Source organism: Eulemur rufifrons, chromosome 1 (genome assembly GCF_041146395.1).
Source record: "Eulemur rufifrons isolate Redbay chromosome 1, OSU_ERuf_1, whole genome shotgun sequence".
In the NCBI taxonomy this organism is placed as follows: domain Eukaryota; kingdom Metazoa; phylum Chordata; class Mammalia; order Primates; family Lemuridae; genus Eulemur; species Eulemur rufifrons.
Window position 1 is genome coordinate 30780677 of NC_090983.1, and position 243793 is coordinate 31024469.

Consider the following 243793-nt stretch of genomic DNA (forward strand, 5'->3'; position numbering starts at 1 on the left):
TAAGAGTTCACCAGGCAGAATGGAAGAAGGGCATTCCATGCAGAGGGAACAGAAAATGCAAAAGGCTAGAGATGTGAGCAGAATACTGCAGCTGGGGAATGGTGAGAAATTTCACATGGCTGAGGGTAGAATTGAATGAGACCAAAGGCTGATGGAGCTAGCTGGAAAGATCAGTTGGGGCTATGTTGAATAGCCCTTTCAGAATTTATCCTATGACTGATGGAGATTTTTTTTATGAGGGGGATAGTGACATCATCTTGATTTGACTTTTAACAAGAGAACCCTGGCGTCAGTGTGGAGCAGTGATCATCAGCCCTGGCTATACATTAGAATAATACGGAGAACTTTGAAAAATCCCGCTGCCTTTGCTGAACACCAAGAATCCCCAGGAGTGAGGCCCAAGCATCAGGATTTTCAAAAAACTCTCCAGGTGATTTTGATGTGTAGCCAAGGCTGAGAACCACTGGCGTGCCGAATACTCCAGGGAAGAAAGAAATTGGTAGCTGGCAGGCCAGATGGGGTGTTACCGGGCAAAACCTGCAGAACACAGCCAGGGTAGTGGTTCTCCAATTTAGTGAATGCAGACCTGCTGGGCCCCATGCCCTAGTTTTCCATTCAGTAGGTGCGAGGTGGGGCCCGAGAATTTGTATTTCTAACCATTTCCCAAGTGATGCTGATGTTGCTGATATAGGGACCTCACTCTGAGAACCACATGTTCTGGCATTGGAGGTGGAGAGAAGAAAATGGACTGAAAAGGTACTGAGGAGACAGGGAGAAGGGAATCAGGCAGTTGGGTAGATGGTGATGCTATTTACCAAAATGGCAATGTAGAACCCTTTTTTGTTTTGTTTTTGATGGGGGTAGAAGAAGTTTGGATATGTAGAATTTGACATATTTGTTAGAAACATCTAGGTGAAGGCACCTAGTCAATTCCAGCAGCTGGGATTACTTTCTCAGCTATTGGGAAAAAGTGAGAAAAATTCTGAGACAAATCAGAGCCTCATATTTATCCTAATTCAAGATAGGTATGAACTGATGACTATACCTAGCTTGAGAATATATAATACTTCTATTACAAACATTTGATTCTGATGATAATGCATTTAATTAATAAAAGACTATTATGACATCTTTTTAGCTACTGCAAAAAAGATCTTATATATACACACAAACATACACTGTACAGTTAACCCCTGAACAACAGAGGTTTGAACTGCACGGGTCTACTTTTATGAGGATTTTCTGCCACCCCTGAGACAGCAAGACCAATACCTCCTTCTCTTCCTCCTCCTCCTCCTCCTCCATCTACTCAATGTGAAGACAAGACCTTAATGAATAGTAAATATATTTTTTCTTCCTTATGATTTTCTTAATAATGTTTTATTTTCTCTAGCTTACTTTATTGTAAGAATACAGTATATAATACATAGTTATATGTATACAAAGTATGTGTTCATTGACTATGTTATCAGTAAGGCTTTCAGTCCATAGTAGGCTATTAAGTAGGTAAGTTTTGAAGGAATCAAAAATTATATGCAGGTTTTCGACTGTGCAGGGTGGGGGTCAGTGTCCCTAACCCCCAAGTTGTTCAAGGGTCAACTGTGTGTGTATATACATACATACACACACACATATACACACATACACATTAAATGTTGTTATTAATAACTATACTTAGTTAAAACTAGCTCCACCAGTTTTTCCATTTATCTTCATGCATGAATTTTAAAAGACAACAAAACTTTTATTTCTTTGTTATATTGATAGTTGCTATGTTTTCCCCTTATTTGTGAGTAGAGTCTAAGACATTTGCGATGCCTCGGTTCCCCCAGTGGTAAAACAAGAGGGCTGGATTTAGTGACTGCCAAGTATACTTCCAACCCCAGAATTCCAAGAGTTTGCCTTTGATTCTCCGTCAGCTTTGCCACAAGGATCTCCAAGAGCTGGCAACACTGGAAAAGTTTTTTTGCCCATTTTAATTTAACTTTTTCAGAGTACATTTCTATCAAAAAATAGTAAGGCCTTATTGTCAGAGCTGTCTTAAAGTTGTCTCCAAACTTCTTTCTTATTCTTCACTTGACAAATGCTGTCACAGGGCTCCATCACTCCTAGGCTAACAGCTACCAATAAACAGAAAATTATTTCCAACTAGCTAACATGCTGTTTACTTCCCAGAAAATTGTACTTTCCAGTCTGACAGTTGATCAAGGGGCATCCTGCTGCTGTCAGCAGGAAGAAATGTTTAAACACAGAGATGGGAGTTTAAACATTTTCTCATTATCACAGAATAAGGGGAAAAAACACAAATAAATAAATAAGTAAAAATGGCATCCAGACTCTCTAGCCCCCCGCTGGGAGTGTAATGAAGCTGGGTCATGTGACCAGAAGGAGTGGGCTTTTATCTCTGGCCCCAGTATCTTTACTCAAGTGACACCTGTCACATGACCCAACTTGGGCCTTTTATCTGCCTTCGCCAGCCACCCTTTTGGGGAATTGTCTTTTGCAGAGATGGTTGGCCCATTGCAGCCATTGTAGTGGGCTCTGTCAGTGCCATTAGCCTGGCCTTTTGTGTTTCCTGCCTCAAATCCCCTAGATCTTTCCCCAAACGTTGTTTAAACAGAATAAATTACAAAACACCTACAAAACTAAAACAAAAACCAAAAAGATCTCAGGGAAGAAAAAAAATCAGTGCCATTATTCTATTTATACAAGTTTGTAGAAATTAGAATTTGTCTGGAGAGAAAAATATCTATATTTTAAAACACTTGGCTGGACTCGGTGGCTCATGCCTGTAATCCTGGCACTCTGGGAGGCCAAGGTGGGAGGATTGCTTGAGGTCAGGAGTTCGAGACCAGCCTGAGCAAGAGCGAGACCCCCGTCTCTACTACAAATAGAAAAAATTATCCGGGCATGGTGTTTTATAGTGTTTACTATGTGCCAGGCACACATCTGTAGTCCCAGCTACTCGGAGACTGAAGCAGGAGGATACCTTGAGCCCAGGAGTTTGAGGTTGCTGTGAGCTAAGCTGACGCCACGGCACTCTAGCCCAAGTGACACAGCAAGACTCTGTCTCTAAATAATAAATAAGAAAGAAATATATTTTAAAACACTGGTTCTCATTTTTAATCTATTCATCAGAGCAGGAGGTTAATGAAACCCAAGTAGATTTCATTATAAAGGTGCCTGCAATTCTAATTAGCCAGGCTCACCAAGGTGAACCATAGTCACATAAAGGTGTTGTCGACTTTCCCCCTCGACTTCATCCCCAAACCTAACCTAACTCTTGAATCTAAGTTGGTTTCACATTGTCCTCCTGCTGTTGCCAGGTAGCAAGCACGGTCTTTGGCATGTTTAATTCCCTGTTCCCTTTTTCTTTCACTTGACTGTGACTATGATTATGACCACCACCACGCACCACCACCACCACCACCACCAGTATTACTAGCCAATTTTTATAGTGTTTACTATGTGCCAGGCAGTGTTTAAAATACTTTAAATGTATTAATTCATCTAATCCTTACAAGCAACTCAGTAAGATAGATATTGTTATCCCATCTTACAAAGGAGCAAGTGAAAGCACAGAGAAGCGAACCAACTTGCCCCAGGTCACACAGGTAGTAAGTGGCAGCACCAGATCTGAACAGAAGCACTCTGGCTCCTGATTCTGCACCCCTGTTTAATGGCCTTATTAAGTTTGCAAACTATAACTGAGTACTTTTCCTTTTCTCCTGTTTCAGAGGACACACATCTCTTATCCTCTCCCAAGCAAACATGGGCTCCTAATCACATTTCCTTCAATCTTTGAATCTTCATTGATTTGTTAATTTATTCCACAAATGTTTACCAAGCACCAACTATGTATTATGTGTAATATAATTCTAGGTGCTTGGTATACATCAGTGAGCAGAACATCAAAATTCTTGCTCCTGCGGGGCTTACTTTCCATTGGGGGATATGGAAAATATACAAAAAAATGTAAAACGTTGGTATGTGATATTTGAAAAAACCCCAAAACAAAATAAAACAGAACAGGGCAAGGAAGAAAAAGAGTGCTGGGTGGCAGCCGAAAACATGATAGATGCGTTCATTCATTCAGCCCATTCTTCAAAGTGAAGTATCAACAGAAGGGAAGAACAAGCACCGCATACACTCACCACTAAATTGGTACTAACTGATCAACACCTGTGTGAACATATGGAAGTAACAGTCATTGGGGATCGGGCAGGTGGGAGCGGGGAGGAGGGGATGGGGAAATTCATACCTAATGGGTATGGTGCCCAACATCTGGGGGTGGGGCATGCTTGTAGCTCCGAGTTGGGCGGTGCAAAGGCAATTTATGTAACCAAAGTTGTACCCCCATAATATTCTGAAATTAAAAAAAAAAGACAGTTAGTGGCCAGGTGGCTCTGGGTGGCTCATGCCTATAATCCTAGCACTCTGGGAGGTCAAAGCGGGAGGATTGCTTGAGCTCATGAGTTCAAGACCAGCCTGAGCAAGAGTGAGACCTCCTATTTTTAGTCTCTACTAAAAATAGAAAAATTAGCTGGGTGGCTTGGCATGTGCCTGTAGTCCTAGCTACTCGGGAGGCTGAGGCAGGAGTTTGAGGACTCTTGAACCCAGGAGTTTGAGGTTGCAGTGAGCTATGCTGATGCCACTACACTCTACCTGGGTGAACAGAGTGAGACGCTGTCTCAAAAAAAAAAAAAAAAGGGACAGTTAGTGAAGATCCCTATGTTCAAGAGACTGTTCAAGGTGCTTGAGATACATCAGTGAATAAAACAAAATTCCCATCTTCATGGAGTCTACATTCTAGCAGGGGAAAGAAAAACGATAAATATCATAAATAAGTAAATTGTAAATTTCCCTCACATAGGGCTATCCTCTTATCCCCTCAATTGCCCGTCTGGCAAACTCCTCCTTCAAGACAAAGCCTTCCATCATCTCCTTTGTGATAGGGCAGATTGATATGGTGTCTTTGGATCTTGTATTTATTTCCACCTAACTCTCCATTAGACTATAAGATCCTTGGGGAAACTGTTGATCTTTGTATTCCTAGTGCTTAGATGTTTGTTGAATGACTTAATGAACAAATGGCAAGGGTTATTTTATATCTTGGTTTAGTTTTGGTCTCCCACAAGATTTCTTTGTAATATCCAATGATAGTTCTTACAATAGAAACAATTGCTTACAAGGATGATAACAAACTTGTATGAATTCATTACTGAGCACATCAGTTCTTTTTTTTTTTTTTTGAGGCAGAGTCTTGCTCTGTTGCCCATGCTAGAGTGCCATGGCATCAGCCTAGCTTACAGCAACCTCAAACTCCTGGGCTCAAGTGATGCTCCTGCCTCAGCCTCTGAGTGGCTGGGACTACAGGTGTGTACCACCAAGCCAGGCTAATTTTTTCTGTTTTTAGTGGAGATGGGGGGGGGGGGTCTCACTCTTGCTCAGGCTGGTCTCGAACTCCTGACCTCAAGTGATTCTCCCACCTCGCCCCCCCAGAGTGCTAGAATTACAGGCATGAGCCACCACACCCGGCCTGAGCACATCAGATCTTACATCAGGTGCACCTTAACCCAATTAGGAATAGAGAAGAGTTAGAAGTAGAAAATGTAAAGAGCCTCAGAAAGGAAAGACTAAAATGAAACTGCTCTGGGAATTTATTTCTGAAAGTTGTCAAGAGTAACAAAAAGATGTTAATCTCCTCTGTCAATGTAACCTTCAGCAAAAGACCTTCTGAGCTCTTTGGTTCCAAGACATGTAACTGCTCAGAGTGATTTATTTTCGTCCAGCATCCACTGGATGCTCCCAGAAATTTCATTTAAAAAAGATAAAACTTTTCAAGCTAATGCTAAGGTGGCATTAAATGCACACACTTAAAATATCAAAAAGTGTTAGAAGATATCATTTCCAACTCTCATAAAAATCCTAATACTCTATGTCAGCATTGTTCAACAGAACTTTCTACAATGGTGGAAATGTTCTATATCTGCATCATGCAATATGGTACCACTAGCCACATGTGGCCATTGAACCTTTAAAATGTGGTCAGTGTGACCAAGGAACTGATTTTTAAAGTCAATTTAATAATTAATTCAAATTTAAATATAGCCATATGTGGCTAGCAGCTACCATGATGGACAGTGCAGGTCTATGTTTTATGTGCCCTAGTACTAGTCAGGATAGGGTAGGTTATACTGTAGTAACAAATATCCCCGAAATATTATGGATGAAAACAAAGTTTTATTTCTCTTTCCCATTAAACATTCATCATATATCATCTGGGAACTCTGTTCTACATCTTCTCATTTTGGGACCATGTTGAATGTTGCTGGTCATTGCAACAGAAGGAAAAATAAAAAGAAATCTAGAGGACTTTGTACTGGCAATCAAGTGAATGCTTGGCTCAGAAGTGACACATATCACTTCCACTCACAATTCATTGGCCCGAAGTAATCATAAGGCCCTATCCACCTGCCAGAGAGCCAACAAGTGCCATCCAATTACGGAAGCCTGGGAGACAGAAATACTGGGTGAGTAGCACTAATGACTAAATAAGTAGGCATCAATAAAATAACTAATACATCAAATAGAACAAGAATAAATTATGTTTTAAAAAGTCAGATGTGTATCTATATAAAGGAATCAACAAAAACATGGGAGAAAAAAATATGTGCAAATACCAAGAATGCTCATTTTACAAAATCAAGGATTGGGCCAGGTGCCTGGCTTATACTTGTAATCTTAGCACTTTGGGAGGCTGAGGCTGGAAAATCGCCTGAGGCCATGAGTTTTGAGACCAGCCCAAGCAACATAGTGAGATCCCATCTCTACAAAAAATACAAAAATTAGCCAGCCACTCAGGTGGCTGAGGTGGAAGGATTGCTTGAGTCCAGGAATTTGAGGCTGCAGTGAGCTATGATGACACCCCTGCACTTTAGCCAGGGCGACAGAGCAAGACCCTGTCTCAAAAAAAAAAAAAAAAAATTTAAGGAATGAAGGAAGATTTAAATGATGTTTTAGAGTCTTATGTGTAATTTTTATTAAGCTTTTGAACAGGCGAAACCCCTAATTAAAGAAGAAAAGAGAAGGAAGCACAATTTATCTTCCATTATAATTAAAGAGGATAATTTTGTCAATTTCCGCTTTTTAAAAATCCTTTTTTAAAAAATAAAATGAGTCTACCCACTCTTGCAACAATAGGATTTTACCAGAATTCCAAGTATAGTCTGTCTACAGCTGTTCAAAAGTTATTATTAGAGAATCTTGGAATCAGATTGAACCTTAGAGGTCTGCTATTCTAACCTCCAACATGGTAATCCCTCCTACAGCTCTCCATATCTTCAGGGAGGCAAAGGAAGTCCACCACTGTGTGGGAACTCAATCTGTTGGCGAACAGGTGAAACCGTTCAAAAACTGTTCTTGCCACATCAAAAGTAACATCCTGAGCTTTCAATCTGTTTGTCCTAGCTCTGCAGCCACCCACCAGAGGGCCAGCCTCACTGTCTTGTGAGAGCCCTCAATCCTCTGGAGGGAGTTTCTCTGTTCCCTGGGTTTTCTCTTTTTGCAGCCATTTCTCATTGCTCCTTGGCTCCAGTGGCCTCTCTTCTCCAGGCAGCCCTCCAAGGAGCATGCAGCACAGAGCTGGAAGTGGGGCAGGGAAATCACAGACTTGGGGACAGGCAGTACGAGCATCGAATCCTAGCTACTTACATTTAATTCTTTATGTTCTTCTCTGTAAAAATGGGTACTAACTGCACTTATGTCTTAGTCTTGTTAGGAGGATTAGACAGGATTAGATCTGTAAATGAATAAGGGCACAATAAATATTTATTTTAATTTGATGCTTCTTTCAAAATGTGATGTGTAAAGTTGAACATAACACTAATTTAGATGTGGTCTGATCAGTAGAGAGTAAACTATTTCCTTCTCTGGGGCATCATCCTATTCCTTCATTTATGTAGCCTAAAAGTATTAGTATTATCTTTTGGGGCACAGCCAGATTATACTACTAATTCATATTGTACTGCAAAGGGCTAACTTCCACTAAGTCAGTCTTACTTAAGTTGTAGCCCAAAGTGTAAGAATTTAAATCAGATGAAATCTGATTGGACTAAGTGTTGCTTTGGCTTCTTGCTCATTACCTTCTAGCAAGGAAGGTCTGTCTTTTGAATCACAATCCAATGCTAAATAGCAGCTGGCTCTCCAAGACGTATATTCTGGAAGATCACAGACACTGGAGACAGCCAGACCTGAGGTTTGCATCTTAACTCTGGCACACTACTCTGAAGGAGTTATTGAACTTTGCTGAGCCTCAGTTTCCTCTTTTGTAAAATGGAAGTAATAAATCAATAATAATAGCACTTCAATGAGTTGTATGAATAGATTGTGTACCTTCTCTGATTTATTCTAGTGATTAATAAAAACATTTGACCACAATAGGACTTGAGACTGAACCTTGTACCACACAACTATTGGCCTTCCTCTAGGTTGAATAACCATTGTTCTTTGAGCACACATGTCTGCTCCATCATGCAGCCCACGCTGTTTCATCTTTCAGGTATATCTGGACAGGCTTTGTCAAGTGCCTTGTTTTTTTTTTTTTTTTTGTTGAGACAGCGTCTCACTTTGTTGCCAAGGCTAGAGTGAGTGCCGTGGCGTCAGCTTAGCTCACAGCAACCTCAGACTCCTCGGCTTAAGCGATCCTACTGCCTCAGCCTCCCGAGTAGCTGGGACTACAGGCATGCGCCACTATGCCCGGCTAATTTTTTCTATATAGATTTTTAGTTGTCCATATAATGTCTTTCTATTTTTAGTAGAGACGGGGTCTCGCTCAGGCTGGTCTCGAACTCCTGACCTTGAGCAATCCACCCGCCTCAGCCTCCCAGAGTGCTAGGATTACAGGCGTGAGCCACCGCGCCCGGCAAGTGCCTTGTTAAAATCAAATATTCATTAAGGCAGATTTCTTTGGGCTCTCTGTGTGTTTTTCCTTCTTCCATCTCAGACATGAGGGTGGATAGTTACTATTTTTTAATTCTCTCTTAATTAGTTCCTCCTTGTTCTTCCAAAGGATATACAGAGGTCTCCGGTTTCTAGGCTGCTACATTTCCTGAGATGATCCCTAGACAGAAGTAATTTGAGTTTTCCTGGCTTCTTTTAGAAGGGGTCATTGTATAAATTGATACATGTGTTAGCCAAGACAGATCTCTTATTTACTCAAGGGTTCTGTGTGTGTGCGTGTGCATGTGTGTCTGATGGTGCAACAGGGCTTGAATTACATCTTTGGAACTCTTTGCTCCTCTATGCAGTATCTCCACCATCAGATCAGAGCTTAGATTTCTCATCGTTTTTGCCATCATCACAGACAATTAAGATTTAGTAGAAGGAGATAGACTGAAATTCAATTCTAAGTAGCAGCTAAATCCAAACTCCTAAAACCTGGGTGAGGCAGAGTGGAAGAGTGTTCTGATAATCCGGTTAGTGAAGGAAAAAGCGCCCCCTAGGAAATCATAACAAATAGTCGTAAGCAAGTCCTTTTGTTGACAACTTTATCCAATAAACCATCTTCCTTGGAGACTTTCTAAACTTTAGAGTAATCCTCTCCTTGCTGCAGAAGTCCTTTTGTTGGAGGAAATTGTTAAGTGAATACAGGAGTGGCAGGCCGCCATAAGCATCAGCTGTCTCCAAATTCTTTCAATTTGTCAGTCTCTTATCTGTCCTGTTGGGAAATCAACCCTCTGGCCCAGAGATCTCTTTATCAAATGACTAAATGAATGAAATTGTTCAGAAGTCCTCTTCTCAGACTCTCTTAGTCCGTGTCTAATTTTTGAGCCAATTGCTGCCAAATTCTAGGCAAATGACAATAGAAATAACTTTCCATTGCTTTTTGTTCAAGTATTATGTACTGTTGCCTTAAACATCATATTTAAAACACTCCAGGTCACAGATGATGGCATTAAAAGCCTGGTCCAGTATGGAGTTAGATCTGAAGCTTCTTAGCAAGCTGAAGCAAATGAAAACTCAAACAGCAGAAATGTAGCCCTGGAAGTGAATGAACAAACAAAATCAAAATAATGAGTAACAGAGTATAGACTGAGTCAGGAAAACCTGCTAAACATTATTGCAAAGTTATTGACAGAATTATATATATTGATAGAAAAGTGATAATAAAGTGTTAGAGAGGCAGCATCCTACCCCTGATAATAACTAAGAAAGCTTTCAGAATAAAAATTTATCCCCAGATGTACAAACTACCCTTGTAACTTGCTGCAACCCATTACTCAAAAACATGTCAAGCTTTGAAATAATATGTGTAAAGCACCTGCTACAGTGCCTGGCACGTGGTGTGTATCCACTAAATTTTAGTTCCCCTCTATTTCTCTGTTGTAGACATCAGTACACATTTTTTCCATGCTTGAAACTGACATTGTGAAGCTCTTTCGAGAGTCTTAATTTTGAGGCATTGCTGCCAGTTACCAAGTTCTAATGCTCCAATTTACATTTTGACTCTCCTGAAAAGTGAATATTTTAACATAAATTCAATTCAGTGGAAAAGATTTACAGGCCCCAAGAGTCCGTGTGATTATGGCTTTTAGTCTCTTTAACTCCAGCACTCTCAGATTTTGCTGATCCCAAGCCACTTATTAAACAGTTTAATTGCTCTAGCTTTTCCCTCTTGTGGTTCATCTCCTACTGGTTTTATCTCCCTACGTTCGTACCAAGGCCTAGGGATATCATGAGATTACTCCAACAGAGGCGAAATCTGCCTTCTCCCTTCTTCAATTGCTGGCACAGGCACCAAGCTTGACACGCTGCATGTAATTGATTTTCTATTGTGACCAATTTATGTCTACAGGTAACAATTCTTTGTGGAAGGTCACCATAGATCAGAGAAGCAGGGTTATCTCACTACCTTCTGGCTGCTTACTAAAATGAAATAACAGCAACAATAGAAATAATAATAATGCTATGGAGCACCACCATCCGAGACCATTTCCATGAGTGTCTTTGATGATTTTATGAAGGGCAAACCCTGCACTTCATAGAATGCAGCTAAAGTTCATCCTGTTCTCATAACTAGTAGGTTTAAAGTGGTATAATTACACAGTAAACACTCATCCATTTCCCGTACTTAGAAAATACTTTCCTTGGGAAATACCATATTATTGTATTGCCAATTGTGATTCCAAATGTATATTGTACAAATACAAACTTAGGTATTTCATAAAATGCTCTGGGGAACACCTATAATTATAAACTTCCCTGTTTTTTGAAGACAAGATCATTGTCTTAGGAGACAGTGATTTTTAGAAGAACCAGGAGGCAGACGTCCTTGATGTGTGTATGCCTTTAATTGGGACAGCCAAAGACAGTGATCCAAGAGAAAGGGCAAAGAGTGAATCCAACCATGTGAGTGACATTGGGAGTGGGTGTAGGGAGTATGCCAGTGATTGCCATCTAGGCCCCAGAAGTTCTGTTAGGAAGCATGGCCAAGCTGTGGTTGCCAAGTGGGTGGCCAAATCATAGGATAATGCTTGTGGCTTTGAGTATAGCCAGGGTCACCTAAAGCTGCAGTCCCCAACCCCAGGGCTGGGACCAGTACATGACCTGTTAAGAACTGGGCCACACAGCAGGAGGTGAGTGGCGGGAGAGCAAGCGAAGCTTCGTCTGTATTTACAGCTGCTCCCCATTGCTTGCATCACCACCTGAGCTCCACCTCCTGTCAGATCTGGGGTGGCGTTAGATTCTCATAGGGGCACAAAGCCTCCTGTAAACTGCATGCGAGGGATGTAGGTTGCTCACTCCTTATAAGAATCTAATGCCTGATGGTCTGAGGTGGAGCTGAGGCGGTGATGCTAGCACTGGGGAGCAGCTGCAAATACAGATTATCATTAGCAGAGAGGTTTGACTACATAATAAATGTAATGTGCTTGAATCATCCCGAAACCAACCCCCCATCCCACCCGTCTGTGGAAAAATCGTCTTCTATGAAACCAGATCCTGGTGCCAAAAATGTTGGGGACCACTGACCTAAAGAGCTGGCTGGCAGGCTCTGTGGCATGGGTTCCACCTTGGTTCCTCTATCTAGATTACTGTCCCTTCTACCCACCAGAGAAGGCGCAGTATGGGAAGTGCTCTTGTGACATCTAGGGTTGTCTATACTATGGTGGCTTTTGGCTTCCTGTGTGTGCTAGCAGAAACACTTTAAGGGTATAATAGCTTTGGGAAAATCTTCCATGGCAGCTTTCCTCCTTAAGATTACCTTGGAAAGCAATTTATAACACTAAGGTGACCAACCATCCTGGTTTACCCAGGACTGTGCCAATTTTAGTACAGAACGTTCTGCATCCCAGGAAACTCCTCGGTCTCAGGTAAACTGGAACACTTGGTCACCCTTACCTCCGATTTTGTCCTCTCAGTCGACAGAGAGAACTACCTAGTTGAGGGAAAACGATATGTCAGTTGTAATCCTGTATTCCACTGGCGTCAGCTGGAGGTCTCACAGTGGCCTGCAAGCTCTGTGTCAGGAGCCCTGCCACCGCTCCAGGAACGGGAGACACAGGGGATGCACATTATTATCCTCTTTCCCAACTCAGGAAATGGAGGCTTGAAGATGCTAGAGTTGGGGATGAAGAGCTAGACACAGAACAGAGGTGCTCTAAACCTGGGGATAATGTCCTCTCCACTCGGCAGCAATTGCTTTTCACTTCTGTCCATAAGGAACCTCACTGCTGGGACCACTTACCTGGAAGGGTCTTGGTGACCTCACTCTTTCTTTTCACCAGCATTTCCTAAACCGGGCAGGGTGGTGACCTTTCCGGTAGGAGGCCAAAAGGTCACACATTTCTGGCTTTAGCCTCACTCCCGAAACTGTAAACAAAGACTCTTCTGTAGGGAGGAAGAGAGAAAAGCACCAACATATTATTCCCTGGGCTCTTTCACAGTATTTTTTTTTATGTCTGTTGTAATATTTGTTACCCAGAGAGATGTGGAAACATGAGCTAGACTTATTTACCAATAATTTATACTGACTCACAGATGACTCACTTCCCTAAATCTACTAACAGATATCAAGCACTTCCTATTTAATTCAATTCGATGCGTATTTGCCAAATGAACACTTGGGCAAGGCATCATGCTAGGTGTTGAAGACTGTAAAAATAGGGATAAAATAAAAATAGGAATAAAACACACACATATACAAACCAGGGCCAAAAGTGAGCTGCACACACAAAGGATTATAATAACCCCTTGCTGCAAGTCTACTATGGGGCACAGGGAAAGCCCAGACAGGTGCCTTTTCACCCTTGAAGGATGACTTACGCTCTTGCTAGTTAAGGACTTCCGGGGAGGATATTCCTGGCTGAGGGATCAGCATAAGTGAAGAAATGGAGGAAGAAAAGTGTTTGAGAGAACTGCAAGTAATTGTGCACGGTTAGAGCAAGACAGCCTGGAAGATAAAGTTGGAGAAGTGGTTGGAAACAGACCGTGAAGGGAGTTAATGTCATGCCGAGGAGTCTGACTTTAGTCCCAATGACAAGATTGGGCTAGATATGTTTCAGCAAGTTTCAAATCCTGCTAGATATATTAGGCAACCTATTTAAATAGACTCCAAGGTACAACTTCTGCAAATTAAAAAAAAAACTATTTGGAAATATAGCTATATGCTACCTTTGACCTCCAAATCACGTACCTGGTTAGTTTAGAATGCTGGCAGTTGGCATTTTCAAAAGTGCCTGTGTTTGTTAAGTGCCTGCTGTTGCTGAGTGCTTACTACGCAAAAGCTATGGGCCAAGTCCTTAAAGTGAACATTTTAAGGGGCTTCTCTGAAAAATGGGGAAAATAAAACTTCCTGGCAGATTATTGTAAGTTTAAGGAAGATAATATATGCAAAACACCTTGTGTAGTTCCTGATATACAATATATTTTCAATAAATAGTAGGCATTGTTACAAGTATTAGCATAGATGTCTAAGAAAAACATCAAGAGGCGGCAGCGGCCACATTGTCACCAAAGCACATCCACAAAACTTGCTTAGGGCATCCTTCCACTTGGGCATTGCTTTTCCAATGCTTACAATCTGCATAAACCCAGGTTGCTCAAAATATCTCACAATTTAACAAAAAGAGAAGCTTCTATCTTTGTTGCACCAAAAGCCTAAAATGCCTTAAAAATATTGTTTGCTGGAAGCTAGTCACACCCAAAGGGAAGAAATAAACCTTCAGTGCCGGCTCTGCCTCGCTTGACCTAGACTTCTGCCTCAGATGCTGGGTAAACTATGGTCCTAACTTCTTGGGTTTGGAATTACATATTGGCTAGGCTGGAAAGGGGGGGCCATCGTATCACTTGATATACATAAGACATTTTTACATGGACATTCTGATACGCAATTTCGTATTCTACTTTCTTTTAGCTCTCATCATTTCTTAAACAGTTAAACAGCTAAAATAAACAGTGTGTACACTTTACAGATTACTCTCAAATCAACACAAATCCAAACCATTTTGGGAACTTCTCTCAGGGAGAAGGATCCTCTTGCCTTGGGGACAGTGGCATGAAAAGCTGGGATTTCCCTCAGGCTTCCTTGCCCCTCAAAAGCAGCAGCTCCTCAAAAGCAGGGAGGGAGGGAGAAAGAGAGAAAGAGAAAGAAAGACACATTATCTGGCAGAACATGCTGGGAAGGCAACCAGTTAATCAAAAGGATTCCAATTTGGTCGTGGACTGCCAGACTCTCCTTCCCAACTCATAGAAAAAGAAAAAGAAAAAGGAGGGGAAAAAAGAAAGAAAAAGAAAGAACGGAAAAAGCTGTAGAGTGGCTCTCCTTCAGCAACCTCACAAATGCAAAACCTTCCACTCTGGTGACTCCTCATTAGCTTACTGAATCTGACAGCATAATTATCGCAGCTGCTTCGCGCTTAGAATAAATAAATACGAAAGTGGGTGTTTAAAAATTTTTTGAGAAGGGAAATTCAGTCATCTAGACAGTCAGCAGGACAAGTTTATTTAAAACTTTTAGATTCTTATGTATTTAGATCATTTCGGAACGAGATAATGAGATAGTTGTCTTTTCAGTCTAATTGAGTTCCTAAGCTCATGGCTGCTGGCTGTCACCCCTTTCAAACTTTGCTTTAACTTTCCTTCCTTTGGAAATCTGATCCTAGTGTCTCCATTTACTCTTCCTGGGCTGATAACCTGGTGAAGGCTTGGTGCACTGGAGTGCAGAAAGTGACTTAATGGGATTGAGGAGCTAAATAACCTTTCACAGGAAACAAGATAATCAAATCTCCTTTACTTTGCCCCTAATGGCTTAAAGAGAAAGCACAAGTTCAAAAAAATAAAAAAGCTTGGAAATTAAACTATCATTTCAAAATGTCTTGCAATCTCCCTTGTCACGTGGTTTTTGCACTGCTCTTACACAGCATCAATCCATCAGCTGGAGATGCTTAGTGCATTTAATTATTCAGAGTGCACACATCCTCATGATTACGTGGTAATTGTAGCTCATGTATATGTGTATAGGCTTCATATCTTCAAAGCCCAAAGGATCACACAGTACTTTTAATTGAAGTTGCTAACTAACACAGAGTGCACTTAAAACTCTGACTATGGGCACAGCACATATATATTTCCGATTAAAGCGGATGATCTTTCTTTATAAATTTAATCAGTACCTATTTATTTTTTCCTCTCCCTCCCATCCTTCATTCTCCCAGGACTGAATTTATAGGAACCCCTGTGTTCAATCAGTTAAAATCTATAAAATAAACCTCTGTCAATCTAGGGTAAAGGAAACCAGTGTTAAACCATCATGCAGATGAAGAAATTGAGGTTCCCTGTACCATTTTGTTTTAATTTATTCTTTGAAACAATAAAGACTATATAACACCAACATCAAAGAAGACGTTGAAAAAGGAAAACAAATGACCTACGATCCTCCTAAAGGAGAAAAGCATTTTTATTTTGTACACTACCTTTCAGTTTTTTTCACATACATTTAATTTTCACAGGTACATTATAATATGCAATTTTGTGTTCCAGTTTCTTATAGCTCATGTTGTAGCACAAATACTTCTATAATACTACCTACTCCTGTTAATTATCATTTAAAATGGTTAAGTAGTACTATGTACTGAGTCAATATACCAACATTTGTCCAGTTGGTTCTTTGGTGTTTAATATTTAAATGATTTCTCTTATTTTTATTTTATAATTTTTAAAAATTATAGACAATACTGCAATGAACATTTTCATTAATCTAGGTTTTGGAAGATTTTTCCCTATTCAATTTTTTCTTTTTTCTTTCTTTTTCTTTTCTTTTCTTTTCTTTTTTTTTTTTTTTGAGACAGGGTCTCACTCTATTGCCTGGGCTGGAGTGCAGTGGCATCATCATAGCTCACTGTGACCTCAAGCTGTCGGGGTCAAGCAATCCTCCTACTTCAGCCTCCAGAGTAGCTGGGATTACAGGCATGCTCTACCACGCCAGGCTAGTATTTTTATTTTTTGTAGTGATGAGGTCTTGCTATGTTGCCCAGGCTTGTCTCCAATTCCTGGGCTCAAGTGATCCTCCCACCTCCACCTCCCTAAGTGCTGGGATTACAGACATGAGCCACTGCGACTGGCTGGATATGGCCATTTTTATGGCTCCTGATATGTGTGCTGTAATGCTTTGCAAAGCTTGCCCCAATTTACACTACTATCAGCAGAGAATCATTTTTACCACAACCTCCTACCAACACTGGGAGTCATTAGAATAAAGAAAAAAATAACTAATTTAAAAATTATTTGTATTCATTTAATCCCTAGTAAAGCTGTTTATTTATTCCATGTGTTGGTATGTTCTTTTTGTTTCCTCTTGCATAAATTGCTATTTTTTATGCTTTTGTCCCATTTTACATTCGATGCTTGATTTATTTTTTATAAAATTGAATGAGTTATAGAGTGAAACAAAAACAATTATCATTGATTAAGAAGTCTTAAAACCCAAGGGTTATTGTGTACATTATTACAAAAAAAAAAAAAAAAGAACAGAAGCTAAGATAGCATTGAGGAAGAGACTGGTGGTACTGGGGCATGAGTCTCTATTCAACACAAAACTGAGTCCCCTTAGTTGTGAGATATTAAACATATTACCTGGGGTCGTGTGGAATCTTTCCCAGGAAGGTTTTAAATTAAACCCAGTGCATGAGACAGTGGAAAGAGCACAGGACTGGGCACCAAGATCTTGGTTCTAATCCTGGGTTTGCAATCAAGTTCCTACGTGATCTTTAGCAAGAGCAATGAATAGTGGGAAGATTGTAGCTTGGGAGTCTGATTTGAAGTCAAATCTTGGCTCTACCACTTACTAACTGTTTAACTTTGAGCAATTAGACTCTTTCAGTTCCAATTTTAAAAGCTGTAATGTGAAGAGAATAATTCCAGCCTCACCAATTAGTATACTGATTGAATGAGAATTTATGTAAAGCACATATATGTGCAATCAAAGGTAGCTACTATTATACTTTCCTGGGTGTCAGTGACTCATCTAAATAATGAAGGTATGGAATAAATATTTAAGATCATTTCCCACTCTAAGGGTCTCTAATTCTTTTCTGAATGGTTTATCTTTACTCGCAGACTGTTTCAGCTCATGATGCTAACAAATTCAACTAACTTAAGGGCTTGGTTGGGCTGAGGGACTTTATCCAGCATCACAATGATATGCAACACCACAAACCATGTCTCAACCCAGCATCTCCTCTAATGTATTGGATGGATTAGGACAACTTTAAGCACAGAAAGTGAAGAAGTGTGTTATAGGGGTCACTTCCAAATTGGCTTCTTAATGTCTTGCTTCTCAAGTACTGATAAATGGAGGATTCAAAAGGTTGAGAGAGTGGTCTGAGTTATGTTACAAACTCCAAGGAGCAGCACAGAGTCAAGACACCTGGCTGAGAATCTTCCTTCCCTCCTTCCCATCATCTCCAGCCCCTGAAACCTGGCCTCATAGAACGACAAAACAGTCTGGTTAAACTTTGAATAGACTAGACAATAAAAGCAACAAACAGAATAGGTTCGAAACCATGTGGAAGCTTACAAAGAGCTAAACTAAGCTTCATTAGTACAGGTTAAAGAATGTTTAATTGTTGCAAGAGGACATACAACTATAAGGAATAAAACTACCCTGATAAATGAGTTAAGATCATGCCACTGATATTAAAAAGAAAAAAAATTTCAGAATGATCTTACACAGTATGAAGAGGAGGAAGACATTTCTCTCCTTGGGTGCCCTTCCTCCTCAACCATTCGGACCCATCATCTTTCAAGACCAGCTCACAAAATCATGCTGGGCCCCATAGCTGGAGTTAATTTTACCTCCTCTGAACACTCGGAGCACTTGATATGTGCTCTTGATCTGCAGCTGTTGATATACTTGTCTCATTTCCTTAAGGATTGTAAGCGCTTTGAAGACAGGGTCCATAACCAATTCACTTTTCTGTTCTTCAATATCACACCTAATAGACACTCAATAAATCTTCAGTGAATGAACTGGAACATAATTCTCCCAATATGCTAGAAATTCAAGTCTATGCTGCACCATAGTCTCAGAGACATGCAGAATAACTGGAATAGATCCAGAATGGAACAATGAAATAACTAAGAAGTAGGATAAACAGAATTTATATTTGGAAATAAAAAAAAGGTTAAGGTAATTCTGCCTAGAAAGTGGTTTTGGGGGCCGGGCGCGGTGGCTCACGCCTGTAATCCTAGCACTCTGGGAGGCCGAGGCGGGTGGATCGCTCGAGGTCAGGAGTTCGAGACCAGCCTGAGCAAGAGTGAGACCCCGTCTCTACTAAAATAGAAAGAAATTATATGGACAACTAAAATATATATATACAAAAAATTAGCCGGGCCTGGTGGCGCATGCCTATAGTCCCAGCTACTCGGGAGGCTGAGGCAGGAGGATCGCTTAAGTCCAGGAGTGTGAGGTTGCTGTGAGCTGGGCTGACGCCACGGCACTCACTCTAGCCCGGGCAACAAAGTGAGACTCTGTCTCGGAAAAAAAAAAAAAAAAAAAAAAAAAAAAAAAGTGGTTTTGGGGAAGTGATAGCAGAGGGATTTTTAAATATAACAAGGAGATGATGTTCAAAGAAGGCCTGAAGTTCTTCTATGGGAGCAAAACAAAATATTACTCAGATTTTAATAGGGCAATATGAGTGAGACCTATCTATCAGAGTATGGATATTAGGGTGGTGTGATGAACGGTACAGGTATAAATGCCCTGCCGTCTTCCATCCCTCTGTGTATATAAGTATACAGTAACAATGTTGCCTATGGTACATTGTTTTTGAAAAATTACTTGTGAAACAATGACAAGCTTTTAAATTTAAAAATTTTTTTTCGAAGATGTTAAAACCTGTTTTAAAAGAGAAGGGGATTTAGTCCAGGAAGAATGGGAGACTTAAGCATGAGATTTGGCTCGCAAAATTGGACCAACCCAGAGAGAAAGAGAGAGCGAGGGAGAGAGAGAGAGAGAGAGAGAGAGAGAGAGACTGCCTTTGATGTCCTGACGATCAAGGACCGTGGCTTAAGGACCAGACTCTTAAATCACGTGGCATTTACTGCCCAGATAAAAAATACTTTTCTGGATCAGTGTCTGTAGTTCAAGATGGCTAGGTTCCAAAATCAGTCTTAACTTTCCAAGGGTAACATTTGGAAGGCTTCCTGCATGAACGGAGTGGAGCCAGTTTCTAGAAGGGGCAGCTTAATGATTTTCTCCTCCCCCCATCCCCAAATCATTAAACAGTGTTCCTTTCGCAGAGCCCAAGTTCATGCTGAGGGCAAAGGGAATTAAATGAAGAAGCTGAACCTGCAGCTAAGATTAGAGAGTTGCCAAGGGCCTAATTTTAGGTCCTAGCTGCCCCAGCTGACGTCCTGCACTGCTGGCTCAGCCATGAGGACCACAAGTGTGGCCGTAAGCCGGTGTCTGAGTGGGAAGAACCGCTCCCTGGCCATCTGCAAAAGCAATTAGCTTGCTGTTGGACGTGTTTTGAGAGGGACTACCAATAATTTCTCCTTCAACAAGTGTTTCTTCAGGTGTTCATGAGTCAATAAGGGAAAATGTCAGAACTTGGCAGAAGTTCCCACGTGCTTGCCATTCTAATATTCACACTTTTCCACTTAGGAGGGCTCTCCAAAAGGGAACTAATCCTGGAATTCCTGGTTTTCATGGCAAATAACTCCCTGATAAATTGCCTCTGGCTCTAGGCTTACTGCCACAACCTAGGGAAAATGTTGTTCAGGACTTCTCAGCTTCATGAAAATAGACACGGATGGACGGGGACAATTCTTGCATTTTGTGGAGAATTTCTGTACCACTCTTCCCCTGGGATTTAGGCTGTCCTTCCCCTCTCCACACATTTCCCAGTCACAGGTTTTATGCTTCAATTGTCTTCTTCAGAGGGCAGACAATAAGAGGTGGCATATTCCAGATCAAAGGGGAAACAGAATATATTTTAAAGTGACAACTCTGTTATCCTGCAACCAGAATAATAAAATGATATAAATATAAGCCTCTAAATGATTCCATACTGAAATGCCACCAGAGAGCAAAATTTCTTGCATAATTATGGTAGAGAAACTCTCCTTACATATCACTCATAGGAGCATGTCTTATTTTTGCACAATTCTCATGTCTGGGGCAGCCCTCCTCTGGGATGGAGATTCTGTGTCCCTGAAGGTTGGGAACTGTGATTACCTGCTGGTGCTCTCAGTCTGCAAAGGAGGCTTTTAATAAAAGCTCATTGCCAGGGGCAATGAGAGATCAGGCTGGCACTGCCAGGCCGAGGGAATGCATCCCTTAGTAGTGACGTGCCCTTGGTGAGGGCCACTGTCGTGAAGGTGCACAAACTGGCCCCAGATGCTTCTATCTCTTCCTCTGTTTTTCTTCCCTGGTAGATTTCCTTTTCCTGTCTACTCTTCCTTGTCTTAACTGTCAGTCTGCTTCTGTAAGTATTTCTACACCCCAGCCCCCAGCATCCACATACACAGGAGTGTGCACATGCGTGCGCAAGCACACACACATATACAGGCACACACACACCCAGTCCCCCCCTTCCCCGTCTCTTGGCGCCGGCCCTTTCATCTTCTCCCTCGGGGATTCGAGATGTCGCTGCAGGAAGTGCTTGTCCGCCGAGGCAGCAGCAGCAGAGCCCTGTGGCTTTGACAAACCTCATTTAATTGGGAGGAAGCCAGGAGAATTTGAAAGAACTGAAACATCCACGAAACTCCTTTTATCAGGCATAATTTAAACTCTGCATGGAAAAACCCCTATATGTATAAAGAAAAGTCAACTTCCCTCCTGCTGTGAGCACTCCTCATCTCCCCCCAGTGCAGGCAGGCTCCTGCAAGATTCCATCTTTTCATTTTTCTAAAAGTGTCAAAGTAGATTTGGGCTCTGTGACTGGGTGAACAGAGAAGGAATACAGATCGTTCTCTCTCACACCCGTGCACACACAGACACACATAGCACCCCCTAGACATACATGCACTGGAGCTCCTCTGTTGGTGGCTTTGCTTCGGATCAGCTAGGAAGAATCAAAACTCAAGTTTCTAACAACACATTGGTTTGGACAGTTGATTATTTCTTTCTAATTACCCTTCGTCGGGCAGAGCTGGTGCCTAGAGAAAACTTTGAAGATTCACAGTGATTCTCAGTATGTAGCATAACAGACCCTGGAGGACAAGGGCCAACGTGGAAGTTTAAGTGAAGACAAGGGAGTGTGTGTGTGTGTGTGTGCATACTCAAGTGTGTGCACTTGCATGAAGTGGGAGAGTTCGAAGTCCCAAGCCTGAGAGGAGAAAGCTAAGAAGGAAGGGTGCAGGGCGTCGGCCCGGGAGGAGGGGACTGACTGGGCTGGGAAGGTGGGTGGTGCGGCTGAAAAGGGGCAGACGTACAAGGAAGGGAGGGAGAATTGTAGGGTGGCCCGCAGCCTCTTTTGTCCTAGCCACATGCCAAAGCGTGTCCCTCCCACCTTCCAAAGTCTACTTCAGGGTCACCTCTAGTCCAATCCATCTCACTCGAAGTATTCTAGTTCTTCCACGTGGTCTCTGCACATCTGCAGTTGATTACACACAGATTTTGGCTTCTTGGATGTGATTTGTGCTGATATGTGCACGAGGGCGCCCTGTTTCCTCTTCTTCACCCTCTTTTCCTCCCACTCCGTAAGATCCTTGAGGCCAAGGACAAGCCTCTTGTTTTCCTCAACTTTTTATAGCACTTAATAAGTTCTTGACACTTAACGGCAAGTTAATAAATACTAATGACTGACTCTTCTTTCAGGGTTAAGTAAGACATTAACCCCAGTTGTACAACTATGGTTATTTTTGGAGATTCTAAATGATTCACTTTAATAAGAAAATACCTCAACAAGTCCTAAACCAAGAGCTTTGTCTTGCTGCAGGACAGCGTCCTAGATCCAAACCCTGCCAGGTCTGCCAGACTGTGTCTACGCCTCCTGGACAGTAGCTCTTGGCCCTGACCCTGTCCTCACCCCACTGTGTCCCCGCCCCATTCCCCCACCCTCTCCCAGTCCCCTCTTCCCAGGCCGAGCCCTTAGGCCCTCCTCCTTAGCTTTTTTTTCCTCCAGCTTAGGACTTCTAAAAACTATTTTCGGTTGAATGGTGGATGTTTTCACAGAAGCTCCACCTAAGGACAGTCCTCCCATGACCACACTGCCCACATCCTCCTGTAGCCTTTCCTGCCCGTGTTCTAGAAACAAAAGGAGAGCTTTGACTGCATGATCCCTCAGCATACTTTAGATTTGGAGGATGAGTTCAGGCCCAGGTAGCAAAGGCTGATTTCAGGGTAACTTGCGTTTCCAGCGGGTGGCCAGCCTGGGGGACGCTGCCCTCCCCCAGTGCCCCACCTCGGCGGCGCTTCCTTCTGCAGCATCATGTTACCAATCAAGGAGGGCCCAGCTCTCCTCTCATGACATATCCATGTCACCGATCATCTTACTCTCCATGGAAAGAGAGAAGGGCCTTGTTAGAAACTTTGGTTTTGCTTCTCCTAGCAGATGGTAGCTAAAGCAAACAACCCAGAGGCAACTTTCACCTCGTCCCATTTCTAAGTGTATGTATGGATATGTGAAATGATCAGATCATTACAAGGAGGTCCTTGTCACCTCTTCCCACCAGTGCTTTAGAGTTTGAGAGAATCTCATGCAAAACTCAGGCAAGACTGGGTCCCATCTTGCTTCTCCCAGGCAAATCAATCTCTAACTTCACTCCTGGGTGCAAATGCTATGATTCTCCAGTGTTGAGAGAAGACACTTATGACACCAAGACTTAGCACATACGTACACACACACACTCACCGTCAGGAAGCTGGTGCAGCTGCGACGGCAGGGCGCTGAAGTAATCGTGCACAAGTGCCTCCTGTGCAGAGACACGGTCTCGGGGAAAGCCTCTCAGCATTTGCGAGGCCAGGTCTTCAGCTTCAGGAACTCTGCCCAGCCTGGAAAAGTGAGAGAGAAAAATTGTGTTTCTCTAGCAGCCTCCCTTCTGAAAAATTAAAGGGAGAAAAGCAAAAAGTAAAGAAAGGAGATGGCTTGCCTTAGAAGAATGTTTTAAGTGGCATTTTCCTGGGAATTACTAAAGTTGAAGGTAAGTGGGAAAATAACCCCCATACAAAAATGCTCACCCCTGCTATTACTTAAGAAGAAGGAGAAAACGCTTGGCATTCTACTACTAAGCTCCCCTGCCCTCCACTGTGTCTCTGGCATCGTGGACACATAAAAGGCACAGAAGTACAATTATAGAAGCAGAAATATATTATTAAGGATACTTCTTGGAGGGACACAACAGCCCCAACCAAGCAGAAAAGCCTGATTGAAAATGTTCCGGTCTCTGGACTCCAGGGGTGGCAAGCACAGAATCTTGGGCAGGGAGAGGGAGAGAGGTGATTCTGGAGGGTGAAGTTAGGCAGAAAATATGCTTATTTACAGCGTTTCTGAAGCTCAGCCCCCAGAGTTATTAGTTAAGAAGCTCTCTTGGTTCCCCTGAAGTGGAGCAGAGGAAGAAAGACAATTAAGTGTCCAAATCATAGTAAAGACAAGTCCTCGAGCTGACCTCATATTGAATTATATATTTGGAGATGAGCAAATCCATTTATTGAGCAACTACTATGTGCTAGTAGGTGGTTGGCTCTGGGAGATACAGAGCAAGACTCTGTCTCTGGCAGCTTAGTCTAGTAGAGGAGACAGTCACTTATCAACTTATCACACAAGTGTGTAAGTACAACTGTGAAGAGACGGCCCCTACTGTGGTCTGAACATCTGTGTCCCTCCAACATTCCTACACTGAAACCTAATCACCAAAGTGATGGTATTAGGAGGTGGGGCCTTTGGGAAGCAATTAGGTTATGAGGGTGGAGGCCACATGAATGGGATTAGTGCCTTCATAAAAGAGGCTTGAGGGGGCTCTTTTGCCCTTTCTGCCCTGTGAGGACACAGTTAAGAAGGCACCATCTGTGAATCAGAGAGCTCTCACCGGACACCCAATTTGCTGGCACCTTAATCTTGGACTTCCCAGGCTCCAGAACTGTGAGAAATAAATTCACTTGGATTATAAATTACCCAGTCTAAGGTCTTTTATTATAGCAGCCTGAACTAAGACAGCCCTGATGGCTGACCTGGAATGGCAGCAGGAGGTGGTCAGGGAAGGCTTTCTTGAGGAAGTGGCCTGTGAGCTCAGAGCTGAAGACTTGGGGGCAGGCAAGGGGCAGGCATTGCCAACAGAGGGACCCTGGGCTGGGAGGGAGAAGAGTGAGTTTTAAAGAAGGGAATCAAGGCTAGTTGTCTGGCCCAGGACAAAGAAAGGGAGAGGGGCCTGATAGGAAGCTGGGGAGGGTGGTTTGCGGACCTCCATGTTTTCTATTTACTTACAATGTTTAAAGGTCTTCGCCAACCTAGTGCCAATCATTTAAGTGCACCCATCTCTACAACCCACAGATACGCTGACAAGTGGAAAACCACAAGAGGGAAAGCTGTTCAGATCCCAGAAGGCAATTAACCACAGGGCTGAGGTCTGACTTTCAGAATTAAGTTGCATGGCCATGAAATACCTTAGCAAATCCCCAATTAAGGAAAAATAGATGGGCTTACTTAATGTCAAGTACACATACTGGCTTAAAGCAAGAAAGAGCAAGATATTCTTTCCCTTCCAGGTGCAATGATGCAGGGATGCTGGAAGTCTTGGCCCAGAATAGTAATTTGCCTAATTTTTGCATGATATTTGCATAAGAAACTTTCAGGTATCCGATTCCCATGACATAAAACGGTTTCTCCAAACAGACAACTACCCTAAAACTCAGGAATAATTGCTTCATAGACAAGATAGAAAGGAAATTTGCAAACCCCCAGTCCTTGCAAATTTCCAGGCCAGTTAAGAGAAAAAGGAATCCAGTGGGGAGGCCTGCTCATTACCTGTGGCCTGAGGAACGACAGGCAGGTAAGGTATATTCTCCATCCAGGGTATCCTGTCCAGGCAGAAGTTTTTCAGGCCCATGAAATAGAGGTTTGGGGGTACAAATCACTATTAGTGAGCCTGGAAACAGTCTGGAAGGAGATTCAGGGAAAATCTCATGAAAACATTTTTAGCTGGTCCACCCACATTATTGGGTGGTGGGGTGGGTCCTGTGCCAAAATTGGGGCCTGAATCTACTTTCTGCAGTCTTCAGGCTTTCTGGTTAAGTATGAATTTCCGGTGTGTGGAGGGGGCAGTGGGTAGGTGGTGGTGGTAGTGTGGAGCGATGCCCCTCCCCACCCCAATCAGCGACTTGTCTCTCAGCACACTCCCCCACTCCACTGCCCAGAACAGTGGCAGCTCCAGACCTGCCCTGCAGTGGGGGCTTAGGTGCTGCAATCTGACTCGACAGAGAAGGCCAGGGACCTGTGTTACACTGTGTTAGCACGGCACGCATGCTGTTACTATTTAGACTATGTTTATGTAGAGTGTCCAGGGAAGCCAGGAAAGGCTGGATGGAGCTTTGGGGGGCCTTAGGGGAGCCACATTTCTTATAAGAACAGGCCATTTTTTGTAACCAGACAAATGAAAGAAAGAAGAGTAGGTACTGATCAGTCATATAAAGATTTCTTTTTTAGGCCTTTCCACTTCAACTAACAGAGCCTCCCCTCATCCTTCCCACACAGTTGCATCAGGGCTTCTAGTAGTTTCCAGATTTGCTCCAATCTCACAGCCTCTGAACTACGACTGTCACACACCACTTTTCCTTCTCCTTAGCTGGCAGAGGTGGTGACCAAGACAAAGTAGACAGATGAAGTCTCCCCTACCCGCGAGCCAAGTTTGGTGTCCCCTGTATCAGCCACCTCCACACCTCCTGGACGTAAGCCTTCCCTGGCAGCCCTGGTAGTAGGACCACTAGATCTGGGCCTTTGCCAAGCGCCCCAGTGATCACCGCCTTGCTACTGCACATCACACTGGTATTTGGGAGCTGAGAAAAGAGGCTGAGGAATACAAATGTTGCTTCCTTGGGCACGAATTTTGATTTACTGACACCTTTCACGTTTATATCATTCTTCTTCACCCTGCTACCTACAACCTTGCTTGCTACCCATTGCCTTTATTGTCACATTTCTACACTTTGCCACTACCTCTAACACATGTGGAATAATTCTCCACTGGTTTCGTCCTCTACTTTCGAAATGGAAGTTGGTATGAAAAATGAACATCACAAGTGCTAATTTGCCTACCAGCACGTTTCCATATAGGCTAAATGTTAATGAATATTGTTAGGCTTGTGATGTTAACCACTAAACACACCAGGAGTGTCTTGCAGAGTTAGGGGAACCCATCCACCCAATTAATGAGAGTCTGTATTAAAGACAAAAAATCCTGTGATAAACCACTCCTTCTAGTAACATTTCAAGAAGTGAGAAGTGTTCCATTGTCAAAATAATACATACTTATTCTAGAACACCTAGAAATGCAGAGAAGGAAAATTAAAACTATTTCATCACTCTGAGATAATCTCCTTCACTCAAAGATAATCACCATTGCTTTAGTGTTCGTTTTTTTCCTTCAATCCTTTATTTTTACACAGATATATTTTTTGTTTAACAAGAAAAAATGGGATCATATCATATAACTATGTAGTCGTTATAACATACTTTTCTACTTGACTATCTTGATCATGTTCCCATGACTTTGAATAGCCTTCTGAAACATAATTTTACTGGCTGCATAGCATCTCATTATGTGGGCATACCATATTTTATATAGCCAGTCTCTTATCTGAGTTGGTCACTCTTTTGTTGGGATGGGGTAGTACTATTAAAATCATGCTATAATAAATACCCTCAGAGAGAAATTTTCATGTACTTGTGCAATTATATCCTTAGGATAAATTCTTAGAATTAAAATTCCTAGGTTGAAGGGTATACAACATGTTAAAGTATTAATATTTGACTTATATTGTCAGCTGGAAGAGCTGCACCAATTCCCATTTTCACCAGCAGCCTAGGAGAATGCCCACCCCTGGGTGCAAGGATTATAAATTCGTTCCAGCCAACCTAAATTACCACAGCACCCATTGCTTATAAAAGTCATAAAAAGAATTAAGATTGTGTATAGATCCTAAAAGATGGTCTAGGTGCCAGGACTTCTACCTTTAATTTTAAAAGTTCAGAATAGAAACACAAACAATAAGAAAAAATGAAAATCAAGCTTTGTGGTTATATAAAACACCATCTACTAACCCATCACTACACATACCTAAAATCTGGTTTTCTCAGAGGTCCGAGATGACAGTTTTGATTTCCTAGCACAGCCCGGCTCTGAGTATAAAAATATGCTATACGCAGTGCTGCCATTGACTTCCCAGGTGTAGGACAGGCTGGTCACCATGAGCCCAACTGGACTGTTTTTTTTCCCCTCCAGATCCATAGGAAGAGGAAAGGGGCAGAGACAGAATAGGCACTTTTTTTAATGTTCTCAGTTTAGGACATGGTAAAGCAGATGTCCACAATAAGAAACACAGCCAACACCAGGAAGAAACATCAGAGAAACTGTCCTACAACACTCACCACAGGAGCTGTGGTGAGTATTAAGGTGGTTTGCAGGTTTGGAGTTGCCATTTATTTTGGAAACCAATAATGAAATGAAAGCCACAGAGCAGCGCTAAAATCCACGTATCTCTAGCTAGGGGTTAGGGAGCCAGACCATGCTGGCAAGAGAGAGTTTGTACATCCTGAATGAAGTGATAAACAGCAGTTCCCTGGAACCTGTCTCCAAAATAATGGAGAGTTTTGGGTTATATCAGTGTTTCTGAAAATAAGAGTGGAGTGTGCGGGCATCCTGGGTGACCTGTCCCTCCCCGTAGAAGATCCTTTGCTAGTGCGTAGTTTTATGTTCCTGACCTAGTTCACTCTGTACCCTGGTATTCACTCCACGTGGAGACTGCTTAAAGCATATGAACAGTAAGTATGGAGGAATCAGACAACATTTGGTTAAGTTAAACTACACCACATTTTCAGGAAGGAACAATGTTCAAATGTTCAGTTAGGATCTTGGCCGGTGAAACTCTTCCACGTCTCCCCACCTGCACGAGTGTGTTTTTCTTTGACATTTGAGCTCGTTTCCCCTGTCTCTGATGTTTTCCTCACTGCCCTTTTTGCCTCCTCACTGAAGCAAAAAGAACAGAGGCTCGGCTAATTACTCTCAGATCAAATAATACTGGTTATTGTAATTGGTCATTGTCCGAAAACACTGAGTTCTTCTGAGCCCTGAGGTTGCCTGGCACAGCTTAGTTAGCTAACTATTCCCGGAATGTCTCTATTATCTGTTTTACTTTGCAAAAGAAACTAGGGATTTGTTGAAAGCTGGTAATAAAAGTCTGCCCTGGTCTGAGCCGAGACTGCGTAGAGAGGGCCTGGGAAAGCATGACCTCCATGAATCAAGCTCCCCCCACCCCCCCAAATAGCCACTCAATGATGTTAGTTGGTTTCTCTGTGTCAGAGAATAATAAACCCACTAGGTTTTCTTGCAGGCCAACATTCCCTCGTTCTCAGGGCCTGGGGCATGGCTGAGGGACACAAAACAATTTTAATGACCAAACTCACTGCAAGTAAAATGGTTCATAGAGAAAAACCAACAGACTTGCAGGGGGCTGGCTCTCCAAGAGGCATCTTCCTGGGGCTTTGGGCCCCAGATAGAGGTGCTCAGGGGCTGTTGTTCAGGGACTGAGGTCCAGGGAACTGTTTCCTCAACTTGCTTAAAGATGACTTCCCAGGCCAGTGCTCACCTGTTCCAGACAATCTGAAGGCTTTGAGGCTTAGGCAGCGGGAACCATTCTGGAAAGAACACAGACAAGCATTAAAAAACAAAAACAACCCTAAAATCTTGTTGCCAAAAATATGGTTAAAATTCTGAAAGCTCTTGTTGGCTTGGGGTAAAGGAGGTTCAGGTTATCGTGCAGGCTAGCTAATGATTTTTAAAGCCTCTTTTCCCTCTGAAGTTTTATGATTTGGTGAAAGATCAGTATTATGGGTTTAACTGTATGCCACCCAAATTCATATGTTGAAGTCCTAACCCCAAGTACCTCAGCATCTGACCTTATATGGAAATGGGGTAGCTGCAGATATAGTTAGTTAAGATGAAGTGATTGGGGTGGGCCCTAATCCAATTTGACTTGTATACTCACAAAAAGGGAAATTTTGGACAAAGAGATAGATATGCGTCAGGGAAGATGACATGAAGAGATACAAGGAGAAGACGGCCATCTACCAGCGAGCTCTGGGACAAACTCTCTCTTGCAGCCCTTGGAAGGAATCAACCCTGCTTACACTTCAATTTCAGACTTCCCAGCCTCCAGAGCTGTGAGACAATAAAATTCTGTTGTTTAAGCCACTGAGTCTGTGGTACTTTGTTACAGCAGCCCTAGCAAACTAATATAGTCAAAATATTCAGTAAGGTCAATGAACATTTATTTAACATGTACTGTGTGCAGAGCATGTGCCAGATGCTGGGGAAAATACAGAAGAAATCAAAAGAAACCTCTCTTTGCTTGCAGAGCTTGTAATTCATTTGGGAGAACAGAATATACACGCATGAAATGTGACAAATGATGAGGCAAAGTCTCAAAGACTCAAAAATGGTAAAAAGTGAGGGGAGCTAATTTTATATGTCACTTGCAGTAAAAATGCAAGTGAATTGTGGCTTGAATAGTCCAAAATAGGTGACAATAAAAATTTGTTATTTTCTTTGGAGTACTCCATAACATTTACCTTTGGATACATGTGTTTCTATTATTCTTTTTTTTTTTTTTTGAGACAGAGTCTCACTCTGTTGCCCAGGCTAGAGTGAGTGCCGTGGTGTCAGCCTAGCTCACAGCAACCTCAAACTCCTGAGCTCAAGCGATCCTCCTGTCTCAGCCTCCCGAGTAGCTGGGACTACAGGCATGCGCCACCATGCCCGGCTAATTTTTTCTATATATATTTTTAGCTGTCCATATAATTTCTTTCTATTTTTAGTAGAGGTGGGGTCTCGCTCATTGCTCAGGCTGGTCTCGAACTCCTGAGCTCAAACGATCCGCCCACCTCGGCCTCCCAGAGTGCTAGGATTACAGGCGTGAGCCACCGCGCCCGGCCTATTCTTGACACTATTTAACACAAACTAAAACCACCCTGAAAGGGGACAATTTCTCATTCATTCTAGAATTACTAGTTGAATGCTGATTCTATGTACGGCCATAAGAGGAGTTTTGAGGGGGTGCAAAATCCTTCTATTTCTCACTCCAATTTGAGAAAAGAATATTTCAACTCTCATTTAAAATGATATTTCTGCCTTATACTTTTTTTTAGGCCTGAACTGTAAGAATTTTGGTTTTAAAAAAAGTCTTCCTCCAACTCCTATATGAACAGAATACGGAAGACTATTTATCACAACAAAGAATTTAATCATAGTTGGGCAAAAAATTATTTTGATAATACTGACATTTATGTTGGCATATGCATACAAAGACCTGGAAGACTACTCACTAGCTAGTGATAGTGGTTATAGGGGCTTATCTTTTTTTATTTTTATGCCTAGTTTCTCAAACTTTCTTTTAATAAAAGCATATACAGTATTATTGTATAATTTCAAAAGTAATTTCAATTAAAAATTGAATTTATAGTGCTAAAGAGTTATAGAGTGAAAGAAGTGATCAAAGAAAGTGATTTCAGTGAGTTTTCAAGGTCAGATGCAATCAAATGGGACCTTTCTGCAGTGCTTTATAGTCCCAGGTGAGCATTAGGGAAGCACTTGTATTAACACAGACAGGTTATTTACTCTCTGTTCAGTATAATTGTGCCTAAGTTCAAAATAACCAGCAAAGATAAGAATATCTGGCATTTGTTTAGTATGTTTATTTCCAAACCCCACTTTCTGCTGCCTATTTACAGTTCTTTGCTGGCCAAACAAAATTAAAATATTTCCTCATTCAGTCATATCCCAATTTCCAATCAACATAATTAAATCCATTTCAATCCTCTCCCATTTTGTGTGTTTTCCTTCTGAGAGCTCTGTGTGCTGTGTTTTTTGGCCTTTAAAAATACTATTTCTGACTCCAGTGTTGTTCTTGTGGAACATGGGTTGGGAGTTAGCTGAATTCAGGTTTGAATACTAACTCTACTGCTTCAGTTTTGCTGAGTCCTTACTCAAGATCTTTTGACCAAGGTGACTCTCAGTTTTCTTAACGCAAGCTGGAGTATTCACCTCACAAGGATGCTGAAGCAACCCAACAGGACAATGCACGTAAGGTGCCCACTTGGACCACTAAACAAAATACCTCCTATTTGCTTTTCCTTTCTCTTTCTTTTCCTTTGAAAAGTAATGGTCAGTGTAAACAAGGCGTGGTTGGGCATTTGGACCCGGGATCCAGGTTTTGAATCCACGTGATGCCACTTACCAGCTGTGACCTAATGGTGTTGCTTAAGCTCACTGGGTCTCAGTTTTCTCATCTGTGGAAGGGAGATAATAATAGTTCCCACTGCAGAGAGTTGTGAGAATTAGGATAGTAAGTATAACATAAGTGTTTTCTCACTCTTTATCTCTCTTTTTTTTTCCTGTTTCTTTCCCTTATCTGATGTAGCATGCTTCTCTCTCCCCTCTCAAGTATTTCTGCCTTACTGTTCTCCTTGGAAACCTTCTATAACTGTTTCTTTCTCCTGAAATTCTAACTTGTTCCAAGTTCCAGTTCTTATATCTGGCTTGATTTCTTTTGAGTCCTCAGTGTGGGCCAGAGGTATGTTTCTTAGCCGTGTGGTACAGTAACACGAACACAAGCCCAGGCTTAAATCTCCTTTTTGCTACTTACGAGCTCTGAGACTTTGGAGAAATTGCTTAACCTCTCTGGTTAATTAATTGAGAAATTTCCAAAACTGTAAAAGGGGACCCATTTTCCAGCTGCTGGGAGGAGTAGATAAGATTAAGCATGTGGCATGTAGTAGGGGCTCAATAAGTGTTAGTCTCATTCCTTTTCTTTTCTTTTTCTTGTTTTCACCTCCCATTTTGGAGAGGTAGCATGGTCTAATACAGTGGTTCTCAAGCAGAGCTGAATATTAGCATTGCCCGGGGAGCTTTTAGAAAAAAGGAAGCCCTGGAGTCTGATTCAGCTAGTCTGGGGAGGGCCCAGGCATTGGTTGGGTGTTGTACAGTTATTATGTCTTTAATGGTCTCCAGATGTTTCTAGCGAGGAGCTAAGACAGAGGACGGCTGGTCTAGCAGAAAGGGCAGGGTCTACCACTCACCAGCAACTCGACACACACTTTTCTGAGGCTCATTTCCTCATCTGTAACAACTCAAGTGACGTGGTTGTCCTTCCAAATGAATCATGTATATAAAACTAATCGATGTATATTAACATTGCAGAACATAGTATCTGACATGTACCTAATATGTTGCTCAAGGACATGAAAGAGGAAACATGACAAGGGAAAACTCGGTTCTTATAAATTCTACCAGAAGAGGATGACTTATCAGAGTTGCCCCAGGACCCCGGGAGTGACATCTTGTACTTGAGGGTTCACGTTCTGTGTAGACGGATTGTGCTGCCTTCCCACATCTGTGTTGTAGCTATAGTAGCTGAGATAGAGGGATTGATGTGTCCAGGGTCAGTCAGGGAGCAGCTACGGAGCAGAAGCAAAGCCCAGCACCTATCTGTGGCCTACCCTCCCACTCAGGCAGATAACCTGATGCCGAATGACCTTGCCTCTCTCATTGATTTTTCCCGGTAGTTAAGCTGTAAGTGATCAGTGAGAGAATGATCCACAAACAGATAGGCATTTTACACAGCACCATTTCAAGAGGAGCCTGTTTCTCTGGCTTCAATAGCCTCTGAAAATAATAGGTCTGGAGGTAGCTTGTTTCCCTTCTCCTTCCAAAGATGATAGTACATCATTAGACCAGATTTTTCCTCATCTCCTCCCTCTGCAGTTCTTTTTAAAAGAGTTCTCATTTGAGTTCAATTGGAATTTGAGGCAGGAAAAGCCAAGTAAGTTGCAAAAGAAAACTAAATAAAGCAGAACATTTAAATTTCCAAACTAAATGGAGTAAAATTAAAACGAGGGCAGAACTGTTGCTACCATAGTAAAAATAGCCCATTTTCATAAATGTTTAATAAAGCCCTCATTTCACAACTGATTCAATAGGGTAACCTTAGTCAATAGAGATTTGTTGATTGATTGGTAAAACATCACCGGGACCATTTTGAGTCTTAGCTCAGGGTAAAACATTTTCTAGTTACTATAGTCTTGCCACAGTCACCCTAAGGTTATCTTATAGTGCAGTCTGCTGAACTACACCTCTGGAATTTCCCAAATACAATGCATTCTTGAGATATCATATATTTAAATAGTTGATAATGTTGTTAGCCTTGTTTTGCTATCTTAAGCAGTAACTTTAAAATTGCACTGCCAAAATCTGTAGCTCTTTTTCTCCCACCTCCCCCTCACCGCTACCCCAAACACACACACACACACTCGCACACACTCATACCCTGGCAGCTGCCTGCTCCACTCCTCCCAGGTAGCTGGCTCAGAGGCTTCCTCAGTCTTTGGCTCCAGGAGTCTTTACCAGGGTTTTGCTTCCTCTCTGAGCATCATGAGGTCTCTAAGACCTCATGTTCTCACCAAGGGTGCTCCCTGGTATTTGAGCCAACTCATATTTGCAGCTTATCACTTTTCTAACCTTGTGTCAAAACTTTCCATGGATTCTGAGAAAATATCCCATCCTCTGAAACCTATTCCCAATGTCTCTGCGGAGGAAGGAGAGGCCAGGCCTTGCTCCCAGTGGGTGGAGAAGGTGTCAGGGAAGGGCATCCTCAGGACTCTCCCCTCTCGTGAGTAGGGGGCCCGACCGTCCACCCCCACAAAGGATTGTTGAGCTATAGCTTGATCGTGCCTTTCAGTGTTTATTGTATTTGATGATGCATCACTGGACAACATTTGCCACTCCCTGCAGTCTCTACAAATATTTAAGAGCTGCCACATGCTCAGCAGTAAGAATACACAGACATTGTACCTAGCCCTACCCCATCAAACTTATGGTCACATGATTTCTGTGGTATTCTTATTATAATATCATCTCCTGGTCTCCTTCAGCCCCGCTGGCTGGTCTTTCTCAGCTTCCAAAGGACTCCTTTCCCTCCACCTGGCCCTTCAGGACTGGTTCCCCAAGGTTCCATCGTGGACTTCTCTTCTTTCTCTACACACCCTCCCTTGGGCAATTTAATTCACACCTGGGACTTTAAAAACTGATTCAAGCAGATGATTTATTCTGTATTTCTAGATTGGACTCTTGTACTCGGTTTCTATTTGCTTTTTAGACATCTCCATTTGGTGGTCCCACAGATATCTTAATCTCAAAATCTTGTAACCTTATACTCATTACCTTCCCCACAAATCTGTTTGTTCTCTCTTTTATTCCCTGTCCTAGGAATGGTGCTGTGGTTCTCTCACCCAATGGAGATAAGTGTCTCCTTCAAACCCAAATCCGATCAGTTACAACCTCCCATGGACTCTACCTTCTAGATACTTTTTAGATCTGTTCCCTCCTTTCCTTGCCACATTGAGTCTGGTCTTGCTTGCTGCCAATTCTATTCTATAGTCTTCCAAGCAATTTTTTTCTAAAAGTTAAATCCTGCCATATCACCTCCCTGCTAAAAAATCTTCCAATGCCTTCTCTTTGCTTATAGGTCAAAGTCCAAATTCTTAGGATGATTACCAAGCACTTTCCAATATGGCCCCTGTCTACCCTTCCAGGTTAATCCTCAGCTGTGGTCCACCACAAGGCCAACATCCTAAGCTGCCCTGGGCAATTTACCTGCTTGGTATATTATAAATACACTTGCTTTCCTATTCTTTTGCATCCAGTTCCTTTGTCTGGAATCTTTCCCCTCTTGGTCACCTGGAGAAGCCCACCTTTCTCTAGTCATCTTGGAGACCCAGCCCGCATCTCTTTTTCTCAAAACCATCCCTAAATTCCCCCAGTTAAGAGGGCCTTTCTCCTAGTGTTCTTAAAGGTCCTCAGGGGATAGAATATACTTCCCACATTGTACTATTTATTTCTTTCCCCTTCTAGACTATATTCCTTGAAGGCAAGTATCAATGTCTTAGTTATATTTCACTCTCCCAGTCCCTAGCACCTAGCATTCAATAAATATTTGCTGAATGAATATGAAGTTGATGCTTGGATGAAAAACAAAAATGAAATAAATTTATGAAACCTTATTCTTAAAATGTAAAAGTAACTCAAGTGAACCCACTCGTGTATCCTGTTCTGTGTTTTACAGAGATTGATGGTGCAAGGCCCTGGCCATGAAGGTGAAGAAGGAGCCTCTGGTTTAGCCATTTCCATGACAGTTGGCACCTCATAGCCTCTTTTCTTCTTGAACTGGGAAGGAACATGGTAGAGTTTAACTTGATTTTTATTTTTTTTAACATTAAAAAATTGTGTATTTTTTAACTGATAAATAATAATTATATGTATTTTCAGGGTTTTACTTTAGAAAAAATATTTTTTACCTGCTTTTACTCACTTGCAATTTTTCCTATTCTTAATTACTTTAAAATCATCTACTCCCCCCTCAATAAAAACTAATAATTGACACCAAATAAATTAAAGATGAGAAAACTAAAAATAAATGTAGAAACTAGAAGCAACTATTAATGAAGATCAAAGTGGCTGTGTATCTAAATTAATTTCACTGACTGATTTGGGGGACGGGTTAATAAAGATGTTAATAGTAACTCCCCAGGAGCTTTCGGCAACGCTCCAGAAGTGAGACAGTAATGAGTCCAATCGAGGCTCACAGATGCAGCAAACGCCAGTGGCTTCATTAGCTGCAGCGAGGGAGGCTGCTGGAGTCCCAGGGTAGGGACTTCACTCAGATTAAGTTCCTGAAACATGTCGCCAAGCTCACAGATTCTAAAATCAAGTCTGGGTGGAAAGACATAATCATTTTGAAATGGATTTGGAAAAGTGTTACTAGCTGATCCTCAGTCTAGGGCACTGTTTGAATTATCAGACTGTAATATTTGCCCTTTGCTAGTTGGAAGGTAAAGTGGAACGCTGCTATGAACACCACCTTGGAGTCCAACAGGCCTGGATAGTCTGGGTTACCCCCTACCTCACCAGGTGACCCTAGGCAAGACACACACCTCTCAAAGCCTCAGCTCTAAAGTCTATAAAGCAAGGATGATAACAGCGCCCCTATCTGATCAGACTGTTGTGAATCAAAGTAAAATATTATATGCAAAGTACCTAACTCTTAGCTAGTGCTCAACAAATAGTAGTTATTATTACTCAGTAGTAACAAAGTGAATAATAACTTTGCTCTTGGCAAAGCAGACAGAACAAGAACTTTTAGAATCCTAGAGGGTGCAATTGGAACTAGAACCCGGATTTTTTAATTGCTAGTCATTGATTTCATTTCACAAATATCTATTGACTACTATTATGTATCAGTAAAGGGGCATGTGTCAAATACTAGATAGGTTTGCTCTATAGAAGGCTTCAGCACTTTTTCCACTACACCATATTTGGGTGAAATTAAATAACACTAAGCTATCTGTGATTTAGTAGCCTTTACTGCATACCCATTATGTAGGATGTAGATAACAAAAGTTCTTCCAGGGAAGGACCCTGTGGGCAAAGGATGGACAGACATCTTACTGCAGATCAGGTATGGGAACAGAATGCACCCATTACCAGATAGGGATGGCCTTAACAAGTGCTCAGACTGACTTAGGCAGGTGTTTGAAAACTGAGAGTCTGCTCTTATGAGGTAAAGATTCAGGCAAGGTTTAAATCAAACAAGCAAAAAACAAAAGTCAGTTCCGGCACCAGGAGGTGTGCCTGACATCTAGAAGGAGGCCAAGATTTCCAAGGGAACTAAACGTTAAGAAACAGAGATGGCATCATTTCTTATGCCCCTGTCCTTAGGTCTGAACCACGGCAAGTCATCGTGCAGCTGAACTTCCAGACTGTGTAGAAAACAGAATGGGAACTAACTTGCACTGGGCACCCACTAAAAGTTAGACGCTATAGCAGATGCAGTTCAATAATTTCATTGATTTCTCAGAACCAACCTGCAAAATGAGACGGGAGGACCCAAGATGATTAATGAAAGGAGAACAAGGTTTGGATGCAGATCTGACCGATTTCCAACCACAAAATGCCTCTGTGTAGGCTTGGGAGAAAGCCTCTGTTTCCTCGTCTGCAGAATCGGGCTACTCCGTTCAGTACTGATCTTGGCAATTACGTATGTTCTGTGCCTGGCACATAGGGAACATTTTTAAAATGAAAGGATTTCTCCCATTTTGCAGATTAGGGAATTGGGAAATAAGTAACTTCAAGTTCCCCCAGATAGTAAAAGCGGGAGCTCAGACTACAGTCCCACATAAGAGTTGATGCCCATAATTAAAGCCTCTCTTATCCGTATTTTCCCCCTTACTTCAATCCACTGAATAACTCCCTCGGCTGACAGCTGATGCCGACACAGATGCACATCTTCGCTTGTGTTCACAGCAAACACACAGACACTTGCTCAGAACCCCTCGAGCCCAAAGCATAATAGCTCTTTATCATCCCAGTGGGGACAAGGATTATTTTAGATTTTAATCATCATCTGTCCCATAGTGGTGTCAGATGCAGTGAAGCTCTCACATTGGATTTAAGGTCAAAATAAGACATTCCAAGAGTGAGGCTACATTGTTGTAATATTAATACAATGCCGTGTGATATCAGTTTGCCAGCCCTGTTGTTTCTTGCTTCCACCTGGTGGTCAGAAGTTGATAAAGCAAGCATGCTGAAAAACAACGGGGTATCAGCAGGATCCCTTGGCCTGTCGTTTGCAGTACATCTGATTCTGGTCCCTGCGGGGCTTTTAGTACCGCTTTCCTGCCTTTTGATTTCCACTAAGTTCCTCCAGTGGAAAAACTTCCCATGTGCAGTGTTCTTTCCTCGGACTGAAAGAACCAGGATAATCCCGGATGCTTCCCCGCGGCTGAACTCATGTCACAAATCAGGCATGATTTTCAGCAGATATTTCTTTAAAAGTTTGAAGGCCTCTGTGGACTCTATTCCCTTCTCTATGGGAACAGGCATCAAAGAGACAGGAATAAAATGCTTTGCACGCACATCAGGAACTAATTGCCAATTTGGCAAATGCATTGACTAATGTCATGCACTGTTATTTCTAAATCCTCTCCTGTCCTTGACCCCCAGTATCTAGATGTAAACTTGGAACCATTAGTGGAGAAGGATAAAGTCTTCTGGTGCCTCAAATGGAATTGAGAGGGATTTAAACTCAGCGCTTTTGAGTGTGGTGAAATGAACCCAGCAGTACATTAATGCTAGGATTTGAGCTCACACAGCGTGAGCGCTTTCAGAAACTGTGTTTAAGGAAGCAAACAGAGCTACGACAGACCCTTTCAGTGGAGCAAAAGGAGTTGGATGAAACAATCAATGACACATTAAAAACCACAACTGGGCTGCAATCATGTGGGCAGGGAAAAAAAGTTTCTCTTTATCACAGGATCTTTGCATCTAGTGAGATGGTGACTGGACAACCTCCAGAGGAGTAAGGCCTCTGTTTACTTTAGCTGAGAAATGTCTAAATATTTAGTTGATTCTCTTAAAAGCCCTACACGATTCTGTAGCAAACAGGTCTCTAAGGTATGATTTTATCAGCTCTATATTGCCATTGGAAAATCTATTTAAAGGAAATTTGGAAAAGAGAAATCCGAAAATATGATTAAAAGTATGTTAACTTTTTTTCTCTCTCAAAATTAACTAATTTTAATGTCCCTCAAATACTTAGTTTAAGACCAACACCTTGGCAGTTAATACTTTCTCTTAACTGGCTCTAAACGGTTCTCTACTTCTCATATATGCTTCATTCCTATTAGTTCTGACGGTGAAACAGAAACGGTAGGGTTTGCCACTGTCCAGGTGGCCCCAAAGTGCTGAGGCTCCAAATGGGGGTGACTCCCGAAGCCTTTTTTCTGGGAGTGGCAGGGGGAACTAAAAAGGCTGAAGGAACTTTGTAAAAATGTCTACAGGGAATCCACCTTTTAAATTCACACTACTGTCTTGCAGATTTTAGCCAAGACAAACAACCAGTTTGCTTTAAGCTTCTGGGATCTTCTGCGCAGCAAATCCAGACCATCCCAGATATGGCATCCATTGGGGCTTTCTTTCCCCTTTCCCGACTTTCTGGTAGTGGAACCCCCTTCAGCACGCCTCTGTATTATTGCTTCCTGTGGACTGTTATTAAGGGTCACCACACTCCCTCCCCTCCCCCACTGCAGGAGGCCCCCGCAGCCCAGTCCCCGCCAGCTTGATTAATGTGTCTTGGCTAATTGTGTGAAAGAGGCAGCCCTTTAGCAAGTGTGACCAGTTTATTGTTCAGCCAATCAGGGGCGCCTCAGTTAGCATGTGAAAAGGAGGTGTGTTGCTGGGGGAGGGTGAGTGTTCTGGCGGCTGAGTCAAAGGAGGAGCATTTTGGGGGGTCACAGAGCAACACCCACTTCTTTGAGGGGATGTTACTATGCTCTACTAAACCTGTAAACCTCTTACTCAAAGCACTTTTTTTCTCCTCCCTCTTTTTTCAAGATTTTTTTTTTTTTCCCATGGTGCAAGCAGGCACGACACTGGCTACTCTGCAGATGGAGTTCACGTTCCAGGGTCTTTAATATTTCACTTTTATATTTCTGTTAGAGAATGATCCTGCTGAGAGTCTGGGAATCTGTGTTCGTCAGAACCCCCTCACTGACACTTGGATATATTGCTCTGAAAGCTATCCCAGGAGAAAAGATTAAACAAAAAAAAGCGCCTACTTTTCAAAGCCTACTTCTCAATCTGCCCACATCAAAATAAGACAACTGGCCCTTTGAAGTAGAGGACACAGAGTTCTCAGCCAGCTTGCTTAAAATGGGGAGTGGGGGAGAAGGAAAGAAAGGAAAGAAGGAAGGAAGAAGGGGACTGGGAAAGGGAGGGAGGGAAGGAAGGAAGGAGGGAAGGAATGAACAAACAAGGAACTAGTCTCTAAAATGATACAACTCTCTTACCTTGCCCAGATTTAATCAGGCACAAGAGTCTGAACTGAAGGCTAGGAAACCTACAATCGTGTTCATCAGAGCCCCAAGAAAACAGTTAACTGGTCAGAGAAATCTGTTCAGCTGGGTCAGCACCAGGTGATTTTTTTCACAAACCTGTATAAACAGAAACATTACTGTCCTCCTCAAGGAAGTCTGGACAAGGGCTAGAAATGGCGGGGTGGGTGTGGATGGACACTGGGTGGTCCTCCCAACTTCTGAACAATTAGGTTCCCTCAAAATTGTACTGACTGAGTTCAAAGTTTGGGGGCTCTTACAACTACTTAGAATGAAAAGGAAAGGAATGGAAATCTTATCCAGAATGATGTTGACACAGTTCTCATCTGGGGCATTTTTTGGCTCCCATCTTATCTTCTGCTCCACTTAATCACTGGGTTCAAGCTCATGGAAGCAGCAGCAGCAGTTCAGGCATGGGGACAGAAGGGGGCGGGCTCAAAACAGACTTACGATTCACATAAGAGGGTGTTCCTGGAACACAGATGTTGATGACCCTTTTAAAACATAGTCCTTAGGATTGAGTTATCAATAGTACTGACCCCACACCCGAGACACGCTGGACTTCTAAGATTTCCAAATGCAGAGTTAGACATCTTGGCTATGGCTAAGATGTCTTCCATGGAAGCAGGGCTCACACATGAGTGCCCCAGTAACAAGGAGAACTGGTGAAAGAGTGTGGATGAATGAACACAAACCCAAACTCTAGAGATCCAAGAATGTACCATATCCATCCACGCAGCCCTGGCACACGCCACAGGGCCTGGCAGATAGTAGGTGCCTGAACATTTTTTACTTATTTGAATGAAATTAAATCCTTACAAGAAAAACAATGCAGAGTAGGAGCCCTATTGATGTTAGGCCTGGAGAATTTTCTTCATAAATAGAAAAGGTGTACATTATTTTGAAACAACAGCAAAACAAAAAATGCAAGATATTTCTCTCTGTTTTGTTGGAACCCAGTTATCTTATTTAGCACAGAATCTGGCAGGGAAGCACTTTGGCCAAGTTTCTATTATTATTGTTCTCACCAAGACTGTCTATATTAAGGATCACTGTTTATCGGCCAGACCAACCTGAAACCCCAATGTCTGAAGTTTGGGGAGCAGCATATGCTCACCACAGCAGCTTTGTACCAACATCATTTAAGTTGTTTCCTACAACCCATCTGTGACCCTGAACTTCTGCTGGCATCCATATTAGGAAGCTGAGAGAAAACAGAGAGCAGAGAGGACAGGGAGAAGTATAGTCAGGGAGGAAAAACATGAGAACCAGTTTCTCCTAGAAACCATGGCAGCTGGAGATAGGAGCAATCAAAGACTGGACCACAGTCTCCACAGAAGCTTGTTCTTTTCCTCTCTATCTCAGACCAATGGAAACAAGCACTATTCCAAGCCCTGTGGCCAAAGGGTGGCATTTTTCTTAGGCATTAAACTCTAGCAAAATAGTTAGAAATCATAAACCATTTGTAAATGACTCTAAGGCCAAAGCAGCTGAAAGGATTTCACAGTTAGTCTTTAGCTTGCTGTGGGGGTTCCATAATCCTGGTTGGTTCAAGATGCCTGATCCCTGTGTAGAACTGCTTGAGCAAAAGTATTAGATGCTGGAGAAAAAAAGAAAGAAAAAGAAAAGGCCCCAGCTTTCTATGTCTTTTGTTTTCTTCTTTAATCACCTTTTTAATCTCCCTACAATTTCTTGCTCTCATGACATCCTTCCAGGATAATCTCATATCAAAGTAATGATAATAATTTGTGAAGATGTCATTTTTTAGTGATGAGACAATGTGGGACTATAAAGACTAGACAACCTGGCTTGGAGCATATTCACCTTAATCTTGTCCATATCTGTACATATCTACCTTCCCTTTCATCCTGCCAGTGAGAGTCCAGCTTTGGCATGGCCTTTATTGGTTTCTCCAGCTTCTGATATGGTCCGTCATCCTGTGGCTCATTGCTTGTCCCCTCCCTTCTGTCTGAACATCCTTAAAGCGACTACTAAGTAGGCTGGGCGTGGTGGCTCATGCCTGTAATCCTAGCACTCTGGGAGGCCGAGGCAGGAGGATTGCTTGAACTCAGGAGTTCGAGACCAGCCTGAGCAAGAGCGAGACCCCATCCCTACTAAAAACAGAAAGAAATTAGCCAAACAACTAAATAGAAAAAATTAGCCAGGCATGGTGGCACATTCCTGTAGTCCTAGCTACCTGGGAGGCTAAGGCAGGAGGATTGCTTGAGTCCAGGAGTTTGAGGTTGCTGTGAACTAGGCTGATGCCACAGCACTCTAGCCTGGGCAAGAGAATGAGACTCTGTCTCAAAAAAAAAAAAAAAAAAAGTGACTACTGAGTAATCTGATCCCTCTGGTGTATCCTTGGGGCAACTTCTCAAAGATGTCCCCCATGGACAACACCTCCAACACCTCCAAATCCACCCCCAGCAGCCAGTCTTGGCAGACCAAACATGACAGAAAATTATTGTCATGTCTAGAAGCAATGGATGAACTCTTGATAAGTATAATCTAAAGACATCTTACCTGGCCTGCCCTAGGGCTAGTAAGCCTTTACCTTCCCTCTGTTACATTAGCTTTCTTTTTTTCCTTAAAAAAAATTTTTTTTAGAGACAGGTTCTCACTGTGTTACCCAGGCTGGCTTGAACTTCTGGGCTCAAGCGGTACTCCCACCTCAGCATCCCAAGTAGCTGGGGTTACAGGTACACAGCACTGCACCTGGCCAGATTTTCTGTTTGTACTTTATGAGTATGATAATCTAGCAAATAAATTCATAATAGTTATGGGGCTCAAAAGCGAGACCATCTTATGAGTTGTTCTCTTGAGCCACTGGATATTTGAAAATGGATATGGAACCTACAGTAACAGTCATTTCAAATTCTCTTTAGCTTCCTATTTATGTTTTACAGAGTTGGGGAACTGATCCAACATCAACTATTATTTCAGTGTCCTCCTAATACAAGGATTAGTCAGGGAATATATGAATCTAGAAATTCATCTAGACCTATCTTTGCTGTTGAGTTCACAATACCCTGTTGGTGTGGCCAATGCTTTCCTTACATTACTATTAATATAATAATTCTTAGAGTATTCAGAAGCTAAGATCAATATTACCCGGATTGTAGTTAGGTAGCTTGGAGACTCCAGGCCAGGTATCTTCTGTAGGGACTCCCAATACCTATATGAAGACAAAGAAAGACAAAGAAAGGTGAAGGAGGAGATGAGGTGGATGGAGCAGGTATGGAGACATTGAAGACAGAGCAGGGAGGAACAAGGAAGAATTAGATGTATGTCACATTACGCCAGCTGATGACTACGAGAAAGAAATTTAGTCTTTCCAACATTTGTAGTTTCTTGGGCAACACCATAATGTATTCATATGGTCCTCAGCCTGTGTCCTCACTAACTTGTTGTTCTGAGGCAGAGCATACAGCCTTGCTTAAAGTTATATTCTCGTCACTAAGTATTTCTTACATGGTCACCATGCATTAGAATGCCATGCTGGGAGTTAGGGATATAAAGAAGCAGGAGTAACTGTCCTTTTGCCTAGTATCAGATGACCATATGTATATTGACAAGAGACACTTGACAGCTTAAACTATACCTCAGCATGGGCATTCAGCTGTTTCCCAATATGCTCAGAATAAAAAGGATTCAGATTACTGACCTCCAGGCAGTGGAATGTTGGCTAAAGATGACCTCAAACCCAACTGTAGTTCTTTCTATCAAATTCATCTCATTTGCTTGTTTTCTCTGTGGCCAGCAGCTTGGAATATGGTATTTGGTTTTTCACTGGTGGATTGTAATGGTAACAACATCACTTGAAAAAGAGCTGGCCTACACTTTGGATTACCAAATTGAAACTCTAGTTTTTAATTAAGATATATGAAAATAAAAGTCTTTTGGAGTACAAAGCCAAGACAGTTCAGATTTTGGACAGAGCTGTCACCACGATTTTCCCAGTAGGCACTATGTTACCGTTCTTTTAAGATAATCATAAAAGCCCATGGCCAGTTATATCTGTGAGCCAGAATAACATTGTTTTGTGAAATTCTAATACAACACTAGTAGTTTTCATTACACCACTGCAATATATTACTTTTCTCAGAAGCATACCTCATTGTAACTCTTTTCAGAAGCATCACGCCCAGAGTCTAGTGGATCCATCTGTAAAATGCTGCATACAGATGCCTGCCCAACTGTTAAGGCAGGAAGTCAATTGCCCAAAAATGACTGAATATAATCAATGAAGAAGCCGAAACCTTAATATCTATCAGCTTGCTAACTAGGACTCTGGCTGAGAGGTATACCTTTTGGTGCCTGTTAAGCTTGTCTTCAAACAAAAGTAGTGCTATTTTCCCTCATATACATGAAAAAATCATGCCACCCAGTAAAGTCTTTCTTCTTTGATCCATTCCCTAAACAAACTGAACAGTGACTGAGAGGATTATAGGCTTTTCCTATCAACCACCCTGAGCCTGAGGGAACACTAAGAATCCTGGAATCCATTTTGAAAAACCAACTGGACTAATTCTTCTTTTGTGGGGGTGGCCAGGGGATGGGCAGCTAATTCTTTTCTAGCCTACCATTGTATGTACTTGCACAGAAGCATGTGTAAACAAGTGGTTGTGACTCCCATGTATCCATACATCCCTCTTTGCTTTCAAAGAACAATGAAAAGAAAGCAAAGATGACGAAGAGAAAACAATATATAGCATTACATTCATGCTTTCTCCAAGGTGAAATTTCTCAGAATTCCCAAAAATTATATTATATTTAACTAAAGCCAACAACAAAAGCCAATGGATATCAAAACTTTTTAAAAATCTTATGTTCAAAGCTTCAGGCTTGAAATGTTATAAGTTTAAACAAAAATTCAATATACTTGATTTGGATATTTGATGCTCAGTTTCTATTTGAAAGTGATTGAATTATTTTTCACTTGAGGAAATCACTAAATCTCCCCTTCACTGTCTGGGAAACTGAAAACCAAAAATTGTTGATTTACTCTCTCCCTGAAAGCTCTTAAAAGGCAGCTAGTGAGTGCTATGTTTTAAACCACAGTGAGCTACAGGGACTGTTTATCTGCCTTTGTTGGAATGGAAAATAAAGGCATTTTGATTAATGGATTTAAAGTCTTCATAGTTTTTTCTGATTTTAGAAATAAATCCAGGATTATTTGCAAAAAACACTTATTGAAAGAATTAGAGCTTTAGAAATTGGTCAGAAAGTGATGATGGCTATTATTTAAATGTAAACACACACACTCATACATACACACACAGGCATTTCAGAAACATGGTAAAATAAAGATTCAGGACTTTGCAATATGTCTTTATTCCTAAGAGTGAGATCTTTGTATAAATGTAGAAGAAAATTGTGGTTGGGAGATTTAGAATGGACCCACTGCTTTCAAAGAAACAATTCTAACATCAAATATCATAGAACTTGAAATAGCTTTCCTATTTTCATTTGTGTAGACCAGATTTAGTAAAATACAAATTCAGTAACTATTTGTAATCTATATAATTTTCCAAACTGCTTCACAGGCAACAAAAAGTGAAAATAGACAAACTGGAATATATCAAATTAAAAAGCTTCTGCGTACCAAAGGAAACAATCAACAGAGTGAAGAGACAACCTATAGATAGGAGAAAATATTTTCAAACCATTTATCTGATAAAGGGTTAATATCCAAAATACGTAATAGCAAGAAAACAACTCCATTAAAAAATGGGCAAATGATCTGTTATGATTCGAATGTGTGTGTTCCCTCCAAAATTCATGTTGAAACTTATTCCCAATGCAATAGTATTAAGAGGTGAGGCCTTCAGTGAGTGATTAGGCTGGAGGGGCTCTGCCCTCATGGATGGGAGTAATGCTCTCATAAAAGGGCAGGATGGAACTAGCTAGGCCCTTTTGTTCTTCCATCCTTCTATCATGTGAGGACATAATATTCATCCCATCTGGAAGAAGCAACAACAAGGCACAATCTTGAAAGCAGAAACTGGGCCTTCACTAGACACTGAACCCACTGGTGCCTGCATCTTGGACTTCTCAGCCTCTGGAGCTGTGAGAAACAAATATCTATCCTTTATAAATTGCCCAGTCTAAGGTATTTTGTTATAGCAGCAGGTATGGACTAAGACAAGACTTCAATAGACATTTCTCAAAAGAAGACAAATGGCCAATAGACATATAAAAAAATGCTCAATATCACTAATCATCACAGACATGCAGGATAAGATCATGGTGAGATATCATTTCATGCCTGTTAGAATGACTATCATGAAAAAGACAAAAGATAAGTGTTGGTGAGGATATGGAAAAAAGGGAACACTTGCATACTATTTGTGGAAATATAGTCCAGCCATTATAAAAGATGGTATGGATGTTCCTCAAAAAATTAAAAATGGCACTACCATATGACCCAGCTATCCCACTACAGGGTATGCATCCATAGGAAATGAAATCAATGTGTTGAAAGGATATCTACACTCTCATGTTCACTGCAGTATTATTCACAATAGCCAAGATATGGAATCAACTTAAGTGTCCATCAAAAGATGAGTGGATAAAGAAAATATGGTATATATACACAATGGAATACTATTCAGCCTTAAAAAGGAAGGAAATCCTGTCATTTGTGACAATATAGATGAACCTGGAGGACAATATGCTAAGTGAAATAAGCCAGATATGGAAAGACAAACACTGCATGATCTCACTTATATGGGGAAACTAAAAAAGTTGAGCTGGGTGCAGTGGCACATGCCTACAGTCTACTTGGAAGGCTGAGGCAAGAGGATTACTTGAGCCCAGGAGTTTGAAGCTGCAGTGTGCTATGATCATGTCTATGAATACTCATTGCACTCCAGCCTGGACAACACAGCAAGATCTCATCTCTAAAAAGAAAAAAAAAATGATAGGAGCTGCAATATTCTCTTTACATTTTGTTTAAAGAAGTTACAACTTCATGTAGCTAGAGAATCAAATATTCTGAGATCCAGAAAGGTTGGTTACACGACTACCTCATACTGGAAGTTGGAGCTGTGTTCAAAACTCATCAATTCTGACTCCAGGCCACTATTATTTGTAATATGTTTACTTGTTTTAAATTTGTAATGAGTTGTCTTAAATGTCAAATTAAGTTCCTTTGATTTACTGTAGCGTGATCAGGATAACAGTAGATGTGGATGTGGCTTCCCGGGCAGGACTGTTGGACTGACATGCTAAGACATGCTTGTTTCTGGTATGTATCACTCATTTGTTAGTACTTTATGTTCAAATTCAAGTCCAAATTCTTTCATTTACTGAATTGCCTAAAACATCCTTCAGATGGCCAGTATTAGTCACCAAGGCCAGTCCTGGAAACTTGACCTAATTCCAACCCAGGTCTTCTGACTCCAAAGCCATTACATTAGTTTGCCTCCAGCTTTGATGATATTACAGTATCCAATGATGCGATTTGAAGATAGCATTTATTTATTTTACACAGGAGTTTTGAGGAAAAAGTCTTTGAGCTTGGAAAATGTTTTCAGTTTGTGAATGCTTCCCAATTTTTTCCATGTCCTCTCATAATAATCCCCATGTTTCCAAAAGAAAATTTAATGTCAGTGATTAATCTCTATAAAATATCTTCATTTCACAAAGTACATTTTATTTTAGCCAGAAGACCAGGAGCAGGATCCAGGATGGCAAGTGATAAAGTCCCCCTGCCCCAGTTTAAAGCAGCTCGACATGTTCTACAACATGGACAAATCTTGAAAATATAAGTGAAGTAAGCCAGAAAGACAAATATTGTATGATTCCACTTGTACGAGGTGGAATAGGATTCTTGTACCTAGAACAGGAAAATTCAGGGCCTGGGAGGGAGGAGAGATGGGGAGTTATTGTTTAATGCGTACAGAGCTTCTGTTAGGGATGAAGAAAAAGTTCTAGAAATGGGTGGCAGTGATGGTGGCACAACAATGTATATATACTTAATGCCAATGAACTGTACATTTAAAAATGGTTAAGATGATAAATATTGCTATGTATATTTTACACAATTTTAAAAATCACCAAAGAAAGGAAATATACAAATGACTACGTTATGACTATAGTATGACTATAGTACTACATAAGGGACATAAAACAAAGCACATCATGGTGCAAATGAGGTAGGGATAAATAATGAATAAAGAAACGAACCACACACACACACAAAGGCACCTTGACACCTTAGGAATCTGGTTGCGGATGAGCATGATAAATAGTATGTTTCTCTCATACTAACAAAGAAAGCCTTTGTTTTATCAGACTGCTATGAAAATGTAGTGCCTTATCTTCAGTTGACAAAGGTCCAGGGCCAAATGGTAGAACTAGAACTAGAGGTGGCAAGGCAGGGACGTGGCTAAGTAGAAATGGCAGAAATTGTCCTGAGAGGTTGATACAACAGTAATAATAGGGCTCGGGAGACCCAAATGTCATCAATGGGACGGATTCATGGGCTGCTGTGGGATCAACAGGGGGCTTCCTGACCGCGCATCCCCGAGGGGCTCACACCTGTGGCAGACACCACAGTTTCTACAGCCTTAATATATGGCTTAATATCTCAGAGCAGATGGACTGCTTCATTTGTCTGTAAGGCAAATTTGGTTCAAAATTTGAAATGCAGATATTTCATTTTCTTAAGAGAAATTATTCTCTTACCTCCCAGATCTTCTCTAGCTGTTCAAGGATGTTGGAAACCCCAGGAAATAAAGGTTGACCCTGGAACATTTCAATAAAGATGCAGCCTGCACCCCTAGCAAAGGAAACAAGAATAAATCCGACACTTTCAAAGAAATCACACATGCAAAACTGGACTACTAGAATTTTTCCTCCTGAGAAATACTTTAGGGACAGTTAAATAGGAACTACATGATATTAAAAGTCTTGGGCCAAAAACCAGTCTCTGTGTCAAACAAAAATAAAAACAGCCCACAGCTTTTTGTTAAAATGGAACACAACCATCAGTAGTTAGGAACACAGTATAGTTAACCAACATTTTAGGTCATTCAAGCTCATTTTATGAGAAGAGGGGAAAGTACTGCATTCCCAAATCGCATACCCCTTTTCACTGAATCTAAGATGCTGTCATTGTAAGAAGCATCATTATTTTATGTTATCATTAAGAAACAAAAAACTGCAAGTTAAACTACGATGTGATCAGAATGTTTATTTATACTTATTGAAAGGACTGTTATATGTTTAATTGGACATAGATTGTTTTATCATATATCATATTTGTACATGCAAATTTAAGCAAAATAAATTAGTTTAGGTATTCCTAAATCGTTTTCACATTCAGCATTTGACTTAGACTCTTTGATGTCTATGTTTACCATGGTATCATCCTCTATATTAAGAGTTTGATGATACAGCATTTCTTAAAATAATCCATAAAAGAACTAAGAGTCATTGGTGCTGGGCTCCTAAACTGGCTTTGCAGTTAAGTAGCATTAGCTTACTTTTGACTCCTGCTTAAAGAATGTTGCTAAACATGTCTGATTCACTCCTTCTACACAACCATTTGCTTCCTAGGGATTAAAAAAAGGGGAAAACAAAAAAAATCTCTCTTGCTTGAATTGCTTGCAGGGTTTAATTCCAAGTCACTGACACCCTTCTGCAAGGTTTTTTTTTTTTTCTATTATGCAAGTTTTGATGCCAGTTCATTTGATGTTCACACATGTGCAATCTGAACTAGTCACAACTGCATGAGGCCTGGCTGGTGTCTATTCTAAGATGCTACTGATTGTAAGATGCATCTTGATTTAACAGACAATGTGCATTTTTAAATAGATTAAATAGAGTAAGATATAAATTTTATTTTCTATGTGATCAAACTGGAGGGTAATTCCTGAGGGACAGGAAGGGGTAAGATTTATTTTGCTTATAATGAACATTTTTATTCTCATAAGTCTTTTTTTGTTTTTTTTTTTCGTTCTTTTTTTTTTTTTTGAGACAGGGCTTTGCTCTGTCACCTAGGTTGGACTGTAGTGACACAATCATAGTTCACTGCAGCCTGCAACTCCTGGGCTCAAGCAATCCTCCTGCCTCAGCCTCCTGAGTAGCCAGGACTACAGACACGTGCCATCGTGCCTGGCTAATTTTTATATTTTTTGAGATGGGGTCTTGCTCTATGGCCCAGGCTGGTCTCAAACTCCTGGCCTCTGGAGGTCAAAGTGCTGGTATTACAGGCATGAGCCACTGCACCTGGCCACATAAGTCTTTTGAATGTTAAAAACGGTTCAGGTGACTGATTGCAGACATTATCCTCATAGTCTCAATTTTTTTTTTACTCCAAATCCCTTTCACTAAAATTCATAATTTTGCAAACTCCCTTAATCATTTTGCCATTTTTGTATTGTATGAGAAAGGGAATTTAAGTAAAACATCTTATTATAATCATATTATTAAAGATTTATTATCTTCTTTTTTCAATGATGTTAGGAATACTATATATGATCAAGTTTATTTAAAATATGGTCTTTAATATTCATATGTGTTTATTATATATGATAAATTTTTACTTTTTCCATATGACCATAGACAGATGCTATTTAATTTACTTTTCATTGATTGTATAAGAGAAAGCAGATTTCTTGACAATCAGGTTTAAAAACAATTTTTATTTTGTATCTAGTTTGGAGACAGAATATGTACTAAAGAAAGATTGAAATTGAATTGTATCTTATATCAAAATAGACAAAAGCTGTTTTCATGATCTAATATTTGGTTTGAACTTAATCAGCTGGCTTTTTCTTCGGATCTTGGGGGGAAAAAAATAAAAGATACCAGACTGAATTTTGCAAGATTTTTTTTAACCTCAAAAAAACAGGTTGTTTTCATTCTCAATTTTTAAAAAGCCAATTTGAATATAATGGCCACATGTTTTTCTTTCTACTAATTTTTGCTGTATAAGAAACATCTTGATATGCACTATAAGAATTTTGATCAGACAAATGTAACTCATGAATCTGGTAAAGAGTATCTTGAGGTGAATTTATAGAATTATTGTTATTTTAAAGCTTCTCATTAACTGGCATTGTGACTTGTATCTGTGTTCTTTTTCTTCCTGTCTTTAAAACAATAGATGTAAAAAGTATAAATAAGAGGATGGGTAAATTCACACCTAACAGGTACAATGTACACTATCTGGGTGATGGTCACACGTATAACTTTGACTCAAATGGTACAAAAGCAATTTATGTAACCAAAATGTTTCTACCCCTGTAATATTCTGAAATTTAAAAAAAAAGTATAAATGAAACAATATATGAAGGAGAATAAAAGTGATGGAATACTGTGAAATGGTTACAACCATCCTGGTTACTAGCCATGGTGAGCTGAGAGGTAGGCCAACTGAGAAACCTAGTCAGTGAGCACCACCAAATGGTCTCCACCCTGCCCCCTGCTTTCTCCATATACACTTGAAAGAGCTCAGACCATTTTGTTTTGAAGTGAAAAATAAATGCGTGTGTATAAAACATATATGTAATTGGTTTATTACTCGGTTATAAAATAGAAATAGAAATATATTCGCTTTTAAAGACCTAAACCAACCCTCCATCCAGTTCCCAAACACCTTTCAAAAATCCCAGGGGTGTAGTCCCAGCTACCCGGGATGCTGAGGCAGGAGGATCGCTTAAGCCCAGGAGTTTGAGGTTGCTGTGAGCTAGGCTGATGCCACGGCACTCACTCTAGTCCGGGCAACAAAGGGAGACTCTGTCTCAAAAAAAAAAAAAAAGAAAGAAAAAGAAATCCCAGGGGCTCACAAACCCCTAGAAGGCTTGAAGGCATTTTAAACAAGGTTCACAATATATAGTCATTCCTAGATTTAACCTGTAGTCCACTTTCTTTTCTCCCCCAAAAGGCTTTCATTGCCTAGAAAAAGCCTGTTGCCTTTTCACGGTGTCTTTTGATACTAGCAGCTGTAGGAAACCAAGAAGGCCTTTTGTTGTACAATTTCTTAGTGTCCTTCATCTTCTACACCACTACGATTGTTTACAAAATTATGTAAAGTATACTGGCAAAAACTAGAGCATTTCAGGCTGTTATGCAAAGTACTATTATACAAAGTAACATAAGAGGCTGGGAGTGGTGGCTCATGCCTATAAACCTAGTGCTTTGGGAGGCTGAGGTAGGAGGAGCACTTGAGGTCAGGAGTTTGAGACCAACCTGGGCAACATAGTGAGACCCCATCTCTACAAAAAATCTTTAAAACTTAGCTGCTCAGGAGCTCAAGGTTACAGTGAGCTATGATCGTGTCACTGCACTCCAATCTGGTCAACAGAGTGACACCCTGTCTCAAAAAACAAAAACAAAAACAAAACACAGAATGTTTGTGTTACAGAAATAAAATGCTAATATTTGGTTTATATGGTTGAAATTCTCCATTTGCACTTTGAGGCAGGATGAAATCTTCCTTATCTAACAAATCTAGAGTCTTAGGTTACTCACTATATATATAGTTACTCACTCTGTATGTACTGTATGTGCATGTGTGCACATTTGTGCATGCCTTTAGCACAGTTACATGACAGACAAAATCTCTAAATCAATTATATTTCAGTACCTGAAATATGAGTAAGTGCCATAAATATCAATGCACTGATAACAAAATACTGCACATTTTAGGTTTGAAAGATAAAAGATGTTTTCTAGGTATAAGCCTTGTTCTTTAAAAATGATACAATTTATCATCCTTTTTTTAATTTGTCTTTTAGAATTGTTTTATTTTTTAGTTTGCTTCTTAAACTTAAGAATACGAGTTATGTGGCTATCATCTATTTTGCCCATCTCAGGCTAGCCTTAAGCAAACATTTTAAATATTCTGAACATTCAGGTCCAGATAGGGAACCAGCTCCTATTTCCTTTTATTCTTCCGTTTTGTTCTTAAATCTTCATTCCTATGGCTCCTCTTACCCTACATATCTTTAGGCTTCTCAGAGGATTTCTGCTCTGTGGAGAAACCCTTGGGGCAGCCCATGTAGATGAAGGGGAACTTCACATGCAGGAGAACAAAAAGACCCGGTGGCATCAAACAGTGAATCCTTCCAGAAGGGAGGGACACACTGGGCCATTTTATTACTCCAACTAAGGTTCCTCGGTCAAGTTAGAGGAGGCAGCTTACATGCTTTTTGCTTTTTCTGGCTCTCTTTCTAGCTTTTCCTCTATTCTGAGCATGAACAAATTCTTACATAAAAGAGAAAAAGATTCCTCAAATTCCTTAGGCAATCCCTGGAGGAAAAAAAAACATCTCAGGAGTTTTAGGCTTTTCAGAGGTGCAAAGAGCATATAAAAAATGTTGTTGGGAGGAATGAATCAGTATTTCATTTTTTACTGCTGAAATGAATTCAGAACAACATAATATATGGCAGTGACATGACATTTCCATTTGCTTTTCTCTGGATCACTCTTTATATTTGGAAGTTTGCAGTGAGAAACCTGTCAGTAAAGGATCTCTCAGGCAGAAACAACTTTCCACAGTCCTAAAACCAGCAGCTGCCTAAAGTCAGTACTGAATAGAGGACCTTGTGTGCCAAAATAAATCCCTCTTGAAAACTCAGTGTACTATGTACAACATGGATGAAACTTGAAAACATTATAAGCAAAATAAGCCAGACACAAAAGGACAAATACCGTATGATTCCACTGCTTATATGAGGTGCCAGGAATAGTCAAATTCACAGAGATAAAAAGCAGAACACTGCTACTAGGGGCTGAGGAGAGGGGATAACAGGAAATTATTGTTTAATGGGTACCGTTTCAGATGATGAAAAGTTCTGGAGATGAACAGTGGTGATGGTTATACAACAATGTGAATGTATTGAATATCATTGAATTGCACACTCGAAAATGGCTAAATATGGTAAATGTTATGTATATTTTAACACAATACAAAAAAAGTAAAAAAATAAAAAACAACAGTGTAATCACCCTAAAACATTGAGTTTTTCTCACTAAAGTCCCTAATGGAATCTTTTAAGGTCTGAAAAGGTAGCAGAAAGACAGAAGAAAAGACATTGGGAGATTAGAGAACGTTGGTTGTAAGCATTGGGAACAACTAATACGTCCTACTTGCACGTTTTCCATAATTAACCAGAGTCCCTGTTCATTTGCTCTGGGCCCCCCACGGACACTGCTGCCACCAGGCTTCTTGTGAACGAAAGGCTCTTGCATTGCATGTTATAATTGGTTTCTCTAAGACAAAGGGGCTAATGCTCACCCACTGTCCTCTGCCTCCTACAAAGGCATTCAGTTTGGACCCTATGGGGTTGCATGGCCTAGCATAATAGGATTTTTCTTTCCTTTTCATCCTTCGTTAATTGGAAATCTTCTCCCTACTCAGTCTCCTCTTATCACTCTGAAAAGAAAGAGAAAAAAATAGGGGGAGGAGAATCTCAGTGTAAACACCCAATATCTAGCAATTACTTTAAGAGTGAATAAATACAGCAAACTCAATGGAAGATGCCTATTGTTCTATTTCTAGATTACATTTTTAGTTTTACCAGGCAAACAATAATAATAATGAAATGAATAAGAGTAATGACAATAATTTTAACTTACAATTAAATTTTTATATTGTAAGTGTCATCATTATTCATGGTTAAATTCATGAAACCCTTAACAATTTCTTGTATAAGCTGTAAAAAGTTCTTTCAGGGAGACTTAAAGAACTGGTAGATGAGCTGAAAAATTACCCCAAATGTAGCACAGACAGTTAAGGAGATTAAAAATATGAAGGAGAGAATAAGAGAGATGGATAATAGAAGAATATGGTCTAATAATATTTCTCTGGAGTTTGAGAAAGAGACAAAACAGAGGCAATATTCAAAAATGAAATGGCTCATGAAAGACATGAATTTATAAATGGAAGAAGCACAATATACACCAAGCAGGGTAAGTAAAAAGAAATCCACACTGGACACCTCATAGTGAAAACCGCATAATAAGAAAGGCAAAGAAAAATTCTGAAAAACCTCCAGAGAAAATGAGAGATTGCCTGCAAAAGGAAGAGAGTAGGGCTAAAAGCAAACTCTTCAATAGCAATAATGGAAGGCAAAGCAGGAGAATTGCATTTTTAAAATTCTGAGAGAAAATAACAATCTAGAATTGCATCCCCAGCAAAACTACCTTTCAACAATGAGGGTTTATCTTCGGAAAACAGTTTGCCATGTACAGGCCTACACTGAAGAAAATTCTAAAAGATTTATTTCAGGAGAAAGGAAAATTATTCCAAAAGTGAGATTTAAAGTGCATGAAGGAATAATGAATAGTTTTGAATTTATTTGCACTTAATGAAAATAGCTTCAGGCCAGGAGCGATGGCTGACACCTGTCATCCCAGCACTTTGGGAGGCCGAGACAGGAGGATCACTTGAGGCCAGGAGTTCGAGACCAGCCTGGGCAATATAGCAAGACCTCTTGTCTACAAAAAATTTAAAAACTAGCTGGGTCTTGTGGCTTGCATCTGTAGTCCCCGCTACTCAGGGAGGCTGAGGCAGGAGGATCGTTTGAGTCCAGGAGTTTGAGGTTGCAGCGAGCTATGATGACACCACTGCACTTCAGCCCAGGCAACAGACTGAGACCCTGTCTAAAAAAAAAAAAAAAAAATCCAAGGAAAATTAGTTAGCATATCACTGCCAAAAACAATTAAACAGACATGGGAAAAATGTATCATATACAAAAACCAAAAGAAACATTAAACAATGAAATAGACTTATAAGAACCTTTGCTTTAGATGTGTAAGACCTTAGAGAGAAAATTATAAAATTCTATTAAAAGTCATTAAAGAAGAACTAAACAGATGGAGCAATATACCATGTTCAAAAATTAAAAAGACAATACTATATTATAAAGATGCTAATTATCCTCAAAGTGATCTACAATTTCTATTCCAATGAAAACCCCACTAAGATTTTTCATGAAAATGAATGAAATTTGAAATTTCATGAAATTTGAAACACTGAATCTAAAATTTATGTGAAAAATCAGAAAGGAAACATAGCCAAGACATTTGTGAAGAAGAAGATGAAGCGGGTGGGCAGAATTGTCCTATGATATATTCACTATTATCATAAGCTATAGAAATTAAGACAGTGTGGCACTGGTACAAGACAGGCAAATTGACAGAATAGAGTTCAGAAACAGACCTATGCATTTATGGAAACTTGACATGTAAGAGATTTGGCACAGCACATCACTGAAGAAATTGGGGTGAGACAACTGTTTAGCACGTACAAAAGTCAATTTCAATGTATTAAGGATTTTAAATGAAAAGAAAACCTTTACAACCTTTAAAAGAACATATTGGACAATATCATTCTGACCTCAGGGAAAGGAGTGTTTAAATAAGAAACAAAAAGGGCTAACCATTGGGAAAAAAAAGATTCATAAGGTCAGCAATATTAAAATTAAGAACTTTGTTCAAAAAGACAACATCAAGATGTGAAAATATAAGCTCTGAATGGGAGAGGCTACTTGCAATACACATAACCGATAAAAGATTAGTATCTAGAATATATGAAGAACTCCTATAAATTAATAAAGAAAGAAAGGGAGGGAGAGTTAGAGAGACCAACAGAAAATGAACAAAAGACATGAACAAGTATTTAACAGAAGAGAAAAGACAAATGGCAAGTAATTCATGAAAAGATGTCCAATCTCATTAGTAGTTAGGGGAACGCAAATTTAGATCATGACATGATACCATTCTATCCACTTGATTAGCAAAAATAAAGAAATCTGATAGTACAAAGTCAGTGCAGGTGTGGATAAGGGACTATGATACACTACTGGTATATCAATTGTTACAACTTCTTTGGAAAACAATTTGGTGCTACTTTATGAAGTTGAACATTCGCATACCCTGTGACATAGCAAATCTATCCTTAGGTGAGTACCCTAGAGAAATCCTTAAATATAAATACCAAGTATGTTCAAAATAGGAAACAAAAACCAAAAAAACCAAATTAAATAATTGAAATGTTCACCAATAGGAGATAAAGTATAGCTATATAGATCAACATGGATGAATCTTAGAAACATAGTAAGTGAAAATAATTAAGTCACAGAAGACTAAAAGCAATATAATATTATTTTTATAAAAGCCCCAAAGCATGTAAAACATTGAAAATAATATTTTTTAGAATATAAATACTATTTTAAAAAGTGGTAGGTGAAAGCTGACAAAAAACAAGTTCCAGTAAAAGCCCCTCTAGTGGAGGGGCAGGTTGATGGGAAAGCAACACAAGTCAATGGGACGGTATAGATTACGTTCCAGTCATTGCCCAGGCTAGGTAGTGGGTCCATGGAGTTTATTACACATCTTAATCTGCCTCAGCTTTCTCAATCATGACAATACTGACATTTTGGGCTGGATAAATCTATGTTGTGGGAGGCTGTCCTTTGTAGGGTGTTTAATAGCATCCCTGGTCTCTACCGACTAGATACCAGTGGCACCCCTGACCCCCACCGAGCTGTGACAAACAAAAAATGTTCCCAGATATTGCCACATGTCCCCTGGGGAGCAAAATTGCCCCTGGTTGAGAATCACTGATCTACATATATGTTATATATATTTTTGAATGTGTTAAATATTCCATAATAAAACAAAGTTTAAAATTGATGGGTAGAAGTTTCACTCTGTCTGTGAACGCAACCAGGAAGCCATCATTATGAGCTGAGTAAGCCAGAGCCTACAGAAGGCCTTTGAAGTGACAGTGCAGAGCAGTGTGAGCTGACAGTTTCAGCAGGGTTTTGACTAGCAGATGATATTTCCAGAAATGGTACCAGGTATCAGAAATCAATGACACTAGATACTGGAGGAAAATTTCTGCAACCTTTGTCAATTCTTTGGGAAATCTAAAAGCTTAGTTTAGCTTTTTAGGACATTATTTAATTTTAAAAAAACTTATTATTGAGTTTTGAAAATAGGACTTTGTATTTTTATATAAACCCTTCCGTGTAAGGCATTGAGAGAGCTCCATTTTATTACCTTTGAGTAGCTGACTATGTCTCTAAAGTCCCCACACATCTGAATGTGACCCCCAAATGACTGGGAGGTCTCCAGGAATAAGATCCAGAAAATGTGACACTGCTGTTCTAAGATGATGAGTGTCTGAGGTCCCACACTCACTACTGCACCCCCTTATCCTGAGAGCCTCCCTGACTATGTGGCTTTACTTGATAGCACCTATCTGGTTCTTATGCTCACACTATATTTCTACTTAACCCCAGAGAGGGAGAGTTTATTACCCTTATTTAAAAAATCAAGAAACTAGACACAAAAAGGATACGTGACTTTTTCAAGATAATAGAATGCAGAGTACTTAATTAGAAATAGAATTGGCATGAAAATCAGGTCTCTTGAATCTTAGTCATTATGACATTTTTCACCAGGCTCTGAACTGTGTTTGCATAGACATATGTATGTATGTGTGTCTGTCTGTCTGTGGTTTGGGGGTGTACGTGTGTTTCTCTGAGGACAAGGTGTTAAGAAGGAGAAAAGGCAGAGGACTGAAGAGAAGAGCTAGAGGAGGGGCGTGGTAGAAAGAGTATCAGATTCAGAAGATGCCTTGGGCAAGATCTCTCTGGGTCTCAGTTTCTTTAACTGTGAAAACTCATACAATACTTACAAAAATCAAATGAGATGTATATTTGAAAGCGGAATATGCTTCTGTATAAATATTAGTGATTGTCATTATTAGAATTTATTATTAAAAATATAATACAGATGATAAAGCCACCCTCATGGGCAGGATGACTCACATTTTCATTTTCTTGGCACTCACGCTTACCATATGTCCAGCTCAGAGGAATATTCAGTGGCTCCCAACAAAGCATCAGGAGGCCGGTACCAGAGGGTCACGACTTCTGAAGAGTATGTCTGGCTGGGAATGGACTTGGCTCGAGCAAGACCTGACCAAAGAGGAAGAGCATAGAACCCATTGTCCTGGGCTTTCCTGAGGAGGTACGGTGACACACTGCACCAGAGAAGTATGACTGGCAGAGTAAATAGCATTTAAAAAATAACACACAAACTTTGAGTGCTTTTAATATAACCACTCACTGTCTGGACCCTGTGTATCACTTCATCAAGTGAATCTCTCAAAGTTTGGCCTGCTTTACAGCTAGATGTGGCCTTGCTGGCAGCTAAGTATGGTCAGGGGACTAAGTTCTTGCCTCCATGATCTGAACAGAGGAGATGTGTGAACTTCCACGTCATGCCTTAATGGAGGGGCTTATGTGTTCTCTTCCCTGTTCTCCTTCCTCTAGGCTGTGATGAGAGGGAGGGGGCAGCCATATTGAAATATGCAGTTGGGGGAGTATCCTAGGGATGGTGGAGCCACATGACAGAAGAAGCCTGGGCCAAGATACATGGGGCCACCACACAAGCTCTGACTGTTTAGGTCAGGACTGTTATGTGAGAGAAAGTTAAGCTTCTAGCGTGTTACACCTCTGCAATTTTAGATCTCCACAACAGCAACTGAACACCGTTCACGAGTAATATGGCTGCCCCCCATCTGCAGTCCTGGAACCTCCAGTTTCATATATAAATTGTGGGGACTGCTAATCCAAATTAGTTAGTTTGGTAAGACCCTAGATGTGTTTCTCTCAAGTGCTCCTTTGCAAAATGAGAGTAGTTTTGTCAGTCAGCTGGTTATCTCAACAGAATTGCAAGATCTATTGTTGCGAAAAACTTTAAGAAATGAGTTCACTCTTGTGGAGAATTGATAAATGAATGTCTGTTAAATGCTTACATGTCAGGATGCAAGCTACTATCTTAGAATAAATTACTGCAGCTATAGTACCACCTTTTGACATCTGCTAGACAGAGAAGAGTGGTTCCTCAGCTCATACAGAGACAGCTTTTCAACAAATATCTATTGAGCACCTACTATGGTACCAGGCACTAGGGATACAATGATAAGCAAAAACAGACCCTGGTTGCCCTCATAATGCTTACAGTCTAGTGGAGGAAACAAAATCATCTCACACACACACATATATATTTGCATGTGTGCATGTACGCATATGTGTGTGTTTGTGTGTGAATATAATTACAAACTGTGATAAGTGCTAAAATGGAAAGATACAGTGATACTTAGAGGAAATCTGCATCACTTTGATGGGAATAAGAATTTCAGGTACCCATATGGTCATACTTACATACTTAGCAGGAGCAGGTGTCTGGAGCCTCCTTTCCAGCAGGAGTCTATGCTACAATCCAGGGTTAACCTCTTTATCATCCTGGGGTAACCTTGATCTATTCTGATAGAATTTGTATATCCACACAGATTTAGGGAAATCTAAGTACAGTTCACTCTACAAATGTCTCTATATAAAAAATGGCAGTGGGGTAGTAGGGGTGTCCAACTTTTGGCATCTGTCTAGATTATGGGTTGACAGAATCCTAAGAAGTTCCCAATCTCTCCCTGTTTCTTGCCTCACACTTCCTATGTGGTAGTTTGATATCCTCATAAAGCATCATGTTCTTGGGCCTTCAGTTTTCAAAGGCCAGGCCTGGTCAATGCTTTAAGCAAGTACACACAAAGGCATCATTGTTCACAGCCCAGAATGAGACCTGAGGGGCAACTTACCAAAATCAGCCAGTTTGAGCTCTCCCAGGTGACTGATGAGTAAGTTCTGAGGTTTCAGGTCCCTGTGAAGAACGTGTTGGTGGTGGATGTATGCCAGGCCCCGCAAAAGTTGAAACATGAAAAGCTGGAAGAAATGAACACTATACCTAAGAGATTTGAGCTACTACGTGTTGATTTCTCCTCTAAATCAAAAACAGCCATTTGAAAGAATATAGTAAAAATATCTCTTGAGAGACCAAAAATGAAGATTTTACATTCAGAGGGAGAAAAAATGGACAAGGAAAGTCAAGTAACTAGACTATATCCTAAACAAAGGGATTCTGGCTTTTCCTGACATCTCATTTCTTTTATACTGAAGGAATTACCCTTCCTTAAAAATCTACAGTAAAACTTTGAAGTTTCCTTTGGAACACTATTTATTGATTTAGATGTGAAAGATTTAATTTTTTCCCCCACCGATGAACTTGGCATATAAGATCAAAGTTGACCTGGAAATGGTATTCTAAAGTTTACAACTGCTTAAGTTTTCCAGGCTCTCTGATATGAAAACCTTTTAAAAACATAACATGAGGAGACCAGACTGAGAAATATATATTTAGATGATATTAGGAAATAAAAGAATCATTATCTTTTTAAACCTATTTTTAAAGTCTTAAATTCAAAGTTGAAGGGAAATAAACAATACAGATTAAGGGGGAAGAGAGATCAAAAGAAATCAGACCCCCCCAAATACAAAAATAAATCAAAAGAGAATAAGGTATAAATAGTAGGGAGAAGAAAGGAGAAAAGGTAGTCGTGGTGGTGGGTGGGGGAAACAACAGGAAAAACATATTCTGAAACCCAATTTTTAAAATGTTTCATGTGGTTATGAGGCACAGAAACCAAAGACATTACTACATTCCCACCAATATAGAAGCTTAAGGGAAAAAAGAATGCTTAGTATTCCAAGTGTCTCTTGCTATTTTCCAGTGCCACTGGCAATTGAGAATTCAAACTCCAACATTAGTGTTTGCAAAGACCTGTGCCAAATGAGAACATACTCTGGAAGCTTAGAAAGCAAAGGACCAGGCCCAGCATTCCTGGGGACACAGGCAAAATGGCAGATACAGAGCAATCAGGAGAAATCCACTTTTTCAATGGCATCTTGGAAACTAAGAACTTTAGCAATGCTAGGACCAGTACTCACCTAACAATGACATGGAGACACTGGAGCCAAGTTAACCAGCAGCATGGCCTGACTGAAGTAGGAGCCTGGGGAATTTATCTAGTAGAGCATACCTTTACTAGTAGCTCCCACTTCAGGTTCATAAGCCATTCAAAAATGTTAAAATTTCTTATGACTCCTAGTCCAAATGCTCACTGGTTCTATGAGTCTTCCCAATGTTGTCTCTTCCTGGTGCTTCAAACACACACACACAAACACACACACACACACACAATGCCTTTTACCATTCACTAAGCTACCAAAGCACAAAATTCTTATACTGACATTGAGACCTTCTGATTGGTTACAAATATAAATGTTTGTGGAAAAGACTATTATAAAGAATACGCTTAAATTCCAGATAAAAGATAAGATACCATAGTATGTGTTTAAAAATATGTTTTTCAATATGAAGGGGCTAAGGAAAGAGGGAGATGAAAACAGAGGAGGGCAGAAGATAGGGAGATACTGACCAGTGAGGGCTACAGCCTTTGGGAAGATATGCTTGTCCTCAATACAGATAAGAAAACCAGGGCTTGATGTAACTTTAAAATCATGTCTAGAAAGAGCTAGGGCCAAGACTGAAATTCAGACCTGCCTAACTTCACTATACCATCCTGAGAAATTAGAGAAAAGACAGAAAATGAAAACATGAGAGGGAAGGAGAGAGTCGGCTAGCTGAGTCAGAGACAGAGCTTCTTAGTGAGTCGGCTTGAAACGCCTTTCATGTCCCAAGTGTAGACTGTCCTCATAATTAGTCACACCCACCTCCCACCTTCTTGCTGTCCAACCCCTTTCCTCTCTGCTTCCAGATATGTCTACAAGCGTTTGTAAATGGTAAAGCCCTGCAGTATTAAGGCATAGTATTTCACAGCCGCACTTCTCAAAACCGCAGTCTGTGCTCACCACCCACTCACTCTTTCATTCTTCCCAACCGGGATTCTTCCTTCAATGCTGCAGAAGCTTCACCAATTACTGCATCATAACATAACCAAATCTGATGGTGTCATCTCAGTCAGTATCAAGCCAGACCATGGATGACTCTTTCTAGAATGACCTCCCAGACCCCAGGGGTTAGACCTGTTTCTAACACAATAAGGTTTGGGGGAACAAAATAATTCCACTGGGCTAGTATCATCTAGGCTAGGAGTCTCTCAAAAACACAATCTGATCAGTCAGCCAACTCCTTACAGGGAAGCCTGAGTCCTTCCACCCACCAGCAATCCCTGGGACTCATTCTATTAGAAATCCCAAACAGGCTAACCTCACAAGGATTCCTGTCCTGTCTTCCTTGGTCACTACTCAAAAAATTAGCCTCTGACTATTCCTTTCCCCCACACCCCAAAAGCTCATCTGCACACTGCTCTGTGCTTCCTCTGTTTAACCTACTATCCAATGCTCCTATCTCTCCTATACCTTTTCATTGTTCAATCTCCACTCCCTAAAAGCTCATCTCTGATGAATTTCCTTCTGCCTCTTTGCCTTAAATGAGACCACTGCTTTCCTATAGTATTCTCAAGCAGATGTTCATTTTTCTACAACTTCCTCATATCTTCAATCACTAAAAGGTGGGATAAGCTGCCTCTCTTTCCTCAATACCACTTCAAAACCAGTACTTCTCCACACTTAAGTAAAAACCCCTGTCCCTTGGATTCTCATGTTATCCAGCTACATCTTCCTCTACCCTTTTTTTCAGTGTCATCCACTGAACTCCTGATCACTCTCCATCATTCACTGAAGACCTGGGCACCTGGATCACTGCTGTTGCCCCTGTGAAATCGTGCACAGGAGAACAAGTCTAGCCAACCTCTGCAGCTCCAGTGATCTGCTTCTCCAATCCACTTCAGCCACTAACTCCCACAGTCACAAGCTGGATCTTGCCGTCATATGGAACTGTTTGTCCTCTGAAATATGAAATCTATCCCCCCTATAAAAAGGCATCTGCAATGATCATTTCATTCATTATGTTTTTACCATGATCACCAATGCCTTTTTCTCTAAAATCCAAGGGCTACCTCTCCTTCCTTACCTTTGCAGCATTAGGCATTGTTGACCATGTCTTCCTTCCTGAATCTCTCTCTTTTTGGTCCCACCATCTCCTAATTTTTCTACTACCTCTCTGGCTGTTCTTTTTATAGGTTCCACTTCTCCTACTGATGTCTAACATATTAATATTCTTAGGGCTCCATCCTTGACCTTCTTCTATTATTACTCTATACACGTTCCCTTAGCCATCTTACCCACTGACATTGCTTCAATGAACAATGGTATTCTGATGATTTCAAAATCTTTATCTCCAACTCAGATCTCCTTTCTAACCTTTGTACCCACACAGTCTGAAGGTGTGAAGTTCACCTGGACATTCTAAAATCACCTGAAAGTCAGTACGTCCAAAACATAATTGTCTATATCCCTCCAAAATCCATTTTTCTTCCAGAATCTCTATCTCAGTGAGTGGCACCATTATCCATCTTAATACTCAAAGCCAGAAAAATTATTGCTGACTCTTTGTCAATTCTGGCTAAGTAATTGATCAAGTATCTGTCCACTTTTCTCCACCATCATCCCACATCTGCACCACTGTTGTTCTGATTAGCTTCACTGTCAAGACTGGAACCCTGACAGACACCAGCATTTAGGGAATGAGCAGAGGAAGAGAAGTCTACTATGTGAATAGGGGGAAGGAGGTAAATAAAAACAACAACAACAAAAAAATATGGGGTCAGGGGAATCCAACATTTCAAAAGACAATATCACCCTCCTTCCAATATATTTACTACACTGTAATCAGGGTGAACGTTATAAAAAGTAAATCTGAATCTATCACTTCCTTGTTTAAAACCATTTAATGTTTCCTCATATGGAATAGCATGACTGTGATATTATAAAATATGTATTTGGTCTTCAACCTGTTTCCTGGCATACAATTCCTAAAATGTTTAGGATTTCCAAAGTGATATCTTTTGAATGCTAATGAGTTGACCAATGGCTGGTCCCTAGGTAGCTTTAAGATGGGAGCTGGTCCCCTGAAAGACCAAGGCATGATTAGAGGATTGGGACTCTCAACACCCTCCTCAGGAGAGGGCTAAAGGACGGAAGGTTAAGTTGATCACCAATGGCCAATAGTTTAATCAGTTATGGCTATGTAATTAAGCCTTCATAAAAACCCAAAAGAACAGGGTTTGGAGAGCTTCGGAGAGCTGAACACATGGAGGTTTCTGGTAGGTGGCGTGCCTGGGAAGGGCATGGAAGCTCTGCACCCTTTCCCACGTGCCTTGCCCTATGCATCTCTCCATCTGTATCCTTTGTAATATCCTTTACAATAAGCCAGTAAACATAAGTGTTTCTCTGAGTTCTGTGAGCCACTCTAGCAAATTAATTGAATCCAAGGAGGAGGTCATAGGAACCCCAATTTGTAGCCAGTCAGTCAGAAGCAAAGGTAAATAGCCTGGAGCTTACAATTGGCATCTGAAGTGGGGCGTGGGCAGTCTTGGGGACTGAATCCTTCAACCTGTGAGATCTAATTCCATCTCCAGGTAGTTAGTGTCAGAATTGAATAGAATTAAAGGACACCCTGTTGGTGTCCTCTGCAGAATTGCTTGCCTGCTTGGTGTATGGGGAAAGATCCTCACACATTTTGGTCATAGAAGTATTCTGCGTTGATTGTTGTGGTGTGAGAGCAGAGGAAAACCAGTTTGCGCTTTTTCTACTCAGAAGGCAAAAAAGGGTCCTTCATGTTCTGGCTCCTACTTACCTCTCAAGTCTTGTCTCTAACCACTCTTAGCTCTGTTAATTACCTTTAATTACCTCTGCATTATCTTCAGTTCTAGGAATATATCAGGTCTTCTCTGGCATTCCAGCATTTCCACGGTTGCCTCCACCTTGGAAACTCAACTCAACCCTACTCCCACTTGCTTTGATTGGATAAGTTCTTCCTCTGTGTCTCCCTCCGTTTATTAGTGTATCCCTCCCAAATGCTCAAAGTCCTTGTAGACAAGAGTATGATTCGTAACTGTATTCCTTGTCATACTCTCGACCACACCCTTCTTGAAACTGTTTCTTCCCTGAATTCCACGACAATAGATTTTTCTAGATGCTTTACCTTCCTAAAAGCTGCTTCCCTGCATTCCTTGCTGTCCTGTTCCTCTTCTCATCCTCTATAGGCAAAAGTTCTATCAGCACTCCTCCCCTCTTTGTATACTTGCTCTTTGGTTGTCCACTCTCTTGTCTTGTAAACGCCACGTGCCAATTACCCTCAAATCTCTGTCTCCAGCTCATTTCTCCCTCCTGAGCATCAGTGACCTCTTCGGGTGCCTGCTGCTCATTTCCCTTGGCATGTCCCATCTCAGCTAGGAGTTCAGCATGTCTAAAACAAGACTCCTCTTTCTCTGCAAACCAACTTCTCCTATTTCTGGGACTAGAGCTATAATTTTCCCAATCAAACTCAAAATCAGGCGTGTTTGGCTCCATCCTTTCCCTTCTTTTGCTCATGTTACCAAGTCCTGGCTAAACTCTTCTTTGTTACTTTATTTTACATTCTTTTCCATTCTGTCACTATCATAATTTAGGCCTTTATTACTATTTTCTTTTGAGACAGAGTCTTGCTCTATTGCCCAGGCTGGAGTGCAGTGGCCTCATTATATAGCTCACTGCAACCTCAAACTCCTGGGCTCAAGCGATCCTTCTGCCTCAGCCTCCTAAGTATCTGGGACTATAGGTGCCACCATGCCAGGCTAATTTTTCTATTTCTTGTAGAGATGAGTTCTCACGTTTGCTCAGGCTGGTCTCGAACTCCTGGCCTCAAACGATCCTCCTGCCTCGGCCTCCCAGATTGCTAGGATTACAGGCGTGAGCCACTGCACCTGGCTTCTTGCCTAGATCCTTGCTACTCAAAATTTGGTCCTCAACCAGCATAATTTGCATCATCTTGGATCATGTTAGAAAGGCAGAAACTGAGGCTCAACTCCAGACTTACTGAATCAGATCCCCAGGTCATCCATCTGCCTGCTCACTGAAGTTTGAAAAGCACCAGTCTAGACCACATCAATAAACTCCTAACTGGAATCCCTGACTCTAGTCTCTTCTTCCCTTTAATCCATTCCACAGACTACAGTAATATAAATTTCCTTCCAATCATGTCATTCTCTCTCAACTCAAACCTCTTTAATGACTTTACTATCTAATGAATAAAGTCCACATTTTTAGAAAGCGAGACTCTTAGCTACCTACCCAATCTATTTCCCCAGACTTGTGTATCCCATTTCACTAGCATATTCCATATTTTAGGCCAACAGAACCAGAAATACAGTATGGCATAGTGGAGAAGCATCTTAACCAAGAATCACTTTTTGCAATGGCAAAAGCTGGTTCTATAACCTCAGGCAAAATGCTTGTCCTCTGAAACCTTGAATTCCTCTTCTGCAAAATAAAGAATTCAGATCACATCAGTGCTTTAAAGTTTTTTTGACTGCAATCCAGGGAAACAAATACATTTGTATCCAGTATTCATATCTATACATAAATATAAGTAGTGTTATAACTGGAAAAAAATTGCACAACATAATACTTACTCCTTCTAAATGCAACGTACTCTAATATTTTCTATTCTCTTCTCATCTATTTATTTTATTTTTAAAAATCCTGGTTGCTAACCACCAAATTGATTTCATAACCCACTAATAAATCAGAACCTGCAGACTGAGAAACACTGTGAGCCTGGGCAACACAATGAGACCCCATCTCTAAAAAAAAAAAATTATCTAGGTGTGGTAGCAAATGCTTGTATTCCCAGCTACTCAGGAGGCTGAGGCAGGAGAATCGCTTAAGTCTAGGTGTTCAAGGCTGCAGTGAGGTATGATTGCGTGACTGACCCCAGCCTGGGCCAGAGAGTAAGGCCCTTTCTCTTAAACAAAAATGAAAGAAAAACACTGTGGTCCCTAACAATCCATGACTTTGGGTCCTCTTCCTTGAACACATCCTCTACTTTCCTACTCTGTATTTTTGCTAAAAACATTTCCTCTCCCTATAACATCTTCCCCTATTCCAGCCTCTTGAAAGGCAGTGCATCTTTTAAAGTCTGAAACCTCTTAAAACTGGAAGGTATCTTTGACATCTTTGCACATCTACAGTACTGGGACTTACTTCTTACTTGGCATTAAACACAAATGTCTTATAATAGTATTGGTGTATATTTCCCATCTCCTGTTTTGAATGTAAGTCCCTTGAGGGCAGGAATCATGTCTTCTATGTCTTTTTTTCACATACTAGCACAGTGTCTAATATGTAAGAGTCACTCAAGCCTGAAAATCTTCTCACTTTCCCAGATCATTCTTTCTCCATCTTCTATTTAATCAACACCTCTGGGTCCTTGACCCTTCTGTTCTCTCTGTGGCTATCAGCACTTCCTTCCCTCAGGTTAGACTCAGTCTAGAAGCCACTGACTAGCACTTTACCCTCTCTCCCGACAATCTGCTCAACTCTCTTGCCCAACTGCCTTTTCGTCTCTGAAACTCCAACTCTGAACCAATCCAACTGTCTACTTTCTCTGCTCCTCTATTCAAATTGCTAAACACTGCCATAAAAAGAAAATCTCATGATCATGCAGGTAATTTAATGGTTTCACCCTTACCAGGGTCCTTAGCACACTACTGGATATTCCTTCTTGGTTTCCCTAGTTATGATAGTTCTCTTTCCCAGTTTCCACACAGCTCTTTCAAATTTTTTTCACTCTCCTCAATTCCTTGCCCTCAAACATTCCTTTCTAATTCCCTACTTTCAAGACTAGGTTAGGCCCCCTTACTATGTGTTCCCATAGTATTCCTAGTTACCATGGCCGTCGGCCTTAGCACTTAGCTTTTCATTGCCTATTTAAGTCTATATATCTTACTGGACTTTAAGCTCATTGAAAATAAGAAACACAACTTATTCATTATTGAAACCCCAGAACTTAATTAGCACTGAGTACTCAATAAATATTTCTTCAATGAATGCATAAATGAATACATAAATAAATATAAGTTAAATGAATAAATATATCATATACAAATTTCATATGGTTAAAAGCCAATCAATTAATTAATGCCAATAAAACCTTAGGGAATGAAAATTATGAAATATAAGTGGTTTCTAAAATTTACGACAGATGTAGAATTATAGCTAGTTAAGTTTATTATTATTTCTATTCTAATGACTGGAAAAGTGGAAGTTAGTCCCACATATAGGATAGGATCTGCTAGAATAGGCAATGCAAACTTTATCACAGACCACTGTAGTCTGCCATGAAGAAGGTATTTATTTTATGATTTATGTTTTCCTTATACTGTAATTTCCTTAATTGGCTTGTACTTCTAAAGACACATTTGCATGATGGCAATGACTGACAGTATTAGGCTGCCCAGAAAACAGCTAGACATTGCTCTGTATCTTTGGGGGCAACTCTTTTTCTTTCTTTCTTTCTTTTTTTTTCTTTTCTCTAGAATATCAGTAATGTCCATCTTCTTATTTAGTATCGTGGGACTTTGTGATGGCAGTCTGTTTCAAAATTCTTTTCCTCCTTTTCTGGGCAAGGCAGAGGAGAATCCTGACCCTCAATGTACTCACTCTGACATTGTGAGGATGAAGCCCTCCTGGATGCTGAGTCATATACTGGGCCAGGTCTGTGTGCTACATGAAACAGCAGAGAAAGAGAAGAGAGTGACTTTAGTGGTGTTTGGATAGTATCCTAAAGCAGACCATAGACTTGACTGTCAGAAGATATTACAAAGTTCAGAATTTTTGAGAATAAGGTGCACAAGGAACATAACCAGGTTTTCTGAGACCCTACTGTTAAAGTCAAACACAGTGTGTCTTTCTAACCGGCTGCTCTTAGAAAGAAGCCTGTTTCTCCGCACAGAGATGCTCATTTTAAACGACTGGCACTGAACACAACGACACAGGCATTTTTCTCTCTCCAAATGTCCTTGGAGGCAAGTCAAGTACACATACCTTATGATTTCTGTCTGCTTATTTGAATATTTTTTCCTTCCAAAAAGACAAAATGAGTTATTCTTTAGTAAGCTTATATACAATTTTTAAATATCTTGTGATTTATATCTTTATCGTCAATGAAAAAATGTTGGGTTCTGCTCGGATAGTGATTAAAAACAGATTAAAAATAAGTGCAAAAGTTTTACTTAGGAGGCAAACTCAAAATCCTTATTTATTATGGCTAAAGAGGGGAAAAATAGTGGGTAAAGAGGCAAGACTAAAGATGGATGTATGAACAATAAGGCTTTACTAATCACAATGATGAAAATTTCCATGATACCTTCCACATTGTAATGAAAGTTTTATCATGCCATAAAATATTAACAGATTCATTATACGAGCACCAGGCTTTTTCCTCATGTGTTGTAAAATGCTGGAACAACTCACCATGTATTCAAAAACAAACGTCAGTGTCTCTTTAGTGTGGATTATGTCATGTAGGAGCACAACATTGGCATGTTTCAAACCCTTCAGGAGGGAAGCTAGAAAAATTAAACAAAATGTTAAATTAAGCATTGATAATGAAAGTGCTGCTTTAAAGATATCAGGAAGTATTTATTTTTTAAAGACATTTAAAATCAAGCATTCTGGTTTTTTACTGCTGGGAAAAAAATCTCTTGTTGAGAGAAAATACTTAAAATTACAAAGGATCTTCATTATTCAAAAAAATGGCAAATCATTACATTTATACAACTTACTGTTCCTACAGGCTAGAGAGGTTGCAAAAAATGTTTCCATTTACCTAATCAATTTCATCAAAGCACTCAGAGAGCACTTTGTGAACGCTCTCCTCTGGGAATCTCATCATCCCTGCTTCAGAGCTACAGGAGAGGAGGCCTGGAGAGATAAAGGCCATTGGAGGCACAGGAAATGGAGTGTTCTGCCTTCTAGAGCAGGACTTGGCAACATGTGATCAGTCTCCAAAGTTCCAAGTCCCAGAAGGGGCCAACAGAACTGGTGGAAGTGATTGGTAGGGGGTAGGAATAAAAACATGGGGTGAAGAATTATTGAACATAATAGAAAGTGGAGAGGATTTCTTAAGATAATGTAAAACACTGTGGAAAGGAGAAAATGCAAGCTTGAAAGGAGGAGAGAACCACACGTGGGAAGTCCAGGGAGGTGAAGGTGGAGAGGGCCGAGGATCTTCTGTTGTCTCCTCAATGACAGGTTATTATTAGCTTACTAAATGCAGCCTTAAAGGGGAGAAATTGCCAAACAAAAGGCCAGGAGTGACTAGGAGGGGGTTTGAAAGTCTGTCTTTGAGGGTTCTAGAGATAGGAGGGCCCCTGGCTTCAGGAGGGTGGGGACCAGAGAAGGCACAATAAGCAGATAATGAGTTTTAGCTCAGGGCATGCCTTCATGAAGAAACAGCGTCTTTTAACGTAAAGGATCAGTTAATCAGCAGCTGTAGGAAAAACACAACAAAATAAAACTTAAAGGAAGGGAAAAGTTAAGTATGAAAACTGAAATCAGTGTTCTGTAGGGCATGCCTGCATATCATGAGTCTCCAGCACCAACTCGCTCCTGGTATAGAATTCCGTAAGATTAGAAACAAACAAACTCAATTACTCTCTTAAACTCAGGAAGAAAATTACTACCTTCAAGAATTTCAACTTATTTTAATGACTCTCTGTTGTTTTGCCCTTCTGACAGCCATTTACCGTTCCAGTGGGGACACTTCTATTTTCCTCTGGGGAACCACCCCAGCTATGCTGGAACGGCTGACCCCACCTCATCCCAAGAGTGAGCATGTGACCCAGGTCTGGCCAATCAGAGCACAGCACCCCCCCACCCAACCACAGTGATTGGTTCAGACACAGGCACAAAACTCAAGCTTGGGAGAGCCCTACTTTACCGGTGCCACTAGGAAAGGGATGCTTTCTTTTTTATTGTGAAGGCTAAACTTGTGGGATTTAGCCAGGAGTTGCTCGGGTCGGATTACCAACACCTGGTGACAGTGTGCCTGGGAGAGTAAACCAGTGTTGGGTAATGGAGAGACATGGCTTCCTGGTGGCATTGTTTGTGCCTGCAAACCTGTAGGTATCAGATCTGTGAGCCAGTGAATTTCCTTCTTTACTGAAGTCAGTTTGAACTGACTTAACCACCACAGGAGCTCTATCACACTTGTTAACCCTACTTTGCTCTAATGACTAATGCTCTAATTTTTACTTTTTGCCTCCAGAGTCTTTATGGGCTAAATTTATTATTTCACTTTTTACAAATGCATTGCTTTGGAAATTAATAAACAGTTTCACGGGCATCTGTTTAATCTCCCTAGTCTCAGACTGAAGGCTACTCAGGAATAGAGGGAATAACTTTCCCTCTTTTTGAGACACCGCCACACCACCTAGTACAACACTCAGCCAAGAGTAAGCACTTAATATATTAAACGTATTTATTGAGTGTCTTAAGGGAGAACTGGCTATGGAGCCAGAAGCCCTAATATGAATCCTGGCCCTGTCATTTTCTATCTGAGTAAGCTCTGGAGAGTATCTCAACCCAAGTCTTAATTCACTCCTTATGAAAAAAGATACTGTCTTTTCTGACTTTACTTCACAGGGTTGATATGAGGATGGAATCAGATCCCATTCCTAGAATGCCTGGTAAAAGTAAATCATTACACAGATGCAAATTAGAATTAATATCTCTGCCATCAGCTTCTTGTCCCTCCCTTTCACCTTGAACCCCATTAAACTTCCCTCCCAGTCTTAAAATTTTGTTTATGGTATCTTCCTGCTAGAGTTTTCAACACCTTCCATTTTTTTTTTTTTTGAGGGTCTCACTCTGTTGCCCAGGCTGGCGTCATCATAGCTCACTGCAACCTGAGACTCCTGGGCTCACGCGATCCTCCTGCCTTAGCCTACCGAGTAGCTAGGACTATAGGCATGTGCCACCACGCCTGGCTAATTTTTCTAGTTTTTGTAGGGAGGGGAGTCTCACTCTTTCTCAGGCTGATACTCCTGGCCTTAGTCATCCTCCTGCCTTGGCCTCCCAAAATGCTGGGATTACAGGTGTGAATCATCGGGCCTAGCCAATACCTTCCATATTTGCACAATGATTTCTGAGCATCAGCCTAGAATGCTTGTTTTTTCTGTGTATTTTTATTTATAAATTATTACATGAATCCCTCCCCCCACACACACATCACAAAGCATATATCAAAATTAGATATTAAAAGGATGTGGTAAAGCTAAAATCACTAAGAATATTGTAAAAATATTTTAATTTTATTTTTAATATAATTTTAGTCTTGCTTAAACATATTACTAAAACCCTGGATGCTTAAAAATCACGATGGCATGTATGTTAATCATACTATCATTTGCTAAAAAGCTTGAGGAAGAATATCTATTTAGGATGAGGCTTACTGCTAACAATGATGGGTATAAATCCTTACTTCAGATAGTTGTCTTGATAATTTCAGTTTTGTGGGAGTAAGAAAAGTGTTCATTTTGCATTTCTCTGTTGTTCACTTATATTTGTATCATTACTCTTATCTTCAATCCATAATCTCTTTGCAGAAATCTTTTTAAACCATTCACCATTTCATGAAGATTCACCACTCTAGCAAATAGCAACCCTTTCTCAACTCTTTTTTTCACACCCTCATTTAACCCATCAGCAAATCTGTTGGCAATACCTTCAGAACATGTCCAGAAGACCTCCCTTCTAGCCACAACCTGGGCCAAGTCACCATCGTGTGATGGCTAATTTACTGCAGATGCCTCCTAACTAGTCTGCCTGCTCCCTCCCTTCCTTCTTTCAGTCTGCTCTTCACAGAACAGTCAGCCACTGGGATTCTTCTCAAATGAAAGTCAGGGCATTCCTTTCTGGTTCCAAGCCCTCCAGTGGCCTCTTATCTCACTCAGAGTGAACCCAAAGGACGTGCAAAGGCCCACCCTACTCCATACAGCCATGCCCCAGTGTGACCTGACGTCCCCTCACATTCCCGTCCTCACTCTCTCTTGGATCTAGCCACATGGCCTCCTAGCTGTTCCTCAGATACTTGTGGACACAATTCCACCCTGCTCTGCCTGTAATCCTCTTTTCTCAGCTCTCTGCAAGCATCCTCCATGTTTCCTTCAGGCCTCTCTGCTCAAATGATATGTATAAGGTATGGGCTTGCCCAACCATTCTAGATGAAATAGCAGCCCTCCACCCCCATCCCACCCCAGTGATCTTCTACCCCTGAGCCCTGTTTTATTCTTCTCCATAGCACTTATCACCACAACCTGACAAACATATATATGTGTGCGTATATGTGTATTTGTTTATTGTCATCTCCACCCTTGAGAATGTAAACTCCATTGAGAGCAGCACTTTTGTCTTTTTGCTTATTCCACATCCTCAGTGCCTAGAGCAATGTTTGGCACTCAATAAATACTTATCTTTGAATTAGTGGTCACTAATTACCCAATATCATTTAATACGTAAAGTTGGTTGGTAAAGGGTATTCTGTTGAAGATGCTTCTATTCCTTGTTTCTTTTAGTCATCTCCATCATTGGAGTATAACTATTGTATATTTTATGGCCATGTCTATTACTACTTTTCTAACACCCCAAAACTGCTGAAATAGTTTCATGAAAACTGTAAATTTTGCTGAGTTAAGAATAGGAAATTCAGATGAGAGGGAAGATGATGTTTAAAGCACTTATCTCATGATATTGTTGGTAAATCATTTGGTCCATCCACCAGAGGGGTCTAAAATGCCCATGGCCTTAATGTGTAGGTCTTAAACCCAGGAAGAAAAGGTCCTCTTTCTTCTAATTTCAATGACATCTCATAAACTTCACAGCAGGATGTGTTGTCTGTTCTGCAGACTAAACAGCTGAAGGACACAAAAGTCAACTGAGAAGGAGAAAGATCCTAAAATTAGAATTCTGATTCTCAAAAAATTATTGTTTTTTATAATTCACATATCCTAAGTATACTTATTTTTTAAAGAAAAAACACAAAGATAAATTGGAGGAGCTTTAAGATATTCCAGTTTATTTTGTGTCTTTAAGAATTGTCCTTAATTCCAGGCAAGTCACATGGAATTTCTTTGACTGCTTCTACAATAATTTGATAATGATGAGGGTGATCATAGCTAACACTCATTGCGCATTTAAGACATGCCAGGCATTGTTGTAAGACTTTTACATACATTACTTGGTATGATCATGAGAATACCCAAGGTGCCAAAGGAAAAACATGAAGAAAACAATATAGGGCAAGGTGCAGTAGCTCACATCTATATCCTAGGATACTGAGGCAGGAGGATTGCTTGAGGCCAGGAGCTCGAGACCAGCCTGAGCAAGAGCGAGACTCCCCTCCCTACAAAAAATAGAAAAATTACCCAGGCCGGTGGCACTCGCCTATAGTCCCAGCTACTCAGGAGGCTGAGGGAGAAGGATTGCTTGAGCCCAGAAGTTTGAGGTTTCAGTGAGTTACAATGATGTCATTGTACTCTAGCCTGGGCGATAGAGACCCTGTCTCAAAAAAAAAAAAAAAAGAAAGAAAACAACATAATGCCAAAGGTCAGGAAAAACCTGATTTTTATTCAGTGCATTTATAAAAATGTAAAGTACTTCTTTCTTTATTTTAAATGTCCAAAAGGTATTTAGTATGGCCAACTGGTGGAACTTTAAATGGAATTTAATCTGATTCTTACATATGTGAGACATTTAATAGTTTAGAAAAATTATCATTTTCATCTCACAAAGATATAAAAATATTTAATTTCTTGGTTTTGTTAATTTCATTGGGGTTTGTAGTTTAATAAAGTTTTAGGAAAATTGATGCTTTGCAAGTGCAGTAGGTCATAATGTTTTAGTGTTACTCTACCCTGTTCTGCTTTAGTTTAGAAGAAAATATAAAAGATAATGATGACAAGAGCAAGACTGACTCTCCAAGTCCTAGGACATGGCTGTATGTAGCGAGTGCCTGGCAGTCAGAGCCCTCTCTAGGCCGTTCACTCCTTGAGGGCACGGATGGAGCCTGGCCTTGTCTCTGCATCTCCAGCGCTAGCACAGGCCTGGCATGTGGTGCTCGGTGAGTGCTTGTGAATTAATAAAGACCAGGACAGTTGTAATGAGTTTATGTAGGAATCAGTGATTGAGCCCACTCCCAACTCTCATTGGACATTGAATAAGAAAGAGTTTGTGGTCCCTAATGTTACATTTTCCCTGAGAATCACAAATCAAGTCAAGGAGTCAAGTTATACATTCCAAGAAAAAAAAATAATTTAGATAAAGTTAGGTAAATGTTAGATAAATATTAAGACAAATGTCAGATAAGTAGTTCTTTTCTGATTTCTTTGGAATTATAATCCTGATGACAGACCATTGTCTTGGCATTATTTTGTTTTATAAAGATGTAACTATACATATGTGAATATGCTATTAATATATCTGTGATGTGATTTGATTGCATTCAGTGGCAGACTTCTTGTCAACCAGGCCTGCCCTAGTCTATTTGCGGTAATTGGTGACTCAGAGATTCTAATCATATTCCTCCTCTGCCTCATTGTATGACCTCCCAGAGGTTCCTTACACTATTTTTGGCTCAGTTTTCTCCTATATGGATTGGGAATAATTACTTTGTAATGTTTTCTGCTAGAGAATGATCTTAAAAGATCCTCAGCTGAAACTGTTTCTAATTTAAACACTGCAATGACCAGCACTGTAGAATCAATGACAGAATCAGAATTGATGAATATATAATATGATACGTTATTTTCTGAAAATATTTCTTCTGCATTTTCCTTAATGTTTATGTAGGATGTATCATAAAAACAGATTTCTACTTTTATTTTTACTGTTGCTAAAAAATAAATGCTTAAGTTAAGCATTTTTAAATTCACCATAATAAAGTAGAAAGGATTTTAAATAGAATAGTTATGGATTCTAATACCTAACAACACTGAGTACTAGCTCCATGACCTCTGACAAGTTACCTAATCTCTCTGAGGCAGAGATTTCTTTATCTCTACAACAAAAATAACACATTCTACTTCCTAGAGTTGGTGTAAGGGTTTAAAAAAAAAAAAGATTGTGTGTGTGTGTGTGGGGGGGGGGAGATTATGTTATATGCCTGGTCCTCAAAAAATGTTATATGACTCCTTCCTTAAAAAAAAAAAATGCTGCTAATAGCCTGACAGTCCTAGGTTTAAGCCAAAGGTTGACTATTTCTAGAAAGATATTTAGAATAATGCACATAATTAAGATATTGTTATAAAGTTTAATAAAACTAAATATTATTAAGTTTAGTTAATAATATTTAGTTAAGTTTAGTTAATAATAAACTAATTAGCTGTCCTAGTTGTAAAATTAAACATTTAAAATATAATTCTAGAGCCAATTATAAAACATTTTCTAAGGTGCTAGGATGGCCTCCATTATATGAATTTTTGAATCAGAGAGATTTGGTTTGAAGCACAGTTATATATTGGAATAATAATAATATCTATCTCTAACAGTTGTTAAGAGGATTGAAAGAGGTGTGAAAAGCAGCTGGCACATATATTAAGATACATTTCCCTTAGTGCTGTTCATACTTTTGCTAATTTCATAATAGTACATGTTAGGATCAAATGAAAACAAATAGTACTCCAAATGACCAGACTAATAAACTGCCACATGTATTCTACCTATATATGGAGAGACTGTATATGTAGTAAAATCATACTTAATAAATCTTGGGCTGCTATACCATCAGGGCAGCCAAACTGTTCAGGAAAAGTAATTCCTGCTTCAAGGCTTTTTAAAGAAGGCTGCATTACTTGTTCAGTTTTTCTGCACATGGCTTTCGGTTGCCTTTTTAGCTAGTGACCCTGGATTTTAACTAATGAACTCCAGCTGTTCGTATTTTGCCTTCCAGCCCTTCTCATTTAACCTCCTGTCTCCCTGGTCTCACATCCTTAAAGTCCTTACAGGAAAAATGGGACAGTGCCAAAGTTTTCAAGTGAAGCCTCATATCTTCTTGAGGGGAGAGGGCTCCTCTAACAAGGGCTCCAAGCTTTTACGCTGGTGGAAAAAGAAACATTCATTGTTGGAAATTGGATGCCTAACAACCTTCAACGTGTCAAAAATCCTTTTGTGGTTTTTAATATTACACAAGCAAGCATTCAGTAAGGTAAGTCCATAAAATAAACCAAGAAAGTCCACATTTGAATACTAAATGTAATTGTAAACACCTGTGATGGAAAGGCAATCCCTTGGTAAATATGCAATGAAAGAAACATTTAGCAAACAGAACAATAAAAGGATCCAGCTTTTCTGAACCATGCTGAGAACCATCTGTTAGCAAAACTGGCAAAAGTTCCACTGTTACAGTTAAATGTCAACCTGAAAAACTTGGCTGTGGGCAAAATCTGAGCAAAGCCAACCTTAAGCAATAGGCACACTCGAGCTCACAAAGGAGACTCTCCCTTTATGCAGGTGACCTGAGGCTTTCTCTTATGTTCAGAAATACTCTTCAACCTATCCACACATCCCTTTCCAAATCTGATCATCCTTTCCTGGGGATCACTAATAAGTATATTAGTAAATGTAGCCTCCATTATATCAAACACTTAAAACCATGCTTTTCCCCTGAATGCACCTGATCCTACCAGGATGAATCTCCGGCTAAACTGATAGCATTTGGCCCTTCCACTTAAATTCAAAATGACATATTTCCCAGGGGCTCTGAAAGATGTTTAGAAATGGTATCAAATTCAGTTATAAACTCATTTTCTGAATTGCCTTTTCCATGCCTGTTTGCATAACCCATTCTTCCAAGCTCAGTTCAAAATCTACTGACTCCATTAGCCACACTGAGACTAACTCATTCTCATCTTAGTTTACAATGGCTTTTATACACTTGTAACTGGAATCAGCTGTTCTGTTAAGACTGAAAATGACAGAACAAAGATGGAAGCTTTCTCTTATCCTTCACAACACCCAGCAATATGCTTTGTATATAGTATGTGTTCAGTAAAGGAGGGAAGTAAAAGGGAAGTAAAAGGGGAGAAAGTAAAGCCAGGAAAGTGCCATTTCTCTGAGATTTTGCTGAAATGATAGCAATCCTATCATCATCTTATTTCCAATGGCTCATATAATAAAAGTTAAGTTGCATGTTTAATGATTCATTTTCACTATATTAGCTTCTTGATTTTTATATTATAAGTTATTAGTCACCTTGATGGTGAACAAGACATCAACAAGGGAAAGAAGAATAGAATAGGCAATGTTTGTTGAACTCTGAAAATGGACTCTGTGATAAATGCTTTATATGCATATTTTCATTTAATCCTCATAACAACTCCATGAAAGAGGTACTGTTATTATCCTCTTTCTGCAATAAACTGAGTCTTAGATAGGTGAAGTAATCTACCCAATGTCACACCACTAGTAATTATGATGCAAACCCAAGTCCATCTGACACCAGCTTCCTCATCCATTTGATATATTGCCCAGGCCCAGAGAAGAATACAGGTAAAAATATCTGCCATCCTGATGTTTAAAAAGTGCTATCTAAACAACATGTTATGATCAGGCAAATTTCCCACTAAGAATTTGTGTGATTTTATATTTTTCTCTTTTATAGGAATTTTCTGGGGTTATAAAGATATAGCCTTAGTACCCAGCACAAGGCCAAACACATGGAACATGTTAGTAATTACTCATTGAGTTCAGAGTTTTTTTGTCAAGTGATATAATAGTTTTAAATCTTCATTTCTTCAAGAATAAATGATAAACTAATAGTATGTACTCTTGGAAAACTTGTATGAAGAATAAAATTTTAATTGTAATGTTACATCTAGAAGTATCAAAAATAGATGCTGAATGGATACATGCAATGCATTTTTTACTAAATCAAAGACTCAGAACAAATCTATTGGGTCTGTTTTTATTGTTCTTACCTTCCCGGATAGCTGTAAATGGGACTCCTTCCTCTGCATTCATGCTGATGACTTTTAAAGCCACTAGTTGTCCATTTATTCTAGAAGAGAGGGGGTGATGGGCACATGCTTATTGAGATGGTTCAAAGCAGCAATTTATACTAAGGATGGATTAACAAAAGTAGTTTTCTTTCAAAATATATTCCAACATATGAATCTACAATTTTCTAAAAATAAAAAGTTTAATATATATTAATATATATGTATCCGAAAACATTTTTTCTCTTTACTAAAGTGATATATGTTCATTATAGAAAATTTGGAAAATATAGAAAAGCACAGAGAAAACTCCACCAGGCCGAGTGCCTTGAGACATGCCTGTAATCCCAGCATTTTGGGAGGCTGAGGTGGGAGGATCACTTGGGGCCAGGAGTTCCAGGCTGCAGTGAGCTATGGTCATGCCACTGCACTTCAGCTTGGGTGACAGAGCTAGGTCGTCCTATCTCTAAAAAAACAAAAACAAAACCCCCCACAAAATCCATCCTCATAATATTTTGAAGTGCATTTTTCTTTTCATTTTCCTTTGGTGCAGTCTCCCTGCTCATACACTTGTGATATCCCTGCTGTTTACTCTCAACAGAATGGCAGATGTATCCTTTTAAATGAAAGTCAAAACAAATTACTTGCTCTTCAAAATCCTCCATGTCTCCACATTTTACTCAGAATAAAAGCCAAATTCTTACAATGGTTTTCTAAGTGCTACCCAATCTGCCCAGGCTGATCTCTCCTTCTTCATCTCCTCCTACCCTCCCCTCATTCATCATTTTGTTCATGATCAAGCTAAGTGCTGAGAACAGAGATGATTTTAATGCAGGTATAAACATACTGTTTTTAATAATGTGGTATTCACATCATATTGTTAGTAACCCGTTTTTCTTCCATTTAACATTTTCTCTTATTACTTCTTGTACGAGGTGATATTTAATAATGATGTAATACTTCATCATATAAATATACTGCAATGTATTTAGCCAATTCCAAATGCTTTTAAATTGCTTCTAGCTTTTAGCTATTATAAAAATACCATGATGATCATATTAGTAGATCTTTTCACACAGTCCCAATTATTTCCTTAAAGTAGAGGTGGAATTGCTACATCAAAGATTATGCAGTGCACATGTTTTCATTGATTTGAACTTATATTCCCAAATTGTCCCACAGAGTGATCATAACACTAACTGGTCATGACAGTGGCCATTGTACCACTCCCTCACCAATACTAAGGAGGATTTTGGTTTTGTTTTTATCAACTTCATTTTTTAGAGCAGTTTTAGAAATACAGAAAAATTGAGAACATAGTACAGAAAGTTCCCATATACCTCACATCCAGTTTCTTCTATTGTTAACATCTTACATTAATATGGTACATTTGTTATAATTAATGCACTAAAATTGGTACATTATTATTAACTAAAGTCCATCATTTATTAGGATTTCTTTAGTTTTTACCTAATGTCCTCTCTCTTTTTGTCCAGGATCCCATTCAGGATTACATTTAGTTGTGGTGTCTCCTTAGGCATCTTTTGACTGTGACAGTTTCCCAGAATTTTCTTGTTTTTGATGACTTTGACAGTTTTGAGAAGTACTGGTCAAGTATTTTGTAAGATGCCCTTCTCTTGGAATTTTTCTGATGTTTTTTCTCTTAGTTAGACTGGGGTTATGGGACTAGGGGAAATAAAGTGCCTTTTTTATCACATCGTATTATGGGTGTCTACCAGCATCATGATTTATGACTTTCCGTGTTGACCTTAATCACCTGTCTGCAATAGTGTTTGTCAGGTTTCTCCACTGCAACATTGCTCTTTTGTTCCCCCATTCCATAATGTGCTTTTGGATGAATGTCACTGTAAGTACCCCTCACTGAAGGTGTATTATCTACCTAAATTATTTGGAATTCTTCTGTATGAGGGATTTATTTCTTCTGTCCCATTTGCTACTTTATTGATTCATGTATATCAGTATGAGCTCATAGACATTTATTTTACATTTATACAAAATAAATTATTTTATATTTATACAAAACAAATACTACTTTATTAATTTTGTTGATCAAATTTTTGAAGCTTTGTCCTTTGGAAGCTCTTTCAGTTTGGCTCCTGTGTCCCTTTGGCATATCTCTATCACTGTGGGTTTGTTATTGCTTTTATCTTCATTTTTTGGCCTATTTGATAGGTAAAAAGGTTTCTCATATTTTAATTTCTATTTCTTTAAGTACTTGTGGAATGGAATTTTCATAAGTTTATTAATCTTTTCTTGTGATTTGTATATTTGTATATTTTTATTGAAATATTTTACAAATACTTTTCACTAATTTCTTTGGTTTGCCTTGTTATATCTTTGAAATTGTTTAAAATTTTTATGATGTCAGTATATTTCAAAGTGTTTTACTCAAAGCATGGCTCTGTGAAATTCTCCCCTCACCCTCCTAAAAAAAGAGTTGGGTCAAATATGTTTAGAAAATGCTTTATACTTTAACCTTAATCTTTCTTAGATAGCCATGATGTAGGTTAACATTTTTTAAATGCTTAGAGCTCCTGCAATAAAGGATCACATTTGACTTTGTTCTAGGATTTTCCAAATCAATTTGACCATGGTAACTGTTTCAATGAAATATCTAACAAGGTGTCTCAGAATTAGAGATTCCTGGGACATACCTGGATAGATGGTCACTATGGACACTTATGATCTTCCCTTATAGGTTCTGACTTGAGTGTTATGCATACAGACAGACCTTTCCAGTCCAAAGCTTACACAGAATTCACTCATATTTTATTTTAGTTCTTGCATGTTTTCTTTTTCATTTAACTCTTTAATCCATTGGGAATTCATATTGTATATTCACTTTTTCCAAATGGCTAACAATTGTTCCAGCTCCATTTATTGGACTGTCTTCTTTCCACTGATGATTTGAAATGCCACCATGATCATTTATTACATCTCACTAATATTTGGATTTGTGGTTGTTCTAAACTTTTTAAAATCATCTTTCTTTGATACGTCTTTTCTTTTATGTATGCTATATGATTTTAATTATTGTAGTTTTATAATATATCAAAACTCTAAATTAAAGAATCATTGACATCTTTTTTTTTTTTTTACCTTAAATGCAATGCCTATGTGGTAGAGAAGAAAGTAAAAGTTTAAGAGTAATCCCCCTTTTCCTACTCCTGTTTCAGCCACTAGAAGTAACTAATTTCTTGTGTATTTTCCCAGACTCTTCTATGTACATACAAGTTTATACATGTACAGTATATCTGAGTGCTTATTTCAAAATGGGATTCATTGGGTACATATTGCTCTGTAACTGCTTTTTTCTCTTAAATACTGGAGATCTTTTCATATTAGTATATCCACTTCATACTTTTGATGGCTGCTACCATTTCATGGTGATTATTTACCCCGTTCTCCATTAATGGATGTTTGTGATCAGGTTTTTATTTTTTATTATAAAACTTGCTGCAAAGAATATACTTCTACTTATATCTCTGTGCACATGGACAAATATTTCTCATGCACTTTTCATCCTAGTGGTAGGCTGTGTTTCTTGAAGGAAATCTTTTATTTTCTCAGTTTCCTAGGACAGTATATAGAAAGGAATTCCTTCTATACAACATACCTAAAATTGTATTTCCCCTACAATTCTGTTTTAACAAGTAAAAATAACAAATAACACAAATACTAAGATAAATAACAAATATTTAGTCTTGTATATATATTACGTTTTTAAAATTAACATTTAACCACTATTGAGCTATTATTTTCCTCCATTGGAGTAACATAAATTAAAGAAATAAGACCTTCCTTCCAAATTTCCCACCTTAGCTAAAAGAGTGAAATTTATGGATCTTTTATATATTTTGAACAAAATTTGTTGTTTACCAAAACGGGTACTTGGCTTTTGGATAAGTAGCATTTTTATTCTCCAGACATTTTGTATATTTTGCAATGGAAAAAACCCAGGATTCATAATTTTTTGCATATACCATACTTTGCAGGCACCAACTTCAGTTTCTTCTATGAAGGCAAGGTGCAAGAATGAAGCAGCAAACTCAAGGTTGCCATTGCAAACCTCTGTCATCATGATTTAGGGAGGGATATAAAAAACCCTTTAGAGATACTAATTGCGCTTCACACCTGCCTAAAGAGTGGTAATTGTTCCTTGGGTCAGTAGTAGAGAAAGCCTATTTTGTTTCAAGTCTTTGAATTGAATAAAAGAGAGGAAAGGCTGATAAACATTTTAGTATGCTGATTTTTTTTTTTTTTTTTTTTTTTTTGTTGAGATAGAGTCTCACTTTGTTGCCCAGGCTAGAGTGAGTGCCGTGGCGTCAGCTTAGCTCACAGCAACCTCAAACTCCTGGGCTTAAGCGATCCTACTGCCTCAGCCTCCCGAGTAGCTGGGACTACAGGCATGCGCCACTATGCCCGGCTAATTTTTTCTATATAGATTTTTAGGTGTCCATATAATGTCTTTCTATTTTTAGTAGAGACGGGGTCTCGCTCAGGCTGGTCTCGAACTCCTGACCTTGAGCAATCCACCCGCCTCGGCCTCCCAGAGTGCTAGGATTACAGGCGTGAGCCACCGCGCCCGGCCAAGTACGCTGATTTTAATTAGGGCAACACAGGTTTGTTTTTCTTTCAAGGCTCTTTAAATCATCGCTTCTCTCTCCCTATTGGCCAGGGTGTCTTGCACAGGTCCTGAATGCTGTGAACTTCTGTGATGTCTCTCCTGGCTTTATAATGTAAAATAAGGGGGCGTGGGACCCTCAGCTCTAAAGTGTCTCCCACCTATGAGTCACTCACCTGCTAATCCCCTTGTAAACTGTAGCATAAGAACCTTCACCCAGCTTCTCCAAGTTCAAGTAAGATGAGGCTGCTCCAAAAGGAAGGTTCTTCCTCTGCTTAAGGAGAATGGGGGAAGGGAGCGGGTGAGAGGTGAAGAGGAAAGAGCACATTTTTTAGTGTTAACTTTTTTCCCCCCAAGGAAATAAGACAGCATTGCCAGAGCGACCTTGGGAAGGCCCTCTCGGTAATTGCCCTGGAAGTAAGGGCCGGCCTCCTAGACAAGCACACAGTAAATGCTTCTTGATCAACATCAGCTGCTCACTCACCCACTGAAAACCCTGCCTCAGATCCTCTTCCTGAAAAGAATCACTGTTACTCCGTGGCCTTTTACTCTTGAACTTCCGGGCACGGACAGCCTGAAGTCCCCGGGGGTGAAATGAAGTCATGGAATATGATGCTTCTTTTAGGTCTGTTAGCTAGAGAAAAAAGAAAGAGCAGAAATAAAATTTATGCAAAGTACAGATTCAGTGCCTGGCAAAACCATTTTTTCTTCATTTGCTTGATTTTCATTCTTCAAATATTTTCTAACCTTCCTGCACCCCCAAAAGACACCTTTCTTGAAAGTCAGATCCCTAAAAAAGACCATAATAGTATCAACTGCTGAAATATTGCATTCTTTCTTCACCTAAAAATATGTCTTTAATACTTAGGTTAACCTAAATCTCTTGGATGGATGTTTTCCAATTTTTTTCTGTTTAACTTAGGCTTGTTTTTCACGTCCACTTAATTTACTGCTTTAGGGGAATAGTCCTCTAGTACGGCATTGCTAATAATCATGAGTTAATTATTGAAATTTTGAATCCACAGCATACCAACCAGTACTGCGGCTTGCCTTTTAAGGTTCAGCTCTGTAATTTAGTACCTCAGAGATTTCCAGAGAACAACTACTTTCTCAAATTCAAGTCGAGTGAGTTTCATGCAGCCCAAAGCCAAGAATTATTTTTTCTTTTTTGGTTTACAAGAAAATCCCCAAATTTGATAACTACAGCCATAAATTCTCTGTGACTTTAATAGAATTTTCTTTTTATTGGTTTAGACCTACCGCAGAAGAATCAGACCCCGCTATAGAAAGGGAGTGTCTGAACTCCTTGGTTTATCAATAGAGAAAAGATGCTCCTCCTGGGATACAAATACCTCGAACGCAGCCTCCATTGTCTCAGGCTGACTCCTCCGACAGCTGTGTGCCTCGCCTCCCTCGGCACGGTGATAACAGCTGCATCCAGGCTGTATAGTCTTTGCACACAGCTCTTGACCCATAATCTTCTAGGTTCAAGGAGAAAAACCCGCACTTGAACCTCTGCCCCTCTGCCTCTTCTATCCTCGTTCACTCCCTTTTTGCCAGAGGTCAGCAGTGTGGAGCTTTCATATGACTCACATGAGGGCTCTGCCTGGAGCAGCCTCATGACTTCAGCAGTTTTTCCTTATCAGTGCAAGAAACTCTCCATCAGAAAGGCGATTGCTTGCATTCATACGTGCACAACTGAAAACGAGGCAGCTAATATTGGATAGAATAAAATCTGGCACAGTTAAGGTTCTTATTCCAGCCACAAGTTAGTGCTGTTGGTATACATAGTCTTTAGGAATTTACATTGCTTATCCACGTAATGATATTTACATGCTGTCATTCATAATGATACTGATATTTATTAGGCTTCCTTGCTGCTAAAGTGGACATGTTGAGGAGTATTTTATCCCTACCTTTAATCTGAAAGCATTTTGGTTTTCGGACTTTAAAAGAAATTTGCTACCTAGCCAACTTTAAGTAGTCAAAGAAACCACAGAATCATAAAACAGGAAAAAAGCTTGCGCATACCTACTCCATCTCTTTGCCTTCAAGCAATAGTGTGTCTAATAGTCCTAGAGGGGTCGTCATTCATTCATTTGTTTAAAAATCATGTAGTGAGCACCTATGTTGCTCTTACTATACAGATAAAATAATATTAGCAGATACGGTGGAGAGAAAGGAGTTTGCTTGAAATACCTTCTTCCCTCCTCCCCTCCCCTCCTTCCTTCTACATAAATGTAATTAACATTTACTATACATAAAGTACTATATTAATAGCATGACATGTCAAGGAATCTGGCTCAAACTGGTTTGCAGTCTGTATTCTTTAAACACAATGCTTTTCTCTGACAGACTCCTAAGATTATTGCTACAATAATGTACTAATCATAGAGTGAGACAGGCCGGATACAAACACACACAATCATTATCATTAAGGGAAAAAATAAGAATCATGTCTTTTATCACAACAATACTTATGGATATTTGATGTCTGAGCCTCACAATGGTTTTTTAAAAACTTTCAGATAATTTAATTATGAGCATAAGTTTTATTTCAAAATTGCCATAGGGGAAGAGACTTAAAATAAAAGAATTCAAAGATTCCCGTAAGCTAGGTGTGGTGGCTTATGCCTGTAGTGCCAGCTACTCAGAAGGCAGAGGCAGGAGGATCGCTTGAGCCCAGAAATTTGAGGCCAGCCTGGGCAGCATGGAAAGACCCTGTCTCTTAAAAAAAGAAAAAAAGAAAGAAAAGAAAAAATATTCACTCAAATTACGGACACTTAATTTTTAAAAAAAAAAGAATATTTGGCTTAAAGACTGATACACTTTTTTTTTTTTTTTTTTTTTTTGAGACAGAGTCTCACTTTGTTGCCCAGGCTAGAGTGAGTGCCGTGGCGTCAGCCTAGCTCACAGCAACCTCAAACTCCTGGGCTCAAGCGATCCTCCTGCCTCAGCCTCCCGAGTAGCTGGGACTACAGGCATGCGCCACTATGCCCGGCTAATTTTTCTATATATATATATTTTTAGTTGTCCATATAATTTCTTTCTATTTTTAGTAGAGACGGGGTCTCGCTCTTGCTCAGGCTGGTCTCGAACTCCTGACCTTGAGCCATCCACCCGCCTCGGCCTCCCAGAGTGTTAGGATTACAGGCGTGAGCCACCGCGCCCGGCCCTGATACACTTTTGACTGATAATCAATTGATAATGAGAAGCTAGTTTCTCACCCTATTTAATCCATTTGAATTTGCCATAATATTAATTATAATATATTTTATCAGAAAATATATTATCTCGCTAATTTCTTCCTAAAAGATATTGTGAATTTCATCATACAAAAGTTACATCCCAGACCAAGTTTAAGATGATTTTTCTTTACCACCCTCTAATTATCATAAGTTTTAGAATTTTTAAACGACCAACATTTTTCTTAGCATAGGGAATTATTCACCTAAATCACAAGTATACTAAAATAAAATAGCCTGATTTTTTTAAGTTGTAACTCACTATTTTTAAATACTATAATGGGCTGGCCATGGTGGCTCACACCTGTAATCCCAGTGCTTTGGTAGGCTGAGGCAGGAGGATTGCTGGAGGTCAGGAGTTTGAGGCTGTAGTGAGCTATGATCCTGCCACTGCACTCCAGCCTAGGTGACAGAGGGAGACCTTCTCTCTAAAAAAATAAAAATAATAAATAAATAAATACTAGAATGGGCTACTGAGGCAAAATTGTGAAATATCCTTCTGAATTTTCAAAAATTAAAAAAGTTATGATTTTGTTTAAAGTCAAGGAAAAATATCAGATGACTTCTAAAGATGTTTTCTTGCTCTGTGTCAGAAACAATACTTTTTGTTATCAAAGGTTTCTAACTAAGGACAGAATACTTAGGTGATTTCATTTCAAATTGTGCATCAGATCCAGTTTATGTACCACTCCAGATCAGCTTGGCTGGACCTACTTCAGCAGCCTGGGCTGTGGAAGAAGGCATTCCTGCCATCTTTTTTTTTTTTTTTGAGACAGAGTCTCACTCCGTTGCCCTGAATGCCATGGCATCAGCCTAGCTCACAGCAACCTCAAACTCCTGGGCTCAAGCAATCCTCCTGCCTCAGCCTCCCAAGTAGCTGGGACTACAGGCATGTGCCACCATGCCTGGCTAATTTTTTCTATATATTTTAGTTGTCCAGCTAATTTCTTTCTATTTTTTCAGTAGAGATGGGTCTCGCTCTTGCTCAGGCTGGTCTCAAACTCCTGAGCTCAAGTGATCCTCCCGCCTTGGCCTCCCAGAGTGCTAGGATTACAGGCATGAGCCACTGTACCCGGCCCCAAGAAGATGATTTTATTCAGGCTGTTGTAACAAGGAGAATGTTCATTAAATGCATACCAATATTTATTATATAATGTGTTACCTTTTGTAGCAAAGAAATGAGGGAAAATAAAGTGTAGTCTGTAATTTTACTAATAATAGCAATATTACTATTATTTTGAATCATTGTTGAGGAAAAAAGATTTCTTTTCTCACTCATCTCTAGGTTCATGGATGAGACCCATATAACAACAGACAGATAAGAGAAAAGCATACAAATTTATTTAATGCAAGTTTGCATGATACCAGAGCCTTCAGAAATGAAGACCCCAAGAAATGGGGAAATCTGTGTATTTCTCTACTAAGTTTGATGAAGTGGATAGTTGTGAAGAAATATGATTGAAGGACAAAAGGGTATGATGTAATGGTAATAAACTAAGGGGAACTTAGCAAGGCCTGTTTGTTCAGATTCTTCTGTCTATGTGTCTTTGAGGATAAGGATTTTTTTTCCTTGGCAGACAGGGAGGAAGTTATCTCTGAAGTTAAGATCTTATGACCTACTTTAGAGGAAGATCAGCTAGGCTTTATGATTTGCTTCAGGGGAGAAGTGGTTAGAGGAAGGTAAGAATAACTTTCCTGCTTCTGCCGTTTGCTCAAATGCCAAGGTGCCATGTTTTGGGGTAGCATGTCCTGAACTCCATCACTATTATAGCTGTATCTTAGGCTAAAACAAATAAATAATTATGCTAACAACATTATAAACCAAACTTTTCAGCATAAGAGAAAATAGACATAAATACCGAAGAAATCTAGTAAAAATTAGGTGATCTTAAATTTGATATGGAAATATAAAGTTATAATTTTTTTTCTTTAAAAAAAAATCTCTGTCAACCAAAAAGAGCTAGAAACAATGACAACTCAATAGCAAAGAGCAACCCTAATGCTCAATTTGTGGTCTCTAAATACCATTTTCTCCTAAAAAGAACTAAACATCCCTGGAAAAATGGATTCCAGGTCTGGAGTATAAACTGGGCAAGATGAGCCTGGGTTATCTTTCTTGCCAGAAAGCAAGGAAGTTATCAAGAAAGATTTCTCAGGCTCATCTTAAGCCAACTGGAGTCATGTTGAAAGGACGTGAGAGCTAACCTGAAAGGGACTCCCACTGGCTTAAGATTCGGCAATCTGAGTATCTAAAGGAATAATGACTGCAATGGATTGAAATACATGAAATGTGTCAAAGCTATAACTTTATAGTGATTCTAAACAAAGATGGTCACTTGGATGTTTCTAATGTATAAACTTATTACTCTGAAATTGATAAATAAAGGGGAAAAATTAAGTATTTTTGTCTTTTCTATATAAGTTGTTTTCCCAGGGTTATCAAATAGTTAATGAGGGGAAAGTTTTTCCTTATAGAATTCGAGCTAATAAATGCAGAAAAAAGGATAGAAATAAAAAATTACTATCATGTGATCCCTAATGCAATAATAGATGTAAACAAAACAATCATCAATGGATACTAAAATCATTAGGTCAAGGATTGATGAGGAACTTTGCAATGAAGGGGTCAGGCTGACACCATCTCAGCCCACTGATCAATCTTAGCTTCCACTAACTTATGTGCCTCCTGTTATGATGCAATAGGAAATACACACCACCACCTGTGATGTATTTTTGACTAAAGAAAAAAAATTAAACCTGAATCTAATCAAGCTTCTAGATCTAAAACCAAATTACAAGAAATACAGAGGACAGAGAAGTTAAATAACATCACAAGGAATCAAACAGCCAAACCAGAGAAGAAAACTAATGTTAACAAATCAATGGCATTTAAAAAGGAAAAAAAAAAAAAATAGCCTGAGCAAGAGTGAGACCCCATCTCTACTCAAAATAGAAAAAATTAGCCGGGTGTGGTGGTGTGCCTGTAGTCCTAGCTACTCGGGAGGCTGAGGCAGGAGGATCACTTGAGCCCAGGAGTTTGAGGTTGCAGTGAGCTACGATGACACCACTGCACTCCAATAACCTGGGCAACAGAGTGAGAACCTGTCTCAAAAAAAAAAAAAAAAAAAAAAAAAAAGAAGAAGAAGAAGAAGAAGAGAATTAAAAAGATTTAAACGAGAAACGAATACAATATGTAGACATTGCTTGGATTCTGATTTGAACAAATTAACTATAAAATGACATTTCTGAAACAAGTATGGATATTTAAATATGGTATTAGATGATTTTAATAGTTTATTTTTAATTTTTGCATGGTGATCATGTTTTAAAAACAATCCTGCTGTTAGAGATGTATACTATTTACATTAGAATGATATAATTCCCAGTCTTGCTTGAAAATGTTCCAGAAAAATAATGCTGGGGATAGGAAATACAAAAGTGGTAAAAATATTAATAATTGTTTAAGCTGGGTGATGTCTATATGGAGGCTCATTTTTGTGTGTTTATGAATTCTCTGAATAAAAATATAGAAAAAGAACAATATTTTTTTAAAAAACCATATACACAAAATTCATACATTTTGATTCTTTCTCTCTTTCTTTGTATTCCTGCCTATTTCCATCAAGGGTTGGGGAGGCACTCAATAAAAGTAGAGCAATCATTATCATCATCATCATAGCAACAGCTACCGTGTCAGTGCTTGCTTCATGCCAAGCACCATGCTGGCACAGAGATTAATCCTCACAATGCCATGACAGTGAGGTAGGTGCCATTATTAACCCCATTTAATCACTGAGGGAACTGAGTCAGAGAGTTTAAGTAACTTTCCTAAGGTTACTAAATTAGTAAATGGTAGGAATTATTTATAAAGCTCCCCAAAGACTACATATTAAATTTCACAAATTTTATTTAATGAGGAGACACTAATAAATTGTATTTACACAAAGAGTGTGAAATCTCTCTCCGTTTGGCTGCATTCCCCAGTAATTATGAGGCCTAGGTTTAAATGAGTTATTATATTTAGAATAACCAGTATAGGTAAGTGACTCTAGTGCATTATTCAGGAGGCATGTAACATCATCCTTGGTAAAAAATTAAAGCTACAGAGTACAATTCTGAAATCATACTTCTTCCTTCTTTCTGGAGTACCTTAACTTGAAACTTAACATCCTGGGAGTGCTGTCTGCTGACAATAAGCAGACCTGCAAGCACATGGGATCTGGGTCTCCTTTGTACCTCTACACTCATATCTGGTTCTTCTTTACATTATACTATTATTGCATATTAGTGTGCTATTTGTTTATTCGTATTTAATTTTCACAGTGAAGTTGATGTTGTAAATTCGAGCGTTATCTTCTATTTCCACTGCCTTTAAGAAAGCGTAAGTTTCAAAACTGGTGAGTTATTGAACTGTTACTTATTTAATTAGACAATTTCTGGAGCCCTGGGAATTTCTGCCCAGAAACGCCAAATGTCCCAGTTACTACTTAGTCTTCTAGCCTTAAATTCCAGGCTCCTTGCCCTGATACTAGATTTCTGCCTCTCATTCAGGCTTCCTCCACATCCTGGTCTTCACTTCTGAAAGAGCAGTTTACCAGTTGTGAAGCTGGTACAAAAATAATATATATATATTTTTGGAAATAGAAGGAAGAGTGCCGTGGTGTCAGCCTAGCTCATAGCAATCTCAAACTCCTGGGCTCAAGTGATCCTCCTGCCTTAGCCTTCCTCTTCAGTAGCTGAGACTACAGGCGCATGCCATGATACCTGGCTAATTTTTCTATTTTTAGTAGAGATAGGATCTTGGCTGTTGTTCAGGCTGGTCTCAAACACCTGAGTTCAAGCCATCCTCCTGCCTAGGCTTCCCAGAGTGCTGGGATCACAGGCTTGAGCCACTGTGCCCAGCCGGATCAAAACTCTTATCTACATACTAAGTGCTCAAGAATGCCAAATAATTCCCTATGTGTAGGTCCACATTCTAAATCTACTGGAAAGCAATGACAGGTTAAAAAAGACATTTCACAGGCAGGTAAGGAAATCTAATTGCAAGGTGTTCCTGTGACAGAATGACTTAGTTTGTGAAACAATGCAATTATAATAGTCCTCCCTTTATCCACTGTTTCTCTTTCCTCAGTTTCAGTTACTCGAGGTCAACCACGGTCCAAAAATATTTAATGGAAAATTCCAGAAATAATTTGTAAGTTTTAAATTGCACGCCGTTCTGAGTAATGAAATTTTGTGACACCCCCCTAAGACATGAATCATCCCCTTGTCCAGCTTATACAAGCTGTATACGCTACCTGCCTGCTAGACACTAAGTAGCCCCCTCAGTTATCAGATTGAGGTATTGGGTGCTTGTATTCAATAACCTTATTTTATTTAATGGCCCCAAAGTTCAGGAGTAGTGATGCTGACAGATTGTTATAATTATTCTATTTTTTGTTAGTTATTGTTAACCTCTTGCTGTGCCTAATTTATAAATTAAACTTTATCATAGGTGTGTATGTATAAGAAAACAACAACGTATTAGGGTTTGGCACTGTCTTCAGTTTCAGACAACCACTGGGGTCTTGGAATGTATCCTCTGAGGATAAGGGGGGACTACTGTATACTGAACACTGAACTTAAAAAAGGGCCCGCTGCCTAAAATTGTAGAAATCCTTTGGATATTTGTAGATGCAGGGAAAGTAGAAGACTTCCCATTTCCAGTCTAAGAGAAAAAGAAAATTATGCTTCTATAGATCAGATATTTACTCTGTTGTTCTTTGTATTCATATGATTGCTTGTTTTAATTTCTTGAGCCTGAATGGACTAAGGGAAAATTCCAGAAATGAACTGATGATTTGGTCCCCACTGAAATGGGGGACACCAATTTTATATTTAATTTTCCACTTTCACTATAACAGCATGATTTTTAAAAGGATGATTCAATGTTCTTTTTATAAAGAACAGATTTATAAACATAGCATAATCAGGTCCCACAGTGAGGCAGCTTGTCACACATTTAGTCCAAGTCTTCTGGCTATAGGTAGAAAAAAAATGACAACAATAAGGCAAACACATGGTTTACTTGTGCTTACTCATAACAATTCTGTGGCCAAAAGTAGTAAATAATTTTCCCAAGGCCAAACAAGCAAGAAGTGGTAGAACTACAATATGAACCAAGGTGAACAGCTCCCAAGTCCATACGTTAAACCTATGCTACCATTTTCCTTCTTGACACAATTTAAGAATGTGAGAGTTATCTGCCATACCAAAGAGTTTTTATGCCTGTGCTTGGTCCTTCCTTTCTTCATTAGGGTTTATCATCACATAAGGATGCCATTGTTTATCTGTTCTAAAGAAGCATTTCACACACATTATCTTAGTTAATTCTGTAACCTAGATATTTATTCCCCCAATTTTAGATGAGAAAACTGGCAATGTCCAAAGTTGTTTTTAGAGCATAGGTATCAGAACTAGAATTTAAACCTACTGGCATTGACTCTTGGGTCTATGCTCTTAACCAGGTCTCCACACAATAATCACCAGGTGCTGTGGGCAAGCATTCTTTCCCCAACACGGTGGCTCTGTCAACTCAGCACACCATTCTCTGGTATGTGTGAGAGAATTTTGCATCTTGGTTAATCAAAATGGGTATTCCTAACCCATGAAAAAACCTCCTCTGAGAGGAAACATGCATTCCTGAAACAGAGGCTGAGGCGTCTTCACTTCCATGCCCCTCCTTCTAGCAGTCCCTCACAGTCCATGTAGAATCAGAACAATTAGTCCACTGTAGAAGTGCCCAGCCTGTTGTCTAAAGAATACGGATACCTTTGTACAACTTGTCATTGTTAATTTCTGTGAAATGCATGAAAATGCTCCTATTACCTTTAACATTGCCCTAGAGTTTGTCACTGGAAACACTCCTTTTTCATGCTGAAGTTCAGCACATTCAATTCAGTACTAAAAGCAGTAAGGTTTTAGACCTGTTTGAAAATGTTTCCTGTAAGTTATTATCACTTTAAAATATGCATATATTGTGGGTACATAAATACAAATAATTGCAAGTTACAAAAACTCTACTTGTAAATTTCTGATGTGCACAAATTGTGTGGGAGATCCCCTGAGCCTCCCTCTCCCTGTAGCAATCCCAGGGTGTCTGAACCCTTCTGGCCCGCCTTCCAGAAAGACAGCCTTGTACCGACAGCACCACTTGGTGGCCAGGATGGAGAGCTGGCCAAATCAACTTTTCTTCTCTCCCAACTTCTTCCTCAAGACCATGCCCTTCCAAAACCCCAAACCTCTCCACCCACCCCAATTTTCCTTGGATTTTGCTACGCACAGCCAAGTTTATTTCACCTCAATCTTTCTCAAATTTGCAAACACCCTTTTTAATTTAAAAAATTTTTCCCCTCTCCCTACCCAGTTGCTTTATAAGTTTTTCTTACTCTTCCAACTGCCTTTATCCTATACATAAAAGCTTAGCAATTACTGGGGCTGGGCAAGTCAGACTTGGCCCAAGACTCTGAAATGTAGAGGGACTAACCGCATTTTAAAAAATTAAGTATTTAAAAATCTTGTGCAAATTGATTCGGACACTCTGCCCTCAGAAATGCCATCCTCCTCCCAGTTCCCAGCCTCCAGCATCCAGCTGGCTCCTGCCCATAGCAGTCTTCTGTAGCAGTCAGGGGTGGAGGTAGAGACCCAAACGAAAGAAAGGAAAGGAAGAAAAGAAAGGAGAGGAGAGGAGAGGGAGGGGAGGGGAGGGGAAAAGAAGGAAGGGAGGAAGGAAGGAAGAAAAAGAAAGAAAAAAAGGAAGAAAGAGAAAAGGAGAAAGAGAGGAAGAGAGGAGAGAGGAAGAAAAAAGAAAGAGGGAGAGAAAGAGAGAAAAGAAAGAGAAAGAAAGAAAGAAAGAAAGGAGAAAGAAACAAAGAGAAAGAAAAGGAAGGAAGGAAGGGAGGGAGGGAGGGAAGGGAAAGGAAGAAAGGAAGGAAGGAAGGAATGAAAGAGAAGAAAAGAAAGAAGGAATCTTTCAGCCTGGGGAGCCCCTTGTGCGGCTTCCTTCCTGGTTGCTTCCCCACCCGTGCCGGGATTGAGATGAGACAAAAAGGGGCACCAAAACACTGAGTAATTAAGATGTATAAAAATAATAAGTAAATAACCTTGTAATGCAATATTTCTAAAAATCAAAGTTTTTACAATTAAAATCAAAATTAATGCATAAAAATCCATGATGAACAAAATACAGTATCCACATTTTAAATAAAAACAACCAGTTTGTTCGTTTGTTTTACAACACCCCCCACCCCGCCTGCCCCCCTTATTGTTCAAAACGGAACGGTGGTTTCCAATCAGCCCTTGGTCCCCAGGCCGCTCGATCGCCGGGCCCCTCCCTCCGTCCCGCCCCTGCCTGAGGGTTGAACGAGATGTCTCAACAAATTGATAACGAGGGGCTTTATATATTTCCCAAATTGTAGGGCGTTTACTAACTTTTTCTACCTGGTTCATAATATTGGACATTTTGGTGCGCGTACGCGTGAGGCACCCACCTTTCCCTTTTGCCTGGGGCTCAACATGCCTGGAGAGGGCGCCGCTTTCCACTCCACAACCCCTTCCTCCTGTGCTCTCCGACTGCACGACTCCCGCGGAACTCTTTAAGTACCAATGTTCATGAAAAATGACACACTCAATATCCAGGCTTTTTCTTCTTGTTTTAAAAATACCAAAATATGGCAAAAGAATTGCTTTCAGCTATAAACGACGTTATAAATCAACATTTGTAAATTGACCCAGGAGCTAAAGCATTTTTTACCTCACTCTTTCTAGAGAGGGGAAAACATGTTCTAAGTTTCAAACAACTCACTTGCAAATAAGTATTCAAGACATGATTTTTTGTAGGTGAGGGGCCTAATGCTTTTTAGAAACATGTTTATGAAAATTCACATATACATTGTAATACATGAAAAAAGAGGTTCTTTAGTTCCAAACTACTGCTGTTAATTTTTAGCAAAAAAAAAAAAAAAAAAAAAGTGACCTACAATGCCCAGCTTGAGATCAGAATGCTAGGATATATCAACAAAATAGGTTTTGCCAACAAACCTGAGTTTGCCAACAGACCTGACAAAGAAGTGTAACATTACTAGGTACATATTGCATAGAAATAATTCAGATATAGAGGAACATCTTATTTAAATACAGATATTTAAATTATATTAAAATATTCTTGCTCTAATGTCTAATTACTTATAAGTGAATATAGGATTTATGAATATTTGTGTCAACAATTCTCATATAGGATGTAAAAATATTCCATGCTAAAAATATTAAGTTAGCATCTGCTTACCTACATCTGATGATTAGTCATTCAATCCGCTAATTATGTTTTGGTACAAGATGAGTAGAAGCATTGCTATTTAAGTCATTCTCCCAAATTACTACATGTTAGCAGGTTTTTGCTCTTCATTTTGGTCATTATCTTCTTACATAAAGTTCAGCAACATAGTAAAATACTCCCAGATGTCAATGAGAGTTGGGTGCCCCTTTTCTAAAGTCTCTCCCACTTGGAATCTCAGCATCCATTTTTTAAAACAAAGGTCTAAGTTGTTCTTAACTACACTTTTTAACTTGAGAGAGAAAATGTAATCTAACTCAGTAAGAATAAAGAGTGTAACACCCACACACACACACCCTCTATTTTTAATGGTTAAGTAGAATAAGATACACAGACTACAACTCTACAACTACTGCTGGGAAGATCTTTTGGCAGTATATTTTTTAAATGCCTCTTTCATCATTTCTGATTAAATGTCCTCAAGTTCCCCCACTTAACTTATCAAGTGTAGATTCCTCAGCTTGGCTTCAAACAACTTGCCTCACCTATTCCCCTAGTATCCGCCTACTCTTCACTGGAGCCACACTAGGCACTCACTGTCAAACCTTCTGAGCTTTTCTGACTGAACTTCCACACATCTCTCATTTGACATGTTCCTCCCTCCTCCATACTTATCCCTCCTTCAAGTCTGGGCTGAGGTTCTGTCTCTGCTCTGAACCTTTCCTTGCTTCTTTGCCCTCCTCTCCCCCACACAGACCTCCCCCAAGGCTGAGCCCCTGGGTTGCTAATCACAATCAACTGATTGCTAAACACAGCAATCAGTCCAATCTGTTCATTCTAATCACTATTTTTTATTGTTTTCCTAACAAATTGGCAAGTATGCTCTTTCAGGGTATGAACTATATCTTATACCTCTTTTAGAGTCCTAATAAATGACTGAAAAATTAAATAGTAGTACTTACATGAGTGTGAATGCACCCCACTCCCACCCCCACACATATATACATACACAGAGGATGGGCCCCTGGAACCAGCGTTTCCTTATTACTCATTCTCACCCTACTCAGGGGCATTTTTCTGTGTACTGCCCTCCCATGCACAGTTTCTAATACTGGCCTTCATTGACCCTGTTATTTCTTTTCTGTCATCCACTGTCATCTCCTTTTTGAGCCCTGCTTTTTATTTTTTTATTTTTCCTACCTTTTATATTAGTCCTGAACTCTATTTAACACCTTGATCCAGCAGGGGTTGAAGTAGGAAGAAAACAAGATTTGGAGTTTGAGTCCCTCTACCATTTGGAATAGTTGAATTAACCTGCATAAGTCACTTATGCACAGTTCTTAATCTGTATTTTAGGAATAATGACATCTACCATGGGGTGGTTTTGAGGATGTGCTACACACATGAAGCACTTGGCAAATAGTACAACATTATAAAATATCTTGTATTACAATATTATTAAATTGGCCCAAATATCATTACCTCCCAGAGGGTGTATCACACACCACCCCACACACACTTGTGGATAGCTCTGGGGCAGATAAGCCATTGCCTTCAGTCCTTCTGCCCTTTTAGGTCAGGACAATCCTTTTCTTCTATGACTTTTAAGGATAAGAAAATAGGAGAAACACTGCTCAATTCTTCCCAGTGGGCAGTCAATCCGAGGATACGAACTAGAACCAATGGCAATCAGGTAGCTGGCAGAAAAGGCAAGTACTTATGTCTACTTCAATGACCTGCATTTCAACAAGTTGTTAAACTGCTAAATCTCAATAAACAAATTTATTGAACAGCCAGTAAAGTGCAAGGCACTGTGCTAGCCTCTAGAGAATTGAAAAATGAGTAAAACACTGCTTGGGAGCTGGAGCTCAGTCTCTAATAAGAGAGACAGGTGTGTAAATTAGTGTTATATATGCCATGATAAAAGAACTTATATTTGTAAGTAGAGTCAACCCAGATTGTGCACTGAGAGTATTGAGTCTATGACAATATACAGACAGACATATTTGGCTATCTTTTCTTTTTTCTCTTCAAGGTCAGACTGTTTCCAGTGGGAAACTAGCATTGCTATCATACCATCTATTTGTTTTTTTAAATGCTTGGGTTTTGAATATCTATTCTATACCTTGACCCCACACCCTCCATATCTAGTGCCCAGTTCTTGACTCTACTTCACAGCAAACTTTGTTGAAGGAGATGTCTTCACCTCCTCACCTCCATTCTCTCTTTAACTCACCCCAATAAATCTGTGTCTACTGCTCCACCAAATTTGCTCTTGCCAAGCCTCCAAAGATTCCATGTTATCAAAATCCAAAGGCTACTTCTCAGATCTTATCTGCCCTTACTCTTTGGTGGCATTCAACACCATTTATCATGCCACCCTTCTTGAAAGCTTCTTTGATTTCTGTGAAGTGAGCACTTTCTTGGTTTTCCTCCTACCTCTTTGGGGACTCCAATCATCTTTGCTGGCTCCTCCTCCCCTGTTCAACATTCAAATTTGGGTAGACCCAGTTCTCAGTTAGGACTTCATCAACATTTTCATATCTACATTTTGCTCCTAGGAAATTTCATCTAGTTCCTTGGCTTTGAATGGCATTCATATGCAAATAACTCTTAAATCTCTTTCTCCAGCCCCAATTTTTCCCTAGAACACCAACTGCCAATTTAACATTTCCACTTGACTGCCTAAAAGGTATCCGAAAGTTAACATGTCAAAAACAGACCTCTTGAACCATGCCATGATGCTTCTCCTTAGTTTTCTCCAGTTCAGAAAATGGAATCCCCATCAATCAGTTGCTCAAGAAAATATACTCAGGCAGCAGACAAATCAAATCTCATGTCTAACCTATCAGTAAATCATGTAAATTCTACTTCCAGAGAATAATTCAAATCTATCCACTTCTCTATTCACACTGCTAGTCCAAGGCATCACCAGCTCTCATCTGGCCTAATGCAATACCTGCTACTTAGTCTCTTCACTTCCATTCTAACTCTCCTAAAATATATTCAGTCCAAATGAACTTAAACAAAAAATATTGATTTTATTAAATCCTAACTCTTGAGCAAATATCTTTTTAAATATTCTGTGTAATACAATGGAAAGTACATATATATAAAGCACGAGCCAGAATGAACTTTCAAAAATACAAATCAGATCAGGTCACTCTCCACTTAAAATTTTCTGATGCATTTAGAATAAAATACAAAGTCATACCTTGGCCTACCAACCCCTACATGATCATTACAACCTCATTTTCTACCACTTTTCTCTCTTACCCATTCCCTGCTAGATACTTTGCCTTCTTTCTGTTTCTCAAAAACAAATTATTTCTCCCCTCAGAAAACTCAGCAGGATCCTGGGCCAGATCCTCTCCATCTTCTCAATCTCTAAATAGAGTGTCCCAGGGCTCAGGCTTCAGACTGCTGCTCTTTTCTATTAATAACTTTTAAAGTAGTATCTCCAGCCTTGATTATTCTCCTCAGTGTAAGATTCCTATATGCAACTGCCTACTTGACACCTCTACTTGATGCCTAATACCCATATAAAATATATAAAGTGTCTAAATATGAAAACCTGATAATTCCTTCCCATATCCCCAAACATAACTCTTTTTCTAGTCTTTCCTATCTCAATAAATGACAGCTCATTTTTACCAATAACTCAAGCCTAATTCTTCTCTTTCTCTCAAAGCTCATGTCTAATCTACGAGCAAATACTGTAAGCTCTACCTTCAAAATATATGCAGAATCTAATTGCTTTTCACCTCCTCCTTTGCTACTCAGGGCTAAGCCATCGTGACTGTTTGCCTTAGCTATTGCAATAGCCTCTTACTGATCTCTCTGCTTTCACTCTTCCACTGTTAGTCTGTTTTCTATTCTCCACATAGCAGAAGAATCATCTCTTTAAAAACTGAAGGCAGATTATGACACCTTCTGCTCAAAGCCCTCCAAGGGTTGCCGGTATCACTCAGATAAACCCATAATCCTTTTCATGGCCAGAGCCTCTTTCCACCTTCTCTCTTTGGCCCTAGCAGCACTGCCTTCTTTGCCTTTGCAGTTATTTGTTCCCTTTGTCTGGAGTGCCAGACAACCACATGGTTCATGTCGTTACTTTTTTACAGGTCTCTGTTCAGATGTCTTCCCAGAAGAGAGGCTTTCCTTACTTACTTTATATAAAATTGTACCTCTCCCTTATATTCCCTTATCTTTCTTTATTGTTCTCAATAACAACACATACAACATTTACTATGTGCCAGGTACTATTCTTAAGCACTTTATGTACGTTAGGTCATTAATCCTCACATCATCCCATAAAGTAGACAACGTTAATACCCCTGTTCTATGGATGAGAAAACTGAGGCACATAGAGGTTAAATAACCTTGTGCCAAGGTCACAAAGCTAGTAAGTGCTGGAGTTGAAATTTGGATGCAGGCTGTCTGGCTCCAGCATGTGCTTTTAGCTTCTACACTATTTTGCCTTTTTATGGCCCTAGTCACTACCATATTTTATATTTATTTATTATCTCCCACTCTTCCCACTTGTTTCAGTTACTGCTGCATAACCAACCACCTCAGAAGTTGGTGGCTTAAATCAATGACTTATTTCTCAGGAATTCAGGCAGGGCTTGACTAGGCTGTTCTTCTGCTCCAGTTGGCATTGGCTGGTATCACTCACTCAGCTGCATTTAGCTGCTGAGTGGGCTGGCCTGGAAGGTCCCAGAAAGCTTTACTCACATGTCTGGCACCTCAATGCATGCCCATGTGGCCTCTCTCTTCACATTGTCTCTTATCAATTTGTAGTACAGTATGGCAGCTGGCTTCTCAGATAGGAATGTGGAAGGTACCAGTTCCCTTTAAGGCCTTGATTCAAAAGGTCCAGAACGTCATTTCTGTCACATTCTGTTAGCTAAAAAAAAACAAAAAACAAACACACAAGGCTAGCCCATATTTGAAGTGAGAGGAAATAGATTCCATCTCTTGATGTCAAGAGTGGCATTTGTATGCACAGAGGGAAGAACTGATGGCTGTCATCTCTGGAGACTATTTTCCACACCACCATTGTTTAAGTTTTGGGCGCAGCAAAACTGGCCGCGTGGAAGTCCTGGCTGAAGTTGGACACCTTTGCTTCACAGTGGTGCCAATTCTAAGGGTTGTGTGATTTCCTGCACCTGTGCAGGAGTGGACACGTTTGCTTGAACTGTTGCAGAATAACACTTTTGCAGGTGGGCGGAAGATCAGGGAGGCGATTGAGTTGAGGGTGATGGTGAATGTGATAGATCGTTTATACGTAGGAGCTTTGGAACCTGACTTCACATCTGTCATTGATGGTCTTATTTAGGTTTGCAGGTCCAGCTATGGCACACTGCCTAGCAGAAGAGAGTTCGTACTCACTGTGTGCCGAATGGCAGCAACCGGAAAATCTTCACGGGAGGACTTAGGGGGTGCAGACTGGTTGGGGTGGGGTTGTGGATGCGACAAACAGACCGTCGTGAAACTGTATGCGGGGCAAGACAGATTTTACTCAAATTGTACATTGAGGAGCCCTGAGGTAACCATAGGGCAGGGCAATTCGTTTCCTCCTATCCCACTCCATTCTTTGGGGTTGCAACTAAAGCAGTAAAAACAGTGTGGACACCAGGACAAACTGGCGCCGCGTGGCGATGACGTCATTCGTGTTGGCGGGAGGCGACCACCATTAGGGTACACAGAAAAGCACTCTGAAGATATTTTAGCCTTTTCACGTTTATACTTCCGGCTCTCGCGGTATGAGGTGATAACAAAACGACAACAGGTCTCAACCACGCTGACGGCCGCCTGTTACCATGGAAGCGCTTAGGTAGCTAGGTCCGGACGACTCCATTTTACGTCATCGCAGAGTGCGCCCTAAGGGCTGACGGCTCCGCCCTAGCCTAAGGTGGGGGACAGTGCTACTGAGAACGTTGCCTGTCGTGCCTAACGCGTCCGAAGAATTTTGATCCCCACCAGACGCCGTCAACATTTTCCCAGTCTAACCCCACCTCCTCCTAGAGCAATCCCCGCCCGCCTTTACGCTCGTTTGCCTCCTTGCATCCCCGCCCCTGTCCGGAGGCTCCGCCCCCCATGAATCAGCTGATCTGGCGGACCCGTGGGGTTGCCGGGTTCGCGCCAGATGCAGAGCGCGGTGCTGCCGGTGGAGCGTCAGGTGAGCGAGCTGGGGTCCGGGTTTGGCGCTTAGCTTCATAGGGCTGGTCGTCTGCGACCTCGTATGTGCGGGAGGCCGGAGTCCGAGAGCGAGGCAGGGCCTCAGGTCGAGGCCTGGAAGTCCGCTGCGGGGGCCTGCGGAGACCGCATCCGCGTCTTCTCAGCTCTGCGTCGGACCGACGGCGCCTGCTTGTAGAGGAGCGCCAGACGCGGCCCCTGGTCTCGGTCCTAGGTTCTCCTACTCGCTGGCGTCCCTCCCTGCCACTGCAGTGGTCTCAGTCTCCTGAAATTCCTCCATGCCCCCTCTTCCCGCCTCCACCCACGCTGCTCTCCACCCATTCATTCACGAGGATTTATTGAATGAGCAGATAAACCGGGGTCCCTGGCTATGAACCTTGGTGAGTGCTCCAGGCGGGTTTGCCACAGGTTGCACATCGCGGTCAAGAGTGTACCAAGAGTTTTAGTTGCTTGAAAAGGCGATTGTGGAAAAAAGAAAATGACTTTGATATTAAGAATTAGTGGTTTCGCCAAGTCCTTTAGTGTGTCAAATGATCCATCAGAGAATGTAAGTCTTTTGAAAAGTGAAGACAGGGAAATAACACAGGGGCTATCGTAAGGAAATGGTCCTGACGCTGGTGTTGGTCCTCCGGGTAATAGGGCTACTTTGGAGACAGGCAACCATAGGGTGGTAGAAGCGTATTATTGCTTAGGGCTTTGATGATAAGGGAAGGGGAAAAATAACATTGTTTGAAATGACATATCCAAGTACAGTATTCTTTTTCTGGTTTAGGATGCAGAAGGAAATAACTGTTGTACCCAAATGAAGATTCTTACTCCATTGCCCTTATATTTGTTGGTGGCTGTAAATGTTCTTAAACGGCCGTAAGGAATAAAATTGTGTGATGTGTGTTTATTCTGAGCGGGTATGAAAATTCAGCAAACCTATTGGTTACACCTTTTTTCCCCGTTTATCGTATATATGTATGATTTGGAGTGACCACTTGGCCTTTGAGTCAATGAATACTTAAAGAATTTAAAGCAATAAAAAATTTGCTTTTGCAGTAAATAGTAATATTTTAACCTTAACATAAGCATAATGATTAAGATACTAGGCTTTGGACCTGGACATACCCAGAGACATGTCCACTTACAACTTTGACTTTGGGCAAGTTATTTAATCTCTCTGCCTCAACTCCATTGTCTCTAAATTGGGGATAAAAATGCTTTCCTGATAATAATACCTTTACATGTAATGGTTCATGTATCATTTATTACAGTGCCTGGCCCATGGTAAATATTCAATACATATTAGCTGTTTTTATAGTTACTAATTTCTTCCACTCCATCATGACCCATGCAGACTCTTTTTTTCCTAAGTGGTGGGGAAGAGAGCTGAACATTTTATGAAAACAGCTATAAAATATGATTTCAAGTTGGTCTGTAGTAACTTTAGTATTCCATAAGGGCATTTAATATGGAAAAGATGCTGATAGAATCCATAACTAGTTTGAATTTATTAGTTCCTAAACTCTCACTAGTATCGGCAGATTTAAGGTTCATAGTTGTAACACGAAAAGTTCAATGCTGTTTGACAGTATTAAAATTTGAAAAGATAATGATCCAGAAAATAAAGTACTAAACAGATAATTTTGGAGGGAAAACTTGCATGGCATATGCAAGCCACTGATTTTTTTTTTTAATTTATTTACACAATGTAAGCTAGAATCCCTTCTCTCCAAATTTCAGTTTTTCAGAATTCAGTTTGTCTTTTTTTTTTTTTTTTTTTTTTAAACTCTTCTTACTATCATTCCCAATAGGTTGTCATTTAGAACAAATACTCTGGGCATTTTGACTGTTAAAGAAGCAAAGGGTGTGCTAAGAACTTCATTGAGACCTGATTTTAGTGTTTGTGTGATTAAGTGGAAAGTACTTTTAATCTACCTTTTCATGAAAAACATGGGTTTAAAGCAGTAATTGCTAGGTCCATTTTCAAAAAATGGTATTTTCAAAGAATGTGAATGACTTGTAAAACCCTTTTATAATTCTGTATTAATGTGAGACCAGATAAATTATGAGTTGTAAAAACTAGGAAGGAAGGTAGAGTGGTGGTTTTTGAGATAGTGTAAAAAAAGGCCTGCTTTGATATAGTGTGGCTGGCGTTGAACCCCTCTCTCAGTCACTCAGATGACTACTGTGAGGATTTTGTGACTTCTAAATCATTTAAATCTTTTTGTAACTTTGTGGAATTAAATCTACCATGTATTTCAACTGTATTTGGGATATAGATTTTCCTGGTCCAGTTTTTATTTTTCTTTTTAACAATTGTTTTTTTCTTTTAACCCTTCTCCATTGATGACCAAATAATTCTGTCTTCAGTAACAAGAAGGTAGTAGGTTTTGTAGGGTTAGGGTATCAGTCCTTAAGAAAATGCTTGGTAACCACAAATAAAATACCAACAAACTATGACTTGGTTCTTTTTAGTATCGAGTGTATTTTCCTCTCCCTGTCTCTCATTCCTCTGTATGTGTAATGGTGCAGTCTTTAGCTTATGTCTTGATGATTGCCTGCATGTGGCTGAACTAATTGATCTATGTGGATAGAGCAAAAATATTTAAATTGTCGAGGTAGTGAGTACTTTTTGGGGCTCTTGTATACTTTTTTTAAATTTGAGGAAAATATACAATTTTCTCAACTTCTATGAGAAAACGACTGGGGCCTTTTAGTTAGGGTTCAGTTAGCTACCAGTGAATATGCTCAGAGAGAAGATCAGCTTTAGTCTCATTAATTCCACAAATTGATCATCTCTTGTTTCCCTTAATTATCACATGTTATTTAAATATTTGTCTTCTGAGTCATCACACAGTTCTCCCCTGTGAGGAGGTTGATGATTTTAGACCTAATAATGGCATCTGGGTGGGCTAACATTCATTCCAGGGTTCTTTTCTTCCATAGCCTAAATTTTTGTTGAGCCAAATTCTTAACTAAACTTGGAGCATTGCCCAAGCAAACACGTAACAAGGATGATTATAGCAGCTCTTTAAAATAGCAATAAAGTAGAACAATCCAATTGTAGGGATTAGTAGGGAAATGGATAAACTGGTTTATTCATGCAATCAAATACTATACCTTCATAAAAATGAATAAGATCTATACTTATCAACATATATACATCTCAAGTATGTAATGTTGAGTGAAAAAAGCAAGTTGCCAAAGGATACAGTAAGATGCATTTATGTACACTTTTAAAACAATATAATAGCATACATTGTTTATTGATTTTATATATATAATGAAAGTACATAAAAGTATGTATAAAAACACACATGGGAATGAGATATATTAACTGTAGGAATAGTAGCTAATTCTGGGTGGAGCTCCTTCAGCTCTATGTATAACCTTTTTTTCCTATAATTTAAAGAAAGCTGAAGCAAATATGAAAATGTTATCTGTTAAACGAGGTGATGGGTACCTGGATTTGTTATTTATTTTTACAGTTTTATATATAGTTAAAATAGTTTGTGAAACTAGCACTTTAATAAAAATTTTTATTTATAATCAAGGCTCTTTCCCAATGTGCTTTCTTTATTTTACTTTGTACCGTCAAAGACTCTGGAAAACTAACTTTCTCTCCCTGCAATAAGAAAGGAGTGTGTCAGTGCAGCTCCATTGTGTAAAGCTTCTCTAAGGAGAGGAGACAGACATAATTATTTGGTCAATTTTGCTTTGCTGTTTGACCCTGTGCTCCTGAGAAAATGCTTTCTTTAGGATATGAGGAATGATCCTTCTATAAAGGCTGCAGGGGAATTAAAATTCTAGAGGCTCTTGGGAAATGCAGCATATACTCATCGTGAGCTCTCAAAGTATAGTGGATCAAGTTGTATCATAATGCCCTGAAAGGAATTTGGACATTTTGTATCTGAGCAAGTCAGATACAGAATTACCACAGATTTCTTGTAGTCATTAACATTTGTTAAAGTTTAGGTTGGTTACATTTTATTATAATGTAGTAAACCTGGGTTTATACTGTGACTACGGATGTCCTAGTTACTGCTCAAAGAAAATAATTCTCTCTCTGCAGATATTAATAAGTCAACATGATGACAATGTGTTAAGTGGTTGAATAATGAATAATAAATTTAATAGCTGGTTCCTAATATTACCTCAGTATTTAAACTTGTGAGTTAAACAATATTTTCATTCCTAATCAAGAAGACTTGTTACTAGCATTTTCAAAATAAGTGAAACTTGTATCTCCAGAGTAATATTTTTATTTGATATGTATACTTCCTGTTTAGTTATGTGGCCCCTCAATGATCTTAAGCACTATTACTAATAAAATAAATCATATTTTAAACTGTATTTCTAATACTGCCTTTAAAAATTGTGGTCATTTTAATAAAAGAATAGTAACAAAATATTAAAGGAATAATGAATTTGTATCAAGACTTATTTATCACGACACTGTACCATGTAATGATGGGCACAAATTCTTTCAGTACCTGGGAATTTGAAATTCAATTGTCGGAATTGTGATATATATCAAAATGTTTCATGGGAGTTTTAATAATCCTGAAAAATGCATTTTAAACGTATGCAGTAGGCACAAAAAGGAGCTAAATGGGCATTGCTGGGTATTTATTTTACTGTTTACATACCCTCCCCCAACCCCACCATCGGTCATTTCCCTTTTAGAAGATTCCTACAATCAGAAGAATACAGTTTTATTAGGTTTCAGCAAGCCATGAAAAAAAAAAACAAACACAAAACTATGAAGTCTTCCTGTCCCTGATTATACCAAAAGCTGTCTACTGTACTAAGGAGAAAGTGACTGTTCTTTCCTGGGTTGTTTCTAACATTTGTGAAGTGACATGATGTAAAAATGTCTTCACCATTGGGAAATATTATTAGCAAATTATGTATGAGAGTTTCTGTTATGAGAAGATAACTTTACTTTTGTATCTATTATTGACTTTTGTTATGGGCACTAGAAACCTATAGCATTTAGAAGTCTGCAGATTGGAACTTAAGATCCAGGACTATGTCTCATTCAAGTACTCACTTAAATCTGGCCAGCTTGTACAGAATGGTTACTGTGGGTACAAGAGTGTACCAATGAATAAGTCGTAGTCTCTGACCTCCAGGAGTTGATATATTTTGAATCAATGGCTTAGTAGGTGCATTATCCTATTAGTAACAACATTATATAAATAATAAGCAGCTTTCTAGGCCAGCCTACTGAATTTATTCAGTGCATTAACTTATGCTGAATCAACATTTAAAGACTAGTCAGCTCCCTCAGTGGTATCAGGCAGTGCTTTCTGTGCAGCACTTAAGGCTGAGAGGGCCAGGATCTGAAGTGACCTCTACCTTTCTTGGGGGTTGTTTGGTCAAGGCTTCAGTGCAAGGTGAGTTTTACTCAACCTTCTATACTGGTTGATGAAGGCTTCAGTGGCAGGATATCCAGGAAGTAGCAGTCATTGGTGTATAGATTATTGGTAAATCAGGTGTTTTGAGTCAAAGGTTGCCTTAATCCATGTGTAAACATACTGACTGAGCCTCTAAAAGCAAATATTTGTTAAGCATTTACTGGGCTCTTAAATTATTGTTTACTGCATTCACAGTATAAACTCTGGTTTACTGCATTGTAGTAAAATGGAACCAACTCAAACTTTAAAAAGAAAGTGTTAATGGCTGCCTGAAATCTGTAGTACTTCTGTATCTAAGTAGTCATTCTATGTCCATATTCCTTTCAGGGCATTATGATACAATTTGCTCCTCCAGTATTTTTATTGTCTTCTTATCTGAATGTCTAGTCATTCTAATCACTAATTATCATTACTCTTCTAACTTTGTATCATTACTCTTGTAAAATAATTATTTGACTATTCTAATTAAAATATCCAGTTTTTCTTTTTATTTATTTTAAAAATGGGGTCTCTCTATGTTGTCCAGGCTGGAATGCAGGCATGATCATCATGCCCAGCCAATATGCATATTTTAAACCAGTGAATGAGACAGGAGAATAAGTCTAGGAGGGCCCAGCTTCGCTAGTGTAAATTAGCTTTCCTGTGCCTTAAGGGTACTGTCTACTCTATAGAGAGCCATTATTCTAGTCACAAAGAGAACATATTAGTATGGAAACTCCTTAAGGGCAGGAACTTTTTATTTACAGTTATTTATTGAGTACCTGTTATACACCAGGACTGTGCTAAGCAGCTGGGATATAATTGAGAATAAGATCAGTTACCCTGCTTCCATGAAAATTTTAGACTAGCATAGTACTTGGAATATAGTAGATGAAAAGAATACATGTAGTTTTAGTTGTTGAAATTTAAGCATTTGAAAGTTATTGTACTTATGACTTGCAAATTTACCTTTCACTAAATTATGGCAAAAAGACTTTAGAAAATAAAATTTACTAGAGATGAATACATAGGATCCTGTATGATTTAGTTTTCTCTTTGCATTTGGGCAATAGTCTACTAACAGATTTGTATACCACATTTAAAATTTTATTTATATCCTACCTTGTTCCAAAAAGGATTTAAAGTAGCTTACAAAAATATATAGATATGGTAAGGTAAAATAAAGAAACAATGAATGGAGCCAGGAGTGAGATTAGAATGTACAACACACATACTATGAAGTCCTAGTCACTTACAGGTACCATCATATGGGACTCTTACCCTCCCACTACAAAATTTGTAATCCTGCCTATGTCTGTACTTGTCATCTCCTTTCTTCTTTTAAGAAATATAGGCCCTTCCTCTTGTGAAAAAAATCAATTCCTCCACACATGTTCTGATGGCATCCTCTTTTACGTAATTTAGGACTTTGGCTCTGCTCTGTCCTCATATCCCCTACATCTAGGATCACAGCCATTGTGCAAACATTTTAACTTTCTCTCATCTCCCCAACCTAAAACAACAAAAAAACCCCTTCATTTTTCCATTTCCCTCCAGTTACTGGTCCATTTCTTTGCCATTTCAACTTTTTCAAAATAATCATCCACTGAAAATAGTTATTTTTACATCATCACCTCCCATTCATATTCAGTATACTCCAATCTGGTTTTCATTCACCAAAGAAACCACTGAAATTGTGGCCAAGTTCAGCAGTGATATCTGTGTTGGCAAATCCAATGACGCTTTTTAGTTCTCATGAGACATCAGCTGCCTTGACCCTCCTTCCTGAAATATATTCTGTTTTGCTTTCATGTGCCCACACCATGCTCATGTTTCTCCTTGCTTTCAGACCACTTCTCACCTCAGTTCTCTTTGCTTGGTCCTCATCCTGTCCAACCTCTAGGTGCAGGAGCTCCTTACAGTTTGATCCTGTGTCTTCCTTTTTTCTTTACACACACTCCAAGGACATTATCTTGATTTCAGATATTATCCATATGCCTTCACAAGTTTATATCAATAGCTGAGATCTTTCTTCTGAACTCCATGCTCATATATTCAGTTGCTCCCTTGGTATGTACTCTTGGATTTCTCAGAGGCATCTTGAGCTTAACATAAAAACAAATCTTATCAGAATCTTATCTTTCACTTCTAAGTCTTGTCTCTCTCACTTTTTCCATTTTAGCACATGGAACCACCAACACAGCCTCCTTCTCCTCTATCCCTTCCCTGTGTCTAATCACCAAGTACTAGTTGTTCTGCCCCCAAAGCACCTCTTTCATTCATTCATCTCTTTCTCCTTCACCAAATTGGCTGCCTTGTGTGAAACTAAAGAGCCCAGGCCTCCTTCCTACACTGAGAAGTTGAGCCAGTGAGTATTTGCAGGCAGGATAATTAATTTGGGTGCTGCACATGGGCATGTTCATCATAAAATTGGCTTAAAACGTTTGAAACAAATGTATTAAAGGCTGGTGTAAAAATAATTGTGGTTTTGGACCATGAATTTTAAATCATCATACCCAGGCTCAAACACATCTTTATGAATCAAAATAGGAACCACTACAATCAACACATTTTTGCCAATGAGAAATAAGTTTATTTCTGTAACATAAAAATCCGTGCTTCAGGATTCCACGAACTCTTGGAAAGCATTTCCTGCATCCTGCTGGTTCTGGAAGTGTTTGCCCTGCAAAAAGTTGTCAGGATGCTTGAAGAAGTGGTAGTCAGTTGGCAAGAGGTCAGGTGAATATGGAGCATGAGGCAAAACTTTGTAGCCCAATTAGTTCAACTTTTGAAGAATTGGTTGTGTGACCTGTGGTCAGACGTTGTCATGGAGAAGAATTGGGCCCTTTCTGTTGACCAATGGCGGCTGCAGGTGTTGAAGTTTTCAGTGTATCTCATCGATTTGCTGAGCATACTTCTCAGATGTATGTTTCTCCAGGATTCAGAAAGCTGTAGCAGATCAGACCTGCAGCAGACTACCAAACAGTGACTGTGACCTTTTTTTGGCGCAAGGTTGGCTTTGGGAAGTTGCTTTGGAGCTTCTTCTCAGTCCAACCACTGGGGTGGTTGTCACCAGTTGTATAAAATTCACTTTTCTTCGCACGTCACAATCTGATCAAGAAATTGGTCATTGTTGTTGTATACGATAAGAGAAGACGACACTTCAGAACGATGATTTTTTTGATTCTTGGTCAGCTCATGAGGCATCCACTTATTGAGCTTTTTCACCTTTCCAATTTGCTTCTAATGCCAAATGCTGATAGAATGGTTGACGTTGAGTTCCTCAGCAACTTCTTGTGTGGTTATAAGAGGATCAGCTTTGATGATTGCTCTCAGCTGGTTATTGTCAACTTCTGATGGCCGGCCACGCACTCCTCATCTTCAAGGCTCTCGTCTTGTTTGCAAAACTTCTTGAACCTTCACTGCACCATACATTCGTTAGCAGTTCCTGGGCCAAATGCGTTGATGATGTTGTGAGTTGTGTCTGCTGTTTTACGACCCATTTTGAACTTGAATAAGAAAATCGCTGGAATTCGCTTTTTGTCTAACATTTCCATAGTCTAAAATAAATATAAACAGAAAGTTATGTCATTAGCAAAAAATCATAAATCCATAAATGTGCATTAAAATGATGTATAACGTAACTACATTTATTTAAGAATGTATTCCAATATCAAATGGCAAATTTCAACAATGCTAAAACTGCAATTTACTTTTACACCAACCTCATAAATCATTGCCATTAATGTATCCCTAGAATGTCCCTCTGTAAACAATGCAACTTCTTGGTGTCCTCTCCAAAATGAAGTCAATGTTAAAAGTACATAAAAGAAACTAAGTATAAAATAGTTAACAGCTGGGAGGACTTCCCCCCAAAAATGATAGTTATTTTTTAGGTTCCTACTCTTATTCAAAACCCTTGGGGCAAGTTATGTTTTGGAATTCAGATATTTTATTTTTGTTCTTTACAATAAGGTGCATAAACCACATACAACACTTTCAGTGGGATCTGTGGTACTACCCCATATTCATATTAATATTTCTGTAGCAGAATATATGAATATTCACACTAAAAGAATAAAAATGATAAATAACCCACATTAGTTCAGGTCAGATTTTGCTGTCAGTTGAGTTCAGGTCAAATTAGATTTTGCCACCAAAAGAGTTAAAAATTCTTTTTTTTTTTTTTTCTCTTCACTAAAAGTGAAAAAACTTTTAGTTTTCGGAGCTTTTTGGATTTTGGATTTCTGGTTAAGGTATTGTACACCTGTAGAAGGTTTGTAGCTCTTTCTAGCAATAATTAAGACATCTACACTAGATTTTTTTTAGGGCACTCCCAGGTGATGATGTTTACACAATATCCTTGGCTTGTACAAGACAGTTTATTTCTCTGTTAAATGTAGCAGAAGGGTGTGTGTCCAGTGGGACTTAAAAGTGATATCAATTCATTAAGAACCAAGGTTTGCTTTTTGTTTTAAAGGGCCATCTGAGAATTTAATTACTTTATATATTACTGTAAAGGAGATGCTAATTTGAAGTACAGAGTGTTATACTTTAAAGTGAATCTAGCTTTGTTCTGTGGATCATAGAACTTAATAGCTGGAGCGAACGATGGAGTCTGTTTTGCTCATTTTACAGAGATGCCATTGATCTGTAGAGAGGCCATGCAAGGCAAGAGAGGACCCCACAGTAAATACTGTTTATACAACATCACACAGGTTTTTTTTTTTTATCAGCTGGTTAATATAATACAGGTCTACAGAGGAAAGTTACTGTAACAGAAAAGCAGCCGAGCACAAAGATCCTACTCTCCAAAGGAACGTAGAGTAAGGACTGTAAAGCTCACCTGGGGAGATATATCCCCAAAGGAAACCTTATGATTAGGCAATTTTATAGCAATTTAAAATGTAAAGCAATGAAAGAACATAAAGAAGTTTAAATGCTATTTGAATGGGTGAAGCAAGTCTTACAGATTTCATGGAGAGGCAATCATAAAAATATTAGAAAGATAAATTTTTGCTTTACTTGTGTATGGATACATAATTGAGATAGAATGTTATGTTAAATGGAGCTGGTAAATACCACCCTTATATAAGTATGTGAGGGTAAAACTGTAACATAAGCTTCCCACATCTAGCTGCAATATTCCTGTTTAGTTGTGTTTCCTCAGCAGTCATATCTCTTTTTCTCATTGCCCTATTTGAGTTTCAGGCAGACACGTCTGCTTGAAAGAAGTTAATATATTAAACACCATTGAAACAAAATGAGATAGGCCTATAAATGCTGATATAGAAAGATGTGTGTGAAATAGTATATTAGTTTTCTTTTGTTTTAATTAGGACCCTGGAACATTAATTTTCTGTTGCAGCTACGACAAATTGCTACAAACTTAGTGGCTTAAAATAACACAAACATATTATCTTAGAGTTCTATAGGTTAAAAGTCTGACACAAGTTTTATAGGCTAAAATCAAGGTGTCTGCATGGCTGGGCTTTTTTATGGAGGCTGGGGGAGAGAATCCCTTTCCTTACCTTTTTCAGCTTCTAGATTCCACCCACATTCCTTGATTTATGGTTACCTTCTCCCATTTTCAAAGTCAGCAATATAACATCTCTCTGACCCTGCTTCCATCATCGTATTTCTTTCTCTGACCCTCCTGCTTCCCTGCTGCACTTTAAAGGAGCTTCTGATTACATTGGGTCCACCTGGAGAACCAGGCTACTCTCCCTATCTTAAGGACAGCTGATTAGTACCACATGACCTAGCATTCACAGGTTCTGGGCATCAGGACCTGGACATCTTTGGGGACCATTATTCTGCCTACCATACATAGTAAGAAAAGAAAATTGTAAAGCAGTTTGTAGAAAATTGTAAAACAGTTTGGGTTTACAAAAAAGAGTGGTGGTGATAAATAATATGGAGTAAGGTATACTCAACTTTAAGAAAACTGTATTCAAAAATCTGAATAAGAGAGAATAAAGATTGACTGCTTTATTCACTTTGCCAAAACAGTCTCAACATTTTTGATTGTCATGCAGTAAGACAAAATGTTTACATATAGTGAATGAGTTGTGTGAAGTGAGGTGTGCTTTTGTACTTCCGTGTCCTCCCAGAGGAGTTCTCTGGCTTCCGTTGGGTATTGTCAAAATTTAATCAAGGGTGCAGTAACTCCTCAATCTCTGATACATAAGCACATATTAGGTCTGGCTTTAGAATTTCTCTGTACACCATGAACTGTGCATTTTACTAAAAGTTAATTACTAATCATTCACAAAGCATAGTAGCACTTAATAATTGTATTTATTAAATTAATAGCATTTATTGATTTGTTCAGGTATATCTTTTGTTTACACAGTACCCTTCTTCCAACTTTGAATGATTCAAAATCTTTTTAAAATAAGCATTAGGTAGAAAGTAATTTCCTTCAGATATACAGATGGGAAACGGTAAGAATTCACAGGCAACCTGGAGGAAACAGATGGATCCTAGATCACTCCTGCTGGTATGGGCTGTTTTCAGAGCACAGTGACCATGTCATATCCTTTTGCAGAAAAATCACAAATTTGGCCCCAGTGTTTTTATGGCTCACGCAGTTAGACCTCATTGCTTTTGTTTTGCACCTCATTGCATGGGTTTTGGTGCCCTTTAAAATGTGCATTTCTGAGTTGAAATGCATTCAGCATTTCTGTCTGCTTATTTATTTTTCCAGCTTTTATTTTATTAAACATTGAGTTTCTAAACTGATGGGCCATGATATTTGTATCATAATTTTCATGCAGCTCTTTTCTATTAAATGGTGGATTTTAAAACAGCTCATTTAAAATTCAAACTTCTTTTGTTCAGCCCTTTGAGTTATAAGGCATGTTGGTCTTGAATTGAGGTTGATTTGGGGAAAATACTACTAGTTCCAATAAGTGGAAAACTTTCTGTTTTAATGATATAACATTTTTGTGCGTTAGTGAAAAGTGTAAATTAAAACTACTTGAATCTCTGATATATTACTGAAGAGATTTTAGAAAATCTTTCTCAATTAATTGATATTTAAGTCTTCATGTGCTCCAGACAGAGCATTTTTCAAAAACTACCTTTAATGTATACGTAATTTTTGTATTGAACACATTTATTTTTCAGATTGAACTTTTTTCTTTATAATAAAAAACAAACAAATAAAAATCTGTTGCCTGGAAAAGTACAGCTTAGTTGTAGGTAGTCTTTTCTTCCTTTGACATTACATTTGACAGTCAACAGACATTTTTATAAGCTTAGTGGGCAGGCTCAGTCTAGATGTTTGACTTTGGCAGGCAAGATATGAAATAGTTTAAATAGTTTCACTGCACATTTATTTCCCAGTGAATGTGCACTTGTTAGAGGGCTGTTTTATTTATTTATTTTTAAATCTGAGGGATAAAATATTCTTTCACTGATTTTTGTCCTTACCTTGTGTTTTACCATTTAGGTCTTGATACACTTTTTGCAAAGAGGAAATGATTTGGTGATGGAGTGTTCTTATTGACCGATGGACTCAAAGAAGAGAAGGTAAAACCATTTCTTCCTCCTCTCCTATCCTTCTAGAAAGCAAACAACTTCACATATGTATAGTTTCTCTTCGGTTTAATTTTCTTGTTGATGGCTATTAAGTGGGAATACTGACATTTGTAGTTAGTTGATTGTTAGAGAAAGATATTAAAGCTATTAGTGACAAGCTTTGTAAGAGGCATTAAATGTCTTCATTTCATCATTTTAAAGCTCTTATAGTCATTTTTTCTCACAAATAGTTTCAGGTTTTCAGAAGTATCCTTATTAATTGTAATCACCTTTCATCCTTAGAAAACTAGTCCTGGAAAATATTTACAAGGAAGGTTCAATTTGTGTCTTCTTCCTCTTCATAGAACCAATTACAATTTAAGGGAATATTATTTAGCAAAAGTAGAGAAATTCCTAGATATTCCAAAGAGTTTCTGTGCTTCATTAAAATTTTGGCATCAGTGTTCTAGACAAAAAATGAAAAACATACTATTAGTAATGGTTCATAAGAAAACTTAATGTGAAAAAAACACAAAGTATCTTAAGTGCCCTTTTCTTAGAAGGAGGCAGTTAAGTTATGGTCATTATTATGCAGCTGTGTGTTTTGTAGTCCTTGAACTAAAGTCATCAGATAGATAGAATTCTTTAGCTAAAACTTAGGCAAAGCATGAAGGAATTTACTGGTATATGTTACAAATTTGATTCTTAGCAATTTAAATAGCAGTGATATATTTAAACTCAACGTAAAGTGAAATATGGATTCCTATTCCTCATATCTTCCTCATCAAACACTTTTTACCAATTAGAAACTAAAATTTTAGAATAAGACTTCAGCTTGGGATGTTGTAACTTTAATGTCTAAACAAGGAGTTAATGGATTGAGAAGTTAGGATCTTGAAATTTTATGCTATCACATCATAAAACTTCCAAAAATAGCCCAGGTTTTGTTTGCTTCGTAGATGGAGATAGGTAATTTGTGGGTTTAGATTATCCTGTAGCCTTTTATATAAATAGTTGTTTTGTCTTGGCTCTTGTGTCATAACCAAAGCATAAAATAGATGCTAGTTAAACTATCTGACCCGGTCATCTATGTAAAAGTTACAATCTCATGAAAAGTATTAAGAACAAAAGATATGGTTCTGAATTGCAGGAATAATTAAACTATTTTTCTTGATGTTTGTAGCTCAACAGAGGCAGAAGGATCCAAAGAAAGAGGCCTGGTTCATGTCTGGCAGGCAGGATCCTTTTCCCTAACACCAGAGAGATTGCCAGGCTGGGGAGGAAAGACTGTTCTGCAGGCAGCCCTTGGAGTGAAACATGGAGTTCTTCTGACTGACGGTATTGAAAAGGATGGCTTACCACATGTACTCACCATCAAATTGGTTTCACTGATCATCACCTAAGAGCACATTTAGGAATAACAGTAATCGGGTGTCAGGCAGATGTGGGCGGGGCAGGGGACGGGTGTATACATACATAATGAGTGTGATGCGCACTGTCTAGGGGATGGACACGCTTGAAGCTCTGATTTGGGGGTGGGGGGCAAGGGCAATATACATAACCTAAACTTTTGTACCCCCATGATATGCTGAAATAAAAAAAAAAAGGAAAAAAAAAAAAAAGAAAAGGATGGCTTAACAAATGCTAACTGAAATGCTAATAAATGCCTGAGTGTATAAGATCAGGTAAGAGAGTTACTGGATACTGGGGTTGTTAATGAACCCCCAGTTTTCAAAATGTTCTTACTCCTTCTATAAGAAATCAGATTAGTTCTTAAATTTAAAACATACCATTAAGTAAAATAAAAGGGAGAGTTATAATTTTTAAATTTTGTAGTAGTAAATACATGAAAAATTAACCTTTTTAAAAGGTTACCTATTCAGTGACTCTTTTGCTACAGCTGTTCATTAACTGTATCAGAATAATAATATTAATAATAGGTAATGTTTATTCAACGATTGTGTGCCAGGCACTACACTGAGTACTTTCCACGTGTTATCTCACTGAATCTTCATAACCACCTTATAAGGTAGCTGCTGTTATTATTCACAGATAAGAAAACTGAAAGTCAGGGGGGTTAAATAATTTTTCCCAAGCACATGCATTTATTAAACTGTCAGAATCAGGATTAGAACTCAGATTGTCAGATTTCAAAGGCTACTTTTTAAGCCACTTGGCCATACTGTCTTAGTACAGTTTTTCTCAGGCATAAATAGTAGCTCACAAGAGCATATTATAAAATCTATGAATCTATAACAGAAAGAAACAGCTATGCTATAAATTATATAGGGGATTTGCCTTTAATCTTGATGGCAGTTTATCAACTCAGTCATGGCAAATTTGGTTGGGCAAGGACTGCCATCGACTTTATTAATTTATATATTTCCGCTCTGTAAGCATTTGTCAAGTATTAAATAATGCTTTGGTGTTTTCCTTCTAGGAACTAAGGGAAGGCAGAGTCTAGGAAACAAAGCTTAAACTTGGCCTTGGTGGTTTTATGGATTTCTTTCTAATCTTTCTATTCCTTTTATTATAATATATATGGTTCTATAATATTATTCAAGACTTTAGAAAGAGTCTTATTTTTAAAATGTGAGCTATGTTTAACACCTGCCCTAGGAGCTTTAAAATATATAGTTCTTAAGCATATATAAATGGAATTCTGTTATCATTATTGTTTTCAATAAGATATGTGGAATGTCTTCATTAAGATATTTAAAACCCTTCATGAACATGGTATCTTTAAAATCTATACTCATGTCCACAAGGTTGGGACAACTGAGGGAAAATATATAAATAGCCTATCATTGCTCATGGTTAAGCAGTGTCCTGGTATTAGGTGTCAAAGTTACAAAAAAAAAATGTCATCTCACACAAGTATGTAGGTTGAAATGGCACACAGATCTCCAGTGCTGTCTTTTTGAAATGAAGAAATGGTACTGATTAAATGCTAGAAATTTTCAAGCTTTTTGTCTCTATTAAATTTGAAAATTAGCTTATAATTCAATGAGGATACTTCATTGATTCACTATTTTTAATGTGCTTCAGGTGGGGGGGTCTAAATATCCATTTCCTTGAAATATTGCTCACTAGTGGAATAATGTCAGTTGAAAGAGTTAGTGTGGCTGTGTGCGGTGGTTCACGTCTGTAATCCTAGCACTTTTGGAGGCCAAGGCAGGAGGATTGCTAGAGGCCAGGAGCTTGAGATCAGCCTGAGCACAAGTGAGACCCAGTCTCTACCAAAAAAAAATAGAGAAATTAGTGGATGTGGTGCATGTTTCTGTAGTCCCAGCTGCTTGGGAGGCTGAGGCAGGAGGATCATTTAAGCCCAGTAGTATGAACTATGATGACGCCACTGCACTCTAGCCCCAGCAATAGAGTGAGACCCTGTCTCAAAACAAACAAACAAACAAAACAAAACAAAACAGTGAGTTAATGTATTGTTATACCACCTGGGGAAAAAAGTTTAAAAGAGCTTAACCAGTGAGCTTATTTTCTCAGTACTCTTTATCTAAACTATAAGTTTCCTAATAAAGGCACATATCTTCTCTCTAGCGAGTGTTGAGTTCATCCTTTCATAGATATTGTGATGAGTTAATTTGAGTGTATACCTGCCATATATAATTGGTCAGAGATAAAGTTTGCACGTTTTCATCATCAACTCAATTGCTGCCTTGTGGGGAAAAAAAATAGTATTTATTTCTTCATTAATTTTAAAAAATGGATAAGCCTTATGGAAAAGAAGGGATAGTGGGCTTGGTTCAATACTTTTCAAAATCTGTAGCCCAGTTTTTGTTCCATTTGAATTTTTAGCCAGCTTAAATTATGTGCGCTTGCTCCCAAACTCCCACAGTACTATAGTGAAATTCAGACTTGGTAGAATACTTGGACATAGGAAGATATCATCATTTGTGTACCCAACTAACTGGTGCCTTTCATCCTTTCATGTTAATTCTAAAGCTAGCCAGTCATTTTCACAGTTTCTTTTGTTTTTTGCTTTGTTTGTTTTTTGTGATTATTTGCTTTTTAAACAAATATCACCTCGGAAAGCCTATGTAGTATCTAGTACATAATATACAGGGTGAGCATCCCAAGTTCAAAAATCTGAAATCCAAAATGCTTCAAAAATTTGAAACTTCTGAGTGCTAGCATGATGCTCAAAGGAAATGCTCATTGGAGTATTTGGATTTGGAATTTTCAGATTTGGAATAGATACTCAACCAGTAAGTATAATGCAAATATTCCAAAATCTGAAAAAATCCCAAATCCAAAACACTTCTGGTCTAAGCATTTTGGATAAGTGATACTCAACCTGTATGTTACGTTTAACATTTAAAAATTATACGTAATATAATATACAACGTCAAGACAGTCATGTCTTGTTAACAATTGGTGTTTTCTGTACAGCCTAGAGGCATAAAGCTAAATTTTTTGTCTTGGCCAAAATGAGTCTAATATTTTTATGCCATTGCGTAATTTTCTGCTGCTCTGACTTGTTCAGTAGTAGTGAATGTTTTAGATATTAGTGAATGTGTTTGTCTTATCTTCTGCTTCTTTTATCTTAACATGATTATTATTTTGTCTTTGAGTGCTTGGAATCTGCTTCTGTTATACCCTATCATGGTAGCCATTAGTAGTGGACTGGAGTTTGTAGGATGAGGCTAAAGGAAAGGAGTTAGCCTCATGCAGTTTGCAGAAATTCCCACTTTAGTGCAGAATGTTAAAATGTGTTATTTGTTAAAAGATGAATAAATGTGAAATATCATATGCTTGAACCAAATCTCTACAACTGTGCTTGTGAAAATTAAAAATCTTATTTTGTGAAATCTAGAGGGGACTAAAAGTTTCTAGTTAATTCACTAACACTTCCTTTTTTTTTTTTTTTTAAACCTTCAGATGGTGAGGTCTACAGCTTTGGGACCCTTCCCTGGAGAAGTGAACCAGCAGAGATTTGTCCAAGTAGCCCTGTCCTAGAAAATGCCCTGGTTGGGCAATATGTTGTTACTGTGGCCTCAGGGAGCTTCCACAGTGGAGCAGTGACAGAAAGTGGTGTAGTGTACATGTGGGGGGAGAATGCTGCTGGCCAGTGTGCAGTAGCCAACCAGCAGTATGTGCCAGAACCGAATCCTGTCAGCATTTCTGATTCTGAGACCAGTCCTTTGTTAGCAGTCAGGATTTTGCAGTTGGCATGTGGCGAGGAGCACACTCTGGCGTTGTCAATAAGCAGAGAGATTTGGGCATGGGGTACTGGTTGTCAGTTGGGTCTCATTACCACTACCTTCCCAGTGACAAAGCCACAAAAGGTAGAACATCTTGCTGGGCGAGTGGTGCTACAAGTTGCCTGTGGTGCTTTCCACAGCTTAGCACTTGTACAATGCCTCCCCTCTCAGGATCTGAAGCCAGTCCCAGAAAGATGCAACCAGTGCAGCCAGCTCTTAATTACCATGACTGACAAGGAAGACCATGTGATTATATCAGACAGTCATTGTTGCCCATTAGGTGTGACACTGTCAGAATCCCAGGCAGAAAACCATGCCAGCACTGCCATCAGCCCCTCCGCTGAAACCCTTGACAGCCAGGGAGAAGTATTTGAGAACACTCCTGTAGCAAATGATCTGCCTGTTGCTACTGAACTGAATGTGGGAAGTGTTCAGACCACGAGTGGCGATGCCATTTCCTTCCAACAAAACATCACGGAAACAACTGGAATTTCTTCTGCCAGAAACGTACCATCATACCCTGACACCCAGGCAGTAAATGAATACTTGCAGAAACTGTCAGATCATTCAATAAAAGAGGATTCAGAGAACGGTGAAAAGCCAGTGGCATCTCAGGTACCTGCTAAATTTTATAATATGAATGTGTTTCTGGAATTAAACCATGTGAGCTTTTCCTTAGAAACTTTAAAATGCTTAAGGCTTGATAGCATTTTTTATTTTTTGAGTTTGACTATAATTTTGTTTTATCAGGCAATCCTAGATATGGAAAGAACCTGGGTTAATTCAGAATCATTTTTTATGTTCAGGTTCTGGCCCTTTATGATGTTGAAAGATGTCATGTTGGGCTTGTTTTGTAAGTAGCAGAATCCCATTTTTTTTCATGCTAGTACTTTTCACCCCATGGCTAAGGTACTGAATTTTAGTGGGCCCTTGCATAGTTTAATCTAATGTAACTATGTATTCACAAAGATTCTTCTTACCTGTATTTGTGCCATTCTCCAGAATTCTGTAAAATCGTTTCCTTCTTTAACAAGGAAGGTTGCTGTGTGGCAGATCCTTCAATTCTAGGCAGATTTAAAACTTATAGGCAATTACATATTTGAGTTTTTTCCAGTTATAGCTATAGTCCTTAAGAGGCTTTATCTGAGGAGTTGGGTAATACTTTCTTTATCTTATTTAAACTATTCTCATTTGAAAACTTTCGGTAAAATGGACAAAAGCTATTTACCAATAGCATATGGTACAGTTTGAATCCCCCTGCTTTGAACAAATTGTTCTAAAAGGAGATTTTTGTGTTTTACTCCCAGTGTAGCATTTTGGTTTTGCTTTTTACCAAAACTCTAAGGTAAGAAGACAAAAAACAAAGACATCTAATCATAAAAGAATTGTCCTGTGATTTTTTTCCCCCCTTAGGTTTTTGAGATCACATAGGCTCTTGATTCTTTTTCTTTTCTTTTTTTTTTTTCTTCTTTGAGACAGAGTCTCACTCTGTTGTCCGGACTAGAGTGCCATGATCTCATCCTAGCTCATAGCAACCTCAAACTCCTAGGCTTAAGCAATCCTTCTCCCTCAGCCTCCTGAGTAGCTGGGACTACAGGAATGTGCCACCATGCTGGACTAATTTTTTCCATATATTTTTTAGTTGTCCAGCTAATTTTCTTTCTATTTTAAGTAGAGACGGTGTCTTGCTCTTGCTCAGGCTGGTCTCGAACTCCTGAGCTTAAACGATCCACCCGCCTCGGCCTCCCAGAGTGCGAGGATTACAGGCATGAGCCACCGCGCCCAGCCCTCTTGATTCTTTATTCCTGTTATTTACTCTGTCAGAATGACAATATGGAGGTATTTTTAGAAATAGTGTTTATTTCACAATCTATTCACTGAACCTTGTGGATATTTGAATTTTTAAAAAAGATCAGGAATAAACTGTTTGGAGAAAGGTATTATAAAATCTAAACAAAACAAAAGTAATAATTTAACAAGCACGCATGTAGAAAGTTCTTAGATTGTACGTGGTTACAAAAAAGGTTGACTTTTCAAAAGTCATTAATTTATTAAATTTAAAGTTAAAAGTTTACTATACATAGTTTATATGATTTTTAGATTACCATCATTGAAATTACATTTTCCTTTGGACTTACTTTGTTAAGCATTTGAAGTTTTTGTTACTTATACTAGTTTTGACAATGTGTGTTCCTATTAAATTTAAATCATTCTTTGTAAATAGCGTCTCAATCATACAGCTAATTCATGAGGAATTTATGTGGTTTAGGATAAGTTTTTCTCTTCTGGGCAGATATAACTGAAAGAGTTTCTTACTTTCAGGAAATAAACCAAAATATTATTGGTTGATTGGGATTCCTCAAATTATGTCTTACATAAAAATTGCTGGTCATGTACTTTTTTTTTGTTTTTGGGGGTTTGTTTGTTTACTTACTATATTTTTAAATATAGGTAAGTAGAAGGAGCCAGTTAGAACAATAGTTTTAAGGTTTATATAAGGTAGAGTTTTGTGACTTTCCTCTACCTAATGGTAAGAACCCCCTAAAATAGTCACCTCTCAATACCATCACCACTTCTGTTATGAGCCTTTGTAAACAAAGGGTGGAAACAGTGACTCTAGTTCTTCTGACAAAGATATCATGGGAATTATATTACCAAAGAAGTAATAGGCTTTGTATTTATCTTTTGTTTTACATGGTATATTTGTTTATTTTGTTGACTATTTCAGTTACAGACTACTCATTTGTTACAGAAATAGCTCTTATGAATTTAGTATTTAATTGAATAAAATATATTGAGTACCTACTACATGTCAGCACTGTGCTATGCACCAGAGATTATTTCCTTTAAGAAAATAAGAAGCCAATGTTAAAAAAAATTATTGGTTTGGTGTTTAATTCAGGACAAATTAAGGAATGTATGTATACCCTTTGGAATCTTTGGGTAGAATAAGAAGCAAAGTTTTCAATGTAACCTATGCTGATAAGCCAAAGGCTTTTTGTGTGTATTTGTAGTTATATTTAATGACTTTCCCTTTTGGTAAACAGTGTTTGACAGCTTAGATTAAGTTTTAACTGATTTTTCTCTAAGATGTTAGAAAACTTTAGTTTGACTGTCTAATGCACCTATGAATCACACTAAGTACATTGGTTCCAAATGTTTAATTATTAACCTGCCACATTTACCCTCTGTGGTAGCAAGAGCAAAGGTAATTCTGCAGCTGGTCTAGCTCCTGGGTCATGGAAAATAACTCATTGATGAGACAGTAAAAGCACTTGAACTTAACATAATTTGAACGGTGATAGGTTAGAGGCATAAGTTATTTTTCTGCCTATATAATGCTATATCTAAATTTCCATTTATGAAACATTTCAGGAAAAGCCTTTTTTCATAAAATCTAATTTTTCTGGTATTTCTTAGTAGCAATCTGTGTAAATTTTCCTAGAAGTGATCAATAATAAAGTTTGTATGTTTTCAATTGTCTATTCAGTGCTGTCACAGTGTACCTTGTATTCAAGGCAGTGTTTTCCATTCCTTTTCCTCCCCCTCCCCCCATATTATACTTAATAATATAAAAGCAGCTGGGGCTTATTTTTAAATACCATGGAAAAAACACAACACCCAGATAAAAGGAAGTACTTTCAATAAGGAACTGTATTTTGAGTACTTATTTTCATATAATGTGGTAACTCCATGATCAAGGGGGAATACCTTTAAATTGAAGCTGAAGAGACCTCCTGCTGTTTTAGATTCTTACAGGCAAATAGTGATGAGTATTAAACTTTCTTTTTATTGATTACTTAAGAGATTATATTTATATACTTTTTTATGTGTGTATATTTTAGCCTCTTGTAGAAGAAGCAATTCCTAATCTTCACAGCCCACCAACCACAAGCACCTCAGCTCTAAACAGCCTGGTGGTCTCTTGTGCATCTGCTGTGGGTGTGAGAGTGGCTGCTACATATGAAGCTGGTGCCTTGTCACTGAAGAAAGTTATGAACTTTTATAGTACAGCCCCTTGTGAAACTGGAGCTCAGGCAGGGAGTAGTGCCATAGGCCCAGAAGGCTTGAAAGATAGCAGAGAAGAACAGGTTAAACAGGAATCCATGCAAGGGAAAAAAAGTTCAAGTCTTGTGGATATCAGAGAAGAAGAATCAGAGGGAGGCAGTCGAAGACTCTCCCTCCCTGGGTTGTTGTCACAAGGTAAGGGAATAACCACGTTTCGTGAATTGACTTTTGATGAATCCAAGATGCTCCTGACATCTCACATGCTATATTATAAACAGTTAGCTTTCTGATTACAAAGCTGACATGTCCAGATGTCAAAATTTATCTTAATGGTGGTTTACTGAAATGGTGGTTTTAAAAGAAGGTTATCTATTTCTCTACTTAGAAATAGCCATAGAACATAACTTTTTCTCCATGTTTGCTTCTGCTTATGAGCCTTATTATGAATCTTACTGTTCTGGAATGTAGCAATACCATTCTTATTTCCTAATTGGGACCTATACTCCAGATAGATGAGGTTGCAGATGGGATCATTGGATAAGTGAGGAGTTACTGTACTTGACCTGAAAAAGGAGATAATTTTTAAGTTTCAATGAGAAGAAACTTCATTTTCTGAAACCATTAGCAATAAATTTTTCAGACTATTAAAAATATTACAAAGTTGGTTCTTTTACAATTCTCAATCAGTTCAGTAATCTTGACCATCTAGACTGTTGCTTCTCTAAAGTGGCCTGTGGAACAGCAGCATCAGCATCATCTGGGAACTTGTTAGAAATGTAGAAAGAATCTCAGGCTCCACTCCAAACTTACTGAATCAAAATATGCATTAAAACAAGATCCCCGGCCGGGCGCGGTGGCTCACGCCTGTAATCCTAGCACTCTGGGAGGCCGAGGCGGGTGGATTGCTCAAGGTCAGGAGTTCGAGACCAGCCTGAGCGAGACCCCGTCTCTACTAAAAATAGAAAGACATTATATGGACACCTAAAAATCTATATAGAAAAAATTAGCCGGGCATAGTGGCGCATGCCTGTAGTCCCAGCTACTCGGGAGGCTGAGGCAGTAGGATCGCTTAAGCCCAGGAGTTTGAGGTTGCTGTGAGCTAAGCTGACGCCACGGCACTCACTCTAGCCTGGGCAACAAAGTGAGACTCTGTCTCAACAACAACAAAAAAAAAAAACAAGATCCCCTAGGTGATTATTGTGCACATGAAAGTTTGAGAAGCATTTGATTGGACCAGGAGTTGGAAAACTTTTTCTGTAGAGAGCCAAAGAGAAATCTTTTATGATTTGTGGGCCATACAATCCTGTGACAACTACTCATCTATGCTGTTGTTTCATAAAAGCAGCCATAGACAATACATAAATGAATGAGTGAGGCTACATGCCAGTACGACTTTATTTACAAAAACAGGTGGTGGGCCCTGTTTGACCCCATGGACTATGATTTACCAACTACTTTACACCATTTTGTGCAAAACTCAAAAGTTAGGAATCGTGTGTACTAAAACTTACCATTTCTACTCTGCCCCTGTTCCCTACATTTTTTCTACTTACTGCACTCTCTTGTGCCACTGAACACTTCTCTTATCCTACCTTCTAATTCTCATTGCCACTAGATTTTCATCTATACAATAAAACCTTAGTCCTGGTTAATTCACACACACATATATATGTTGTGTAAGAAATGAGTTCCATTAAGTCTGAAGGAGAATCTTGTGCCAAAATTTTCTTATTCTTAAATGTCCTTTAGCATTTTAAGTGCATAAATATATTTATAATCTCTTTGGACTGCAAATGTGGAATATTGATTTTTGTTATGTCATTAGATCATAACAATGATTTAATGCAGTGCTGCTAACAGACTTACATGCTGAATTTTACTTAGTAACCTAAAGTATCTTTAGAAAAATTTTACTTGTACTATTTCTCTCTCTTTAAAAATGGTCTACAGTATATCCTAGAGGAAATTTCAAGTAGGTTTGTTTGAGTTTCTGTATGCATACATATGATATATTCACCAGAAAAGATGTTGATCTTAGGCAGTGATGATCACTTTCTGTGGCCCACAAGTTAATGGCTGAATGATTGAGTGTACATGTAGTGACATTTGATGATTTTCTTCAAAACTGATCCTGGCACCAAACAGTATTTTTATAGTGTTGTATGTGTTGGTTATAATTTTGAACACTATAAAAGATGGTAGCATTCTTTTAAAAGATTATGTGACTTCTCTATAAAATAATTTGAAATATGCAGGCAAATACAAAAGCATTTTTAGTATTTCCTTTTCATAATTTTTTCCCACCATAGAAATTTTTAATTTTTATATCTAAATGAATTCTTTATTACAATTATTCATAATATATTTGAACTTACACCTTGGCTTGGAAAGGGCTTTTTTTTTTTTTTTTTTTAAAGAGACAGGGTCTCACTATGTTGCCCGGGGTAGAGTGCAGTGCCTATTCACAATCATAGTGCACTGCAGCCTCAAACTCCTGGGCTCAAGTAATCCTCTTGCCTCAGCCTCCCAAGTGGCTAGGACCACAGGTGCACACCACCCCACCTGGCTCTTAATTTTTAACTCTACTTTGAAATGAGGAAAATATTTGTCAGTCTTGGTGTAGTATTTTGTTCAGCATATTCTTAAGAATACAAGTTCTACAGGATGTCACTACTTGTTATATAGAAAAGGATTCTACGACCAAATGTTTGGAAGTGGGACTGGGTTAAGCATATTTAAACAGGGCTCTTAATTGCAGGACTTGTCAGCACCTTCTATATGCTGATGTTTCTGCGAATCTGGAGGAGAGTAGTGGGAGGACAAAATGTATTTACCAATCTCATTTGACTATTAAATCCCCTTTTCTGCAGAGAACCTATAGAATGTGCTTCAAAAATACCATGAGTAGTACATTTCTTTTTTTTTCAGTCCCCCCACCCCTTGTAGTGCATTTCTTTGAAAATCTTTGTTTGTCAAAATATCTTCTCTTTTTTTCTTACCCTCCACTCCTTTACCCCATCTCTGGTTGGCTTTCAGTTTCCCCCAGGCTCTTAAGAAAGGCTGCACGGGTGAAAACAAGGACGGTGGTTCTGACCCCCACATACAGTGGAGAAGCAGATGCGCTCCTGCCTTCTCTGAGAACAGAGGTGTGGACCTGGGGGAAAGGGAAAGAAGGGCAGCTGGGGCATGGCGATGTTCTGCCTAGGTAAGTGCTACCAGCATTTACTGATAGGAGGTGGCTTAAACAGATAACCTCTTTCTTGTGAACCTCTCTAAATCTCACTTTTCTCACAGAGGAAATCTGGTCTTTTCTAGCTTCAGATTATTATGCACCATTAACTGTGATAAAAAGCTGTCACATTAGTGTTGAATTTGTTCTTAACGACAAAGAACTTAAGTATCTATGATGCACCTTTCCACATCATCTTTGATGTATATTCAGCTTGGAGTACAGAGGAGGGTGTTGGGGATAAGATGGTATTTCATTGGAACACTGGAAGGGTTCAAATTTTTAGCTTATAAAAATGAGCCAACTGGTGTTTTTTTTTTTTTTAACCTGAAAAGTGCCTCTCTGTCACTGTCAAAATATCTGTAAGTCAAACATGAATATAGAGACATGAATGTGTCTATTCATGTATATCAGGGAAAAACTGGCATTTTGTTTAATAGGAACTCTTATGATATTAGCAAATTAGGTATGTGTGAAGTTTGTAGGTGTGGAAATGGAATGATTACCTAAAGCAGTGAGTTAGTATAAATATCCCTATTATTAGCAATGTGAAGGCGACTATGAAATTTAAAAAAAAGTTATCTTACTCCCCTCTAGGGTTATATTTCATCGTATTCTAAGTGTACATACGTTCTGCTATAATGAATCATTTGTAGTTTTATGATTCTTAACAGATTCTGAATTATGGGGGTTAATTAGTGATAGACATAGGTTAAATTAAAATCTTCTAAAAATTATTTATGATATTTAGTAGATTGAACATATATCCATTATTTTTATTTTAATGTTTTCTTTTGAAACATTTATGTTTAAATGAAAGCATTTATTCTATAATTTGAGGAAGGCCATGATTTTTTGCTGAGAATACTTTGACTTTGGGTGTGTGTATGTGTTTGTGTTTTTCTTTAAGGCTTCAACCATTGTGTGTAAAATGTCTGGATGGTAAAGAAGTAATCCATCTGGAGGCAGGTGCTTACCATTCTCTTGCACTTACTGCAAAATCCCAGGTAGGAGGCAAGTATTAAATGCTGATCTTATTTCATGGAAGGCCAACATGACAAGATTGGACATCATTTATTGAGTATCTGCTATCTGTCAGGCAACAATACTGCATCTCATTTTAGTTTTCCAGTGTTTTCCATTATGTTATTTCCATTTCACAGATGAGGATAGTAGGTTAAGAGAAATTATGTGACTTGTCTAGACTCACACATTTGATAGTAGAGCTTGGATTTAAACACAAGTCTTATTTAGAAGCTTTTTATAATATGCTCTCATTTAAAAATAGAACCCAAACATTTCTGGGGTGTTGGTGAATTTTTATCTGTTCTTTGAAGAAAATCCATAGTAAGACACTAAAAAAAGGGCAAAAAAGGCATTTTTCTTTAAAATTGTGAGACCTGAAAATGACCTCTAGCATTACTAAAAACCATGCCCATATATACAAAAACTCTCCTAAGAAAAGAAGTTATTTTAAGTTATTCTGAAATACATTCAGATATTCTTCACTAATCCCTTTGAGAAGCCAGAAAAGGATTCTAAACCATTTAAATATTTGATTTTATTTTAAATTTCACATAGTAGGTGAGCCAAAAACATAACCTGTATAAATATTAATATTAGGAAAGAAAAGGAAATTTTATTGTTATTAACATGATGAATCATTCAAAAGACTTTAAAAAATGATAGACTGGGAAGGTGATCAGCTACAAAAAAACCAAAAATTACTGGTTTTATTGTATACATACAATAAAACAGAAAACATACATGGGGAAAAAACTGTTCACAATTACAGCAAAAGTCTTAAGGAAATGCATAGAGCCCATGTGATACAAACTCTGTAACTCTTCTAAAAGCTCATAAAAGAAAACAGGAGCAAAGGGAGAGGTTTTATTTTTGGATGAGAAGTGTCAGTGTTGCAAAAATGTCATTTCTCTCTAAATCATTAAATCAGCACAGTGTAAATTCAGTATAATCCCCAAAATATTCCAATATAATATTTATAATTTGATAAAATGATCCCAAAATTATTCTAGAAGAATAAAGCCAGTTGACCCAGGTAAATTCTGAAAAAGTACAAAAAGGAAGGGTGAGATTTACCCTTACAAAATATGTTATAAAACTACAAACAGATTCACAGAACAGAAATATGCCCATAGACTAGAAATAGGCCCAAGTACATATGAGAATTTAGGATATGACAAAAGCAAGTATTTCAAATCATTTGGGGAAATAAGAGTGAATATTCAGTAAATCCTTTTAGAACCACTGGCTTTCTTATTTGCAGAAGAAAACTAAGAGAACTACATATATCTAATTCTGGATGTATTAATCATGTACTTTAAAAAATAGAACCTTAAATATAAGAAGAAATTTAGATGACTTTTTTCCAATAACCTTAGGAGTAGAAAAAGACATAACATCAAAACTACAAATAAGGCTGGGTGTGGTGGTACATGCCTGTCGTTCTAGCTACTTGGGAGAATGAGGGCAGAGGATTATTTGAGCCCAGGAGTTTGAGGTTGCAGTGAGCTATGATGGCACCCCTGCATTCCAGCCTGGGCAACAGAGCAAGACCAGATATGTTGTCAGATATAATAATTCAATAGTCCTGAGCAGCAAAAAACCACCATAAACAAAATTAAGATATACAATAAGCTGGGGAAAATATTTCTAACATATATGATAATGTGTCACTACTCTGATATATAAAGAAAAACTGTCAAGGGATATTTATATTCCATTCAAAAAAGAAGAAATAGAAATGGGCAGCAATAAATGAAAAGATCATTTAGTAAACAAATTTAAATGAAAACAGCAGTAAAATGTTTTTCTTACCTATCAAATTAGCAAGGATTGCATTTAATACTGAATGTTGATTAGGACATGGGGGGAAATGTACGTGCAATGCTGATAAGAATGTAAATTGGATCTTGCTGGAAGACAGGTTGTCAGTATGTATTAAAAATAGGAATGTATGATTCATTGGCCCAAGGTTCTTTGCCTAGGAATTTATCCTAAGGAAATATATCTATGCACAAATACATATTCAAGGATTTTTATCTTTTTTTAGTATTAAAGAATTGTAAAAAACTTAATAATTCACTAGATAATTGATTAAAGTGTGTGTGCAATATATGTAGTTATTAAAAGTAATGTAGTTCTATACTTATTGATGTACAAAAATGTCATAGCATTAAGTATAGGTTACAAAACAGCATTTATAGTATGGTCCTATTTTTCACTTTATATTTTATAAATACATTATATCTAGTAGACATAAAAATCTCTGGAAAGATTTATGTTTCCAAAACAAAATAGTAGTTGTTTCTAAGTAGTTGATTCATCAGTGGTTTTCACTTAAAAAAATTTTTTTATGCTGTCATAGTCTTGTACAATGACCATGAATTACTTTTGTAATCAGAATAAACAAACATTTTCATTAACAGTTATTGTAATCTAGTTTTTTTTGGAGTGTAAGTTTCTCCTACCATGACATGTATGAAAGGCTTCCTAGTTATTTCATAGTACTCTTTTATCTACAGAGTAAGAAATCATGATTACTTTTTCTTCATAGCACTTGCCTTTATTTTTTCATCACTTTATTTGTAACAAGCAATATAGGATAATTCCTGGGATTAAATCCTGGTTCTGCCACTTATCAGTTTGTGACCTTAGGTAAATTAATTCACCTCTCTGGCCAGTTTCCTTATCTGTTAAAAAACAAAACAAAACAGGGGGTGGTGGTGGTGGTGATTGTTGTGAGAATTAAACATTAATTAATGCATGGAAAGTTTTTAAAAAAATGTCTGGCAGTTAGGAAGCACATGAAAAATGTTAGTTAACCCTTGGACTCTGTGCCTTCTTAAGTACAGTACTCTATTTGCCTATAATCTCTGGTCTTGTTTAAAAATGAATTTTCGTCTTTTTTTTTGGAGACGGTCTCACTCTGTCGCCCAGGCTGGAGTGCAGTGGCATCATCATAGCTCACTGCAACCTCATACTCCTGGGCTCAAGCGATTCTCCTGCCTCAACCTCCTGAGTAGCTGGGACTATAGGCGCACACCATCATGCCTGGCTAATTTTTCCATTTTTTATAGAGATGGGATCTTGCTCTTGGCTCAGGCTGGTCTCGAACTCCTGGCCTCAAGCAATCTTCCTGCCTCGGCCTCCTAAAGTGCTAGTATTACAGGCGTGAGCCACCAACCCTGGCCCCAAAAAGAATTTCCTTAATATATATTACTTTGAAGAGTGAAAGACTAATATAAGTAATTTATGTGTAATTATTGGTATTGTATATTTTAATTATTATAAAGGTTCAGAGTTGAAGTGTGAGATTAGATTTGCAACTCTTACCTACTTTCCTATGGTTTTTTTAATAGGTTTATTCATGGGGTAGCAATACCTTTGGTCAACTGGGGCATTCTGATTTTCCAACAACAGTTCCTCGTCTTGCAAAGGTACTTTTGTGAACTTGATCGTAACTTATTCCAGAATTCTAAGCTATAACACTTTATGTTTCTCTGTTTCTTGTTTTTAAAAAATTAGGGAATTGTGCATTTGTAACCTAAATTTGATATTCTTAAGAAATTATTTTAAAAACATGAGGCCACTTCTTTTCAAGCTAAGTGTCCTTTTTTATGTGTTAATTTATATTTATTTTCTTAGCGTCAACTGTTCATTGAATATTCATAGTCCTTTTGCTTTTTTTAAAGTGAAAAATGAGAAAATGCTTTCTTTTAAAAAAGCATGTTTCTAGGACTACGATGTTTTCTGAGCTTTACCAAATGTCTACTCTTTGATTTTCAATTAAGTCTGACTTTTACATAACATTTGGTAGTATAATGTTTTTGTGTGTTTTTAAAAATAATATGCACAGTAGTAAAACCTTTTAGTAAACCTTTTCATTTTCTGTACTAAAGCTAAAAGTATAGGTGATTTTTTCACTGTTAGATGAATTGGTTTTAGTTATATAATGCTATTGAAAGATTGGTAGCTTCAAGTTCCTTTGACACAATTCTAGAATAGTGTTTCTCGACCTTGTTTTCTCCTGCAACCTGAGGAAGTACTGAATTCTCATCAATAATATTCGTTCCTTATACAAAGCTTTTGGGGGTTTTTGGTGGAAGTGGGAGGAGGAGTGTGCATGGTGAGCAAAATAGAATGGAATATGGAGCTCGTGCATGTATAGTTTGATATCCCCCCATTCCAAAATATGATACCTCTAGAGTAGTGAAGACTAGAAAAGGCTAGTTATCTCTATTTCAGGAACATGATTTCAATGTAAGCTAGAATTAAAACAATTCCAATAATTCACATATACAATGTGCACTGTGTATCCATCACTATCTAAGACTTTTACATGCTGCCTTTCTTTTCAGTGTACTTAATTTTACTGGGAAGAAAAGACTTCACAAAACGTTAGGAAACAGTTATTACTTCGAGTTCCAATCTTAAATATTTTCAGTATAAAACATTTCAGTAGTAAGCTATTCAGTTTCTGGTATTTCATTATCATTGTTCGGTTTTGTTCATTTGAATGAAGTAGAAAATGCACTTATCCACACTAAGGAAAGTTTCATAAGGTAGCATGGAAACCCTGGAGATCAAACTTCTTTTTAACATTTTAGAGCCAGACAAGAGATTCTGTTGTAAGATTTTAGTTTCATAATGCTTTAACTGTACCTGTAAGAATTACAGCATTAGGATCTTGGTTTTTTATTTGGGGAAGGGTGAGAAAAACATTTTGAAGTCATTGTAATTAATCTGTGAGAATTAAAAATCAAGACAGAGTGAGATTTGAATTAATTTTGATTAGAAGCTAAGAAGAAGACTGTTTCCTACTGCAAAAATTTTAATTTATCCTTTACAAAGTGAACAGGAAGTCAGTTATTTGGGTAGCCTGAATTTGAGATTGTGTCATGCCATAGGAGGATAGGTATAGAGTAATAGAAACACATACATTCTCACTCATTCACACAGTCACCTATGATTTGGATACTAAGGAACTAATGGATTAGGGGTTTTTTGTTCATCCGTCTAGGAGTCAGTCCTGAAACTATCCAGACACAAACGATCTAACAGATTAGGGTTTTTTTGTTTGTTTGTTTTTCTTATTAGTCTAGGGGTCAAGGTTGAAGCTGGGAGCCGAGTCTGGAGGTTGGGGGTGGTAATTTTTGCAGTGATACACTTTCTTCAAATGTAATCTTATGAGGAATCCACACATAAAGAAGACAAATGAGGAACTGCTTTGGTTGAAGGATGGAGGGGGGCTCTAGAGCCCTGACACCTGCCTTTCCATGGTGGCTACTTAATCTCCATGTAGAATCCTAAGATTTGAAATGATCGATTTAAGGCAGTGCTTCTCAAACTTTTGTATACATTGGAATCACTTGGAGGGCTTGTTAAAACAGGGTTGGACCTCCAATAGCTCTGGGGCTTGAGAGTTTGCATTTCTAACGTGTTCCCAGGTGATTGCTGCTGCTGCACCAGAACCACTGGTCTAGGTGATCCAGATAAGACGGGCTTCTGAGGGGTCCTGCTTATTTCAACATCTTGGGAGTTGGCACCCTGAAGTCCCATCAGAGAGGTGGAGAGTTCCAAGAATTAGATTGTTTTCTTTTTACCTTGATTTTTGTACACATGGCCAAATATGGATGGACAAAGGTATGTCCTAGTTGTCTAGAGTAGGGCTCTAGAAGTTTACTGGTCTCTTCATTGTAATACAGTCTAAATCTTGTGCAGACTTCCAAAAATAACTAAAAAATTAGATTTGTGGTTTTTTCCTTTTTAAATTCTAATTTTTCAGATTTTTATAAAAACAATGCAGTTCTAAATTTAAAAGCTGAACAAGGAATTCCTTCCTACTCTTGCACCTGTTCTACATTTGATTGGGGATATTGCTGGGTGAGTTTTGTCCTCTGAGATATGACTTACTTTGTACCATGCCTGTTTAAGTAACCTAACATTTTAATTCCTATGGATCTGAAGTTCTTTCTGATTGCCTTTATCTTGTACAGACAATATCTTTCTGTCATTGCAGATAAGCAGTGAAAATGGAATCTGGAGTGTAGCCGCAGGCCAGGATTATTCTCTGTTTTTAGTGGATACAGAAGACTTCCAGCCTGGGTTATATTACAGTGGTCGACAGGATACTATAGAAGGTGACAACCTTCCAGAGAATCACAGTGGTACTAAGACTCCAGTACTTCTCTCCTGTAGTAAGGTGAACAGGAATTGGATCCTAAGGCCTACATTCTGTAACATATGAGAAGTCTTTTGTTTTCATTTTTTATTTGTATGTTTGCCTAACTATTATTAAGTATCTCTGACTACCTCATTTAAAATTGCAAACCGCTTCTTCCAGTCCTCCTTCACTCCTTATCCCCTTTTCCTTCCTTATTGTCTTTATAGTACCTATCACCATCTAATATACTGTATCATTTACTTATTTTGTTCATTGTCTGTCCTTACTATAATGTAAGGTTCACAAGGGGTAGGGATTTTAGCCTTTTTCATTCATTGCTATAGCCTCATAGTAGGTTTATAAATAATTGTTGCCAGCCATGGTGGCTCACACTGGTAATCCCAGCACTTGGGAGGCCAAAGCGGGAGGACTGCTTGAGCCCAGGAGTTTGAGACCAGCCTGGGCAACATAGTGAGACCCTGTCTTTACAAAAAAATTTAAAAATTAGCTGGGCAAGGTGGTTCATATCTGTAGTCCTAGCTACTCAGGAGGCTGAGAGAGGAGGATCGCCTGGGCAATAGAGCGAGACCCTCTCTCTTTAAAAAAATAATAATTGTTGATTAACACCCTCATGTAGGAATATTGGAAAGTACATTTTATAGTGAAGTTTCCTAACTGCAGTCATGGACTCCTCATAGGTGAGTTAGAATAGAAATAAAGTAGATAAATTTTTAACTATAAGTGGGAAGTAAAAATTTCAGGGGCCTGAGATGGCTCATGGCAAACCATGGCAGACCTGACAGGCCACCAGCAGTACTCTATTTCCCACTGCTTCACCTCTTCTCTTAGCTTTTCATTTTATCCCCTTATTTTTCATGTAATCTGCTTTCTTACTTCCTATCTCTTTTTCATAAACTTAAACCATTGGCCCATTTCTGGTTTTCTTTTTTCCCATAAAATAACTCAAATCCTCAAAGTGACATGCTGCAGGGAAATTGAACCCTCAAAGTCAGTACATTCTGGATTTCTCATTCTTACTGAGTAATATATCCTATGTACTGTTTTTTTTTTTTTTTTTTTTTTAGTCTTTGTGTTTATTTTTCTGGCTACTAAGTTATGAATGTATAGGGACAAGATTTTTCTTGCTAAAGGCAACATTGGCCGAGATTTGGCTCTTTGCCTATGTATAGCCTGTTATTTTGGGCATGCTAATTGACTCCGTGCCATTGTTGGCCCTGGATCCACAGTCCCCATGAAAGATTTATCAGTCTAGATAAAGGATGAAATAGGCTGATGAAAAGGATGAAGCTCTAGTGTGTGTCTTTGTTTACCATGGGATGTTAATAGTCCATTGGGTCTGCAGCTTGCCTGCTTAGTTTAATAGAATATGTGAACAAAGATATTGAATGTTTTTTGTTCACTGGTATCATGGGTAAATGACAAAAAGTTCCTTTTAAAGTCCCTGTAAATTGTGTTTTTAAGAGGCAAGTTATCTTTTAGATCCTTGATATTTTGATACACAGCACAGAGATCTTCTCTGCTGTCACTAATCTTATTTCACGCAAAGGGAAATCCTGAGACATGTATCCCTATCATTTGGATCTTTATATATCTGGGGTGTCTATGTTTCCAAAACACTTCTAATGTGAAATAAAATGTATCTTGGAGATAAATGAAAGTAGATGTGTACAGTTATGTATAGATTCAGATATACATCTATAACAATGGTGTTCTGGTAAACTAGCTCTAAAAAAAAAGCCAATCCTGGTCTGTAGTGTTTGCACATTTTCGCTATGGCCAGTTTCAAGCTACCTATGGTTTAATTACCTGCTTGTAAACTTTCTGAATATTTAACAGTTGGCTCTTGTCAGCTGACATGAGCCACCTTCAACACACCAAATTACTACTAGTAAATATATAAAATAAAATTAATATAATCTTTAATCTTTTCGTTTTCTTCTGTTTCAGCTGGGCTATATAAGCAGAGTGACAGCAGGAAAAGATAGCTATCTAGCCTTGGTGGATAAAAACATTATGGGTTATATCGCCAGTCTCCATGAGTTGGCTACTACGGAAAGACGGTTCTATTCAAAGCTAAGCGATATCAAATCTCAGATTCTCAGGCCTCTTCTCAGTTTAGGTAAGTTGAAACCTCTGCTCCCCATCACCAAATCATTAATGCTTTGTTTTATTTCTTCTTCCCATATCACAAGTAAAGAAGGCTTTTAGGTTATAGTTTACTCCTTTCTCTTTCCATTCTCTCTCTCTGTTTTTTGTATGCAGGCAGTCAACAACTTACAAACTGTTTCCAATTTGTCAATAGCCCAGCTGCTCCTGCCCTATCTCACCACTCCCAGAGCTCCTTCTACTTGTGGAAAATGTAACTTTTAGCATATTCATGGCAGAGCAGCAGAAACAACTTTGAGAAAGTTGACCCTAGAGGTTAGACTTCTAATCAACACTTCTAGCCCCTCTAGTCCTAAGAGATCTTCCATTATAGTATCTGAATTTTCTGTTTTCTTGTTATAGTTTTTAGAATTATGTCAAGTAGAGATTTATTTGGATTTACAAGTAGTCTCTTAAAATTATGTATAACTGTAAAAGTGTTAAAGGTCTTATCCCACAGCATGAATTGATTAAATCTGATTTTTAGCTTTACTCAGCTACAAAGAGGGATTGGAAGTAAGAAGCTAATACAGAGGAAATGGGTTATAGTAGTACTAGATGGGATGCCACTGTCCATATATACTAGGTACCTGGGGCCTCTAGCAGGTTAGGAAGAAATGCAGAATGCAGATTGGAGGGCTGTTGAAGATAAACTTCCCCTATTTCAAAATTTTATCTAGGCTTGGCCCTATACTCAGTGAAGAGGAAATTTTCTTTTTCTTTCTCTTTCCTGCATTCCTGGGCCCCCTCTGAGGACCCAGAACTCAGGCTAATATTCTAGTGGATTGGTGACATTGGCTTGTGTGGGTCAGCCCAGTGTTACTAATGGAAAAACATGGGCTTTTCAAACAATTTACAGTCTTTGTGACTACAATCCGTTTGTAACTTGGGGACTGTTCGCATTTTTTGTTTGTTTGTTTGTTTGTTTTTGCTTTTAATATGTTCTGCTTTTTTAAATGTTGTAGAATCCCTGTTCTATAAATTCCCCTCCTCTGGGTGGGCCTAACACTCCAAGACTTTGGCAAGGGAAAGGAAGCAATCCAAGTTGGAAGCTTCCTGGATTGCTCTGAAAAAGAGAGTTATATCTGCCTTTTTCCTGTCCTGGTTCCTGATTTCTGTGTTGGTCTTTCTTGGTCTATTTATCAGCCTAATTGCTTGGAAAGAAGTCGTAGAAATGAGGAACTTTAGACTTGCAAGCAGATAATTTCCTGATATACCCTCTGAAATTTAGAGCATCCTAGGCAATCAGATTTTTGGATTGCCTTCTCTGCACCGAAGGGTTGGGCTTGTCCAAGAATCAAGCAGAATGCTGGAGTCAGTACAAAAAGTTGAAAATGTCACCAAAGATACAACTACAGAAGTGAGTTTAATTCCTGGCCGTCTCTAATCAGTTTTATGAAATTAGGTGGTTCACTTCCCTTCTCTTGGCTTGGATTAGCTCAGTGGTTCTCAAATTTGGCTGATCTTCAAAATCATCTGGAAAGCCTTTAATAAAAAAACCCAACCATCCTTGGATCTTACTACCAGACTTACTGGGTCAGAATCTATAAGGAATCTGTGAATTTGTTTTTAACAAGTTCCTCTCATGACTGAACTCTGTGATCTCTGAAGTTGCTTCAACATTGTAATTATTTAGGTTCCTTAGTTGAGAGTGTATGTCACCATGTTTAGTGCTTAAGAACACTAAGGGGATTTAGATAAGGGGAATTTATAATTGTGATCACATGATCATAATAAAGAACGCAAGAAAAAGTTAAGAATAAACAAATTATAATAAAGAACGCAGTCTACAGGTTATGTTGTTATTATCATCATCATTTTGTTACAGAAAATTTGGGCACTGTAAGTACAGTCCAGCTGTTGCAGGAGGTGGCAAGCCGATTCAGCAAGCTGTGTTACCTAATCGGTCAGCATGGAGCCTCACTGAGCAGCTTCCTTCAAGGGATAAAGGAAGCCAGGAGTTTGGTCATCCTGAAGCATGCAAGTCTCTTCTTGGATAGTTATACAGAGCAAGTATCCAGTCCCGTGTCATGTTCAGTCTCTGCAGGGTTATTCTGCCAAGGAGAACAGCTCCTTAATCAGAAGAGACTAGATTAGGGAGAGTGATATAAGGTAATAGAAATTGCAAAGCAGTATTTTAATCTTAAGCCAACTATAGTTCTGCATTGCTAAAATTTACTTTTCTCCAAGGGGGGAAAAAAAATATTTAAAAATAATGAATTCTTATGTTTCCTTCTATATTCTAGCAGAATGATTGATAATGTACTTAATTTACATAAAATCTACTATAATAAACCTGGTTCTATAGAAAACAATTTTGTTTACTTAAGTAAATTGTACTAAATTGTGAAGAAATAAGTAACTAAACAAATTATAGTATTTTAAGACCAACTGCTGATTGTAAGTATGGAGCTGTTCTGATGTCTGCTTTCTATTATGTAAATGGAGGGTTTAAAAGACCTAACTACTTTTAATGTAAAGATATTTTCGTAATTAAATCTAGAATAGTTAAGGTTCTTTTCATGTTTTTCAAGTAAAATATCCCAAGTATATTTGAAAGTATCACTTAAAATATTTCTAACTTTTTTCTAATTTGTATTTTGATATTACAATGCAAGGCATAATTTGGGTACTATGACTACAGCGCCCAAATTATGTATATCAGGTCATGCTGTTGATCTGAAGTATGTATAGATTTTGTTCTATATTCATTCATACTTCATCCATCCAACAAATATTGACTTGGCTGAGTGTCCACTAAGTGACAGGCATTGCGTGGAGCTCCAAGTCCACAGTAGCCACGGCATGGAGCCAGTACAGAGCACCTACCCTCAGGGAGGTCATGTGTTTTGTTTTGGTTATTATAGATAATGTATGTTTGTTATTGAAAACTCTACAAATAAATATAATCAAAAGTTACCCATAATCCTACCACTAGAAATAACCACTGTTTATCATTTTAGTATTTTTCCTTTCAGATTTATACATATAGGTGAAAATAAATACATGCTATTTTAATGCTAAGCAAAATTGAATATATTCGAAGCTGTTGTCTGAGAGAAAATATCATGGTTTGAGTCTTTTAACTCATCATCTTTCAGGCATGAAAAATAAAAATAGGAGAACTTGATATTATTTTGTTCCTATAGATGGAGCAAGTAGAATATCTGGGTTTATATGTAAATTTAAAAAATCATTTTAAATTGTGATAAAATATACATCACAAAGTTTACTGTTGTAACCATTTTCAAGTATATAGTACCTTCAGCTATTTTTAGTAGGAATTTCCCTTCTCTCTCAGTCAGGTGGTTACATTTGCCAGCCCAGAAGTATGGAAGAAATGTATATAGCTCAAAGCAGTATATCTAGACTTGCTCTCTAGCAGTGTATCAATATTTAATTAGCATTTTTTTAACACTGCCTCAGTAAAGCACTTTTAACATATTTTCTTACCTTCATTATTGTTTGTTTCTGAAGACTTAATTGGAAAACTTGTAGTGAAGATTAGAAAAACTTTTCATTAAAAATTCAACTATTTAATGATATTTTCTCATTTGTTAATTAAGTTACCAAGTAATATCTACCAAGTAAATTATAGCATCTTCTGCATAGCTTTAGATGTTTTTAAAATTTCCTTGCATATTACCTTCTTTACTAAAGTGGCATCGACCACAACTTTATTACGGTAATTATCACACAGCCTGTCCTTCTCTTCAGTCCTTTACAGTTCACAAATGTTGACAGCACAAAATTTCTGAAACTCATTGGTGAAAAAGCTCCAGAGAAATAATTTACATTTCAACACTAATGTGCATATGTTTTCTTTTCCACTCAAGGTACTGCACATCTATTACAAATTTTCTGGTTATGGGAGGATTCCAGCTTCTTGCTAAGCCTGCCATGTAAGCAAATACATACCTTCCAGTTCTCATTCTAACAGCCAAAGATCAAACTTTTTATAGTGGTCTGTGTTTTTTAGTGCCCAGGGAAAGCTTTGACTTGGTCCTTTTACTAAACGAATCAAAATGTAGACTTTGACTAACTCTTGTAAAGGACAAGTATTTAATACTATTGGCCTGATTATCATTAGAAGTAGTATGGTATTGAAAAAGCACTGAATGAAAAGGCACAAGATCTGGGTCCTTCTTTAGTGCTATCACTTATTATCCCTGACACTTTGGACAACTCTCTTCACCTCAGTAAGCCTGATTTTTTTCATCTGAAAAATGGGAATGTTTTCTTCCCTGCTGGTTAAGAAACAGATATTGTATGTTATGGTACCCAGAAAAGTACAAATTGTTTGCACAAATATAAAGTATTTATATTTAGCTTCTGAGTAAATAATATAAAAGCTCCTTACATGAGGCAAAATTCTGAACTGTGTAGTTTCTCAACAAGTGTTAATTAAGGCACAAGTGTTTAAAAATTCTGTATTTTAATAGAAAATAGTTCAAATGTACTCACCACCCAGATTTAACAGATGTTAATGTTTTGCCATGGTTGCTTTTGATCTTTTATCCTACAAGAATCAGTGCTAACATCTTAATCTCATTTCTGATTTTAAAGGGAATATTTTTAATATTTCACCATTAAAGGTAATACCTTAGGTTTTTGGTAGATATCATTTATAGGGTTAAAAAGCCCCTATTCCTAAATTTAGAGCAGAATTGATTTTTATAATGTTAAATATCCTTGAATTTCTAAGGTAAATTCAGTGGTCTTTATGTATTAGTTTTTAAATGCATTGCTGGATTCAATTTGCAGATTGGTTCCAGGACCTCCCCAAGATACCAAAATCCACAGATACTGAAGTCCCTGATATAAAATGGCGTAGTATTTGCATATAACCTATGCACAACCTTCCATATACTTTAAATCCTCTCTAGATTGCTTATAATACCTAATACAATGTAAATGCTATGTAAATAATTGTTATACTGTATTATTTACAAAATAGTAAGGGAAAAGGTCTGTACATGTTCAGTACAGATGCACTATTTTCTTTCTTGAATATTTTTGATCTGAGGTTGGCTGAATCCGCAGAATTGGAACCCACCAGTACAGAGGGCCACTGTATTTAAGACATTTGTATCTATCTATATGAAGATGAGGTTTTACTTCTTTTCTGAACTTGCCCAATTTTGGTAAAAGGATTGCATGAGCAATTATGAAAAGGGTTGGAGAGCCTTCTCTCCTTTTCTATTTTCTGGAAGAGTTTGTATGAGATAGGGATTCTTTGTACTTTGATGATTTGGTAAAATTCATCTGTAAAAATATATGGCTTTCATGGGTCATTTGCTGTAGGGAGTTTTTAAACTACCAATTTAGTTTCTTTAATGAATAGGTCTGTTCAGGTCTATATTTCTTTTTATGGCTTTGGTTAATTATATTTCTCTGGAAAATTGTTCATTGCATCCTTGTTTTTAAATTTATTGGTATGATATTCCTAGCATTATCTTAAGGTGTTTTCACCTCTGTAATAACTGTAGTTGTGCTCCATATTTTTCATTCCTATTATTTATTTGGGCCTTTTATATTTTTTATCTTCATCAGTCTTGTCAGCAGTATACCCCTTCTTATTAATCTTTTCAAAAATTAGTTGATCCTTTCTTTCCTTTTCTCTTTCTTTTAAGACAGAGTCTTGCTCTGTTGACCTGGCGAGAGTACAGTGGCATCATCATAGCTCACCGCAACCTCAGACTCCTGGGCTCAGGTGATCCTCCTGCCTCAGCCTCCTGAGTAGATAGGACTACAAATGTATGCCACCACACCTCACTAATTTTTTCTAGTTTTTATAGAGATGGGGTCTTGCTCTTGCTCAGGCTGTCTTGAACTCCTGGTCTCAAGTAATCTTCCAGCCTTGGCCTCCCAGAGTGCTAGGATTACAGGTGTAAGCCACCTCACCCACTCTTCCTTTTTTTAAATTTCATTAATTTTTCCTCTTTATTTCTTTCTACTTTGTATTCACTTGTTAATTTCTTTTTTTTTTTTTTTTTTTTTTTGAGACAGAGTCTTGCTCTGTTGCCCGGGCTAGAGTGCTGTGGAGTCAGCCTAGCTCACAGCAACATCAAGCTCCTGGGCTTAAGCAATCCTCCTGTCTCAGCCTCCCGAGTAGCTGGGACTACAGGCATGCGCCACCATGCCTGGCTAATTTTTCTATATATATATTTTTAGCTGTCCATATAATTTCTTTCTATTTTTAGTAGAGACGATGTCTCGTTCTTGCTCAGGCTGGTCTCGAACTCCTGACCTCAAGCGATCCTCCCACCTTGGCCTCTCAGAGTGCTAGGATTACAGGCGTGAGCCACTGTGCCCGGCCTCACTTGTTAATTTCTTACAATTTTATTTCATGAGTTTTGCACTTAGTTCAATAATTTTTCAACTTTTTATTTTTCTAATATAGTCATTTAAGGCTATAAGTTTCCCTCTAATTAATGCTTTAGCTATATCTTACACATTTTGATATATTTTGTTTTTATAGACAATTAGTTCTTAATATTTTTCTAATTTTTATTATGAATTCTTCTTTGACTTTTATCATGTGTTTGTTCATTTCCAAAATACAGGGGTTTGACCTTTATTTTTTAAATGACAAATTCAAGTCTGTTATGTCTTTACCCTTATATAGTAGGTTTTCTTTTACCATTTTTATTTATTTATTTTTTTTTGAGGCAGGGTCTTGCTCTGTCATCTAGGCTGGAGTGCAGTGGTGTAATCATAGCTTACTGCAGCCTCAAACTCCTGGATCAAGCGATCCTCCTCCCTCAGCCTCCCAAGTAAAGTAGCTGGGACTATAGGTGTACACCACCACGCTTGACAGATTTTTCTAGTTTTTGTAGAGGTGGGGTCTCACTTTTGCTCATGCTGGTCTCGAACTCCTGGCTTCAACCGATCCTCCCTGCTCAGTTTCCCAAAGTGCTAGGATTGCAGGTGCAAGCCACTGTGCCTGGCCATTTTTACCATTCTTTTACTGTCAGCCTTTCTGCATTATAATGTAATGTTTTTGTATATTTGTTACAAGCAGCAAATGGATGGACTTAACTGCTTTGTTGTTTTTTCAATCTGAGGACTTTTGACTTTTACAAGTTTACATTTATAATTACTGATTTTACATTTATTATTTATAATCTGTTTATTAGAATGACTAAAATAGCTTATTTAACCATTAATGTTGGTGAAATGCTGCATCATGGCCAAAGAAAATAGGAAAAAGTGTTTGTAGCCAAACCAACAATTAAATGGAGCAGAGAAAATTGAATACTTACTTTTGCAAATAGTAATGCTTGAAGAAAAACAAGTTAATTACAGAAGGTTGTAAAAATAGGTGGAGACTTATGGCAATTTAAATGGGAGGCTTCTGGGCTTCTAAGGGCTATGGCAGTTGCTGATCCTGGTTCCTATTCTGCTTTATTGTTGACCTTCCTTTGGTATTTCAGAGTCAGAGTCATAGTAGTCAAGGATTAACCTGACTGCTTGTTAGAGCAGCTAAGTAAGATGACATGGTTGAAAGCCTCTGTTTACTGCTTCTCACGTAAGCCAGTGACTCTGAGCAATGGTGGCAGATATCAAGTCTGGATTTGGGCAGCATTTTCCCAAGTGGTGGTTCACAAACACCTGGGTTTTACATTAGTTAAAGGCGGTAATGACATCTTTTCTCAATTTCTTTTTACAAACTCAATATTTAAAATTATTTTAAAGATTTCATTCTGAAAGAGAAAGTTTGAGACCTTTGAGACTAGAGCACAGTCAGTGAGCCCACAGGGCAGTTGGTGGATTTTGGATGCTGTTACTAGGAGCTCATCGCTCAGCCGGTTTATCGTTTAGCTGTTCACATCAGGCTTGCTTGGTGGTTTGATTATTATACAGGGCTTTTTTTTTTCTTAATTATGGTAGAATATATGTAATATAATGTTTATCATTTTAATCATTCATAGATGTACAATTTAGGGGCCTCACATACATTCACAGTGTTATGTAACTATCACTACTTTCCACACTCAAAACTTTTTCATCATCCCCAACAAAAACTCAGTGCTTATTAAATAAGAATTTCCTCATATTGTCTACTCTCTGGCTCTGGTAACTTCTACTTCCTTTCTCTGTGAATCTGCCTCTTCTAGGTACCATTTATAAGTAGAGTCATACATTTGTCCCTCTGTGTCTGGCTTATTTCCTTAAACATAGTGTTTTCAAGCTCCATTATGTTGTAGCACAGAATAATCCATTGTATGTGTATACTCTACCACATTTTGTTTATCCATCCATCTGTTGATGGACACTTGAGTTGTTTCTAACTTTAATATATTTATTTTTACTTTAAAAATTTTTACTTTAAAAATTAAAACCTAGCCATGGCCGGGCGCGATGGCTCACGCCTGTAATCCTAGCACTCTGGGAGGCCGAGGTGGGCGGATCATTTGAGCTCAGGAGTTCGAGACCAGCCTGAGCAAGAGCGAGACCCCATCTCTACTAAAAATAGAAAGAAATTATATGGACAGCTAAAAATATACATAGAAAAAATTAGCCGGGCATGGTGGTGCATGCCTGTAGTCCCAGCTGCTCAGGAGGCTGAGACAGGAGGATCCCTTGAGCTCAGGAGTTTGAGGTTGCTGTGAGCTAGGCTGACGCCATGGCACTCACTCTAGCCTGGGCAACAGAGTGAGACTCTGTCTCAAAAAAAAAAAAAAAAAAAAAAACCTAGCCATGTAAGGAAAGAGTAATATTGCCACTATTAGATTAAAAAACTCCCAAGAGAAGATAAACTGATCAGTCTCTGGTTCAGATTTCATGCAGACATACCTGAGCTTCTTTGGGGGAAGATTGTAGGTAAGGACATGAATGAATCCTGGAAAGTAATGGGGTTCACAAGAGTTGGAATATTTCTGGTCTAGTGTGGAACGAGTCCTGGGTATCCGGGGGAGATAGGGTCCAAGGGAGTATGTCTTCACCATGTCCTACCTCCATCTCACAGGAACAGGCTAAAGCAGAACACTTGTAGGATTAAAAGAGTGTCTTCAGCTGATCTCTGCAGTAGAACATAGAGGAGGAAGTAGCATCTGTACAAACCAAATATAAATAAAAATCTGGGCCTTGTTTCCCAGACCCCTCCATCCAAGATCTCCTACATCTCTGTATCATACAACAATCAGATTTGTGCCATTGAACTTTCAGGTTCCTGGAAATTGTTATGTATTTTTATTCCATTTTTCCAAGATAATATTTCACAATTTCTGGGTTAAATGTCTTACTCCATAGTTCTCTAAGGGATTATATAATGATTCATTTTTGTCTTATAGTTTGTGTGACAATGTGTCTTACTTTAGGCCTTGTAGCTAAGAATTGTAGTATAATGTTTGTAAAGTACTCAGGGTAGTGCCTGGTGCATAATTGTTGCTTCTTAAGTGACAGATAATTATTCTGTCCCACCAACTCTTACTACTTTACAATCCTTGTAAGTATTTTGGTCTGGTGAGGACAGTCTCAGTGGGTTACTGATCAGCATTAAAATTTGCAGTAAAATTTTTGAATATAAAAACTAAATTTTAGCTTCAGTTTGAAAGGCTTTTGAAGATCTCAGCTTTGAATTCTTCACATATAATTTGCTTTGCTGTTTCCTGTTAATTGTAGTACTGGTTCTTGCAGCTTTTATTACTCTTCTGTAATAAACTCTTATTAGGTGATCAATAATTGAAGGAAAAAAGAAATCAGAAGTTTTTAATATCCATGCTAAATCTGTTGGAGCAAGCCTCCACTATTTTTGTGTAGCACAACTGATTAGAGAAATTAGTCCTGCCATTTATTGCTGTGACTTTTTTCTTTAAATTAACAGGTAATGGATGTCATCTGTTCTCTGATTACTCCCTGAAATTGTGGAATGCATGATTCATTTCCTAGAACTTAAAGCACAATTGCTTGATTAACCATTTCTATTGGAGTTACTATTGCTGCCATTTGCTACTATTTATACTCAAAAAAGTCCTATTTTATACATAGGGAAATTCTTTTAATTTTATCTGGCTTATTTAATTGTATTTATCTTCTACTTTCATAGCACCTAAAAATGTGCATTCTGAAAAAGGTACTATGTAGTGAGATTTTCTGTTTAATATCATGCATATTATCAATACCAAAATGATTAACTGAATCTTTTTTCCCTCTGCTTCCAGTGATTTCTTAAATAAAAACCAAGAGCTGTTGCAAGATTTATCAGAAGCGAATGATGAAAACACTCAGTTGATGGAAATATTGAATACTTTGTTTTTCTTGCCAATCAGACGACTTCATAATTATGCAAAAGTTTTGCTAAAGCTTGCTACTTGTTTTGAAGTGGTAAGCTCTTATATTTACCCACTTTGAACAGTTGGAAAGCCAAAGATCATAGTAATTTGTTTGTTTGTTTGTTTGTTTAGATTATGCCACCACAAGATCTGGAACTCCACTAATTTAATATTTATCTCTGTCTAATTAAATTTCTTTTTCTTCAAGGAAATGAAAGAGGAAAGTATGACTGTGGATAAACCTAGTTTTCTGTGGACTAAGTTTCCTTTTAGGACCTTATCAAGATTAACTTTGTTATTCATTTTATGAAACTATGTCTAAAGTTGAGATCCTATTATGATGCTACTCGTTCAGTAGTTGTCAAAGTTTATTGAATGCATATTGAGTATGAGTTACACAAGAGCTCTTTAAGGCTCTGGCTTTCAGTATAATGGAGCATACCTGTAAGGCAGTGGAGATACCACCTGGCTTGTATTCATGAACTCATGCCAGGTGTTTTTATTACCTTAGAAAATGCTATGAGAAATGAATGTTAAAATAGGATTTTCTCAAATGTTAACTAGCCCACTTTTCTGTATAAAATGAGGTGCAGTCCTAGGGAATTAGCACCACTCTAGGATATCGATGTATGTTAAAGCTGGTCCTGAAACAATCACCTTTCAAATTGTACTGAAATGTGTGATTTCATTTCGTTTCTACTCTGAAGGGCTCTAGAGAAACCATAATAACTCCAAGGTTGCTTAAGAATGTGCTTGATGAAGCTGTAAAAATTATTAATCTTATTTAACCTCAACTGTTGAGTACACACCTTTTTAATATTATGTGTAATAAAATGGGAAGTATGCATGAAGCAGTTCTGCGTACTGAAGTATAGCTTTTCACGAAAAAGCATGATTGTGATTGAGAGCGTTTTTCTAAACTTGAAAGAACAATTGATAGATAAACTGTGGTAATTCACATTTGGGTACTGGCAGATATTTTCTTGAAAATGAATAAATGAACCTGCCATTTCAAGGAGAACAACTCATAGTATTTGTTGCCAAAGATAAAATATGACCTTTTAAGCAAAAATGTTAGAGACATATATCTACTGCTGTGAGGCTGACAGTTTCCTAATACTTAGGACTTTTTCTGATGAGATTGGTGGTAATATTATCATGTGATTTTTGATGTTGTAGAAAAAAATGTATCAACATTTGGAAGATCTGCATAACTCCGTCAACCAGTATTTTCTAAATGTTCAATCTACAGTGTTACAAGATCATGCATGATAAATGACCTGTACTAAGTACAAGATAGACTAGTGAATTTTAATGTAATAGAGTACAAAAAGTTCATTGCTGTGGTTTCAACTTCCATACTGCAGCTACCCTTTAAAAAAGTTTACAAGTTTTAATATAGTATCAAAGGAGAATATCCACAATTATTTGAAATAGCTATTAAAATACTTCTCCCTTTTCCGACTATATACCTTTATAAGGCCAGAATTTCTTCATTTATTTCAACCAACCAATGTATCATAACAGATTAAATGGAAAAGCAGATATGAAAATCCAGCTGTTATCTTTTAAGCCAGATAAAGAGATTTGAAAAAAAAAAAAATGGTGGACCATTGCCAGCATTTTGGAAAATATAGGTTTTTTTCACTTAAAGTGTTATTTTATTTGAAGTTAATAAGAATTTTTAAAATTTCTTAATTTTATTTTCTAATGTGGCAAATATCGATAGATGTTGCTCACGTATGTAAAACAAAGGGATCCTAAGACCAAAACATTTGAGAACTCCTGCCCTATCCTGAGTTCTCTGCTGCTCTCCTCACTGATAACTGTCAGTTTTTGGTTCTTCCCTACTTGAGTTATTCCCTATTTCATACGTACCTGCATGCAGGAGAATTTTTCTGAAACCAATCTTCTTTTCCCAGCTTCCTTCAGTGTACATCTTTTTAATATTATATGTGATAAAATGGGAAGTATGTTCTTGGGCTGATTTTTTCCCCCCTAAATTTAATACTATGTATCTAAATCACACTGAGGCTACAGATTCTGGATAATTGTTTTATGTTCTTTTTCCCCCCCTCTTAATTATTGGCCTCTAGACATCTCCAGAATATCAGAAACTGCAGGATTCCAGTTCTTGTTATGAGTCTCTTGCTCTCCATCTCGGCAGGAAAAGGAAGGAAGCAGAATACACGTTGGGCTTCTGGAAGACCTTTCCTGGAAAGATGACGGTAAACCATGCCTGTTGTTATTATATTTGTTATCCTAGCAAACAGTAGGTATTTCCATAACAATTGTCATAATTTTCTGTGTTCCTCATGTATTTATGGTAATAATGTTTTAATGACCCCTTTCCTAAAATGTCTAAGGACCATAGCAATGGGTGCTCTAAATATCAATACCTTCCCTCATTTCTACGAATCCTCTCTGAAGACTTGCCTTGCCTACTTTAGTTTATTCCTGTCTTCTTTCCAATCTCCTTTAAGCTCTAACTTTATGAGGTGTTTGGATCCCATCTAAATCTAGCTTTAACACCAAGCTAAGTTGTGACCAGCAAATTCCCCTAAATATGATTTGTATCTGTTTCATTTTCTCTTTGCATGTTAAAATAATTTTGATTGTTTGACTTTGATTTTAATTCCAGGATTCCTTGAGGAAGCCAGAGCGTCGACTGCTGTGTGAGAGCAGTAACCGAGCCCTGTCTCTGCAGCATGCTGGGAGGTTTTCTGTGAATTGGTTCATTCTCTTTAATGATGCCCTGGTCCATGCCCAGGTAGGCTTGATTCCTAATCTTAAAAGAGGCCCTAGAAGGTGGAGTATTACATTTACTAATTAATTATACCATCAGTTTGTGTTAAAAACTATTGTGATTTTGCTGAAAGCTACAGCTTGCGTTGGTGATGTGGGCTGGATTTCAGAGAGCTTTTTTAGTTTCCAACTCAAGAATGAGTGTCAGCCATGTGAAGGGGGTCCCTGCAACAGTGATAGCAAGGCCCACTGGCATTAGCAAGGCCCCCTGGGGATAGCCCCACTGGGGGCTATGTGGCAGAGATGGTGGCACCCATGTGGACTTAACCATTTCAAGGGGGTTGTGCAGCAGAAACTGCGAGGCCTGTGTGGGCTAATGACATGAACGGGACGCTGCAGAGACCCTGAGGTCTATGTGGGCTTTTGTAGACGTGCCTCCATGTTCTCTGTTTCAGTTTTCCACGCACCATGTTTTCCCTTTGGCCACGCTGTGGGTGGAGCCACTGTCTGAAGAAGCTGGTGGTGTGTAAGTGCGCCCCACCCCCTCCAGTTGTCTCCCTCTATTACCCAGGTTGTTTCCTTAAATTTGATAAAAAGCTCAAGAGGGCTTTCTAGACTGCCTCCCCATTCTGCATAATGAGGCTCACCTCTTAACATGTTAGTAAAATGGCCTGCATGTCACGAAATGGCCTGTTGTGAAGATCATGGCAAATCATGATAGGCGGTAGAAGGACATCTCCATTGCTCACATCCCCATTGTTCAACACAGGGCAGAGTTACTCTGTCCTGTCCCCTACTGTGGGACCCAAATCCAGAGCATGAGCATTTACATTTAATTGACTTCTGCTCCTCTTGAAGTAAATAGGTTGCTTTTCATATTTGAGGATTGATATTATGACAGACTGTCATACCTACTGGTATTTATCCTTGTGAACGTTTTAGGAATGGCTTAAAGATAACTACACCTGAGGAGCAGTTCACTCTCATTTCATCAACACCCCAGGAAAAGGTTAGTCCATTACAGTATTTTCTTTCACTCTGTGGCCTGGCTTGTTTTGCCTCTTGTGGTAATAAAGAAGAAATAAAAATTGTTCATACTTTACTAATGATCCACAGTTAGGTCTGACAAATCTTTATTTAACCAAAACTATAGGTTTTTGGTTTTTTTAATGTGACTTAATTTTAAACATATAGCAATGAGAACCAAAAGCCAATCAGTATTAATTAATAAGAAAAGCATTAGGAGACAGAAAAATTATTTACACCAAGGAAAGCTAGCAGGAGTTAAAACAATGCTTGATGAGTTGCTGCCTTAAGTTTACTGACATTTACTTTTTGCTCCTAGACTAAGTGGCTACGGGCTGTAAGCCAAGCTGTGGATCAGGCTTTGAGGGGGACATCTGATCTTCCACCTTACGGAAGTGGCAGCAGTGTTCAGAGGCAGGAACCACCCATTTCCCGCAGTGCCAAATATACTTTCTACAAGGATCCTCGCCTAAAAGATGCAACCTATGATGGACGCTGGCTTTCAGGGAAGCCTCATGGCAGGTGAAAATGTTACAGGTTTATGCCTGGATTGAGGATGATAGCCACATGATGGAAAAAGTGTTGATTACATTAATTATACTGCGTTATGTTTACATAATGATTACATTAATTAACATGCATTATTCTTTCCCTATGCATTCCAGAGGGGTTTTGAAGTGGCCTGATGGAAAGACATATTCTGGCATGTTCAGGAATGGCTTGGAAGATGGGTAAGGAAATTGCGTAAAACATGAGAGTAAATTCAGGTTCAGTCACAAATTATATTACTGTGTGTTCCAAGTTACTTTTCAAACAAGTAGTAGATTATTGTGTTGTTGTTTTTGGAAATGCATATGATGTATTAGGCCTTACTACGCTCATGAAGAGAGCTAAAAGTCTGGGGTACCTTCCTCTGATTTACCTAGACTGAGTCATTTGCCTTGATAGCCATGTGACCTCAAGTTGCACAGTCTTCCTTCAATTAAAATAGGACGGTGTTTTCTATCCATTTCTAAGTTGTGAAGATTGAGAACCTTGGGTAATGCTGATGCTAAAACTGTTAAGACAATAGTGCGCCCTTTACGAAGGACATAGAGAAATTTCCCTTTCAGTCGTTTTAAATCATTTTTAATTTCTTTGAGATTTTAAAGGGGAACTCTTCCAAATTATATCCTGATACTTTAGTGACATTATTTTTGTATAAGCTTGTGATGTTTTCTAACACTGTAAATATATCTACATCATTAATATATGGCAGTGAAGTATTTTGTATAATGTTAAAGAATTTATTTTACTATATAAAAAGATAATTGAGTAGGTGATTTTTTTGTCTTTGTGATAATGTAAATTTTTGTGATGTTTTAAAATCTCTTTTTTATGGATTTTTAGAATGAGAAGAGACTTTAGATAATCAGATTTACACCCTTTATTATCCAGATAAGGGATCTGGATACCTGGGCTTATCCAAGGTGATATGGCTAATTGGTGACAGAGATAGGCCTAGGACACAGGTCTTCTGTTTTTTTCATTGGACTTGGGATAAAATACCTAGTCTCTCATTATAGTGGGGTTGATGTCCTACTCTTCTAAGACTTGCCAAACAGCTTAAGTAATAGATTCAGCTTAAATTAAGACTCCATTTACCCCTTTTCTTCTATAGGTAAATCTTTTCTCTATCTTCCGTGTTAAAATGTTTACTGATATATACATACAAAAGCTGAATATCTCATAAAAGCATCTTCTGCTTTTTTTATTTTCCTTGGCAGGTATGGAGAGTACAGAATCCCAAACAAGGCAATGAACAAAGAAGATCATTATGTGGGCCATTGGAAAGAAGGAAAAATGTGTGGTCAAGGAGTCTACAGGTAATAACATTGGAAAGGCTGGGGACTGGTACTGCTTTTTCAAAGAACCATGTAAACCTAAATGTTTGTATAGCCAAAATTTTCAAGGATTAAATTTTATTTACTCTTCTAATGCCTGAAACTCTGTAAAGTCTTCTCTTTTAAAGATTAACTTCTCATCTATCACAAGATAAAAATATTAGATTATTAAATATAGTTCTTATCTAAATTATACATACCTTATAAATCATAAATTTTTCATTGAGTTGCCTACATCTCTTATCTGCAAATTTATCTTGTTTTTAATCACGTGACTCTAATGGGCAGAACTTTTTATTCTTCCCTGTCATAGATAACTCATTATTTCATTTTCCCATAAAGGACTGAAAATACATTGTTTTCCACCATGTTAATGCAAATACACCTATGATGTCTTTAACTTCTTAGCCTTAATCATTCAAAAATGAGATTTTTTGATTGGTGAAAAATAATCATATAAACAAATAATTATAGCTACCAGTAAGAATGAGTATAGTTTTGAATTTCCTAAACTTTATAAAGATGAGCATCAGAATTCAATGTGCATGTGATATTTATTCATTCTTTCCAACCACAGTTATGCCTCTGGTGAAGTGTTTGAGGGCTGCTTTCAAGATAACATGCGTCATGGTCATGGTCTCCTACGAAGCGGAAAATTGACTTCCTCTTCTCCTAGTATGTTCATTGGCCAGTGGGTACTGGATAAGAAAGCAGGATATGGTGTCTTTGATGATATCACTAGGTACAGTATTCTGCTTCTAATTTCAAAGTTTTTATATATATATATATATAAATTTTTTTTTTATTTCAGCATATTCCATGGGTACAAATGTTAGGGTTACATATATTGTCTTTGCCCAACTCGAGCTTCAAGGGTGTCCATCCCCCAGGTGGTGCGCACCGCACCCATTAAATGTGAATATATCCATCCCCCCCTCCCCCCTCCAACCTGCCCAACACCCGATGCATGTTAGTTATTATATGTGCACATAAGTGGTGCTTGTTTTTCCATTCCTGTGATACTTAGTAGAATGGGCTCCAGTTCTATCCAGGATAATACAAGAGATGCTAGATAACCATTGCTTTTTGTGGCTGAGTAGAACTCCATGGTATACATATACCACATTTTATTAATCCACTCATATATTGATGGGCACTTGGGTTGTTTCCACATCTTTGCAATTGTGAATTGTGCTGCTATAAATATTCTAGTGCAGATGTCTTTTTTATAGAATGTCTTTTTTTTTCATTTGGATAGATGCCCAGTAATGGGATTGCTGGATCAAATGGTAGTTCTACTTGTAGCTCTTTGAGGTATCTCCATATTACTTTCCACAGAGGTTGTACTAGTTTGCAGTCCCACCAGCAGTGTATGAGTGTTCCTATCTTTCTGTATCCACACCAACATTTCTTGTTTTGGCACTTTTTGATAAAAGCCATTCTCATTGGAAATAAGTGATATCTCATTGTGGTTTTGGTTTGCATTTCCCTGATGAATAGAGATGTTGAGCATTTTTTCATATGTTTGTGGCCATTAGTCTGTCTTCTTTTGAAAAGTTTCTGTTCATTTCCTTTGCCTACTTTTTAATGGGGTTGTTTGATTTTTTTTCTTGATGATTTTCCTGAGTTCTATATAGATTCTAGTTATCAGCTCTTTATCAGATGTGTAGCATGCAAATATTTTCTTTTTTAAGTTAGCAAGCTTTTGGGTAAGAAAAAATTGTGCATAGGTTTGATTCTGCCTATTACATTTTGAATGAGATTATTTAGAATTGAATTCTCATTCTTTTTTAAAATTATGGATTTTAAAGTTATCAAATAAGTATATGGACTATATGCAGATCTGTGTCAGGTAGACTGTGGTATTAAATTCCTGAGAGAACATTACTCTGAGTAAGATGTCTTCTGCTATCACTTTGTCCCATGTTTGGGGAGACAGAGTTAACCATTTTAACTAGAAAAATGGAACTGATACCAACCTAGGGGTGATGCTTGGGATCTCCCATGTGATTGTTTTTTCCCCACTTTATATTTGTCATCAGTGTTTTTTCTTTTCTTTTTATTTCTGTGCAGGGGGGAAAAGTATATGGGAATGTGGCAAGATGACGTATGTCAAGGGAATGGTGTGGTAGTTACCCAGTTTGGATTATACTATGAAGGCAACTTTCACCTTAATAAAATGATGGTAAGTGGAATGTTTGCATATAGTTATTATTGACTTTTTTAAACTCCTGTGTCCTTAACTTTTAAAATAATCTTTTTATTAATGTTCTGCCTTCTTAGTACTATTTTCCTTGTCTTTTAAGATTAGATAAGGCTTTGGGGATATGGCTGCATGCATTCTAAGCTACTCTGCATTTTACGTATTGTAATTTTCGTTTTGTTTCTTCTCACAGGGAAATGGGGTTTTACTTTCTGAAGATGATACCATCTATGAGGGAGAATTTTCAGATGACTGGACTCTTAATGGAAAGGTTGGAAACTAACTTTCTTCTTTTTCTCTCTAATACATTTTTTTATTTTTTTACTAATGTTTTTTGACTTTAAAAAAGTCCATTTACCTGCCATAAAATTCACCTATGAGTGCACATTTCAGTGATTTTTAGTAAATATGTAGAGTTGTTCAACAATCACCATAATACAGTTTTAGAACATTTCCATCACCCGAAACTGTTCCTCCTGCCCACTCACAGTCACTTCCATTTCCACTTTGAGTCCCAGGCACCACTAATCCCTCCGTAGATTTACCTGTTCTAGAACTTTCATATAAATGGAATCATACATGTGGTCTCTTCTGTGTGGCTTCTTGCACTTAGCATAATGTTTTTGAAGTTTTTCCATATTGTGGCATATATAGTACTTTGTTCCTTTTTATTGCTGAATGATACTTCAAAACAACATTTTATTTATCCATTCACCAGCTGATGGACATTGAGTTATTTCCAACTTTGTACTGTTGTGAATAATGCTGCTATAAACAAAATACAACTTGTGTAGACATATGTTTTCATTTCTGTTGGGTAGATACCTAGGAGTACAGTGGCTGGGTTGTATGGTTGTATGGTATGTTGATGTTTAACATATTGTTTTTCCTTTTTTTTTTTTTTGTTTTGTTGTGTTTTTTTGAGACAGGGTCTCTCCCTCTGTCACCCAGGCTAGAGTGCAGTGGCATCATCATAGCTCACTGCAACCTCAAACTCCTGGGCTCAAGGGATCCTCCTGCCTCAGCCTTCCAGGTAGCTGGGGTTACAGGTGCGCGCCACCATGCCTGGCTAATTTTTCTATTGTTTTGTAGAGACAGGGGTCTCACTCTTGCTCAGGCTGGTCTCGAACTGGCCTCAAGCAATCCTCTTGTGGGCCTCCCAAAGTGCTAAGATTACAGGTGTGAGCCACTGCACCTGGCCTTGTTTAACATATTAAGAAACTGTCAAACTGTTCTCCAAAGTGGCTATACCATTTTCCATTCCGATCAGCAATGTGTGAGGATTCTAATTTCTCCATATCAAAAATATTTCTTAGTTTCTGTCTTTTTCCTTGTAGCTGTTTAAGTAGGTATGAAGTGGTATCTCCTGCCATTAATTTGCATTTCCCTAGTGACCAGTGATGTAGAACATACTTTCACATGCTTATTAGTGATTTATATATCTTCTTTGGTGAGATGTGTATTCAAATCTTTTACCCATTTCTACAATTTGGTTGTTTGTATAGTCTTATTGTTGAATTGTAAGGGTTCTTTATATATTCCAGATACATGCCTTTTATCAGATATGTAAATTGCAAATATTTTCTCACAGTCTGTGACTTGTCTTTTATTTTCTTAATGGTATCTTTTGAAGCACAAAAGTTTTTAATTTTAATGAAGTATAATTTATCAAAAAAAGTTTTATTAATCATGTTTTTGATGCCAAGAAGTCTTTGCCTATGTTTTCTTTTGAAAGTTTTATAATTTTACCTCTTATATTTAGGTCTGTGGTTCATTTGGGGGTAACTTTTGTATATGGTTTGAATTATGAGTCTAAATTAATCTTTTTGCATGTAGGTATCCAAATTTCACAGCACCTTTTCCTATTGAATCTTGGCACCTTTGTTCAAATTAATTGACCATAAAATGTATTTATTTATGGTCTCTCAATTACATTCCATTGATCAACATACCTTTCCTTACGCTAATACCAGACTTTCTTGATTACTATAGATTTCTAGTAAGTTGTGAAATCAGGAAGTATAAGTCTTTCAACTTTGTTCTTTTTCAAAAATGGTTTTAGTTATCCATTTGCCTTTTCCTTTCCATATAAATTTTGGGACTGGCTTGTCAAATTTTGCAGTAAAGTCTGCTGAGATTTTGATAGAGATTGCATTGAATCTATAGATCAATTTGGGGAGAATTGATTATGGATATATTGTCAATAATATAATCAATATAATATAATAATATTGAATCTTCCAATCCATGAACATAGAACATTTTGCAATTTATTTGGATGACCTTTAATTTCGTTCAGCAATGTTTTGTAGTTTTCAGTGTACATGTTTTTTGTTTCTTAGGTTAAATTTATTCCTCTTTTATTGATGCTATTGTAAAAAGAATTGTTTTCTTTATTTTTGGATTGCTCATTGCTATAATATAAAAACACAGTTGATTTTGTTTTTTGTTCTTGTATCCTGAAACCTTACTGAATTCATTTATTAGTTTTAGTAGTTTTTGGTAAGTTTCTTAGGATTTCTTGTACACACAATCATGTCACCTTCAAATAAAGACATTTTTGCTTCTTTCTTTACAATATGGAAGGCTTTTATTTCTTTTTCTTGTTTGATTACACTGACTAGAATCTCTAGTAGAATGTTGAATGTAGTACGAGTGGACATCTTTACATTTCTTTCTATTTTAAGGGAACAGCATTTTGTTAAAGTGCTTTTTCTTTGTCTATTGAGATGATCATGTGTTTTTGTCCTTTATTCTAATATGGTGTATTATATTGGTTACTTTATTGATGTTAAACTAACCTTGCTTTCCTGGGATAAATCATACTTAGTGATGGTGTATAATTCTTTTTATATGTTCCTGGGTTTAATGCTAATATTTTCTTGAGAAATTTTGCATCTGAGAGAGAATGGACTATAGTTCTTTTTCTTTTCTTTTCTTTTTTTAATTAAGAAACATTGCCTGATAAGGTATAGTTTTCTTGTAATGTTTTTGTCAGTCTTTGACATGAGGATAATACTGGCCTTATAGAATGAGTTGGGAAGTGTTCCCTCTTCCTCCATTTTCTGAGTTTGTGAAGCTATGTTATTATTTCTTCTTTGAATGTTTAGGAAAATTTATCAGTGAAGTCATCTGGGCCCCTGAGTATTACTTTGTGAGATTTTCAATGTGTAATTCAGTTTCTTATTATAGGTGTATTCAGATTTTCATATTTCTTCTTAAGTCAGTTTTGGTAATCTGTGTCTTCCTAAAAATTTTTCTGTTTCATATTTTATCTAATTTGTTGGCATAAAGCTGTTCTTAGTATTTCATTCTGTCTTTGTCTGTCTGTTCTGCTATAAAAAAATACCACAGACTGGGAAATGTATTTCCTTACAGTTCTGAAGGCTGGGAAGTCCATGAAGGCACCAGCTTTCGGTGTCTGGTGAGAGCTTTCTTGCTGAGTCCTGACATGGCAGAAGGCCAAAGGGAAAAAGGGCCTAAGCTAGTTTGCTCCAGCCCTTTTCTAAGGCACTTATCTATTTAGGAGGGCTCCACCCTTAATCACTTCCCCAAAAAGCCTTCCTCTTAGTACCGCCACAGTGGGAATTAAGTTTCAACACAAATTTTGGAGGGGACACTCATTCTAACCATAGCATCCTCTGACCTTTTTAATTCTGTAGGGTTGGTAGTAATATTCCCTGTTTCATTCTTGATTTTGTGAATTTATGTCTTCTCTCTTTTTTCTTGATTAGTTAAATGTCAATTTTGTGTGTGTTTTTGAAGAAGCAACTTTTGGCTTTGTTGATTTTTCTCTATTTTTTTTTCTATCTCATTGATTTCTGCTCTAATCTTTATTATTTCCTTCTTATTTCTCGCTTTGGGTTTTTAGTTATGTAAGGTGAAATTTTAGCTTATTGATTTGAGATATTCCTTATTTTCTAAGATAGATATTAACAGCTATTAATTTCCCTGTAAGCACTGCTTTAGCATCATCCCATAAATTTTGATATTTTGTGTGTTCATTTTATACAGCTCAAAATATTTTCCAATTTTTCCCTTGATATTTTTTCTTTTCTTTTTTTTAAGTGACAGAGTCTCACTAAGTTGCCCAGGCTGGACTCGAACTCCTGGGCTCAAGCAATCCTCCTACCTCCACCTCCTCAGTAGCTTGGGACTACAGGCAAATGCCTCTGCACCTGGCTTGATTTTTTTCTTTTACCCATGGATCATTTTTATATACTCTTTTGGACATGCATGTACACATTTTTTCTGTTTGTTTTTTAGAGTTGGGGACTGGTAAACAGCAAATTAAAAAGGAACATGTTAACCATTTAATGTTTTTCCATCTTGATTTTTAAAATTGAGTACATTTTTTTCTAACTGCACATTTTATTCTCTGACTTTACCTAGGGAACACTGACTATGCCAAATGGAGATTACATTGAAGGTTATTTTAGTGGCGAATGGGGATCTGGAATAAAAATCACTGGAACCTACTTCAAACCTAGTCTGTATGAAAGTGATAAAGACAAACCTAAACTTTTGTGAGTAACTGGTGTTAATTCTAGATTAATAATTGAATGTTTTAATATTTTAAAAGCAAAATCAAATTCTTTTTTTTTTTTTTTTTTTTTTTTTTTTTTTTTGAGACAGAGTCTCACTCTGTTGCCCAGGCTAGAGTGAGTGCCGTGGCGTCAGCCTAGCTCACAGCAACCTCAAACTCCTGAGCTCAAGCGATCCTCCTGTCTCAGCCTCCCGAGTAGCTGGGACTACAGGCATGCGCCACCATACCCGGCTAATTTTTTTTTTTTTCTATATATATTTTTAGCTGTCCATATAATTTCTTTCTATTTTTAGTAGAGGTGGGGTCTCACTCTTGCTCAGGCTGGTCTCGAACTCCTGAGCTCAAACGATCCGCCCACCTCGGCCTCCCAGAGTGCTAGGATTACAGGCGTGAGCCACCGCGCCCGGCCCAAAATCAAATTCTTTTTTTTTTTTTTTTTTTTTTTTTGTTGTTGAGACAGAGTCTCACTTTGTTGCCCAGGCTAGAGTGAGTGCCGTGGCGTCAGCTTAGCTCACAGCAACCTCAAACTCCTGGGCTCAAGCGATCCTACTGCCTCAGCCTCCCGAGTAGCTGGGACTACAGGCATGCGCCACTATGCCCGGCTAATTTTTTCTATATAGATTTTTTTAGGTGTCCATATAATGTCTTTCTATTTTTAGTAGAGACGGGGTCTCGCTCAGGCTGGTCTCGAACTCCTGACCTTGAGCAATCCACCCGCCTCGGCCTCCCAGAGTGCTAGGATTACAGGCGTGAGCCACCGCGCCCGGCCTAAAATCAAATTCTTAAAGCTTTCTTTTTTAACAAGGTGTAACCTCCTTGGAGTGTCAATTGACACTGCTATAGATAGCTAAATCTATATTCTTGGCTTAGATTATAAGCCTTAGAGCATAGATGTTTAAAAGAAAAGTTCCATATGTGAGAGTAATCCTGCTATTAATGGTGCACATGTCCAAGTTGACTGAAAGGGCATTCTTAAATGGGATTCCTATAAACTTGATTTTGAAAAGTAAAGATCACACGTACACACACACCCACACCCCAAGTGGAATAGTATAATCTACATATATGAAAGAAAAAGGCAAAATCTAAGTATATTATGTTCTTTCACATTTTTGGCATATGCCTTTTTTTCTTTATTGATTGCAGCTTTAACTTTATTTGTATATTTTGGTAACACCTCAGATTCTTTGTTATAATGGGATTTTGATGTATTTTCTGTATCATGTTTATTCCTAGAGTATTTTTAGAACCCAGTATATAATGCATTTCATAATTCTCAGGAGATATGCTAAGTAAAGTCTTTGTTTTAGTAGGAATCAATTTCACAAAATCAATTCTGTGGAACTGTAGGAGGCAGAATCAATTCTTTTTTTTCTAAACTGCACTTGGAAGCAGAAGAATTAATTCTGACATGCTTCATACTTAACAATACATACATTTTAGTATAAACATTAATTAGCTAAAAACCATTTCTTTAAAATTTTCACTAAATGTTTTAAAAATAGGACAACCATCATTCTAGGCAGTTTTGTTCACAGAAGCATTCCCATTTGTATATTAGAAAGTTTCTAGTCTTCAGAATGATTTTGCACAAAAGAAGTGATTAATAAAGGTTGACATGACTTTATTAGCAGGAAGCTAGGAAACCTGGCAGTGCCGGCTGATGAGAAGTGGAAAGCAGTGTTTGATGAATGTTGGCGCCAGCTTGGCTGTGAGAGCCCAGGCCAAGGGGAAGTTTGGAAGGCATGGGACAATATTGCTGTGGCCTTGACCACCAATCGGCGCCAACACAGAGACAGGTGAGTGAATGCCAGCCCAGCACAGGGCAGAGCATGTTAGGAAGATGAAATTTAAAACCAGTAAGTAGTCAAGGCTCACTATGTTTAATTTAAGTTAATGAGGTACTTCTGCTTCTGGATAAGATGGATTAAAATACACCTGCTTTATCTTCTATTGAACTCAAGTATTAAACTTGAACAGAATACATCGACAGCTATTTGAGAACTCTGAAAAGTAAATATCAACAAGTGGATTGAGGAAAAATGTCGAATTCAAAGTTTTGTGGCACTGGATTTTTTTTCTCCAATATCCCTCAGCCTGAACTCATTGCAACCTGAAACCCAAAAGTAAGCTCTGTGGTGCAGACAGAGATCCAGGAAAAACCCTCTGGTTCTGGCTCAAGGAGTGAGAAAGGGACTCCTAAAACTCAGAGTAGAGGATATATACTCGGTTTTCTTTCTCTCCTTTTTCTCTGTTCCCTCATGCCCTAGCCTCCAGGTACTTCTGTGGCAGGGGTAATGATGGCAGTGGGAGAGCAGCCGTGAACAGGAAGCTGGCAGGAGCCAAAACTCTGAGAGTGTGGAACCTTCTTCCCTCTTTGAACCTTCTGTCCTCAGGTCCAAGAGGCAAGGCCAAGCCCCATTGCATTTTTGGCTTCGCTCTCTATCCTCCCACTCTAGATGGCCCTAGATGTGGCACATTCACAGAAGTGGGCAGTTTCTGATTGGAGGACCTAAAAGGGGTCCTGAGAATCAGAAAATACTGGGGAGGTAATGGAGAGAGAAGAGCACTAGAAAACAACCCTGTATAGTTGCTTATGAACTCCTGGGCTCACCCCAGACCTAATGGATTTGATCCTAATCAGTATACCAAAGACTTTGAGAAGCAAGCTAAAGGTAGGCTCCTCTGGTCTCAGACTGTCTGTTAGGTAGTACAATCACAGAACAGACCCAAATAAGACTGCATAGGCTTTGAGAAGTGAACTGATATTGGGACCATAGCCCACAGAAGACTGAAACAAAAATATTCGCTATTTCAGGGACTCCCAAGGTCACTTACACGTTTAGTGATTTGCTAGAAGTACAAGAGACTCAACATATAGTTGTACTCCCAAGTAAGATTACTGCAACACAGTAAGGATATACAGCCAGATGCTAAGGGAAGAAGACACAGGCAGAGTCTTCTTTACCTGTGTAGAGAAGGAGGAATTCATGTGTAAGCTTCCATGCTCTCTTCCTTCTGTGAGGAGTCACAGAACACACTCCCCTCCCAAAAGCAAAATGCAGCTACACATCCGCAGTGTTTCTGCCCAGGGAAGAGACTGAGTGCCCAAGATTTTTATTGGGGGCTGGTCATGTAGGCACTCTCTGCCTGGCAATTACCAAAATTTCAGTGTCACTAGAAAAGCAGATGTTCACTGTAAATCATATTGTTAATGCAGGCTAAGAACAGCACAACATGCTTATCAGTTAGGGAATGTTCCATATCAATATAGGGAACTTTTAGCAAACTTTGTTCTCAGGTGCCAGCAAAGGGCCAACCTTACAAGCAGGTCCTTCTAAAGGTAACAGTTTCAAACCTACCGTGTTTACTCTTTTATGCATGTTACCATTCTCCATAAGATATAAACAAAATCCAGAGTCTCGTAACATAGTACTCAAAATGTCCATGATATCAACCAAAATTACTCAGCAATCAAAGAACCATGAAAATCTAATTTTGGGAAAGATAATTGACAGACATAAGCAATGAGATGACATAGATGTTGTAGTTACCTGACAAGAACTTTAAAGCAGCTATTTTAAAAATGCTCAGATGAGCAGTCACAAACACTTGAAACAAATATTTAAAGGGAAGTATCAGCAAAGAAATAGAAGATATAAAGAAGAAACAAATCTAAATTTTTGAGCTGAAAAATACAATAACCAAAATAACTCACTGTGTGGACTCAATAGCAGAATAGAGATGGCAATGGAAGAATCGGTGAACTTGAAAATAGATCAACGTGAATTATCCAGTCTGGACAACAGAGACAAAAAACAATGAAAAGAAAAAGTGAACACAATGGGTCTAAATGTATGTCCTTAGAATTCCAGAAGAGGAGAAAGAATGAGGGTAGAAAATTTTTTGAAGAAGTAGTGATTGAAAACTTTTCAAGTTTGGTAAAAGACATGAACCTATAGATTCAAGAAACTGAACAAATCCTTTCCTGGAAAAAACCAGAGATATTCATGTATAGATACATCATATCAAAACTCAAAGAAAAAGATCTTGAAAGCAGATAGAGAAAAATGATTCATTACATAGAAGGAATCAGAAATTCAAATGACTATGTATTTCTCATCAGAAACCTTGAAGGCCAGAAGGAAGTGGCACAACATTTTTGAAAGGTGGGAAGGAAACTTACAGATGTGCTTTTTCATTTCCCTCCTTTTTAAAAATTTCTCCCTTTTTTGCCTTTCCTTTTCTTCTACTTTTCTTTTCACCATCTGCCTTTCTTCATATTTCCTTATTCTTTAACTTTGCCAGGAACTCCCACAAGCATTGCTTAACATTTGGACCTAAAGAACTTCCTAATCCCTGCAGCAAAACCACTTAATTAACTATAACTTTCTTGAGTTTAATTCTAGGTAATGGTTTGTTTGAGCTATGACTTTATTGTTAAAATATCAAAGAGCTTACTTTGATCTGTGTGTGTAACTACATACATTTGATTTTTAAAATCAGTTTTGTGCTGATTTTTATTTACACCTGTCAGTTGCTTTCTAATACTCAAGAACTGAAGAAAGAAAATTCAGTAAGTATCCATTTATTCAGAATATAAATGTTTGTTCTGAATGATTAAAAGTTCTAGTTTCCTAACAAGCTAAACCAAATTCTTTGAATAAATTACCAATTTTGAAATAATTTTAATATCTGAAGATATATAGAAATTAAATTCTGGAAATTGGAATATATTTCAGAAACTTTAAATGTCTCACGGTCAAGTCTAACAAATTCTAATTGTTACTCTAGCTTGGAGAGATTAGTCTAGATTCTTTCTAATTGAATATCCTCCAAAACGGTATTTAAAGTAAACCATAGTGTATCTTTGCTTTCTTGCTATTTCTCTCTCTCTCTCTCTCTCTCTCTCTGTGTGTGTGTGTGTGTGTGTGTGTGTGTGTTTTAAGAAATTAAAGGTAAAAAGAAATATTTTTTGGTATATTTGGTATTCATAGGAATTGATTATAGCATTTCATTCATGAAGTTCATGACTGTTACTCTTTCTATCAGTAGAAGAAATGGAAACTCCCAACATTGATTAAAGCCATCGCCTAGCCCTGGTGTGTGTTGCAGCTGGTCAGCCTTTACTGATACAGCCTATCAGGGTACACCTTGAGACTTTAGCCTTTCATTTAACCTCGATTAACTGCCATTGGGTGTTTCTGAGAAGTGAGAATGAATGAAGTTTTACATAAAACCCTGTTGCTACCACAAAGATCTTATTTGTTTATATAAAATAACATAATGATTGTGTATAACCAATAATAATTGGTTATAATCTAATAATAGAATACTATTACCAAAAATTTCTATTGATTGCTAGTATGTGTTTCATCTTAGCCTGTTCATCCAAAACTTCTTTTTACCCATTATATGCTTACCTTGCCACCTGTTGCAGTGTCCTCATTGTCTCCCTGCTCGCTGACCTCGTTTTGATTTCTTCTTTTGCCCTTTATTTTCCTTTTTCCTTAGCTCCCTTCCCTCTTTTATTCCATTTTTTTCTTATCACTGACAAGTCTATCATCAGTTTTCTCTTCAAGCTAATGGCATAGTATTTCCCAAAACCATGGTTTAGAGCAAAATCTTTATTAATTCATTGTCGTTGGTATGAAGTGTAACGTTAAATGCTGTTTGGAATGAATGTTAAGTAAACCGGGCACCTGATATCGGGGCTGGTACCATTCATGAGCTCTTTTGGGCCCAGCACTGTGCTGGACGCTCCACTTCATCCTTAGTTGGTGACTATGTTTCATGTGCGTATTTATACTTATTTTGCTTTCTTGTTGTGAAATACATAATAGGCTTTCCTTTCCCTTTTTATAGTCCAGAAATATTAAGTCGTTCACAGACTCAGACACTAGAGAGTTTGGAATTCATTCCTCAACATGTTGGTGCCTTCTCTGTGGAGAAATATGATGACATCAAGAAATATTTAATAAAGGTAAACTAGAGTCAAAATTACATTGGTCTTGTGAATTAATGAGCAACTATCACAATATATTATTCAGATCAGGCTGGGTTCAGTGTCTCTCACCGATAATCCTAGCACTTTGAGAGGCCAAGGCAAGAGGATCGCTTGAGGCCAGAAGTTCAAAACTAGCCTGGGCAACATAGCTAGACTCCATCTCTATAGCAAATATAAAAATTAGCCAGAAGTGGTAGCACATGCCTATAGTCTCAGCTACTCAGGAGGCTGAGGCAGGAGGATCACTTGAGCCCAGGAGTTTAAGGCTACAGTGAGCTATGATCGCACCTCTGTACTCTAGCCTGGGCAACAAGGTAAGACCCTGTCTCAAACAAACAAAAGCAAAACAAAACAAATTGACTCATAGCTTAATATTATTCTAATCTTGTTTTTGCTTTCAAAACATTTCTTTTGCTAATTCTCTGACTATTAAGATCACATTTCTACATGAAGATTGTCCTATTATTACTATAGAACTTTTTAAGTTTTGTAAGGTGTTCAAGGGTGGTTCTTGAGAAATAAGATCAGAGTTTAAAATGGCTTTTTGTTAGTAACATTAGCAAACTAGAGATTATATAAATAAAGTGCACTGCCCTCACCCCTGCATATGCTCTTTGCTTCCTTCTCGACCTTGTAACACCAGCTACAATTTAAAGTTTGAAATCTGTTGATGGGGGTGCAGGAAGGATTATTATGAGAAATTGAGGGTACTGAAGAGTGTTTCAGAACATAATCAGCAGTGAATATTTAGTTTTCTCCAAGGTCACTTATAATTTTTGTGAAGTTTAACGTATATCAGAATCTTTCTCTTTTTTAAAAATTTTATTTATTTTTTTAGAAATGGAATCTTGCTATGTTGCCCAAGCTGGCCTTGAACTCCTGGGCTCAAGCAATCTTCCTGCCTCCACCTCCCAAGTAGCTGGGACAAACAGGGGCACACTACTGCACCAGCAGAATCTTTCTTTTCATGGTATTCCAAATCAGTACTTCTGAAGCTATTTTCTCAAGATATTAAGAAGAAGATTAGAAGATTTATTAAGAAGATTAGGAAATCCAGCTATATAGAATAGACTCAATATTTTCAGGGAAAAAAGTATTTGAATTTTCCGGGTCTAAAAATTGATTCCTGACATTTTGAAAGTTGTTATTTATTGATTGATGTTTCTCCTGTTAATGCACATTGACTGACTTCATGGACTCTCTTCCTGCTCAGGCCTGTGACACTCCTCTGCACCCCCTGGGCAGGCTCATGGAGACACTGGTTGCAGTGTATAGAATGACGTACGTGGGCGTAGGAGCCAACCGCCGCTTACTGCAGGAGGCTGTAAAGGAGATTAAGTCCTATCTTAAGCGAATGTTCCAGCTGGTGAGGTAAGAGATCTTTTCACTGAAGCCTGCAGGTTACGGAATACTATTTTATATTAATACTTGGGCAGCTTCACCCTGAATCTAGAAATTACAAACTTTGTGAAGAATCACGTGTTCCCCTTTGTCACAGAAATTATTCATCAAGATAATGGTTTTATATCACAGTTCCTTAAATAGATTAAATAATGAAAACATGTCTTTAATTTATATTTATGCTATAAAATAAAGATGAAACCTTAGCTATTTTACTTATTTCCTTTTTTTTCTTTCTTACTCATGAAATGTAACAGAAGGCAAAAAGAAATGTTTATTTTTTTAATTCAAATTTTGGTGTGAAATATTAGTAGTCTTCTTATTTGGATTTAATTCTAGGCAAAACCATGTCTCTAAAACCCAATCACAGAGTAAAGTTCAATGTAAAGTTTTGTCCCTGAGTATTTATGTCCTGTCCCTTGACAACATCATATACCTTCGTTTATTTAACAAATATTTATTGAGGTGCTTCTATATATCAGCCACCATTCTAGGCTCTGGAGAGATTTATCAGTAAACAAAGCCAAAAAACAAAACAAAACAAAAATCTGTGCTCTCATACAGCTTACATTCTAGTAAGGGAAAAGAGTAAACAAATAAAAAATACATATAGTATGTTAGATGGTGATTAGTGCTATAGAGAAAAATAAAGAAGGGAAAGAGGATGATGCTAGAGGTTAAGATGCTGCTATTTTAAATAGAAAGTCTAGGAAGCCTGACTACTAAGATGATATTTGAGCAGAGACTTTGAAGAAGGCAATCAAACAAGCCAGTAAGCATATTCATATTCAGGAAGAGAGTTCCATACAGCAAGCAAATTTGAGCTTGTGGGATACAAGATCTTTTACTGAGTTTAAGCCAACAAGTAAATACTACAGTGAGAAAATTATACAAAAGTTTATGAATTTGTCTCAGAAAGTTTCTTATATTATTCACATCAAAATTGCTAAATGCATTTCTGAAACGTTTTAGGTTTTGGAGGAGAAGTGTGGCCTACTAAAAAGATCACTGGGCTGGGAGTGCTTCAGCTCTGACATTAGCTAGATGTGTATAATGAAGATAAGCTTCCTGACCTTTTTTAGTTGTCCCAAGTATAAAACTGGGGCAGAGGAAGGTGCAAAGTGTGAGTCTACAAAATTAGAGAAGACACACATATCTCATGTAGATCAGAATTCCATTCCTTAGTAACTAGACAGAAAAAAACCATAGCACGTGAAGATTTTTTAGTGGTATTATTCATTAGCTACACTCTTAATTTTATCCTCTACGAAGCATTAGTTAAGAATCTCAGGGAACTAAAATACCCAGTTGATAATAAAGCATGGGCCTTTAATTGGATTAACTAATGGAAATATGTTTTTACTCTTTTCAGCCACTCTAGAAGTATAATTAACATTCTTTATTATTCCTTAGATTTTTATTTCCTGAGCTTCCTGAAGAGGGCAGCACAATTCCTCTTTCTGCTCCTCTGCCGACTGAAAGGAAATCCTTTTGCACTGGAAAGTCAGATTCCAGATCCGAATCACCTGAGCCAGGGTAAATGGAGTTGGGTGGGGATAGTGAAGAAAGGCCATGGGGACCAGATGATCTTATCCAGAGAGTCCAGGGAGAAGCTGTGTTTTCTAGATCTGTTTCCTCATTTCTAAAATGGTGTGGTTGGGTTAGGGGCTCTCTGAGGTCCTTTTTAGGTCTCAGGTTCTATCGGTCAAACCCCAGAAACAGTAGCCACAGATGACCTGGGCACAAAGGCTGCTGAGCAAGGGAACATCGGAGAGATCAGCCTCAAAATAGAAACAAAGTGGGTTTTCAGTTAGATTTTGAGTTAATGAAAATTATTCACAATTTGTCAAAGACAAAATTTCGAAACCATTGGTAAGCTCCTCATGTCAACTCCCTATGTAAAGAGACCAGTACTCAATTTTAATATGAATGCTCCTCTCCTCCCACTCCAATATGTCGTAGTTACGTAGTGACAAGTTCTGGACTGCTGCTTCCTGTGCTACTGCCTCGGCTCTACCCACCACTGTTTATGCTTTATGCTTTGGATAATGATCGTGAGGAAGACATTTACTGGGAGTGTGTTCTGCGACTAAATAAGCAGCCAGATATAGCTCTCTTGGGCTTTCTTGGGGTGCAGAGGTAAGTACAGTTGTTATGAGCAGAACCAAATGGTTTTAATTTAAAATGTAAATTAAACTGCATTATCAGAGATTTGGTGCTTTGATATATAATTATATGATGGCTGTCCGGAAAGTATCCAGCCATTGTTAATATAACGAAAATGGTTACGTGTGTGTATATATATGGCTTGCAGTTTACTTATTTGCATATCTGTCTTATTTAGCAAAATTGTGATATTTAATAATCTTTATTCTTGGGAATATTTGAAGATAAATATAAACCTGCTTATTCTTCTGAATGTGGTTTTTATTCTTATGTTTTCATATATATAAATTAAATATGAATTATCTGGCCTGATATTTTGTAGTTCTTTAAAGCGTAGTACATATTTTACATTCAAATTCCTCAGGAAAAATTAATTGTATTCAATCTTTGGCATTCTTCCCTTCTTTTCTTCCCTTTGTCCCCATCTGCAATTTTTCTTTGCTTTTTTTTTTCCTCCCAGCTCCTAGATTAGTCTACCGTCTACAATTTTTAATTTAAAATTTTAGAAGTGCTGTTTTTGTTTTAAGGTAATATTTCTTGTTATTCCAAGGGAATGCTAAATGACATAGTCCAGTGAAAAAGTTGATCCCCCTCCCAATAATTATGTATTTGTCCTATCAAAAAATAAGCTTTAATTAAAAGGTAATTTTTTTCAGTAGAATAATACTAAAAATGGGATAAAACTGAGTGAAGGAAAAATTTTGGCCAACATTTGGTAATATCTGTAAAGTGTAGGGCTATTAGAGTATAGACTGACAAATCCCTTAGGGATATGATAGTAACTCTTAAATCATTTCTGGAGTGTTTATTAAAACTTAACCTATCTGTGGAATAGTTACTTTTTAACAGGGACAGAGAAGCCAATATAGCTGTCAGCTGTTTTTATGCAAATTTATCTATCATAAGTAACAATTTATATTAATAATTTGTGGATTCCATTGTAGGAAATTTTGGCCAGTGACCTTGTCAGTCCTTGGAGAGAGTAAAAAGGTATGGTAGATTTTAATTTCCTCAGCAAATATGCTTTTCTTTGATGGAAAGGATATGAGATAGCAAAAAATTTCCATTTTTCTTTGATAGAACAGTACCCAAGCTTGTGTCAGCATTTGTTATTCACCAAAGACCTGTACTCTGCCATCAATATCATTTATTTTTTGTTGTTGTCACAAGAGATAGCTTTCCTCTTTGACCTTCATTCTCTTTTTACAGGTTTTGCCAACCACAAAAGATTCTTGTTTTGCCTCAGCAGTAGAATGTCTGCAGCAGATCAGGTAATCTCTAATTTGTTGAAAAACTACACAAATCAAAGTAATGGTTAGTCTATGAAGACATTAATAAGATCTTATCTTTACCTAAGTTCTAAGCCAGCGGTGGGGAACCTTTTCATGTTGCAAGGCCATGTTAATTTAGCTGTAATCAAGTAAGGCCACATTCAAGAAACTTCAATTAGATATACTTAAAAATGTACATTATTTTGTAAAAATCTAACTACTATGTACTTAATAATTTCAAAAAATGAAAACTATTTGTTAATTTTAAAGTTTTGTCTGCTTTTTGTTGGAAAGCATTTGAATATTTGGTTGCAACACGGAGGTCCACAGTTTCAGTTTATCCTCTAGATGGGTATCATTTATGACCTTAAGGGCATCTTGATTTGGGTTAGGTACGAGAATGTAGATTCACAGCAGTAAGTAGTTGAAAAGCAAGAAAGCATTTTTTGGGCATGTTGCCAAAGGTGTGGATATCCTACTGCATTTTTTCCGTATTTCAGTTGAATCTTTCTTAGCATCAATGACTTTAAAATGTCATCTACTGAGAGCTCCAATCAATTCCATCTGTAGTTCATTAGGTGCCTTAGTGATATCAACTAGATTAAGCTCAAATGCTAATTTGAGTGTGATGTCGTGATTCTCAAAGTCAGTGAACTTTTCATTGTTATTCTCCAATTAATAGGTCTATAATAGCTGCATATTCTTCAAATGATTTGCATATATCATCCTGCTCATCAGTGACCTTTGCTAACTGGGGAAAATGTTCATCCGAAACTTCCTTTTGAAAAAGAAGTGTTTTGAAAAAACATAGCTTTTTTTGAAATGCTTGGATTTTTTTTTTTTTGGTCACATATCATATATAGACTTAGTTTTACCTTGCAAAGAAATATTCAAGTCATTTTGATTTGACATATCATACAGAAATGCTGTATTCCTATAGAAATCCTCTTTCAATAATTCACATTGCTGACTCTGTCCTTCATAAAATTTAACTATCTGTTCTTGTAGAGATAAAATTTTAGCTAACACCTGTTAGGCAGGGGAAGTTAGACCTAAATCATGACCATAGCAGCCATCGATTTAGCCCTTATGGCTGACTATTGTTCTAATTGTGCCGGTCAATCTGGGAGGATTATTTCTTTGAAACTTATTTTATTCTTTGTCATTTTAAATATGTTCATTTTAAAAATAAAATAAAAATATAAAAGACAAACAAAAATGTATTAATAAAAATAAAAGGATTTGTTCTGTGAAATTTGGATTCAGCCAAAAGGCCACACGCTTAAGGAGCTAGAAGGCCACATGGAGCCTTAAGGCCGCAGGTTCCCCACCCCTGCTTTAAGCACCCTACGTGTAGTTGGTGTCATACTCAATATGGAGATCGGAAAGGCTTTTTTGGAGACATTTGAGTTATTTTTTACTCTAAAATGCCCTTGCATTTTCTAAAGTGGTAGAGAACCTATCCAGAAATTTATCTATATAATCACATCTTTAGCCAAATGTAAATTAATCACACTTCTCACTCAAAAAAGAGCATGTGGTAGGAGAATAAGATTTCACATTGGTAAAAGGAAACGATATGTGATTTATGAATTCTTCCATGTGAATCATAGACAGTGGAGACTTCTTTTCTCATAGCACCACAGGATTACAAAGCCATCCCTTCCAGTGACTCATCATGCTTGATGTGTCCAATTTAAGGCGTGTGAGTCCCAGGAAGGAATATTGTCAAAAAAGTAATATCAAATGGCTCTATTAAGAAAATTATAGGATATATTTTTGTCGTTGTTTTTATAACAGCACGACATTTACCCCATCAGACAAACTTAAGGTCATCCAGCAGACTTTTGAAGAGATCTCTCAGAGTGTCCTGGCATCACTTCAGGAAGACTTCTTGTGGTCCATGGATGATTTGTTTCCTGTTTTCTTATATGTGGTGCTACGGGCCAGGTAACCAATCTTTTCTGACTTTATTATTAATGAGTCATTATTTTAACAAGTCTGCTCCTTGCATTTTCTGACCTGATGACAGAAGTATGCTCTTCCACTAGAAAAAAAATTACCTGTATTAATATCAACCCATTTCACTATGGTATTACCTTTTTATTGAGCTGTTCTTTCTTTTCCTATCAAGTAGATTCAGAAGAAAGATGGACATGTAAGCAGAAATAACTCAGCATCTTTTTCTCTTTGGGGCAGGATTAGGAATTTAGGCTCTGAAGTGCACCTCATTGAGGATCTGATGGACCCCTATCTTCAGCATGGGGAGCAGGGTATAATGTTCACCACCTTGAAGGTAAGTGTAGGTATTATTTAATTTTTTATCTTCAAATCTGTCCTTCATTTACCATATTATAAATGTCAGTAGCCACTTTCTTTTTTATACAAAAGTTCAATGCAAGCCTTAAATGTCTTTAGAGCACACATTATTGATAACTTTAAAACATAATATATTAAAAGTAGGATAAGGCAGTTATCCTTCAAAATACTAAAGCAAATTATTCACTATCCAATCTTCCCTGTAAATTGATCATTCAAATTATTATAAATGTTTATATTTATATAAATAATTAAAACTCTACAAAAGAAACAGAAGGGATTCTTAGTGTCCAAAAATGTATCCCCCAGTACATCTATTTAATAGAACTAAAGTAGAATATACAAGACAGTACGTAAATAATGAATTTGAATTCTATCTTCTTTCTTTCTCTTATATTTACTGTAACCAGTAGGTTACAAATGAGGTTTCTGGTTTTGGATGCCCTCGAGGGATTGTTAGAAGTCATTTCAGTTTCCCACCTTGATTTTTCTTGGAATTTGGAAGAATTACTCTAAAGTTTACTGGAAGAACAGATAGAAAATGTAAAAAAAGAAAAAAGAAAATGCCAAAAACACATGTGAAAAAAGGTGAATAGATCCACTCTTCCAGTTAATAAAATATTATAAAATTACAATAATTAAGATAAAATAGTATGTTAGCATCACAGGAATAGACAGATATCTAAATGGAAGGGATAGCCCCCATATAGACACTAATTATAATAAAAATTTCCCATGAAAATGGTAAACCTCAAACACAAAAATGGAAAAGAGAAGAATTATTTAATAAATGGTAAAACAAAGTATTGGATAGCTTATTAGCAGTTTTGGAGAGAAGGTGAAATAACAAAGAGGCTTTGGGGTTTAAATAGAGAAACGAAGAGAGAAGGAAAGACAGGTATATTACAGTGACTAAAAAACCTAGAATTTAATGGCAGGTTTCTGGCTTGGGTTAACTTTTTAAACTTTTCAACTAAAATACCATTAACATTTCTATTTTTTTTTTTTTTTTTTTTTTTTTGTAAGAGGAGAATGAGGAAGAGGTAGAGGAGGAAGGAGGAGGGGGAGCACATTTCCATTAAATAAACTGAAAAGGGGAGGAAACTGAGAAAAATATTGGCCACAAATGACTTAGATTATTAGTGTTTATGTTATATGAAGAGTATCTCTAAACAGATCACCAAGGAAGAAACTGAATTACATGTAGAAAACTGCTCAACCTCACTGAAAATCATAGTACTGCAGATAAAACAAAGTACCATTTTTGTGCCTGCTAAATTAGCAAAAATGTTTTAAAATTATACTCAGTGCTAGCTTGGGTTAAGTTTTTAAACTTTTCAACTAAAATGCCATTAACATTGCTATTTTTTTTTTTTTTGTAAGAGGAGAAAGAGGAAGAGGAAGAGGGGGAGGAGGAGGAAGAGCACATTATTATTAATATTGTTATACTCTGTGCTGGTAGGATAATAGCCATCACCCTTTTGTAAAGCAATTGTTATTAACATATAGATATAGACAACATCAAAAATGTTTGTGGAGGCTGGGCATGGTGGCTCACACTTGTAATCCCAGCACTTTGGGAAGCTCAGGCAGAAGGATTGCTTGAGGTCAGGAGTTTGAGACCAACCTGGGCAACATAGCAAGACCTCGTCACTACAGAAAATTTAAAAACTAGCCAGGTGCAGTGGTGTGCATCTGCTGTCCCAGCTTTTCGGGTGGCTGAGGCAGGAGGATTACTTGGGGTCACGAGTTCGGGGTTGCAGTGAGCTATGATCGTGCCACTGCACTCCAGCTTGGGTGACAAAGCAAGACCCTGGTCTCAAAAAAAAAGTTTGTAGAGTTTGACTCAGTAGTTCTGCTCCTGGGGATTTATCCTAAGCAATTAAAGAATGGAAAAAGTTATATTATCTGGATGTGGTATTCATAGTATGAGTAATTCCCAAACCTGTATACTATCAGAATCACTGAGGGTACTTCTTACAAATGTATCCCTAGAAATTATGACTCAATTGGTCTGTAATGATGCTTAATCTTTATATTTATTAATCATAGTAGGTGGTTCTGATTACACTTGTTCTAATGTACCTTTTAATGATCAGCATACTCTAAATGCCCAATGAATAGTGGCAAATTATGGTATTCCTACTTGATGAAGAATATCATTCAGCTTGTAAAAATATTTTTTTTTAGAGGAAAAATGAACAAAATTTTATCTGTAGTAATTATAACTAAGCAAAAAAAAAAAAGTAGCCATTAGATAGAGGAACTAGAAGGGAACAGGGAAAAGTAAAAGCAACTAAATTTGTTGGGCCATCAACTGAATTTATTAATAAGGGATTCTCTTTCTTTAACCCCGTATGAATTGCTCTGTTCATGTAATTTCTTTAAAAGCAAATTTAAAATTGTTTTGAACTTTTTTCCAGGCATGTTACTACCAGATCCAGCGTGAAAAGCTTAACTAGGCTACATAACAGCCTGAAAACTGGATTATCTACTACAGAGTTATATCACCATCTGGAGTCTTCCTATAGTGGCAAAATAGAATGGTGTTGAAATTGGAGCGGGCTTTATGTTATTTTGGTTGTTATTTCTGAGCCTTACTAATGAGAGCCCTGAGCCCAGAAAAAAAGACTGTAGAGTTTAAAGGGAGAATTGAAAAGGAAGTAGAACTCAAATTAGACTAGCCCTTGGCCTATGTTAAGTTCCAAAAATATCATACATCTACTATTTGGAAAAAGAAGAGATCCCTTCCTATAGTAAAGGATGTGTCAGCTACCTGAAGTTGTAAGAAAATTCCCAGTATAGATACTTCTTACATTAAAGAAGTTGATGAATATTTTTGAGTTTCTGGTTTGCCTAAATCCATCTGCAGTTAGTTACCCCAGAACCCTTTGCAAGAACCATATTGTACTTGAAGCTATAGTGGCCACACTCTGCCTTCCTAAATCCCTTCCAATCATGTGTGCATCATGCTTCTTTGCTGAGGAAGGGGAAAGAGGAACTTTTAAACTGCAGTTTTAACTTTTTCTAAGCTTTTCCATAATGAGAGAGGTTCTATGCAGTGACTATCATATCCTGCCCCCCAACCATGGAACATCCAAATGGGAGTTTTCTGCCTCCTGATTAAGATCATAGGAATTTTGGTTTTGGTTTCCTGACTATGCTACAGAGAATGAATACACTGGAATTCAAACACTGACTCTGAGCTGCTTGGGAACCTCATTTGTCCATGTGCAAATGCTGTCTGTATTCTGCGGTCTGTGAATGAGAGCCTGAGGAGCTTTTGCATGCAGGCTGTGTTTTGAAACAGGATGAAAGATTGGAAACTATGGAAGCAAAGAACTGCATCGATCCCCAACCTGGTGTTGTGGTTCTTCCCTATACCTCGCACTGAACTCACAGATGGGAAGAAAAAGGAAACAAGCTTTGGCTTTTTCCATCTCAAAAGTATTATGGCACCTCACCATTTTAATGTTTTGCTTTTTGCTTTTTTAAAAATGTCCTATTTTAAGTTGTTGGTTTACACTGTATTAGTAACACTAGTAGTTGTTTTGAATAATGTAGGTGCTCTTCCTCATCTCATCTCCTGCACACCGTGGTGAGCAAACGGAGTGTCCTGGTTTATGTTAAATGACCCAGCAAATGTTAATTACTTTTGAAAAGGATCATGGTTTCACTTTATAATCAAGACAAGTGTTTATTAAAATACTGTTTTGGAATGTTGGCTGTAATGTAACAGCAATTTTCATAATAAATGACATTCATCTTTATGAGTTTGTTTTATGATTGTAGCAGAAGTGACACAGGGGAGCCTAAAAATTAAAGGACCCAGGTGTAGTATTTCTTTTGCTCAGATTGTAGTCCATGCCTCTTTGTCTTGGCTTCAGAGGTCCCTCTGGGGTTTTAGAGATCCTTCACTTTAAAATAAACAAACTGATAATTATATACCTTTACTGGCAAAGAACAAATTAACTTTCTGACCCTAATAACCAAGGACAAGGGTCTTAAAAGAAATCTAAATAATTTCTTTGAATAAAAGGTATATTTTGGTAGTTACTAGTTTCTCTCTCTCAAAATTCTGGTTAGAAATATTAGATGTTAATCATCTCACAGGTGTAATGTTTTCTCAAGAGGCCTTTCCATCTTCTTGCTGCCTTCTACCAGAATGTGCCTACCCATTGTTGGAAAGAGACCACAACTTAAAGATTAGTTTATGTTAAACAATTTGCATTTCCATTGGGGGTTGTTTCAACTTTCTGAAAAAACACACAACCACATTTGGCTGGTAAAGACAAATTTACTGAACACCTAACTCCTTGAGAGAAAGAGTGAGAGAGACAGGGATAGTATATGTAAATGGACAAAGAAAAACTTTGCTTGAGACAAACAGACCCACTGAGAAATTCTCCAACAACAGTAGGCCATCTCAGTTCTAAAAAAAACATGTTATAATTCATCCTTTTACTGGAGTCTTAAACTGTCCAGTTATTTTAGATTCTTCATGCTGTATTTATACTTTATAGATAGCATATTAAAATTACAAATTTTTCAACTCTCTTGTGGAAAAACCCTGAATCTCCAGGCCAGTGTCTGTAAATAGAAATACCTAGCACTCATGCAGCAGTTTACAGACATCTTTCACATGGATAATGAATGCTCACATCAGCCCTAGGAGGTAAGTATTATCCCCATTTCTCCCCATTTTGCAGGAAAGGGGTGGCTGTGATTTGCTCACTGCCAGAGTTAGGACTCCAGCCTAGAACTTCCCTACTCTAATTCCAGTGTTCTTTTCCATTATAGCTGCCAGAGGCAGAGCTATGCCACTTCATAGCTGGGTTATGCACTGAAAGTTCTAAAGGTAAAAAATGAGTTAATAATGAAAGCTTTGTTAAAATTAAATGCTTTTGGTAAAACATGCTGTGCTCAAAACACAAAGGCGTTACATTCCCAGCTTGTGTTTTTATCTACAATGGAGCTATAAGGAAAGCCAAGTGTTTAATTTGGGTTAAAAAGGCTGATGAACCTAATAATTGCCTTTTGGTCTTCACCTTTTGCCTTACTGTCAGCAGTACCCTTTCTCATGTTCTTTCTGTGACATATTACAAATGTTCTTCCTGCTGGCTGCTCCTGCAATGTAAAGTTTTCAAATAAAGAAATAGCTCCAATCTGAGATAGAGAATGGGCTACTTGTTAAGTTCAGAACAGTGGCTTGGTAGGGGACTGACCAAAAGGAACTGTTTTTGATGGGCCTAATTATTATTGGTTGAAGAGTCTTCTATTTTCTCACCATAACATGAGAAAATTAATAAGGTTAATAGGTTATTGGCTTACTTCAGGTAGCTCTACAGTTTTTCCTTTCATTCAAAATACTGTCTTCTGTTGTGGGGTGTCTGTTATCCTGAAATAATAAAAAATACTAGTGTTTTTTTAGTGTTAACTATGTGCTGTTAACCTGAGAGAGAAAATGCTAGAATGAAGGTGGAAAATGATATAAATTAGACTTTCAGTGCAAGCAATACTTAAGAAGATTTGTGTTAGGGAAGGCTTGTGAGTAATTTAGTGGTTAGATGGGGTTAGGCATCTGTGGATTAAATCAAAGAGGATGTGCAGAGATTTTATCTGGAGCAGTGAGGTGACTTTGGCAGCTAACAACCTACTTGTGTTTTCTACTGAAGTTTTTGTCTGGATAGGAGCAACATTGCATGTTAACGGTCTTGCAGGTAAGAGACCCTGCCAAATAATCCTAGGTTACCAGAAGATATCACTTATAACTGTCTAGCTCATCTGTCAGTTTTTAATAGCTAAAGATATAATTCTGAATAATCTGATTCAAATGGTTTAGTTTCATTGTTACTCAAATTATATGGAGAATTTTATGATTTCAAAAGAGCAGGTTTTGCTTTGAGAAGCCATTCCTTCTGTATGGAATAATGAGTTGTCATGAAGATTGACTAAAACTGGGCATTTGTCCCAGTCCTAATGAACAGCAATTTGACCCAGAGGAAGCCAGCCTTTTTATATGGACCATTTCTCATCATGAAGTTTTCAAGTGCTTCTTCAGAGTTTGTTTAGTAAAAAGCATTTTGAAAAGCATAATAGGGGTAGGGGATTTTGGCTTTTAATATTAATCAGTACATTTTAAGAAGCTAATGGACATACTGATTTTTAAAGTAATATGACAAATTCCTTAGGAGTCAGTAATGCAGTTTCTAAGTCAATGATGAAAACTGGCCATCCTTCCTGTGTTACTTAATCAGTCCAGAATTGCATGTCGTTGCGTATTTACTTGTAGTCTCAATCAAGAATTCTCGTTCTGAAGATGGTAGAAATAGGTAAGTCTTAACTGAAAAGGTTGCTACAGAAGTCATGAAAAAGAAGGCAAAGCAAAGATGACACAATCTTTTGCTAGGCACTAGCATCTTTCAGAACTAAGGAAACAAAAAAGGAAAACTTTTGATTTTACTACTTGATAACGCTATTGAATACCTCTTTGAATATCACATTCCTTATCTGTAAAATGATAGTGCTTCGTTTGATCATCTCAAAGCTCCCCTTCAGTCCCCCTGTTTTAAAGTTTGATAGGAAAGGGCGTTAAAGTCAGAATAACCAGTCTGTAGTAAATTTGTCACAAAAACCTGAGGATGAGCAGGCAAGCACAACTTTTAAAATTCACCTACCTAAGTTGTGGAGATGAAATTTACTGTTTTTGCCTGTATGGCTGAGAAAGTTTTGGTCAAACTGAGCCTTTTTGAATATATGAATTAGTTATCCAGTTAGCCCTGAAGTTGGCTGTAGATTTATTAGAAGTTATTTTAATAATTAAATTCATTATAAAAACCATTGCCTGTCTATGAAGCACAGTCTATCTGTAAAGCTCCCTCACAGTAAGTTCATCTCAGAAACCCAGTTTCTAGTGCCCCCGTCTGCTGAATGGGAAGGCCTCGTTCAGCACACCACCATTTGAGCATTGAATATGGAAGAAATTGGTCCACCTTATGATGTGCAAACAACAGCTTGTTAAATCTGCTCTGCTTCACCAAGGACATGTGATTTGTGACATGCCCAAGGGTATCAGATTTTAAGAGTCACCCAGGGTGTCAGCCTTATCTGTCTGCTCTGACTTCTGTCTGTCTGGCAGGCACTCCCTCTCCCTTTTCAGTTCCCTTCCTCTAGGGAGGAAGATGAGTTACATATACAACTGTTGTGCTAAATGATTCAACAGAGGCTCAAAAAGCAGAGCACAGGGAAAGGCATGGTTCAACCTGACTCCCTGGGGCCGGGCAGGGCGGGTAGTGGTGAGGCAAGGCAAAAGAAAAGCATAATGATGTCAAGTTTTGGTAGAATCTAGCAAATTTCTTCAGTGTGACTAGAAAACTATGTGTATGGGAAAGTTGTCTAAAATTGTGGAAGCTTTCTGTGTTGCTCTTCTTACTGCCTTAGAATTTAGAGACTATATAATAATGATTTTTTTTTCTTTTAGAAAGCCTTCCCAGCTCAACCCCATAATCTGTCTAGATTCTAGGCTGTTATCAACCCTATCAGATTCAATAGCCCAGTCTTTAACAACTAATTTGAAATATTTCTTTTTTTTAAAAAGGATTGTAATTTATTCTTTATTGTCCTACTATAACAAATGTTGGTGCCCTACCCATATCTCCTTGGTCCTGTTTTGGTGCGCTCTGGGCCCACTTCCAACTGCAGCACCTGAACTTGCTACCTAAGAGTATAAATGTAGCAGGCTGGAAGAGCCAGAAGTAATGCTTTCTTGGCCACATTGGTGCATAAATACCCCCACTCCCTTGTCCCTTGTTCCCCCATGGAATTAAGCTCCAGTTGCACATAGTGGTTACTTGATAACACACCTATTACTACGGGCTTTTTCCCCTTCCCTGCCTCCACGCCCTGCTGCCCTACTGGTATTTCCTGGGATCACTTTCCAAATAAATTACTTGCCCTAGAGTCCTTGCTCTGCATCTGATCCTGGAGGAACCCAAACTAAGACACTTAACTACACATAATTTTTTTTTAAATCCATATAATGCTCTAGTAATAACAAAAAGGACAAATTAAAGAAATGAAGTTGATAATACAACATGGTGTAATATAATTCAATATGTAAACATGGAACATCACTACACCAAAAGATATAATGAACTAATATATGTGTGAACCTATATAAAAATCTACCAGGGATGTAGCAGCTTTGAATGCAGGTACAGCTTGATAGTGGTGTGTTATAGTGATTCCCTAAATACCACAAGCAGCATTACCATTAATGACATGATTTTCCAAATTGGTGAGCAACGTGGTAAAGTTTAAAGCAAAACAAAGTAAATGTATTCAATTATGGTGGTAGCATTCCATTAAATTCATTGAGTATTAACCCTGTGCAAAAATATTTTGGGTTTATATATAAAGAAAAGCTGGGTTCTAGGTTCAGATAATTATTAATACATATATTTTTCAATGACATGAGAGTTCAGCAGGACATTTGAAAGATATATAGGGCATAAGGTGATTCCTCAATGTATTGGTAGGACAACTGGGAAAGTTCCTTAAAGAGCAGTGGACATATTCCCCTTGCTCTTGTTTTCTTAATCCATTCCCCTATCCTGCTGGTTGAAATGTAGAAGTGATGGCTGGAGCTCCAGCAACCATCTTGGAGTAGGTAGATGAGAACCATGCCACCCACACCCAGGGAGCTGGAAGGAACAGTGAGCTGGAAGGACCCTGTTCCCTGAGGACATCATACAGCAAGGCTGCTCTACCAGCCCTGGATTGCCTCTGCCTCTGAACTTTCATGTGAGCAAAATATGAACTTCTAATCTAAGCCACTGCTCTTTTGGGTTTCTATTTCTTGAAACTAAACCTACCTAAAGCAATATAGAAAATAAAGATTAAAATAGGCCTTTCAAATTAGTTGTTAAAGACTGGTATTGAATCTGACAGGGTTAAGAACAACTACCTAGAATCTAGATAGATTATGGGATTCAGACAGGAAAATTATCTAGAAAAAAACAGATTGTTTTTATGTTGTCTCTAAATTCTCAGAGAATGCCTCACTAGTAACCCATAACTCTTGCAATTGTGATCAGCTAGTTCTTCTAATGAAGAATTCTGATGTGCAATGAGTGGGAATAGGGCACCTGAGTAGAGTTAGACCAGGGAAGATTCTTCTGAGCTCTGATGGGTAAAATCAACTGGGCAAAGAGGTGGAAAATAGATAAATATAACATTATTTGTCATTTGTTAAAAATAGAGGGGTGAGGGAAAGTTTTATGAAATAGTATTTATAGTTTTCTCTTTCACACGGCTGGTGATGGCTAATGTAGAAAGTAAGCACCACGGGGAAGACTGTGTTTCCCAGCATGTAGCACAGAGCCTGGCTTAATAAATGCTGTTGAAAATATATTCCAGTGCGCTGGGAAGTGTGTGGCCAGTGTAACTGAGTGAGTTATGTGCTGTTTATTGATGTGTTTCCTAGTCCTGAATTCCTTTTGGAAACTCGGGCAGGGAGAATGATACAGTCAGACAAAGGAGCAGATCCGCCAGACAAGAAGGACATGAAGCTTTCTACGGCCACCAATCCGGAGAATGGTATGTATTGCCAGGGTTCCTTTTTTAGACCAGAAATGCTTTATAATATCACTCTAAATATGCAAGCAAATGAATAGGCAGAAATTCCAATAGATTTACTGTGATCCCTACAAGGAACTTGTACACTTTTGATTGCACTACAAGCGATAAGTTCAAGAACAAATTTCAAGACAGGAAGGAAAGAAATTGACACAGTTGATTCAGAACAATTTTTTCCCCTACCGCACAAGGTATTATGTAAAATTAGAACTTCTTGTTCACATTCAAAACATCACTATAATACTATGAAAAACTGCCCAAAAAAAAGCATTCACTAAAATCTGTTTAGTCTCTTAAATCAAGAGAATACTGAGATTTGTATTAAAAACCTATTGGGAGTTAGAGTTTTTTCAGTAGCACTTTCAGTAAGCATTCTTAGAAAAGGTTAAAAACAAATGACTCTGTGTTTGAACTAGAGAAAGAAGATCCAGACAAAACTAGATAATTTGGGGATAATCCACAGGGTGTCAAGATGGGGGAGGGGAAAGCAATCATATTACTCTCATATCTTACATCTGTATTTTATGATCTGTTATCTCATGTGATATTAACAACCCTATGAGAAAGCTAGCACATTCTCATTTTGCCATAAGGAAACTGGTTTCAGATAGTTACATGACTTTCTGAAGTTCACACAGAAGTGATGGAACAGGACTTGAAGCCAGATCTTTTGGCTGTAAATCCACTGTTATTTTCATTCCTCATAAGACCCCATGGCGTGCCCCAGCTGTCTGACTTGGCTTTCACATTTACAGCTGCTTTCCTTTCCACCTGCACGTGCCACCTCCTTTCTGTTCTCTCCCTTTCCTAGGCCTCTCCCAAATCCTGAGGCTTGTGCTGCAAGAGTTGAGTCTGTTCTACAGCCGAGATGTGAATGGAGTGTGTCTCTTATATGATCTCCTCCATTCCCCGTGGCTGCAGGCTCTGCTAAAGGTGAGCGCCCCATTGCTTGGAAGCTTTTGCTTATTGCAGGGGGCAGAAAACTACTGTCTTAGTTCATTCAGGCTGCTTTACAAAATGCCCAGTGTATGTACAACAGAAATTTATTTCTCACACTTCTGGAGGCTGGGAAGTTCAAGATCAAGTTGCCAGCAGATTCAGTGTCTGGTGAGTGTTCCCTCTCTGGTTCATAGATGGTACCTTCTTGCTGTGTCCTCACATAGTGGAAGGGGCTAGTGAGCTGCTGGGGTCTCTTTCATAAGGGCACTAATTCCATTCATGAGGGCATAGCCCTTATGACCTGATTACCTTCCAAAGGCCCCCACCTCCTATTAGCATCACCTTGGGGGTGAGGAGTTTCACATATGAATTTTGGGAGTACACACACATTCAGACCAGAGCAACTGCTTACCCAACGGCGTCACTTGTCAATTGGCAGGAAATTTCAACTCAGAAAAAGTTTTTAGAAGGCAGTCCTCAGAGAAGAGCTACACAAACTTCGTAGCTTATGAAAGAATTAACTTGAGTGGAGAAAAATATGGTAGCTCCTTTCTTTCTCCCCTCAACTCTTCTTGCAGAGACCCCCTAGGATCACAAACAGCCACCACCCTGGCCATCGGCAGCACCTCATCAGCTGGCTACAACTCTTTGTCCTTGAGGCCCGCTCTGGACAAATAATAATGCTTCAAAAATTATTCCCATTTGTTTGTTAAAATCAGAAAGCGAGATATATATGGTTCTATTTAGGAACGTTAAAATTTTCTTACTCTGAAGTTTCTTCTTTTTCAATTTGGCTAAAATTTTATACACTCTGCAATAACATCTATGAGATAGTAGATAATGAATACTAATTCTATAATTTTGTTGTTCTGAATAAATATTATTAAGAAAGATCTTTTTGAAGTTATTTTTTGAGATATAGGTATGTTTTCACTTAAATGTGAAATGTGGTCAGTCTTAAGATGCATGTGAACATTATATCCTTTATTCCATCCAAGTTGCTGCAAAAAAAAAAAAGAAAACAAAAAGAATTATATCCTTTAAATAAAAATGGCAGCATCTTTAGCATGAACAAAGAAGTACTCCTCACACCACCTGTTTTAAAACATCAGATTTCTATTAGGCATTTTCCCCCTGGGATTAGCTAAGACAGTTTTTTTTTTTTTTTTTTTTTTTTTTTGTTGAGACAGAGTCTCACTTTGTTGCCCAGGCTAGAGTGAGTGCCGTGGCGTCAGCTTAGCTCACAGCAACCTCAGACTCCTCGGCTTAAGCGATCCTACTGCCTCAGCCTCCCGAGTAGCTGGGACTACAGGCATGCACCACCATGCCCGGCTAATTTTTTCTATATAGATTTTTAGTTGTCCATATAATGTCTTTCTATTTTTAGTAGAGACGGGGTCTCGCTCAGGCTGGTCTCGAACTCCAGACCTCGAGCGATCCACCCGCCTCGGCCTCCCAGAGTGCTAGGATTACAGGCGTGAGCCACCGCGCCCGGCCTTTTTTTTTTGAGACAGAGTCTCACTCTGTTGCCCAGGCTAGAGTGAGTGCCGTGGCGTCAGCCTAGCTCACAGCAACCTCAAACTCCTGAGCTCAAGCGATCCTCCTGTCTCAGCCTCCCAAGTAGCTGGGACTACAGGCATGCACCACCATGCCCGGCTAATTTTTTTTTCTATATATATTTTTAGCTGTCCATATAATTTCTTTCTATTTTTAGTAGAGGTGGGGTCTCGCTCTTGCTCAGGCTGGTCTCGAACTCCTGAGCTCAAACGATCCGCCCACCTCGGCCTCCCAGAGTGCTAGGATTACAGGCGTGAGCCACCACGCCCGGCCAACAGTTTTAATTTCATCGTGGGTATTGCCTCCATCACCACTGGTAGGCTGTTGGTAGTTTGCGCTCCTTGCATCATTCAATCAGCTTTCATCACTTGCAGGTAAACTTGAGCACTGGCCCTGAGGTGGAGCAGGGAAGCTATGTCTTCACAGATCTGGGTGGAAAGGCTGGGCTGAGCTGGCCCCTTGGGTCTTATTTCTGTAAGAGAAACTGTTACCTAAAATAAGATTAAGAGTTGCCCTGCATCACCAGGCAGGCTTTGGTGTACTCAGCCCAACCCTAGATCATGGTATAGAAAAAAATTCCTAAGGGTCAGCAAAGTTGGAACTTTTATAAATGAATTTGTACTGGAGAATTAAAAGAGGAATGGGAAACAAACAGCCCCAGGGAGCAGAGTACAGAGAAGCATATATAGTGTGCCCAGCCTGGTATTCAGAACCTCTGTGGGACACTGAGCCATGCAGCTCATGCTCTCTGCGGTTGCCCAGCGCAGGACTCTGATCCCAAAGAGCCCCTCCCTTGAGAAGACTGTGCATCATCTACAAATCCCTATGGGTCTCAGCCCTGGAAACCCTACCCTCACTCAGTCTAGCAAAAGTAAAGTTTGCATTTCTTTTTATCAATGAAACTGCTTGGAGAAGATCAATTTCCCAGTGGCAGCCAATAATTAACCCTTTCAAGTACTGGAGCCACCAAACTCAAGTTCATTTCTCTTTGGCAACTAGCGATGCACATATTATTAAAGACCAGCACACATGCTATTCAGCTGTCGGTACAGTTGCCCAGGCTGTTTCTTCTCTATGAGAGCCTTAAATCCAAAATGTTCACAGTCATGTTATCAATACCAATTCTCCTGCCCGCACCCTTCTGCAGGTGTATGACTGCCTCCAGGAATTTAAAGAAAAGAAGCTAGTTCCCGCCACACCTCATGCACAGGTGTTATCCTGTGAGGTAAGGAGACTTTACCCCATGGAATAGCAGAGCTCTGATGTGATGCCGTTTTACCTGTAGTGTTAGTTTGAATGAATTAAAGGATCTCATGGAAAACTTTGATTGATGATTGTGCATCTAATAAGTGTTTTTAATTGAACCTTAACATAAGGAAGAAAATTGGCCATCTATCTCCCCAACTTAAAACAAAAATCCCCACACTTTTAGCATGTGTCCATCTCTCTTTTTTTCCTAAACCTTGGGTGCAATTTATGTAAATAGGGTAATGTTATGGAAACTATTCTCCAATTTCTATCTCTAGCCTGAACCCTTTCCCTGAATTCCATTCTCAAATATCCAACTGCTTCCTCTCCATCTTATGTGGATGCTGAATGGGCTCATCAAATTCACATGTCCCAGACTGAGTGCCTGGGCTTCCCCACTGCCCATCCACCCCACCCCACTCTCTTGCGGCCTTTTCTATTCAGGAATGGCACCTCTGTTCTGTGCTCAGGCCACAATCTGTGGGGCCATCTTTGATTCTCTCTTTTTCTTTTCTTTTTTTTTTTTTTTTTGAGACAGAGTCTCGCTCTGTTGCCCGGGCTAGAATGAGTGCCATGGCGTCAGCCTAGCTCACAGCAACCTCAAACTCCTGGGCTCAAGCAATCCTTCTGCCTCAGCCTCCCGAGTAGCTGGGACTACAGGCATGCGCCACTATGCCTGGCTAATTTTTTTCTATATATATATTTTAGTTGGCCAGATAATTTCTTTCTATTTTTAGCAGAGACAGGGTCTCGCTCTTGCTCAGGCTGGTCTCAAACTCCTGACCTCAAGCGATCCACCTGCCTCGGCCTCCCAGAGTGCTAGGATTACAGGCGTGAGCCACCGCGCCCGGCCGATTCTCTCTTTTTCTCATACCTCACACCCACTGTGATGGCAAATCCTGTCAGCTCTACTTTCAAAATATACCCAGAATCTCACACTCCTGTTCCACCTACGGTGAACCATCATTGTCTCTTACACAGGTAATTGCAGTGTAGCCTTCTACCTGGTCTCCTGCTTCTACTCTTGTAGTCATTCCCAACACAGCAGCCAAAGAGATCCTTTAAAAGCAAGTTAAGTCATGTCACCTCTCTGTTCAGACCCTTCTACTAACTTCCCATCTCAGAGTAAATAACAAAGTTCTTTCTCAGCTGACCATAATCGAGCCACCGTTGCCTCTTTGACTTCACACTCAGTGCTCTCCCTGTTCAACTGCTTCAGCCATATTGGCCCTTTGTGGTTGTTTAAATTTATCAGACATGCTCCTGCCGCAGGCCCTTTGCACTTTCTACTCCCCATGTCAGGAATGCTCTCACCTATGTAGCCACATGATTTGCTTCCTCGTGTCCTTCCAGTCTCCGCTCAGACATCATCTTCTCAGTGAGACATTCCCTGGTCACTTATCTAAACTTGCATCCCCTCCTAGCCACCTTCCCTGGTTTATTTTTCTTCTTAACTGTTGTCACCACCAAACAAAACTATTTATTTTACTTATGTATTTTATTTATTGTCTGTATCTCCTCACTAGAATGTAAACTCCATTGTATATGGAAGAGAATGGGGATTTTTGTCTGCCTGATCACTGCTGTTTTTGCATCACCTAACAATGCCCAGCACAAAGTAGGTGTTCAATAAACATTTGCTGGATGGATGAATAAATGCAATCCATTTTACTATATTAAAAGAAATAGAAAAAAAAGAAAGAAAAAATTCTACCGTCAATTCCAGTAATCAACAACTCAAATTTTTCTCAGTTGTCTATAGGAAAACACACACAGGGTATTTTATTCAGTTGTAATTCTAGTGAATGGAGGTAAAGCCTTATATACTGTTTTCATTTGACTATGTGATGACTAATTATGCTCAGCTAATAAAGATTCATGGGGCTGATTAAAGTCTTGAGAGATCTTATGTCTTCTGAAAGCAGGTCTACCTAAACCACAGCAGAGTGATCAGAATTTATTCTGGTTAGTAATTTTTTGCAATAAACATTAAAATTGTTAATCAAATAATACACCCTGAAATAGAAATTATTATTCCGATTTCCTATTTAAACAATGGAGCATCCCATAGGATTAAGCTACCTGACTTCCTCAGGTATTAATACTTACCTAGAGAAATTCAGATAGCTTAATAAACCTGTAAAGCACTGACATTAGCAAACAGCTACTTTAGAGCCACTAGAGGGAAAGTGCCTTGGTGCATATTAATTAGTTCTTCCTCTAAAGCTATGTGCCAGGACTGGGGCATTGGGGTTTAGAGCTACCCCATGTCTTGGATTTTACTTGCTGTAATAAAGTTTAATGAACAAGGAAGGATGGTCACCCTAGACTTTTAAAGATGAAAAAGAAGTCTTCAATAACAGCTTTTTAGAGGTCAATATTATGTTAGTATATATGTTATTCAGCCTGGGCAAGGCAACTAGGTGAAAAAGATTTTTTAAAAATTTCATACTGTGATTTCAGTGGATCTGAAATGGAAAAATGAAAAAAGAAAAAAAGGAGAAAAAGAGAAAAAAAACTTTCATACTGTATTCTTATCCATGAACCAGGTAATGGAGCTATTACGTGAAACCCCTACTTCCCCTGAGATCCAGGAGCTGAGACAAACCCTCCAGGCTCCACACTTTAAGGCAAGTGTTTGCTAAAATAGAAAAGATATGCCCATCTGGCACATAGACAAAATTGGGAAGAAGAAATAAATGTGATGGAAAATGTGCTCTCTGAATAGATGTTCTATTACCATACATGGGTGATCAACAGACTGTACTTAAATATGTGGGACTCAGTTGTGACTTGGTCAGTATTGTCACTCATGGAGCCAAGCCTGCCATATTTATGAGGAGACATCCAGAACTTTCCACCATGTCCTGTTTCCCCCGCAAAGCCATTGTCTTTTGAAATTCTGGGGAAATAAACAGGAAAGTTTCTAGTTATAGAGGAATAACCTCCATACTTCCTTTCCAACCTGGGAATATTTTAAGTTTTAGATAAAGTATATGAAGGTATTTGGAATAGAGTATAATGATGATTTCCCCGTGAGGAGGTATTTGAAGAACGTTTGATTGTAGAACAGAAACTTACCTCTTACTACTTACAGATTTTGAGATAAATTTATCAACAAATTAGAACTTTAAAAGAATACCTGCATTTGGAGCACAGAAATTTATGAGTCAAAAATTTTACTTCACAAGATAACTGTCAGTTGTCAAGTATCCTCAACAGCACACACTAGTTAGAGAATTTTCTCTCAGTTCCAACTAAATTCTGTCTACCAATCTTGGGTAGGGCTGTAGAACGACAGCTTCCTCATTCCATAAAATGAAAAGTCAACATAGACAGCTATTAGAAGAAGCTCTTTGGTCATACCTTAAACCAGGGAGCTACTTTTTCTCATTCTGTTCCACATGGGCCCTTGGGTGTTCCTGACAAATTAAACCAGCAACATGTTTTGACTACTTCCCCTCATTCTGCCTTAATTAGAGAAAATATTATGAAAATTGTTTTGTAGTTCAAACTCTATAGGAGCACCACAGATTACATGGGCTTCCAGGAAACAAGAATAATACATTTTAACAGAAATTAAAGTATATTATGCATTGCTTAACCTCTCTATGCCTTATTTCCTTATCTGTAAATTGGGGATAATAAATGTACCTTCCTCACAGAATTACTGTAAAGGTTGAATTAATCCATATAAAATGCTTAGAACTGTGCGTGGCATGTACATGTTGGTGTTTGTTGTTGTGTATCTGACATAGCATTGAGTCACCATCTTCTATATGGGTGTGTCCCGTGTGTGACATTTGTTCGCCTTTTCCTTCCCTGTGCCCAGGCCTTGCTCAGTGCTCATGACACCGTAGCACAGAAAGATTTTGAACCCCTTCTTCCTCCACTGCCAGACAATATCCCTGAGAGTGAGGAAGCAATGAGGATTGTTTGCTTGGTGAAAAACCACCAGCCCCTGGTAAGGAAATAATTTGATTTTTTCATTTAAATTATACTAGCATTAATTGTGAACTAAGTTATATCTAGCAGTTACTTGGCCAGTAGTCTTGTCTGCAGTCATAGATATGAGAGGACTTAAAAAAAATTGTGGAAAAATAGAATTAAAAAATAAAAATAAAAAATAGAAACTTTATTTCTCATTATAAACTCCATCAAGTTCAAGATACTTTTGTAAGCTATGATACCAGCCATTGAGTCAATACCTAAAGAACTGAGAGTCCTGGAAATTTAACTGTGTCAATGCCATCTTTTTCACATTATCAACTGAGGAAGAATGGGCACCCTTTAAAGATTTTTTAAGGCAGAAAACAAAGAAAAGTCAAAAGGAGCCAAATCAGAACTGTAAAGTAGATGCCTAATGATTCCCATTGAAACTCTTACAAAAGTGGGGTTTTTTTGTTTTGTTTGATGAGAGGTTTTTTGATGAGAACAAGAGCATTGTTGTGGTGGAGATAAACTCCCTGGTGAAGCTTTCCCAGGCATTTTTCTGCTAAAGCTTTGGACAACTTTCTCAAAACACTCTCATAATGAGCAGATTTTATCATTCTTTGGCCCTCCAGAAAGTCAACAAGCAAAATGTCTTGAGTATCAAAACAAGCGTTGCCATGACCTTTGCTCTTGACCGATCCACTTTTGCTTTGACTGGATCACTTCCACCCCTTGGTAGCCATGGCTTTGATTGTGCTTTGTCTTCATGATCATACTGGTAAAACCATGTTTCCTGTCCTGTTAAAATTCTTTAGTGAAGTGCTTCAGGATCATGACCCCACTTGTTTAAAATTTCCATTGAAAGCTCTGCTTTTGTCTGCAGCTGATCTGGGCACAGTGGTTTTGGCACTCATTGAGTAAAGAGTTCGGTCAACTTAAATTTTTCAGTCAGAATTGTGTAAGCTGAACCAGTTGAGATGTCTGTGGTGTTGGCTGTTGTTTGTGCTGTTAATTGTTGGTCCTCTTCAATTAGGGCATGAACAAGAGGAATTTTTTCCTCAAAAATTGACACAAATGATCTGCCACTGTGGGCTTCATCTTCAACATTGTCTGGTCCCTTCTTACAATGAGTTATCCATTTTTAAACAGCTGATTTCTTTGGGGAATTTGCCTCCATAAACTTTTCATAAAGCATGAACAATTTCACCATTCTTCCACCCAAACTTCACCATAAATTTTGTTCTTGCTTGAATTTTAGCAGAATTCATGTTGCCATGATAGGGGCTGTTTCCAAACTCATGTCTTATCCTTCTTACTGCCTCAAACTAAATCCTATTCAGATGTGTCATAAAAAGTTAGTATGAGTTTATTTTGGTGCAAAAATTTTTGAAATCCATGCATAGTTTTTTCATAATATGCATTTTCCATGAACTTTTGAAGTCCCTGCATATGGTGATAATAATGTGTGTAAACTGTATGATTTTTGCCTGTGGTTTCAATAATGTTTTCATAATGTTTTCACTAAGGAAAGCTTTCCGCTTAGTGTTTTTCTTTTCTGAAAAGTAAGACAAGACTTATAAGACCTATTTTTGTGAGAAATAAGATGCATATATTTTATTTTATTATTTGGCTCTCTAACATATGCATATATTTCACGCCATTCCAATGCATTTGCCTAAGTTTTTCTCCTCTATTAATGGGAAACTAAGTAAGACATTAATCTGGTTTTCTAGGGATAGTTCTTCTGATTAGGTTTTAATTGTAGGCGCTTTCTTTATATTTAGAAGGATCTAATTTTTTTTTTTATGTCTGTGTGGTTGGCTTGAGACCTTGGGAAGCCAAAGTTGAATGGCCTTTCCTTTTGATGGCATAATATGACTGATAGGCCACAGGGCACTGTGTGGTCCCTCCCTCTCTCCCTGGTTGGTATGAATATCCTCGTCTGAAAGACCAGAGCTACACTGATTGAGAGAAGCCACTGGAAAAATGGTCATGTTAGGTAAAAGAGGGATCTTATTGTTTTCTCTCTCCAGGGAGCCACCATAAAGCGCCACGAGATGACGGGAGACATCCTGGTGGCCAGGGTCATCCATGGTGGGCTGGCTGAGAGGAGCGGTAAGCTGGAGCAGCAGGGGACAGTGCCACCAGAAAAATAGCAAACCCTTGATCGTTAAGTCTTCTTTCCAGAGAAACCCCTCTTTCCTAACTTAGGTCAGGGCTTTGATAAGTTCCATTGCTTGCTTAAAGCAGCAAAGGAAAGAACAAATATTCCAGAGAAATCTTACTCCCCCTCCCGTTCTAGGCACAATGTTAATGCTCTCTCAGTTTACATTCTCATGGAGCCCTCACATGGTAAGTATCGTTATGCCATCTTATAGACGAGGAAACTGAAGCTCAAAGAGATTAAGTAACTAACTTGCTCAAGGTTAGCATAGTTGGGGTCAGAATTTAAGTCCAGGTCTGCCTAACTCTATATTCCCAACTTTTTCTCTCCACTTGGTCTTTCTCCTTTCAAAAAGGCATAGCTCTTCCTCATCTTAAAATGCATTTTGCTCACTCTTTCTACCAGTTAACCAAATTTTCATCCTTTCACTGCTGTGCTTCTGAAACAAGTGGTTCTCCACCTGCCACCCCATGTCCCCACCTCCCACAGCCCCTGAAACCTGAGACATGGTTTATGCCTTAGCATTCTTACCGTACATATTAATACCAAGGATGTCCTAGTTGCTAAGTCCATTGACCCTATGTCCTTGGTTATATTTCTATTTCTCTACCACAGTCAATGCTGTTGATACCTTTCTTGCAGTTTTCATCATCCTTGGTTTCTGTTGCATGACATGACCCTGTTTCTTGTCTCATCTGTCTGACAATTCCACTCTTTTACCTCATATTTCTAAAGGCTTAAATTTAAACCCCAAGTTTCTCCACATTTTCCCTCCCTCCCATTTTATTTTCATTTATCATTTACTTATGACCCTGACATCTTTGTTTTCACTGCCATCTTCTTACCAATGTTCTGGTTCCATTTTATAATATCAGATTAGCAAAAATAAAAATATCACAGTCAATTAACACCAAGTGCTAGTGCAAAGGTGGAAAAATGGAATGCTCACACATTTCTGGTGGCAGTGTAAGTTGGAATAACTAGTTTGCTTTATTATTATTTTACAACAAATTTAAAAATTTTAGAGCATACTTGGGTAAGTGAATTTGTTAAATAGCTATGGGGATAGCTACCTCTATTTTTTTTTTCCAATCTCTTTGTATCCTTTGTTTGTGTTTCTGTTTGCCTAGGGTTGCTGTATGCTGGAGACAGACTAGTGGAAGTGAATGGAGTCTCAGTTGAAGGACTGGACCCTGAACAAGTGATCCATATTCTGGTAACAGTCTTCTCTGTTTTGCCTTTTTGTTCATGACTTAGTGAAATGCCAAGGCTGAACTGGGACTGTGAAGCCCACGTGTGTGCACTGTAATGTCACACAGATTTGGGTTCTCTCAACAGCTTCCTCTCTCCTTGCTCCACACCTTGTCTGTCACCATGCAGTGTGGTGACCTTCCTCCTCTACCCACCAGAAGTTCTGGCCCCGGCTGGGAAACTTCCTTTCCCAAGCCACCCCTTCAGCCTCAGGGAGATTGCTAGGTCCCCCAGCTCAGGTCCCTTGTCACCTGGGTTGCTCCATTGGAAACTGGGCCCAGGGTGGGCAGAGTGAGACTTTGGAGGGGAGTCTGAACCTGAGCACATCCACCCCTTGCTCCCCTAATATAGCTGAAATCTGTTTAGCATCTTCCTCGAGAGCAGCTTTGGGAGGAGAAAGAAGTCATCAGATGGCAGCATATAGGGAGGGAGACATCCTTGGTGGCTCTGCCACTGTTCCTTGGTGGCTGGAGCTGGGGATTTGTAACCTGATTACACAAGCCTTCAATCTCTGTCAGGTTCCCATTCCTACCCCTCAAACCATTCCTTGAATCACGACTCAGTTGCTAATAGCCAAAGCAACATGTTCCCCACCTATCTACGCCCTGCACGCCCCACGTGTGGAGCCTGAGGTTGATCACTATACATTATATAGACCAGGGGTTCTCAGACTGGGCTCCCGAGGGAACTCTAGATTTTCACGATGATGGCTTAGAGACTGAGGTGAGGAGTGGTACGTACTATAAGGAATATAGCAAACACCTAAATATTTTGCAAGCCACTATTGCAAGATTCTGTGTTTTATGCAAGGTGCTGCAAAGAGAGCTTGAGGTACTATATGTCACAGGCATGCATGCCTCTACCTCGGCCCTTCTGGTGTCAGCTGTTGAGTTGCTGAGTGGGATTGTGAAGTTCCTAAGCGTAAGAGTAGGGTCTTGTTAACCTCTAGATCATTAATGCCCATCACGGTGAATGTAACAGGGAGATTCTTACCTCTCCATTAGGCTAGGAGGTTCTCTGTCTCCCCCATCAGTTTGAGGACTCTTCATTGCCGCTGTTAGTTTGGAAACTTGTCAGTTCTCTCAGAAAACTTGGGAACCCCTCCTTCTCCCCATCAGACTGGGGTATCTGGTACAGAAATATGTTCAGTAAATGCTTACTGAGTAAGGAATGAGGAGGGAAAGCCAGACAGAGATCTCATGTCTACCCCAGGGCCTGTGGGAGGAAGACCTTGCTGGGTGGGTATTTCTATTGGCAGCGAGGTGAAGGGTCCCTGGAAGGGGCCACCTCAGTGTGGGTTTTATCAGACTAGTGAACCCAGAGCCCCACAACAGGGCAGAATCAGAAATAAGTTGCTTCCACATTTCCATTTCTGGATGGTGACAGGTACCTGCTGAACCTTTATGAAAGTCTCTGTGGGGAACGTCACCATCAGACCTGGTCAAGTTCAGTTGTAACCCCATCTGTGAAGCCCCAGTAACCCTGCTAGCTCTGTGATTTGCCATCCATGTCCCTTTTTCATTTCCTAGGCCATGTCTCGTGACACAATCATGTTCAAGGTGGTTCCAGTTTCTGACCCTCCTGTGAATAGCCAGAAAATGGTAAGAATTTACTGAGCCTTTGATCTCGCATAGAATAAATCCCCATATAATAATAGCAGTGACCTATTGTGTGGGATGACATTACTACCCTCTGCACTGTGTTGGACGTGTGTTCAATACTGTGTTGGGTATTTTTCAACACTGATGACCTGAAAGGCAAAATGAGTAAATGAATATGATAAAAGGAGGTGGGGTACTAAGAAGTCAAGAAACAACATCAAAAATGGTGACAATATGAGCAAAAACTTCTCAGAGCTAAGGGATTCTATTCCCAAAGATACTTTTTTCATGGTGCTTAGATTCAGTTCAGGAGGAAAGTTCTCTTTTTTGGTGAGGGTGGAGAGGAAAGACAGGAGCAGTAGATGGAGGAGTGGGAGAAATGGTTTTAAGTAGTGATGGCCCATGGCTAGGGTTCTTCTGATGGCACCGTTATGCACCTTCTGATGGTGCCATTATGTACCTGCCGTCAGGTGTACGTTCGTGCCATGACTGAGTACTGGCCTCAGGAGGATCCAGCCATCCCCTGCATGGATGCTGGATTGCCTTTCCAGAAGGGGGACATCCTCCAGATTGTGGACCAGAATGATGCCCTCTGGTGGCAGGCCCGGAAAATCTCAGATCTTGCAACCTGTGCTGGGTTAATCCCTTCTAAACATCTTCTAAAAAGGTAAGAAAAGTCGTCGCTCTTAGACTCAGGACTGGGCCATCAGGAAATAAATGTTTCTTCAGGCTTCTGTTACTGCAATTAAGATGAGATAAAGGAGAGGAGCAAATGGACAAACACACACAAACTGATTTATAAGTCTTCATGTCAATTTGTTGATAGACTCTAAGCATCTTAAATACCAAGGGGACCAGAATAATCATATCAGCTAGAAAAGAGAGAAAAGTGTTTGAAAACTAAATCAAACTTAAAAAGTGCTATGGTCTGAATGTATCTCTCCCCAAATCCATATGTTGAAAACTAATTCTCAATGCAGTAATATTCAGAGGTGGGTCCTTTAGGAGGGCTCTGTCCTCATGAATGGAATTGGTGCCCTATGAAAGAGGCCCTAGGGAGCGTGTTTGCCCCCTCTCCCGTGTGAGGACACAGCTAGAAGTCACCATCTGTGAGGCAGAGAGTGGGCCCTCACAAGATACCGAATCTGCCGGCACCTTGATCTGAGACTTCCCAGTCTCCAGAATGTGAGCAAATACATTCCTGTTGTTTATAAACTATGAACAAAACTTGGGCTATTTTGTTATGGCAGCCCAAACAGACTAAGACAAAAAAGCATTACTCTTTCAAGACCTAATTGAGATCTCACTTACTCAATCTCAACCCACCACCCTTGCCTTAGGCTACTGAGATAACCAAGGGAGTGAGTGAAGATAGAAAGGGGAAGCGATCCAAGCCTCAACCAATGTTAAGAGATCAAGAAGAAGAAACAGAACTAGCAACAGAGATTGAGAAGGAATGACCAGTGAGGCAGGATGAAAATCAAAGCTAGTTGGTATCCTCATGAACTACATCAGCTTCTACTGAGAGGACCAAGAACTGACCATTAGATTTAGCGATATGAAGGTCACTGGTGATCTTGGCCTCACTGGAGTGAGGCCAAAAATCCTTATTAGAGTAGGATTTGAAGAAATTGATGACAATGAGCATGGTAAACTCTTTGAGAAATTTTGGTACAAAGCAGAGCAGAGCAATAGAGAAATAGCTAGAGGAAAAAGTGGAACAGTATGAGAGAAATTTTTAGATGAGGTAAATAATGCTAGTGGGAATAATACAGTGAGAGGGAAAATTTTTATGATATGGGAGAAAGAAGAGAATTGCTGTTGTCGATGCCCATGAGCAGGTGGAAGGAGATAGAGGGGTTGGCCTGATACAGAATCATAAGCAGTTCATCCCTAGGAAGAGTACCAGGAGGGCAGGCAGAGCATATGGGCACCGTTGAGGGTAGAGGATATGGTACGATCCTATGGACGTTCTCTTCCCAACTGCTCTTTCTTAGTGAAATGAGAAGCAATGTCATAAGCTGAGAGTAGGGTGGGTAAGAAGGTGTCGGGAAGGAGAGAGGAGAAGGCTTGAACAATTTCCACGAGGGTGGAGAGCAAATAGGGAAATATAGTATGATCAACATTAAGGGCCTACTTAAGTTAAAGATCATAAACGTGAAGTGGCTCTGGGGTGCATGTCCAGATTAGACAGAGGCTTGGAGTTAACAGCAAACCAAGAGAGGTCAAAGGAAATGATTATGGCAGTTGAGCTGTTAAGGAGGGAGATGAAGAAGTGAAGGAGGTGAGGATCAGTGAGAAGAAGGTAGGATAAATGGATGATAGGTCCTTTTGGGGTTGGGAAGAAGAGAGGTGTCAGTGGAGAAAGGGATGCTAGAAATTGAAATTAAGGGGAGATTGCCATCATTGGTACTGAAAAGATCTTGGGTGTGACAGTGGGAGGCTGTGGCTGAGGTAGGATGAGGGAAAGGTCACTAGAACAGAGGAGATCAAGAACCCGAGAGGCCAGGCTATTAGAAGGGGCATCTACATGCTTGCTGAAATCATCGAGAATTATAATCACATAATGCTGAGAGCGTGGGAGTGAGCAGGGGTGATCTGGTGATGGCTACCAGAAGAGTGGGGGGATGACATTCAAAGGGGGGGCTCCTAGGGAAGAGGGAGAATGATCTGGAAATGGCAGCAAGAAGCAAGGACAAGCACCCCACTTACAGGTGCAGTGGAACGAGGGCATGTGCAGTGAGTGGTGTGCTGCCACCCGCTGACACGAGCCACTGTGGCAGCCCTTCTCTCGTCCACATTCAGAGAAGTCAGAGTGGTACCTTAAATCAGCCACAGTGAGAGTACTGACACTACAGAAATCAGCACGACCATGAGTCAGGGCTCCCTTCCCCCAGAGCTGGCCCACAGCACACCCCTGGGAGTGGGAGAGGAAACAGCCACCTCTTGAAAGCTGCAGGGGAAGCAGTGACCCCCGGGAGGGCCGGGTTTCAGTGAGAGCAAGAAGGTGGAGGGCTCGAAGAAGAGGCTGAGGCCTGAGAGTTTGCTGAAGATCTGCTGTGAGCTCCCAGAGGTGTGTGGAAGGGTTCGGGAAGAGGTGGCCGGGGCCTTATGGGGATTACAGTTCAGGGATAAGGAATGACCTGAGCGTGGGAGCTGAAGGACATGAACAGGGATAAAGGCCTAATGAGATTAGTCCTCATGGTTTCAGGGCAGAAAGTGGTGAAGAGGCTCAGGTCGGGGTCTTGCAAGGAACACATAGAAATTACGGGTTTATTGGGCTGGCATACAAATAAAGGACTATAGGAAGTTGTAATGTTGCTTTTAGTAATTGCCACATCAAGATGTAATATGAAGATAAGAACTTTCAACTGTTTTGTTTAGAAGCACTATGTCAATAGCGGAATCTACACAAATGTCTTACCAGGCACAGAATGAGAGAAGGTACCTCAAGTTCCCCTGATTCCCGGTCAGAAAACTAGGAGGGCCCCTGGAGGACTGGAAGAGAATTTTGAAACCAAATCCATTGCCATATCTTTGCAAGAGGTCTGTCCAGAAAATAGGCTGATGTGGCTTTTGAGAAGTCAATCTCTCAGAGCCTCAATAAATGAGGTTCATGCTATCTACAAATAATTTTTCTCTCTTCCCATGTAAAGTTCACTATGAATAAAAATTAATGGGGAATCTTGTTAAAATATAGATTCCTGGGCCCTATCTCCAGAGACTCTGATTCAGTAGATCATGAACATAGCCCAGGAAACTGCAGCTTATCTAAGTGCCTCGGGTACTCATGGAAAGTGGTATGAGGAGCAGCATTGTGTTACATGGATGAGCATGTAAAACATTTTTGTGCTCTTTATAAGAAGAGTGACAGATCTTTTGGATGCAAGTAGCTTGGTTTTTTGTTTTTTAATTTTCTACAGGTAGAAAATCATATCTGATTTTAGAAGATTGTGAAAGAATGGAGAGGAAGGCCTGTCCCAAAAGGGCATGTTAGTGGAGAGTAATACCCATCTAAAGGAGTGTGCAATCACTGGACGTAAATTTGAGGAGTTAGAGATTGATGGTTTGTACTAAAGCAGCAAATATTTTTGGCAAGTGGACATGACTTGGGAGTGGGATAAAGACATACAGGACATCCTTTTGCAAGAATGAGAAACCAGGGGCTCCCAGAGGAGAAAGGCATGGGTGAAGCCTGAGGAGGGAGGTGATAGAGAGAGAGAGAGACCAGATTACAGGGTGAACTAACCAGGGAGCGGCCAGGGAAAGTACAGAAGGCTAAAAAGTAGGAAACAGATACTTAGTGGACCACCACCTAACTAGGAATCGAGAACCTGGGCTCCTAGCCTGCATGTACTATGAATTAAAGTACTTTAATTATGCAGTGGATATTTCTGGAAGAATACACAAGAAACTGGGTAGATGGGAGGGAAGAAGGCTTACTTATTTATATTTTTAAAATTTTTACTATGTGCATGTGTTATCTCTTCAAATAATTAATGAAGAATCAGAATGCCTTGCCTGTCTATGCTAATTAAGAATTTATAGCAAGGTTTTACATATCATAGTCCTCAAAATGCCTTCAACATGAGCTGAGCCCCATTTCATAAATGGGAAACTAAGTTTCAGATGTTCGGAGAGTTAAGATCTCAAGGAAGGGAAACAAGACTGGAACCCAGGTCTTTTAATCCCAGTCCATCACTTTCTAGATTATATCATAGAATGCTCCTTGCCGCTAACTGTTCAACCTCCCCTCACTGCTTGACTTCCCTGGATCTGTTTCCTCATTTCTAAAGTGAGGGAAATGGACTAACTTGGTCCTTTTTTAAACTCTAGTATGAATTGGAATCACAGGGGCAGCTTGTTTTAAAAATGCAGATGCCCTGGCCTTATCTCTAGAGAATCAGAGGCCAGAGATCTGGGGGGCCCAGATCTATGTATCTGCATTTTAACACACACCTCAGATACCCTCCAAAGTTTGAGAGACGCTCAACTAGATTAGTGCTTTTCAAACTTTAATGTGCGTTTGACTTACCTGGGAGCTTATTAAAACAGAGGTTCTATCTAATTTGGAAGGTTTGGGGTGAGGACTGGGATTCTGCATTTCTAACAAACTCCCAAGTGAAACTGATGCTGTAGTTCTGGGAGCCACAATTTGAATAGCAAAAAACAGAGGATCTTGAAGATCTTCTCTTGCTCTAAACGTCATAGTGTCGAATAAGGGAGAAAGAAGAGCAATTTTGCTTAGAAAGTTGCTTCGAGGTAGGTGAGGAAAGGAAGACTGGCTCAAAGGAATTGCTGGGAGGGGACCCAGAGAAAGAGAAACATGTCAACAGAGGTTTCAGGTGCCAAGAAAGGTGAGGCCTTGCCCTGGAGCCCAGGGGCGGTGCTAGAGAGACCACAGAAGGAGCAGAGTCATCTAAAGGAACCGTAGAGACTCAAACAGTCTGAGGGAAACTGAACATGCTACGAGAATTCCAATGAGACCACTGAGACAGGCTACCATGACCGAGGGGCAAGTTACCATAGGTCATTTACTGAAGTTCCGTGCATGTGAACCTGTGGTCACAGGCCAGAATGTCACTCTAAGTCTGTGTTACTCTAGAAAGAGCCTGTGAGGCAGGAAAAGTGATGAGAAAGGCTGTATGTTTGGGGAATGTGTTCGACAATATGTTTGGAGCAGCAATCACCCTTTTTGCTTGGGTGAAGGCAGCAGAATTCTAGAAAACATTCTGTTTGTGGTTGTCCTGGATCTTTCTCACTTGGGTTAACCTCGGTTGGTTTTGGTTTTTTCTCACAGTGTATTTCTTTTTTGCGTAGGAAACAACGGGAATTCTGGTGGTCTAAGCCGTACCAGCCTCACATTTGCCTCAAATCAACCATGTGTGAGTATGTGGCTACCTCAAATCCAACATGTGTGTGTCTGGGGAAGCCTGTGCCCTCTCTCCCAGGGCTGGCTTCCAGTCCAAGAGAGGGTCTCTAAATGTCCCCTCTGCCCCCCAGGTAATCTCCCTGGCAGCCAGCCATTTGAAGTCCTACCATACACATTCATTCTTTTGGATTTAGAAAAGTTTTCAGTTTGTGAAGATGCAAATGTTCTTGTGTTGGTAACACCTTAAGTCGTCCCTCCCCAACTGGAAGTCCTCCAAGATCTCTGCGGCTCATGTGTGCACTATGCATAGATTGGCAAGCAAGGCCACGTAGCCACACAAACCTGCATTTGGGTTCCATCAATTTAGGGGCTTAATTTTCACACCGTTCAGAAGCACTGATTGACAGTTATGTGTGCCTTTGATGAATAAATATGGGACTGAATTATTACTGAATTAGGTGCAGTTCGATTGCTAGACAATATTATTTAAATAGCAGTGTGGGGGGTGGTTAATAAAGGGCTCCGTGGTGGTAAATGCTTATGAACTACTTACTGCCTTAGTAAAGGGTGCTGTAGCTTGGCAGAGCCCAACTGGAAACTGTTGAGTGAGGCTCTTCCAAAATGGCCCTCAGGTGGCCCCTGGAAAGGAGTTGAGGAAGGGAATGGGGCACCAGGAGGAGGGAGGGGGCACAGTGGAAGGGCACTAAGGTAGACGACAGTGCCAGTTTTACAGATTTGCCCTGGCAAGCCCTCATCCACTTTATTATTTTTTGCTGCTTTAAGCTGAAAATTATTTTTCCTTTTATTTCCCTATTGAAAATATATGACAACTATAACGACTTTTTTTTTATTTTTTGAGATAGAGTCTTGTTCTGTCTCCCAGGCTAGAGTGATGTCATTGTAGCACACTGCAACCTCAAACTCCTGGGCTCAAGCCATCCTCCTGCCTCAGCCTCCCAAGTAGCTAGGACTACAGGCACTTGCCACCATGCCCAGCTAATTTTTCTATTTTTAGTAGAGATGGGGTCTCGCTCTTGCTCAGGCTGATCTTGAACTCCTGAGCTCAAGCGATCCTCCCGCCTCGGCCTCCCGGAGTGCTAGGACTATAGATGTGAGCCACCTCGCTCAGCCTATAAAGACATTTTTCATTTTTTTTTTTTTTTGCTTGTCCTTTTGCCTATAAAGACATTTTTGAAAGAAGAAAACACTCTTATTCTTTCTCATTGACAATATTTTCATATTACCTTTCAGTTATGAATACATATTTTACAAGGTTACAGTAATAGCTGCAATACTACTTTTTTAAGACATTTTATCAGGAAGGTTTTTCATGACATAATCTTCATAGTGATATTTTAGTTATTTCTCTCATGTTTTGAAAAAGTCTTTTTCTTGTACCAAACTGGATTGAAAGAATGCTTTATTTTCCTATTTCATTTATCAAAGGCACATGGAAATGCTAATTAGAGCTTCTAATCAACATTTGATAACCATCTGTAGTATGACCCTGGTTGACATTTAATTTGCTTATGCAGCCTAAATATGATTCATGTTAGACTTTTTGGAAAGTCCACACTGAAAGTAGTTTGTATCACCCTATTATTATCCTCACAAATCTCTAAGTCCAGAAGCCTCAGGGTTGTAACCACTGACTTAAAGGGTCACATCTCACAGGGAATATTTCAGATGGAGCATGATCATTTTCTAAACTACTAAATAGTTTCTTTAACAACAGTTATAGATGATGATGTAGATGCTGCTACAATAAATATCATTTTGTCATTTTCTGCTCTGCTTTAATCTTATCATAGGAAAAAATAATCTCGGGCAGGCTACTGAGTTAAGAGGTAGAGGCAATTTTATTAATCAAGAGTTATTAAAAAATTCAATGCCTATGTTAGTTTGCAGATGGTTATTAAAAAGTTGTTTACTGAAGATGCACTTACAGTTAACATCCCTCTTTCTTTCTTTCCTTCTCTTCCTTTCATTCTTTTTCTCTCCTTATTTCCTTCCTTCCTTCCATTCAAGATTTGAGTTCCTAAACTATGCTGAACTAAGCACATTAATTCAGAAATGAGTAGAATGCAATCCTTTTAGAGCTTATTGGGTTGGAGGCGAATGGGATGTACCAGAAGCAAACAGATCTCCATTTCCAACAAGGCTCACACATGTATTAGTGTCCATAGGGCATTCATTTATCATTTTGTTACTAAATCTTCACCGTATTTCTAGAGAATAAATCCAGAACATTAATTACAATAATTTTGACACTTTTCTTTTCTTATTGGAAGTTAACCTGAGAAACTATAGCATAGACTGTTGTGTTTCTTTTTTTCCTGCTTCAACCATTTGCCTATACCCAGCGATTTCTATGGAAGAAGGTAAGAAATAGTATTTAGAAAACATCTCTTATTTCCAAAATCTCCTAGAAATTTCCTGTACTTTTAAAACTTCAATTCAGTTCAGGTTATTTATTAAGCTCTTCCTATGTACCTGGTAGCGTGCTAGTCATTAATACCCTAATTTATAAAAAGGTGTCATTCAAAAGAATGCATGCAAAGTGTAATTATTCTAACACTGAGAGGAATAAAGAAAAAGAAGTAATATTTATATGTAACTCCAGAGTTTAACACAGCACATGGTAAGAACTCAATAAAAGTTGTGAAACTGATCAAATGTTTTGTTTCAACTGCTTTAAACACGTTGCATAAAAATAACACTATAGGGAAATTACTACTGTTCCCATTTTATGGATGAAAAGATTGAGGTTCAGAGAAGGTAAGAATGGTTATCAGGAGTTGCGAATGGTGCAATCTGGATGCAAGCCTCCATCTGTCTGAAGAGCCCCTGCCTCAGGGGGCAAATGGGACCTTCAGTTATCATTCTACCCTTCTCTATGCCCAGCTATCTGTATTACTCGTGATGTCAAATATACACACACCTGAGTATATGTACGTGCACACACACATAAGAAAGAAAGCAAGATGCTGTCTGCTTTTGGAGAGGGGAGAAAAGAGAGAAGAGCCATTCCCTTAGCCACACTCTTGTTTCATCCCTGAAATTGGTAAGGGAGAGCAACGAACTGCAAAAGAGGGACTTTTGAAAACTGGTCTATGAGCCTAGGGCTCCAGCCTGTGTCCCCCAAGGACAGGAGAGGTGTATGACACAGGCAGGTGATAGCAGAAATGGGAGCAGAAGGAGGTAGGAGAGGGAGGCAAGTCCAGGGTGCATGCTTCTGGGTTTATCTACCCAGGGTCGCATTGCAGGCTGCTTGGGCACAGCCCTGGGGAAGGGCTGGGGACTCTATGTTCTTGGTGAGTAATAAGCCCACTGTCTTAGCTTGGGCTGCCATAACAAGGTATCACAGACTGGGTGGCTTAAACAACAGATGTTTATTTTCTCACAGTTCTGAGATCAAGCTTCCAGCAGGGTTGGTTTGTGGTGAGGACTCTCTTCCTGGTTTGCAGATGGCCACCTTCTGGCTGTGTGCTCACGTGGCCTTTCTTCTGCGCATGCTTGGAGGGAGAGAGGGAGCTCTCCAGTGTCCTTCCTCTCCTTGCAAGGCCACGAGTCCTAGTGAATTGAAGGGCCCCAAACTTACGATCTCATTTAACCTTACTTAGCTCCTTGGAGGCTCTGTCTCCAAATACAGTCATACTGGGAGCTAGGGCTTCAACATACGGATATTGCGGGGACACAGTTCAGTCCATAACACCCACCCTAGCTGGTAATTGGAATTATTGATTTGGGGAGAGCATAATCGTAGACCTATCTTAGATCCCAGAGTCACATATCAGAAAGTCAGGGCTTCTTGTGCTGTTACTGGAGAATCACGCCTGGTCTCTGTGCCTTCATCTGTAAAACAGAAATGACAATTGTAATTTTTGTTTGCCTTTTGAAAAAACTTCTAGTTATATCCTGGGAACTAATGAACTCACCGTTGTTATAAATGGCTAATCTGGAAAACAGTCTCTAAGTGAATACAAGGGAGTGAATGACAGTGCTGAAAATCTCAGCCATGTCACCTGTTTATCTGTGTCCCTACCTCTATGAGACAGTGTTATTTCATAAAATTTTTCATATTTTATATTTCATTTAAAAACATGAATGGTGTGACTTTTAAGGGGGTGGTGATGTGTTACTTCCTGATATTATAGCTTACTATACAGACTTTTGGAACATGTATAAGCTTCATTTCTTCAACCACCATTTGTTGAGCGCTTGAGATATGCTGGGCACTGTGCCAGGCACGAGAGGTACAGTGCTGAAAGAGAAAAAAAAAACATTTTTTCAGAAGGTATATTCAAACCAAATATTTTGATATTCAAAGGAAAATTTACCTACTATGTGCAAGACACTCTCCTAAGCTCTGTAAAGTGTGTAAAAACTAGTAAGACAGTTCCTGCTTTCAAGGAGCTATCTAGGAGAGCAAATGAGGAAAACACCCAAATGGTTACAGAAGTGGAGTAGATGTGCAGTAGCAGAGAGTTCAAGGTAGTGGGAAGACAGTGCTAGGCAGGTTCATAGCAGCGTATTGATTTTTATCAGCATTTGAGATGGACCCTGAAGCATTACGGGCACAGGGAACAGCGTAAGCAAAGGCACAGAGGAAGAGCCATGGTATCATTCTATTCTAATGGTAGCATAAGATACGTGAAGGAGAGAAGTGGAAAACAAGCTTCCTAGTTGGGTTTGGATCATGTTGTGCAGGGTTTGAGTGTTAAGATAAGTGGTTTTTAAAGTTATATTCATTCCTTTATTCTCTTCTGTATACCTCGAAGGTAAAAATAATTAACATTTACTGACCACTTACTGCGTGCCTGAGCTTTCCATGCGTTATCTCAATTAATTCTGTTCCATGTGGTAGGTATTATTACTATCCCCATTTACAGGTGGAAAACAGAGGCTTAGAAATAAACTAATTTGTCCAGTATTCAAAAGCCTGTGCTTTTTGTCAGGCACAGTGGTGTGTGTCTATAGTCCCGGCTACTTGGGAGGCAGAGGAGGGAGGATCACTTAGGTACAGTGAGCTATGATCTTGCCTGTAAATAGCCACTGAACTCTAGGCTGGGTAAGACAGCAAGACTTTGTCTCTAAAAAAAAAAAAAAAAAAAAAAAAAAATTGAAAGAAAATTGAAAAGCCTATGCTTTTTTAATTTTTAACCATTTTATGTTATAGAACCTCTCAAATAACACATTTTCATTTAATATGGTAGAGTCCTTTTTATATCTCCAAATGAGCAAGAGTTGTAAGAGTAACATTATTGCAAGACGGTCTGAGTTTTATTGACATAAGCCTATACATAGGGAATTTTGTTTTTAATGCTGACATATTTGAAGTTCTATTTTTCCCTTTCCATGCTCTTTTATATTATAGAAGATGACATGAAGATTGATGAGAAATGTGTGGAAGCAGGTAACATTTCCTCTTAATTGATTTACCATCAGAAGAAATATGAAGCACTTCATCTATAAGTTATCTGAACCAGAGTCAGCCAATGGGGCCGTGGGCTTTTCCTTTGGAAGAAATGTGTAAATTGACCCTTCTACCCCCATCCTTTTTCTGTGGTTCTGACACTTGGAAGGAGAAGCAGTGGGAATGCCTCCAGCCTCCCACCAACCTACTAGAGAACACTCTAGAAAATAGTATCTTGGCAATGACGTCAGGAACACTTAATAACACTCAGCATATCAGATGGTGGAACACTTGGAAACTCCTATGCTTTTTGTAGACTATCATAAAATATTGTAATATCAAATTTTTATAAAGCAAAATATATATTTTGTTATTAAGTTTGATGCCATCTTCTGGTGGATTCTAGCATAGGTAGTAGTAGGTTCCAAAATTTTGAGAAATATATGAAAGCTTTTTACATTTCTATACTTCTTTTTTTTTTTTTTTTTGTAAATTGGGAAAAGATTTTTCAAATCTAGTGGCAGAACTAAGATTGGCTCAAAAATCACTAGAATTTTGTTGGGAGACTAGTTGGAGAGACTTTAGTCTGACAGGTGATTTTGTGTTGGCTTTATGGGCTAATCTAGTTTTTAGAAATGAAAGAATGATATGAAATTTTTAAATAGTGGGTATTTCAAAGATTCACATATATCTCCCTTAACAGCTACAGAGTAATGTTGACACTATGTTTATTTTACCAAGTACACATTCTGTTTTTGTTTTAACTTGCAGTAATATTTATTTCCTTTCTGTAATTTCAATTATGATCTTATTAGATGATACATTCACATAGTTCAAAATTTAAAAACTACAAAAATATATTTAGTAAGAAGTTCCTTTCTTTCTAGGTCTCCTACTCAGTTTTCTTTCCTAAGGGAATAAATATTATCAGTTTATTTGGCATCTCTCCAGATACCTTCTGTGCATATAGAAGCAATGATGTATATTTTTCTCCTCTCTCCCTTCTCATCTCCACCTTCTTTTTCACAAATTCATATATGAATTTGGTGGTATGCTATACACACTTCTGTTCTTAGCTTTTTTACTTACCATTATATATCTTGGAGTTGATTCTATCTTAGTCCATACAGAGCCTCCTCTTTTTTTGTTTTTTAACAGCTGTTACTGCGCACTTACACAATTAGATATTTATGTCCGATTTTTTCTGTTATAAGCAGTGCTACAATGAATAGCTTTATAAATATGTCATTTCACACATGTGTGGGTATACCTTAGATGCAGCATTGCCTGATTCAAGGGTGCATGTATTGGAAATGTTCAAATTGTCTTCCATAAAAATTCTAGTTTCTTAATCCTTAATCTCTTTGTAAAACACTAACAAGAATTGTTTTAACTAATGAGGAAGTTGGTTTATCTCACATTTCTCAGCCGCCTGAACAAACCTGCTCAATCAGCCCTTCCTGTGCGTGTTCTCCCTGCCGCACTGCCCTTGCTGTGGAGCCCCCACTCGCCGACATCTGCAAGCTCTCGGCAGCAAAGCTGTGCCATGTCCAATGGCCTACAGGGGTTTCCCGTGACATTCCGCTTTCCCCTTCTCTCGGAGCCTCTTTTTGAATTTTATTTTATTTATTCTCTTCTATGTTATCATTTTATTTACTTATTTTAAGCTCCAGCTTCACCCCTGATTGTCATTATAGCACAATGCTGAATACCATGTATCTTATTTAAGGCTTATCTATGTCATAGAGACACCACTAACTTGACCTGGATTTAGGAAAAAAATTTTAAAGGTGGTGTGTGGGCAGAAGCATAGGCCAGGGAATTAGATCGTTAAAACATAGACTCAGTGTAGATAGTAATGTAATGACATTTTTGTTTTTTGCCTCCATGGAAAATCATAGATGAAGAGATATTTGAATCTGGTAAGTAAAAAATGAATATTTAGTACTGATTTTTAAATGTATATTCCAAATTTTGGTATAATTTGAAAACATATTTAGAGTTATGATACAATAATTGTTTAAATATATCAACAGTAAAATAAGATTAAAAAGTAATTATGATGATAGATATGTTAATTTCTTCATCCTAGTAACCATTTTACCATCTATATGTATCCCACAACATCATGTTGTCAATGTCAAATACGCATTATAAAATTTATTTTAAAACAATACAGCAACTGTGCTTTCCATAGGGCCAGTACTGTCCCTGAGGCAGCATTTTTGGGATTCTGTGGGGGCATTTTTTGGTTTTCACAATGATGAGGGCACTGCTGGCTTTTAACTGGTAGGAATCAGGAATGGTAGATATTTCTAGAGTGTATGAGACTGCCCTGCACAATGGATTGTCCCCAGACCCACATACCTTTTGCATGTCCTGCTGGACAAAATTCATTACAAATACAAATGGGTAGTTCTTTAATACACTGTAAGTTTTCACAAGACATAAAATGAAAAGCCCACTGGTTTAGAAGACAGTCACTATGGAGAGAGACATTCAAACAGAATACAGACATTGCCTTACAATTATTGAATAACTTATTCCACACATCCTGTCTATTCCATATTGATAGTAAATAAACTGGAAAGTGTGGTATCTATACTGAATTAATTTTATTTTTCTTTAATAATACATTATTTATTATTGACAAATGGTAGGTATCAAGTGTCTATCCCTCAAAATAATGTTGACATCATTAGAAACAAAATAGGTCCCACAGAGTATTTTTTAAAAACTGCCAGCCTGCTGGGGCATATTAACATTACTCACCTGAGTCCACGTATATTGCCTCATTTTCTCCATTCCATTGGCCTCTAATTGCTTTGTCATATTATCCCTACCTCAATTAAGGCAACTCTCCTCTTTCTCTTATCATGCACAAATAAATCTGATCTGTTGTTACTTACTAGAACACTTTCTTATTCTCGTGTCCACCAGTTCCTTTTTTTTTTAATGGATTTTGCTTTTGTTTTAATAATGCACCCCTGAGATACCTTGCATTTCACGTCTTGCTGCAGCGTCTACCCCCATGCCATTTCTGCCACTTCCTCCCCTTCCCAGGGCTGCAGCAACATCACCTCTGGGGGAGAGCGAGAAAGCTCAAGTCCGTTTCCTTCCTATAATTGCTCTCTTTCAAGCCCCATTTTATGCCAACCAAGTAGAGTCTTTATGGATAAAAAGCCTTCAGGGAGAGTCTTAGACAACTTGCAGGAAAAGTTATTGTCCCAGAGCAGCAGCGTCAGGTCAAATCGGTTTCCAAGTTCCCAGCTGTGTGCTGTTCATTTGCCTTGCCATGCCTTACACAAGTTAAGTTACTGCTAATGGTAACGGGAATGGCTCACTTATGTCATTTGCCTTGATTTGACGGCTAACTTGATCTTCTCAAAGGCTTAACTTTTTCATGTCTGTTTTTGCACTTACCCAAACATCCAGAGGAACTTTCAGAAGGTAATTTTTTGTTTTTATTTCCTGGATGTGCCAAATAGAGCTATGTTTAAGATCCTTCAGTGCCTCAAAGTAAATATTTGACAAGATAACATTTAAGGTGGAGATATGATATTTTATGAGTGAAGTCAACAATTAAAGATACAATTTCATAAAAAAATTTTAAATGAACAATGAAAGTAATTAAGCTTTACGAATCTATCCCTAAATAAACATTTCCTTTTTAACTTATTGACATATCTCAGTTAGAAAATGTACTTACACACCAGAAGATGGAATTGATATTACTGTGTTTTTTTGGTATTTTAAAATGCATTTTTAAAAAAAGGTTAAGAAAGAAAGGTATATGTTAGTTTATTCTATGAACAAATGCTATTTATATATTGTTCCAATAATCAGAATAGAATTGTATAAATAACAAGGAACTTAAGTAAAAAGTAATTTGAAAATGATATTTTTATAACATTTTTCCTGGGATTTATAATAATTTTTCTGAGACCCCCAGCAGAAGCAGAAACAGGAGTTTGTATTAGCTCTAGATGCCTCAGAGGTGGTGGGCACAGTTCTCCTCACTTTGTCTCTCAGATTCCTGGCCAATCAGAAACAACTGGTAGCCATAGAACAAATGCTAATTTTAATAGAGTGAACCATTCTAAAAGGGAGAAAATAATCCACATCTAGTTAAGAGATTAAGTATAGGACCTGTAGTAACATCATATCTATCAGTTAAAGCCAAAGCCAATTTATCTACTTTTTAAAAATCAGTTTTCTTACAGTATGTTTAAAAATGTATACCCAGTTTTTATGTTTTTACTATGACTCAATATCTTTCTTACAGCTTTAGACAAGCCTAAAATAGCTTTTTGTTCTCAACCATACGAGACAGACTACATTCAGTGTAATGCTAAAATTCTGTAAAGTGTCTCTCTATGGTTTGTGGGTGTGGACTATAGGATGGAAAGTGCTTAGAACATTCTTCAATAAGTCACTCAAGGATAAATTCAACTGTACTGTCATCTACTGAAGTAGTATCACTTGAAAATCTGAAGATGATTTCATGCATTTGTTCTAAGTGAACTTCTCCTTGCCCTCATATATTCTGTTCTCTGTGTTCCAGACAAGGAGGAATTTGTTGGCTATGGTCAGAAAGTCTTTATCGGTACGTGATGATTAATAAGAAGCAGGTCTTCGTCACTTGCTAAGTTATGTTCATACCAGCCTGATGCTCTTCTGAAGGCTTCTTTTGCTGATGAACATTTCTAACTTGTTCCTTGTTCTTGTTTCCCTCCATCCATTTTTTCTTTCAATATTCTGATCTGATTATTCATTGTTATTCATCTAATTTCCACTGGGTATCTCTTAATTACTCATCAAACACAAATATTTTTGTTTTCTTCCAGACTGTTCCATAACCTATTTATCTTACTCTAAAGAGACCAATTATCTGACTACTAAGCTCACTTTTTGTGGCCACATATCTATAATCTGTCATCTGGCCAGAGCTTTCTGAAGGACCAGGCACCACTCATTTAAAATCACTCTAGGCTTCCTGCTTCAGGGAGGCAGGGAGAACAGCAGAGCTGCAGGGGCTGTGAACTAGAAGGCTGGATCCCAAGCCTGGATGCACTTTGGAATCATCGGGGCCACCGTTCTACATTGCTTCCAGAATCATTCAGTTCAAAAGCCATTGGGTAGGGTTGGGGAGAGTAAGCAGCTACACAAGGGTGGGGAGTAAGGAGTGTGGGGTAGGACATCAGAGCCTGAGTAGCGTGACGGGGGCATCTGTGCAGGGGGCTACGGTGGCCTGGTGCAGGTTGTCAGAGCCAGAGTAAAGTAAGGAGAGCAGCTGCCATTTCTTGGCCTCTGATAGCCCACAGCCTCTACAAAGATGCCATCCTCATTTAGTCTGGGCTCTGATGCTTTCTGCCATGCTGTCTGACTCTCTTTCTACACAGGTGCTCTTGATTGATATAATGGCCAAATGTATTGAAGACAAGAGCCAGGGTTCTCACTGTTAGGGAAGGCAGTTACATATATGGACAGGGGAAGGCTAGAATGAATCATGTAATGTTTGATTGGCATTGTGGGTATTGGTGGGAACTCAGGGTTTTCAATATATATAGATGCAATACAGATGTAAGCGCGTGTGTGTATTAATATTTATACATACACATATAGTCCTAGCTCTATCTGCTGAGAGGCCCTGGAAACACCTCTGAAAATACCAGAAAGCCCGGTGATTTGAAAGATTAAGCAAAGTCTAGGGGGTCAGAAGTCATGAGTAATATGTCAAACTTTGTCACTGATCACACAGTCCTAAGCAGCCACCCAACCTGTCTGTGCCTTAGTGTATACATCTGAAAAATGGGAATAACGAGGCTGCTCCACTTTCCACCCTGGCCCAAGCCACCATCATCTCTCACCCAGACCACAGCAGTAGCTTCCTAACTGCTCTCCCCTGAGGCAACACTTGCTCCCCCTACAGTTTACACCCTCCTCACAGCAATCAGAGGAATCCTTCAGAAACATGAATCAAATCACGTCTCCCCACCCCCACCCCGGCCAGGTCTCTCGTCTGTCCATCCAGAGGCTCCACAATCCACCACTCTGCTGAGGCCCGGTGTGATCTGGCTCCAGCTCCCTCTCCAACCCCATGTCCTGCCACGCCCCCTCCTGCTCACTGCCTTACAGCTCTCCAGGTGCCCTTGCTTTTCCTCAGACATTCTCAGCACAGTCCCTTGCTCTGCACCTTTGCATTGCCCTTCCCTCAGCCTGGCTTGCTCTTCCCAGCAGAGGCCTTCTTAGCTGACTCCATTGCTTCATTCACGCATCTGTTCACTTTGCGGAGATACTCTAATCACACTGCCTGCCTGCAAAAGCGCCCTCATCACTCTCTGCCCACTCACTCTTCCTCTAAGCACTTATTTTTTGTTGTTTTTGTTTACTTCCTGCTTCACAAAACGTAAATGTTGAGAGGAAGTGGTCTTAGCTGAGCCGACCACTCTATCTCCAGTACCAAGCACAATGCCTGGCACACAGCGGGTGCTGGATGCACCTTACAGATAACACAGGGCATTCTGTTATTTTCCCCTCATATGGCTTCCTATCTTCTAATTTCAGCCAGACATGATTATATTAACTAACACTTGAGGATCACAGTTGCTACAGGTTTCATCAGATTTGAAGCAAGAAGTAATCCCTCTTGCCCTAGATCTCATGTTTTGTGCGTGTCCCCCTCTCCAGCTGGTTTCCGCCGCAGCATGCGCCTGTGTCGCAGGAAGTCTTACCTAAGCCGGCTGCGCGCCAGCGTGTGCTGCGCTGGCGGCTGCTACAGTGCAGTGGGCGCCCCTTACGAGGAGGTGGTGAGGTACCAGCGACGCCCTTCAGACAGGCACCGCCTCGTAGTGCTCGTGGGTATGTCTGTGCGTGCACGCTCCTCACCGTGGCAAGTTTTCCTTCTAGATTCAACTGTCTTGCATTGGGAGTAGTGGTAAAGTAGAACTCTTTATGGACCCCTGTACGAATACCTTTAAAAAAAAAATCCGGTCGGGCGCGGTGGCTCACGCCTGTAATCCTAGCACTCTGGGAGGCCGAGGCGGGTGGATCACTCGAGGTCAGGAGTTCGAGACCAGCCTGAGCAAGAGTGAGACCCCACCTCTACTAAAAATAGAAAGAAATTATATGGACAACTAAAATATATATATACAAAAAATTAGCCGGGCATGGTGGTGCATGCCTGTAGTCCCAGCTACTCGGGAGGCTGAGGCAGAAGGATTGCTTGAGCCCAGGAGTTTGAGGTTGCTGTGAGCTAAGCTGACGCCACAGCACTCACTCTAGCCCGGGCAACAGAGTGAGACTCTGTCTCAAAAAAATAAATAAATAAATAAATAAAATCCTATTTTTTAATGTGTGTTTATAAATAACACTTTATTGTATGAAGCTGTTTTTGTCTACAATTGAGTGTGGTATCCCATAGTGTGTATGAACTTATATGATAAGTTGTATCATGATGAGGATATAACTATAATTTTTTTTTTTTTTTTTGCCTGTTTAAAATTTGTTCTATGAACATAGGTGAGTGTTCCCCTAGACTGGTCATTAATCTGTATCATGAAAATAAATCCTTAAATTCCATTTCCCTAAGAAATATATAACTATCTCTTTTTGAAAAGTATCTAAAATCTTGTGGACTGTATCTTTGGTGCTAAAGATCAGGACAGATACAGCGCTGGGGTCACCTGCTTTTGTGTCCAAGACTTCTACAAAGCTGGTGGTCCCTGCAGCAGTAGCAACTTATATCTTACTGCCATCCTGTCTGTGTGTTCAGCTGTGAGCAGGGAAGGCCCCTGAAGAGCAGAACGACATGCCTTAAAGCCAGGATCAGCTATATCATTTGCAGGAGCCAGTGCAACATGAAAATACAATGGCCCCTTGTTCAAAAATTATTAAGGATTTTAAGATGCTATAGGAGAGCATTAATCCAAGTGTGGTATCCTTCTAAGCGCAGGCCCTGTAAAACTGCACAGGTCCTATGCCCATGAAGTCAGCCATTCATGGGGAAATGGGGTCCTGATTCAACCACCTATCAGAAATGGACCCCTGAACTCTAAAAGCCACAGAACCTATGATTGTTGAGGCTGATTTCTGGTTGTGATACCATAGAAACTTCATTTGAAGAAGGCAGATCTCTCAGATTGTCTAAAATGAGACTAGCTAATTTTCATGGCATCCAACATTAGACGAAGTTCACTGGGGTGAGAGGTTCCTGCAGTTCCCAACCTCATTTCGGAATGTTGAAGCAGTGTGGGTTACTCCATGGGTTACCAGGAAAATTCCTAAGAGTTTTCTGGAGTTGTTCCAATTCGTGAGGAAGGAAGTTAACATTATTTTCCTAAAACCATTTGCTCCCAAGTTTCTTCAATAGAAGGACTGAAATGATGATTTTACCACATAATTATATTTATCCACATCTAATGATTTCTGTATGTGACTTTTTGTGTTTAGGACCATCTGGTGTTGGAGTAAATGAACTGAGAAGACAACTTATTAAATTTAATCCCAGCCATTTTCAAAGTGCTGTGCCACGTATGTTGTGTTTTTCTTTCATAGCAGTTCATGTTTTGGTAAAACTTTCTTTGCCTCTTTACTGATCTCACTTAATATGTCATATCATCTTTGATGTAAAAATAGAAGACACAAGGGATAGTCATTAAGTATTTATAACTATGTGTAGGTTAATAAAGAGAATTGATTCACTGGTGTGTAGCCAGCTAGGCTTTTAAAAGGTAATTCTGTCTTTTTTCTATTTCTTAACAAATCATATAGATAAGCTTTCAGGACAACTAATATTTAGCAATGATAGCTAACATACATTCAGTACTTACTATCTTTCCAGCACTGTGCTTGACTCTTTGAATGCCTTGTCTATTTTATCTGAAAATGTTGATATTTGCTCATATAACTTTATATAAATTTATAAGTACAATACATGATAGTTTTTGAAATGGCATTTTCTCATTTCCTTTTACCTGTGTCACCTTTATTTCTCCTTCTCCACTACCAACTCCTAAGCCAATTCCTAAGATGTGATCTTCCAGACTTTTCTCTATGTTCACCTTATCCATGTAGAGTTGTTGTAAGAACTCTAAGGATCTGAAGAGGAGCTTGAATAAGGAAAAAACAAAGATGACCCCAAGGATGGCATTTACTTTTTGAGCCCCTTGAAGGTCTGTAACTCCTTTGCTCACTTAGGGCCTGTCGCAAACTCCTACTTGATCATTTCCATATGTTGATATCATCAGGTATTGATCCATTTAATCTTAAACTTTGTCAAATGCAAACACATACATTCTTTATGAATAAGGGGAATTTGTTGTAATACAGATTAAGGGACTAGCTTTGCAGCATAGAGGACACAGAGTTGGAACTGTGTCTTATTCACCTTTATGTTTTAAGAACCTAAGAACATAGCAGGCACTCAGCACACATTAATTGAATAAATGGATGAACAGACAACAAATAACTTTTAGATATGTGATGAACTCCTGTATTCTATACCAGGTGCTTTTTAAGTTGAAGAGTCTATAATCAAAGTGGCCATACCAAAGAATCAGACTGAATCTGGACTCAGCCAATTGTTCCCTTCTAGAGAGATCCCTAAAACTAATCACCATTTGGGTATTAATGCATCTGGGCAAGACCGCAGAGTGTCATGGGCTTTTAGCTTTCTCCAGTCCAAATGTGAGAATCTGATGTAATAGAAAACATTAGTCTAGGCACAGTCAGAACACCTAGGTTCTAATTTCAACTTTACTTTTTATTAGTCTTAATGAATGTGAGCACATTTCTCCAAAAGCTTCTAAGCTTCTAAGTTACTAAACAGTAAAATACAGATAAATAATATTTTACCTGGCTAGGAGTGTTGGGATGAAATGAGATCATGGGAAATGCACTATGCAAATGTTAGATATTGCTGATTTTGCTACCTGGAAGCCTTTAGGCATCTTAGGGTTCACATATAATTCTCTACTGTCTGTTTTGAAGTAATAGCAGGTGTTCTCTTAGACCATTCTTATCCTGGCTTAATACCTAGTACATTCGTTTCCTCACCATGAGGACTCAATAAAGGTTTATAGATTAACTGGTTTTGATACGAGAACTTCTACTTTTTTATCACCAATTCAGGTTCCCTATTTTTGGTTCTAGCATTTTATTTATCTGTTTGTTTATGTATTTGTTTATTTTGATTGGATATCTTTATCTAAATGCATATTGGTAATAAATCAAAACATCTTGAAGACTCTGAAACCTTTAATTCCTTTTTTTCATAGATACTACTCGTTCCAAAAAGAGTTATGAAATGGATGGGTGTGAGTATCACTTTGTGTCAAAGGAAACATTTGAAAGCCTCATATATAGTCACAGGTAAAGTAGAGGTCAGAAGCTAATTTTTACTTCTGGTTGTTTACATTCAAACTAGATTCCCTATTCCTATGTATTGTCCAAAACTCCTGGAGATAATTCTTTTTGTTTCTGAAGAGTTAAGCAAGGAAATGTGCACTGTTATACTAGTATACCAACTTATTTGGTTCAGAAAGGGATATGTAAATTTTAGAGAATTTGAGGAAGTGGATAAATCCTAGATCTCCTTATTTTTTTTTCTTCTACTGAATATCTATTCTTTTTTTTTTTTTTTGTCCTAGCAAAGTCCACATATTTTTATTCAATTCTATTGGAGTTTATTCTCAGGTTGCTACTACTCCTATTTTACCTGTAGAAAGAGTTCTTGTTTTCTTTGTCTCACTCTTGCAGGATGCTGGAGCATGGTGAGTACAAAGGCCACCTGTATGGCACTAGTATGGATGCTGTTCAAGCAGTCCTTGATGAAGGAAAGATCTGTGTCATGGACTTAGAGCCTCAGGTGGGTCCATGGTGGAATGTTTCTCACCTTCCCAGTCATGAATCCATGTCGTCCATCATCCATTTTGTGTACATGCTGTAGTTTATAGTTGAAACATTTTATTCTGTTAGCTTTTTAAGAATAAGACCACTTGTCATGTCTAAGATTTTATTTGAAGCATCAGTTGCCAACATCTGGTTTTTAATTGGTGAAGAAGTCTTGCTTCTTAAATACAAAAGCAGAACTGAGTGGGTGGCCATAAAGAAAAGTTAGAATCTTTCTTGCTTTGACCTTGATCACAAAGGCATTAAGGTAACTTCTTGTGGAGGAAGCAAGATGTGGCTTTACAGAAGGAGATGAGGTTTCTGTGTTGTTGTATCTGTGCCTTTTTCCCTGAGACATTATGTGGAATGGAGCAGAGGTGACCAAGTTAAGGTAAGAACATGCAATCTGTAGGCCTAATTTTTATAATCTTTGTGTGTTCCTTAGTCATTTAAAAATATACTTTGTATGCTGATGAGAATCAGGGGAGAGATTTGTTCTTACGTGAGTCAAAGCTGGGGGTCAGCGTGAAGACGGCAGTAGTATCCAATGTGAGATATCAGCAAGAGGGAAGGGAAATGAGGGTGAAACAGCTTATCCATCTTGAGAGTCTTTGTCTTTGTGATATGAAATCATGTACAGAATCCTCTCAGTAGAAAAGATTCTGTCATATATAAAATCTCACTCAGATAGTAAGATTTCAATAGCTAGTCATAGCTAGTAAGAGAAAGAAGATTTGAACTTAATTTTGATTCCAGAATGCCACCTCTAAACTATTAAAATGTTTGTTTTTTAGAATTAAGGACATAAGACTATACTCTGGCTAAAAATAATTGCTAATTTCTAGTCTTAGAAATTTTAGAACATTCATGTTGACTCAAGGAAGTTAGGACTTCTGTTTTTATTATTTATTTATTTTCACTCTTATTATTCCCCATATCAATAGAGATGGGCAGGGACTTCTGTTTTTAAATGTGCATTTTTCTGTGTAGGATATTCAAGTGGCTCGAACTCATGAGCTAAAGCCCTATGTCATATTTATAAAGCCGTCTACCATGAGTTATATGAAACAATCTCGGAAAAATGCCAAGATTATTACCGACTACTTTGTGGACATGAAGTTCAAGGTAAGATCAAATCAAAAATCACCTTATTGCTTTCAGTGACTTCAAGACTGGGGGCATCCAGGTTGGGCATGGCTGAGGACCTCAGATCTCATCATCCTCCTCCTCCTTCTTCAACCCCCTCCCCAGATGACCCTCAATAAAAATTATTATATTGTTCCACAGGATCCCTGTTGCAGAATATCATTTTTGTTCCTAATGAATAATGCCTTTATGATTTATCCCTTTTACTGGATATTACTTACAGATATCAAAATAAAGTTTAATAAATACTATGATGCTATCCTTATTTTTTGGGCTCTAGCTTAAAAAAAAAACTCAAATCACAGTTTGCAAAGCAACACAGAAATTGGGTGTGTACAAGCCTGATATTTGTATTTTAAACAGATTATTTTTACTTGGAAGTTTACTTTAAAGATGCTATAGTGAGTGTATCTCATCTGTAATATGAGGTATCTCACAAAAATGCTTATTAATTATGATGGTAATAATAGAGGGGCCAAGCCAGGTGGGTTAATCAGTGAACTCATCCTAGAATAGGTGGGATTTTTCCAGTTATATATATACTTTACATTAAGTCTACTTTAAATATTTGGAGTCATAACATTAAAGGTACATAAATCTTAAGTGTACAATGAATTTTTACATTTATATGCACCCAGATCAAGATATTACAGCCACTTATTTTGTGTCTGTGTGTGGGGGGTAAAAAACATAATATAAAACTTACTATCTTCACCATTTTAAGTGTGCAGTTTGGTAGTGTTAAATTTATTCACATTGTTGTGAAACATCTCCAGAATTTCTTCACCTTGCAAAAACTGAAACTAAAACTATAAATGCTTCACAAATTTGTATATCATCCTTGCATGGGGCCATATGAATCTCTGTATCATTCCAATTTTAGTATATGTGCTGCCAAAGCAAGCATGAGGTATCTTTATATTATCTTTTATCTCATTATTTTTAACTTCTTTTTTTTTCAATGACTATGAAAGTCTCATTTTCCAGTTTGCCTTTGGAAGAGTGGAGTCTAAGGATGTATTTTCTGAGTCTTGTGGGCATTTAAAATTGTATTCTCATTTTTTATGGCAGTCTAAACAAATTAACAAAATTGTTTCTGGATCATATGTATGGTCACCTTGTAAAGGAGTACTGCTGCAAGATTTCAGTGCCTGCATTTGTATTTAAGATTGCACTGGTAACAAGTTGTACTATTTTAATTGTCATAGATAAATAAGAAAATAACAGAAATGAATTTAATGTATTAGTGCCAAGTGAAGGCCAAATGACCTTCATTGAGTGAACATTTCATAGTAGTAGAAACAGACAATACTATAGGTGAATTAAGTCATCATGAAGCAAAGGATATGCTCAACTCAGCAGAACCAGGTCGTATCATTCACATGTTCAAAGTGGCCATTTTGTATCTGCAAAATAATGTTATTATCAGATTAATGTTCATTCGAAATCTATGTTTAAGTTTTATTTAAACTAGTAAATTTTCTTTGATTTTATGTTGTGTATGGTTTAAGAGCTTCAAGTGTTTAGATAATAGAGTAAAATAATTTAAGTCCACATGGGGAAGTTGAGGAGAGTAATCTACAAAATATTGACCAGACATTAAGTAAGACTAAAGATTGAAAACTAAGTTCTGTAGTTCAGAAGACCTTTAGTTGACCTAATTGGTTTTATAAATAGCTTCACAATTGAATGTGACAATAAATTGTATATTTTTTTCTGTTTGCCTCATAAAGTCTGTGCTATCCATATTTTTCTTTCTTTCTTATCCATATCTCTTCTGAAGGATGAAGACCTACAAGAAATGGAGGAGTTAGCCCAGAAAATGGAGACTCAGTTTGGCCAATTTTTTGATCATGTGATCGTCAATGACAACTTGCAAGATGCATGTGCCCAATTGTTGTCTGTTATACAGAAGGCTCAGGAAGAGCCTCAGTGGGTACCAGCAACATGGATTTCCTCTGGTACTGAGTCTTAATGAGGCCTTCTGGGTAATGCCGGAGTTTTAACACTGTATCCTTGTTACAGAGATCTGGAATAACAGCTGCAATCTAAAACAGCAGTATTTGACCCATTATAATGCATGCAACTTTAAAAGTGTAGCAGTTTATTAATTAATCTCATTTGAAAAAAACTGTATTGTACAGGTATGTAGTTACGTATTTGACTCTTAGGGAATATCTTTTTCCTTTTCCTCATGTGCAGCAGTGGCAATAATATGAATAATGTTAAATCACTGAGTATGAGAACCTTTCATGAATTTCATATGGTCTTTGTAAGAGTCAGATAAAATGATTTTTCCTAAATAAAATAAGCAGTATTTAATTTCAGAAACTGTATTTTACTTTATGAAACTTTGTTTTACGAAATTTTTTTTTTTTTTTTTTGCAGAAAGTGCCTACTTTACTAACTCAGCAAGAAAGGTTAATATACACATTTCACATCTAACATCAAAACCCACAGAAACTACACTGCCCTCATTATTTACAAATCAGGCTACACGGAAATAATTATTTTTATCAGAGCTGTAACAATTACTAATTTTCCTAAAAGCCCATATCCACATGTATGCCTAAATTCGGAACGGGCAATGGACTAGTCCTAGAGACCTATAAATGAGAAAACCGCAAGATGAGGATGCTATTACAAAGTCTTGTTTCTCTTTCTTCCCCTGGATCTGAGACTTCCAGTCACTCTCCCTGCTCCTGTATCTGTTAATCTTTTGCATCATTCTTTCTCCATATCCACACGGTTCATCCATCCTTTCTATCTCTTTTTAAACTATAAAATAGAGTGTGTGATTCAAAATATTTGTAGTTTTTTTTAAAGTGAAAAAGGTTTATTTCTTACAAAAAAAAAAAACCCACCAAACAAAAACACGAAAATTAAGTCGTTTTTTATGATATTTACGTGAGCTCAGATTTGATTTTATGTTGCGGTTCTTTGAGAAAAAGTTTTCCCAAACTTGATTTACACACTTGTCTAAGAAAGGATAAGAAACTGGAGAAAATGTAAGAATAGCTTATATTAATCCACACCCACTACCAGGCCCGCACGGAATTCCCCAGAGCAACAAATGAGTTTGTCCCTAACCCAGCCACCTAGGAACCTGGGGCCTCGCAGTGCAGAGGCGGGCGGGGACCTGGCCTCGCCAGGCACCGCGAAGGCCCCGCCTCCCGCAGGTCCCGGAGGCAGCGGCGTCACGGGGAGCTAGGCTCGGGCGGGCGGCGGTTGCGCTGAGGGGGCCCCGCAAAGAGCATCATGAGGACCGACTCGGGCCCTCGGCTGGAGGAGGGACCCTTGGTGAGCAGTGAGGGGCGCGTCGGTCACAAGAGGTGGCGAGACAGAGGATGCCCTAAAGCAGCTATCCTCGGGGCGGGCCGACACCAACGAGCTGGGGCTCACTAGGGAAGAGCCCTGATCGTTGGGTGAGCGCATCCACCCCTTTAGCGTTCGCAGGGTTGGACAGAGGTCGGGCGAGGCCGGGACGCGAACTCCCGGAGGAGAGGAGCCGAAAGTTTCCGGGACCTGAGTCCACGTTGCCAAGACAACGCCTCCGTTCTCCGCTGCCCAGGCCCGGCGGGTTCCGATGCTGCCAGCAAGGCCTCTCCTACAGACTCCTACCGGAGGAGACGGTTTTTAGCCACTCAGAAAAGAGATCACTGTTTGCCTGCGGAGACTTTTAATCAAGGCCTTCCCTCACGTCCTCCCTCCCCCCAAACAAATCACTGCAACCACTTAGAAAACCACAGGAAAACAGTGATAGCAGCCCTGCGCGCGCTGGACCTCTGCTACTGGGCGCGTCAGCCCCGAGTCCGAGGCCCCTTTGTTCTGCAGGGCTAGTCTGGAGAGGTCAGGCCAGGTCCTCGCGGACCCCTCGTCCCAAATTCCCCCGGGGGCTGCGGCTGGGAGCTGCCTGGGCGGCGCAGCCCGATGACGCGTTGCGCCTGCGCGCCCGGCCGGGCGGGGCGGGGCGGGGTGTGGCGCCCTGCGCCTGGGGCCGGCGAAAGAGAGAATGGGGAAGAAGCAGGTGGTAAGCGAGTCTTAGTTACTTTTGAGATGTTAGAATCTTTGTCTTCAGTTGAGCTGTCCTACTTTTGAGCGACTTAGGGTTTGGGGCTCTGGATGGGTGAAACGTCATTTTTGCGGGACTTTTGAAATGAGGAGTTATGCGAACTGGGTCCTGTGACAGAACGTGCTTCATAGCATCCTTAGAACAATAGCGCTTTCATGTGACTTTTTTTTCCAGTTGTAATTTTGACTACCGAATGGTATTTAGACAGTGTGCCTTGTCCTAATCTTGTAGCATTTGTATTAATCTAGTGTTTGAACTAAAGGGAACAAACTACGAGAATGTCTAAAATTTCGCCCTTTTGAATCAATGTCTTCTGCAAGCAGCATGAGATACTTGGAACATTAAATTGACTTGTAGACATTTCTGTTAGTATTTTATTTTGAAAGATTCCAGAATGCTTCTTAACTGTAATGCTCTCTGAACTACAAACACGACTTTCTTATGCATATAAAACAGCATTTATAAAGGCTTTCCCGTCTATTCTTTCTGCCCTAAAATCCATTCTTCACGCTATATTCAAGTGATCTTTTAAAAAAGTATTTTACTATGTGGTTTAAAACCTCCATTGCTTTCCCACTGAATTAAAACAAAATCCAAACTCCTCTTAGTCTACGAGGCCCTAGTTAATCTGGCTTTTGCCTGCCTTTCCTTGGTAACTGTGCTGCAGCATTGCTGTCCTTTTACCTGGAACATTTCAAGCCCAGTCTCCCCTAAAGGGCTTTGTATTTGTCTGAAATGTTGCCTCCTACTTTCCTTAACTAAAGTAGATGCCTCATTCTCCCTCATTCATTATCATATATATGAGAAACATATAAGTATACATTTTATCATATGTAATACATATAATTGTACATATTATCTCATATATATTTTCAACATTGTCTTTTAATACTTAACCATTAGGTGTAAGTTCCATGTTGCTTTAATCTCTCTGTTTTGTTGATTAGCGTATCCCTAATGCTTAGTACAAGGTCTGGCCTATAGCTAGAAAGAAACATAGGAAGGAAGGAATTTTATATGAAATTTAGAAATGATAGAACAAATTTAAAATTGCCAACCTGTTTCTCATCAGTACCTCCCAGGTTTCACTGATGAACAGGGTTATCAAAAGATTTGAAGATCCTAGTCTCTTCCATTATATTTTTCTGTCATGTCTGAACAACAGGTTTTTAAAGAATGCTTTTCTGATATTTGAGATATATGAAGTAAAGATGCTCTAGGCTTTTACTTACAAGCAATTTTATTCTTTTTTCCCTCACAGCGTCCTCCACGAACCCTTCCACCTGTACCAAGGTAAAAATTATAGTAATTTCATTATTGAGCTTTAAAAATGTGAAATGAATAAAGTAGAAAAATTGACTAGTACCATTGCAAAATTATGATTCAGAAAATACTTCCTGAAAATCTTAGGAAAAGACTTCCTAAAATTTTAAAGATGAAAAACCTACAGATATAAGAATAAGTTATAATTAAATAATCATTAATTATAGTTATTTATAAGTTTTTTATTTAAAGTTCTATTTAAAAGCCTGAATGTCAACCTAGTAGGATAATAAATCCATTCTGAATGGTTTAGTGTCTTGTTTATCAGAATTCTGATCCTCTTTTGTTTGCTAGAATAGTTTCCTTAGAGTTTAAGCTGACTTTAATCAGTGACAAATAAGAGTTCTTAATCTGCTTAATCTACTTTATTAATAGACAGTAGGGAATATGTATATGTAGGTTCAGAAAATACCGGGGTTATTTTATTGGTGTTATTAAACAGTTTTTTATAATACTTATAAACAATAAGTTTGTAAACTAGCTGATGTGTGAAAGCCAATTTTATTTTAGATTTGTAATTCTTTAAGTCAGTTTTTAGTGTGACAATATAATAGCGTTCTAATTAATAGTTTCTTTTTATTTTCTTTGTCCTGATTAAATTTGGTTGGTGTCATGTGAAGTCCTATTCAAGGTGAGTTAGTTTACTGTTAATGTAAAATTTTCTAAAAATAGTACTTGGTGTTCAAAAATTAGTTTGATTCCTTAGTTTGTTTCTCTTAAAATTGAATCTGAATGCCATAATTTGTAATTCTACAGTATCTTTTTTTACCATAATACTCTCCTTTGATTGCCATTTTTAAATTATGGTTGATGTACAACACTAGATGACCTTACCATTATAGAAGCGCTTCATCTCTGAATAGAGTCACCCAGAATATAACTGTTGGCTAGTTTATAGCTCTGTAGTAGGGACTGCACCTGCCTATCTCTCATTTAGTCAGAATAGGCAAAGTTATGCTACACTAATAACCCCCAAATCTCAGTCACTTAATAACCTTACACAGGGTTATTTTTAATTAGTGCAAAGTCCACTGTGGCAACAATCCAGGACAATTGCCTTCTACTACCTCTTTACTAATGATGTAGTAACTCAGACCACTTCTACCCATAGTTTTGCCATAGCAAGGGAAGAAAAAGTTGGAGGGTTGCTCACTGGCTTTTTCAATGTTTTGGCCCCCAGATGACTCATCACTTCTGCTGACAGCCTATTGGCCAGTAACCAGTCATAAGCCACACCTAAGTGCAAGAGGCCTGGGAAGTATAGGGGATCAGATGAATATTTGTTGCGCCCACTTTCTGTGTCACAGTTTTTTTTTTTTTCTTTTTTTAAAGACAGGGTCTTGCTCTGTCACCCAGGCTGGAGTGTAGTGGCGTCATCATAGCTCACTGCAACCTCACCCACCTGGGCTCAGGCAGTCCTGCCTCTGTATCCCGAGTAGCTGCGACTACAGGTAGCTGTGGCACCACCATGCCTGGCTAATTTTTAAAAATTTTTTGTAGAGATGGGGTCTCACTGTGTTGCACAGGCTGGTCTCCGACTCCTGGCCTCAAGCGATCTTCCTGCCTTGGCCTCCCAAAGCGCTAGGATTATAGGCATAGGCCACCACGCCCAGCCTCTGTGTCACAGTTTCTAACATTACTGACCAGCAGTGCACTACTGGTGACACACTATGGGCTCTCTTTGACCTTGTCAATTTTTTGCCTTCTCCCCTGCTGAATAGAAGTTGGCTAGACCCAGGGAAGAGAGGGAAAGTTCTTCCCTACTAGAAGTTCTCTTCTGACTATTCTCTGCATTGCATTTTAGGCAGCCCTTTCTATTGATGTTTTTTCTGTTTTATAGATGACATTCCACTTAATCGTCCTAAGAAAAAGAAGCCCAGGACAAAAAACACACTAGGTAAGAAGTTATTCTCTGTTGTGTGGGATCACAAGTTTTCCCAGGACCTCAGGCATGATAAACATCACAGATCAGGGAAAGGCAAGGCCCCACCAGCTTCACATCACGGCTTTGTTGAGGAGAGTTAAGGCCAGTTTGAAGCAGTGGGCAGCCTGAGGAGAATCTAGAAGCATTCATAGAATAAAAGGTTGCGCCACCTAGCTCTTACTTAAGCAGTATTTTTGGACCCTTTGAGGTCTTTTATCCCATAAGTTGTTTTAAGCTATGATTGGTTACAGACCCTTGAACAAGTTACTGGATTTAGAGACACAGAGTTCTTAAATCCCCCATATCAGTCAGAAAATACCTATATTAGAGCATGAGTCTGAAGACAAGGCCACATCATCATTGAAGTACTAAAACTCCAATGATGACAGATACTATGAACTTCTTTTGGCCCTAGTTATCCACTAATAATTTGGGTGTTGTATCAGTAACTCAGACTCAATACATCCAGAATCCATCATCACCTTCAACAGTAAATCAATTTTTACTTCTCATGATTTTCTGTTAATAGAGCCTGCCATTTTCCCAGCACTCAGGCTTGAAACCTCAAAGTTACCTTTAACTGATCCTTTATAACTTCACACTTTACTTGTGACCTCACACAATCCTAAAAGGTTTCTGTGGTTGGTGCTAGTATTTTTGTTTTTGTTTTTACATAAAAGGAATCATATTGTATATGTACTCTTTATTCCTTAATACACAGAGTTTTGTGTTCTTAAACAGTGACTTCATAATGTTAACACGATGAGAATGTACCATAATCACTGATCTGTTGTTCATTTGAGTTATTTCAAACTTTTTACTCTAAATAATGTTACAGTTCTTTTGCATAAAAAAGTGGGTGGTAAGAAAGAAGAGGTATTTCTGTATAACGGATTGCTAGCAGTGGAATTACTACATAAAGGACACGTGCACATGGATATGATAGATTCTGCGAAATTGTCTTCAAGAAAGCTTTAGTTATTTTCTCACCACCAATGGAGTTTCAGAGTGTCACATTCTCTAAATCCTTAACATCAGACAATGTCAGTCTTTTAATTTTTTTTGTTCATTTACTAATCAAAAAGTAGCTGATTTTAGTTCACATTTCTGTAAATACTAGTGAGGTTAAGCATTTTTTCATTTGTTTATTAATATATTTGTATTTCGGCCGGGCGCGGTGGCTCATGCCTGTAATCCTAGCACTCTGGGAGGCTGGGGTGGGTGGATCGCTCGAGGTCAGGAGTTCGAGACCAGCCTGAGCAAGAGCGAGACCCCCGTCTCTACTAAAAATAGAAAGAAATTATCTGGCCAACTAAAAATATATATATATAAAAAAATTAGCTGGGCATGGTGGCACATTCCTGTAGTCCCAGCTACTCGGGAGGCTGAGGCAGTAGGATCACTTAAGCCCAGGAGTTTGAGGTTGCTGTGAGCTAGGCTGACACCACGGCACTCACTCTAGCCCGGGCAACAAAGCAAGACTCTGTCTCACACACACACAAAATAACATATATATATATTTCTATTTCTTTTTTTTTGTGAAAAAGACAGGTAAAATTCAAATCTGCCAAAACGTGTTGAAATTCTTTAGTATGATTTCATAAGAGAAGAGGTTGAAATGAATGAGTCAATGAATAGATTTATAACTCCAATTATCCATGATGACTTTGTCATGCATTAATTTATTAATGAAGGACTAAACTATATAGAGACTGATAAAAAATTTTAAGGCAGTAGACAAGTAAGAGAGTTCTCTATGGTTTCAGTTTTTACTGTTTTCACATTTTTGAAAGTTCTAGATGTTCTGAGGCAATTTCTCCTCCTCCCACCTTTTGCTTTTCTTTCTAGCTCCCCCCATTTTTTTCCTCAGCCTTTCTTATTCCCTCATTTATTTCTTTTCAGTTTAAAGCCCAGAGTTATAGGTGAGGAGGGAAGAAATCAAGATTTGCAGCACAAATTAGTTCTGAAAGAGAAGGAGTTATTATACAGGAAACATTCTAGTCACCTTTTCCCCCATCTTTTTAAGATTCAGTCTCTGCTCAAGTTATCCCATTGTTTTCTATTCTGTTTTTCTGTAGCTAGTGCTTCTTTGGAAGGCCTTGCTCAGACTGCTGTTCTTAGGCCATCTGAAGGTAGTGAGCCCCCAACTGAAGAACTCAAAGAGCATCTAGAGGCTCCTGTTCAAAGGAGACAGAAGAAGACAAGGCTACCTCTTGGTACGTGAAGAAACCAAGGTTAGGTTGTGATAGCAGTTGTGATTTTGGGGATATGATAAAAACTTGTCTGCTCCAATTTTTTCCCATGCATATCCCATGGATGGTTTCTTGCTTTCTTGCTTAAAATGTATACCACTAGAGTAACTCCAGTGGCTTAAGTCAAGAATATTTTACAGGACTCTTTTGATCATATGTGTATAGATTATGAGAGCAGGGGTACAAATTCAGTACTAAATCAGAAAGTTCAGATCTCAGTGCATATAAAAATTTAGTAAATGATGAAATGGACATTTTAGATTAAATGGGGAATGGATAGATTCTGTATTAACAATAATATAATGAAACGATAGCCAACATTTTTTGAGTCTTTCTATGTCCCAGGCATTGTTCACAGGTAAACAAAACACTATGCTATTTTTTTGGCCTATAAAATTGACAGTTTTTTTCAAATTATAAAATCCATTATTGCTGGGAAATGGGTACATTCATGCACTGCTGATAGAAGCATAAATTATACAGCCTGTCCAGATTTCTAGGAATAGAAGTAACTTTAATAACTATAGTATTAAAGGGTGTTAATGGCAACATTATTTATAAGAGTAGCATTTAGTAATAACCCAAATATCTAACAATGTGATACTGACTAAATAAATCATTTTTTATCCAATAAATGGAAACCAAGTTACCAGTTAAAAGGATTGTTAAAGTGAAATAGTGCCATAGAAAACCATCAGTAATGTGTTGTTAAATCAGAAACAAAGATTATAAAATAATATGTATTAGAGGATCGTATTTTTAAAATACATATTTTATTAATTTCCTAGGGCTGCCATAACAAATTACTACAAAGTGGGTGACTTAAAATAACAGAAATTTATTTTTTCATAGTTCTGAAGGAATGAAGTCCAAAGTCTCTAGGAAAGAATCGTTCCTTGCCTCTGCTAGCTTCTTTGGTTATTGATAATCCTTGGTGTTCTTTGGCTTGTGGTAGCCTAATGCCAATCTCTTCCTCCGTCTTCATATTTTTCCCTGTGTGTCTGTTTCCAAATTTCCCTTTTATAAGTACACCAGTCATTGGATTTAGGGCCCATCTTAATCCAGGATGACCTCATCTTAACTTGATTACACCTGCAAAAACTCTGTTTCCAAATAAAGTTACAGATACTGGGAGTTAGGATTTGAACATATTTTTTTTTTCCTGGAGCACAGTTCAACCTAGACCATAAGTATATATACACATATACATAGTAAAAAGAATGGAAAGATATAGCAGAATTAACAGTGGTACGGTTTTTAGAAGGAAGGGTGATTTTTATTTTCTTACTTCATTTATATTTTACTAATTTTTATATATTAAGCATGTATGATTTTTATAATAATTAGGAAAGAAAGGGTTTTGTTAGAATAAAACAAAGGGAAGGAACAAAGATTGGGAGATTAGCACTCCTCTATTAACATCAGCCTCTATGAATAATTTATTACAAATTAGTTTTCTTGATTAATTACTTGCCCTTCTAGAAAACAGCAGGTCCTGAATCAGATGGAAGAATTACCAGAGCAAAAAGGCAGAAACTAGAAATGTCAGGAGAATGGAATATAGTTTGAGGAAGCAAGTTCAAGTGAGATACCACAGTACCTGGGGGCATTGAGTATCTGTGAGGAGAAGGAGGGGCAGAAGAGTGCAGAAGAAGAAAAAAGAGACAGAAATAATGCTCAGACTAGCTTTACTTACTCTATTTCATTTGTGGCAATGAATATAGATTAATTAAAAACTACCTTTTTGGAATGCTTATACAGTGTTGGTGGGAATGTAAATTAGTACAACCTCTATGGAAAACAGTATAGAGATCTCTCAAAGAACTAAAAATAGAACTACCATTAGATCCAGCAATCCCACTACTAGGTATATACCCAAAAGAAAATGACTTATTGTATCAGAAAGATACCTGTACTTGTATGTTTATTGCAGGGCTGTTTACAGTCACAAAGATTTGGAATCAACCTAAGTGTCCATCAATGGATGAATAAAGAAAATATGGCATATACATACAATGGAATACTATTCAGCTATGAGAAAAAGAATGAAATCATGTCTTTTGCAGCAACATGGATGGAACTGGAGGTTATTATCTTAAGTGAAACACCTCAGAAAGTCAAATACTGCATGTTTTCACTTTTAAGTGGAAACTAAATAATGTGTACATATGGACATACAGTGTGGAATAATAGACACTGGAGACTCAGAAGGATGAGGGGGGAGAGGCATGAGAAATTATAATAATGGGTTCAATGTACATTATTTGGGTGATAGTTACGCTAAAAGCACAGACTTTATACCACTTCACCACTACACTATATATCCATGTAACAAAACTGCACTTGTACCCCTTAAAATTATACAAATAAAATTAAAAAAAAGAGAAAGACTATCCTTTTAGTAATTTAGTTAGGGTATAAATTTAAAAATCAAGATAGATACCAATACCTAGTTTTATAATTTGTGAAAAATGTCTTTACAGAAATGACTTGACTTTTTTTTTAGAAAATTCAGGACCCAACCAAGTTTTGGACCAAAAAAGACCTGTCACTGCCATTTCATAATACACCAAGCCTTGCAGGTTCAGCTTTCTAAATTTCTGGATTTTAAAATTTTGTTTTGAGTTTTATTTTGTTCAGGGTGACCATGGTAGGCTTTACTGCTTGCATTATATTTCCAGTCCAGGCTGTAAGTATTTTATTGAAATAGAATTCTAGAGACTTGAGGGCATTCTGGGGAGCCAGTATTTCCAGGTAGGAAGAGTTGCTAGTGGGTTACAAGGCTCCATTGACACATTTAAACTTAATACCTACCCTGGGTGCAGAAAAGAGTTAACATGGCAGGCCTGAGATTGTTATCCTTAGAAAGGCCTGCTTACAAGTTTGGCACTTGACTGGTGTCTGGACACTTGACGGAAAGCAGCTCCCTGTACTGTTATAAAACTTTCCCTAAGTTATAAAGTGGCAATATGATTTTTGCTGGACACCTGCTTCCCTTCTGGGAATCTGGAATTTTGGTATGTGCTAGCCCTAAATGACTCTACCCCCCAGTGAAAACCTTGGGCTCTGCATCTCTAATGAGCTTCCCTGGTAGAACATATGTCATATGTTGTCCCAACTCATTGCTGAAGGATTAGTGCATCCTCTCTGACTCCACTGATAGAGGACTCTTGGAAGCTTGTACCTGGTTTCCTTTGGATTTTGTTCCACGTGCTTTTGCTGATTTTGCTTTATATCCATTTGCTATAGTAAACTGTAACTGTGAACGTAATGATTTCTGAGTCCTGTGAGCCCTTCTAGCAAATCACTGAACCTGGTGGTAATCCTGGGGATCTTTAACACACTCTGGGTGTTGGATTACTTAATTCTTTTTCTTATTGTTTGGCATTGTAATTTCACATTTTATGTTGAAAGTTTAGAGGTGTACAATTTTTAAAATTTGTGAGATAGTGAAAAAAAATTTGCCCAGTTAAAATTCTTTTTTTTTATTCATATCAATAGAGATGGGCACCAGTTAAAATTCTTAAAGTTCTCTTGTCTTGCAAAAGTCTGGTACATTACTTTTTATGTTTTAGTCATTTGAAAACTTAATTTATTTTATTTTCAGAATTGGAGACTTCTTTCACCCAAAAGAAGACGTCTAGTCCATCTTTATTACGAAATGAAAATGGTATTGATGTGGAGCCAGGTGAGGAGGCAGTTATTCAAAAACCTCGAAGAAAGACAAAGTAAGAGTTTATTTATCCTTCTAAATATTCTCCAGGGTTACTGATACTTTATTTGAAGCTCCCAAACAGTAGCTTTTCATTTTTATTGAATACTCTATACTATATATATATAGTATAGCTATATATAGTATATTATACATAGCTTTATATCTCTAGGATAAGTAGTTTTACAAAATATTAGGTTAACTAATGATAAATTTGAAAAGAATGAACCACTGAAAAAATAAAAAGTTAATATTGTACTTAAATAAAAAATCTTAGCTATGTCTAAAAAAAGAAGAACACAAACAGAAGATTTTATATAAGTCACAAAAAAATTAGATATTAAGGATATTAAAAATCAAAGATAATAAAATAGAATATTATTTGTTTTCTCATGTTAATATGTTTACATTATGATTATTTCAGCAATAGGTAAAACTGTCTATTTTAGCATAGGAAATTAAGATAAAATGAATGACATACTTTAAAGAAGTACAATGAAAGTTGTATAACACTATTGTTTGTATTTGAAAGTGACCCTACCAAATAGTGTCTATATAAAATCATGTAATTTTAAGTTTGTAAAGAACCTTACAGATCTAGTTTAGTCACTTCATTTTCCAGATGAGAAAACTGAGACCCACAGAAATATAGGCAACTTGCTGCACATACCTGTTAATAACAGATTCATTTGAGTAAAAACCAAATTTCTTGACTATATTCAGGACTCTTTCCATTGTATTTGTAGGTAGTTCCTTATGTGGGCCTGTAAAAATTCAATAATCATCCATTTCTCTTATACATTCCCTTATTATAGGAAAACTAAGCCAGCAGAATTACAGTATGCCAATGAGCTAGGAATAGAAGATGAAGACATAATTACTGATGAGCAAACTACTCCAGAACAACAGTCTATATTCACTGCACCCACCGGCACCAGCCATCCTGTAGGCAAAGTATTTGTGGAAAAAAGCCGTAAGTACTGGAACATGAGCTCTTTAAAAATTGCACAAGGATAACCTTTGACCTGGTAATTATATTTCTAGAAATCTGATTTAAGGAAATAAGCACAAATATGGACAAACATTTATACACAAAGCTAATCATCACACTATTATTCATGAAAGTGAGAAACTGGAAACAACCTAAATGTAAAATAGGAGGTGAACGATTTCAGTAAATTTTGGCGTATCTATTTAATAAAATATTCTGTACCATTAAGACTAACTTTTAGGGGCAATTTTTTATTTCATGGAAAGATTCTAATGAAAAATAAGCATACACACAGGGTTTGATCACAACTACAGAAGAATGCATAGGACAAAAGACTTGAAGGAAGTGGTCTAAATATTAATGCTGGTTGTTTCTGGGTTATGAGATTATGGGTATTTTTTAAAAATCTTCTTCCACCCCCACCTGTTTCTTTCTTTCTTTTTTTTTTTTTTTTTTGAGACAGAGTCTCACTCTGTCACCCAGGCTCGAGTGCCGTGGTGTCAGCCTAGCTCACAGCAGCCTCAAACTCCTGGGCTCAAGCAATCCTCCTGCCTCAGCCTCCAGAGTAGCTGGGACTACAGGCGCGTTCCACCACATCTGGCTAATTTTTTCTATTTTTAGTAGAGATGGGTCTCGCTTTTGGGCTCAGGCTGGTCTCAAACTCCTGAGCTCAAGTGATCCTCCCACCTCAGCCTCCCAGAGTGCTAGGATTATATGCATGAGCCACTGCACTTGGCCTCCATCTGTTTCTTTAAACTGTGTTGTAGTTTACCAGTTTTCTGCAATTGGTAGTGGTTGTGTTGGTGGGGCAGGTAATGATATAAATTATATAAGTAACAATAAATGAGAGAAAATTCATGATGGTACTACTGTATTAAATAAGAAATACAATATAATAGCTGTATATTCTTTTGGAAAATAATTCTGATATTGTATAACATGTATTGGTTATAAGACTGGGTTTGCAATGTATTTTAGCTCAGGCTGCTATAACAAAATACCATGGACTGGGTAGCGTAAACAACAGACATTTATTTCTCATAGTTCCTGAAGGTGGGAAGTCCAAGACTAGGTACCGACAGATTGGCTTCTTGGTGAGGGCCCCTTCCTGCCTTGCAGATGGCTCCCTGCTCATTGTGTCCTCGCGTGACAGAGAATTCTGATGTCTCTTCCTCTTTTTAAAAGGATGCTAATCTCATCATGGGAGCCTCACCCTCATGACCTCATCTAAACCTAATTACCTGCCAATGATCCCACCTACAAATACCATCACCTTGGGGGTTAGGGCTTCAACATACGAATCTTGGGGGGACACATTCAGTCTATAACACAGTATTTAAGAAAAACCTACCCAAAGCATGATCGTGATCATATACTACTCCCATAGATTCGCTATGGATATACTGCCTAAACTACTCATCTGAAACATAAAGGTTAGTCCTTAAAATTTACAATTTTGATTTTGTGTAAATTGTTTTCGAACTCTGATTTCATAAGATCCCATCTAAGGGATCTTGGAGTTCTTGGCCAATGAGAAACCTGTGGCTGGAGAGGCTAACTCACCCAGTTTCTTATAGTTGGTTAGTGTAGAAGTAGTACTTAAACTGAGGTTTCATTACTTCTAGTCAAGTGCTTTTACTGGTATACCATGTGGCCATTTAATTTACTCCAGTCTATTTTTAAGCAATATCACTCAATCCTCATTTTTATTCTTGCCTCCCTTAGCATAGAAACTTCCCTACTAGAGTGACCATAAAAGGTACCAGTGGTTCTGCTGTCTGCCCAGAAGTTGTCTTTTCTTAGGGAAAATTAACTGTCACACCCTTGCCTTCATCCTCCAAAACACCTGAGAACTGGGTTTCGTGAAGGTAATTAAAATGGGACCTTTCCTGCTTTCTAAGGTCCACTTGTGTATTACTAGATTATACAAGAAGGAGCCTGCTCGTCAGCAGGATAGAGCCCTGCTCATGCACTATTGCAGTGCTGACACTTGGACTGATAGTTTTCATAGGAATCTTCTAGAGAGAAATTTATAAAACAACCCATTTCTTTTCTGTCATTTCAGAAAGCCAGGCTACACACCCTGACATCTTTTACTAAGGAAGTTAAAGTAGTTTTCAAGTATTGACTTACCCCAATAGTATAGGCATTTAAGCCTTAATACTTCTGGAGTCTCTAAAGTAGGATTTTGCAGAGGATGTCATGTTAAACGTTTCCAGACTTTATTCTGAGTTGAAAGTTCATTATTATATTTCATTAAATATAATTGATTTCTAAAATTGTTACTTAACATTCATTTTGGGTTGAGAAGAAAGTACAGTGCCATTGCTAATTTTTCCTATAGATGAAAAAATAGTATGTTTAAGCAACCAAAAGAAAAGCGCCCTCTGAAATAGGTACTGAGTCAAGGAGAATTTTTAGATAGAAAAACACGAAAATTTCAGTCTTAGTCTGAGGTTTCTTGAGTATGGAATAATGAAAAAAGGTTCTCTTTTCTAGTTATTAGTAATTGTGTTAATACGTTCTTAGGGCGATTCCAAGCTGCTGATCGTTCAGAGTTGATAAAGACCACAGAAAACATAGATGTGTCAATGGACATGAAGCCTTCCTGGACCACCAGAGACGTGGCACTTTCAGTGCACCGGGCCTTCAGGTGACTACTGTTGTTGGACTTTGCTTAAAACAAATGTTACATGGGTTCCATAATTTAAAAAAAAAGTCTTGGCTGTTCAATACTGCTAACAAAACTGACAACTTAAAATGGTAGGTAGGTATATTTTTTAAACATTCCATTGGAATTAAGTGATCTGTCTATTAGTGTAAGTAAAAAGAAAAAGCTTATTTTTACTTTTCATGAAATATTGAATTTTATTCTTACATGTGAAGAGATTTAAAAAATACTTTAGCTTTTTACTTCAGTAATTGATATATAATAATTAACCCTTTTTCCATTCAGGATGATTGGTCTCTTTTCTCATGGATTCTTGGCTGGCTGTGCTGTGTGGAATATTGTTGTGATATATGTTTTAGCAGGAGATCAGCTATCTAACCTCTCAAACCTTCTACAACAATACAAGACCCTAGCGTATCCATTCCAGAGTCTTCTCTACTTGCTTTTGTCTCTAAGTACAATTTCAGCTTTTGACAGGTAATATTGTTGTGATTGCAGATCCCTCTAACAAAATGTTGAGCCAAATGTGTCACTGGCTGTGATAGTTTTCAAAATAGATTTGTAGATATTAATATTACTTTAACATTTTTAAAGCCAGTCTATTTCTGTTCTTTTTTGGGGGGATAGAACTACCGTGAACAAAATATCAACAAAAGTCTTAACCCATTCCAGCATCAACTCATAAGTCCAAAATTTCATCCAAATATAATCAACTGAAAAAGCCCCAGATATCATCTTCAAAATCAATTAAATCAGGTATAGGTAAGACTCGGGGCATTGTATTAGTTTTCTAGGGCTGCTGTAACAAAGTACCACACACTGGCTGGCATAAAACAACAGAAATTTATTCTTTCACAGTTCTGGAGGCTAGTAGCCGGAAATCAAGATGTGGCCAAGGTTGGTTTCTTTTTGGAGGTCTCTGAGGGAAAGTCTGTTCCATGCCCCTCCCCTCGCTTCCAGTGATTGCTGGCAGTCCTTGGCATTCTTTGTCTTCTAGATGCATCACTCCAGTATCTGCCTCTGTCATCACATGGCTCTCTTCCCTGTGTATCTTGTGTCTGTGTCTCTTCTTTTCTTATAAGGACACCAGTCATATTGGATTAGGGTTCATCCTAATGACCCTACCTTTATAACATCTGCAAAGACCTTGTTTCCAAATAAGGTCACATTCACAAGTACCAGGGGTTAGGAGTTCAACATATCTTTTTGGGAACATAATTCAGCCCATTTAAACACCTAGTTATAGCTCAATGATATGGGTAATAGAAAGAGTTAGAAGCTAATGAAATTTTGCAGATCAAGTTTAATTTGTTTCTTCAGGATGTCTTAACTCTATAGGAATGTTGCCTAAATTAGTCTTCTAGTTAGATGTTTTATGTGGCTTTTGTGAATAAGATATTTTTCATTGGTAGTAAGTATAACCTGTAGCTACTTAAAGCCTAGTAATAAACAGTGTATGTGGTAGCATTAGAATAGAGAAGGAAAAAACTATAGTCGAGAAAGTAAAGTTTTGACAAAAAGTTTACAATTGCTCTGTGACAAGACATTTATATTTTCTAGGATTGACTTTGCTAAAACATCAGTAGCAATCCGAAATTTTTTTGCCCTGGATCCAACAGCTTTAGCATCTTTCTGTGAGTAAATACTTTAATTTGATAACTATGTAATACTTGAGTTAAACTGTAATTTTGAACAGGAAAAATGTAATTTTATTTTTTAAAGAGTTTTATATTATTGCTCCTTTTAAACATTGCATATAGATGTTCAGTGAATTTATAATTAAAACATGGTAGGCATATTTTAATAGAATTATTTTTCAGTAGAGGTTCATTAAATAACTTTTAAAAGTTTCATTTGTTGCTTTATATTACTTAATTTTTAACTTTTATATATTCTACTTGACATTAAACAGATTGAGCTGGAATGGCCTTTTAGTAACAAACATTTTTATATCTTTCTGATAATTTTGGTAATTTGATAATTTTTATTCTAAGTTATGAGAATATTAACAAAATTGGTTTTAGAACTTTGAGCAAGTCATTTAATTTTTTAAAAGATCTTATAGGTTCTTGTCAGTTCTAATGATGAAATAGTGAGCATCTCAAAAGGTCCCTCTGCACCTGTGTTCTCAAAAAATGATATAAGGATATTAACCATATTGAAATTGGTCAAATGAATTTTTTTACATCATCATTCACCAAAGTAACAGATTATTTTTGACTTTAAAGTAATCTATAAATTCAAAACAAACCAGGTTGTTAAAAACTACTAGTAATTTCATTTGTCTTTTTCTCAGTGTACTTTACTGCTCTTATACTATCTCTGAGTCAACAAATGACAAGTGACAGAATCCACCTTTACACACCTTCTTCTGTTAATGGTAGCCTCTGGTAAGAATTCATGATGACATTAGCAATTGTTAATGGTAACAGCAGCAATGGGAATGATGGTACTTTTCTTATTCTTCCTCTCTTTTTCATGTTTTCATCTATAAATAATAATGAAGGCCCTGTTTTTGTTTCTAAAACTATGGCAAGAAAATAACCACTCTTTTGGTTAACAGATTAACTATAGTTATATGTATCTGCATTTTTAATGAAATGTCTTCTTTTTAAAAATCTGTTTTAGTTTTTCAAGTTACGGCTTTAAAATAAGTCATCACACAGTGGACTGGGGGAACTTTGCATCCTTACCTCCCATCAGGGAGCCTATACGCCAAAGCAGTGAGGGGAGCATGCAGTGGGGATAGATTCAGAAAACCAAGCAATGCTACAAAGAGCAGACTAGGGAGAGCCAGGATCTGCAGATGGGTGGCCAGCCATGAAGCTGACAGAACGGCTGAGATTCCAGTTCATAAAACTGAGAGGGGCAGTCTTTTTTGAGGGGGTGGCTAGGGGTAAAGAGAGAAAGGAAAGATACTTCATAGATGAGTAATGTCATGGTAGTTGGAAGGGAAACTTTTAGAAAATTTTCTTGGGAATGATAACTTTCCATTTATATTAATGTATAGAGCAGATCTGTTTAGAGTTCCAGTAACCTTTGATCTCATGATATGTATGGTGTATTTTATAGGGAAATTATATTTTTTTCATGACTTATTTGTTATTTGTGTAGGAGAGGACTGTTGTTTTTTATTAAAGTTGATAAAATAGGTACATTTGCATATATGAACCAAAAATGAAGACATTTCTAATGAGCATTTCTACATCTTTAGGGCAGCAGGAATTGAGGAACAGATTCTTCAGCCATGGATTGTGGTGAATCTGGTCGTGGCTCTTCTGGTTGGATTGTCTTGGCTTTTTTTGTCTTATAGACCAGGCATGGATCTTAGTGAAGGTATTAAAGAAAAAATAGTATAAAAATATCCTGAAATCTTTTATAATGATTTTACAAATGTTCTTTTAATGTGGATAGCATATGATATTCCAATAACAAATACATATTTAAATTAATATGATATAAGAAGAATGGAAAGGCTGGGTATGGTGGCTCATGCCTGTAATCCTAGCACTCTGGGAGGCCGAGGCAGGAGGATTGCTTAAGACCAGGAGTGCAAGACCTGCCTGAGCAAGAAGAGCAAGACCTGTCTTTATAAAAAATAGAAAAATTAGTTGGGTGTGGTGGCCCGTGCCTATAGTCCCAGCTACCCAGGAGGCTGAGGCAGAAGGATTGCTTGAGCCCAGGAGTTGGAGCTTACAGTGAGCTATGATGACGCCACTGCACTCTAGCCCAGGCGACAGAGCAAGACCTTGTCTCAACAGCAACAACAACAACAAAAAAAAACCCCAAAACAACAACAACAAAACAGAAAACAAGAAAGAAGAATGGAAATGAAGTGTATAATGAGAAGCAGGAGGAGTACCTAGGAGAGCTGGAGTCTGAAAGTACTTAATGCGGGGCTTCTGTGGTCCTTGTGCATAATTGGGGAATATTTCTTCTCTTGGAACCCTTCAAGTAATTTATGGAAAGTCTTTGCTCTTCACTTTTCTAAGTCTCCTTCTGATGAAAGCATCTCTTAAATTGAAATACATCATACTTCATCTATGTAGGCTCTCAGACACATATTCAAGTGAATTATTCTTACCTCTTCCTCTGGTTGGCACAAATCCTTAACCCTTCATTACTAAACAAAGTGTTTAGTAATCTTACCTTTAACGTGCTCAATGTGCAGTGAGATTCACTAATCTCTGGTCCTTACACCCCTTTTGGAACACCTGAAAAAGAAGAATCATATCAGCAAACTGCTAATCCTTTAGCACTACTTTAGGAACTGCTCAGTATTTGTATTATAAATTACATTTCCTTGACAGTTCCACAATTTCATTCTTGAAATTTTTTTTAACTACTATACAAATGAGGATCTTGAATGTCTTTTATGGATATTTTCTGGACTTTGGCTATTATAATATTTTTGATCAACTAATTATAACCAGTCTGTCTCAGAAGTCTTAGAATGGAGAATCTTCCCAACATTTCCATTTATAAAAACTATGACAGGCTGGGCAGGGTGGCTCACGCCTGTAAGCCTAGCACTCTGGGAGGCCAAGGCAGGAGGATCGCTCGAGGTCAGGAGTTCGAGACCAGCCTGAGCAAGAGCGAGACCCCATCTCTACTAAAAATAGAAAGAAATTATATGGACAGCTAAAAATATATATAGAAAAATTAGCCAGGTATGGTGGCGCATGCCTGTGGTCCCAGCTACTCGGGAGGCTGAGGCAGGAGAATTGCTTGAGCGCAGGAGTTTGAGGTTGCTGTGAGCTAGGCTGACGCCAAGGCACTCTAGCCTGGGCAACAGAGTGAGACTCTGTCTCAAAAAAAAAAAATTAAAAAATTAAAAACTATGACAAAGAATATAATTTTCTCGTGTATTTCCCTTCATGAGTGTACCATTTTGCATTGTAATTCTCTTGTTGTTCCACTGAATATTGTGTTGCTTCATTCCTTTTGATACATTTAAACTATTTAAAAAAATCTTCTTAGGCTTTATGTGTTTTACTTTTTTTCTTTCACTTGGTATAGTTTTTGGTTATTCAGAGAATTTTTCATCTAATTCTTAGGGGACTTTATTTTACTAGATTCTTAAGGTTTTCTTTTTCTATATTTATTGGCATTTTAATAAATTACATATCTATGCTAAGTAAAGTTTAAATGTAGAATATCAACTAATGACATTCTGTACTATGGTTGAGATCAAAGCTACATTCAGGTGGGTTGTGCAGTATTCAGTCTAAATCACACAGTGTGTTACTTAGTAAATATACCCAGAATCCTGCTCTCTTTTCAGGCCATGGGAGTCACATGACATGTGGATTAAAAAAGTAAATATAAAATGGGGATGATAATACCTAGCTTATTGGATTGCTTTGGTGATTAAATGGGATAACACATTTAAAATATCCTGGCATACACCTGTTTTTAGTCCCAAGTCCTTCCTCTGTATTTGTCCTCTACATTTTAAATTATCTGACCACTGTAGAATTAGACCTTTTAGCTGCTTAATGATCCTGGATTCTCTAAGTAACTCAAATTTCCTGGTAAGATTTTCTTATATTGTCTCCATTATATATGTTTTATTTTTTCTGGGGTTCATAGTACATTTAAAACTTGAACATTTTAAAATATAAAACTTGTGCATTTGTTATTAACTCACCTTGTAAATCATATTTCACTATCAAGAATTCTTATTTGTACTTGAGAGCCTTCTACTACCATATATTATGTCAGTATCTCAAAAGACTGTTTATTAGTAAGCTATAAAACTCTTTTTGGAGCTCTAGGAAACCTTTTTAAGTACATGTTCATTTTCTTCTCCAGAGTTAATGTTCTCTTCTGATGTGGAAGAATATCCTGATAAAGATAAAGCAATCAAAGCCTCTTCATAATGCCAACTCACCTTCAGAGGAATAATGACCCAGTATTTTTCCCATTTTTGTTTTTAAATATATTTTTATAAGATGTGTATATGTATATTTGTAATAGATTTTTTGATTACATAATACTGAAACATTTCTCAAGATTATGTAAAATGTTAAAATTGTATCTGCTATTTATACCCAAACATTAATTTCTATAGCATTATCATCTTAATGACAAAGGAGATGATGAGCTAGAAACCAGCAGGTGAAAGTGTTTATTTCCTTTTTTCTCAAATTAGTTGTATTTATATTCATTATATTAAAAAGCACTAATTCAGAAAAAGCCATATCTTTAGTGTTATAAAATATTTATCAGGTTTCAACATAAATTTAGAGAATAAGGTAGAAGGGAAAAAAGGCCTTCATTATTTATTTTTGATGTCTCCTTACTGAATAAATTGAAATATGAAATTTGTCTTTTCTGAAACTGTCTTAGTGTATTGTGTATCATGCAGCAATTATATGTAATTTAGCTTTAGAGATGCTTTATATCATGGCCAATAAAAAGGAAATATAGCTTTTTGTTTGAAAAGTTTTATAACCTGAAAAGTTACTTCTCTTTAAAATCTATACCAGTGGTTCCCATATCTGATTGCACATCAGAATCATGTAGGGCAGTGGTCTCCAACCTTTTTGGCACCAGAGACTCGTTTCATGGAAGACAATTTTTCCACAGACTGGAGGTGAGAGATGGTTTGGGGATGATTCAAGTGAATTATATTTATTGTACAGTCAGACCTCTCTGCTAATGATAATCTGTATTTGCAGCTGCTCCCCAGTGCTAGCATCACTACCTCAGCTCTACCTCAGATCATCAGGCATTAGATTCTCATAAGGAGTACACAACCTAGATCCCTCACATGCACAGTTTATAGTAGGGTTCATGCTCCTGTGAGAATCTAACGCT

At 38.4% G+C, this 243793-nt stretch overlaps 4 protein-coding genes and 1 pseudogene across 6 annotated transcripts; 3 read left to right on the top strand and 2 right to left on the bottom strand.

Moving 5' to 3' along the window:
* Positions 1-9991: 9991 nt before the first annotated feature.
* CDK15 (cyclin dependent kinase 15) lies at positions 9992-86619 on the bottom strand. Of its 2 annotated transcripts, XM_069468689.1 has the most exons (14): positions 86410-86532; positions 85542-85691; positions 85234-85328; positions 80395-80474; positions 70895-70989; positions 70082-70144; positions 61279-61402; positions 59476-59596; positions 49344-49437; positions 43764-43827; positions 29300-29348; positions 23355-23494; positions 12746-12888; positions 9992-10041 (listed from the first exon to the last, which is right to left on the bottom strand). In XM_069468689.1, exons 1-13 carry the CDS (start codon positions 86530-86532, stop codon positions 12779-12781), a joined length of 1308 nt encoding a protein of 435 aa, XP_069324790.1. In that variant the 3' UTR covers positions 9992-10041; positions 12746-12778. The 2 variants fall into 2 exon arrangements, with proteins under 2 accessions (XP_069324790.1, XP_069324780.1); XM_069468679.1 differs by lacking the exons at positions 9992-10041; positions 12746-12888 and adding an exon at positions 13905-14914 and having other exon boundaries at positions 86410-86619.
* A 17120-nt stretch (positions 86620-103739) lies between these two features.
* Positions 103740-178425, top strand: ALS2 (alsin Rho guanine nucleotide exchange factor ALS2). 2 transcript variants are annotated; one of them, XM_069484942.1, is made up of 34 exons: positions 103740-103793; positions 116654-116733; positions 117905-118059; positions 121618-122555; positions 125786-126143; positions 128985-129153; positions 130088-130184; positions 133560-133637; positions 136220-136402; positions 138332-138503; positions 140358-140538; positions 142366-142431; positions 148696-148858; positions 150903-151034; positions 151448-151576; positions 152007-152077; positions 152494-152560; positions 152897-153099; positions 153243-153308; positions 154344-154442; positions 155038-155202; positions 156534-156645; positions 156857-156934; positions 161056-161189; positions 162841-163008; positions 167075-167192; positions 168430-168587; positions 170031-170153; positions 170580-170756; positions 171728-171773; positions 171993-172054; positions 173855-174004; positions 174254-174350; positions 176797-178425. In XM_069484942.1, exons 2-34 carry the CDS (start codon positions 116714-116716, stop codon positions 176833-176835), a joined length of 4974 nt encoding a protein of 1657 aa, XP_069341043.1. In that variant the 5' UTR covers positions 103740-103793; positions 116654-116713; the 3' UTR covers positions 176836-178425. The 2 variants fall into 2 exon arrangements, with proteins under 2 accessions (XP_069341043.1, XP_069341139.1); XM_069485038.1 differs by having other exon boundaries at positions 162844-163008.
* A 5466-nt stretch (positions 178426-183891) lies between these two features.
* Positions 183892-222088, top strand: MPP4 (MAGUK p55 scaffold protein 4). Its single transcript, XM_069468700.1, has 21 exons — positions 183892-183970; positions 184821-184942; positions 187653-187730; positions 190303-190383; positions 191586-191717; positions 193720-193801; positions 194981-195066; positions 196631-196702; positions 197173-197369; positions 202523-202587; positions 204938-204955; positions 207952-207990; positions 209892-209912; positions 211426-211440; positions 212555-212596; positions 214681-214851; positions 216442-216522; positions 218268-218361; positions 218749-218857; positions 219871-220005; positions 221810-222088. The coding sequence occupies exons 1-21, from the start codon at positions 183892-183894 to the stop codon at positions 221999-222001; spliced, it is 1911 nt and encodes a 636-aa protein (XP_069324801.1). The 3' UTR covers positions 222002-222088.
* LOC138387945 (U6 spliceosomal RNA) lies at positions 220831-220929 on the bottom strand (annotated as a pseudogene).
* A 1196-nt stretch (positions 222089-223284) lies between the features above and the next one.
* On the top strand, positions 223285-242853 carry TMEM237 (transmembrane protein 237). The gene is made up of 13 exons (XM_069468714.1): positions 223285-223326; positions 225360-225391; positions 226754-226758; positions 227262-227318; positions 229424-229561; positions 233205-233325; positions 234125-234282; positions 236830-236953; positions 237257-237448; positions 238532-238605; positions 239268-239361; positions 240186-240307; positions 242786-242853. Exons 1-13 carry the CDS (start codon positions 223285-223287, stop codon positions 242851-242853), a joined length of 1227 nt encoding a protein of 408 aa, XP_069324815.1.
* The last annotated feature ends 940 nt before the right edge of the window (positions 242854-243793 follow it).

Excerpts from the sequence above, each read along its gene's own strand:
- CDK15 (XM_069468679.1), bottom strand. The coding sequence starts at position 86,532 with ATGGGTCAAGAGCTGTGTGCAAAGACTATACAGCCTGGATGCAGCTGT. Across the intron at positions 85,692-86,409 it reads CAATGGAGGCTGCGTTCGAG|CTAACAGACCTAAAAGAAGC; the intron begins GTATTTGTATCC and ends TTTTTTCTCTAG. Across the intron at positions 59,597-61,278 it reads GCTCAAACTGGCTGATTTTG|GTCTTGCTCGAGCCAAGTCC; the intron begins GTAAGTTGCCCC and ends CTCTTTGGTCAG.
- ALS2 (XM_069484942.1), top strand. The coding sequence starts at position 116,714 with ATGGACTCAAAGAAGAGAAG. Across the intron at positions 118,060-121,617 it reads TGGAGTTCTTCTGACTGACG|ATGGTGAGGTCTACAGCTTT; the intron begins GTATTGAAAAGG and ends TTAAACCTTCAG. Across the intron at positions 151,577-152,006 it reads ATGCCCTGGTCCATGCCCAG|TTTTCCACGCACCATGTTTT; the intron begins GTAGGCTTGATT and ends TCTCTGTTTCAG.
- MPP4 (XM_069468700.1), top strand. The coding sequence starts at position 183,892 with ATGATACAGTCAGACAAAGGAGCAGATCCGCCAGACAAGAAGGACATG. Across the intron at positions 212,597-214,680 it reads TGGTCAGAAAGTCTTTATCG|CTGGTTTCCGCCGCAGCATG; the intron begins GTACGTGATGAT and ends CCCCCTCTCCAG. Across the intron at positions 218,362-218,748 it reads AGCCTCATATATAGTCACAG|GATGCTGGAGCATGGTGAGT; the intron begins GTAAAGTAGAGG and ends TCACTCTTGCAG.
- TMEM237 (XM_069468714.1), top strand. The coding sequence starts at position 223,285 with ATGAGGACCGACTCGGGCCCTCGGCTGGAGGAGGGACCCTTG. Across the intron at positions 233,326-234,124 it reads AAACCTCGAAGAAAGACAAA|GAAAACTAAGCCAGCAGAAT; the intron begins GTAAGAGTTTAT and ends CCCTTATTATAG. Across the intron at positions 236,954-237,256 it reads TCAGTGCACCGGGCCTTCAG|GATGATTGGTCTCTTTTCTC; the intron begins GTGACTACTGTT and ends TTTTCCATTCAG.